Genomic DNA, 224,064 nt, shown 5'->3' with positions numbered 1-224,064 from the left:
CAAACCTCCAGTGTGACTTGGGTTTTTTGGGATGGGGGTGTGTTTGATTTTCACACCATGCGTTGGGTGTCCTCAGACTAATTTGCTGCTGTAATCCGCTCTCAGCGTGTTGCCGAGGAGCTGAGCAGCTCTGAGATGGAGCTCGGCTTCAGCACAGTGGATTAAAAACTCTGGGAGGTGTGTGTGTGTGTGAGTGCTCAGTCCACACACACACACACACACACACACACACACACACACACACACACACACACACACACACACACACCAACACCACCACCCAAGTTGGAAGGAAACATGCAACAGTTGTCTGTTGACCGAGTGTCATTGAACGCCCTCTGTATTGACTGGACCAGACTTGAGCATCATTTGAGTTTTTAAAAGTTTGTTTTCCAAAATGAGCAGCTCACCGTTTACTAAGATGTTTTCCACAAAACCATTTTCATCCGTTTCAACTGGCAAAACGAGTTAAACCTTAGTTAAATACTGCAAACTGCCTCAATAACTTGGTCTAACATTGGCAACATTTGGACTCGTGATTAGAGAATGAGGTTGATTCTCCCCAGTTTCCTTCAACCTCCATTGTCCCACAGTGGGCAAATAAAAAAAAACTAACTAATTTAAGTTGGTGCTTTATTTGCATTTACGTTGATCCTGAAGACTTGTAAAATATGTAACATCCAGTCACCATGTTCACTCTGAACTGGAAATCTGAAGAGTTTAAACGTCTCATGTTTCAGTTGCAGACACACAGAAACATTGACTGGAGTTTAGCAACATTTTATCTCTTTTTAATAATTTGTTGTAAATTGTCATTTTTGTTGAGGTCTGAGCAGGTAAAACACAGGCTGCAATTTACAGAAAACTAAGCAAAAATCCAAATAAGACACTTGATTAAAGGTTTTCTTTTAACCCCCTTCACATTGATGCTGTGACCCTCTGTTTGAATTCCGCCCCAGTTCTGAATCACTTTTTTTTTTGCATTTGGTTTGTGTAAATGAAGGTTAATTAGAAATAAGAACCAACTACTTTTACTTTCATTAGAAGTTTTTCTGTCTTTAGTAAAAGATTTAAGAAGACAACTGAATGTCTCATTAGTTACCAGCCACAAACCTGCAGACGATGATGTGGTTCACCTGCAGCTCAACAAGTCCCAGTGCTCAATCGATCCGCATCGACAGTGATATTGATGGAAACGAGAAGCAGAGATCATTAGAGCCATTTAACCTCAGCCTGACCACTGGGGCATCATCCTGCCGTGTTTCCAGGACTTTTTAAAAAAATTCATCTTCTCATATGAGGCACATTTTGTGTGTTTACAAATTCTCTGCAGGTATTTTCACATTTTAAGGAGCTAAAGTGGAGTTTTCTGCCTGAACTGTCTCCTCGTTGCTGCATCTCTGTTGATTATCTCAAAAGATAAAGCACATATTCAAACCCGTCTTCTTCTTCCTTTTTCATCAGTGGTGTGTGTGTCTGTTTGTAGGTGCGAGTGTGTGTGTGTGTGCTGTGGTTAGTCTGAAGATAAATGTGTTTCCGGACGTTGACGCACCCTTGAAATGCTTCCTCTTCCGGGTTCTAATTCACCTGCTGAGATCTTCCCTGGGTCATTCACTTTCTCCTCCTCCTCCTCCTCCTCCACCTCCCAACACCAACACCACCTCCACAGTCACATGACCCCAGACTGTGTTATGACTGTGACACACACACACACACACTCGACCGCAGAGCAAAAGGCAGGGAAGATGGAGATGGAGATGAGGGGAGGGGACTGGATGGGGGCGGAGGAGGAGGAGGAGGTGTGGGAGCATGACGAGGGTGACGTCACATCACGACCTCCTTCCTATCCAACACACACACACAAACACATTCACGGCGCACACACTCACTAACAGGAGCTTCTCCCAGGCGTCTGAGAAACGTGCTGGAATGTGGCTGGAAATGGCCTCATGTTACTCCGCAAAGACATGTGACACGCAAAGAGCTTATGTGTACGTTAATGAGCGTGTGTGTGTGTGTGTGTGTGTGTGTGTGTGTGCCATGTCCAGCGTTTACAGGTAGAGACAAAACAGGTGTTGCTAACACTCAGTGTTAGCAAGGCTGAAATATATTGGTGTTGGGGACTGTGAGAGGGACTGTGAGAGGGACTGTGAGAGGGACTGTGAGAGGGACTGCAGATGCCCAGATGATGTACGTCCCCCTTCACCCTTATTCCTTTACCCCCAACCCCTTCGCCCACCTCCACACACACACACACACACACGCTCTCGCAATGACCATCACAACCCATCACCTTCTGCAAAATGTCACCGCTGCTCTGCATCAGCGAGAAGGACGAGCGGCCAATGCTTGGCCCTCAACACCTAACCACACACACACACACACACGAGTGTGTCACTGTCACTGACTGGATGCTTTTTGGCCTCCGTTTGTTCACGTACGTCGTCACCAGCTGGAGACACCCGGGACGTCTGCACCCGTCTGTGACCGAGCCGCTATCAGCCGCCATTATTACCCTTCTATTGGTACCAAACCAAACCAAACAGCAGCCCCCCCCCACACTGCATCACTGTTCAGTCCCAGCTGCAGACGCACAGCTGCAGTTCAGCAGGGGCGCTGTGACATCACCGCATCCCCGCAGCCAATCGTCTCCTTTGTTTATTTTAAGCAACACTTACTGCCTGACCAGAGGACGACATGTTGGGTTTTTAGCAGCCACGTCTTTATGAGTGTCCACGGGGGTGAGAGAAATGTTGAAATTCGTTTTTTTTTTTTTTTTTTTTTTTTTTTACAGTGTAGAGGTCGAGTTTTCTTTCCTCATCTTTCACACACCTACTTTTGTTACACACTGTAGCACTTGTACACATCACGTACCAAGATATTTGGTCCAAGTACCACAACTACGTCCATGGCCGTAACAATCTGACTGTTCACATATAAGAATTTAATTTCAGTTCGATCACGGAACTTATGTTGAAATTACAGGTGCAAATTTGATTTAAATCAAATATTTTTATTTTCCTTGTAAAAATTTAAATCTAAATCTTACTTCTTTGGAATTTAAGATACAAAAACCAACAATAACATCAACGGTGTGAATGTCAAAAACAATCTTTGGACACATTTGAAATGTCAGTACAGCCCAAAGTGAACTAAATGATCCGTCTGAACACAAATGGGTTTGAAACTAGTTTTTGATTTAGTGGCTACAAATGAGTTTCTTGGTTTCAGCTTTGCAAACTGAATGAGAGAATCCATCTCTACGGTCAATACGACTCATTCAAAGTAGAAATTCATTTGTGTTTCAGAAGTGGTTTAGTCCCATAGTTAGATGAGTTAGATTTCAGCAAAGTCAAAACATTGCAACATTATAAAAAGGTCAAAATGGTGGTTCTGGATTTGTGAGGACTTGTTCAAATATTTCCTGCAGCGTTTGACACTTTGAGAACTGGATAATATGGAAAATCAGACTAGAAAACAATTGAAACAAGAGTGACACTGATAGAAAAAAAGTATTTTGTGGTAACTACAGTTAAAATGTTGCACCGGGACACAAGATAAAATTGGACTTTTAAATTTCCAGGATCCTGAGTCCAGATCGGTTTCTTTTTTTTTCTTCTTTTTTTTACCCAGACGTGTGAATCCCAGTTGTGTTTGCTGGGATCAGGGAGCAGCTGCAGAACTGCATTATTACCATAATTTGTGGTGGGAAAGGAATCGCTCATCAATCAGAAGTGTTGAGAAAATGACCACGCCAAAGACCCTGGGCCCGCTGTTTGAGCAGCCGGGCTCACGGGGGTCAGCTGAGGCGCTGCGAGTGTGTTTAGTCATTAATCACTGATGGTTTGAAGAGAGTGAGAGGCGTCACTGTCTTTATCCCCCTCCTCTTCCCCCTCCTCTTCCTTCACGGCCAGTGGCCTTCGCACCCCATCTGACCACCGCTCAGAGGCCAAGGTCAACTCCCCCCACCCCTCCACCCACCTACATACACAGACACACACCACCACCATCTCATCTCCCATCAGCCCTCTCCAGAAGCAGTCACCCTTCACCCCCTACCCCACTCAACCTCCCTCCCGGCCTCACATTCCCCCTGCCGTGTCCCCTTTGTTCACCTGTTGTCCTGGCGACTTGATTGCCACTGAGACCACCCTCTACTCTGGTGTGTGTGTGTGTGTGTGTAGGTGGCGGAGGTCAGAACAGAAGCTAAAATAACAGACAATCGCACAGAAGACTGGTCGGGCCGTGACACGGCGGAGGCCACTTTGCACCGAGCTGAGCATGACACACTCACAACACTTTGATCCATAATAAAACTCTCCCAGAACTACAGCTGTCACATCTGATTTAAAAACTAGCCTTCAAATCAGACTATTTTTTTATTCCTTCATGCAAAATGGAGACATTTACCTCCAGTTCTGCTAAAAGTATTTGGAAGTAAACAACATGTTCCTGTCTGAACCCGACCTGAACCCCACAGTATGGTAACCTGTGCAAACCAAGCATGTTGCATTTCCTGTCTGAACCCAACCCGCGTCTGACGCAGTTGAGTTTGTGCAGTGTTGTTCCAGTTTGGTCAGTGGTTGTTGTCATACAGCGGACCTGAAGCCACAGAACCCAAAACTGATTTCCTGATTTCTGTTTAAACCCCACCTGAAACCTCAGGTACTGACGAAACCCATCGGGTTTTGTTCAGGCAGAGCACCACAGACAGAAAATCAGCGACAACGAGAGAATTCAAATTCAGGATTTAGCTTGTGATGACTTTGACAGACTTAAAGAAACTCATTCTATAAATCTGTAAATCTATTGATTTATTTTTTTTTAATCAATTATAAACGTAGTAGTAGTAAATGATTGATACACACTGTTAGCTTAGCTCCCTAATGTAGCTGCTAAAATATTCACAGTTGTCCTCGTGTGCTCAGACGTGTGTGTTCAGTCTTCAGTCACAGTTTTAAACTGTATGTTAGAATTTAAACGCACAGGCTGAAACAGAAGCTCGCTGCACAAAATGACATAGTTTGATTGCAAAATGTTAAAATCATGCAACAAAAGCTGATTTTTTATTTTTTTTTTTACCTCAGACAACAACTTGTGGTGAAACTTTTCCACTCTTTCGGTCAGTCACAGAGTCATCAGAGAACAAACCCTGCTGCTCTCTGCACCTGCAGCTTTTTGAGACGACCTGTTGAAATACTGTAAGACAGAGATTTTCCTAAGAACGTTTACGTGAGTCATTCCTGTGTGCAGGTCCTTCTGCATCCAACTGTCTTTGATCTGCAGGACGTCCAGCGAACATTTAGACTGGACTCTATAGGGCTTATAGTGTTTCTACTGTATTAATCCTTCGATTCATTTTCTTTCCCATTTCCTTCTTTTTCCACATTGTTCAAACACAGAAAAACCGAACACTGTAAAAACTAAAACTAAAAAAGAAACCAATTAAGATTACGGGTGGACAAAAACCTAAATTTGACATTTAGGCCTCAGGTTCTCATCAACATAACAATGACTTTTTTCCCCTCCCTTGTGAACAGCAGCACAGAGGAACATCGTTTATAGACGATAAACAGGTTGTGAACATTTTACATTAGGATTCATCGTTTTTCGGCCGGGAAACGTGGGTTTTCCTTTAGTTTGACTCAGTTCTTGCAACACACGTTTTGGGGTCACTGAATGACGTGTGTGTGCTAAGACACGGGAAAAGGCTGTAAAAACTGTGGGAAACCCATGAAAATTTCTGCCGTGCTGAGATAAAAATAAAATGATGAAGATAAAATGTCAATTGGACCATAGAGACCAAATCAGCATTGATCCATTAATATTCCTGACACTTTATCTACTTTTTGTTTGTAGTACTTTTACTTGCAATTGAGTATTATTGTAGTGCAGTGTGGTTACTTGTACTTATCGTGAATTGTTGACTCGTGTAGGACACAGGGAAAACTGCACACGTACCTGTAACCAGGTTCCAGCTTTACGCTGTGGGGATTCTAAAGGCCGCTGTGCACACAAATTAGTTTTTAAAAAAATGACACTTCCTCCCCCGCGGTCGTCCCGTTCGTCTTCGTCCCGCAGGGGGACGGCCGGCTGCAGGAATGCAAGGCAGGAGCTGGGCTTGTCCCAACCGTCCCAAATGACTGCACACACAAAAAAGGATTTAACTCTTTGTCACAATTGTCCCCTCTCACTCTGGCCTGCAGGAAAAAAAAACAGCACCCCACCCCCCACCACCACCACCATGACCCACCCTCTCATTGTATCCACAAACCCACTCCCCTGCCCCTACCTTTCTCCTGACCCCGGCCGCGTGCATAAAAGACCCATCAGAAGTATCGCTGGCCACATTTACAAGTGAAAGAGGCCCAATAATGGAGCGGTTAGGGCAAAGAATGAGGGGACAGAGGGACACTCACAGATGTGGAGGTGGGAGGAGAGGGGGGAGGAAGGAGCTGCGTCCCTTTGTTGCCCCCCCACCCCACCCCCATTGGAGGGAAGGAAGACGGGAGGGTTGGGAAGGTAAAGCAGGAGGGGAAAGTGGCTTTCACACTGGATTCGTGATGGAGGACACAGGAAAACACATGAAGGGGAGGAAGCGAAAGAGGAAACGAGTGAAGGAACAAAGTGGAGGTGAAACCCGGGCCAGTTTGTCCTGCTGCTGTCTTCTCTCAGCTTCTCTATCGCCTGTCCCTCTACCACAAGAGGCCCAGTGGAAGAAAAGAGGGGCAGGTCCAGCTGTTTTACAGGGAGCGTGTGAAAAACCGGCTCAGAGGTCAGGAGAGGGGTGTGTGCTGGTCATCCTGCCATTACTACATATGTATGCGTGTGTGTCTCATTGTCCAGAAGGGCGGAGATGGCGACAAACAGCCACGGCAGCTGGGCTGAAGAGGCCTTTAAAAGCTGACCTTCGAACCCCTCCTCTTCCTCACGTTGATTGCCTGGCGCTGGGTGGGATACGGTTGATGGAGTCATCACAGTAGGATCATGGTAAGTTGTGGCATATATAGGAGGCGACAAGGGGCTTTGAAAATGTCTCCTGTCAGTCCTGGTGGGAAACCAGCTCTGGTGGTTCAGTCAGAAGTTTCCTGTCCCTGACACAAAAGTTCTGGGACCGACGTAAAATATTACTGTAGAAACTGATGCTAAGCTAAGCTAACCTGACCAAATGCTAGCCCACATTCATCTGCACTGTCTGGGGACAAATGTCAATCTTCTCATCCAAGTCTCAGCAGTTGCCTAAAGGTCAAACTGTTTCATCTAAAACAATTAGACGTTAAGAGTCCAACCAACCAATCACAAAATTGTTTTATTTTGTCCAATTGTAAAACATTATTGCCTAAAATAATTACGTTTAGCCTTCTAAAGCTATACATTATGTTAGACAGGTCGATTTCCTTTTCTGTTTACTGTGATCACGTCATCATCAGCTACAGCACCTTATTTCATTTTATATACATATTAACAAGTGTGGATTCGAATTGCTTAATATTTCTACTTGGTTAAGAGTAACTTTACTTCCTACCTGGCCCGGTTTACGGGGGGGACGGCTGTGTGTGGGACACCGGAGGAGAGCGTACACATTAAAGAGGATTAATCCCAAAAGAAACTGTAAGTCGCTTATTACCCACAGCCCAGAGACAGTGGAGAATCCGACCCAAATACAGAAACCCGGGCTACAGAACTGTTAAGGCGGACGTGTGACATTGTGATCCACATCCACTAAAGAACGTTTATTCAAAAACGTAACCCGTCTGTTATCAGCTGTCGACATTATTTTCTTGGCCCAACTTACTCAGTGACTCTTGTGCTGTGGTAAGAAGTGAAATCCCCGAACCGACCACGTTTTTCAAAGTCTAGTGGACATCACTGAGCGACTTACACAGAATACTGAAGACCTCTGACACCTGTTCATTTCCGAGAAACTCTTAATTTCCTGTTGGACGGAGATAGTGGAGCTACGTCTCTGTCAGAGAGAGAGATGCCATCTCCTCTGCTTCCTGTTCAGAGCTTAGAGCTCCACTCTCTCTTCATCAGGGACAGAAGGTGAACAGCGTGCATCAGAACCACAGCAGATTTCTTTTAAAGGGCGACTCCAGATTATGTCACCTGGAGGAGTTTTTTTTTTTTTTTTTTTAATTCAAGTGAAGTTTTGGGAAAGAAGGTCAAATAAAAGTACCACCTGTGTAGTGGTGACAACATTATGTGAACTGAAACGATGACATCATCTGGAGGAGTTTTTCTGCTTCTGATGACATAGAAAACTCAGAGGGAATTTGTATAAAATTCACATGTTGAAAACCAGTTTAATGCCCTGTTCAAAAAAACCCAAGGGACCTGTAAGACTTTGAGAAACAGAAGCAATTCAAAAGCAAAAGCTAAAGTTCTCCTTATACAGAGCAGTCAACAAAAACATAGCCTGATGCATTATATTAATATGCATCACTTCAGTGTTGCAGCAGGTAAAGATGACTTTCATTTTGAGGGGTTTTATAACATCATCATTGAAAAATAGTAACACCCGAGTAAATGTACAGTTACTGTACTTTCCATCACTAAATGACACCAAAGCTATATTTGTAGTTTTAGAAGTAAGTTAAGTACTTTGCTAAAAAAAAATACCATGCTACAAATTCTTTACTCAAGGAGAAGTTTTAATGTGCTGGTCAGTTCAGCAGATTTTCCATAGGAAATGATTGCAAAGATAATGAGTAGTATTTAACCACACTAAGGGTGAAGACCTCTCAGCAACCTGGGGTGGAAGAAAAAGGTACTTTTACTGGAGTGAAATCATTCTAGTGGAGTTGGAGTAGAAGTAAGATAAAATGGAAATACCACAATCCTTCAAAACAGGACCTAAATAAATGTACTGGTACCCTGTTTTCAAAGTGAGTGTGATGTTATAGTACTGTAGAAGTCAAAGCGTAGACTCCTTTGCAGTAAGTAGTCACTGGCTGTCTCAAAGTGCACAGGACAACAGTTTTTCTGTGTATTACACTGTAGTACCAGGCTGCTTTCAGCCGCTGACATCCAGGCACTTCAGCAGCTCAAAGTGTAAACTTTGACGGATGAGATGCCGCAATCCTTCACAAAGTCACGAAAATAACGGCCATTTTTGATAGAACAGCGTTTCTAAATGATGACGGCAATAACTTATCGTGGCAAAAGTCTAACACTCACTATACATGTAAAACACTGGGCCTCTGAGGTACTGAAATCTAGATGCAAAAAAATGACTGATGTCTGAATAAAAGTCTGGTGGAGGTTTATCAGCCTTTTCTGTCGCCAACAGCGACACGCAACAGACAGTCTCTGCTCCATCATTTATATAGAAATGATCTGAAACCAATAGCTGTCTGGAAGGAGGGGAGGGAAAAAAAAAATCAATCTAAAAACTGATGGTTTCATTTAGAAATTAAATAAATCTTCTGTGCACTGCTTCGCTCCTTTGACAGCACAAACTGAACGCAGAGAATTTGCTGTACGTTAGAACATTCTGATAATTGTCTCTGCATAATGTGTCAATATTCAGTCAGTTACTGCGTTCATGTGTCTTTGCTCCAATGACAAATTCATCTTCATGTACTGCACTTGTAAATTCAATTAAGCTTGATTTTTTTTTTTTATTTGCATTTTAATTGCCCGACTTGCTGCTGCAGTTTTTCCATACAGCCATCATTTGATACAACGTCAAGTAATTAATGATTTACAGTTATTAATCGTTTGTAAACAATTCAAACTCATTGTAACATTTCATAATTAAAGGCTTCATTTTGGCAGATGCATCACACTTTGCACTGAAAACGACAAAGAGAAAGAGTCAAACGGACTCTTCCTCCTCATTAGGTCCATTTTATCCTCCATGAACATAAAGTGCACGTTGACTGGGTTTAAACACATGCTAAACATTTTACAGTAAAAAAAAACTAGAAACAAACGTTTTGTACAGAGCTCATTATGAGTTCAACTGAATTGAATGCACTGAGTTGCAGGTGAACTCTCTTTCACCTTTACCTTTAGGTAAAAATCAGGTCTTTACTGCCACCTCATGGCAGAAATGGAAATGTGCAACCAAAACAAATCAAACTTGCTCAGGCAGCATTATGCCAGGAAAAAATTGTTAGTGTACAATGTTTGTGATATTTGAAATAAAACTTCAGTCGGTAAATAAAATGATTTAGGTGCATTTAGCCGCAGGGCTTTGATTGAAATGATAAATTGAGGGCTGTATTATCATATTCCACAATTAATGTGTAATTTAAAATTATACTGGGTAAATTTGGCAACATGATGCCCAAACCTCCCTGAACAGTGATCTGACATCTCCAAAGAGTTAAGTAAAAGCCATACATTTGTTATTCTGGTATTGTGGGATGGTGCCCCCTTATTAAATAAATAAAGCCAAAAATGCATCAATCCACCATAGCAATACATACAGTATGTAGGTCAACACAGCCCCGTACGCACGCACGCTGTGATGCACCGTGTTCTGATACCTGTCAATTATGGACAACATTGAGGGTTGTACTTCAGCTAAAATCAAAAACTTTTTTGACATTTTAGAGAAGCCATACAACACTTAGATCAGTGTCAGATCAGATCCTCTAATTCTCTCAACCGTAAATATTTTATGTATATTTATGCTGCTCCAGACAGCGACAACAGTGGACAACTATAGGCAGACTGGGAAGGTTTCTGCTGTGAATAGTTAAAACAAATTAAGACTGGATAAATAATGAACTTAAAACCAACTAAGAAAACAATAACCTCCAGCTGCAGGCTTTGAAATGTGAAAGCCTACTGTTCCAAGTTAATGTTCATAAATTAAAAGTAGAGCTGCGTTTGAGGTAGAGCGAGGTGTGACTTCTGGTTTCGACGCTGAATAAAATTCAAGCAACTAAATCACAGACGCAGGCGTAGCAACTGCCCCAGCGTTGCCTTTGAGGAAACTCAGAACCCACAGCAGAAATCTGCTTTGATTTCAGAAGGATATGAGTTCGATTCCCCTTGATTTCAAGTGCAGGAGTCGTCCTTTACTCTGAATCCCTGTGTGCTCCAGAGATGCTGATCTGACCTCTGGCCTCCACGTGATTCAGAGTTTCTTTGCCCTGACTCACCTCCGAAGGAGATTCCCTTTGTAGACCTTCAAAACCAACAGACTGTTCTCCCTCCACTGCTCACAGGAAGAAGTTGATTTTGGCCGGGACAGCTTTACAGCCGGTAGTGGAGAAGTACTGACCCGGGACAGGAGTGTAGATCATGTTGCCTCCTACTGCCTCCACCACGTCACTGCGGCCGCAGCTGCCCTGCTGGCAGAGCTGCGAGCGAACGCAGCGCTCAATGTGGCGTCGGCTGAGGGGCAGGAACGGAACAAAGCAGGTGATGAGCTTCTGCTGGATGAGCCTAGACTGGAAAAAGCCACCTGGAGTAAGAGGAGAGAGTGTTCAGGTTCAGTAATGTGACAGTAACTGAGACTGTACAGTTTGTTATCATTATAATTAGCTGTCTGATTAACTGACACGTAGCTGTTTTAGCTCAGGGGGAGACTTCTCCCCCTCTTATCATCTCCTGAATAAAAGATAGAAACTTATGCGTTGATGCGTTAAGTGTAACATGAATTGACAAAACCATGGAAATTTTGTTGTTCTGAACCATTTCACACCTGCTCGTGAGCTTGTGCAACAAATGACAACATAACTAAATGTTGCCCAAGACAACGTCAGTAAATGTTTCTGTTCAACCAAACAGTCCAAAGTCTAAAGATATCACATCGATGCAATATTAACATTAAATTAATGATTGAGTTCCAATCATTACAGAAATATCAAATAGTGGATTTAAATAATTGAACTCTACCTCGAGTCAATCCTAAAACAGAAAGCACCAATGCCATTCAGACGTCTATGGTAAGTGTTTTCTCTTATGTGTATATAAAATAGAATTAATGTCAAAGGTTTACTGGTAATTTCTAAAAAAAAAGTTAAGCTGCATGCATCAGTTATATTTAGCATTTAATCGCTGAAGATTGCACACATGTTGTAGACATGTTGCACACATCTTACTCGTGTCTGATGGTCCAACAATTACTTCACTGCGGAGGTTGTTGTATGACGAACATTGAACATTTATTGCATTTGGTTCTCAACTAATTGTACAACACGAGTTTACGAACAGTGATCTCAGAAACACCATCACAAACAGTTTCAGCAAACGAGCTTCTCAAATTACGGCTAAACCCGCAGAACTCGGTAAGAACCCGTGTGCGTCCACAGCTGCTCACTGAACCTTTCACTTCTACCTTGTTGTGGTCCCCACTATCTTGTAGTCAGTTCCTTCGCTCCAGCTACCGTCTCCCTTGTGGAGTCTGTTCGTTTCATTAGCTGAGCTTCACTGAACTACAAAACCATTGCTATGCGTTTCCTTGACAACTGGACAACAAACTTAACAGGTAAACTGAAAACGCAACCATCAAAGCATATGATATCATTAATGACATCATCAGTACTTCCTAATCCAAATACCCTTAAAATACACAGCACAACACAGAGGAAACCCTGGTTGGCTCATACACAGGTAACTACAGGACACGTACTTGTGCTGTTGTTGTAAGCTGTCTGTGCAATAGCCTCCTGAAGCTCGGACAACTTTATTTCCTCTCGGTCTCGTCCGGCCTGACGATTCTCCAGAGCCACTTTGTTTATCACCTCCTCTCCTGTGCTGCTGCAGAGAAAAACATCCAAAACATGTTTAGAGTGTTAAAAGACCTAACGGAGTCGATGGAAATGATGCAAAATGGTTTTGTTCGATTTGTAAATACATGTTTTTGATCAAGAAATGTTACCCCTGCCTGAAAGTCAGAAAACACTGTTGCAGCTATGACATAAATAATTCAAATAGCTGTTGAGAGATTATGACCACCTATATCGAGTAGGTCCTCAATTTGCCCTTAAAACAGCCCTGACCCATCGAGGCACCACTGCAGATACGCTGTGGTAGCTGGCAGCAAGTCGTCAGTAAATCTAAATTTTCTCAAATGTCAACGAAAGCCTTTAAAACTGATTCAGCTGATTGTTGTCGTCTGACTGGTTCTCTCAGGACTTTTAGAATCAGTTTGACTGAAATCTACAAACAAGCTTCATTGCTAACTAAACGTTACACCAGATAATTTCTACAGAAATAATCAAAAATTGGTACAGTTGTTGTCACATTCTGCAATGACAACCTCATAAAAATACTGCATATTTTGAAAACAGGCTTCACAAATCCTCCAGGGATCAAACTTGTTTTTCCAGCACATCCCACAGATGCTCGATTGAAGTGAGATCTGGAGAATCGACACCTCAAACTTGTTGTGTTCCTCAACCCAATAGTGAACAATTTTTGCATTGGCAGGGTACGAGTCCTGCTGAATGAGCCCACTGTCGTCAGGAAATACCAGATCCATGAAGGGGTGTATGTACTGGGTTAGCAACAATATTTAGGTGTGTGTTACTTGTCAAAGTAACATCCATATGAATGGTAGGACCCAAGGTTTTCCAGCAGAACATTGTTTCTATACAATAACTCCCAGAACTGAGGATGGATGGTGACATTTTGAAATCTACCAGCAGCTGCAGAACCTTTCATTGTCCATGTTGTCATGCCTCACAGGGTGTGTGCTTGTGTGTGTCCATAACTACATTCACCTGATGAAGACATAGATGGCTTTCCGGTAATTGGTACCAAACACAACATGCGAGGGGCCGAGGAAGGGCTCCAGGACGTCGACGAGGCCTGGTGGCATCTTCTCCATCTCATCAAAAATGAAAACTGAACGAGCACACTCAGTCAGGTTACCCTGCACCCAGCCCTTCAACTCCTCCTGCAGAACAAAGGAGCAAACCTCTTCAAAAGCTGCAACTTCTTTATTCTGTAGTTAACTACATGTTAGTGTCGTTGGGCATTTAAAAAAACCTGAGCAAGTCCTACATCTTACCTTATGTTACTCTTTATGCCTGCAAGAAGGGATTAAATCAGGACTTAACTGTGACACAGTGATTCCTAACTTACCTTGTACTTATTGACCCGGTGAGGTAAGGGGAAGTGCAGCGTGGGGACAAACTGGTGGACGTATGGGCTGCTCATGGCTGAGCCGTACAGGTGATTTCCCAGCATGGAGCTGACCAATGTCTTTCCTGTCCCAGAGGAGCCATGGAAGGATAACACGAGGGGACGGTCGGGGCTTTTATTCTGAAGGAACCTCGCCACCTCCTCTGACACGATGTCCTGGGCCAGATGTTGTCCGTAGACGTTTTTGTAGAGGTCCCACTCCAAGTCTGGTTATCAGACGATACAAATATCTGTGTTAGCTTCCAGTCTAATAAGCCGACTAATGAATCTTCAAACTGCTTTCGTTTGTCTTTAGCAAAACACTTCAAATAACTAAAGAAGCCACACAAACAAAGGGAAAAAGCACTAACCCCCGCACATTTGGGGCCTGGCACTGAAACCAAACCACAATGAGACCCCTGTCACAAATGTGGTGATTTTAGACTCTTGACATGAGGAAGAAATATTGGTAATAATCTAACATTTTAATAAATACTTGAGCTTTCTAATTGTTATACCAGCTTATGCCCTCTCAAAAATTAGGATATGTTGGCATTTGATACTTTTGTTCTGTCAGTTGGTGCAATGCTTAATGGGTGGGGTCCCCTTTATACCCACCATTACAAATAAAAGTAAATCAAATCTTTAGATTTGGTCAAATGTCAACGAAAGCCTTTAAAAACAGAGCAATTTCGCAGAGATTGTTGTAGTGTGACTGGTTCTCTCAGGACTTGTGGAATCAGTTTGACGGAAATCTGAAAACCCAATCTAATAGCTAACTAAATTTAACTCAGATAATAATAATCATTTCTATTAAAGTAATGAAGAGTTGGCACATCCCACAATGACAATATCATAAATATGTTGCATATGTTGAAAACAGGCTTCACAAATGAGAAACTGTTACTTACTACAGTAATTTTTACGTCCACAGCAGAAAGGACTTTATGTTTTGCTAACTAGCATTAACAGTAACATATAACTAGCTAATACCAATTTTCATATTAAGTTATGTAACCATATATTTTATACAATCTACATATGAAGGCATTTTCCCAACAGACTTCTGACTTGGCCAAGGAATAATTTGCTCCAATCTTTCTAAACAGTATTTTTAATTTTAAAACGTCAGAGTAACAGCAGACTTCCTGTTTTGCTAGCTAGCATTGCAGTAACGTAGCAGTCTTAACTTGCTCTCGATGACCATTATACAGAGCAATATCAGGCAGCTAAACCTTTGGGGACACGAACACGTTTGTTTAACGTTAAGCTGCCATTTACTGGTCAGCTGTCACCTTTTAGACCGGCTAGCTAGCTGAGCTAACCGCAAGCACCACCCGAGTGTTTGGCAGTTAGCTTAGCCACGCCAGAGACCTGTTAGCTTACCTCTGATGTTCGGCGAGAAGTCACATTCACAGCTATCTGAAATGGTGCAGTACAGTTTCTGAAAAACGGCACAAACCGGGGTGTAAACGAATAAAAACAGCACAGACAGGACGGTCCACATTTTGGCTGCCCACCGGCAGACACAAAAGCCGACAGCGCCTACCCCTTCCAACAACTGGCCGGTTTGTAGTTTTTTTTTACTTCCAGAAACACGCAACGCAGTGACAGAGAGGACTACGTTTCCCACAATGCACGGCGTGGGGCGTAATCTCTACAGGACACGTTGGCGTATCACGGTCCACAGCGGGCAGTTAACGCAACATCTGGAACAGTACTTGCAGCCAGTTGCAAGTAATTATATTGATTATATATCTATTAATTATATCGATTAATTGATTATTCTTTGTGCTGAAAAAAGAAAGTGAACGAGCTTTGCATCTTTAAAAAAATGGTAAATGTAAATGCTGTGGTTTCAACTTCTCACTTTGGAATATTATCGGTCATCCTTAGACTGATAGGAGTGTAAACTCAGTGGACTTCGAATTATGAATACTTTCCCCTTTTTACGAATTTTAATCCATGTGCTTTTACTGGACCTATCTGCAATATACATACACACATACACACACACACACACACACACACACATATATATATATATATATATATCTCAGAGCTGTATGGTAGAAGAGAACAGAAACATTATGTAATTAAATAGAAAACAGACAAACGTGTTTTTAATGAACTGTGATCTTGTGTAGAAATGAACAATCATGGAAAAATCTCATGTCCATTATGTAAGTAAAAGTACAACGAACATCTCATCAAAACTGAAAGGTGTAGTTACAGTAGTTAAGTAGTTAAAAAATGTGTTAAAAAAATAAGATACCATCTCACATGAGGATAGAGAGGGTGAAGATGTAGCGAGTTGGTATCTTCTAGGTTTTGATTGACTTAACACACCTGATCCTAATGGGTAGCGCAGGGATAGTTGGGATAGTAATATTTAGATAGTAATTATTTTATAAATATTTAAATTATTGATATTAAACCATGTGGTAATTGGAACAGTGCACAAGTGGTGGAACTAACAACTCAAAAACATCCAAAGCATAGAAAGACAAAATCATCACGCACACTGTTTAAGCAGAACAGGTCACAAGATATAAACAAATTAATTTGAAAAAATGTGTTGCACCTAACAAGCAAATCGTGTAATGTATGATATGGTTTAAAATTTAAACGTGAACAATAATCAGTAAGATTAAGGTCAAGGTAGGGGAGTAAAAAGTACTTTTAGTACTTATTTTCTCCTAATGCAGCAAAAGCATAATAATAATGAAAAATGTGTAAGTGTGTTAAAATTATACTTAAGTATAAAGCATTTAGTGGGTTTCTACCTGTGGAAATAGGGTACAGCAGGTTAAAGCATGATAAAATGCCATATTCACTGTACACTAGAGGGTGCTGCTGATGTGGTATTAGAGTTTTTGTGCTATACTTTATGTGTGGTCCCTTTCAGATATATGCATGATCCAGCAAGAAAATAAGCCAGTTTGTGACCTCGAGTTTCATTCCCAATTTTTTGTTGTTGTGTTTTTTTTCCAAAATGTGCAGCATGACAGAGAGGACTACGTTTCCCACAATGCACGGCGTGGGGCGTAATCTCTACATAAGGACTTAAGGTTTATTTTGAATGCTTAAGTGGATTCTGAAAAAAAGAGTATGAAGGCAGTTTTATGCAATAAACAGACTCAACACTAAGGGAAACATGTTTATTTTACCTTTCTGATAAATACTCTGCATTAATACCATGACAGGTCATGGACGTGATCTGTAGCTGTGCACACGTGAGGGTAGGCCAAGTTCATTAACTTCCCTCTTGTTTAAAACTGTGATAACGACAGATGTGATAATCCAAAGAACTTGAAGTAAGGTTAGACCCCAGTACCGATTACAGCACTTTTGATCTCATCCCAGATTACATTAAATATCTGCTAACACAAAATATAATAATGGAAAGATTAAAACATTTTTTAAAAATACAAAAACTGGGCAGGCAGATCTGCAATATTATTGTGTTACTGGTTTATACAATAAAGCACACAGCCCATAGAGGGGGGGAAGGTCCAGCCTTCACACATACAAATAAAAACATCTCTATGCATTAACTTGATCAGACGGAAGCACAGCTTCATCTTAATAACTACTGTCATGAAACAAGGTCTCAGGTCATTTGTGACAGAAATTTGTTTTTCTGCCAAACACAAAAACTATGAACCACAACAGTGACATATATTTACACCGATTTTTGTTCACTGCAGGATACGGGAATTCCTCTGGAAAGAAAACTAAACATTAAAATAAAGACTCAAGTGCTTACAAAAATTGGTATAAGAAAGTACAGGTATGTGTGTATGTGTGAAACAACACAAATTTACTCCAAACAACGAGCTGCGAGGCTTTGCCTTCTCCAGGCTCAGGGTACTTAACTCTTGCATACTTCCAGTGCTTCCACCATCCTGCATCCACTTTCACTCCGCCCTGAGTCAGATCAGTCTCCCGGCTTCAAAGATAAAATAAGAACAAACTTGAATCCCTACATTTGTTCTACCTATGTGTTTTTGACTGGAAATTGAATCCCAACAAGCTCCAAAGAGTCAGGTGAGAGGTTCGTTTCACTGTTCACATTTCAGTCTGGTACATTCTGGCACATCTGTCTGACAAAGACAGCACATTTTAGCTTTATTCTGTTTGTGTCTGTTTTCAGCCTTTTTGTGTCCTTTTGAAACCTCATCACGCTCTCTCCTCTAATTTACCCCAGTTGCCCAACAGAGTGTCCTATGAAGCACTGAGAGCAATGACCAGGAACATTTACAGAACAAACAGGTCCTGGGGTCAGTGCGTTCGGATAGGTGACTCCAGTTTGTTGGACAAGGCGGTCAGCACCTGGTCAAACTTGGCATGACGTAGAGTCTGCTTCTCCTCAGCCCCCCTGCTCCCCCACAGCAGCCTCATCTGGAAGTCTGTCTGGAAGATCTCCAGGACTTCAGCCTGCTCTTGGAAACCTGCAACATCAACAATCTTTTATATACTGTCCAACGGTTTATCTGGAGTTTTGAATTTGTCCTCCTCTGACCTCTCCTACCTTGCAGCTTGTTTTCAGCGTTGGAGCGGTAGATCCCCCCCAGTTGTGCAATAGTCCTCGCTGCCCCTAGGTGGAACATGACCACATCCACACCGACCTCCATCGTCTCCCACAGCTCTGTCCCTTCACCCACTGCCACACTCTTCTCCAACAGAGAGAGGAGGGGGAGGACATGGGGGAACGTTGTGTTGGACAGTGGACAGCTTTCTACGAGACATACGCCAACAGCTTTAGTGTTTTTTGTTTAAAGGAAGGTTTGGAATCAGTTTTTTTCATTGCATGAAACATGTGTTCTCTACCTACCTCTCCCTTCATTCAAGCTCTTCATAAATGGCCTCAGAGTTTTTTCGTATAGTATAGCACCTTCAGTGTGTCGCTGCCGTAACGCCATCCAGGTTTGCTCCAGACGGGCCACCTGACAAAAATCAAAAACTAAACATTAAAACCTGGCAGCAGTGGTTTTTAAGATGCTGGTGTGGTGATGGGGTTATCAGGGTGGCGTGGGCCCCGTCCTGGGACTCTGACTCTGACTCACCCTTGTGTCTGCCATAAAGAATATAACTTGTAGGCTTTTTAGTACAATTAATAGAGTATTAGACAGATCTACCAGGTACAGAGCAAGAGTCCCTGAATCTGAGCTGAGCTGCAAAGTAACTGTACTGCAAAACAAAGAGGTTTCAAAATGTCCACATAGATGCAAAGCACCTACAAAAAAAAAAAATACGTCAAGAAAAAGGTGCATAACAACCACAAAGACATGCAAAATGTCCATCCAATGTTTCACAGCTTATCTTTGATGAGATAAACATAATATGTATGTACATTGATATTGTACATTGAAGTTAAACAGGACCTTGAAAAGTATCAGGGCATTTGTATATTCCATCACTTGGTGACTCACAAGTTACACATACACTATGAGAAAGTGGGTGTTCAGTTTCTAGCCCAAGGACACTTAAGCATACAGACTCAAGGAACTGGGGATTGAATGACTGGCACTGCGGTTGAGGGACAATGTCCTAAGCCACAAATGCCACAGATTTAAGTTTTGTATATATTTTTGCTTTTTAATCACCAAAAAGGTTATGTATGTTATGCTTATCTAGTGATGTAATTAATTGTTTGAATACAAACCTTTGAATATGAACCTAGAAAAATGACACAAAACAGCCACTTGTTACTGTTCTACAGATACAGCGACTTTATAATGTCCAACAGCCCTGCGTGTTCACAGGTCAGGTCAAAGTCAAGTTGTCAGTTTGCAGAGTCATTGAGGCATTCATTGATATTTATGTGCAGTGGGGAAAGGGTTATACTGAGGTGGTTATGATAACCCTTATCTTGATTGCCTCCAAAGTAATGTCTTACTCTTCGTCCCCCGTCTTTCTCCCCATATATCATAGTAAAGGCCAAAATCGCCCAAACTGAAATGGCAGCATTATTCTGTGTTGGCTTGTGTACCTGTGGCAGCTCTAAGGCTCTCATCACAGCAGCGAAGCCGAACATGTTGCCCATTGTGCTCTTGAGCTCAGCAGCGATTTGGATGATTTTATGAAGCAGACTGGCCCGCTCCTCATTCGTCCCTGTGCAGCCCAGCACGTCCACGGCCAACATGGTGGCCATGGTTTGAAACCTGCAGGAACATGAACAGAAGGGAGAGATGCTAATTGACAATAACAATCAGACCTGAACAATGATGAGATTATATAAATTCCTTCAGGAGGTGAATTTTCTGAAATGGAGACATTGCGGTTGTTTGCCTCAGTGAATTAGTGACAAACGTTACCGATTAATGACATCAGCTGCAGATTTTAACTTCACGAGTAAACAAAGTGAAAAAGCTCAAATAAACCTTGTGTGCTCTCTATAAGCTCTGTAGCAGGACCAAACTATGGGTTGGAGAAGTTTCCTGCACAAGGGAGGATATGGAAAATTTCTGAATCTTCACTCACCTCTCCAGCAGGTCCAGTCTCAGCCGCTGGCCATGTGGCAACGTGAGAAGCTCCATCCCAGAGCTAACTCCCATCCTGCTCTGCACCTCCGGAGTCACCTCCAGGATTCTGGCCACCTTAAACAAACAAACAAACAAAAAAAAACACATGATTTTGGTCTACTTTTGCGCGTGTGTTTATGTTTAGTAGGTGAGGTGATCGACAAATCAGAACCGTGGAGGAGATGGCATACAATGAAAGAACCTAAGAAGTAAAATACTTTGTGAGTTTGATACTTTTAGCAGCCATTGTTAATAAAAATGGATTAAGGCAGCTGTACCATGCAGTCAGCCTTGGTGATGTGTTTGGCTGCCGTCCTGGGGTCGATCTCAGCCAGCAACTCCTTCACCCTACGCAGGATGCCCACCTCCAGAGGCTTGTTCTCCTTGGGCATCAGCAGCGACTGGTACCTGCTTGGTTTGAAAGACGAGACCGTCTCCACTACCGGCGAGAAGTACATGTTCCCATCCTCCACCATCAATGGATTGACACCCACTGACCACTCATCTGCCCGCAGCCTCTCCACATAGCTCTGAGGGGTGGGGTACAGTTCTGTGTAGCAGTTTCCATCCGTGTCATAGGAGGAGGGGTCGTGGTTTACATGAAGCTGGGGTCTGTCTTTATACTGTCTTTGGAGGGTGTGGTTTGGGGAGGGCAGGGGTCGGGGAGTATCTGAGCGCCTGGAGAGGGATGGGGATGGAGCGGCGCTGGCTGGCCGGCTACTGCAAGGGCTTTTCGACATTGGGGCTGGAGATAGAAGAGAAGGAAAAAAGACCATTCATGAGTGCATTTGTCAAAATCAACTACTCGTTAGTACTTATTAGTGGATTATTCCACAACTGGAGCTCTATTAGTATTTGGGGCACCAGGACCAGAATCCCTGTGCTCATAGTGATGAAAGAAAACATCACCCAGTGAACCAGTTTGGGTCAATAGAGTGTTTTAATAGTTTCTGAATAAAAGTGGAGGCACAGAGCCTTGGATACATACACTTGTCAGTAAGATACATTCATTGCTGGTTTTGGTCTTTTGATGAAAGTTGCAGTCTGAGAAATATTCAGTATTATGGTTCAGTGCTGAAAAGGTCCCAGGTCTGTCGATGCAAACAAAGGATCAAAATGCAGGGAAACTGGAAAAACGAGACAAACCAGTGGAGAGGGCAATCAAGTGGCGAGGAACAGGTGGGGCTAGAAAGTGCAGGTCCGGGGAAGTGATAGATTGCTATACAAAAGGTAGACGGAGATGTGTACGAGTGTGAGTCTAGCACAGAGTGTTTCTTAATGCTTACAGTAACGATGTACAATGTGTAATAAAGTTCAGGCCTGACTGTTCTTCTGGAGCACAGATTGTGGACAAGGGATCTCAAGAGTTCCGTGTCCTTTTGCTGTCCAATTTTGTGCTGCAGTCTCTGTAATAAAATGTTGTGATCACTGACGTCAAATGCAGCACTAAGATCTAACAGAGCAAGTATAGAAACTAGTGCGTCATCTGAAGCCAAGAGAAGATCGTTGGTGACTTTTAGCAGTACTGTTTCTGTACTATGATGAACTCTGAGTCCTTATGTAACCAACCTGCTGCAGCTGCAAAACCTCACATGCTCTGAACTTTACCCTTTTTACCTAAGCATCTACCAACGCCCTTCGCGCCGCTCTCAGTGCCAGAGCTGGACAACAGCCAGTCAGCCGTGTCCTGGAAGAAGGCTGCACAAACAACAATCAAGCTCCTGTTTGAATGACAAACTGATTGAGACGCTCTCGGTAAGTGTGCTTATAAATATAGACTAGTGATGGAGTATTAAAAGCTAAAGAGTGGAAATGGTGGTAGTGTATTTATATAAATCCAGTGTTTTACTACAGTCCTTGTTCTTGTTGGATTACGCTGATATTTATTTGCAGGAAGTGGACACTGAAAAAGTACTTGCAGATGATTACTATCACATTAAAGTCTCAGAGCTGATGTTTCCTGAAGTTTCCTTTTGACAAACTCAACAAGAAGATTGTTCCGCTGAACAGTTTTCAGTATGAATGCACTAAGCCACATGACTGCAAACTCCGCTTATTCAGGGTTCATCTTCAAGTGTGATGAGAAAAATAAAGTGTACAGGTTTGGATATTTAACCTTACATGAAACATAATGACATACTAATCAAAATCAAAGTGTTCTGCTCAATTAAAGATTCCTTCACTGAATTAGCTTCTTTTGGTTCTAGTTTTGGGTCGTACATGTAAATAAGTGCCATTAAACCTTTCTTTGACTTCCCTATATTAAAATCTCTCTCTACCTGTATCTGGAAAAACTCCTCCAGATGACATCACTTGGAGAAACCATCAGTTCAGATTACATTACCTCACCCCTCAAACTATACCTGCTTTTCTAGAGCTACTTCATATGACATCTTCTGAACCCCTAATAATAAAAACTTCTCCGGGTGATGTCATTTACAACCTAAACTAATTCCATAGACAGTAAGTTGAAAACTGGTGAAGTCACCATTTACACTAAGAAATAGTAATATGTATCAGATCAGATAGGAGCTTTTCTGTGTGTGACAATAAGTCTTGGTTATTACAACTGGTCATTAAAAAACTGATGTTAAAACAACCAAACCTACATGGGACTGGTAGAATGTATTACTACACTGCAGATGGCAATTAAAAGCTAACTAGAAATTTGTCTGAAACACGTGACTCTGAAAATATTGTGGCATAACATTACGTTTATAACAGTTTGAAACGAGCACTTATAGCATTTTTGACTCAAAGATGAGCATGCTATAAACTAATGTTCACGTCATGTGTGAAGTTTGTGAAGCGTGTTGCGAGGATCCCGCTGTGAAATGTTTCGACAATTTGTGTCTTGACTCTCTGTCGTTCTGAAAAATAGTGCCACGGTTGGCACAGTAGACGAGTGCTGCTTAGCATATCTCCATGAAATTTAAACAATGTTTTAGCCAAATGAAACCAAAGGTATAACAAATAACCCACTGTAACCACCGCAGCAGTGGTACAAACCTTGGACATCGCAAGACGTAACCTAACTTATTATTTGGCATAAACAAAAACACACTTCCAAGGAGGCTATTTCATAAGTTGATGCATGCTCTTGAATTTAGGAACTGTACCACCTCATACATCTAGATCTAACATCCTTGTGTGTGTGTGTTGTCGAAATCTTTTTCAGAAATGTACCAGCTGACCGTAGTGACACTGGCGGTGCTGCTCTGCTCTTTAACCTTGGTGAATGGAGGGAAAGTCTTGGTGTTCCCTTTGGATGGAAGCCACTGGGTCAACATGAAAGTCATCATTGAGGAGCTTCATGCCAGAGGCCATGAAATCACAGTTTTGCGACCATTAGACAGCTGGTACATTACAGCAGATTCCCCACACTACAAGTCCATTACTATCAATTACCCTGTGGGTATTGATGAGGAAGGCTTTGGGGCATTTGTGAGCTTTATGATTGACATGCAGAGGGAAGGTGCTTCACTTTGGACACGTATACTTACAGAGTACCAATTGATGGTACAGTCCTATGAGTGGCATAACCAAATGCTTCAGTTGGTTGAGGGGATGTTTGAGAATACCACACTGATGCAAAGCTTCCATGACGCCAAATATGATTTACTTCTGACGGACCCTGCAATTGGTGGAGGGGTGCTTCTGGGGCACCGTTTGGGTCTTCCATTGGTCTTCAATGTGAGGTGGACTATTCAAGGTGAGGGCCATCTGGCAATTGCACCTTCACCACTGTCATATATCCCAATCCCAGGAACAAAGCTAACTGACAAGATGACCTTCCTCCAACGGATTCAAAACCTCCTTTACTACTTCTTTGCATGTTTCCAAATTTGGTATGCCGTGGAACCAACTTATAAACCTTTTGTCCATCGTTACTTCGGCAGTGACGTGCATTACATGGAGCTCTTTCAAGCAGCAGACATCTGGCTGATGAGGAACGACTTTACCTTGGAGTTCCCACGACCCACAATGCCAAACGTCATCTACATGTCAGGATTTCAGTGCAAACCCTCCAGACCTCTGTCTAAAGAACTAGAGGACTTTGTCCAGAGCTCTGGTGAACATGGCCTCATTGTTATGACATTGGGAACCCTGGTGGGAAAACTCCCTGAGGACGTTGCTGAGGACATTGCTGCTGCCTTTGCCCAGCTTCCTCAGAAGGTGATCTGGAGGCACACAGGTAAAAGACCATCCACCCTCGGCAACAACACCTTACTCTTAGATTGGCTGCCACAAAACGATCTCCTGGGTCACCCCAAGACCAGAGTGTTTGTGGCCCACGGAGGCACCAATGGAATTCAGGAGGCCGTCTACCACGGTGTCCCCCTGGTCGGCCTGCCTCTTATGTTTGACCAGCATGACAACTTCTTTAGGATGGAAGCACGAGGTGTGGCCAAAGTCCTGGACATTGGAACTGTGAACAAAGACAACTTCCTGGAGGCACTGAAGGAGGTCCTCTATGAGCCGAGCTACAGAGAGAAGATGAAGACGCTTTCCAACCTGCACAGAGATCAGCCCATGAAACCAATGGACCGCGCCATGTTCTGGATCGAGTTTGTGATGAGGCACAAAGGAGCACCGCACCTAAGGACAGAGTCTTACAGGATGTCCATGATCCAGTACTATTCGATTGATGTGGTGGGATTTTTGCTGGCAGTTACTCTGCTAATATTTACGGTTTTTAGTTTTGCAGTAAAAATTTTGTGGCGGAAGGTGTTTTCTAGAGGCAAAGTCAAGAAAGAATGATGAGCTGCAAGAGTGTAATAATATGTCATGTGTTGTACTGTAGTTTCTGAATTTAAATTTCTCGTAAAGAAGCAGTAGTTTTTAAACTGTTGTCATAAGTCCAACAGATGCCACTGGTAATTGACTTCAATTTCTACAGTGTGTTCGGTGTTTTAGGCTTTTTTTGTTGTTGTTGTATGATTTATGATTTACTTTGTCATGTATTTGCTGTAATGTTTAAAGCAAATTCAATCATTTTTGTCATTTTGATTTCTCTGCTGTTTTTAGTAATTTCATTGTTAATTCAGTTTTTCTTTCCTCCTAAAATAATGGCATGTTGGACCAAGATTCAGTAAATAAATCAGAAAAGTGTTTACAATCTCTGGTTACTGCAATACTGTTTAATGAAGCAGGTTTTAGATCATAAAGGTAAGAATGAATGATGTTATAGTTATTGCAGCTATTCGAACTCAAGTGTTTGGCAAAAGGATGCGAACAGAAAATGGGATTTAAAAAATTATATAACAATAAAATAATGTAACACGTTCTCATATAAAGTAGCATTTTCTTCAAGAGGTACAGATGAGTCTTTCTAACCACCTTCTGCTGCTATAAACCTCACTTGCTCTGTACTTTGGCCCTGTTAGTGCAATGACTGCAAACATCGTCTAAAGTGCTCTGACTCCAAAAGTAACAGTCAGTGATCTGATTGCTGGGAGGCAAGTTGGATGCACCATCATCAAGCTTGTGTAGAAACAACTGTCTGCTGGCAGAGAAGCTCTCAGTAAGTGTTTGCATTTTTCAAAAATCCAGACTTGTGAAACTTTTAGAAACTAAATAATGAGATAATGAGAATTATAATTATGAATAATGAGAATTATAGCTAGTGCGAACCATTAAGTTTTAATGGTTCGCACTAGTTGATCTTGTATTGAAACTGAATGATAAAAATATTACCAGGAAGTTTATGTGCAACATTGGAGGATTCAGTGCAGCCCTTGCAGAATGTGCTCACTGTCTCAACGTCTTGGTGAGTAAATTTCCAATTTCCAGATGTCTTGTATCGAGGATTTTAACAAATGAAAATCTGGGCAACCTGATAGTGAACTTTGCTCATTAACAAGTATATTCCTTCTAAAGCTCGGCGTATTAACTCTATATCATACGTGACTGTGGCGACTAGGGTGACTGTGGTGCAGGAAGGTAGAGCGGTTATCCACCAATCTCGCTGTTGTTGGTTCAATGCCAAGCTCCTCCGGTCACGTGTCGAAGTGTCCTTAACAAAGACACTGAACTTAGTTGCTCCCGGTGAACGTTGGCCAGCGCTGTGTGATTGGGTGAATAAGAAGCAGTGTAAAATGCTTTGAGTGCCAATAGTTAGAAAAGCGCTATATAAGTGCAGAGCATTTAGCGTATTTTATTGAGAACATCCAAGTGTTCCGATTTCAATACGAACTCACAACAACAGGATATTCTATGCAATTTTAGCAAGAACACTGGAATGATCTTCAAAGCAGATACCCGTCAGTTCAGAAAATTGCCTAATGGGTCTGGTTGGCACAAATGTAGGAACACTGCAAAGGTCAGGCAGTGCCAGGACATGTATTTTATTAGACAAACAGAGCGTTCGTGTGTATTTAATGTGGATGCTCTTGACAATTAATGCAAAAAGTTATTAACCGCATTCACTTTGAATAAGGAATGAGCTCACATCATTATTACTTAAGTTGTCTTTAGGGAACATGACACACAAAAACTGTGTTGAACATTTTGAAAAGCTAAAAGTGAACGTTTCTGACACAAACGCGAAGAACAGACTTTTACTTCAAACTTGGCTTTAGTAAATACAAAATGTTCGTGTTACTAAAACACCGTCAGAGTTTAACCTCCGTCATCACAGAACATTGTGAACAGTACATACGTACAATGCTGTGTAACCTAAGAAAGGGGCTGTCTACCACACACACAAAGGACTTTGCTAAACCTCTTGGGATTGGGAGGCAGGAATTTCTCCCCCTGTGTATTTAGCTTTTCAATATACTGTTACCGAGCTTTAGCTGTGGGAGTTATGCAAGATCTGGAGCAGTCTTGCTTCAGTTCACTGAAAAAAAGTACAATGAAAATCCTTTGCTGGACATCAGTTGTGGAAAATGTTGCTGTCTGTTCTTGAGTCTGGCCTGCAAACAAGCGACCATACTTTTCTCACTTTGTCATTTTCACTATACCACCATGCTTAATTAGTCAAGCTCACATTGATTCTTTTAGCAAATTTTCTCCTATCCCAACATTTTCCAGGTGTGTTTTGCGCTCAAAGAGTATTTAACATTTTTGGGATTTTTGTTTCTTTTCCACAATACGGTTGTATGCAGTACAAAACAGTTTATCCCTAATTTTGTGCAAGACAGCATGAAAGTGCCTCGCATGGTCATTAGCAGCAACGTGTACAGAGATCTAACCGCCCCTCAAAGTTTCCTGAGTCTGCCGCATATTAATAGTGGCTCCCTGGTGCCTGCAACTTGAATAAAATATATTTATGATACAATATTTCTTCTATTCTTATCATATATTAGCACATTTCATTTCACTTTTAGTTTAAGAAGCTCGTGATGAGTTCAGTCCAAAAATTGGTTCATGCATAGTCTTGATCTCAAAAACTGCACTGCCTCATAAAATACACACATCTAAAATTCCCATGTCTTTTCCCAGAATCTCTTTCAGAGATGTACCATCTGATCTTGGTGACATTGGCAGTGCTGCTCGGCTCTTCTCACTTGGCAACTGGGGGGAAAGTCTTGGTGTTTCCTGCAGATGGAAGCCACTGGGTCAACATGAAAGTCATTGTTGAAGAGCTTCACTCCAGAGGCCATGAAGTCACAGTGTTGCGAGCATTAGACAGCTGGTACCTCAAAGAAGATTCCCCTTACTACAAGTCCATCACTATAAATTCGAGCAGCTTTGATAGGGAAAGCTATGCCTCATTTGTGAACAAAACGCTACATCTGAGCCGGAACGGTGCTTCATTTTGGACCAGTGTGTCTATGGCCTATGAAAAGACTGTTCAGTTATTTGAGATACATAAGAACCAACTTCAGATGATTGGAGAGATGTTTGAAAATACCAAACTGATTCAAAGCCTCCGCGATGAAAAATATGATTTAATGCTGACAGAGCCTTCAATCTGTGGAGGGGTTTTTCTGGGTCACCGTTTGGGTCTTCCACTGGTCTTCAATGTGAGGTGGACTATTCAGGGTGAGGCCCATAGGGCAATTGCACCTTCCCCACTCTCTTATGTCCCAGTCCGTGGTTCACAACTTACTGATAGTATGACTTTCACCCAGCGAGTCAAGAACGTCCTTTTCTATTGCTTCATTTATTTCCAGATTTGGTATGTCACAGACTTAAACTATAAACCTTTCGTCCATCGTTACTTCGGCAGTGACGTGCATTACATGGAGCTCTTTCAAGCAGCAGACATCTGGCTGATGAGGAACGACTTTACCTTGGAGTTCCCACGACCCACAATGCCAAACATCATCTACATGTCAGGATTTCAGTGCAAACCCTCCAAACCTCTGTCTAAAGAGCTAGAGGACTTTGTCCAGAGCTCTGGTGAACATGGCGTTATCGTTATGACACTAGGAACCCTGGTGGGAAAACTCCCTGAGGACATCACTGAGAACATTGCTGCTGCCTTCGCCCAGCTTCCTCAGAAGGTGATCTGGAGGCACACAGGCAAAAGACCATCCACCCTCGGCAACAACACCTTACTCTTAGAATGGCTGCCACAAAACGATCTCCTGGGTCACCCCAAGACCAGAGTGTTTGTGGCCCACGGAGGCACCAATGGAATTCAGGAGGCCGTCTACCACGGTGTCCCCCTGGTCGGCCTGCCCCTCGTGTATGACCAGCATGACAACTTCTTCAGGATGCAAGTGCGAGGTGTGGCCAAAGTCCTGAACATTGGAACTGTGAACAAAGACAACTTCCTGGAGGCACTGAAGGAGGTCCTCTATGAGCCGAGCTACAGGGAGAAGATGAAGACGCTTTCCAACCTGCACAGAGATCAGCCCATGAAACCGCTGGACCGCGCCATGTTCTGGATCGAGTTTGTCATGAGGCACAAAGGAGCACCGCACCTAAGGACAGAGTCTTATAAGATGTCCACCATCCAGTACCACTCGATTGATGTGATGGCCTTTCTGCTGGCAGTTATTTCGCTAATACTTATCGTTTTTATTTCTGCAGTAAAGTTCTTGTGCCAGAAGTTGTCTTGTAGAAGGAAAGTCAAGAAGGAATGAGGAATAAGCTGCAACAATGTAATGATAAAATTGAACTGTATTTTCTGTATTTCCATTTCTCATAAAGTAGCGCTATCATTAGTAAAGTTTCATGACTCAAACAGATAAGAGATTAATTTAACTTGCCTCTAGCTGAATTCTTCCAAACACCTTTCAATGTCAAAGAGTCCTGTTCCTTTGATTCATCTGATTATTAGCCGATAATCTCTGAAAGTTTTGTGCATTTTTTGAATTAGACCTTAGTAATTAGTATTCTGAATGTTCTGAATTATATTTTTTAACACTAGGGTTTTAAATGTTTTTACTAAACTGCTATACAGTCCTCTTTAAACATATTGCAGTAGGAAGACAAATTATATTAAATACTAATCAGAGTCATAAGTAAAGATCAGTGAGCCTCTTTCAGAAGCCACAATATAGTACAAGTCTACAGTTTCATTTTTGTCTTACGGTCAATAAAACGTCCTAAAACCGTTTGAGGATCACGTCTGAACTTTTCTGAAAATTCCAGCCTGGCTTTCTGATTCAGATGACGCGGGTGGTGCATCTTCTGCTCATGACGGTTTCTTTAAGTGGTGTATTGTAATAGCTTCACCTGCTCTGTGGAGGCTGTTGCTGATGCCACTGACTGTTGTTTTAATTTTTTTCCTTTACAGCCCTCACATGTTGCTGTCATCAGCTGTTGTTTTCCTTTTTACTTTCTACTTTTTAAATTCCAAATTGTTATTGTGCCTATGTGCAATGGCTCTGCTTGATTTTCCCTTTTTTCTCAGATTCAACATGACTTGCATTTCTCCTATAAACACCTGTCTGGTCTTTATACTGATTTGTACTTTTTTAACACCACAGCTATATTTAGAGCCATCTCGTGTTTACATTACATAAGTGTTTATTAGTTATAGTCTTAGTGTTACTGTCATCTACTGTTTTCAAATGAACATTATCGTACATCTCTTTCCTGCACTATGTCACAATACCTTGATTTAAATTTTTTTTAAATATCAAAATAAAGCCCTGATGGATTCAGTAACAAAACTAAATTGTAAATACATCTGCAAACTCTGGTCAGTGCATTATACACTTATTGGAACAAGTTTTCCATTGGAGAAACTCATAACTATACCACAACTTAGGAGTTAAACACACTTTTACTGCAGCTTGTAAAACTAAATCTTTGAAGTGTTTTCTTAAAGTCCAAGAGCAGGATCTGTAATTTAAAATGATGACCTGCAGATGGTTTACCTGCAGCTACTGATCAGTTTTATGTCAGTGCATCTATAGTTCAATTATTGGTCACCATGTGAGCTTCTCTCTAATTCACCTCTTCTTTGTGTAACTGACCTACTTCTGCTGTAACACTCACTTACTCTGAACTTTAGTCCCATATCTCCAACGACTGCCAACACCCTCAAAACTGCTCTCAAAGCTGCACAATAGTCAGTGAGTTCTCTGCTGGGAGGCTGGCTGGACGCACAAGCATTAAGCTCCTGTGGAACTGGGAAACTGCTGACTGAGACGGTCTGTGTAAGTCTTTAAGCTAAAAATAGATTTCAGCATGTTAACGCATAACTGATGTTTGATCGCAGTTGTTATTTTCATGTTAAGACTCGTGAGGTTTATGTGCATGAACACAAAATAATTGCTTGATTGCTTCTAAAAGGTCTCACAGAGCATGTTTTGGAATTTCAGAATTTCCAGGTTTTTTACTGACAAGATTAATATGCACAAGAATGACGTACTATTAAAGATTAAGAGAAATATGTTAAAGCTCCTTCACATTTTGCCTTTGTACATACACATAGTTGCTGTTTTGACCTTTATAACACGTACAGTCTATAAAGACAATGCTGTGCAAGTTGAGAAAGGGAGCATCTACCACTACAAAAAGCCTCTCCCAAATCCTCAAAGTATTTAGGGGCAGGAATTCCCACATTGTAAATACTCGCTTATATAGCGCTTTTATCCAAAGCACTTTACAATGATTACATTGTTTTTCACTAATAAGCTAAAAGCTATGGGGCTTTCAGAAATATGGGAGTTATGCAAGATCAGAAGAAGTGTTTCAGAAAGGAAGAAAGAAGGAGGAAATCCTTTGCTTTAAGCATGTTTGCTTTGGCCGCACTGGACTGAAAACAATGAACTGACCGTTTACGGCTTCAAAGGATCATATATCAGCGCTGCAAAATGCTGCAGTGTAGAGTTCACTTTTATGTTCATCTGTTTGTTCAGTTAACGCATTCTCCTAAATTCCAGAACTTTACAATCACATACAGAAGGACAGATCTAACATCCTTATTTCTTGTCAGAACCTCTTTCAGACATGTACCTAGTGACCTTGGAGATGTTGGCAGTGCTGCTCTGCTCTTCACACTTGGTGAATGGAGGGAAAGTCTTGGTGTTCCCTCTAGATGGAAGCCACTGGGTCAACATGAAAGTCATTGTTGAAGAGCTTCACTCCAGAGGCCATGAAGTCACAGTGCTGCGGCCCTCAGACAGCTGGTTCATCAAACCAGACTCACCTCACTACAAGTCCATCACTATAAATTCTTCTGGTGGCTTTGATGAGGAAGGATTTGGGTCATTTGTGACCAAAATGCTGAACATTCAGAGGAAAGGTGCTTCACTTTGGACTCGTCTCTCTATAGAATATGAGCTGACAATAAACTTCTATAAACTGCATGAGAAACAGCTTGAGATGGTTGAGGAGATGTTTGAGAATACCAAACTGATGCAGAGCCTCCATGATGCTAAATATGATTTACTTCTGACAGACCCTGGGATTGGTGGAGGGGTGCTTGTGGGTCACCGTTTGGGTCTTCCACTTGTCTTCAATGTGAGGTGGACTATTCAGGGTGAGGGTCATCAGGCAATTGCACCTTCCCCACTCTCTTATGTCCCAATACCAGCTTCAAAATTTACAGACAAGATGACCTTCACCCAGCGGGTCAAAAACGTCCTTTTCTATTTATTAACTTGTTTCCAGATTTGGTATGTCACAGACTTAACCTATAAACCTTTCGTCCATCGTTACTTCGGCAGTGATGTGCATTACATGGAGCTCTTTCAAGCAGCAGACATCTGGCTGATGAGGAACGACTTTACCTTTGAGTTCCCACGACCCACAATGCCAAACATCATCTACATGTCAGGATTTCAGTGCAAACCCTCCAAACCTCTGTCTAAAGAACTAGAGGACTTTGTCCAGAGCTCTGGTGAACATGGGGTCATTGTTATGACATTGGGAACCCTGGTGGGAAAACTCCCTGAAGACGTCGCTGAGGACATTGCTGCTGCCTTCGCCCAGCTTCCTCAGAAGGTGATCTGGAGGCACACAGGTAAAAGACCATCCACCCTTGGCAACAACACCTTACTCTTAGATTGGCTGCCACAAAACGATCTCCTGGGTCACCCCAAGACCAGAGTGTTTGTGGCCCACGGAGGCACCAATGGAATTCAGGAGGCCGTCTACCACGGTGTCCCCCTGGTCGGCCTGCCTCTTATGTTTGACCAGCATGACAACTTCTTTAGGATGGAAGCACGAGGTGTGGCCAAAGTCCTGGACATTGGAACTGTGAACAAAGACAACTTCCTGGAGTCACTGAAGGAGGTCCTCTATGAGCCGAGCTACAGGGAGAAGATGAAGACGCTTTCCAACCTGCACAGAGATCAGCCCATGAAACCGCTGGACCGCGCCATGTTCTGGATCGAGTTTGTCATGAGGCACAAAGGAGCACCGCACCTAAGGACAGAGTCTTATAAGATGTCCACCATCCAGTACCACTCGATTGATGTGATGGCCTTTCTGCTGGCAGTTATTTCGCTAATACTTATCGTTTTTATTTCTGCAGTAAAGTTCTTGTGCCAGAAGTTGTTTTGTAGAAGGAAAGTCAAGAAGGAATGAGGAATAAGCTGCAACAATGTAATGATAAAATTGTACTGTATTTTCTGTATTTCCATTTCTCATAAAGTAGCGCTATCATTAGTAAAGTTTCATGACTCAAACAGATAAGAGATTAATTTAACTTGCCTCTAGCTGAATTCTTCCAAAACCTTTCAATGTCAAAGAGTCCTGTTCCTTTGATTCTTCTGATTATTAGCCGATAATCTCTGAAAGTTTTGTGCATTCTTTAAATTAGACCTTAGTAATTACTATTCTGAATGTTTTGAATGATATTTTTTAACACTAGAGTTTAAATATTTTTATTAAACTGCTATACAGTCCTCTTTAAACATATTGCAGTAGCAAGACAAATTATACTAAATACTGATCAGACTCATCAGTAAAGATCAATGAGCCTGCTCCAGAAGCCACAATGTAGTACAAGTCATGGCAATTTGTCCACTGTGCTGGCTGCCCAGATGACTTTGTATGGTTTGGATATGAAGCGAGATACTTTCTTCCACCTCACTTTGGCTTTTCTAGAGTTTCATCTTGGTCTTACGGTCCATAAAACGTTGTCCTAAACCGTTTGAGGATCACGTCTGAACTTTTCTGGAAATTCCAGCCTGGCTTTCTGATTCAGCTGATGTGGGTGGTGCATCTTTTTGGGGGTTTTTTGCCTTTACAGCCATCACATGTTGCTGTCATCCGCTGTGGTTTTCCTTTACTTTCTACTTTTTTAATTTTAATTCATTCTAATTCTATACATTGTTTTCGAGTGTAGTGTTGTTACAAATGTATTTTTACTCAAGTTTCTAAATATTGTTATTCAGGGATTTATTATCTTATATTTGCACTTATTTATCCCTGTTTTATTTGATTCAGTGCTGCATAGTATATTTTGCTGACATATGGAGAATAGAACTGGATCCATGCATAAATAAAAAAAGAAAGTAGACCATGATAAAATCTTCCCCTGTGGCACCTTGTTTCTATGTTTAAAAAAACTAATGATTTTTTTTTAGAAAAGACAAATGTAATAAATATGCACTTTCTGTTTTTACTGTTAAACCCAAACCTGCTGCCTTTAAATCACAGCTACTATGAAGACATCAATCATTAACTTTAGCTGAACATTCATATCTCTACAGGCCAAGGTAGTATTCTGCCATACTACTGTTCACATGTGCTGTTCTCATGTTCAACAAAAAAAAAAGTGACATGTAGTATTCTAATAAATATCGTAAGTCATCAAGTTTCATCAAAAATGTAAAAATCTAATAATCATATTTAGAGTTAGCAGGGCTGTAAAAGTGTTTGAGTGTGTTTAAAGCTGCAGCAGACGACCTAAAACGTTCAAGATCTAGTCCCTTGAGTGTTTAACTTGAGTCCTCCGAATCCTGTAACTATGTGTCAACAAGTCTCAACACATCTGGAATGTTTTTGTAAGAGTCAAAAAATGAGACAAGGAAGAGAAAAAAAAAAACCCTCTGCTGCACAGTTGGACTGTTCAGGGTTTTACTGTCCACATTTTCAGTCGCTTTGTATCGATGTGGGAGACTTTCCCTCATGTTTCACCCACTTCTTCACTTTAACCTAAGATGTATTTTTACATAACAAATTTTAACAAGTTGTTGTTGTTTTTTTATAAATTTAGTTTTTCATTGTTCATGGATGACACTCTTTAAAACATTCTTTTGTATATGTCATTAATTAGTCTTGTTAAAAAAGTAAACAGGGTTATTTGGTTTGTGTTTGCATGACACAAACACACTGTTTGGCTGCACACTGTGATGACCGTCACTAAAAACCAAAATGACAAAAAAAAATGACAGACAATATTCTGTGTGATGCTAAAACTATCGTAGTCTTAGCCAGTTTGCTCCATTGTGGTGTTTGTTTATTAGTTAAAGTCTTATTGTTACTGTCATCTACTGTTTTCAAATGAACATTATCGTACATCTCTTTCCTGCACTATGTCACAATACCTTGATTTAAATTTTTTTTAAATATCAAAATAAAGCCCTGATGGATTCAGTAACAAAACTAAATTGTAAATACATCTGCAAACTCTGGTCAGTGCATTATACACTTATTGGAACAAGTTTTCCATTGGAGAAACTCATAACTATACCACAACTTAGGAGTTAAACACACTTTTACTGCAGCTTGTAAAACTAAATCTTTGAAGTGTTTTCTTAAAGTCCAAGAGCAGGATCTGTAATTTAAAATGATGACCTGCAGATGGTTTACCTGCAGCTACTGATCAGTTTTATGTCAGTGCATCTATAGTTCAATTATTGGTCACCATGTGAGCTTCTCTCTAATTCACCTCTTCTTTGTGTAACTGACCTACTTCTGCTGTAACACTCACTTACTCTGAACTTTAGTCCCATATCTCCAACGACTGCCAACACCCTCAAAACTGCTCTCAAAGCTGCACAATAGTCAGTGAGTTCTCTGCTGGGAGGGTGGCTAGACAAACAAGCATTAAGCTCCTGTGGAACTGGGAAACTGCTGACTGAGACGGTCTGTGTAAATCTTTAAGCTAAATTAAATTTCAGCATGTTAACGCATAACTGATGTTTGAGTGCAGTTGTTATTTTCATGTTAAGACTTGTGAGGTTTATGTGCATGAACACAAAATAATTGCTTGATTGCTTCTAAAAGGTCTCACAGAGCATGTTTTGGAATTTCAGAATTTCCAGGTTTCTTACTGACAAGCTTAATATGCACGACAAGAATGACGTACTATTAAAGATCAAGAGAAATATGTTAAAGCTCCTTCACATTTTGCCTTTGTACATACACATAGTTGCTGTTTTGACCTTTATAACACGTACAGTCTATAAAGACAATGCTGTGCAAGTTGAGAAAGGGAGCATCTACCACTACAAAAAGCCTCTCCCAAATCCTAAAAGTATTTAGGGGCAGGAATTCCCACATTGTGTTTTTCACTAATAAGGTTTACCTTATTAGCCTTTAGGCTATGGGGCTTTCGGATATGTGGAAATTACACAAGATCAGGAGAAATGTGCCAGAAAGGAAGAAAGAAGGAGAGGAAATCCTTTGCTTTGAGCATGTTTGCTTTGGGTGCATGGGACTGAAATCAATGAACTGACCCTGACCGTCTGTTCAGTTAACGCATTCTCCTAAATTCCAGAACTTTACAATCACATACAGGACAGATCTAACATCCTTATTTCTTGTCAGAACCTCTTTCAGACATGTACCTAGTGACCTTGGAGATGTTGGCAGTGCTGCTCTGCTCTTCACACTTGGTGAATGGAGGGAAAGTCTTGGTGTTCCCTCTAGATGGAAGCCACTGGGTCAACATGAAAGTCATTGTTGAAGAGCTTCACTCCAGAGGCCATGAAGTCACAGTGCTGCGGCCCTCAGACAGCTGGTTCATCAAACCAGACTCACCTCACTACAAGTCCATCACTATAAAATCTTCTGCTGGCTTTGATGAGGAAGGATTTGGGTCATTTGTGACCAAAATGCTGAACATTCAGAGGAAAGGTGCTTCACTTTGGACTCGTCTCTCTACAGAATATGAACTGACAACACACTTCTATAAAATGTATAAAAAACAGCTTGAGATGGTTGAGGAGATGTTTGAGAATACCAAACTGATGCAGAGCCTCCATGACACTAAATATGATTTACTTCTGACAGACCCTGGGATTGGTGGAGGGGTGCTTGTGGGTCACCGTTTGGGTCTTCCACTTGTCTTCAATGTGAGGTGGACTATTCAAGGTGAGGGTCATCAGGCAATTGCACCTTCCCCACTCTCTTATGTCCCAGTCCATGGTTCACAACTTACTGATAGTATGACCTTCACCCAGCGGGTCAAAAACGTCCTTTTCTATTTCTTCACTTGTTTCCAGATTTGGTATATCTCAGACTCAACCTATAAACCTTTTGTCCATCGTTACTTCGGCAGTGATGTGCATTACATGGAGCTCTTTCAAGCAGCAGACATCTGGCTGATGAGGAACGACTTTACCTTTGAGTTCCCACGACCCACAATGCCAAACGTCGTCTACATGTCAGGATTTCAGTGCAAACCCTCCAAACCTCTGTCTAAAGAACTAGAGGACTTTGTCCAGAGCTCTGGTGAACATGGTGTCATTGTTATGACATTGGGGACCCTGGTGGGAGAACTCCCTGAGGACGTCGCTGAGGACATTGCTGCTGCCTTCGCCCAGCTTCCTCAGAAGGTGATCTGGAGGCACACAGGCAAAAGACCATCCACCCTTGGCAACAACACCTTACTCTTAGAATGGTTGCCACAAAACGATCTCCTGGGTCACCCCAAGACCAGAGTGTTTGTGGCCCACGGAGGCACCAATGGAATTCAGGAGGCCGTCTACCACGGTGTCCCCCTGGTCGGCCTACCTCTTATGTTTGACCAGCATGACAACTTCTTTAGGATGGAAGTGCGAGGTGTGGCCAAAGTCCTGGACATTGGAACTGTGAACAAAGACAACTTCCTGCAGGCACTGAAGGAGGTCCTCTATGAGCCGAGCTACAGGGAGAAGATGAAGACGCTTTCCAACCTGCACAGAGATCAGCCCATGAAACCCCTGGACCGTGCCATGTTCTGGATCGAATTTGTCATGAGGCACAAAGGAGCACCGCACCTAAGGACAGAGTCTTATAAGATGTCCACCATCCAGTACCACTCGATTGATGTGATGGCCTTTCTGCTGGCAGTTATTTCACTAATACTTATCGTTTTTATTTCTGCAGTAAAGTTTTTGTGGCAGAAGGTGTTTTTTAAAAGCAAAGTCAAGAAGGAATGATGAATAAGCTGTAACATGGTTTCAGTATTGTTATATGGTCAGGAATTACATTTTTTGTTATGAAACAGTAGATCTTCTATTCTGTTCTTTGTCTAAAAACTAAAGCCTAAAAACATCACGACTTATATAACAACAAATCTCAGTAACGATTTCTTGATAACGTAATTACACAAGGTAGGAATTGCTGCCTCTCAACCTGATCCTCATTCTAGCTAATCTCAAATATTTGTCTTTATATGTGATTAATTATCCTCATTAAAAAAGTCAAAAGGGTTATTTGCTTTGTTACATTGTTCATTTAATGTTCATTAAGGTGGTTTTTAAAAGCAAAGTCAAGAAGGAATGAGGAATAAGCTGTAACATGGTTTCAGTATCGTTATATGGTCAGGAATTACATTTTTTGTTATGAAACAGTAGATCTTCTATTCTGTTCTTAACTAATTTTTTGAATAATAGTGGATTATAGTTTCTCATGGCATAATGTAACATCTCAGCTTTATTGAAACATATTTGTTTCTATAATGTACATGAACTGTGTGTTTAAAAAACATTACACATTGTGATGACCTTCAACTCGCACCACACTAAAATCACTTGTCACTACTGACTATTAATCATAATTATTAATGCTGTGTAAATGTAGATGTGGTGTAAAAATTATACATTTTGTATGTACTTTAAAGAAAAGGATTTCAAGGATAAGGAGAGTTTCTTAAAATAAAACTTGGACCCAAACATAAAAAAATGGCTCACATTTGATGAGAATAGAAGAAATATCAGATCATCATATACTATATACAAGTTGCAGGCATCGGTGAGCCAGTAAAACTATGCAGAAGACAACAGAATCCTCTGGGAGAGGTTGGATGTCTGAAGAAGTTACTACTAATGACCATGACATGACAAAGTGACAGATGTGTGTTTGTCTGTTCACATGCCAAACCGTGTCGTGCACTGACAACACCGAACAAGCTTTTCTCTCACTGAAACAACTTAATGTTTAATGAATTATATTTTTAAAAAAAGTTACTATTGCAATTTTCACTTACTCCCACAATTTTGTCTGGATAAATCCTAAAAACATCACGACTTACATAACAACAAATCTCAGTAACGATTTCTTGATAACGTAATTACACAAGGTAGGAATTGCTGCCTCTTAACCTGATCCTCATTCTAGCTAATCTCAAATATTTGTCTTTATATGTGATTAATTATCCTCATTAAAAAAGTCAAAAGGGTTATTTGCTTCGTTACATTGTTCATTTATTAAATACAGACTCAGTGTTACTGTCATCCATTTTTTTCAAATGAAATATTATTGTACATTTCTTTATTCGATTATGTCACAACACCTTGGTTTTAATATTTCCTTGCTTTTTCTGAATCACAATGATTTAGTACAAATAAATATCAAAATAAAGCCCTATTGGCTTCAGTAATAAATTGAAATAGGAAATGCATCTGCACACTCTAGTCGGTGGAATATTAATTTTTATTTAATTTTATTACTGCAGCTTGTAAGAATAAATATCTACAATGTTTCTTTAAAGGACAAGAGCAAAATATGTAACGGAAAAGATGAATCAAAGCAATATTAATTTCTGCCACCTTTTGCCTTTTTCTTTTACCTGCAGCTACCTATCAGTTTTCATCTCAGTGCATCTAAAGTTCAAGCTCTGTGTTTACAATTTGAGCCTTTATATATTTAACCACATCATTGTGTAACTGACCTGCTGTTGCTATAAACCTCACTAACTTTGAACTTTATTTCTGTTTTTTCAAAACCTGGCAACACCCACCGAACCGCTGTCAGAGGTGCACAAGTCAGTGAGCTGTCTGCTGGGAGAGAGGCTGGATGCACAACCAACAAGCGTGTTAAAACCTGAAACCTTGCTGACAGACCGTCTTTGTAAGTGTTTGACTTAAAATATTGACATCTATTACATGTGAATATAGAAGTGATGTTTGAGTGCAGTTAATTTCATGTTGAAAGGCCTGATGTTTATGTGCATGAATACAGAATGGAGGCTTGATTGCTCCTCAGTCTCACAGAGCATGTATGGAATTTCTAAAGGTTTCTTACTGTTCCTTACAACACAAACTTGCTGTTTTTATCTGTATAACATGTACAATACATAAGAACAATGTTGTGCAACTTGAGAAGGAGAGTGTCTATTACTACAATAAGCTCCCCCCCGTCCTCCTGCGATTTACAGGAAGGAGTTTCCATATTGTGTAGTTCCATAAACAGGAAATCCGGGAGTAATGCAACATTCAGGCAGTGGGCAAAAAAAAATAAATTTGCAATCACAATCCTGCTCAGATTGCACTCGACTGAAAACAATTAAGTGACAGTTTATGCTCTCAAAGGGTTTCAGAGCTGGGATATGTTGCTGTTGCGTTTGCCTGTTTGTATGTTCAGTCAATCCATGCTGTTGTACTCTAGAACTGTATAGAGACATACAGAAGGACAGATCTAACATCCTTATTTCTTGTCAGAACCTCTTTCAGACATGTACCTAGTGACCTTGGAGATGTTGGCAGTGCTGCTCTGCTCTTCACACTTGGTGAATGGAGGGAAAGTCTTGGTGTTCCCTCTAGATGGAAGCCACTGGGTCAACATGAAAGTCATTGTTGAAGAGCTTCACTCCAGAGGCCATGAAGTCACAGTGCTGCGGCCCTCAGACAGCTGGTTCATCAAACCAGACTCACCTCACTACAAATCCATCACTATAAATTCTTCTGCTGGCTTTGATGAGGAAGGATTTGGGTCATTTGTGACCAACATGCTGAACATTCAGAGGAAAGGTGCTTCACTTTGGACTCGTCTCTCTACAGAATATGAACTGACAAAAAACTTCTATAAAATGAATAAGAAACAGCTTGAGATGGTTGAGGAGATGTTTGAGAATACCAAACTGATGCAGAGCCTCCATGACACTAAATATGATTTACTTCTGACAGACCCTGGGATTGGTGGAGGGGCACTTGTGGGTCACCATTTGGGTCTTCCACTTGTGTTCAATGTGAGGTGGACTATTCAGGGTGAGGGTCATCAGGCAATTGCACCTTCCCCACTCTCTTATGTCCCAATTCCAGGGTCACAACTTACCGACAAGATGACCTTCACCCAGCGAGTCAAAAACGTCCTTTTCTATTTCTTCACTTGTGTCAAGATTTGGTATATCACAGACTCAAACTATAAACCTTTTGTCCATCGTTACTTCGGCAGTGACGTGCATTACATGGAGCTCTTACAAGCAGCAGACATCTGGCTGATGAGGAACGACTTTACCTTTGAGTTCCCACGACCCACAATGCCAAACGTCATCTACATGTCAGGATTTCAGTGCAAACCCTCCAAACCTCTGTCTAAAGAACTAGAGGACGTTGTCCAGAGCTCTGGTGAACACGGTGTTATCATTATGACGCTGGGAACCCTGGTGGGAGAACTCCCTGAGGACGTCGCTGAGGACATTGCTGCTGCCTTCGCCCAGCTTCCTCAGAAGGTGATCTGGAGGCACACAGGCAAAAGACCATCCACCCTCGGCAACAACACCTTACTCTTAGAATGGTTGCCACAAAACGATCTCCTGGGTCACCCCAAGACCAGAGTGTTTGTGGCCCACGGAGGCACCAATGGAATTCAGGAGGCCGTCTACCACGGTGTCCCCCTGGTCGGCCTACCTCTTATGTTTGACCAGCATGACAACTTCTTTAGGATGGAAGTGCGAGGTGTGGCCAAAGTCCTGGACATTGGAACTGTGAACAAAGACAACTTCCTGGAGGCACTGAACGAGGTCCTCTATGAGCCGAGCTACAGGGAGAAGATGAAGACGCTTTCCAACCTGCACAGAGATCAGCCCATGAAACCAATGGACCGCGCCATGTTCTGGATCGAGTTTGTCATGAGGAACAAAGGAGCACCGCACCTAAGGACAGAGTCTTATAAGATGTCCACCATCCAGTACCACTCGATTGATGTGATGGCCTTTCTGCTGGCAGTTATTTTGCTGATACTTATCGTTTTTATTGCTGCAGTTAAGTTTTTTCGGCGAAAGTTGTTTTGTAGAAGTAAAGTGAAGAAGGAATGAGGAATGTGCTGCAACATTTTTATAATATTGTCATGTCTGGATTAATGTTTTTTGTTACGAAACAGTAGAACTTGTAAACTGTTCTGTAACTTAATCGTGAACACTCTTGTGAAAAGTAACACATTGGGATTTTCATGACAAAATGTCATCTCAGCTTCAATTAAATATATTTGTTTCATGAACTATTTGTTTATAAAAATACACCATGTGCTCAATGCTCTGTAAAGGTAGATGTGCTCTATGAATTATATATTATTACATATAACTTGTGGAGAGAGCTTCTTAAAATAAAACATGCACCCAAACATAAAAAAATGTCTCACATATGATGTGAATAGAAGAAATATCAGATCATCAAAATACTATATACAAGTTGCAGGCTTCAGTGAGCCAGTAAAACTATGCAGTAGACAACAGAAACCTCTGGGAGAGGTTGGATGTCTAAAGAAGTTACTACTAATAACCATGCAAGGACATTTCCTGATATAATGCACAAAACAAAAAACCACTAAACGACAATCACTTTTCTTTTTACAGCAAAACACACCTGGAAAAATAATAGGAAAACATCCAATTTACTATGAAAGGCTGTTGCATCCACATCATGTGCTGAAAGAATGCAGGTGAGTTTGAATAATTATTCATGGCCATGTAGTATAAATGACAAAGTGACAGATGTGTGTTTGTCTGTTCACATGCCAAACCGTGTCGTGCACTGACAACACCGAACAAGCTTTTCTCTCACTGAAACAACTTAATGTTTAATGAATTATATTTTTAAAAAAAGTTACTATTGCAATTTTCACCTACTCCCACAATTTTGTCTGGATAAATCCTAAAAACATCACGACTTGCATAACAACAAATCTCAGTAACGATTTCTTGATAACGTAATTACACAAGGTAGGAATTGCTGCCTCTCAACCTGATCCTCATTCTAGCTAATCTCAAATATTTGTCTTTATATGTGATTAATTATCCTCATCAAAAAAGTCAAAAGGGTTATTTGCTTTGTTACATTGTTCATTTAAGACTAGGCTTAAAACTTTCCGTTTTGATAAAGCTTATAGTTAAAACTGCTCACTCAACCCTAACTAGCTTTTCTCTATACATTTATTTGTCATCACTGTATGCCATTAATTTTGTGTCCTACAACCTGTACAATGCTTTGCTGTTACTTTCTTTTTTTTGTTTTTGTTTTGTTGTTGCTTTTCGTTGCTTTTTCTTTTCTTTCTCCACTTTCCACTCACCCCAACCAGTCAAGGCAGATGGCCGCCCACCCTGAGCCTGGTTCTGCCGGAGGTTTCTCCCATTAAAGGGAGTTTTTCCTCTCCACTGTTGCCTATGGCTTGCTCAAGGGGGATTTGTTGGGTTGCTTCTACATACTTGTGTAGTCTGGACTTTATTCTGTAAAGTGCCTTGAGATTACTTTGTTGTAAATTGGCGCTATATAAATAAAGTTGAATTGAATTGAATTGATTAGCTATAGACTCAGTGATACTGTCATCTATTTTTCTCAAATCAAATATTATTGTACATTTCTTTATTCCATTATGTCACAACACCTTGATTTTAATATTTCCTTACTTTTTCGGAATCACAATGATTTAGTACAATATCAAAATAAAGCCCCATTGGTTTCAGTAATAAATTGAAATAGGAAATGCATCTGCACACTCTAGTCGGTGGAATATTATTTTTTATTTAATTTTATTACTGCAGCTTGTAAGAATAAATATCTACAATGTTTCTTTAAAGGACAAGAGCAAAATATGTAATGGAAAAGATGAATCAAAGCAATATTAATCTCTGGCACCTTTTGCCTTTTTCTTTTACCTGCAGCTACCTATCAGTTTTCATCTCTGTGCATCTAAAGTTCAAGCTCTGTGTTTACAATTTGAGCCTTTATATATTTCACCACATCATTGTGTAACTGACCTGCTGCTGCTATAGACCTCACTAACTTAAAACTTTATTTCTGTTTTTTTCAAAACCTGGCAACACCCACCGAACTGCTGTCAGAGGTGCACTAGTCAGTGAGCTGTCTGCTGGGAGAGAGGCTGGATGCACGAGCAACAAGCGTGTTAAAACCTGAAACCTTGCTGACAGACCGTCTTTGTAAGTGTTTGACTTAAACTATTGACATCTATTACATGTGAATGTAGAAGTGATGTTTGAGTGCAGTTATTTTCATGTTGAAAGGCCTGATGTTTATGTGCATAAATACAGAATAGCGGCTTGATTGCTCCTCAAAGTCTCACAGAGCATGTATGGAATTTCTAAAGGTTTCTTACTGTTTCTTACAAAGCAAAACTTGCTGTTTTTATCTGTATAACATGTACAGAACATAAAAACAATGTTGTGCAACTTTAGAAGGAGAGTGTCTATCACTAAAATAAGCTTCCCCCCGTCCTCCTGCGATTTAGAGGAAGGAGTTCCCACATTGTGTAGTTTCATAATCTGGAAAATCTGAAGTTATGCAACGTTCGGGAAGTTGGCAAAAAATAAATACATTTTGCAATCACAATCCTGCTCGGATTACACTCGACTGAAAACAATTAAGTGACAGTTTATGCTCTCAAAGGGTTTCAGAGCTGGGATATATGTTGCTGTTGCGTTTGCCTGTTTGTATGTTCAGTCAATCCATGCTGTTGTACTCTAGAACTGTATAGAGACATACAGAAGGACAGATCTAACATCCTTATTTCTTGTCAGAACCTCTTTCAGACATGTACCTAGTGACCTTGGAGATGTTGGCAGTGCTGCTCTGCTCTTCACACTTGGTGAATGGAGGGAAAGTCTTGGTGTTCCCTCTAGATGGAAGCCACTGGGTCAACATGAAAGTCATTGTTGAAGAGCTTCACTCCAGAGGCCATGAAGTCACAGTGCTGCGGCCCTCAGACAGCTGGTACATCAAACCAGACTCACCTCACTACAAGTCCATCACTATAAATTCTTCTGGTGGCTTTGATGAGGAAGTAGTTGGGTCATTTGTGACCAAAATGCTGAACATTCGGAGGAAAGGTGCTTCACTTTGGACTCATCTCTCTATAGAATATGAACTGGCAACAAACTTCTATAAACTGCATGAGAAACAGCTTGCGATGGTTGAGGAGATGTTTGAGAATACCAAACTGATGCAGAGCCTCCATGACACTAAATATGATTTAGTTCTGACAGACCCTAGTCATGGTGGAGGGGCGCTTGTGGGTCACCGTTTGGGTCTTCCACTTGTCTTCAATGTCAGGTGGACTATTCAGGGTGAGGGTCATCAGGCAATTGCACCTTCCCCACTCTCTTATGTCCCAATACCATGGTCACAACTTACCGACAAGATGACCTTCACCCAGCGAGTCAAAAACGTCCTTTTTTATGTCCTCACTTGTGTCCACATTTGGTATGTCACAGACTCAAACTATAAACCTTTCGTCCATCGTTACTTCGGCAGTGATGTGCATTACATGGAGCTCTTTCAAGCAGCAGACATCTGGCTGATGAGGAACGACTTTACCTTTGAGTTCCCACGACCCACAATGCCAAACGTCATCTACATGTCAGGATTTCAGTGCAAACCCTCTAAACCTCTGTCTAAAGAACTAGAGGACTTTGTCCAGAGCTCTGGTGAACACGGTGTTATCATTATGACGCTGGGAACCCTGGTGGGAGAACTCCCTGAGGACGTCGCTGAGGACATTGCTGCTGCCTTCGCCCAGCTTCCTCAGAAGGTGATCTGGAGGCACACAGGCAAAAGACCATCCACCCTCGGCAACAACACCTTACTCTTAGAATGGTTGCCACAAAACGATCTCCTGGGTCACCCCAAGACCAGAGTGTTTGTGGCCCACGGAGGCACCAATGGAATTCAGGAGGCCGTCTACCACGGTGTCCCCCTGGTCGGCCTACCTCTTATGTTTGACCAGCATGACAACTTCTTTAGGATGGAAGTGCGAGGTGTGGCCAAAGTCCTGGACATTGGAACTGTGAACAAAGACAACTTCCTGGAGGCACTGAAGGAGGTCCTCTATGAGCCGAGCTACAGGGAGAAGATGAAGACGCTTTCCAACCTGCACAGAGATCAGCCCATGAAACCCCTGGACCGTGCCATATTCTGGATCGAATTTGTCATGAGGCACAAAGGAGCACCGCACCTAAGGACAGAGTCTTATAAGATGTCCACCATCCAGTACCACTCGATTGATGTGATGGCCTTTCTGCTGGCAGTTATTTTGCTGATACTTATCGTTTTTATTTCTGCAGTAAAGTTTTTGTGGCAGAAGGTGTTTTTTAAAAGCAAAGTCAAGAAGGAATGATGAATAAGCTGTAACATGGTTTCAGTATTGTTATATGGTCAGGAATTACATTTTTTGTTATGAAACAGTAGATCTTCTATTCTGTTCTTAGTCTAAAAACTAAAGCCTAAAAACATCACGACTTATATAACAACAAATCTCAGTAACGATTTCTTGATAACGTAATTACACAAGGTAGGAATTGCTGCCTCTCAACCTGATCCTCATTCTAGCTAATCTCAAATATTTGTCTTTATATGTGATTAATTATCCTCATTAAAAAAGTCAAAAGGGTTATTTGCTTTGTTACATTGTTCATTTAATGTTCATTAAGGTGGTTTTTAAAAGCAAAGTCAAGAAGGAATGAGGAATAAGCTGTAACATGGTTTCAGTATCGTTATATGGTCAGGAATTACATTTTTTGTTATGAAACAGTAGATCTTCTATTCTGTTCTTAACTAATTTTTTGAATAATAGTGGATTATAGTTTCTCATGGCATAATGTAACATCTCAGCTTTATTGAAACATATTTGTTTCTATAATGTACATGAACTGTGTGTTTAAAAAACATTACACATTGTGATGACCTTCAACTCGCACCACACTAAAATCACTTGTCACTACTGACTATTAATCATAATTATTAATGCTGTGTAAATGTAGATGTGGTGTAAAAATTATACATTTTGTATGTACTTTAAAGAAAAGGATTTCAAGGATAAGGAGAGTTTCTTAAAATAAAACTTGGACCCAAACATAAAAAAATGGCTCACATTTGATGAGAATAGAAGAAATATCAGATCATCAAAATACTGTATACAAGTTGCAGGCATCGGTGAGCCAGTAAAACTATGCAGAAGACAACAGAAACCTCTGGGAGAGGTTGGATGTCTGAAGAAGTTACTACTAATGACCATGACATGACAAAGTGACAGATGTGTGTTTGTCTGTTCACATGCCAAACCGTGTCGTGCACTGACAACACCGAACAAGCTTTTCTCTCACTGAAACAACTTAATGTTTAATGAATTATATTTTTAAAAAAAGTTACTATTGCAATTTTCACCTACTCCCACAATTTTGTCTGGATAAATCCTAAAAACATCACGACTTGCATAACAACAAATCTCAGTAACGATTTCTTGATAACGTAATTACACAAGGTAGGAATTGCTGCCTCTCAACCTGATCCTCATTCTAGCTAATCTCAAATATTTGTCTTTATATGTGATTAATTATCCTCATTAAAAAAGTCAAAAGGGTTATTTGCTTTGTTACATTGTTCATTTAAGACTAGGCTTAAAACTTTCCTTTTTGATAAAGCTTATAGTTAAAACTGCTCACTCAACCCTAACTAGCTTTTCTCTATACATTTATTTGTCATCACTGTATGCCATTAATTTTGTGTCCTACAACCTGTACAATGCTTTGCTATTGCTTTCTTTTTTTTTTTTTTTTTTTGCTGTTGCTTTTCTTGTTGTTTTGTTGTTGCTTTTCGTTGCTCTTTTCTTTTCTTTCTCCACTTTCCACTCACCCCAACCAGTCAAGGCAGATGGCCGCCCACCCTGAGCCTGGTTCTGCTGGAGGTTTCTCCCATTAAAGGGAGTTTTTCCTCTCCACTGTTGCCTATGGCTTGCTCAAGGGGGATTTGTTGGGTTGCTTCTACATACTTGTGTAGTCTGGACTTTATTCTGTAAAGTGCCTTGAGATTACTTTGTTGTAAATTGGCGCTATATAAATAAAGTTGAATTGAATTTAATTGATTAGCTATAGACTCAGTGATACTGTCATCTATTTTTTTCAAATGAAATATTATTGTACATTTCTTTATTCCATTATGTCACAACACCTTGATTTTAATATTTCCTTACTTTTTCTGAATCACAATGATTTAGTACAATATCAAAATAAAGCCCTATTGGTTTCAGTAATAAATTGAAATAGGAAATGCATCTGCACACTCTAGTCGGTGGAATATTAATTTTTATTTAATTTTATTACTGCAGCTTGTAAGAATAAATATCTACAATGTTTCTTTAAAGGACAAGAGCAAAATATTTAATGGAAAAGATAAATCAAAGCAATATTAATTTCTGCCACCTTTTGCCTTTTTCTTTTACCTGCAGCTACCTATCAGTTTTCATCTCTGTGCATCTAAAGTTCAAGCTCTGTGTTTACAATTTGAGCCTTTATATATTTGACCACATCATTGTGTAACTGACCTGTTGCTGCTATAGACCTCACTAACTTAAAACTTTATTTCTGTTTTTTTCAAAACCTGGCAACACCCACCGAACTGCTGTCAGAGGTGCACTAGTCAGTGAGCTGTCTGCTGGGAGAGAGGCTGGATGCACAACCAACAAGCGTGTTAAAACCTGAAACCTTGCTGACAGACCGTCTTTGTAAGTGTTTGACTTAAAATATTGACATTTATTACATGTGAATGTACAAGTGATGTTTGAGTGCAGTTATTCTCATGTTGAAAGGCCTGATGTTTATGTGCATAAATACAGAATAGCGGCTTGATTGCTCCTCAAAGTCTCACAGAGCATGTATGGAATTTCTAAAGGTTTCTTACTGTTTCTTACAACACAAACTTGCTGTTTTTATCTGTATAACATGTACAGAACATAAGAACAATGTTGTGCAACTTGAGAAGGAGAGTGTCCATCACTACAATAAGCTCCCCCCCGTCCTCCTGCGATTTACAGGAAGGAGTTCCCACATTGTGTAGTTTCATAATCAGGAAAATCTGGAGTTATGCAACATTCGGGCAGTTGGCAAAAAAAAAAAAATTTTTGCAATCACAATCCTGCTTGGATTACACTCGACTGAAAACAATTAAGTGACAGTTTATGCTCTCAAAGGGTTTCAGAGCTGGGATATATGTTGCTGTTGCGTTTGCCTGTTTGTATGTTCAGTCAATCCATGCTGTTGTACTCTAGAACTGTATAGAGACATACAGAAGGACAGATCTAACATCCTTATTTCTTGTCAGAACCTCTTTCAGACATGTACTTAGTGACCTTGGAGATGTTGGCAGTGCTGCTCTGCTCTTCACACTTGGTGAATGGAGGGAAAGTCTTGGTGTTCCCTCTAGATGGAAGCCACTGGGTCAACATGAAAGTCATTGTTGAAGAGCTTCACTCCAGAGGCCATGAAGTCACAGTGCTGCGGCCCTCAGACAGCTGGTGCATCAAACCAGACTCACCTCACTACAAGTCCATCACTATAAAATCTTCTGCTGGCTTTGATGAGGAAGGATTTGGGTCATTTGTGACCAAAATGCTGAACATTCAGAGGAAAGGTGCTTCACTTTGGACTCGTCTCTCTATAGAATATGAGCTGACAATAAACTTCTATAAACTGCATGAGAAACAGCTTGAGATGGTTGAGGAGATGTTTGAGAATACCAAACTGATGCAGAGCCTCCATGACGCTAAATATGATTTAGTTCTGACAGACCCTAGTCATGGTGGAGGGGCGCTTGTGGGTCACCGTTTGGGTCTTCCACTTGTCTTCAATGTCAGGTGGACTATTCAGGGTGAGGGTCATCAGGCAATTGCACCTTCCCCACTCTCTTATGTCCCAATACCATGGTCACAACTTACCGACAAGATGACCTTCACCCAGCGGGTCAAAAACGTCCTTTTCTATTTGTTCACTTGTTTCCAGATTTGGTATATCTCAGACTCAACCTATAAACCTTTCGTCCATCGTTACTTCGGCAGTGATGTGCATTACATGGAGCTCTTTCAAGCAGCAGACATCTGGCTGATGAGGATCGACTTTACCTTGGAGTTCCCACGACCCACAATGCCAAACGTCATCTACATGTCAGGATTTCAGTGCAAACCCTCCAAACCTCTGTCTAAAGAACTAGAGGACTTTGTCCAGAGCTCTGGTGAACATGGTATCATTGTTATGACATTGGGGACCCTGGTGGGAGAACTCCCTGAGGACGTCGCTGAGGACATTGCTGCTGCCTTCGCCCAGCTTCCTCAGAAGGTGATCTGGAGGCACACAGGCAAAAGACCATCCACCCTCGGCAACAACACCTTACTCTTAGAATGGCTGCCACAAAACGATCTCCTGGGTCACCCCAAGACCAGAGTGTTTGTGGCCCACGGAGGCACCAATGGAATTCAGGAGGCCGTCTACCACGGTGTCCCCCTGGTTGGCCTGCCCCTTATGTTTGACCAGCATGACAACTTCTTTAGGATGGAAGTGCGAGGTGTGGCCAAAGTCCTGGACATTGGAACTGTGAACAAAGACAACTTCCTGGAGGCACTGAAGGAGGTCCTCTATGAGCCTAGCTACAGGGAGAAGATGAAGACGCTTTCCAACCTGCACAGAGATCAGCCCATGAAACCACTGGACCGCGCCATGTTCTGGATCGAATTTGTCATGAGGAACAAAGGAGCACCGCACCTAAGGACAGAGTCTTATAAGATGTCCACCATCCAGTACCACTCGATTGATGTGATGGCCTTTCTGCTGGCAGTTATTTCACTAATACTTATCGTTTTTATTTCTGCAGTAAAGTTTTTGTGGCAGAAGGTGTTTTTTAAAAGCAAAGTCAAGAAGGAATGATGAATAAGCTGTAACATGGTTTCAGTATCGTTATATGGTCAGGAATTACATTTTTTGTTATGAAACAGTAGATCTTCTATTCTGTTCTTAGTCTAAAAACTAAAGCCTAAAAACATCACGACTTATATAACAACAAATCTCAGTAACGATTTCTTGATAACGTAATTACACAAGGTAGGAATTGCTGCCTCTCAACCTGATCCTCATTCTAGCTAATCTCAAATATTTGTCTTTATATGTGATTAATTATCCTCATTAAAAAAGTCAAAAGGGTTATTTGCTTTGTTACATTGTTCATTTAATGTTCATTAAGGTGTTTTTTAAAAGCAAAGTCAAGAAGGAATGAGGAATAAGCTGTAACATGGTTTCAGTATCGTTATATGGTCAGGAATTACATTTTTTGTTATGAAACAGTAGATCTTCTATTCTGTTCTTAACTAATTTTTTGAATAATAGTGGATTATAGTTTCTCATGGCATAATGTAACATCTCAGCTTTATTGAAACATATTTGTTTCTATAATGTACATGAACTGTGTGTTTAAAAAAAATTACACATTGTGATGACCTTCAACTCGCACCACACTAAAATCACTTGTCACTACTGACTATTAATCATAATTATTAATGCTGTGTAAATGTAGATGTGGTGTAAAAATTATACATTTTGTATGTACTTTAAAGAAAAGGATTTCAAGGATAAGGAGAGTTTCTTAAAATAAAACTTGGACCCAAACATAAAAAAAATGGCTCACATTTGATGAGAATAGAAGAAATATCAGATCATCATATACTATATACAAGTTGCAGGCATCGGTGAGCCAGTAAAACTATGCAGAAGACAACAGAATCCTCTGGGAGAGGTTGGATGTCTGAAGAAGTTACTACTAATGACCATGACATGACAAAGTGACAGATGTGTGTTTGTCTGTTCACATGCCAAACCGTGTCGTGCACTGACAACACCGAACAAGCTTTTCTCTCACTGAAACAACTTAATGTTTAATGAATTTTTAAAAAAAGTTACTATTGCAATTTTCACCTACTCCCACAATTTTGTCTGGATAAATCCTAAAAACATCACGACTTACATAACAACAAATCTCAGTAACGATTTCTTGATAACGTAACTACACAAGGTAGGAATTGCTGCCTCTCAACCTGATCCTCATTCTAGCTAATCTCAAATATTTGTCTTTATATATGATTAATTATCCTCATTAAAAAAGTCAAAAGGGTTATTTGCTTCGTTACATTGTTCATTTATTAGATACAGACTCAGTGTTACTGTCATCCATTTTTTTCAAATGAAATATTATTGTACATTTCTTTATCCGATTATGTCACAACACCTTGGTTTTAATATTTCCTTGCTTTTTCTGAATCACAATGATTTAGTACAAATAAATATCAAAATAAAGCCCTATTGGGTTCAGTAATAAATTGAAATAGGAAATGCATCTGCACACTCTAGTCGGTGGAATATTAATTTTTATTTAATTTTATTACTGCAGCTTGTAAGAATAAATATCTACAATGTTTCTTTAAAGGACAAGAGCAAAATATGTAACGGAAAAGATGAATCAAAGCAATATTAATTTCTGCCACCTTTTGCCTTTTTCTTTTACCTGCAGCTACCTATCAGTTTTCATCTCAGTGCATCTAAAGTTCAAGCTCTGTGTTTACAATTTGAGCCTTTATATATTTAACCACATCATTGTGTAACTGACCTGCTGTTGCTATAAACCTCACTAACTTTGAACTTTATTTCTGTTTTTTCAAAACCTGGCAACACCCACCGAACCGCTGTCAGAGGTGCACAAGTCAGTGAGCTGTCTGCTGGGAGAGAGGCTGGATGCACAACCAACAAGCGTGTTAAAACCTGAAACCTTGCTGACAGACCGTCTTTGTAAGTGTTTGACTTAAAATATTGACATCTATTACATGTGAATATAGAAGTGATGTTTGAGTGCAGTTAATTTCATGTTGAAAGGCCTGATGTTTATGTGCATGAATACAGAATGGAGGCTTGATTGCTCCTCAGTCTCACAGAGCATGTATGGAATTTCTAAAGGTTTCTTACTGTTCCTTACAACACAAACTTGCTGTTTTTATCTGTATTACATGTACAGAACATAAGAACAATGTTGTGCAACTTGAGAAGGAGAGTGTCCATCACTACAATAAGCTTCCCCCCGTCCTCCTGCGATTTAGAGGAAGGAGTTCCCACATTGTGTAGTTCCATAAACAGGAAATCCGGGAGTAATGCAACATTCGGGCAGTGTGCAAAAAAAAAATAATTTGCAATCACAATCCTGCTCAGATTGCACTCGACTGAAAACAATTAAGTGACAGTTTATGCTCTCAAAGGGTTTCAGAGCTGGGATATGTTGCTGTTGCGTTTGCCTGTTTGTATGTTCAGTCAATCCATGCTGTTGTACTCTAGAACTGTATAGAGACATACAGAAGGACAGATCTAACATCCTTATTTCTTGTCAGAACCTCTTTCAGACATGTACCTAGTGACCTTGGAGATGTTGGCAGTGCTGCTCTGCTCTTCACACTTGGTGAATGGAGGGAAAGTCTTGGTGTTCCCTGTAGATGGAAGCCACTGGGTCAACATGAAAGTCATTGTTGAAGAGCTTCACTCCAGAGGCCATGAAGTCACAGTGCTGCGGCCCTCAGACAGCTGGTTCATCAAACCAGACTCACCTCACTACAAGTCCATCACTATAAATTCTTCTGCTGGCTTTGATGAGGAAGGATTTGGGTCATTTGTGACCAACATGCTGAACATTCAGAGGAAAGGTGCTTCACTTTGGACTCGTCTCTCTACAGAATATGAACTGACAAAAAACTTCTATAAAATGAATAAGAAACAGCTTGAGATGGTTGAGGAGATGTTTGAGAATACCAAACTGATGCAGAGCTTCCATGATGCCAAATATGATTTACTTCTGACAGACCCTAGTCATGGTGGAGGGGTGCTTGTGGGTCACCGTTTGGGTCTTCCACTTGTCTTCAATGTGAGGTGGACTATTCGAGGTGATGGCCATCAGGCAATTGCACCTTCCCCACTCTCTTATGTCCCAATACCAGGGTCACAACTTACCGACAAGATGACCTTCACCCAGCGAGTCAAAAACGTCCTTTTTTATGTCTTCACTTGTTTGTACTTTTGGTATGTCACAGACTCAACCTATAAACCTTTTGTCCATCGTTACTTTGGCAGTGACGTGCATTACATGGAGCTCTTACAAGCAGCAGACATCTGGCTGATGAGGAACGACTTTACCTTGGAGTTCCCACGACCCACAATGCCAAACGTCATCTACATGTCAGGATTTCAGTGCAAACCCTCCAAACCTCTGTCTAAAGAACTAGAGGACTTTGTCCAGAGCTCTGGTGAACATGGTCTCATTGTTATGACATTGGGGACCCTGGTGGGAGAACTCCCTGAAGACATCACTGAGGACATTGCTGCTGCCTTCGCACAGCTTCCTCAGAAGGTGATCTGGAGGCACACAGGCAAAAGACCATCCACCCTTGGCAACAACACCTTACTCTTAGATTGGCTGCCACAAAACGATCTCCTGGGTCACCCCAAGACCAGAGTGTTTGTGGCCCACGGAGGCACCAATGGAATTCAGGAGGCCATCTACCACGGTGTCCCCCTGGTCGGCCTGCCTCTTATGTTTGACCAGCATGACAACTTCTTTAGGATGGAAGTGCGAGGTGTGGCCAAAGTCCTGGACATTGGAACTGTGAACAAAGACAACTTCCTGGAGGCACTGAAGGAGGTCCTCTATGAGCCGAGCTACAGGGAGAAGATGAAGACGCTTTCCAACCTGCACAGAGATCAGCCCATGAAACCAATGGACCGCGCCATGTTCTGGATCGAATTTGTCATGAGGCACAAAGGAGCACCGCACCTAAGGACAGAGTCTTATAAGATGTCCACCATCCAGTACCACTCGATTGACGTGATGGCCTTTCTGCTGGCAGTTATTTTGCTGATACTTATCGTTTTTATTGCTGCAGTTAAGTTTTTTGGGCGAAAGTTGTTTTGTAGAAGTAAAGTGAAGAAGGAATGAGGAATGTGCTGCAACATTTTTATAATATTGTTATCTCTGGATTAATGCTTTTTGTTACAAAACAGTAGAACTTATAAACTGTTCTGTAACTTAGTCATGAACACTCTTGTGAAAAATAGCGCATTAGGATTTTCATGACAAAATGTCACCTCAGCTTCAATTAAATATATTTGTTTCATGAACTATTTGTTTATAAAAATACACCATGTGCTTAATGCTCTGTTAAGGTAGATGTGCTCTATGAATTATATATTATTACATATAACTTATAAAGAGAGCTTCTTAAAATAAAACATGCACCCAAACATAAAAAAAATGTCTCACATATGATGAGAATAGAAGAAATATCATATCATCAAAATACTATATATAAGTTGCAGGCTTCAGTGAGCCAGTAAAACTATGTAGTAGACAACAGAAACCTCTGGGAGAGGTTGGATGTCTAAAGACGTTACTACTAATAACCATGCAAGGACATTTCCTGATATAATGCACAAAACAAAAAACCACTAAACGACAATCACTTTTCTTTTTACAGCAAAACACACCTGGAAAAATAATAGGAAAACATCCAATTTACTATGAAAGGCTGTTGCATCCACATCATGTGCTGAAAGAATCCAGGTGAGTTTGAATAATGAATCATGGCCGTGTAGTATAAAAAACAGATGTGTGCTCGTGTGTGTGCAAACCAAACTGTCATGCACTGAAAACACCCAGTGACATTTACTCTCAAAAAAAAGAGGTTGATATTTCATGAATTATTATTGCAAATTTTCACTTGCTCCCACAATTTTGTCACTACATCCACCTAAAAACGTCACAACTTGCACTGCATTTTTCCGAAAATCTCCCATAACATCAGGCATTTTAAGCTGCAACAATCAAGCAAACTATTCACAAATTCTTGGAGGGACTCCTGAAGTAAACAAAGAGCGGACCATAGAAAGTGTATCCCACAGAACAGCAACATTTTCCACAACTACAAGTGTTACAATATAGGATTTTCACTGTAATTTTAAATAAACTGAAGTACAATGCTACATATCTGCCACAAATACTATACATAAAAATTGTGATGGGAGGTTTGGCTCTTTTGCCTCGACTCCCTTAAAAGAGCCGACTCTTGCGGATCCCAAAAGGCTCCTAATTTAGTATCACTTGGAGCCGAATATTTTAGTCTCATTTAGCAATTGTTAATACAGTGTTTTATTTTTATGGGTTTTTTTTTTGTTTGAGGCATCAATGGAATTCAGGTCTACCACGGCCGTCTGCCTTATGTTTGACCAGCATGCTTTTATTGCTGCAGTAACGTTTTTGTGGCAGAAGGTGTTTTCTAAAAGCAAAGTCAAGAAGGAATGATGAATGTGCTGCAACATTGTATTTTATGGATTAGTAAACTCTTGTAAGATGCGTATTATTGTGTATTACTAAAGCTTGGCAATAAATAAATATTATTGATTGAATTTCAAATAAATTATTAGGTTGCTGCTTTCGTTTTTTTGTATTTATCCTTCAAGAACTATCTGGGTGGGACACAGATGGAGCAGAAAACTGTCCAATCACAGCAGATCAGAAACTTTAAAACCGTGTCCATTGGCTGCAGACGCTACTCAGTTCATTTGACTGACAAATGTTTCAGTATGTGCGGCACAAAGTGGTGAAACACGATCAATCTTTTGAGAAATACAATTTAAAGCAAAATAACAAATCCGTTTTTTTATCTTGTAAGTTGTATCCACTTTTTCAGTTTTCTTTAAATGTATTTATAAAGCTTAGTTTTTAACCATAATTTCTTACACATTTAAGTCTCGAATCCTGGACATTTGGGGACAAGGACATAGTGTGTACATGCTTCCATGTGTACGCAGGATATTCAACAAATAAAATATGACATATTACATTCCCACCTGTTCCTTGAAGCAGGTGGTAGCATTTAAAACAGTCACAAAACATCTTATTGGTATCATCTGATCTCATGTATAGACCTGATTTAAATGGAAAAAGTGTTGGCTTATTTGAATCTGATGGCACCTCTAGGACCAGGTTTACAGTAGTTGTAGTAGTAGTAGTAGTAGTAGTAGTAAATTTAAAGCTTTTGACGTGTTATAACGTCAAAATGTGTGATGATATTTTCTATGATTTCTGGTGTTTTGCCTTTACGTGAGAGCCGAGCAGAGACAGGAAACATGAAAGAGAGACCAGGACTTGTACTGTAACAAAGGGCCCCAACTTAAACTGCAATGTTGTTTTGATGTGGATATGTACTTTAACTGTACTATTTGAGCAAAACCCAGAAGCAAAAGACGTTAAAAACATGTTGCCACACACTGTTGTTCCCATTTAATCACAATCATCATACTATAGATTCGTAGGTTGTTACTGTTGTATGTTAGAGCTTTTCTAAAGAACCATGTGCAATAGCTGTTGAACACAGCATGTGAGAATCATTTTTGTCACTTCACAGTCTACTGGTTAGTTGTTTTTTGCAGCTTTTTAAAACCTCACCGCACGTCATGTGGCTGCTTCTACCTATAAATCTTTAACATTATGATCTCATGGATGTAAAGCATATTTTTATAGAGGGTTGATGATGAACATCAAATCTTTTGACATTTCTGCTATCAACCATTTTTCTGTAATGAGCTAAAATCATCTCACAACACCAGCCATGTCATCAGAGTGGTCAAGCTCTATTTAACAGCTAGAAATACTCCACTATGTGCACACACTCAGACTACTGAGGAAAAGGAAAAGCAGTGCTACACTCACTGTTGCTGTGGTACGAAGTAGAGATGTAGGATTCTGCAGCAGTTGTTGCAGCCTGGTCGCTCTGTTGCCTGTAAACATCGGTCTCCCTCTGGTGGAGTGAGGAAGTACTGCATGGACACACACACACGCACGCACACACACACACACACACACACACACACACACACACACAGAAAAATGGCAGGTCATTAACAGAGTGTATCATTTATACCTAGCAGACAGTATGTGGCGACCCTGAACTCACGGGTTAAGCCGAAAGGACAAAAAATAAATAAATAAAAACTGTGTGAGGGTGATAAAACCTGTTTAGTGATGCCTAATATTCTATTTTGATAAGCTTCCGCTGAACTTCGTTTGAACTTCATTTGAAGCAGAGGATCACTGATGCAATCTTCCTGTCATGTCCTGCAAATGGAAACACGAACCGGCGACTTGTGCAATGGCTGAACTAACGCAACAGTGGATTCACCAACTGTTTCTGAGAAGTAAAGGTCACTTTTCGCACAGACCCACACACGACTCAGGGCCACAGCAACCGACAGCTTAGCTTAACAGTCGTCTCTGTGGCGACACCTAAATTAATAGCAAACCAGTCAGACCCAAAACCAGAGTTTCACTTCCTTTTCCAAGCCATGGGTTGGAAAATTTAAGAAGATGCCACAGATGACTCCAAACATCCTCTGGTTCCAGCTGCTTAAACCTGAGTCTTCATAATCAGAATTTATTGAATATTTTGTTTTGTTGGACTAAATAACCAATTTGAACACGTGGGACATTGAAGTGGACATGTTCAATTGATGAACACATCAGTTGATCAGAAACCATAAGACAAATTAAAAATGTGACCAACTGCAGAAAAATCTACCTTATGTTTGTTTCCTGCCTTCTGTCTTTCTGTAGTGAACTCGGATCTGTAAAAAGAAGTCTCACCTCTGGGGACAGACCCTCTCCTCTCCGCTCACGTTGCCGTTCTTCAGCCCTCTGTCACAGGACTTTGGGCTGACGGCGGTGCCGAAAGCCGTCTGGAGGTAGCTGAGCGGCAGCGTCCTGTTCACTGGCTGATGAATCTGAGCTCCGCTCCCTTGCGTCAGATCCGTCCGGCTGCCCACATAGAAGCGAACGAGGGCCGGTAAGGAGTCAAAGGCCTCGCCCTCCAGCCTGTACTGGACCCGGGTGTATGTCTCACTGGACTGAACCACCATCTTACTGATGAGGAAGTGAAGTGTCTTCTGCTCCCAGTGGCTGGTGAGGACAAAGTCTCCTTGACTGGACTGAGAGTCTCTGATGAGAAAGTCGCCGTGGTTCAGCACCAGGCTCTCGGACACCTGAGGACAGATTTATTTCATCAGAGTCATCAGAGTAGTTCTTTATATTGTCAAACATGTCTGCAGGAGATTTTTACGGGTTTACAACTGTATTTCCATTTTAAAACCATGTTCAAAAATGAGCCGTGTAGAGAGAATTTTGACTATTAGGTCTCCAGTTCATCTTATCTGCCGGTTATTTCCTGTCACCAACATCTGAGGCAACAAATAGCCTCCACAACGAGTGCGGAGATATGACGGATTAAAATCTTTCTGTAAAATCAATGCAGATATGATGTGGGACTAAATGGTGCAACAACTTAAAGGACGCCTTCACTGATTTTGAACTTGCTTCTTTTGCTTCTAGTTCTGGTAGTTCACCACCATAAATGCATTAAACCTTCCTGTAATCATGGTCAACCTGCTTTTCCAGACTTCATCTCAACTCCTACTGGTGAAAACTCCTCCGGGTGATCTGGAGGAGCTTTTCAGCTTTTTCCCCAGGTGTTTTATTCCGTCTCGCTCAGATCAGCCATGACGCTTAAGAGTCTGGTTCAGATCCGACTCTGCAATTCAATTCTGCGCTCTCAAACCTTTTAGCCTTGGACACGTGCCTGAAGCTGCACAAAGATAGTGCTTTATCTCAAAGTCAAGGTTGGTTAGAGTTGGGGAAATCCACAGGTCATGGCAAAAAGTCCCAAAAGCAAAATGTTCAAAGTCCAACATCTCGTCTTGTACGATCGTGAGTTCACGAGTCCAAACACGTCTTATTTTAAACATAAAAATCAATGTAAACCAACACTGTCCTTCCTCAGTGAGGTCCTCTGGTTGTTAACATTTCTGATGTTCTGAGCTACAACTGGGCAAAAACACTTGAAAATCTTTTTCTAATGTCCTAACTCTGGACAAAATGAAAGAGAGTGATTCTTACTTGAGCAGGCACAAGTTAAAATACTGAAGTTTGAAGTAGATACAGGTTTGTTGTTGTGGTTAAGATAAGACTCCAGGTAATGAATTTAGGTCAGTGGTGAGTCAAAAATATGAATTGTGTGTGTCTGTGTCTGTGTCTGTGTGTGTGTGTGTGTGTGTGTGTGTGTGTGTGTTGCAGACCTCGCAGGGGATGCATCCGTGGTACCAGGCGTGGCTCTTCAGGTCGCTGCTGTTCAGCTTAAGCTCCTCCTCCAGCTGCTTCCGCAACGTCTCAGATGGCGGCTCCAACCAGAACTTCTCTTTGGAGAACTTCAAGGACATCACAGGAGGACAATCAGACACAAAGTCCCAACAAAGCAAAAAACACAAACCAAAGACACTTAGAGCATCATGCAGCTGGTTTATAAGCTGCTTGAAATGTTCGTCCTCTCTGTGGGTGAATCTAGTCAAAAGCTGCAGCTCAGCTCTGTTTTTGTGTGTGTGTTAACAGAGGACAGAGGAACATGAGGAGGGAGGGAGAGAGGACAGACAGCTCTGGCATTCTCACACTGGCATCCACACATGGTGGCACCAGGGGGCCCGGGACACTGACCCACACTGTAAGTGAAGTATCAGCCTCGTCGCCATGGAAACTTCATTGTGCAACGGGGTGTCATCACTCAGCGGAGCTTTGTGTGCCGTGTCTTTACACAAACAAAACGAAGCTACTGTATATCAGTTTACACCGACAACGGGCTGGGAATGCTTTTGATTAGGGACACACACACACACACACACACACACACACACACACACACACACACACACACAAATTACTGTTCTATAGGTGACATGTTGTTTTTCTTCTCGCTGACACTGTCCTCCCCTCCTGTTGTAAAAGAATGGTTTGTCCCACAGGACTGGGCACTGTGGCAGGATCATTTCAAAACAACCAGTGAGTGTGTGCGTGCGTGTGCAAGTGTGTGCGTGTGTGTTTTGGGGGTGAAGACCTGGAATCCCCTAATGAACAGCTTTCATTTCATTAGCATTATCATTCATTGGCAGCTTGTCCAATTCAGACAAGTGTGTTTGTCAAGCGTCCAATTATAAGTCAATGAAGTGGAAATGGTCTCGCTCTCTGTGTCTCCTTCCACCTTTTCCAGGCAGAGCCCCCCCGGGCCCACTCCAGGTTGCCATGGTTGCCAGAGAGGCAGCTTCCCAGCAGTACACCACATTCCCTGAGTCCTTTCTGTCCCCCCACCCCCCGATTAAATTAAAGCCTGAGCTCTGTGTGAGAAGGATCACAGCAACAGGCAGAAACCAGTGTAAACGAGTGCGTGTGTCATGTTCGAAAGGAGGAAGTGACAAAAGCAGAGTTAGAAAAACAGGCAGCAACGATAGACTCAAACAGATAAGAAGGAAGTAAAGGGGATGTTTACCTTCACATATTCTCCACTGCCGTCTGTCACGTCCCGGCGCCTGAGAAAACAGCAGAAAAACCAACGTGAAACACACTGTTCAGACACTTTAGATCCCATCAGCTGCTCTTCCCAAGCTTCCCACCAGTTCGCATACAAAATGCGGTGGCGGTGGTTGAATTTGTGTTGTTTTTAAGCCCCTCGTGACTACATCGATGTTTTTAATTTTTTACGCTCAAATTTTATGCATACGATGCTCTGTTCTTACAATAACACTGTATTGTGATATACTGAATAGTAACTGTATTGTGATATTTATAGTATCACAGGATTCCTGCCAATACACAGACCTACAGCACGCTAACATCTGCGTGCGGCTGATACTGATTATTGTAATTATGGCAATCCGTCAAAGGTCAAAGGTCACTGCTGGTAAAGGTGGAGCTGATTTAAACACTTTATGTGCTGACAGGTGGTTAACATCAGTATTTCATCATATTTATATATTAAAACCACAAGGTGGTATTACTGTTGTGGGTTATTGGTGTGTATTTAAAAAAAAACTTTTCCGCATCGACTCGTTCTGCCTGGAACCTTCTGCAAAACAAACGTTGCTAAATTTCAGCTCTGTGAAATCCTCTCCCTCCCTCCGTCACTGTGTCTCTGTCTTCTGGTGTTTGAGATTGGTCTGGTAGATTTTTACAGCTCTTCAGTTCTTTTCACTTCTTGTTTAAGTTGCATACGTTGAAATGATTGCATTGGAAGAGAGACTGATGGCTTTTTTTCCCCCCAGATTGTTGATGTTTTGCATGTGTTTGGATGGTTCAATACTCTGGAAAACCACCTTTTGCTGCAATTACGGCTGCAACTCTTTTGGGGTAAGTCACTACCTTCCTGCTGGAAGGTGAACCTCCGCCCCAGTCTCAAGTCTTTTGCAGACTCTAACAGGTTCTCTTCTAAGATTGCCCTGTATTTGGCTCCATCCATCTTCCCATCAACTCTGACCAGCTTCCCTGCTGAAGAAAACCCCCACAACATTAGGCACCTTCTTCCACATGTTTGCAGTGTCCCCCACGTGGCTTGTGGGGACTTCTTAAGTTTTTTGTCTCCTTCCCACTTCCATCAAGGCCAGATTTGTGGAGTGCACAGATTCTCCCACTTCTCCTCCAGAGTTACCGTGGGCCTCTTGGCTGCTTCTCTGATTAATGCTCTCCTTGGCCGGCCTGTCAGTTTAGGTGGACGGCCATGTCTTGGTAGGTTTGCAGTTGTGCCGCACTATTTCCATTTTCAGATGATAGATTGTACAGAGCACCGTGAGGTGTTCAAAGCTTGGGATATTTTTTTATGACCTAAACCTGTTTAAAACTACTCCACAACTTTATCCCTGATCTGTCTGGCGTCATCCTTGGACTTCATGATGCTGTTTGTTCACCAATATTCTCTAACAAACCTCTGGGCGCTTCACAGAGCAGCTGTATTTATACCGACATTAAATTACAAACAGGTGGACTGTCTTTACAGATTAGGTGACTTCTGAAGGCAACTGGTTCCCCTGGATTTTAGTTAGTGGTATCAGAGTGAAGGGGGCTGAATGCAAATGCACACCTCACTTTTCAGGTATTTGTTTGTAATAAATTTTGAAAACCGTTTATACATTTTCCTTTCACTTCACAATTATGTGCCACTTTGTGTTGTTCCATCACATAAAACCCCAGTAAATACATAAACCGAGTATATTTATATAAAGTATCTTACTAAAATCAAAAAAGGCTGTTAGCAGTATTATTAGTAGTACTGGCAGTAGTACAGTGTGGGCAGAACCTGCTCCTGTCTTTCTGTCTCTCCGTCTCTCTGTCCCCTGGCACAACTCTGCGACAGCTTCACTGTGTGTTAACTCGACACAACCCAGCAACAGCAACACAAAAAATTTCTCCGGGGAGGACGGGGACACCTCATATATCTGCAAATCATCCGCTTTTCAGGACTGAAGCTCTCTTTTCTCCCTCCCCCTGAATCCCATCCAGCGACCACTGAGTCCAGCACTGGGAACAGGAAAAACACCCCAACGGCAGTTTTCCCTCAGACAGCTGTGATGTGCGCAGAGAAACTTTTCATTTTTTTTTTTTTTTCTCTCCAGTCGCTCTGCTCTTCCTCAACATGCTGCATATTTTCAGCAGTAACGTCGAGGGGAGCTGACCTTTTGTTCCCAAACTCTAAGAACAGGCAGCAAACACACACACACACACACACACACACACACACACGCAGATGTGAACACACAAGTAAACCTTCCGTCGTGAGAAGCTCCCTCACATCCACAGGCTACATTTACAAAACTCACATGTTCAAAAAAAGTTGCGGATGCTAGTTTTGGTCATTGTGGACAAATTATTTCCTGATCACCTTGTCAGAGGAGATGCATTTAGTTTCATCCTAACAAAGTTTAGTCTTTGATTATGAGAACCATTACTTCACTGGCCTAAGAAAACTGGTTTGATTAATGGAGACTGAGAAATAAAATTCTGATGATGAGGAGGAGAACCCTCCCTAAAAACATGGAATCTGGCCTTTGTTTACAAGTAAAGCACCAGTTCAAGTTATTATATAACATATTCGAGGTGTTATCATATGAGATATTGCTGCAAAGAATGTAGGAGCATTTGAGTTAAATACAAATAATAGTGCTTGGACACTTTTTAGATATCTTGACTGAGCCTCAAATGCATTGTAAAAAAGTGTGTGTCCTTATCTGCTTTGCTCTAAAATACAAGATTGCAACACCTCTTTTGCCCATTTCGCTCAAGACCATTCTCTCTGGACCAACAAGGTTTGACAGCTTAAAGTCACATCTGTTTTCTTATTATAATAACAAGCTCAGATTTAGCATTTGAAAAGAAGAAGTCAGGTGATGCAGCTGATCTCATACCTGGGGACAGTTGCAACATCCATTAAAATGCATTGAAAATTGTATTAACTTTTCTATTTTCCCGGTCATACGATTAGCTGTCGTTGGACGTGTCCAACTGTCCCTGTCCACTGTTAGAAGCTGATCTGTGCAAACTCCCTGCACCTCAGGGCTGTTTTCTCCAAACCAGCATAAACTTTTACAGCACTTCCCCTTCCTTTAATCAGCAACTTCAACAAACTCATACACTGACTGACAGCTGTGGTTACAAGCCCCTGTAATGAACCATATATACTGTGCACGTGTGAGAAGAAGCTGCTGAGGTTTACAAGACAGAAAAAAAATGACTTTTCTCAAAGGGCAAAGTCAACCTCATGAACCACTTCTGCTCTGACGGGCTCATAAATGAAAACAGAGCTGGGTTGTCGTATCATGAGAGTAAAATCAGGTCAGGACATTTAGCTGCTGCAGGCCAGGATCACTGACAGGAGGATGTGGAGTTCAGCTTAGCACCAGTTTGTCTTTGGTTCGAATAACATACGATCCCCAGGCCTCCAAAGCTGCAGGTTTATCATTTGTGTCTAAATAATGTCATAAATGAATGTAATCATGAGATATCTACTCCACTGAAGTGTCCACTATAACAATAACAATCTTATGGCACAAAATTCTATTTAATTTACGTCGGACTCATTTTGTTGCATAAAATAGCTTTTGTTTCTTTATACTTAAACACAGAAAAGCTCGTGAAAGCTCCGCCAATTTGCTTCCTGCGGACTTAATTTGGGAAAATATTTATAAGGATGATTAAACTTCCCTTTGCCTTCCCCCGTTTTGAAATACTGCTGTGCCTCTAGCTGAAAAGCTCCTCCAGATGATGTCATCAGGAGGACTTTTCAAGTTCAGAAGACGTCACCCGGAGTCCTTGGGGCTGCAGAGCAACCAAAAACTACAACCTCAGCCTTTTGAGCACCAGAATAGGTCGTCTGAAATGATAAAGTCCTCCGGATGACGTCATCTGGAGGTGTTTTTTCAGCTAGAAGCAGAGAGCTGCTTGAATTTACAGAAGGCAGAAGGGGAGCTTTAATACCATTTACATACATGCACTTCCTGAAATCAGGCAAGATGAAAATTGTTGCCCTTTACATGTTGCATAACACTCTTTTTTTGTGTGAAACCGTCGAAAACACAAAACTGCTACGTTTGCTCACAGTTGCAGTAGCGTGCTGGATGATTTCTCAGTGACTGGAAAAAGCATGAAAAAGTACCGCGCGTGGTGAGCGTGCGGGAAGTTGCACTGGACTTCTAATTTTGTGTGTGTGTGCGCGTGCTCAACAGAGGTCACATGTCGGGAAAACCGCCTCAGCAAGGGAACACACTTCTTCCTGATGCTGATCTGAACATTGCGCTTGGGGTAAGAGAAGCGGTTCGACTGACAGTGACCAGAGGTGAAGGCGCCTCACTGAAGCTGCAGGTGAGCGGTGGTGCCTTCATTGCCCGTTCGACCTTTTCTCTCTCTGAGGATGAGAAGTCAAGTAGGCGTCAAAAGGTCAAAGCCAGGCGTCAACCGGGTCAGAAACTGCTGAAATAAAACCTTTTTCACTGTTGTGACAGGAGCCCGAGCAGAATCAAATCCCCCCTCTTATGTAACACACAGGTCCAGATTCCGCCTGCCCTGCTCCGCGTCGCGCCCAGACAAACTCTGGTGGACTCTAGAGTCCACTTTCCCCTGTGGGAACGGTTTCACAGGCGTCCGAATGACCCACAACATGCGGACTGAAGGCGGCACAGTAACCAGACGTTAAGTCCGGATTGGTGCAGCGTCTCGGAGCAGAGACACTGACCGATGACAGAGACGCCCAGCGCCCACACGTTTGGGCTAAACACAAACCTCCAGACCAACGAACTTGTTAGAAAACACTTTCCCCACCTTCTATCCTCGTCTCCGGAGCCGACTGACCCACAGCGACGGCCCTCGACTTCACACATCTTCTCCGGCCCGACGAACACGCACGCACGCACACAGTTCTGCTGCTGCTGGGTCGGAACCAGCTGAGTGAACGAAGCGCAGCTAGCAGGCGTGCAGCTACTGCGCATGCCCGCTGCTGGCAACAGGTAGCGCGCACTGTGCGTTGATGGGTACTAACAGTGGAAGAAAAGTAGTACCACGCAATGTGGAAATACTCCATTACAAGTAAAAGTACTACAATCAAAATGGTAATTAAAGTACTGTATCATACTTACGCAGAATGGGTTATTTTACATCAGTGCTGGTGATATTCATGTGTTTATCAGCTGGTATTATGTATATGATGAATAATTATAATGTTAATTACTTTAGGTACAGCTGGATTTCATTATATTGTATTTTTTCTTCACAAACTGGACTTTTTTGTTTTAATGTGGGCTGTTCGTTAAAGATGTGCCTCAGGGTTAAGTTCTGTAAAACCACTTTTTAAAGATTTTGTCTTGACTTGTGTGCAAGGAGCTTTAAAAAAAAAACCCAAGTAAAACAAGAACTTCCCAAAAAAGTTCAAATTACAAATGTTCTTTCCTCATCAGTACAAGTACAAATAAGTAAATGTTTGCATCCTCCTTCATTAGTTTAATTTATTATGAGGGAACGTTTGTAATAGCTTAATGTGCATTAAATATTGTGTTGATAATTCCTTGTCTTTTTGGCATTTCAAACTAAGGAGAAACTACCTTTTGCATCCAACTGTACAAATGAATGACTAGAAACTATTCTGCAGTGTTGCTCTAAACCATTGTTTCCTATGAAGCAGCAGCTAAATTAGGCAGCATCACTGTGAATGTGCGGTGTTGTAAATAATCTTTCTCACCCATCAGCAGTTGCCATTTGCTGTGCGCTGTTCACGCTCCTGGCGGTTTCCTGTCTGGCTGCTTCAGCTATCCGGTTCATTGGCACATACACATCCTGCGCTGAAACCACTTTGGGGCTGATAGTTGCCATGTTTGAAAGCTCTCCTGTAGATCTACAAGTCTTTAAAGCATCCTTGCCCTCGATCGGGCCTCCCGAATGCTCACTGACGCAGCTTTGAGGCTTGGAGGTCAAAGGTGAAGCCCGGCTGAGCAGCGGAGTGGCAGGCAGCGGCCGGGCCAGTGCAGACATAGGCACAGGCTGGTCCAGACCGGTCAGACTGAGGCTGGACAGAGCACTGAGCAGGGGGGAGTCTCTGACATGTTCCCCTGGCTTCCACTGGCCCTGCCCTCCACTCCCCCCTTCCCCCTCCCCCCTTTTCTTCGTCGTCTCCTTCTTCTTGTGTCTCTCGCTGCGGGGCACGGTGCCCACATGGGTGTACATGTGACTGGTGCAGGCGTAGCTGGGACTCGTCGCGCTGACCTTCATGTCATCCACCGTCAGGTCCTCAGCCTCCGCTGATCTCCCATCATGCTTTGGGGCAGCCTTGAGTTTGGCCTTTTGTTGCGAGCGGCAAGGGGAGAGATTGGTGAGGCTCCCAAACCACTTGAAACCTGGAGAGCAAAAGGAAATTTCTCAGTGTCAGAGTCAATGGCATTAAAGGGGTCCAGGGTGCATTTGAGTTTCAGTGTATTTTATTATTGATTGTTTGATTAAGTGACTGTATATGTCACATATTTCTTGTTACTGAGTCAATCGTAAAACTACTAACTGACACAAAACGACATCAAAGTCATGCAAAACGGATGTAGCATGGCTGTGTGATATTTGGAGTAATATTATCAGCAAAAATTTGAATCCCAAACAGCTTCAATTAACGCAAAACACGTCTTAATCATATCATTTTTAGAACCTGTTGCACATCGCATCCACCTGAACCATCTGTTTACGGCCACATCGAGATATCAAAAACATGGCAAATTTAAAGTTACTTTAAAAACCTAGAAATTATACTGCAAATTAAGTTTATGTCAGCCACAATATGTAGAACTGGTGATGCAGCTTCCATTTATGAGCATTAACCCGTAAATACTTGTTGTATACAATGTTTAATTTGTGCAGTGTTACTGAGGCCTTGTGTCTTTGTTGAGAAACCTTTTTATAAAACTCTGCATCTGTCCCAATAATGTGCTGTGACACATTTCAGGCCGTCTGACGTGTCCAGACTTTACTGTAGAGATGGATGATGAAGTGCGGGAAATGACTGTTGGGCCTGTTATCTAACTGAAGCTGTCACGTAGCAGCCAAACAGGAAAATACACAAAGTGATATTAACTTTATAACTTTATCATGTGGATTGTGTAGACACGAAACTCTGACACCTTCAGGTAATAAGCGTCTCTGCTCCAGGAGCTATGATCACACATTTTCCAAACAATTCAGGAAATGATGTGTCTAAGCAGCTGAAAACACTAACTTTTCATTTAGTCCTTGTTGTTTCCTCGTCGGCTTCTAGTCTGAACCTCAGGCCCTTGAGCTCCCAGCGGTTGTTGATTATGTTTCGGCCCCAGGGAGCGATAAGACTCTGAAAACACTGATGGATACATAATTCCTCAGCTAAATATAGACCAACGGTTTTGGGAAAGAGACGGAATGGAGGTGCATTTGCAAAGAACATGAATTCTTCCCGTTTTTCTGTCAGAGCCGGCAACAAACTTGTGCAGTAACAGTGAAAAATCAAAGCCTCACTTCATTTAATGCTCAGTATTCTTCCTTTATCATACGATTACATGTTTTTAATAATCACTAATAATACGTTTAGTTCCCGTTCACGTTTAGTAGCTATAAAAAAGTGACACAAAGTTTGAAAAACATGCCGCGTGTATTAATTAATAGAAGTAGAAGTACACAAACTCAAGTAAAAGTGCAAGTACTAAATTGATACAACAAGTTGAAGAACTGAGCACGTTGTTGGAACAGTTCAGCGACTCCTTTGTCGTTTTGGGGTTTTTTTTTTATCTCATGCACCAAATGCCTTACATGTGTGGACACATCTGGACGGCAGGTTGGTCAGTTTCTCTGCCTGGTGGCGTTTTGACCTAACATTTGTGGATCCAGCCACAGACTGTGCTGACTGACAACGGTTTTCAGAGGACTTACTTCAGTCATAGTCTATAATGGTTTTCGGCTTGTCCCTTTCACATAGATTTCCCCCGGGGAACTTATATTATGTATCTGGTAAAATCCTCAAGTTATTTTTTTGCATTTGGCACATCATCCCCCGTCTTCTGTTCCCGCTGTTCCAGCTGTTTTGAAATGTGTCGCTGGCGTCAAATACAAACAAAAATCATCCAGCAAGTCGTACAACAGACAGACAACTATCCACACCTACAGGCAATATTAGGGGAAACCAGGGGACTAGGATAAACCCAATGCAAGCACTTGGAGAAAGCCCACAGCTTGCCAGGGATTCAAACCAGGGACCTTTTAGTGGTGCAGAGCTAACCTCCATTTCAGCAGTTGATATGTTGTCTTCCTAGTCTGGGGCGAAAAGTAAAGGCACCACTGTTCCCCCCAACCGGGTCTCGTTGGCCCTTTAAAGTTAGATATTGGCTTATCGAAACGTGCATTGACATTGCGTAGAAAGCTGGATTTGCGCGTCATTATTTGCTTAACCACAGCAGCGTCGTGAGCGTGTAGTCGAGTGATTGTGCGGAGGGAAGGGTCTGCTGGGGTCCTGAAGGGCGGCGGAGCTCGAGCGGATTTCGGGTTTGAATTATCGTTGAACAAAATCCAGCAGCTCTTTAGAGACGCCGACACGCAGCGAGATTTCTGAGCCGTTGAATTCATTCACAAACCCCCAAAAATTTGCAAACTGTGCCAACTGTGTGTCTCTTTGGGTGCTAATACTGAGAAGTGACCTCAACCAACGGTTTTGGGCTCAGAGATATTTTAGTGACTCTGAAAGATGCTGACATGACTCAAACTTTCATGGGGCTTTTAATTATAGATTGTGTAAATTGTCTAGTTGCAGTGTGTGTGTATTTGACACAGTGATGTTTTACAGTCGAATAAAAGGCCTTCGGATGCATTGTGGATGAAATTCAGCTTTAAATAGTGAACAAGTGCGGAGCAAAAGAAGTGGAACACTGAGCTGTTGTCCTGTCATCAGACATGTGCTGGTCCATTCACACAGCACAAAGACGTGTCTATGCTTCATCTACAAAGGACTATAAAAACTGTTTGTAAGTGGAACAGTGGACAAAAGACACGCACACACACACACACACACACACACACACACACACACACACACACACACACACACACACAGTCCCAAAGTGAAACAAGTGTCAATAGATTACATTCTTTTATGGGGTTACACAAATAAACTTGCATCAGCCTCTTTTCTCTGACTCCTTGTGTAACACTATCCCTGTTTCTGAGATATGTGGCAAGTACCTTTACTCAAGTCTAGTACTTTATAGTTTTACACTGTATTTTAAGGGGAATATTTTACTTCTTTCTCCACTAACTATCCAACGACTTAGCGGCTTTTAGAAAAATGAGCAAACAAAACACAACACATGCTTAGTGATTCCCGACCTTTTTCAGCCTGTTACTTATTGTCTCATTTCACACATCAACGACGTCGTTGACTGAAGTAGCGACAGACGTATTTAGGTCCTTTATGATTCGCTCGACTTTACCTGAATCTTTGCTTTTTGTTTATTCTATGCTCATTTAAGCCTCAGAAGTTTAAAGGGAACTTTTGGTGGTTCAGCTTTTACCTCCTATCAACTAATCTTCCAACCTAAACAACCAGATACTTTGTTTGTCCCCACCGACTCGTACGGCCCACAGACGCGTTTGTTGACATAGTGTAAAAACGTGGTTTGGCTTCACATGCGCATCGTCCTCATCGTAACAGACAGTTGTTTTGTCTCCTCTGCATGAGGCGATGTCATCAAACTGTGATGGCCTATTATTTAGCGAGACAGTCTCGCTCCTGTCCATCTAAAATGTGATAAGGAGCCTCAAAGGATGCTGTCACAACCCAAAAATGTTGTGAATCTCAGATTACAGTTGTGAAATAAGTGCAGTGAACCACTAGAAATGTAGCGAAGAGCATAAAATGGACTGTGCAGAACCTGAGTACTTGTACTTTTACTTAAGACAGATGTCAGCCTCTAACGACACTTAACACACAATAAACTATGTCAGTCACAGGGATTTTACTGCAGGACAGGGGCCCACTGTGGTGCAGGAGGTAGAGCGGTTGTCCACCAGTACCACAGTTGGTGGTTCGATCCCCCGGCTTCTCCGGTCACATGCCCAAGCGTTCTTAGGCAACACACTAAACCTCAGCTTCATTGCTCCCATTTATGTACCATTTATGCAGTTAAGAGTGTTTTTAATCACAGTAGAGACCCAGTGACAAGCTTTACCCCTAAAGGTACTTTAATGTCTCTTATTTACTGAGTGTACTTTCATAGCTAGCATTTTAAATCAAGGATTTTTACATGTGATGGCATATTTTCACATGAAAGTATGACATGAAAGAAGGAATCTGAGTAGTTCTGTCATTTCTGAGATTCCAACAAATACACACAACCAACCAACAAACACAAGATGATACGATTAAATTATTATTACTTTTGCTATTTCTTTTATGGGGATGTATTTTCTATTGATTAGATTTTAAAAAGGGCATCAGGTTGTTGGAATTATTATTAATATTATTTGGTGAAGCAAAAATGGAAGTGGCCCAAACATTGCTTCATGGCATGAAAAAAATTAAAGTGCAACTTACCCTTCTTTCGTTTGTTCATGGTTCAGCCGCTGATTGTGATTTTTTTTTTCCCCCCCTGATATTCACACATGCAGAACTGCACCTTCCATTTGTTCCTGAAGCGTAATAATGAGCTTCATGCTCCTCGGAGTCAACCCGCTTCCTGCCTTCTGAACAAAGCGGAACTGCTAAGTATTTCAGGGGAGTGTCGTGTTACTATACATTGATGCAATCAGGTGACGAGTCAGATTTACCCCGAAGATGTGTGTCACTCGCAGGTTAAGCGCTTTTTTTTTTTTCCTTTTGATTCAGATTTTCTCTTAAATTCATTTCTCTTGAATTCTTTTTTTTGTTTGTTTTTTTTTATTTTGGAGAGAACAAAGTTGCTGCTGAGGGGAATCTAACACACGGGCATCACAACACAGTCTTTCAACATTGCAGAAATATGAAGAAATACTGCAGTTGTACAGAAGCTACAGCCACACCCTGCTCTGACAGGGTTTGAAAATAGTTCATGCAGTTTCAACATTTGTTGGACAAATTCGTGTCCTAAAAGAGACATTTCGCGAGCCTATAAAATGTCACATTTCAAAACGAAATGTAAACGGGGGCATTTATACACATAGTGCTGTACGACAAGGCTGAAATACTTTGTTTACGAAATACTACTTTTTACTAACACAGTGATAAATCAGAGGACTGTAGGTAGTACTGGTACTTTAGGTACATGTTGATTCTAATAGTTTTCTGCATTTCACAAATACTCTCACAACTTGAGAGTATTTCAAAACTGTGGTAATTTTACTTACTTCTATGATCATACGTGATACTACTACGTCGTTGTACTTGTACTATCTGGTATCTAAGGGAAAAAAAACCCAGTGACAACTGGTATGAGCACACAGCACTTACTAAACCAAAACTACATATGAGAGCAGTCTCACTTCCTGTTTTAGTTCTAAAAATGTTCGGGAGGAGCCCAACATGGGCTTCAGATGAGCCTGGTGTTTCCTACAACAGGGTCCGACACCGACTGTCATTTGGCTCTGAAGCTTTTTTTAGCTTTAGAGGGAACATTTTCTCTCACTTCTCTCCCCCCCCCTTGCACTTTCTGTCATCTTGCGATATTTCCTGTCCATGTTTCCTGATGAGCAATAATCACAAAAACCTGCTGAAAATGCTTCCAACAAAGGACATGAAGCCCAAAGTTAAAAGCAGCTCATTTAATTAAAACTCTGGCAGGTGGATAAAAGTTTAAGTGTGCGCACATGGTCGTGGTCCTTCGATTAGTCTCCCATCGTGGCTGCTGGGGCGGCATTTTTCCTATTTTCACATGTTGGGTGCTTCTTTCCTTGTGTGTCCTGGGTCTGTCTTCAGTGTATCTTGTCCACTGAGAACCTGCAGCAGTCGCAGTGGACAAAATGTCCTAATCGTATTATTCTGACTTCCGTACGTTATTTGGAGCCTAACTACTACATTGACATACTACAAAACACCGATGAAACTTCAAAACATTCAGGATTCAGGATATGCAGCTTTTTAATATCTTTTATACTTTTAACGTGTCACGGATGACGACACAAAATTGCCTCTGTTTGGAGGTTTGCCTAACCGGTATATAAGGAAGTGACATTTCGTTTCAGCGATTTCAGCAAAAGCAGTTCGGCCTTTAGAAGCTTTGCTTAGAAAATCTTTGCTTGGCAAAAAAAAAAAAAAAAAAGGGAACAGTTTCACCCCCTCACACTGTGACTGAACCGAAGCCAACGTCAAGCAAAGTTATTTCAGTGTGAAAAAAACGGCAAAAATGTTTATAAAATGTTCTTAATTGATTCATTTTGTAAATGTTCTCTATAAGAAGCTGCTACGTAATAAACTGGGGGCCTCAGTAGCTTTGTTAAAGTCATTCCAGTTTTGGATTTTCAAGATATGATGATAAGTGTCCAAAAAAAGCACATTTCACTTTGAATAGATAAAAACCATAAAGTGCTAATAGTGGCTGAAGTTCTGGGTCCTGATCTGACTCTGTCCAGGCTGCAGCTGGTGCTTTCAAGCACTAAGTGGCAGCAAAACGCTTCACAATTCAGAGAGAGGATTCAAACCTTTCACACGCAGAAGCTTCACCAACATGGAACCTAATGTGTTGTTGCACCGAGAGCACGTTGGCATGTTAAGTCAAATTTATCTCACACTTAAAAAAAAAAAAAAAAAAAGTATTCACAGTTCTAATGAAGTTTTACAGGAATCAAATTGTCAGAATTCCACTTTGTGACTAAATTTACTTATTACTAATATATAAATATAAAAGGTGATTGTACTCCGCAAAGTATCTAGCACTAAAGGTAAGACAGTCATCCACGGACCACAGGGTCAGTGGTTCAAGCCCAGGTCCCAGCTATATGGAAGTGTCTCCGGGCAAGACACTGAACCCCTAACAGCCCATTCCCCTCCCCAGCTGTGCAGTGCCGGTCCAAGCCCGGTAGAAACTGGGGAAGGTTGCGTGGGGGAGGACGTCAACATGCGGACAATGATCTGCTGTGGCGACCCTGAACTCGCGGGATAAACTGAAAGGACCAAAAATATAATAATTTTATTCCTTTTATTCACTGAGCGATTTGTTCCTGGCCAGTTTTGCGTCTTCACTATTTGACCGAACCTCACACTTCCAAAATCTGTTGCTGTCTATTCAATTCACAGATTGAAATAAAAAAAAAAAAAAGAAATGAAAAACCTTGACCCACACATTGACCCTGCAGCAGACTCAGCTCCTCAACAAGAGCCAGAAGCAGCAAAAACAAGATGCTTAAATGCTCTAGTTCATGGCTGCATGAACACAACAGCAGGGAGAGTAAATGCATAGACAAGGATCAGATGATTGTATAAGACTAAAAAACAAATGACCAAACCTCAGACCAAAACCCAGAACACAGAGTCCAAAACCAGTCAGGTAGAAACAACAGGAGGAAACAATGTCCAGGAACATAAGTGGACAAGCTGGGTTTAAATAGACAGGAGCCCAGGAGACAATGATCAGGGCAAATGAGTTGTGTAAAGTGAGCGACATGACTATAGACAGGAAGTGGGATTGAGGGACTACAACATAAGAGGCAGGAAACAGGAAGTAATGCTAGGACGGCAGTCACAATTACTCTCTGAGGTCATTGTTTTCTTAATACTTTATCAATCGAAAACATTTATATTTGCAAGAGAAGAGAAACACACTTGACAAATGACTGGTAGTTTTGGGAAAATTCATGTTTAAAACATGTTCAGAAATGTTCTCTGATGTGGAGGTGAAAGCACTTCAAACTTAAAAAAAACCTTGAAAGGGTTTTGTGAATTTCCATTTTCCTGGCTGCACCATCTGCCAGTGAAGAAGCATGACATCTGACATGCTGCTGTCAAGGTTTCTTTACCACAAACATGAGGAATATGAGGACATCTGGTTGATCAAATTAAAATGTGTCCCTCAACTAACGGCGCCATCTGGCCCACTGAGCTGTAAACTCGCTAATTTATTATGTTTTTTTTTTTTTTTTTACTCTGCCTGAGTGAATAAACCTTAAACGGCTGCACATAATGAAACCCACGTTGTCACTTCCTTGTGGGCCGGTGAGATCCTGAATGACCCTGATCACAGCAGATTAGTGACTGAGACATTCACGTCCTGGTTCCATTTGGTTTTCTTACATAACTTCAAAACACAGTTTTAAACATGAACCTCAATCAGGAGGGGAGACCACATCCCTCCAGCCCCTATAGAGGGACCTGTTGAATTATTTAAGGTGGACTTTAATAACACCAGATAGAAACTTTACACACTTTACAGTCTGTGCATTGGTCTCTGGATCGGGCATCGGTGGTGGTACTGTAAATCTGCTGAGAGAAACTTTAAATTACAATGTTTTTAGTTTTTAAATTAAATAATTGATAAATTGAGTGGCGTCAATCAAATTCCATCTGCATGTTGATCACTTGTTTACAGTAAAAATGTTTTATGGATTTGTCCAGTGATGGAAATTAAATCAGTGTTGTTCGTTCTTGTTTAGTTTTTCGACTAATGAGCTGTAAAACATTCTTCTTAATAAGTGACTCGATGAATCCTTTAAAAACCGTTTCAAGCTCTGACTGATACGATGAGACTCACATCCGTGTTTTTACAGCATAAATGAGTAAAAAGTAAAACTGCACATCATGTTGGTTCTTGGTAAAACTATCCCAAATACTGTTGGTAACGAACTTAATGAAAATGCAAAGTTTACATTTACCCTGTCATTGTCTTTCTGTCTTAATCATTCTTTTAGATGTCGAGTAAAATTTAAGTCATGTGTTAAACAAACAAAAAACAAAACAAGACAAAACAAATTGTTTACTTTTTGTCCAGGTTCCCTGGATATTCACCTGTCATCAAACAGGAAGTAGTTAGTTACAGCTTTGTACACGTAAAGACGTGTCTCCAATAATTTAAAGTTGTGATGACGTACAGGTCCCATTGTGTTGCCCCCCACTTGTCCTGATGCGTTAATGTACAGCAGAGATCCAAGTCGCCACGAAGCCTCTGGCCTCCTTCTTGTTACGGCATCCACTGAAATATTGATGAGCCCCCGTTTTGGCTTCTGACTGATGAACGCTGTGGTGTTTCTGCTGCCAAACAACCAGGACCGTTTCCCATAAACAACAAAGCTGCGGTGCAGGCCATGTTCTTCAAATCCTCGGGGGGGAGAATAAGTCACTATTTTCCTCTCGCTGTGATCCGTGCCCAGTGTGCTTCTCTCCTTGAGAGCTGTTTTATATGCCGGCTTTGTTTGTACCTTCTGGAGCCTGTTGGAAACACAATCTGCTGCTAATTTCCTCCCCCACCCCCCTCTGTGCTTTGTTTGCTGAACACAGCTCCACGTCTGTGATTTATCGGCGCTCGGTGGCTTTCTGCTAATTCCCAGGTGATGCTACCTGTCTTAACAGCCGCCCAAAATAGACGAGTTATCACCCAGAAGTGGGCTAAAGGGGATATGTTCTCTGCTCAGAACGACAACAAACCCATTCACCCGTCGCTAAAAGCTTCCTCTACTTGTCGCTGCTGGATTAAAAAGACTTTTCGGCAGCACAAAACCTCAGTCACGTTGTAAATTGGAACTGTATTTGTACTTACAAATGATTACTAAGTGTGGTACACTTACAATTTAGTTTACTATGAACTAAACTACTATAAAAACTTAGGTGTATTCATCACACATATGATTTCCATGATAAATTTACATGACTGTAAATGGACTATATTCCCAACAAGAACACACTTATTTAAGTTGGATCAACTCGTGTCACATTTCCTCCAGCTTTGAAAGTCTAAAGGCGGAATTATACCTGGACTAATACACCTAAACACCAACGCAGCCCTGAGCTAAGATACGGTCATACATGTGTCTCTTTTTAACTTGCAAGGTAGACATGAGTGTCCACAAGGGGACAGTATCACGTCTCACAAAGCTCAATTTGCTGAAAATGACAAACAATCCAGACACAGAAGTTAAATGCCCGCGTTCTACAATTCAAAACACTCAGCATCTCTAAAGGTAAACAGGGATTTCAACGATAAAATAGACCTAATGAACTTTTTCCAGACCTGTGTTTTGATCCCGACTCCCAACATCATCCACAGCAGGGCCTCTGCAGCCTACACTTACCCGTGATTGACTAAATGTAAATGTAAATAATTCCACAGAGAAGTGTAATCGTTGTAAGTTGTAGTTACTTTAAAACATGCAAACCAATTGCCCTAAAAAGCCAGAGTAACAACTACTTGTGTAACTTTAGGATTCTGAACCTCTTTTATACACTGTAGACTTTGTACTTTGGTACAGGAATGAGGACATCAGAGGGACGGCTCACGTTAGATGTGTTGGACATAAAGTCAGACAGGTCAGATTGAGGTGGTTTGGACATGTTCAGAGGAGAAACTGTGAATATATCAGTAGGAGGATGCTGAGGTTGGAGCTGCCAGGCAGGAGGTGTAGAGGAAGAACAAAGAGGAGATTTATGGATGTAGTGAGGGAGGACATGAAGTTAGTTGGTGTGAGAGAAGAGGATGCAGAGGACAGAGTTAGATGGAGGCACATGATTCGCTGTGGCGACTCCTGAGAGGGAACAAGCTGAAAGGAAAAGAAGAAGAAGACTTTGTACTTTGGTCACATCCTAAAAGGGTTTGAAGGGTTTGATTTTCTGGTGCATTTTAAAATAAAAGCTGGGAGGAAAATAAAGAAGAGCAACAATGGGACTGAATCTTCATCCGGATGACTTGGGGTGGAGGACTGGTAGGACAGCCTGCCTCTAAAAGTGCCCATGTGTCTGTCAGTAAATAACGATAATGTACCGATAAATCCGAGCTGTGTGGTCTCTTCACCCGTCAGTCAGCTCTCGTCTCAGTGAAGCGTCTCCGTCTCTGCTTCACAGCAGATGGACGTAAGTGTCAGGGACGTGTGAATCAGCACAGATGGACTAATGCCAGCAGAGAGACCGAGGCCTGGATGTGTTTTCTCCCATCCTCTTGTTGGAAGCGTTTTTATGAAACCTCACTTACCTGAGAAGTGATCCAGTATTTTTCATAGAGTTTCTGCAGCACTGAGCAGCTGCAGCCCTGTGTTTGTGTGTGTGTGTGTGTGTGTGTGTGTGTGTGTGTGTGTGTGTGTGTGTGTGTGTGTGTGTGTGTGTGTGTGTGTGTGTGTGTGTGTGTGTGTGTGAGTTTAATGAAACTGAGGACATTTTGGACGGTGCAAAGACGCACCTGAAAGCAAAGACATTTTGGAAAGTTAGAGAGGGATGATGTAAATTCAGCTAGTCCTACTAGGAGGTGAGGACAAAGAACCAGTGGACCATTTTGCAAAGTGAGGATATTTTTGGTAAGAAACTGGAGACATTTTTAGAAAGTGGGGGGTAGAATATTTTTAAAAGCTTTGAAACCTTTAAAAGTGAGGAAACTGTTTTGCACTTGTGACATAATGAGGACATTTTCTAAATAAATCTAAAAATTGAAAAGCGAGGACATTTTAGACAGGGGAGATTTTTGGATAATCCAAGACGTACGATTAGGAAGCGAAGACAAGGGAACAGTGGACCAATTTGCGGAAAGTGGTGAGAAACTGGGGGCATATTTGAAAAGCCAATTTTTTTTTAATTCTGCAAAGACATAACAGAAAGGAAGGACGTTTTCTAAACTGAAGACATTTTCTAAATGCAGGACATCAATGGAAACAAGACATTTACAAGAGAGGAAAATCTTTTTAAAAAATAGAGACATTTGAACTGTTGCCAATAAAGTCTTGTACTTAACTACTGTAAAAAAAAATTACAGTATACAACTGGATAAATTTTACAGGTTTTAGTTTTATTTTTGAAATATAGCAATGTATTGTTTTCTGACAGAAAAACAACAATGAATTGTAACCTAGCTTACAATTGTATCTTGTATTGTTTAAAGATTACAGAATTTACCTGGCAACCTGTTTTTACCAGCTATTTCATCATTCTACCATCTGCTAATCGACATTGCATTAGTTTCTCTTCATCTGTTAAAAAACAAAACAGGAGTCATAACTGCAACAAAAAAAAATTAAAAGGAAATTGTTTTCCATGTGTTTAGATGGTAAGTGCTCTCAGTCTAATGAATACCAATGTCCCCCCATCAGCCCCTTCTTTAAACTAAACGCTCACAGATCACGCCGAGCTACTTTTAGCTTTAGGGATTAACTAACGAGCACCAAACCATCATAACCATCCCAAACTGCACACATTTAGTACAATATTGCAAACGTACACATGCATCTGGAAATTGCAATAAGACCTAAACAAAATAGTTATTTACAGAAAGCGTTGACGTAACTGTCTTTGCCCCGTTTTTTGCTGGGTTCATAGCTGCTTAGTTGAAAAAAGAAGTCGTAAGTTACAGTCACTCGTACAAATAAGACAAGTTTGTTCTCACCAGAAAAATGACTGTTAAATTCAACTATTTAAATTCAACGCAGAAATCGATAGTATTCAGCTGTAATGTGCATCATCTACAGTCAAGACACAACTTGCCTGCAATTGTATATATATTATTGTATATATTGTATAAATATGTTATTGCGGAAAAGTGCTGTAAGCTGCTGTAATTGTTGGTTTGTTTGGTTTTTACCCATGATGCATTGCAAAATACAGTTAAACTTTGTAAAATTACAGAACAAGAACTTATAGTAACATTTTACTGTTGAATAAACAGCGATTGGTAACATTATTACATAGATTTAAAGAGGGGACGTTTTTAGACAGTCAGAGGGGACATAATGGAAACTGGGGACATATTTGCAAAGCGAAAACATCCGTTTAATCTTTGGTTTAGCTGCAAGTTCAAAGGAAAAAGAGACGGGACCCATCATCTTAATAAGGGTCCTCACAAGTGCAGAAGCACAAACAGCCGGGTGTATTTTTCTAGTGTGTGTGTTTGCGTCCACGTCTCCTCTGTGTGCAAGCGCTACACCAAGTATACGTGATTGTCCCTGTCCGTGTTGTGAGACACACTGCCGAGTCTTTTGACCTTGGACGCAAACACGCAGCAGCCCATCAAATATTTACAGCTCCATCTAATTCAGGACTTTCGTGTGGTCTTTCCTCCTCTGGCCGCAGGCTGTCGGCCTCAGGCTGCCAGAGACGAGAAGGAACCACATCTGCACTCAGGTCCAGGCTCATTATGGACACACGAAACGTGAACGCTTCATCCCACAGTGAACAGTTTTTCATGGTTAAATAAAGATCTGAAAATGGAAACTAAGAAACAGTGATGATGCTGAGTATGTGGAAAGCGGCCGGTGATGGAGACGTCTTTCTAAGAACCACGACTATTTCAGAATTTAACTGCAAAATGGTGGAACCTGCTAAGAGTCTTTTTTTTTCACTCGTCCTGTTTTGTCCAGCCAACTGTCCACAATGCAAAGACATTCGATTTGCAGTGGTGAGACGGAGAAAAGAAACACATTTTTACATCTGAGCTGGGAACAAAGCATTTTTGCTTCTACCATGTGAGAGATTGATTTTCTGAGCATCAACAAATCACTTCACACAGTGAAATAATTGCAGATTGTTTCAGGCTGAGCCTGGGACAAAAGAGACCTGTTAAAGCCTGAAGTTTTTCTTCTGGCTTTTGATCACAAGTGTCCAAATTGCTCGTGCAGCACTTCTGACACCTGAACACGTTTAACAATCAAAGGACGAATGTGAGACAGAAGAAATGCAGCTTTTTATTTTTATTTTCTGTTGTTTACATCTTCAGGAGAAAGAATTAAACAACACAGATCGTTGCACCTTTTGTATCAGATCCACCCAAATGTGTGTGAGCAAAAGTATAGGAACAGGCTTTTTTCGTTGCCCACAAGTGGTTTGTGAGATTGAGATCGTTAAAAAATAAACAACTGTTTATTCTTTTTATTATTCAAGCAAGAAAACGTGAAATTCTTTCATGGGAAGTCAAATGCACAGTCTCACTACAAACATGATGAAGTTGAACACGACTGAGCTTAAAAACTGACAGAAGCTGACGTGAAAACTGAAAACAGAACCTGCAATGAATTCAGTTTGTGATTCTGGGTAAACCTGCGAGTGAATCAACCACGGATGCAATAAGGTGATAAAATACGTTGAACTATTATGACCTTGTGTTTAAACATGCAATTTGTACAACTTTGTGAAGTCACTGACATTTTATTTTGTCCTGCTCAGCTCCCGGTGTAAAAGCATGTTCAGAGAGAGTTTCACACAGCCACTCTGCTCCGAGTCCCAGCCATCATGTTTCCATCCAGATTTGAAGGTGTCGGCGTCACCTCAAGTTTTTTGTGTCAGCCAGTTCCAACACAGTGAGTGTTGAATGTGGATGTGACGCTTTCGGCCCAAAGTAACAGAGAGGAAGAAACAGAGGGAGGAGAATGTCAGGAACAAACCAGAAAGTGAGTTTGTCTTTGTATTTTAGGGATTCAGCAGTTTTTTTGCTCTGGGAGCATCTGCCAGTCCAGCAGCAGACTGGAAAACATCTCAGTTCTCTGAGGCTTTAAGGTTATGGTCTTTGCAGCTTCAGCATCTCGACATTCATTGGCATCAACGTTCACATCTTAATAAACGATCAGAAGAGTGAGAGAGGCTCAAGGCACAAGAACAACTTTAAATGAACGACTTAATAAAGAAACAAAAGTCCTGCGGTGAGCAGAGCACACACATCTACACAAGAGGTCCTGTCCAGTCCAAAGCATTGGCCAGTCGTGGTTTTTAAAGCATAGTCCGTAAAGGGGTCGTCCACCATTGCCACCGTTGTTGGTTCAATCCCCCGCTGCGTGATTTCCAGACTACCAAGTTACATTCAGTGCCACCGTTTACTACCGATACAGGAGGCAGTGCATCATTTACACAGCAAAGTAAAGGTGTGTGGATGGGCAGGTGGGCCTGGCAGTAATATTGTATTTCCCTGTGATAATCTTTCCCTAAACTAACCCACACTACAGTCGCCAGGGGCAGACGCCGTTTGTTGGGCAGGATCCCTCAGCTGCATCCCACCTGGTAACAGTAAACAGGAACAGTAACTTTCTGCTACACAGTTGACACTTTAGACACTGCATGATGCATAATGCATGATTCTCTCACCCGCTGCACACACACACACTCAGACACACACACGTCAATGCTTTTTCATTTCTTCCGAGCTGATCCTTTGATTGTAATTCAGCTGTGTGGAGGTGGGGTGGCGGTGGTGAGGAGGGCGGGGCAGATAGAAGAGGAGTGATTTACAGCGAATGTGGTTCTGACAAAGAGTGTGTGTAAACATTTGTGTGTCAGTTGAAGTGACAGTGTGAAAGGCAGCGTGTGTGTGTGTGTGTGTGTGTGTGTGTGTTGGGTGTTCGTGCTCGCTGCTCTTAACATCACGCAGGTTTTGAACATGTGAGCAGGTTGAGGACACAAACAGTATTTAGAGGTCACACATCTGAGCAGCACGGCACTGATTCACATCACACATTGGACTCTTTTGACTTTGACTATATCAGGAACTGCTGTGATGGAGGCTTCGTTTCACATATGTTAAAAAAAATTGTTGAGGAAGATTTGCGCAAGTAGTTTACTCAAGCAATTTCCATGCTGTTCTCCTCCCCAAGGTGTCGAAGAGGGACGCTTTGTCCAGTCCCTTTGCGTTACATCCTGATTCCGTGTAGTGCAACGGAAACCCCAACTGTAGCGTGACCTTACTAACCCCAGCGCAGTTTTTGTGTGTATAGAAAGCTGTTCCTGCTTCTGGAGCGTCCTCTACTGATGCCAACGGGTCCTATATGATGCAAAGGTTAAAAAAGCGGCGCAATTTGACGCCTTACAAAGCGTCAATATCTGATGCTGCGGAATGAGAACGTGTTGGCATTTTCAAAAGCTGCCGTCCTCTACTTCTATCTGATGGCTTAGATTTGTATTTTTATTATTTATTTTTATTTTTCAATTTTTCTTTGTCTTATTTTTCACATTTGAAAGTTTTATGTGCCGTTTTGAGCACAAATGTGAAATGAATTTATAAGAAGTATTTTCTCCATTAAAACCACTCACTGGTGTCAAGCCCCCAACATTTGCTCATCTATTGCTATAAAGCAAATAGTCAGACATCAGCTCTTTGAAAGTTGCTCTCTCCAAGAATTTGTTAATGGGCATTTTCAATTTCTGCAGAAACGTCATTTATGAGGCACGTGTGAAATTAATCTGGACTTGTTTATTCATGTTCTCACGAGCATCAAAGCCAGCAGTGTATAAGATACTTGAGAATTGCCAACTCTTGTTCCCATGCAACTAAACTGCAAATGCGATTACAAACTTTCAACCACATTGTTTCCTGTGAACATAATGAGAATATGTTGACAAGTAACTTACATGTGAACGGCAACGTGCAAATATGTTGATACTGAACATGTCAATGACATGTTACCAGACAATGTACTTGTCCCCCCAAAATATCCTGCGGTAAAATACCCAGTTTCTTTCACTACAGGGTCATTAAAGCATTTAACGGTTGTGTTAAGGCTAAAGCAGCTGGGGAGGATCAGAGGAAGATCAAGGGCTGGTGTGACACAGGAAACTCTAACATTTTACACAAAATGTGTTTTAGCGCTTTTAATCATCCACCATCCAGCATCTGTAACATTAGAGGTTCTCATGCCTGAACCTAAGCACACACAGGACTCTCGCCTTGAAAGTCCAGGGCTTTGTACATATACATATATATGTATGTATTGTACACGTACAAATACAATTCGGACATAATTCATAACCTATTACGGTTTGCTACCAAAACATAATCGGGTTGGCAGTTTAGTTGCATATGAACTTGATTTGATTCATATGAACTCAGAACTCAATTTCTCACCATTTGTACTTAAAGTATGTTCTATAAAACATTCTTCCACTTGTGTAAAGCTACTTTTGCTTGTACTAAGGTTTTCTTCAGGCAAGTGCTTGCAGTTTTACTTGCTTCTTTTACTGTGTAGTTCTGCCACCTCTGCTGACACTTCTATCCCCCGTTCCAGACTTTTATCTTCATTAGAGGCAACGTGTGAATTAATTCAGATCAACTGGTATTTGTTGCTGTCTCATTTAGATTTAACATTCATTTAGTGCTCATCAAATGAGCTGTAAATGACAAACGCACAACATCAAAGGTTGAGAGAAGTGACGTAGTTTGCAGATCAAACGCAACATGTCGTCATGCTGCAGAGTCGCCGAAAATACCGTGCATTAACGTTTCTTTGACTGAAGTGTTCTCATCAGCAGAGAGCAGCATTTCAAACAGCACAATGCCTCAACGTTGAACTTAGCAGTTTATTAAAGTGGTGAGATGAGAAGCGGAAGAGACGGAGGCGTGATCACATCAGGGGGGGTTTTCACCGCCGCCCCTGTGACTGAACATGAGATTCATGATGTTAACAGCGATTCATAATAAACTTCCGCTCAGACTGAGAAACAAACTCTACCTGTGCTCGTGTGCTGGGAGGAATGTGCACTAATCATCTTTGGTGGAGTCAAAGGTTGGAAATAATGAACAACAAGCAATGCAAATGAGTAAACAATTAGTTTCCCACAGCAAATGCGAGTAAATCATTACAGCGGTGGGGTTTCAGAGGACAGCAGGGAAGTACTAACATCTTTGCACTTTGCAGTTGAATGTAAATTCTGTCTTGATCTTTATGCTTGCCAACTGAACGTGAAAAGCTAAATTGTTCATTTGCATTTGAATTATCAACATAATAAATCCATTAACTGGAGCTTTTGTTTGTTTTCCATTTATAAATCCTGTTGCTCTTTGGCAACGTGTGCGTGCGGCCGACTTTGTAAGACTTGTTCTGAGCTTTCTGCAAAGACACTGGTGAATGAAAAGCGTTTTGTTCTAATTGTTGAAGCACGATTGAGCTGCATTTTATTGTCGGTTACAGGGCTGCACCTCACAAATCAATGCTATGCATCGTGGCGCCTGGTGGTAGGTGCAGTTTGCACATTATAACAACTGACAACGGCCATTTGATGATTTGAAAATGTTCAGCCAATAAAGAAATATTGAAAACGGCTGACCACAAGCATTAAAGCTGGCAGCAAAGCAAACAAACCAAAAAAAAACATGAGGTAGAGGGAAGTGATCTTGTGTTGCAGCTACTGTAATTCTTCTTCTTGATTTAAACCCACTGAAGCAGCATTTACTGACCTAAATCCTGGTAATGTCAGTCAGAAGGTCCATTAGAACTGAGCCAGGTTCTGTCTCTTCCTGCCCGTTCTTCTTCCTCATACCTCGCACTTAGTCTCACTCATTTCAATTCTCCCATTCACAAACATGGCCTCCACAACAAGCAAAACAACAACAACAACAACAAAAATGTGACTCATTAATAAATGGGCTCAAACTATTTGAAAGAGAACCAAAATGACCAACGACAAATGGACACAAAATATTCACAATCAGATGAGAAAAATGTCTTTCTCCTAATCGTCGCATGGCTTGAGTGAAGAAAATATCATACTGCATATTGTATGAGGGTTTTACTCCAAAAATAGAAATGTGATTTCCATAAGATAACGAACACAAGTTGCTCATCTCCACCACAGATTTTAACTAAGCACACAGGCTTAATGGCGCCAGTGTTTTAACATCACTGAATTAATTTTGTCCAAACAAAAGAGACCTTCACTGACAGCCTGTCCACACGGATTTGGAGGTAAATATGACTTGCAGCGTGAGAACACAGTGGACAGGTTTTATTGAGGACAGAGGAAACTCCTCTGCAGTTTTAAACCAAATGTTAGTGCTACACAATTAATAACCACTGCGATGTGCTGCAAAAAAAATCTGATTAAAGCGGCAAAACAATTTCATACCAGGATCCAAGCTTGAATTTGATTAAACTTTTTAATTAAAGTACGCTGACGCTGAACACGCGAAAACCTCTAGAGCACTCGTCCACAGAGTATTTCACCACTTCAGCTACACTCGACTCGTCGTGTGTTTTTGATCATCTCACATGTGAAATCAAGAGTAAGCTCAGCATTTCTGCAGGCGCCTACTTTGTGTCCAAGTCTGTGATTGATTGCTGAAAAACACGCTGTGTACGTGTGTGTGTGTGTGTGTTGCATTTGGTCCACATCCACCATGTTAATCCCAAGAGAACTATTGCAGGAAGACTATTTGAATTTGAAAACAGAAAATGTAGGTAAAACAGAAGAACAGCCCTCAACGGACGAATTTCCATCACATCTTTGTTCAAACAAAAATGTGTAAATAGAAAGTCCATCATATGCGCTTGTATTTTTTTCCTATCAAAATTGTATTTATCTATCGCCTTTTGCACAGATATTCAAAGAACTTTACTTTGAAAGCAGAAAAAGTAGTACAAGTAAAAAAAGAGGAGTATACTTTAAAAAAAATAATAATAATGCAAAAAGATAGAAAAGTTACGAGGGCAATAAGACAGTTGTTTTTTTTACATAAATATACACATATATAGATATACATAAATGCATGCTAATAAAAACGGCCTCCTAGTAATGAATAGCAACCTCTCCATCACTACCACAGTGTTCAGCTGTAATGTGCATCATCTACAGTCTCGATACGACCGGCCTGCAATTGTACAGTATGTTATTGTGGAAAAATGCTGTTAGCTACTGGAAATGTTTCGTACCCATGATGCATTGGAATATGCAGTAAAACTGTAGAGTTTTACTGTAGAAATGTTCCTTTGCATATTTCTTCCAAACGGGATTTGCTCCTGCTAAATGGACAATGCAGTTAAAGGAAGGCTCTGCACGCTTCTTGCAGATTCGTTGAGCGAAACCCGCTTGCATGTCTTTGAACCTCTCACGTCTTTATAGTTGATAGCCTGGCACAGATATCAACACGCTCACAGAGGAGCTTGCACAGGACTGAAGCACACGGCAATGTAGCCAACTGCTAATATGCAGAGCTAAGAGTGTTGGCGGTAATGAAAGATGAGCCATTTCTAAAAGTGAAACGTACAGTGGTCGAGATATTCAACTTTGGACAAAAAAACCCCGAAATTGTCGTAATTTAACTTCCTTAGCTCCGCAGGACGGTAATAGGTGTGAAACCAGAGTGAAAACCAGCAAAACTTGTGTTTGTGTGAAAACAGGCTGTAGGGCTGCAGCAGAGAGGGAGCCACACTCTCCAGTCCACCTGCTGCTAAGTGACGCAGACAGAGCTCACTCACAAACACACACACACACACACACACACACACACACACACACACACACACACACACACACTCACCCCTGTAACCCGGCACTTTGCTGATGCAGCAGAACAACAGCCAGTTTGCCTCTCCATCTGAACAGGGTTACTTAAGCAGGCAGAGCCTCAGAGTGGTGCAACATGACAGATAAATGTCGTCCTCGTCTCTGCTTCAAGGGGCTGGTGATGCACCGTTATAGACAGACGTAGGGGACCTGACGTGTGTGGCATTAAGCGCATACCAGATGGAGGGCGTCAGCACTCTGTGTGTGTGTGTGTGTGTGTGAAAGAGACAGATTGTGTCAGTGGAAGAGTGGAAGCCAGAGAGGAGTTTGAATGTGAGAATAACAGTGTGTGTGTGTGTGTGTTTGTGTTTGTGTGTAATAAAGTGACAACATGTGAGAGATGATGACGACACTGTTCTCTTTAACACATCCATGTGATGCACACACACATCAGCTCAGACACCACAGGAGCTAAATGATCAGCTGTCACATATCATCTTCATTCACATGCTGCTTTAAGCTAAAACTGTGATTATTCACCAGGGTGTTTAATTAACAAGAACCAAGCCAACCAAGCGTGGAAATTGCTGCAATTACTGTAATTTCTTGACACGACTTGACATAAACTGATCTGAATAACCTGCTGTTCTGCTCATTTGGCCAATACCAGAATGTGCAGCTCCTCTTAGTGCGTTAATCTGCACGGTAGTGGTGACTCACCGGCAGGATTACTTTGTGTTACCTGAGTTGAGCCGTTGCCTTCTGCCGGGGGGGGGGGCTGCTTTTTGTGTTGTGCACCTGAGAGCGGTTGAAAAGCGAAGACGTGTCACCCTGACTCGAATTTATGAAACCAAAAACACCTCTCAAGCTTCCCTTGCATGTGTTTGTACATATACTTTTTAAAGTTGATTGGAAACATAGAAAAACCTTCCATATTAAAACAGTTTATTTAACAACACACACACACACACAAAACCCTGCTGCACTGCTGTAAATATAAAACTATTTTCATAAATCTTACTGCCTTTTGTCTTATATTGTATGGTGCGGTGTTGTTAAATGGGATGCTGTGTCTCAGTTGGTTGGAGTAATTGTTCACAAGCCCCAAGGTTAATAGTTGGATTCCCAGTTCCACCTGGTTATGTTTCAAAGTGCCCTTGTGCATGTGTGTGTATGTGCAAAATGATAAATCGTAGTTTATTCCAATGAACAACTATGGAAATCAGTCCCCTAAATACCGTCCCTGCTGTTTACTGCAAATATTTAACAAATACAGTTTAATGCAAGTCACCCAGTAACAGTAAATGTTGAACCTAAAAGCTTCACAATTTACTGGCACAAACATTTGTAATATTGCACAGGGAACATGACGTCGGTGACGGTGAGCAGAGCTGGTTTTAAAGGTTTATTTGATCAGGGAATAGTTGTTGTACAATGTTAGTTCGCAGTGGCGCTAAGTGTGTTTCCCAAAGCTAGAATAAAAAGTGAGTAAATGTAGCTTTACGCCTTTGGTTGGAACCCAAAGGTTGATCCTATTTTGATTTTCTACCATAAGGAAACAAACTATTGATTCATGCTGAACTTGAACGGCATCTAACATTTGTTTTGCTGCAGTATCCACTTGTAACACACAACCATTCTGAGGCGCACACAGCCATGGTGGCTGGAGCAGCCTGGTGCTGTGGCATTTTATAGCTTATTGCTTATAATTATGACATTAGTATCATATTTCGTTATCAGTATATTTACATTAGGCTAACAACATCAGATGTTGTAGAGAAAACGTAAAACATTCCCAGACGTTGAGTGGACCATCATTGCATAGACGATCTTTGTTTCGCAGTAGCAGTTGGTAGGCGCATGCGCAGCCGCAGCCTCCGCTCCCCCCCCTCGCGCCGAGCGCTGACAGCGGCTCACCGGACATCGTCGCTGCCGCCGCCGGTTTCCTCACTCCGCGTTGTGGGAGCTGCTGTCCGGATACGAGCTGAAGCCACAGCGGGACTTAGCGTTACCTTTCTGGACAAAACACAGCAACAACAAAGAGTTTCCGCGGAGGCTGTGAACATCACGCGGACCGCCGAGCTTCCTCCGCTCCGTCCTGCTCCCGGTGGTGGTGAAGGGACAGTCCGGCGAGGTAAGTGCCCGCTTTTTGTGACAGTTCCCCGGGTCGAGGGACGGACAGTCGCGCCGCTGTCCCGCACGTCTGGGGTTAACTCGCGCTTTCCGTAGGGAGGAGGGAGGAAGAGATTAATTTTAGCTTAATTCTTGGCTTGTTAACGAAAATAAGTGTAAGTTTCCGTCCTGAACGTGGCTTTTTAACCTTCAACCTGAAACATTGTGTGGTGTTGTTTTTTCCCGCTAAAACTGTCTTGTGCTGGAGCTGCGGCGACAACCTGCAGCTAATCTCAGGACGAACTTTTCGTTGCGTTGTGATGATGGAGATGAGCAGCACCTGGTGGCTCCTTAAGGAGCCCAGGTAGGCCTGGACACCGCACCTGCACACGGAACCATCCCTCGCGGGTTCCCGTGCGGGTTTAACGCAGGGCTGAGTTTCAGTTGGGTTACGCTTGAAGAGCTCGGTCTTCTGTTACTACTGCACAAATCAATCGGTTCAGTTCAGGTCAGGTCAGGTTTGGTCCCCTGGATACTGACACACACACACCAGAATACTATGAAATCATCTCTGCTGTCTCTTGCTCTTGCTTCTGTTTGATAGTATTAAATTATAGTGGCTCACAGTCTGTAAGAGAGAAGTATCAGCATTCCTCACACGCCCATGGGATCGGGATGTCACCCCGGGATTGTCAAGTACGTCCGAAGCTAATTGAAGCAGCACTTGGTAAAATCACGTTGGTACGTCCTGAAATGGAATTTTAGAAGAGACTGTGTCAGACTGTCATCTTTTCAAACTTACTGCAGGCAGATGGAATGAACAACTATATGAATATGCAGTGTACATTTATTTATAAATACATACATGAATTTACACGGGTATGATGTAATCTGATTTGGTCTGTGCTTCCAAATAATTGTCTGTGTTTTTAGTCTGATGTGATAATATCAAAATGATCTTGACTCCGGCTCAGTGAACGCTGGCAAATTGATATTAAATCAGCTCCTGCGGCTCCAGTGAGCGTTCGCACTAAGTCAGGGTAAAATTAGAGACTGGACCCAGTTTGACCCAGGCAGAGCAGGATTATCACCTGAAGCAACCCCCCAGTTTTTGTATGATTTGTATAATCTGGCTCTGGTTGTGGTCATTTAGTGCCACGAGTAAACGGTTTGGTATAATTTGTAAGTTGCACACAATTTTGTTTCCATAACTTTACCCCTTGGTTTGTTTGTCCTTTTATGTTGTAGCCTTGTTTTAGACAGGGAGCCTATTTTGAAGTCTGTGTTTCAGACCTTCAGTGTTGTAGTTTTTATTTATTTTTTTTAGCACATTTGTTTTGAAGTTATATATTTTTTGTAAATTGAGTCAAACTTAACAGAAAACATAAGCAAGGTTGTATTATTCCTTCAGAGGAAATCCAGCAACACCTGTCCTTCGTCCATTGATTGCACATACTCGCAGCATTTTTTTCCCCCACCTTTGAACACTTATGCAGAAATGTTCAGTTTACTGTCATGGAAAACCTGGAAACTAGCCAATATTTAGATGTGAGAAGCTGAAAGTCGTGAAATTTTTGCATTAAATTGAGAACTGTATCAATATTTTTACAATAAATTTTCTGTCAGTCTTGTCAGTGTACGTCAGTGATTAGGTTTCGTTTATTAAATACGACTGAACAGGTACCAGTTTAACACGTTTAACATGAAGAAAAACACTGACATTCCTAAGTAATGAAACTCAAGCCTTTTGACGTGGCGCTATGATCACACGAGTAAAGTGGTTCCTGTAAGGGTGGGGACACAGGAAGCCGCCCGTGGTTTGTCCCTGTCCTCGGTTTTTGGCTTATTTGACGTGTTGACATTGGCCAGTTGCCAGGTGAAAGAGCGTACTCTGATTAGATTTTTAGCACAAAAACAGACCAGGGTATTAACAATGCCTGTACAATGTGCTATTAGATGTATCTTCTATTAGAAGTAGTTATAAACAGTCTGTGGGGGGAAAACAGTGAGCTGCTGCTGCTGCTGCTTTATTTACAATATGCGGATCTGTGGACCCAGTTCTTCCGTGCAGAATGTGCAGCACTACATGCTCCTCGGCTCTTGTCTTTGTGGTCTGTCAAAGACTGGAGAGTGCACACATTCAGACTGTTTGTTTCCACCAAATACAACAGATACCTAGTCTCTGACAGTCTGAAAGTAGCCCACACCTGATTACAGAGCAAACTGGGGGCAATGCACTTAGCGACTGGAAGTTATGGAGATGAACACAGGACCCAGATCCACTGAGAGCAGGAAACTCTTTCAGCTTCTTGTGCCAAATGTGGTGACAACTGCAAGCTCTGACTTTGGCTGATAGTGATATGCAAATGACACCGAGGCTTCGGAGCTTGTGTCACTCTGCCTGAAGTGGCTCAGGGTTCCAGCTTTGTCTGGTTTGGTGCTAAACAAGCTATATAAGATGCATCGTTATTAATGAATAATTTTGGGGCGTGAGGAGAGAGAGACATTTGCAGATTGTTGGTGAGTTTGGGGATTTTTGCCAATTTTGCTGGCGACTACAAGCGGTAAACAGCATTCCAAGGTCTGAGATAATTGTGATCCTATAAATCCAAGTAAGGTAGAATATTTTTCCTTCTTATGCCCTAGATGTTATGTTGCAGTTATTGTATCGTTCCATGTAAAAGAATATTTTCTGAAGCTGCAGAGCGGCTGAGCCAGAAGTGGAGCAGACTGAAAGCCTGCCACAGTAGAGACACTATTATTTCTGAATAAAAATGTGTGAAGCTCCAAACCTTTGTCCCCTTGCTCCTGTGAATAAGCCTTCCTGATGGACCACACGAGTCCCCAAATGACTGATAAACCATTATCTTTAAAGGGTTTCTAATAAGAACACTGGACTAAAACCCTAAACAGAAAGCAAGATGTTTCACCATAATCTGTTACAAAACTGCCTGCTGACTGTCAGCACAGACTGAGCTGGCACTGACCTGGATCAAGTAGGTCATAGATCTAGAGTTTTATTGTGTTGGAGAGGTTGGCAGTTACTCAAGACATCTTCAGAAAAAAATTCCAAAATGTTTCTGAGCCCTAAGCCTACGTCAACTTGACACTCGTACAGCTTGGCTACTGCTTAGTTTTTCAAATTGATTCAAACCAGCTGACAACAACTTAAGTCTCGGTTCCGAGGTTTTTCCCTGCTGAAGTTAAGTGAGGATTAAGTGGAAGTTATTCTCGGGGCAGTTACAGACGCTCTTCTGAGCCCTGCTGGGTCGTGGTACTGCACTGTGAAAGACCATCGGCTGAATGAGTGAACGTCTCTGTTTGGGAGCTCGCTGCTTAAATCTACCTCTGCGTTTTGCTTATCCCACATTAGTCTAGACGCGATGAACACTCTCCTGTATTATATGTCACCAGTTCAGGTTTCAGCCGGGGCCCTGTGTGCTCGCTAAGCAAAGCGAGCACCGGATGGAGCAGGTGGCTCCTGCGAGGCTGAGGAATGTAATAATAGAAACGGTAACTCAAGCCTGATGTTCGAGCGCTGCCATGGCTGACGTCTTAGATTAGCTGCACCTTAAAGCGTTGGTGCAGAGCCAATCTTGTAAATGAGGATCAAGTGCGTACATGACATTTTGTTTTCAATTAGAGTTGTCCTGTGCTGAGAGTTAGGAATACAAACACTGTAAGAAAGTGCATAACACAAATAACAACTACAACAACGGTCATATCATTCAGAGATATTACTTCACCTCATCATTTGAGCAATTTTGTTTGAGCAACACAACCAGAATGACAAGGGCAGTTTCAAGAGGAGGGTGCAATTTCAGCCTTTACTGTGAGAGCAGCAAACCCTGTTTAAACTCTGTCCATGGAAATTTAAAACTAAACTTCAAATATGTTTGAAATTGTTCACATTTATCATCTGATGTATTGTTGCAATGTCTTGCTGTAGTAATTTGTTTGCAGTGTTTCATGCTTGTTTATTGTATTGATAAATGCTAATTTGTTTGGTTTAATTTCTGTTGGGACCATCGGTATAAATTAAATGTTGAGCTAACCACGGCACATTTACAGAGATGTCATAAGTGTCAGTGTTGATTTATATGTGCTGTTGATTTTATAAATAAAAGAAATAAATCCTTAGTACAGACATGGATGAGGAGCTCAGTCTGTCCCTCCTGATCACAACAGAGCTCGTAGCAGCTTTACAGCCAAGAAGAGCTGAACTTTGAGCTCTCTCATTGTCAGGGTCATAATAGCTTCTTTATTTTCTCACCCACAAGGCCAATGTTACTTAATTCTCGACTTTGTTGATTTGCCATCTCTAGGTTCCCCTTTGTTTCTCTGAGAGAAAGCTTTGAGTCTGCATAAGACTGCATCATTTCAACAAATCCAAAATGGTGAATGATTTGTGCACAGTTGTAATAGTCAGTTGAACTTAGAGCTTAAGGTGTTGAGGTTCTCTTTGGGAGTGACGAGGATGGACAGGATCAGGAATGAGTACATCAGAGGGACAGCTCATGTTAGATGTGTTGGAGATAAAGTCAGAGAGGACAGATTGAGGTGGTTTGGACATGTTCAGAGGAGCAACTGTGAATAGAAGGTAGAAGGATAGAAGGATGCTGAGGTTGGAGCTGCCAGGCAGGAGGTCTAGAGGAAGAACAAAGGAGATTTCTGGATGTAGTGAGAGAGGACATGAAGTTAGTTGGTGTGAGAGAAGAGGATGCAGAGGACAGGGTTAGATGGAGACACATGATTCGCTGTGGCGACCCCTGGGAGGGAACAGCAGAAAGGAAAAGAAGAAGAAGTTAATTTTACAAGTTTTTTTTTTTTTTTCATGCGCCAAATATTTCCTTGCTGCAGCTAATAAAATGTGAGTATGCTGCTGTTACAGTATTTTCTTCATGAACTCTGGACTGGAAAAAAATACATTTAAAGCATCCCACCCACTGCTGAATACCTGCATCAGGTGGTTTAAATCAATCAGAAGCTGGAAGACACCATCTCAGATGAAGGTGAAGTTTCAGGTGAAGGTGAAGATCCAGTTGATTAGCACTGGGCATCGCGGGGCAGGTTGGAAAACAACCAAAGCAGGGGTCCCTGAGGACCAGGATTGAGAACCACTGGTCTAGAGGTTTATTTAGACCGATGGTTTTCCTTACTTTCTGTAGAAGGTGGTAGAACAAAAGATACTTGTCTGAAACATTGACTTGAATATGAAAAGTTTAGTATTTAGGTGTGAATACTGCAGTAGCATTAAATAATGTGCAGTGCAGAGCAGTCAACTACAATTCTGTAGTGCTGGAACAAGCACATGATTAATTCTTTAATGACTGTATTTGTCAGTTGGCAGTAATTTGCTCAACTCGTATTTTGATTATTAGTTGGAGGATGACAGATGTTTGCCAGCTGTGTAAGGTGCTCAGATGTCCATAGACGTGACAGGTGGACAATAAAAACTTAATTTCATTTCCTTAATATAATTTGTGTCTGGCATGTGGTAGAGAGTGGGGAGCAGTATTGGCTTGCATTCCTCTCTGGTATTGATTAGGTGATTAGATGGAGATATAAAGCCATTCTTCAGTGTAAAGCTAAATCAGTGTCATTGTTATGTTTATAAACTAGATTCAAAACTTTGAAATTTTATGGAATATAATTTTACGTGTTTTTCTTTTTTTTTTTTTTTCTCTGTTTTTAATCTGTTTGCTGCCTCTTTTGTCCCCCGGTAACAATTATTTCACAAGTTCTGACTGAGATTGCATGTTGTTTTGTCTTCAGTTATTCCAGGAAGTAAACGTCAGCACTGATGGATTAGCACAAAGGTTGGTTCAGATTTTCATGTACTTGGACGTAAATTTGTGACTTTTCCTCTTCCCACCCTGATTAGGCTGTTATCTTGGTTTCTACTTAAGTGTCTCAACTGTAAAGTGCATTGCAGAGACATTCAGCACTTAGTGCAGGATGCAGGAATTAGTACTACTTGCACAAACTAGACACTTGAAGACATCATCTTGGGTTCTGGAAAACTGGTAAAAATGTACTAAACAAAACTGATTCTAACAGATTATGCAATAACTATTGTACTAGAATATCTTAGCATGCTAACACAGTGAAGTGGACATGGTGCCCAACATCAGCATGTAGCATTGTCCCTGTTAGACAACTCGTAGAGCCACTGGCTTGGCTGTGAACTCTTGTGTTAATAACAAAGTATAGTTCTACAGTACTGACACTGTGTACACGTATCTGTGTTTCTGCTCAGGTTGGAATTTGTCCCATTGAAAGCTTTTGTGCAGCTTGGGACATATCAGCAGGAAGTAACAAACTCCCAGCTGCTGTGCATGACTTCTGGCTCTTTGTGCAGTGAGGACCGTGATGCAGTCGCTTTTATTCGATGGCTAGGCATCATCATACAATGTAGTCACGGCGGATCTCTGCTGCATCATTATCCCACAGTGTTTGATATTCCCAGCAGATCCTCTTAGGATGTTATGGAGACTAAAACTCTCCGCGGTAACCGGGCTGATGAAATTAATTATTGTTAAGAGTTATAATTTTCCAAAAGCATCATTCAATGAAAACTGTGGTCAGGGAGAAGCTGCATATTGTAGACGGATAAACACTGCAGTCATATGTCTTCATTTTGATAATGGTTTCCGTGCGTTGCCTAACTTTTATTTTTGTACATCAGTACAGGAAAGGCTTAAAACAACCAAAGCATAGCTTTAATAATGATCACATTATCCCTAGTTTGCATATTCATTACTGACCTCAACTCCTCCTCTGTAGTCACTGTCGTATTTTGAAGTAATTTGAAGAGGATCAGTATTTAAGATTAGTTTGCAACACTGTGTTGTAATTTTGGAGGTTTTTAGTTGGCTGCCTATATGATACGAAATCTATCTGACTTATTTGTGCAGAAAAACACGGTTTTTGGAGAATAGAAGCGCTGTTGTTTAAGCATAAGCAAATCACTAATCACAAATGTCCAAAGTGACCACTTGTCGTTTTGGGCAAGAAAAACAATTTGGATTAATTTATTTTCAAGTTGTGAGCATTTGATTTAAAAAAAAGTGCATAAACAACGATGCACAGATGTTTGTCTTCCTGATCATATTAGTTACTAACCTCATAAAAGGGCAAAAGGTTTACACATGGTTTGAGAGTATTCCCTTGAGTTTAATTATAGGTCCAATCAAGGTAATTAATGGGAACTGTGCAGGTATTACTGAGTAGGCTGTCCAACAGTGTGAACATGTAGCATTTTAAGTCATTTTTCGTGGTTGTAGTAGAGGTGGAGCAATGCTGCTGAATGCACTTCAGGGAAAATGCTGAACTAATTCATTGCATAAGACAATTTAGAAGCAAAAATACCAAATATTGCTTGTTTGTTTACTTGTAGCATTGTTGAGCAGGTAACACAACAGCTGAAAGGGACTCGCAGAGAGGTACTTAGTACAAGTTAATAGTTCCATCTGATACCAATCGTTTTTAATTATGGCCTGGATGACTCATTTACACTTGGTGCCAGTTTTGTCTTTGTATTAGATAGTTTCATGCTTACGGGTGACTGTAGTATAAATTTCTCTGCTGGAATTGAGCTGAATATATTCAGCTCTTTATGACAGATTGACCTACTTGATATCAGAGCCAAAACGATAACTGAAATAGTACAAGACAATACGTATATGAAGTTTAATTTTGACGTTTGTCAAAAACACGTTTTGTTACAGTGGAAATAAAATAGGTTCTCATGGAAAGATATGGCAGTGAAATGGAGAAACGAAATGCAAAGACAAACCAGTCAGATGTAAGTTTTCATACGTACAGTCACCTAGAAGACCATCCACCAGCTGCAGCTGACTGATTGTTAATGTAACTGATTCATTCCAATCCGTTTTAGTTTGTATACATACTGTAAGAAGCTAATTAGAAACCAGCTTACATGTATTTTTACTGTAGTCCTGGTAGGAGTTTTTCAAGAAGGTCAACTGCACGTTATGAAAGTACATGTAAACTCACAGAATATTGACCTATATAACACCGTAGCCACATTAATCATGAACTAATAAGTAGAACATTGTTCATTCACCTTGTTGCCAACTGAGCGTTAAACTCCTGATCTCCTCTGTAAACACGTCTGTTGAGCTAAAACAGTGAAACCTGAGCAGAGACGATCCTGCTGCCATCAGCTCCATCGTCTCGTGTTTCAGCCCGTGCTCTCTAGCTCAACTCACACTGCACCAAAAGCTCAGAAAGGATCCTCATTTCAGAGGGGGAGAAGGAATCTGATCTGAAGCAGCCTCTCTCTGACTTTGCCTGACTAAAATAAACACAGCATCCTCCAGGACACACTGTTTTTTTTTTTTTTGTTTTTTTTTATGGCGTCTCTTCTCCTGAGCTGTTTGTTGTGCTCTGAAAACAGAAACCCTGCAGCACTATGGATGTTTGAATTGTAGTAGCTGCCAGTCAGCTGCTTCTGCCAGAACTAAGACTTGTTTACCAAACCCCACAGGGACTTTCATCACAGGGCGAGCAGCTTAAATTTTATAGTTCCTGTTAAAGAAATGTTTATGGAACATTTTGCCCGGCCCCAGAACACACTTAAATTCACTCTGAAAGTGCAAGTTGTCTTTTTTTTCTCCACACTAAATTTAATTATTAAAATCATCATGGTTTTCAAATGGTTGCAGTTTGTGAACATTATGTTTACTGAATGAATTAAAAGTTGAAATCCTTACAGGAAGAGCTTGTACAAGTTGTTTGAAATGCTGGACTAATGTACAAAGATAGCATTTATATTAAGCGTGTTTTATTGAAGCATGCACTAGTTTATTTTACTTCACCTTTTCCAGCTCTCCTGACGTCAATTCAGTACCAAAGTGGTGCAGCTGCGGTTTTTCCAGATTTTTATAGTGTCCTATCAGGATAGTACTTGTAGAGGTACTAGTCCAGTGGACTAGATTGGTGCATCCCTAGTTTTTTGGGTCCTTAAATTTGATGTTTTAGACTTTCTCCTGTCTAAACAGTGACTAACTTTAAAACTAAAACCACACAAAAGTAGGCAAACTCTGAGATGTTCACCTCCAGTTTTGACAAAAGAATCTTGTGTGGGTTGACCCTGATGACTGAGAATCTCCACAGAGACTAGAATTAGTCCTTAATAATACAACAGAATCTACTGGAAATATACACGTAGTGCAAGTTCTTGACCAATAGAATGTGTTGCTAAATGGTTTTGGAACTACATACAAAGTAGAGCATTGTTCAATAACAGAGCATCCAAAACGATGTGCTGAAAGATGCTAGAACGCTTAGCAATCTGAGAGAAGCTGCAGAATGGATGATAATCGTGTTTTCACACCTACCTTGTTCAATGTGGTTGAATTGAAGTCTGGATTGTTTTTCCCGTTGGTGTGGTTTGCTGGGGCAGGTCAAACGTAGAAATTGCACTTCGGTGTGGACCAAAAGAATGACAGACTTTCTGTGCTTGGACTGTTCCCAAATGAACTCTGGATGGATTTGTTTGTGGTGAGAACGTGATCTGACTTCAGTCCAAACTCTGCCAGCATTCAGAGCATTTTGCTGGTTTATTGCCAAGATAATCACCAGGTTTTTGACAAACAGCCAATTTTGTAGCTTCTTTATAACAGAGCAATTTTTGACTCATAGAATATTTACCAGTACCGACTGGGATCTGCTTCCTGTGTTTACATTTAGTTCTTGCCTCAGATCCATCTAAGCAATGAGCAGACAAAACAATTCTCATGCGGCTTCTAATGATGCATTTACGTTCGCATGGTTTTTTCCTGGATGAAATTGGAAACCAAAACAAGGGCAAATGAACTCTATGGGTTTTAAAAGGACTGTAGTCACTGCGAGGCATCTGTTTCTAAAATTAAATATTAATTTACTTTTAAGAGTCAGCGGTAACAACAGATGATGACAGCAGCACTTTTAACGCTCTAAATGCAGTTCTAATAATAAATGAAGACATCACAGCTCATGCAGTAATTGCTCTTTTTTCTTTTTCTTTTTTTTACTCTCACTCTCACTGTGCTGACCTTGCACCCACACTAAGCACAGCAACATATAGTCTGTTAAGTCTTAAGTGCTGTTTCCAGATCGGTTTAGTTGGATTACATTAAGTTGGTCGTGTTCAAGAGAAATTATGGGGTATGGACCCAGTCGCAACCCTGATCGGTCATGTGATTTTTCAAATTATGACAGATTTTTAAACCTCCAGTTATCCTTTACAGTGAATAGTCAGTTAGAATTCAGATCAGTGTGAGCAGCTCTATTGTCCAATTTTCCTTAACTCGGTTAGAGTATATGTTATAAGCTATAATAAACATGTTCTCTTATTATTGGAGTAAATGTTATGTTATAGCTATAACTAAATTGAGACCGAGCTGTGATATAAAACGGCTTTGCTAGAGAACAGATGATCAATGGATTATTCTTGTTCCATTCCTGACTTTTCAGTGGGAGCTCCTCATAGTGGTTGTTTGACCTGTGTGAGCGGAGAAGTCGCAGGTTCTGACCGACGCCAAAGGCGGCTCAAAATGTAGTGTGAGTTAAGACATGTTACACGATTAATGTGCCAAACAGTGTCAGGAGCTTTTTAGCATTAATCCTTAAACTGATCACAGGAAGTAACTACTAGCTTAGTAACACCAGCTTAGTATTTGGAGGCAGGAAGACGACACGCACTTTATTATTTATGTCGGTGATTGTGATTAAAGTAGAATATAAACATTTCTGTAACTATATTGTGGTTTTGAATTTATTAATGTTTCTTTTATTTTTATTTTTTCAGTTCATCTTACTTCTGAGGGCTCAGTAACAGTTGGGTGTGTTTGTCCTGCAGACTGTTTTCCTCCATACTCACCATTCTGCTTGGACGGAACAGTCCCGGCCGATTATTTTCAGCCTAGAAACGAGTCTCCGCACCAGGCGCTGTCACTCCTCTTAAGGTCTCACTTGCATATCTTTAAGTGTCGCCCAGCTCGTGGAGGGCGAGTGCCGCTTGTTTGAGGCTCCCTGCAAAAGATCAACAGAGAAGCAGAGCACTTTGCCAAGCGCTTTCACACAGACTGAAATAGTCATGCAGCCAGTACTGCTCTTGCAGCATGAAAGGATGGTCTTTACCTTCTCTGTGCTGCCACATTCAGGCAGCTCTCTCAGGTGGAGAACACAGCTTTACCCAAATCTCAAGTCTAGTGAGAGGAAATAAAGTGGATATCAGGAACAGACTTATATGTTGAGCCAAATTTGACCTTGCTGTGTGGCATTGTAATGTACGTGGCCAATACTCCCTACAAATATGTTTTATTGATCTCTGTGGAAACAAATGTTGGACAGCTGCACGTAGATGATGGGGCCACTATGAAGGTTTCAGTAATGTTTTGTCCAAGCGCACTTTAACAAAAAACAAACCGCTACACATAGGACTGGCCAATATGGCAAATGTTTTATTTTCCTTTTTGATTCTTTTAAGAAACCTTTATTGAATAAAGCTTTTTTGTGATGGCTATTTTCCTTTAATGCAGTAAATTAAAACCCTGAAACACTGAGGCAAACAATGCTGTAAATGTTAAAAATGGCCATGAATCCGTCCTCCTCGTCTTTTTCAATGGCCTAATACCATCAGAAATAACGAAGGAATGGATACATTCATATTTTAAATATTAATAGAAAAAGAAAACAGAGGTCTGGCAGGTTTCCAGTTTCTCAATGTGCACACCGTCACATTTCCCAGGCTTAGTTAGAAGCCCTCCTGTGAGCTTTTAGTCTAAAAATATCTGCTACAGCTACTGTTAGTCCGAAATGGCTTCATACACCTTACATGGACGTAAGCTCTGTTACTGTTTCTCATCACCTTCAGTTGTAAAGATGATTTGTCTCAAGCTTCTGCTGTGCAGCCTTGTTGAAAGCCACATTATCAGATGAACTTGCTGTTGAACACAACATTTAAGATTTTAAATTCAGGTTACGTCTGTGGAATTTGGAACCAAAGTTTGAAAATAAGATGTTTTAAAGTGGTCGATAACGAGGTCACCTGTGCAGGTTAAAGTGCCGCAGCTCAGGGGGAGATGACGTGTGGATACAGCTCGTTAAATGACTAGGTGGTTTTTATTTTTCGCTCTCGTTTTTAAAAGTGGTGCGATGTAAAAGTACGTGAGATGTGAGCATGATGAGGTGGAGTTCAGCAAGAGTGCTGTGCATCCAGAGCCGCACTAATGAAAGCCATTAGTGTGGGCTGTGCTACTTCAGACAAGACTCTCCTGCAGCTTTACCTGAGCTCAGTGGGGCCCAGGAATATTGTCAGGACCCTCAAAGGCTGCCAGCATTTTAGCTTTTATCTGCTCTGCTGGGAAGATAAAAGCTGAACTTTCTTTGTATTTTTCATAGTGTATTTAGGTTCTGACTCTGAGGAGGGGGGGGGGGGGGGGTTCTCTCAGGGCTCAGGCTGTGTTTTGGGCTGTCTTGGTGGGTCAAGATTACATCTACACACAGCTGGCGAAATTGAAAAATGCTTGTTGCATTTGAAAACCAGGCACATCCAAAGAAGCCAAAGATCTAACAACAGAAAAACTGCTGAATATCTTCTTCTTTCTCCCCCTTTCAGGTGATAGTGTGCATGGAGCAAAACAATTCAGCCACATCACATCGTCTTCTTCAGCAGTAAGATGCAGCTGGCAGGGACCCTTGAGCTTTCTGCTTTTCAAGAATCTTTTCACAGAGTTAATTGGAGTTTTCTTTTTTTTTTCCTTCATGGTGCAGATTTTGTCCTGGATACTGATTCACAAGTAACAATACTTTAAACACATTCACTTACCTGAGTGAGTCCGTGATGAGTTCGCTGGGTTACTTTTAATGGGGGTAAATATTTATGCAATCACTTGGTTTCTGTTTTATAATTTTCAGAGATCAAATTAAATCAACCACCATTCGGTGTTATAAAAAAAATGAAGGGGAAAACTTCCAAGGGGGTGATTATTTTCAATGACGACTGTAGATGATGGACCACCAACATTATCCTGCAAAGCACTTGACTTTAGGGGACCTTTTTAGTGTTGGCACACTGCCTGCATTTTGCATTGTAGTTTGTCTCAACGGTTTCATTGCCTCATTTATCTAATTCTCAGGCTTGTAGATTAATTTCATCCATAAATCTGCTTCTAGCGAGAATCCGTAACATGACTGACTGACTGACTGGGAAAGAACATTACTGAATGTAAGATGCTTCTCATTAAGAGCAGTGCAACAGATCACACACATAAATCAACAGGATGTTTTGAGCGGAGGATGAAACTGGTTTATTAATCAGCAACAGTAAAGTGTGTGATTCCACACATGTTGCAGCTCGCTGATTTAGACTTTGCATCTGAACACCAGCTAGTTCATATGTTATGGACATTAGTCCCTCTTTCACGTTAAGATTTTAGTTTTTACATTAAAAAGGTTCACAAAAGCTTTGAAAAAAATCTTTAACAAAAAAGCATTGAGCACCATAAGGCCAAATGGAGAGAAATACTACTGAATTTTAGCTGTTTTCATTGTGTAAATCCCGTCAATTTGTCTTACTTGTATAGCTACATCTCATTCCAGACTTCTGGTATGGACTGTTCAAATATATGCTCAAATAGCCCCTTTAATACCTTAATATGATAGGATTCCTGCTGAAAGCAGGTTTTTGGTAAGTAATTCTCTGCTGTAAACCATCTGCCAACAGGAAGCCATGGAAATGTAGATAGAATCTTAATGCAGATCTGTTTTTTTTTCTCTCTCACTCTCTCTGCATCACAAAAAACATAATGCAATAATAACTTGAGAGAGTAAGTGAGAGACGTAAATGCACTGTTTAAATCAATATTTGATTCATATGAGAAATATCTGCATTATTTTAAGTTCAAATAAATAGACAATTGAGCAAACAAAATGAATTTTGAAAATATGACGATGACTGTAATTGTAAATACTCAAAAATAAAAAACAGTTAGGTTCGAATTGCTCGAATAGCGGTTTGTCCATTTGGACCTTTCAGTCCACCCTGCTTTTTACAGAAGAGGGGTGAGTTGAACAGTTTAATGGCCGCTGGGAGTAAGGATCTCCTGTGGTGTTCAGTGGAGCACTTGATTGCCATCAGTCTCTGGCTGAATGTGCTCATCTGTGCAGCCAACATGCAGTGGAGTGGGTTGGCGGAGGTTGTCCAGGATTAAGGGGTTAAATAAATATAAACGGACAAATGAAAATACATTTATTTCTGGAGCCGAATAATCACAACGTAGACCCTCAAATTAAACATACTCTACAGAAAAAAATGTTTAGTCCAGCCATTAATCACTAGGAGCCACTATGACTGATCATCTGTCTCCTCTCTCTCTCTCTTTCCCTGTCACGTGACACTCAGACTAGCCTGCACATACTTAGTTTTCTCTTAAGTGTGTTCATGGTAATTACAGTTTTACTAATAGACACAGCAGATATCACCCTTTTTCTGAGAAGTTTACCTGTTCAACACCTGTTGTCGCACTCTTAAACTCACCTGTTTTCACCTGCCTTTCCTTCTGTCTGATCTGTGCACATGGAGCAACTGAATCCTCGGTCACAGAGCAGACTGCAGCAAGAACACCACAGCTATATTTTTAGATCTATTTATCTCACTTACTGTGTTCAAGTGCCAATGAAATGCACCCGCGCTCAAATCGTTTGACACCTTTTGTACAATCTAATTTCCAGTTGCATACGCGAGTGCAATGCTCACACTGTAGGCTGCAGACATTTAGTGCTGGTCTTGGTGATCAGACTGATGCTGCTTCTCTTAGTGCCGAGTTAAAGGTTTTGTCCTTAGGGCCTGATGTTCTTCTGTTTCATGTCATTCATTGTTCTGTCCATTGCAAAGGCTAAAATATATTATTTATTTATTAAAGGAAAACGTGTTGGTTTTTAAATGACGACGGTTTGTTAAGCTGCCTCGGTTTGTGGCTGTGATGACATCAAAACACACATTTTGTTTGTTTGTGTTGTTTTTTTTTTACATTTGTATTTGTGTTGATTTCAGGAGCAACATCATGATGCATAATAGCCGCTGACGGTTGCTGGATCAGGGCTTAACTGGCACCAAATTGTGTATTGTGAATGGTTTTTTTTTACCTTTGCAATTTGGCATCAACAACACTGTTGTAGTTGCTGCGGGAATGAACATTATTGGCAACATTTTAATGTTTTCAGGGGGACAGTTCTTAGCTAGACAATTGTTTTGAAGTTTTGAAAGTCCTACGTAAGCGCGCAAGGTGGTGGGTAAAATTTAATTTCAATCTTTCAATTCATATAAAAGAACCTAATTGTGAAGTTAAAAGTAGAGCTGCGCTGTGTTGTGATGCTAAACAAAAGCAAAAAATATAGTGTGTAGAGAACAGCACTTTAGGTGCTGAGAGAGTGAATGTTTTCAGAAGAGCGTCCAGTCATCTACATTTCAGAGTAAAGACTGAAGCAGCTTGTACAGCCCCAGTGTTTCGGCTGTGAGTCCGACTGTTTCAAAATTGTGAAAGTGGATTCAGAAGTGAAGCATTGTTCGATACCTCAGGTGTTGTAGCAGCAGGGCTGCTGCAGAAGTGCGAGGTGAAAAGTCTGCGGCTGTGATAATTCTTCCAGCCTGTGGACTTTCTGAGCTGAATGGACGTAGTAAATTGGCTTGAAGGCAGCCTGGACTGATGCCCAATACTACGCTGCTGGATATTATAATCAGCTTCTTACATGGGGACTTAATTCAGGCCTCCCAGGGAAGCCTGGGAAAGGAATCTGATTCTGTTTGTTTCTTCAAAATTTGTACATCTGAACTAAAAAAAGACTTTGGTTGTGATTGGACGTAGACAAATATCAACATCATTACTTGAAATAGCCCAAACATATCTACAATGACAACTGTGTGTGAGGATGGACTTAAATAACCTACAGTAATTACTAGGAGATCACACAGCAAGTCCTGTAGCAAGCCGATTACTAAATCTCAGTCAAAGAGCAGTTCACATTCCTAGATTTGTCCTTTTATTTTGCAACCGTGTCTTTTATGATTGTAAGTAGTGTCGCAATTGAGGATGATGCACTGAGTCAGTCAGATGTTCATCACGGCACCAGTCAGAATTTACCTGACGAAACAAGGTTTTACTGACACCCTGCATTCCCTTTCAAATAATAATTAATTTAATGAGGAATAATTAATTTAATGAATAATAAAAATAAAATAAATTTACTGGAGAAACCTGGAGTATGCAAACTACTTCTGCAATATCAGCTTTTTGCCAAGTGGCCAAAAGGCTCATTCTAAATGAATTTGCACCAGGGTGAGCTAACTAAAAAACTTATGAACAAGAGAACTTCGGGGCACTAAAGGAAATTGTTTTACTGATTAAAAGCAGCACTTTGTCATTTCACAGATAATGCGGATTGTTGAACAATACTCAACATTATCATAGTCCCTTCCTCAAATCTATTTGTCTGTGTTTTCTTTTTACTCCTTGACAAATAATGTACAATTGTATGCAACAGTTTTCCTACGAAAGATTCCTTTTCTTTCGTTTTTTTTCTCATCTTTGTCGTTGAAAATAGTCGTCAATCAGTGTCAGAAAAATTGGGTTTTGTTGACAAAAGGAAGGCTGCTTTCTTAGTATAACAACTTGTGTGACTATAGACAAAAGTTATGCTCTTTTTTTTTTTTTTTCAATCGCAAATCTGCGACACGTGATATGTTATGAAAAAAAGATTCACAAAGTGGTCAGATAATGTACATATTAATATTAACAGAAAATCAGTGTTATAAAAATGCATTATAAACACAGAAAGCTGTCAAATTGCCTTAAATCTGAACATTTATTTGAAAGCACATTAGTTTGCTTAAATTGTTCTGTATTTATTTAGGAGGAATGAATGGTGCAGTTTACAGTTATTGGAGCTTTGTCATCCTTCCTGTAACTTCAGGTAGTTGTATTGTTGAGTTTGTGTTCGGGTGCTTTTGAGTAAGAAAATGCTCTGTATGCGCTACGCTACACAATGTTGTTAAGCATAAAAGACTAAATCTAAAAATGTTCTGTTCTCCAAATGTCAGGTCATTGCTGTAAAGAGCAGCAGGTAACTGGTTAGTGTCTCGAAAAGAAGCATTTACTTAATGCTGTGAGTCATTTCCCTAAATATAAAATTCTCCAGAAACACAGGTGCAGTCCTCTACTGGGAGTTTGGAAATGGAAATGTTCTGTAAATCTGTGTGTCCAGGTTTACTCTCCTCAGAGCTCGAAGTGGTCGGCCGTGCACAGCCTCATGATATCTCAATTACCTGGGTGGGAGATTGCCACACCACCTGCCTCTCCGCACATACACACACAAACTCATATGCCATCTGTTGTTCATACACTTGCTTCGTGTGTCACTCTCTTGAATGGTTGAGGGCAGTGCAAGGAGCTGAAATTGCATCCAGGAGGTGATGCAGGTTCTACATTATTGTTTAATGAGTTGACAGCAGGGGGGGAGGGGGGCCCTGCAGTCACCACTAGAGACAAAATTGAAATGTGTTTGCTATTTTATAGCTAGATCAGCTTGGATACTTAGTGCAGCCTTTTGGAGGTTGAAGTCCTTCTATTAGAGGCAGCTCACAACTAAAGGGTTGTTCAGATGAGACTTCATTGAGCATGAAGCTTGTTTGTTGGGTCCCTCAGCTGAAGGGAAAAATTAAAGGACTTGTTTTTAAACAGACTGCAATTTTAGATGAGAAAATCTAGTAAATGACAGTAATTGGTAAACTGGTGCAACCTGAAATTTCACTCAGACAGTACTTTAGCTGAGGAAAACTTGGGCTGGAAAGTGTAAGCAAAGGTTGAATCTTGTTAACTGGACTTCTTGGTTCCGAGATGAAAAAACCTTCGCATAACCCGTCCAGAATGACTGAGAACCTTCACCGGTTTGGAAAGGAGCATGTATGTGTACAAATCATTTGGTTTCAGACAGGTTCTAAAATAAACTTTTTAACCCACCAGCCAAAGTGAGATTCACTCACCAAACAGAAAATCTACCCACCTTTGGCACTTGATGAGTGTTCTTTCAGACCCTGATGGGTTCTCATCTAAACACCCTTTCCCTGATATTTTAGGCTGGACCAAAAAAAATAACAAAGCTGTTTAGGGCTCTCACAATAACCGGTTCATTTCGATTAATACGTTTAGAAAATGGCCCACCAATCAAATGTAAGCTTGGCAGGCCCGATTTCTTCCAGTCATTGGGAAGTTTCCCCGGGTGACATACTGAACCCCCAGATGGCCCTTCCTCAGTTGTTGGGGTTGTGCAAAGCCCAGTTGCACAGGTACAGCATCTTTTGTTTAAAATCATTGTGCAGATCATATTATCCAATGTAGTGACCCTGTGCTTACGGAATAAGTTGAAAGAGAGAGAAGAAATCGCATTCTGTGGTGAAATATTTTAAAATACTTTCTTAGTAAAAGCTTATATGTTCAGTTAATTTGGATTAATAGTGTACTGTTGCATCCCAAGCAAAAATGATACATTTGTCAGCATACAAAACTAATTTCCTCATTTCAAAACACGAGGACCTAAAGAGAAAGGAAGCAGCACCCCGCTGGTATAATCAGGCCTTTTTTTTTAAAACATAATTTATTGTTGAGAAGCGAGCAAAAGTTAAGAAACTTTGTCAATACCAAAGTACATTTAGTAGTATTTCTGTGGCATCCAAGCAAAGGAGCTGCAAATTGACCCAAATCAATGAAATAAATAGAACTTAAGTTTAAATTCTCATTGTTAATTAGCAACACTTCCCCACTGCAAAAACAAAACCTCACCCAAGAACCAAAACCAAAAGAGACCACCCCTCCATTCCCCCCTGTGTTTTGTGTACTAAAACATTTTCTACATGTACGATGAAACTGAGTGAGGGCATAAACTCATCTTAAAGCAATGCCCAGTCCCAAAGCAACTCAGCACCTCATGTGAGAATATCTCACAGTATTAAATCACATTAACCCAACTTAATAGCAGATTTAATTACAGCAGACAGAGACACAGAAGTGGACTGTTCAATTAAAACACATCCACCATGTGCAGGTTTTATAATGGGCTACAACACAGTGGTTTGGGGCTTTTGAAACAGGACAGATCTAAGTGATGTCCAGGGACCTTTTCATTGTCAGCAAACATCCACAATAAAAAAAATATTGCCTGGCTTCACATTCTGCAGCAATTCCCACGGACACACACACATTCCAAACTGAGACACACCCAAATGCATTAACTGTAAACTTAATCTGCACTGTATAAAACTTTCCAGGGCAAAGCCAAATGTGCTTCACAAACAGTATGAGGATAATAAAGAAGCTAGTACAGCAAGCGATAAAAATGCAAGGCAAGCCTCTTTGTGCAGGCTTGAATAATAAAGCAGGTCTGAAAGAAGCAGCAGCAGCAGCTCTCTGTTCTTTCTCATAATATGAAGGCAGAACTGCTCCTTTGAGTCTTTGTCGATACGAAAGCGGTTTTATCTAGGAGATGCAGCAGCCGATAATTACAGTGCTAATTCATGACAATATCCGAACATTCACTGTTTATTCCCACAAACCTTTTGAGTTTTAAAGAAATTTGGAATTTACACATGGAGAAATGGCTTTCACTTTTAGACCCTTAGTGCGAGTACAGCTGACTGCTTTTGCATCCACTTAAGACATTTTATCTCCAGCAGCAGACCTTTTTCTGGAATATTTAAATATTTTAAAGGTATTTTTGGCATTTGCACCTTTTTTCTTAGATGGGTGCCAGTTCACAGTAGACAACATGCAGCTAGGGTCTGGTTACGTGGCATGCGCTGTATCCAGGTGCTCCCAGTACTGTGAACCAGACCATTTCCTACTGTAAATGGGGTAGGGGTTTAGAAAAAGCCAAGCACATGTGCATGACAAAATGAAGACGGGGAGAAAGAGATCACTACATGGAACGATGCTTCCTGCCTCTATTTATATTTAAAACGAGTCAGACTAGAACTGAAAGCAACACAAAGTGACCTGTAGACATCAACACGGGTCTGTTTGAATTTAACAAATACTGTAGGAAGCGCGAACAGTTTGCACTGTGAAAACAAACTCTGCTTGGTCTGTTTGCCAGTGTGCTCAAACTCACCTCAGTCAGGAAGAATCTACTGTGATGTCATAGTACAAATCTGTGAACTGAATACTTATCTACTGCATGAATGCATACATTTTACTGCAACCGGGTAACTACAGTAGATGTAAACATTTTTACAGATTCCCCCATGTAACCTGGATATCTGAGTGATGAAGTGCATGCACTATAATTGCCATTGTGTGGAGGTCTATAGTTCAAACCCCCACATTACAAACTCTGCATTAAACTGTGAAAACAATTACAAAAAATGATTCTATGAATAAACACATGTTGTTGAAAGTGCTGCGAACCATTTACAAGTCATCAAGTAGCCCAGACACTCAGTCCGGTTATAACTCAACAAACTAAATTTTGTAAGCTGCCTAAAATCAGACTAAATAGTCATGTTCCTAACCCTCTTGTTATCCAGCCTCACACCAGTCCTCTGTATGCTCGCAGGTTATTTTAATGTGCTTTCCTGGTACTTTTTCTAAGCAGGTTGGAGAACTTGCCAGTTCCTATTTGGATTTTGTCTGTCTTGGTGTCTTCATGTGATCCCAGACAGACTACGTGATCCTGACTTGATGGCTCTACAGGGATCATACTGTCTGTTTTTTATAACTGGCTGGATAATATTCTTGTTATAATTGGAACTATAGCCTTTGTGAGCAAGTTTTGCCATAAGAAAGTAACACAGCATAGTGTGTGCCTCTGGTGTGTGTGTGTGTGTGTGTGTGTGTGTTTGAGAGACACACCTTCTTCTGTCGGTATCGATCAAAACCCACCTTCTAGTGATCGCACTCCAGTAGAAAAACACATCAGTCTAGTCCACAGTGGTATCACACAGTGGTAACTGTGATAGCTAACTTTAGCTAAATCCATACAATGAAGAGATCCCTTATGAAGCACTAGTGTGAAAAACATGCATCAGCATCAAGTTTACTGTGAATAATTAGCATCGCTACTCACATAGGAAGGTGATGGTGGAAATAATTTAGTCACAGCGGAGCAAATCAGCTGGAGGCAGGTAACATTAACTGTGTTTAAAGTGCTAGTGTTAGCAGTTGCTTTCAGAGCACTTTATAGGGTAACTCCACCACCCACTGCCGATAACTGAAGCTATAAGCTAATGTTCAATAATACACAAGGAAATCCATCTGTTTAGTGTTAAAAATTCAATATTTATGATATTTTAACCAAGATAATATTACGGTAACTTTTGTTTGGAGTTTTTCTGCGGAAACTACATCCCGGAACTGTGATAGGATGAAGCATTAGGTTGATAATATAAAATTACTGTGCACGAGTGGCCACTGTTTACTGTTGCTGAAAACTTCATGGTTCTGTTTTTGCTGCTCTGAGTGAGGTTTTTTTCTTTTTATGTCAAAACGCCAGTGGTTGCAGTAGTGCTTATGTAAATGTATTAAGCTAATACAGTGAAGAACAATAGTATTGGCTTGGACTCATACTTAGCCTGGTAGAAGTAAAAATATTATTTCATTTCAGAATTTATATACATGGTATTACTGGCTTACAATTATTGATTCATTAATGTGTAAAATAGAATTTCAATAGTGCTTGTGACACAAACTGCATATTACATACTGGTATGCCACATAGTTTAAGGGAACCAGTACTTGCAAATGTCTAACCAACATGCTTGAGTATAATCAGTAAATTAGGAACTGGCTCTCAGGAAAATTATTATTTAGGACAAGGAATTACTGAAAAAAAGCTGTGATGATCCAGAGGTCTTGAGCTGAGCTAGCCCAGTGGAAAGCCAATGATAATGTAGTCATATAAATCGTGTGAAAATTCATAATACAGTGCTTACTCTGGCTAAATATTGCGCACACTATTTTAAAAACCTACAAAAACAAATGTATATTATTATGACCCAAAACTGCAAGTGTCAAGATTGTTGAAGGAGCTAACTTAAAGTTTGTGCTTCGAACTGAAGCCTCCAGGATGCATTTTATTTCAAAACTTACCTGATTTGCAAGTTTAAAATTTAGAGCTTCTTCCCAACATGATTCACATCTGATGCAGAAAAACAACTTAAGTATAAAAAATGATGCTGCTGCTTTTAGTATCAAATATGGATGAGTGTATTGCTTACTTGGATGTTTTCAGGCCCACAGCACAGCGCTGATCCATTAATGCATTAATGAAGGCCTAATCCTCTGCTGAAAAAATAGAAACACTCAATCTGCTGTTTTGTAACGAAACAGCTGTGTTTCCTGAGCCCTTGGTGTCGGCGTCTCCCTGCTGGGCTTAATAAACTAAAGACTTTACCTGCATTGCAGGTTTCTCCACAGGCCCCTGACTGCAGGTGATGGCGCAGATAGCTGGCCCAGTCTGCTGGTGAAGCTTAGATGAACCAGTCTGTGGAGCGGCCTGGCACCACCTACTTACTGGGTCATTTTTCCTCTTGTAGTGACCTCAAATAAAAAGAACTTAAAAGCCGTGAAAGCACTGATAATGGAACAAAAAAACATCCAGTGTGACACATGTCTTAACATAATGCACTCTATTACTTGTCACCCACCAGCTATCATCTCAATAATAAACACATAGTTTATGGTCCCCATTATGACTGTAGCTCAGTTGGTAAAGGCAGTTGTCCACGGACCACATGGTCAGTGGTTCGATCCCCTGTCGAAGTATCTCTGACACTGAACCCCTAACAGCCCATCCAGCTTTGCACTGCTGGTCCAAGCCTGGCAGAAATTGGGGAGGGTTGCGTCGGGGAGGGCATCCGGCGTAAAAACTGTCAAATCAACATGCGACAATTTTCCGCTGTGACCTATCTGCCCTGAACTGACAGGATAAGCCGAAAGGATGAAAGGGAAAAAAAAAAAAGACATTATCAACAAAAAAAGTAGAATTCATGGCAGAGCTCTTGTATTGGATTGTATTTATTGAAAGTTATTTGTCAAGTGAGTGTCTTTACTTTAATTTCTTCTATTTTGAAATTTATTTAGTTTGTTTATAGCATAATGCCATCTTTTTTAAATATAATTTTAAAAGTGTGCAAATATCTCATTTATCGAAGCCGTAAAGGGCTGGAAAAGCTTGAAAATTGCCATTGAAAAGGCTTGAAATGTGCTTAAATGTGACTTTTTAAAAGGTGTTGTGAGCTTGTGGTCTTGCTGTTCCTCCTGCCTTTCTGTGTGGCTGTGTGAGCGGGTAGAAACACTTTGCCCTTAGACATGGTTGTTTGAAACCTAATGAACCCTTAAAATACCCCAAAGCTACAGATAGAAAGGTATGAGACAGACTCCTAGTTACTGGATTGCTACATAAATTGTCCTGTTACCAAAAAAAAAAAAGACAATCAGTCATGGCTGTATGTGGACAAACATAGATGTGCAGGCAAATAATGTATAGAAATGTCAAAATTCAATGCGTGTTTTGGTCAGAAAAACCTATTACAGAACCATCAACGTGCCAAATGATAGCAGCATTTAATAACCTGCAGACTACATCAAATCGTGTCATCTTTACTTTTTGTACAGGGTATGACTCCCGTTATCCTGTGAACAAAGATTGTGAATCCTGAGCATAAATTGTTAAGTTGTGAAAGCAGGTGTCAGGAATGTCACCTCCGCCGCCTACAAGCTTCGTCTGCTTCTCCCCAAAGAAGACACCTGATGTTTGGAGCTGTCCGTCTCCAATTATCACATTTCCAGGAACGTTGATCAGATCTTGCCTCTCATGTTAGAACAAATGGGTAGAAGATCTGCAGGTCTCTGCCTGAGTAGGGGGAAATGGCTTCCTAATAGAGATCGTCGCATCAGCTCTGTCAGTGGGTGCAGCAACTTCAGGGTGTTAATTATTATCCTAACTTATTTTTATAACATTTCGCACATTATTTTCACTTGTTGTACCTCCTGTCTGGATTCTTTTTTTTAAAAGCTTTTCCCCCCTCAACTCACAAATCCCGTCTTCCTGTCCCACATTCAGTTTCACAATGCACAATCCTTTTTCTGGATGTTAGGTAATGTTTACTGTCATGTGGTTGATGTTTGACCTTTGACCCTTCCTTAAAACGCTGAATGAAATGGTAATCGCATAAGAATTTAAGCTTTTGCGCTAATGCTTCGAAAACAAAAATGTACAGAAGTGCAAGGTTAAAACCGTATTCTTAGAGAAGTGAATTTGAATTTAGACTTGTCCATTCCTTTGATTTTGTTCAGGATCAGCTTACAAAATCAGAGAATGCTCGGGGATTACTATGGTATATTTGAAGGTAAACACAACTTGTTCCCTATAAGCACCAGCTTACGTGTGTGTGTGTGTGTGTGTGTTCATGTTACTGAGTGTTTCCCCTGCAGCCTGCCCCCTGCCAGCTGTGGCTCACTTATATAACGTTTGTAGTTGGGTTTTATTTGCTCTGCAGCAGCATTGGATATCTCCAGCTCTGCAAGGAGAACTGGTGAAATATGTTCTCTGCTGGGAGGAACCATGTTCTGGGTTACAGCATCTGCACTGATCTGCTCACTGTTCTGTATTGCTGCTGTGACCACCTGCTCAGATGGCCTGTGGAAAGCTGAAGAAAAGTAGGCTGTCGTTGATAAAAGTAGGTCAGGCCTCACATTGTTCTTGAAATGAAGTGTATATAAAGTAGAGCTTGACCTACCTTCACACCCTTTACTAAAAACTCTCAACTGCGAATGCGATGGCAGTGCAGTGGTCTAAACACAACGAAAGGCGCATTCAGGGTAAAATGCACCGTAGGTCAGAGTGGCCCTGAGCAAGACTTTGAACACCATCTGAAAGCTGCTCGGATGTAAGTTGCTTGGGATAGAATTTGCCAGTCTGCCACAGAGTGATAGTGTAATGTGCACCGATCAGCCATAACATAATGACCAGTGACTGAAAGCAATACCACTGAATATTTTGTTACAGTGGCATCTGAAAGTGTGTGGGATATATTAAGCAGCAAGTGCACGTTGTTGTCGATGAAGTACAGCCCTTTATGGAAAGCGTGTTCCGAGGTGGCAGTGACCCTTTTCAGCAGGATAATGCACGATGCCACACTGCAAAAAATAGTTAAAGAACGGTGTTAGGAACACAACAAACAGTTTTGAGGTGTTGACTTGTTCTCCACATTCTCCAGATCTGAATCCAAACGAGTGTCTGTGGGATGTGCTGGAAAAACCGTTAGGATCCATGTCGGTGCCGCCTGGCAACTTACAGTACAGGTCTGCTGCTAATGGTGTGGTGCCAGATACCACAGCGTACCTTCAGTGGTCTAGTGACGTCCATGCCTCGACACGTCAGGGCTATTTTGGTAAAAAGGGACCTACTCAATATTAGGAGACCCGATCATAATGTCACGGTTTGAATAATGGACTGGAGTTGTATCAACCTCATCAGAGCATTACAGGTATTTTGCCAACTAAGCATTTACCTTTGGTTCAGACCAAGAGAATTACTGTTTAATTTGCGAGCGTGCTATTATGTGCTATTAACAATTATAAGGCCAGTGTTCATATTTCTGCAGTGTAGAATGTGAGGCAGCATCATATTTAGGTAAATTGGGTCAAAAAAAGTTTGCTTTTTTGGGCAAAGAAAAATTCATTATGTGAAGGTCATTGTGGCTTATGTGTCAAACTGTGAGAATCTCCATGTACCTACTGTCCTGTTTAGCGGGTGGGATTTTATTTAATCCTACCAATGTACTATGATAATGTTGATGAAAATGTATCCAAACAAAACTGCAACTGCTCACAACTCAAAGCAAAACTCCCAAGTGTTGAGAAATGTGTGAACCGCACCACTTGGATTGCAAAGAGAGTCTCTGTTGCCTTTTGTTGTCAGATCAAATGTTAGTCACTAAAGCTTTGTATGAGAGAACAAGGCTTTTTTTTTTTTTTTTTTTTTTACTTCCCATCCTGCCTGGTGCAGGTTTGCAGGATGGCACAGGGCATTATTTGAAGTACTGTGTGAACATAAAAGCCCGCTCATAAAAGTTCCCCACAGTGAAAACGACCTAAATAAACACATCCCTAAAATAACAGTCCCCAGTTTCACCTAACCTTACTCAAAATGGAGGATGGGGAGCGAAGAGGCTGGTGGAGGCATTAGGGAGAGAATGCCTGAGGATAGAACGGATCTAAGTGGCCGAACACGGCCATTTGGTGGATGTTTTTGTCCAGAGTGCATTAGCGCTGCATCAGTGGTTGCAGTTTTAGCAAGGCTGCAGTCTGACCCCTGACTCTGGTTGTGGTACAGTCCTGCTGACGGTGAAATCAATATGTGCCTTCAACCTAAATATTAGACAAAAGTGTCGGTTGAGACTTGCTCCACGCTGTGTTTTATCTACGTTTTGAAGAAATTAAACTAACTTGGAAAATGTCATGAGATGACTGCAGGTCAGTGTTGAGCCGTAATATTTTGAATCTGTTGAACAGACATTTTGGGAAAGACCATCAGCATGGGGGTGAATTTAGGAAAGTTCTAAATGTAATGTTTTCTGCAATATTCTGAGTTAGCATTGTGACTTAAATGTATGTAATACAGGAGAAGTAAAAGTTGGGCATAATTCTAACCATGAACAGTTCAGTCTGACCAGGAACAGCTGTAGCAGTTATCTCACTAATATTTTAGCTGACATAATTAGAATACCTCTCTTTTTACTGTAAAATACCTTAAAACAAGTGCAATTGGGCATTTTACATATTAATATAGGAAACATCAGAGAATTCAGTTTTTGAGGCTGTACAGTATTTTCTTGAGGTTGTTTTTCTGCTGTGAACACTCCTCTATAAATAATTCAGTTTAATGTTTAACCTACTGTAATGGATATACACTTTTATACGGAACAGAAAAAACAAACCTAAAATAATAATTAATGTTGCATTGCAACGCTATTAAGTTGCTGCCAGCAGTATTACCACATTTCAATACCCAGTTCCATTTGCTGCTTAATTAACAACATTAGAAAGCCGTAATTACAACTGTGCCCTGTCCCACCCCCCTTGTAGTGAACTTTTGTTTGCAGCAGAGATGATACTCTGCTCAGTCTTCATAACCAACCAGAGTTGTTTATTCTACAACATTTGCACCATGTCACAAAACCGTAGTGAAGCTAATTTAGCTTCCATGGCCTAATTGTTTAAAACATTAGTCTTTGACTGGAGTTAAATGAAATAATTGCTGTTTGGTAAAATAAAAGCAGAAGCTCTCGCAGGGTTTTTGTTCTCCGTGAAGATCTGAGGTTGCACTGTGTCATTTCCATTTATTGTCCCATAATGTGGGACTTGGAGACCGTAACTGTGATTAAGGGCTATGCAAATAGACTTGACTCACTGACAGTGAATGCACCCAGTGTTTATATCTTTCTCTGTATTGTTTTGTATTTGGGAAATCATTTCAGTGCATTTATCCTAGTTTGTGACCGGCAAAAACTCATATTCTTCTGCTTACGTGTTCTCACTCATTTGTTTTTTTTTATTTTTATCAGCATTGTCTTTTTGTCACATGCTGAGCTCACCATCTGCTGCTACTGCAGCCCCATCAACGTCCTTAAAAAGTCATTGCTGTATTCCTAATTATCTTCCTTTTAATCACGTCCCCTCTTCAGGGAGATGAAAGGTTATTGAAAATGAGTCCACATGGGGAAATTATTAAAACTGCAGCAGAATACTGCATGCCACTATATATAGCCTTGGAAAGAACTGTGGGTCCTGTTGTCCTTGTGCCATATGTTTCATCAGGTACCATTTATTTTTTTTATATTTTTGGCCGAAGAGATTGCTGAATCCTTTCACTGTATGGCTCCGCGCAGCTCACAGTTGTGTTGTTGCGTTAGATTTTAGGTTAGTTACAAACATTTGATAGAATGAAAAAAGAAAACTGTGATAAACCGAAGACAAAGCCAGGAAGCCTGTGTCTAAATTTCACCACAATGTCCCTGGCTCAGTCAGGGGACCTTGCATTTCACACACTTTCCATGTTTCTTCTTTCACTTCAGCGTGAAATATATTAGGAGATACATATCTGAGCCATCTTCAATGTGCTTACAGAAATTAAAAAGCTGAGTATTTAGATACTGTAGATTTAGGTTTAGACCAATAGAGCTCTTGATTTAACGTTGGTGCTTTCAAACAATGCTGCTGTTACGGTGATAGTAGTACTGCAAACTGAATAAGGTGACAGATCAGAAAATCATGTTGCCCAACAAATGAAGGTCGTTTTTCTCTGATCCTCATTGTGAACTAAAACTGCATTCATGCTTCTCTGAGTTGCACACTTGGTTATTGGTTGAACACATTTGCATGTGCGTTGCTTTTCTACTTGGTTAATGTGGATATAAGGTGTCAATATTTGACAAACTGTAAAGAAAACTAATTTCACCCCAGTAATGCCAACAAACCTTTACAGCTGTGAACAGTGAAAGCCTTTCAATGAGGTGGTGAGGAATATTGTTCAGCTAACTAAATTCCTTAAAACTACTTTTACACTGTTCTTAAGCCAGAGACCTGCCATCCAGAATGTGCAGGTGGGGTTACAGCACGTTTAAACTGTAGTAGCAACCACTTCTGTGAACATTTGGTAATTAAGAAAATGAATTAATAGTAATGACGAATTGACATCTGATATATTTAAGTTTAGTTTTACGCTTTCCTATTTAAACCATTAAGAACAAATATTTTTCACAGGTTAGCTGACATTCCAGCTTCCTTAAAAACTCCTGAGACCTGTAGTTTAAAAAAAGTCAGTTTCCTGCTCGGGGCCCAGAATAATTATAGTTTAAAACTGAAAACGAGGATTTTATAAACATTAACTAAAGTGAAATCTATGTAAATGCTCTGCACTTATATAGCGCTTTTCTACCTATTGGCACTCAAAGCGATTTACACTGCTTCTTTTTCACCCATTCACAATCTCTCACACCCATTCACAATCTCACACACACACACACACACACACACACACACACACACACACACACACACACACACACACACACACACACACACACACACACACACACACACACACACACACACACACACACACACACACACACACACACACACACACACTCTGATGGCTGTTGGCCAGCTGTTATGCAGCCGGCCAACATTCTCCGGGAGCAACTAAGTTGGGGTTCAGTGTCTTGCTCAAGGACACTTCAACATGTGACCATAGGAGCTGGGAATTGAACCAACAACTGCGAGATCAGTGGACAATCGCTCTACCTTCCTGCGCCACAGTCGCCTGAATTGTCAAATTGTATTTGTTGTGGTAGCTGGGGACAGCACAGCCCGACCCTTTGTATGTGCAAAATCTGACAAAGTGTTATTAAAGAACTATGATCGGTTCTGCAAGGAATGTAAAAAATAATCATTTTTGACATACAGAGCAGTGATATTGTGCTGGTTCAGAGGTAAGATACTGCACAAGTATTGGTACCACCTACAGGAACAATGAGACTATTGTTTTTAATTGAATTTAGAATTTTGAAGTATTTGCTAATAACAGGTGTAAAGCAATCTGTTACCAAAATTTGTTTTCAGCACATCACTTTCATCTCTTCTCCATCCTCTTCCCACTCTGTACTCTGTCACAGGCAATGAATTAAGTAGTATTTTCTCATCAAAGATGCAGCAGAAATGTGGTGGAAAGGCTGATGATGATGATGCTTATGATGCTGAAGCACAGTCCTGTGTCTGTTTGCACTCATTTCTGTGTTTTTGAGCGTGAGGATGAGGCTTGTTAGCATTCATGCTCTGCGTTCTGGTCTCTCACGTAGTAACATTCTTCATTATTGAGCAGTTGTAAATGCTTTGAAGTTGTGCTGTTGGGGGAGTTTTTGTTTCAGAACAGAGGAGGAGTGGGAACAGGGGGCTTTGAAAGGAGAAATCTCTGCAGCTAGCTCAGTAATTGTTCTATCATATTGATCAACAGGCTTTTCTCTCATATTTCTATTTTTCTACTTTTTTTCCCTTATATGGTTATAAGGATTCTGCTAGTAGATAAGACTGAGCTGTAGCAATAAACGCAGTCTGCTCCACTCTGTCACTGAAAACAAGTTCAAGGTGACAGAAAATCTAATTGATGTTCAGCTCAACCCCCTGATTCCCCTGGGATGTTTAATAGCAGCACTGCTCCCCCCCCCACACACACACACACACACACACACACACACACACACACACACACACACACACACACACACACACACACTCCATCACGTGCTTACATCACAGGCTCCAGCTCTCATCTCATTAACATTTAACTGCGTGGGCAAATCCTTAGCTTCATGTAATGCATTTAATACTGAGAATATATTCTGAGTAATTTAATTAATGTGTTAGTGTGGATCTGTGTTCAGGTGACATTAATTTTCACAGCAGCATCCGAATCAAAGCAGTTCTTACAAAAAGAGGAGAACGTCGCTCAAGTCCAGTTTCGTTAATCCCAATGACAAGTGACGGTTAAAAATGTCCCATTTTAAACACACAGCATTTATTCTGTTTAAAACATCGTCCCACAAGAAGATATGTCAGATAAACACGTCTGAATGACTTTTACACGCAGAATATCCACTATAATTAAGGAACTCTAGAAGAGTGAATTTAATTCAATCTGAATAAATCTACAGGTTTATTAGACATCTGTAGACAGGCAAAGTACACTACAGAACAGTATATTAGATAGCAGTGATCAACAGTTACTGTGTTGCAATAAAAAAATTGTCCTATATTTGAAGAGTGGCTCCAGATATTCACATGTCAACACATGTATTGCTAGTTTGTTTCCGAGTCCGTATCCATTATCAGATGGTTTCTTTTCTTTGTAACATTTTGGTGGCTGGTTACCAACAACATTATATTTTAGGTAATTACTTCAAATGCGGCACAAAGTTCCATTTGGACTCAAGGATCAACTGATTAGACTTTGGTAATCAATAGTCAATGTGATGTTAAGGCTGTAACTTATTACCTATAAACATTCATACAATTTTATAAAAGTGAACAGTAATTACCTGCTCAAGCCAGAACTACTTTACTGTACGTGTGTTGGTTCCACAGGGTGTTTGATGTGAGGTGGTTCTAATACCCAGTACAGCAATGTACATGGATTGCTGTGAAAGAGAACTAAGGCGGGCGGGGGGGGGTTGAATTATGCTATGTGGGTTGCATTTGGATTTGTCACCTCAAGGTCACATCTACAAATGTCTGGATTTTATGCCTTTATCAAGTGATTAATTGGTCTAACAAGGTTAAACAGTCTAACAACGCGAAACCTACATGAACCATGAGTTCACCTAAAAAGCTTCGCAGTAAGAAGATGAGGCATGAACTCCATGTTTTTGTTCAATAGTGCACATCTGTATGAACATCTGCACACACACACAGCTGCTCTATAGCTGCATTACCTGGTTTAGAGTCTTCAGTGAAGAAAGTGTTTATTACACCTTAGGGTCGATTTCTTTTTTTATTCAGGTTGGTGTCAGCAGCTTTATTGACGGTGCCTGTCTGCATAAGTCAGCTACATAAAGAAATGGTTTTAGCAGTTTGCCGTGACAAAAGTTGAATTAGCTGTACAATCCTTAACCCAATCCAACACTTTTGGGATGGACAGGAACACTCAACACCGATGTTGGTCTTCATTGGACTCAATTGTTGGACTCAAATCAGCAGAGACCATGCTGTTAAAACACAGACTCACATATTTGAGTTAAAAGAGAGAAAATATTTATCAGCTTCTCTGGAATCTCATTTCTCTCTTAAAGTTGCTTGATTGTAGCAGATGTAGATGTAAAAGATATGAAGTATGTCGCACGTTTATGTGATTATGTGAAATATCATATTTGGATTTATATTTTTGGCCTTGATGGTGGAGCCCCGCATTTTAATCATTGAACTGATGCTTATTTAAAGCTGCTTAGAATAAGCTGTAAATCCTGGATCATCTTATAAATTACAAATGGCATGAATGCTAAGGTTGAAGCTGTATTGCAAGGATTCAAATGTATAAAAATGCATTGTCGGAAGGTTTGTGTGTAATGAGCATCACAGTGGTTCACATACACATTCACTTAATGTGGGATTTTTCTTCTTACAGTGAGACTGACTAAAAAAAACCACCAGCGGAGAGACATCTGACTGCATGAGGAGGACTCTGGTCCTCACCTAGACCCCTCCCAGGACCCCCTCCCCATTGCTTGGACATGGTAAGCCTTGTGTGCATTTCTGCTTTTTCGTTATATTTTGATCTTTGAAGACTTATTGTTCTGTGTCACTTCAGATTGAAGTCGGAGCAGACAGTGAATACGTTTCAGAGACAAAAACTTTTTTTTTTTCCTCCTAAATATCAAATTATTTAGTGTAGTGATGGTTGTGTCTGTGGATTTTGGAAATTGAGTTTGTTGTTGATCAGTCAGCAACAAACAACTGTGGTTTAGTTTCCAGACAGAACAATTAATTGTAGGTACATTGGATTGTTTCAGGCAGCAGAATAACAAGCAGTGGGCTGAAACAGTGTATTCACAATGTTGAAACCTGTTGTGTGGTACACATGTACACAGTGTCCCAAGGACTGAGATATTAGTTTTGACTTGTGCACGGTTTGAAAATAAGAGAAGCCAGTGATGCTGCTGTTTGCCCAGTGACAGCTGTGATAAGCTCGCTTAAAATTACAGTGTGCATTTTTGTTTTTTCCTATATAAATATGCTCAAACACTTAATTAGGAGACGTGCGAAGGAAGAGTTCGGTGACACGGTCGTTACACACTACTGGCAGTGGTGCACTGATAATTGCTTCTCAAAGTGTTTTGAATGAGGCTCAGCTCATTCTAGTGACCAATCAGAGACGAGAAACACTTTCTGTATATTTACCAAGCGTATTAGCTTTTTCTTTATTCTATTCGATATCGTATTTGATATGACTATGTTATCAGAAAACCCCAAATAAACGAAACCCTTTTGTTTATTAAACATGTATGTTGTACAATCGTTCTGCCTTAGAAAAAAAAAGCAATTTCAAGAAAGCCCCATATCACTGTGACATCTGTATGTAAACTTCTGGACGGTGCCATATCACATTATCATACTGAATATTGTTCACAGACGCAGCCTGTATGTCAACAAAATTTTTACAAAAGAGAAAATAGTTTCATTACTTCTGCAATGCAATTAATTAAACCAGTACGTGTCCTTATCTTGTAATTGCAGTCTGAGGCTGAACTCCTTCCGACTGTCTCATACTGTAGTAGTATCAAATAAAGGGAACTTGATCTGAGCCAGACCTGGATCCAGGGTTGGTGCTGTGAAAGTCTTAATCTTCCATTTAGATCTTGTTAATGTTTGTGCGCACGTTTGTGTGTTATGGTTGTTGACGCTGCCCACACTTACTGCTTACACAGCCTTGAATGCCCCTGGCAGTTCAGCGAGAGATTAGCTAGGTCGTGATGAATGACCCTCACAACTGCAGCACGAGCCCCCGAGACTCATGGCCATGAATTATTAAAGCAGCATCATAAATAACTCACTGTAATGAGGGGTGCCTACATGCTGCAGGCAGGGAGAGGGGGAAAAGAAGGGGGGGAAAAAGAGAATCAGAACTGAAGAGGAAGGGGATGATTGAAAGAGATACTAGTTTGACCTTGGACTGAGAGCCTGGTGTGATACTCGTCCAGGGGGGCCGATGCACTCAGGCTTGTAAAAATAAGCACCAAGCTAATTTTGCACAGGAGCATCCCCCTCCTCTTTTTTTTTTTTTTTTTTTTTTTTTTTGCCTCTCACCTTCGAGAGATGGGCTTTATTCCTAAGTGCATGTCATAAATGTTAAATAACTGCAGCTGTATCTAGGCCATGTGCAGATTGGCAGCAGCACAGGTCCCTTCAGGTGTTGCTGTCATTGTGCAGGATGTGACACGTGATTCTGACAAGCTCGAACAAACAAGCTCGTGTGATTGCAGTGGCTTGTTTCACGGAGCAATACAACACCAGGTGTCAACATAATTTGTGTTCACATTCAAAGAAATCCATTTGGATGTAGTCTGCTTCCTACAGTCGTAGTGTCTCTGCACTGCTTTAATGATGGCTTTTGGTGGATGAATGGCAAAGATGACCATAATCCTCCTTTAAACTATTCAATCTCTTTTCCGATCATTCACAATCGATTACCTATTAAACAGAGCAGCCATCTGAGCTGCACTGTGGCAGAATAAGGTTTGAAAAAGCTGACAAACATATGTCAAAGTTCTTCTTGGAACAGGGTTCAAAGAAAGGAAATTGGCATTTACACTATATGGCCAAAAAGTATTTTGACTAGCAGCAACTATTAACATTATGTAACCTGACCCGTTCTTACAAATAACTGCAGTGTGAAGGACTTATGGGTTTTTAACATTTGTATGGTCGTGTTCTTTGGGCTCTGCGACTTATGTACCACCATGTCAATGACAGCACACATACACTCACGATAAGTTGATCTGCGAAGGATCCATCCACTGGAGCCTTCATTGCAAGGCAGTTGCCAGGGGAGAGAAGGCTGCATTTGAAAGAGTCTTTGTAAAAATACAGCCCTGTTGTGCCACAGTTGGTCTTCAAATGAAGCCTCCTAAGGATGCGTTTCTGAAATTCACACACAGCTTATAGAGAGCTGAAGTGATATTGGAACTGCCTGCTTGAGTGCCAAAAGTAAGAAAACCCAATATAAAATCCCATTGATATTTGTAATCCTGCCGTGGCAGGCAGTTATTTCTGCAGTATGTAGTGTAACATACTTGTAGTTGGTTCAGACAATAACTGCAATGCAGAGGGGGCTCAAGGATGTACGAGGTTTTCAACAGCAAAGTTAATGGCTGGGACATTAAAAGAAAGTCATTAGAAAGAGGGTGTTGGAGTTTTATGGATGTGGATAAAACCACGTTAAGATGCCGAAAGGAACTGCTCTGCAGCATTTCAGAAGCTAGAAAAAAAATTGTCAATTAACTTTTTCAATCCTAAAGAATTTTACCTCTAATAGCTACATCAATACAACATGTATTAGTTGACAATTTGTCTTGGACTATAGTTAAAAGGTGCTTTGCTTTTACCTAGAGAATGCGGAAAGAAATGCTTAGTGAGCGATTGTGTGCAGTTGCTGATGCTAATTGAATAGAAGCTGGTCCAGGCTCAACGTGGTCACTTTGGCTTTATAGGTTTGCCATATGTCATGCATTAATCTAACAGTAAAAATCTTAATGATAACTAGATGTCACATCACAGTATTGACGACATCAAAATGTGTTGAGTAAAGCCGTTAGTCAGTTAGTCAATTATTTATCTGACAGAAAGTTATTGGTGATCTGTTTGAGCACTGAAAAATATTTGATATTATAGAGGATTACTTGATTTATAACAGGGTTTTCAGATACTTAAATATAAGAACAAGTCAGTATGTGTTCGGTGGCATCACATGCCTACTGGTGACATTTATGCTGACGATGAGGCAGATCTTAAAGGTCACAAGTTGTAAAGGCCACAGGTTTGATTTCTGCAGCAGCCAATTCAAGTCCATTAGTGGGAATGTTCCCTCACTGAATGTCCTTGAGCTTCACTTTGACCCTCTACCCGCTCACTATTTTCGATTCACACCAGATATGAGCATCAGCTGAATTGAAAATGTGCCTAAAATCAAAACTAAAAATGAAACTTAAAAATAAAAACGTGTCCCTCTCTCTGTCCCGTCGTCTGAACCCAGAGGTCATTCCGATCGTTTGCAAATGACGACCGCCACGTCATGGCCAAGCATGCCAGCATCTATCCATCACCGGAGGAGCTGGAGGCTGTCCAGATGCTTGTGTCCACTGTGGAGGGAGCTCTGAAGAAAGTCTCCGATTGGATGGATGGCCTCAACAAGCCCTCAGGGAAGACCGCTGCCAATAAAGAGGCTGGGGAGAACACAGTGGAAGACGATACTGCTGAGACCAAGTATGTTGCTCTTACTCAATTAAATGTTTCTGCGGTGATGAATAGCTCGACCGTTGGTCATACTGGTTTGTCTTGGGAACAACAACATTAAAGAAACTCAACAATCTTTGATACATTCTCAACATTTGGCTCACGGCTACATGGTGGTTTTCTGTGCCGTCACGGAGGTAAAGTGCAATTACACCAGTAATAAACCCCCATTAGCCACAGCATTAATACCAACTGCTGGGTTTTGATGTTGCGGGGGACCTGGGGTCAGCATGTGAAATGTAATGCTGGCTATGATCGACAGGTATAAGAACACACAGTGCATCACAAAGCTGTGGAGCAGCAGACTGGGCCCAGTCCACCAAAACATTAAATCTACTCTAGTATTAACAGTGATGCTGCTTGGTGTAAAATATCTGAACGTGAAAAAAGGCAGTGCTGTCGATATTAAATCCTCTCTTCCTCTGTTTGTCTCGCTATATTTTGATATGAGTTGACAGGTTTATTAGATCTAATACCGGTTTGTTTGAATTTTTTCCAGCTGCAAAAGTCTGTTTGTGGACATTTGAGTACAGATTATTTTGTCAAACCATGACAGGCACATTATTGAAGTGCAGTCCCAACAATCCTGCAAAACCCCTGAGTTGCAGTTGGAAAAGCAGCTATTGTGGTTCTGGTAAATAGACTTTCTGGTGAAAAAAGGTAATTCTGTCAATTTAACAGTGATTTTGCTTTCATGCTGTGGTTGTCTACTGTGCATTGTTTAGGTTCTCTGTTTGGGGGAAGCAAGAAAAAGAGACACATGTCAGAAACATCACAGTGTGAACGCTGCAAAAAAACCATTCCTTTCTGTAGTGGACTGGAGTCAGAAATCTTTAAAAAAAAAAAACGTCATGACCAGAGCTGCGTCAGTTATTAACAATATCCATATACTGCATCACTGCTGTTAGTTTTTCCGTTGACAGCAGTCATGCACTTAATTTGACAACTGGAAACTTGATTTGCTGCACGTTTTAGGGGAACATTGTCGAAACATTTGTTTAGGTTACGGGAATAATCTGGCTTAAACTCTTGAATATTGACCTAAAATATCAAATTTTGGTTAATCCTCACTGAATAACAGAAGTTTGTATTTTGGGAGAACCAAGCTTTCAGAGTGAGAATTCATTTGTTCAGAACGTTGCCTTTGTAGACAGATGAGCTGCGAATGTAAAATTTGTTTCAACATGCTTAAATGTTAAATTATATTGTTGTTTATAGATTGTTCATATACGAAGTTCATCAACTCTGCAGACTGTTCAGCCGCTGACAACTTGTTGTGTGGCTTTGGAGTGGGTTTATGTGCTATCACCTTAAACCCATAGCTGTGAGAGAATCTGACACCGGCTGTCATCCATCTGCCCTCAGGCCTGATGGCACATCGGTGCTGTGTGGGGTGACTCGCGTCGGGCTGGTGGCCAAGGGCCTGCTCATCAAAGGGGACATGGACCTGGAGCTGGTCCTGATGTGCAGTGAGAAACCCACCAAGCTGCTGCTCTACACCATCAGCGCTAACCTCCCGCTGCAGATCCAGGTACACTCAGCCACAACCTTCATCACTGCAGTGTTCAGTGCTGTGCATCCAGCACCGCAGGCTTTATAAAGGCATCTTTGTTGTTTGAGCTTCAGTTGTAATGCGTATCCACAAAACAAACTTTACGTTTTTTGTTTTTTTTTATGGGTGATTAAAAGTAGGAGTTTGTGAGGTGACAGGGTGACGCCCTGATGAGGATTTATAGGCCAACTTGTTTTGGACAGTATTGTACATAGTGTTTCATTTTCACATAGGTTCTTCTTTTCTTTCTTTTTCTCTTTTTTTTTTTAAATCTAAAGGTTTAAAATTCCATCAAATATGCAGAAGACAATCTGTTATTAACTACGTATTATGCAGGTGGTTTGAAAAGTGTTCAAACCGAACCTGTTAAATACCTGACATTTCTTTCAGTTAGGTTCATCGTACACAGGATCATTACATGGCGCACGACCAAATATTTACTTATACTGTATGTGTTATGGACCAGAGGAAATGATTAGCTTTTCAACCCTGCAGGTTTATGTGCAGTCTATGTTCCCAAGCCTTTAGTGCAAAACGATATTTTTGCTTTCAATTTGTGATTTACTAGGATTTTCAAATGTGCACTAATGAACACATTTAACTGAGGTCTGTTGTATGCGTGTAAACAGTTTCGATTATACCAGCAGAACATGGCACTCAGCTAATTACAATTTCAATACTCGGCAAGCTCCTTATCCCCTAGGTCTAAAATTTAAGATGTAAATCTCAACTTCTCTCAGTTTTTAACTGTAAATGAGAACAAGTTTTGACTCCTGAACACGAGCAGTAGTAGAGAAATAACCACAAGCAGTCAGGTCTTCTGTCACATCAGCATTAGATTATCCTTGGAAATGGAAAGCACTGCCAAATGATGTTGTGGTGATGTTTGAATCTAATAAAAAAAAGAAATATATATTTTTTAAATTTCAGAAATTGGAATACAATATTTGAGTTGTTTGCAGCAAACAGACTTTAATTCATTAACACCACAAACCAGCGGAGAACAGTTTAAATCACAGCACTAGTGAACACTGGGGACTCTCCCTTTGCTCTACTGACTCCTTATTTTACTAACTGTCCCAAATCCTTTACTGCCTCCGCCACAAAAAAAAAAAAAAAGCATCTGCTAGCTAAAGCAGTACAGACATACAAAGAGACACAGCCTAAACTTGCTTCCCGTTTCCCCATCTCAGTTAATTACCTGCCATAGCTGCAATGTGTGCTTCATCATCAGGGGAGGAAAGCATTTGAAGCTCTCATTTCCTGGGCCAAACTGGGAGAGATTGACAGGCAGATGGGAGACGGATGGGGTAATTTCTTGCAGAACTCAGAGAGAGAGAGAGTGCACTTGAAAACATGCCATAGAAGCTAACCCGAGTCTAGAGGAAAAACAAGATTGTTTGGCGTGTTGGGAATTGGCTGGCAGTAGCAACAGAGGTTGAAACGCTGACTGAAATATGGAGGAGGGCAGCATGTAAACACTACTGTTTGTGTCTGTTCATGTTTCTTCCCATTATAATTCTTTTTGCCCTTTAATGTCATCATTTTATATGTAGAATGTAAATTCCTAAAAGATGGTATTCAAACAACCCACATCCATCACTACAGATTCATGTCCTAAGCCTCTTTCACATATGAACTGTGGGCAGTGTCCATGGATGTCTGGATGTTGTCCGGAGTGTCTAACTTAGAAATTTGCATTCTCACTATAATCTCCAGATTATTTCATTGCATGTGTGAAAGAGGCTAGAAAGAACCTAGAAAATGTGACAGTGGCCACTAACAATGCAAACTCCTATATTGTAAAAAGTTGTATGAAACTTTTGAGGATTGCAACCGTCTATCTGGTAAATGCCATCATTGAATCCAACCATTCTAATAACAATTGTGGTGCCAGCTTGTGTCCTCTGCAGCCTTTGAGAGTTCGAAAGAATTAAATGTGTATGTATGTGAAAGTGATAACACAATTTCTGTTTGTAGGTTGTTGTTTTTTTTATTATCCATGTCGCTATGACAAAACCAGGCAAACGCTGTAGTTGGAGCGTGTGGCATGGGAAACGTTTGACTGTCGAGTGACCTTTAGGATGGATTTTAGCAACTTCTATGTCTGTAGAGTGTGTGGGGGGGGAGGGCAGCAGCACATTCAGTTGGCCAATCAGCAAACATCCAGAAAAAGTCTGAATGACCAGTCAGCAGCCAGAAAGAAGCGTGAATGAGCTGTGAATGGACCCGAAATTACTCGTGCCCATTGTTTGTCTTGGTAAACTACTACAGCTACTATTTTATTTTTTCTAAAGTTAAATTCAACTTCACTATATTGGTGCATTTTCTCATAACAGGTTAATTTGAATTAACTTCATTCATGACACATTAGTCTGTGCAGTCTACTTTTTTTTTTTTTTTTTTTTTTTTTACAGTTTTGTCATTGTATTGTTAACAAAGTAAGTCAACTCATAAATTATTATATCAAAATCACAATATTAACCACAATATTTGCAATGTTTTTGACCAAATTGTGCAGATCTACTTTTAAGATTTGTATGTACTGTGTACATCTAATTAAAATCCCATTACGAAAGCTGTGGCTACAGCAGATCAGGATAATGCATATGCAAGAAAGATGGACTAAAAGCAGACTCTCCACACTGTTCTGAGCTTTATGTTGTGTTAATGAAAAGACATTATCTCTGACTAGGAGATGTAAAGTGATAGAATCCGAGTGAACAGTGTTTGTGTCCCTGGTGGGGAGCTGACACTAACTAGCAAACAGCTGTCTGCAGACATCTGAGTGATGTCTCTTCAGCAAAGACACTGCAGATGAATTAACGTCAGGGAGCAGACTCACTAAGAGTTTCTGTCCTGCCCATGATCAAAGTGATGTTGATATATTATATTGTTATTTGGGACGTCTGCTGCTGACAGTCCATGTGTGGGATTTATTTACATCTATTTACATACGTGTTCACATTATTCTTTCTCAGTTGTTCTCTGTGTGTGTGTGTGTGTGTGTGTGTGTGTGTGTGTGTGTGTGTGTGTATGCCCAAAAAACACCACAATGCAATGTTTTTTAGTAATTTGCATAAGCTTAGGGAGATAACATGGTTCCCCAGGTTTTTACCCAAAAGGTGTTTAGTCTGTTATGTGAACTATACACAAGTTTACATTGATGAAAGGCACAGTGTTGCTCACTCGATGAAAGGAAAAAAAAATCTAATTCGTAGATTCTGAGTGCTTAATGAAATGGTTTTTATCTGATGCGAGTAAATCGTGAATCCATTTGAATCAAAATGAATTGATTCTGGGCTCAAATCAATCACGAGATCAGTGCCCTAGTTAACGAAGTAATTGTATTACCGACCAGTGGTTCTGCACATTTGTTTACACATTCCCCAACTAATGTAGAACAGCAGCGGCTTGTTCCTTACAAACAGCAAGAGTCAGTGCTGTGACTGGGATGTTTGATTTTTAATTAATCGTGTAGCCCTGCCTTGCAGACAATGACAGAGGACAAATACGAGGTGCGGTCATGCGTGCCTGAGGCAGCCATCCGGGTGTGCAACACCAAAGACCCCCAGCTCACACTGAAGATCACCCTCTCATCCTTAGCCATGAGGGAGGAACACAACACCATAGAAGGTATGGACTCCTCATCCTCTTCCCCTTTTTCCCCCCCACTTCCTGTGAATCATGTTTAGGTAGATGGTTTGTTTTTTTTTTTTTTCCTTTACATGACAACTAAGGGCTGAAAGAGAGGAAGCAGGAAAGAGATGCACAGCTTTACCGTTATAAACGTGCTCTGAAATCCAAGGTGGAAATGGGAGACAGTCTGGGGAAAGTTGGGAAGGCTGTTAACACTGAGAGGGTTGAAAATTGATAGGTAAATGAGGGAAAACGGAGAAGGGTTGACATAGATCTGGGTAAAGTGTGAAAGAAATAGCAGATGGCTGGTGATTTCTGCAGGAAACATGAAAAAGGACACGTCTGACTCAGGTGCTGTCGTCTTTTATCATCCTGCATCACTGACAAGAACGGATTCAGCAGTTCTGACATGTCCAGTCACGTTTATTAACGTCATTCAACATCATCAGAAATATATTTTTTAGCACAACAAGTTGAAGTTGAACAATCCCTCACACCAATAATGCACTGCATCTCTTGTTACTTTGTGAAGGAATTAGTTTGGCATCAGTGCTTCCACTCTGTGTGTATTCTCCTATAACTGGGAATGAAGTATGAAAATTCTAAAAGGTGAGTCAGAACACAAGAGATTATATTATGAACCAGCGAGTCCTATTGTGGTACCTGCTCCCAGAGGGAACCAACGAGTCAAGGTGTCTCAAATGAAAGAAAATGCATTGTGGCTGCTCCAAATCTCCATTAGCCGAGTGCACAGTCACAAAAAACAAAAAAAACAATTTTTGGCCAACAGCTTGTAATTTAGTTAGTCATTTTTGTCTTATCTGGGCTGTTACAAAGTGTGAAATCTAATAAACAAGACTGTCCATTTGCTTCTCTTATACACAAACAAGACCCTGACCTAGTTTCCTACAATTGAAAGAATATAAATACTTTATATTTCAATTTATAGAATATGATAGTTGTGATTCAGGGCTTACAAAAAACAGTAGATCACTATATATCACTATCACAGAGTTCTTCAAGTTCTTCAGACAGATCAAAATCTCTCCTTCATTGATGTGTGAAATTTGACTGAGAAATAATTATTGAATGTCTTAAAAGCTACTGTATTGAGAGAGAGAGACAGAGAGAGAGTGAGAGAGACAGAGAGAGAGAGAGATCATAGCTGCATGTTTTTAATTAATGAAGTCACAACTACAATAGATGATTTTTGCCAACTACTTTAGGTTAGTTTTCATTTTTTATCCACATTTATAACACAGAGATATGAAGGGTGTATGTATTTACAGTAAGCAGATGCAGAACAGATTTTCCCAAAATCAGAAATCATTTTAGAACTGACCTTTTCTCCTTTTTTTTTTTTTTTTTTTTTTTTTTTTTTTTGGCGAGTAGCCCTGTAGATGACCCCTGGTTTTTATCGTGTGCCCCCCTGTAGCTGGCCTCTGCTCACTCACTCTTGGTTTTGTTGCCGTAGCTCCGCAGGTCGTCTCGCTGTGTGGATTGACACTTCTCTGCGGCCCCAGAGACCAGGCGCTCTCCCCACCCAGCAGCAGGAAACCCCGGGTACATGGGGCTTCCCCGACAACCAATTCAAACCAACCCACTCACTCTCCAGCTCAGACATGCTCCTCTACTCCCCCTCCCCACCCCCTTCCTCTGTTGACTGGACTTCTCTCTGGGTCACCATGAAATTCTGGTCCATGTCTACCAAACGCACAGACTAAAAAGGACAAAATGACTTCACTGCCTATCAGCTTCTGTCCAGATCAGTTTGTCTGTGCTTTGATTACTGGGCCTGACCCTCTGTGTTGATACATTTTTATTGGCTCAGAATGACATCCCATAATTTCATGATGTAAAAATGGTGTTAACTGAATTAATTTGATGTCCTGGTCACTAATTAAAAGTCCCCTAAGCTGACTATGTCAAGGAGAATTTAGCAGGGGTTGTCCTTGTATGTGGTCTTCACAAGTGGGTGATGGTTCCTTTGTGGCCTGCCTCTGGAAAACAGCTTCCCTTATTATTTGAATTCATAAATAAATGGCAATCAGTGAGTCAATACGTTTTCCTCAAAAGCTTAAAAACATGAGCAGTCTTCTATTATAATAAAATCTTATCCTTGTTATTTCTTTAGGATGACACTGGAAAAAAATAGTTTGGACTGAATAGCCTGAGCCCTGCTGCCTCTGAACTGAATCTGATTTGTAGGTGACACTGCCAGATGAGCATTTCTATGGATATATACATATATAAGTACTGCAGTAAGTTCACCAATATTCTTAGGCTAAGGCCATTTTACTACTATCCAACATTTTATAGACAAGAAGATTAATAGGTGAACTAACTGAACATTAAAAACTCAGTTTTAATGCCCAGAATAGAAAACGTATTTTAATAAAAAATAGAAAAGCTCCACGGTCATTTATTTGGCACACTTGAGACTATAGATTTCTCAGTATTATTTATTCTAAAATATGGATAGTCCTGAACTTTTGGCGTGTCAATGCATGATGCCCTCGTCATTTAGCATTAGTTCCACTGAAGAACATCATGCTAAGTGAGAATCGTTTAATACTGTGAGTGGTTTAGTTTCTTGCCACAAAGTATATTCACTTTAGTTCCCAGTCTTTTTTTTTTTTCGTACTCCAGTTGCACCAAGCAAGAAAAATGTAAAGACTGCACATTAAAGTCCTAGATTAAAACTCTTCCAGCTTACTTTGACAAATGATGCCATTAACTGCAGATTTCCTGTCAGGGCGGCACATTATATCACCCATAAGTCCCAGGGGCAGAACACAAAGGTCCTCAGTCCTTGATCTTGGAGGAGGAGTGACGCGGGAAGAAGCCTGTGTCTCTCATCAGCTCCTTTGTTTGTCTTCCACCTCTTCCATCCTGTTCAGCTTTCACTACAGTTTCTACAGCAACAGACTGCCAAACCACACACATCGCACCTCTGCTCACATTACTGCAGACAAATAAATTGGAAATTGAATACTGCAGATATTTGGAATTGTTACCTCCCTTTACCTAACTTTTTTTTTTTTTTTAATGCCCTGTGTCAGCATAACTGTCAGCTTGGCAGAAAAGAGCCATGATTAAAATCTCTGCTGGCTATTGCTCATTGGAAGAGGTCATTGAACCATAATGAAAGTGATTCCAGTCTGATAGAACATTTATCAAGCCCTAATATTTGCAATGTAGCAAAGCTGAAGAATAAAGTTAATATCTTAAGGTGCATCTTAGATTTTTCTAGGGAGATCATTCAGCACCGGGCTCTGCAGTGTGGTCTGCAGTCTGTTCCCCCCCTCGTGTTCGTCTGCTTGACCGTCCCACAGTGGACACCCCTTAGCTGCTCCTGAGACCAAACAGCCTTGACTTTCTTTCCAGGGTGGCGTTCTCACTCTCAGATGTTTATGTTATCGTCCTCATCTGCTGTCACTCTTCTTCTGCTGTCGTTCTCCCATGGCTCGGCCTCCAGTCATGGCAGGAGTGCTCCCCACAGGAACCTGGTGTGGAGAGACTGTTTCAGTCGAACATAAACATCTGACTGACCCCGCAAGAGTGAAAATACTAGCATGGCCCGCCACAAAACAACAGAGCACGCTGCTGTTAAAGCAGATGCTTCTTTTTCTCTTCAGGTAGAATAGCTAATGTGTTTGCCTCTCTCCGATCTCAGGCATTCCAGAGCCAGTATATATGAGGCCATTTATGGTCTTCTTGTTCTAAAATGTCAGTTTAATCTTTAATCTGGCTTTTGGTCCTGACCCGTTGCCATGCTTTTCATTTTCGTCCTGCGCTGTAATTGATAACACACTAATCTGGCGTGTAACGTCGCCTTCAGCCACTGATCTGCATCTAGAGTGAGACTCCGGCCGGGCAGCAAGACGCATGTGCTCACGTCTACTCCGGTTTCTCCTGTCAATGTCATGAAAGATCCTGCCTTGTGCATGAGAAAGACCCCTATTTCAGAAAATCACGGACTCTCTCAAATTACCCCTTCCTAGCTCATTCAGTCAGATCAGTGGGTTTGCCTAATAATTAGCCGTCCAACCCTGCTGCCTGTATGTCTGTGTGCGAGTGTGGGAGGTCAGCGTGGTCATGCTCAGTCTGTCCTGTTTTATCCTGTCCCTCTCTCCAGAGGAGGGCGATCAGGACACCAACGAACAGAGGCAGAAAGACCAGGATGGGGAGGATGTCCTGGACAGACAGCAGTGCCAGGCAGCGCTGGCTTCCCTTCGACACGCCAAATGGTTCCAGGTGAGCGCAGCTGGACTGATGACGGTCACTCTGTGTTTTTATGTTCTGGCAACCGGTCATAACCAGAATATTCAACCCAAGGACAGGTTCCCATTTTTGTTTCTTAGAAATACAGTCAGAACACAGAAACAGGTGTTACTTGTGATAATCATCCTTGTTAACATGGGCCTCTAAAAGATGCTTCTTATGTAAGTTATGAAGCTCAAATCCACAGTCTGTGCTAAAGTCCAATCCAGCGGCTCCACCATAAATTCTGCAAGGTTATAATTTCTTAGTTTTTGAGTTGAAACCATCAAAAAGGTCATAGTAAACTGTCTTTGTTGTTGGGGTCATACTGGGTGGTGGAGGTGCATTAAGAGCTGGTTCTAATATTTTGGCCACCATCTCATATAATTGAAAGGAGCCACAAATCAATATAACACTCCAGTATGACCGTATGAACAGGAGAAATTATTACATCCAGTAAGACCCTTTTTAGCAGTATTTTTACCTGACTCTTGTGTTAGAACACAACCCAACCACTTTTTTTCCCCCTAATGAAGCTGATCAAATTTTTTTCAGAGATTTTGTGCTCATTTTGGAAGCTGTTGAACTGGGAATACAGTAAATACAGTATGTTATCAGTTCACATATTTAGCAAAATATAACTTGTCATATGAACTGTGAAGAAGTAGGAGGGAGAAGGGAGTAGGATGTAGCATATAGGCTCATGGTGCAGTTCTTCATGTGATCTGCAACTCTGCAGTTCTGACTCAACTGAGTCTTATTCCACTACTGAGGAGGCAGGAGGGAGATCAGAGTCAAGGTCAGACGAAGCAAGGAGCAGCTTCCCTCAGGGAAGCAGAGCAATATGCCAAGTAGTGTCAGAGTGAGGTTTTACACTGAGGACTGAAGAAGAGGCAGTGCAAAGAGGAATCTGTTTCATTTTACCCACAGAGCCGTCTGTTGCTTTGTAATAACTCCAGATGCAATTACTGATGTTGGTCTCATCCACCATTTCTGTGAGGTTTAAATTAAAGCAAGGTTTTTGGAAATGAGTACTTAATCGTGATCACATAATAAAAGTTAAGTCTACTCGTCTTAATAGAACAAAACAAGACACGTTCGTATTTGATACCGTTATCTTCATCTTTAGAAACAGACTGTACCACAGGCCTATACGTTGGCTGTAATTAAACCACAACAAACCACTAAACCCTGTCTTGACCCAGGTGTTGTAGCCAATTACAGACCAATAGCCAATATCCCTTTTATTTTTAAAATCCTTGAAAAAGTAGTTGCAAAGCAATAATGTGACCAGAGACTCGAACATGAAATTAGGATTAAAGGAACTGAACTAGGTTGGTTAAAATCTTAGCTATGTGATAGATTCCAGTTTGTTCATGTTAATGATGAATCCTGCATGCACACAAAGGTTATCTATGGAGTTCCACAAGGCTCTGTGTTAGGACCAATACTTTTTACTTTATATGTCTCCTTTAGGCAACATTATTAGAAAACACTATGCTGATGATACCCAGTTATATTTATCTATGGATTTTAAAAAATCTCACACACACACACACACACACAAAACATTTGCTTGCTGGCTGTAGCTCTAGCTCGGCCATGTGACGCTCATCTTTGCAAAGCATTCTGAGTTTCCCCTAGTCTCTCGTATTTAACTTTAGATTTTAGATGGTGTGTCCCTGCTGCTTTTTCAGACCTCATATTTCATGGTTAACTTTGTGTGAATAATGGTTTCAAGTTAAATATCACATTTAGTCTCTGAGTAGTGTTGGCAGCATTTCTAATATCAGGGGTCCTGAAAATGCTTTAAGTGCTGAGGTTCACAGAAGCTGGAAAGTACCATGGGCACATATTTTGGAGTTTGTGCTACTCCGTCCTTGTGCTGTCAGTTTTTCCTCTCTGTCCCCTCAGGCCAGGGTCACAGATCTCAAGTCCTGCGTCATCGTTCTGAGGATCCTCAGAGACGTGTGCAACAGACTTCCAGTGTGGCAGCCTCTCAAAGGATGGGTAGGTGATGGCCAGTGCATCAGAATGGACATCACAAATAAAGAGGACATTGTTATAGAAAGCAGGATCTTATATTTATGTGCTGCCCTTTAAAACTGCAATTCTTGTGTAGTGGTGTGTATTCAGGATGTGCTGTGACCAGAGCTGTGTTGAGTGTCCTCTCTCTGTCCTCTGCAGCCTCTGGAGCTGATCTGTGAAAAGGCCATTGCCACCTGTAACCGGCCGCTGGGTCCAGGTGAGGCCCTGCGTCGTGTCATAGAGTGCGTTGCCTCTGGGATTCTCCTGCCAGGTCAGTGATCAGTCCTTCACAGTGGCTTAAGGATCAGCTGGTTGCTTACATTTATTCGTGCTTCGCTTTCTGTCGTCTACAGACTACAAATTACCCAGGACCAGTTAAATACTGTTTTCAGAACCTCAGGGTTACTGCCCTTAAAAAAAACATGGTGTAGAGTTTGTGTCATTGCTGAAGTCAGTGCCAGTGTCAGTGCTAAAACACTTCAGCAGTCAGGATTTTTGCACATATTCATCTAACCTTGAAGTTCTAACAGTCTATCAGACGACTTGGAGGGGGGTCAGCACGTCTTTGCCAGGCCGCTCCCTGTGGGGGGGGGGAGGGGGTCTATGTTTAAAGCATAACCAGTCATTTTCTAAAGTGAATACAGACAGATTTACGTTGCCTCTACTCATAGGTAATGTCTAGCAATCTCCATCCGTCTTTGTTGTCCAAAAACTATAACATGTCGGCCACACAGGATTGAGAGATTTAAAAAAAATCTCCAAAGCCACTGAATCACCTTAAATCTTAAATGGTCTTAAGTAAGATAGATTTAACTGTGATGCATAGGAATTATGGCCATTTGGGGAAAGTGTATTACTTTTTATTTCTCCACCAAAATGTTTTTGAATGACGAAACATGTCACCCAGTGGAGCAATGTGTCTGGCTGATGAGTTTTTAATTGTTTGGCAGCAGAGCACAGACAAATAATAGAATCCAGGTTGCAGTTACAGGTTACAGCAACAGAGGAGGATTGAGAGCATTGATCTGAAGGAGACCGAAAAAGACATTACTGAGAGAGTTGTAACCATTATTTTATCAGCATCTTTTTAATTTGATTTTAAGTTTCACACATTTTTAACACATTTTTTAACTTCAGCTGGCACCTGCACATTATTTGTTTCAGATAAACCAGTGACTGACTGATCAGTGCTTCTTTAACTACACTGAACTGCATTAAGGGTTTTGAAATCGAGGTGATGATTAAATGGGTGTGAAGACGGGGAAACAGGAAAAATAAGTTTAGTAATTGTGACAATGACTATATTTAGTAGTGTGACAGCTGGTTATTTAGTGCTAATAAATGACAGCGCAGGGTGAGATTCATGTGTTCACCAAAGTGTAACATGAACTCATATTATAACATTGGACTGCGGCTGCAGGATAAACAGAAAGATATTCTCTGATTTCTAATCTCTTATCCGGGGTAACTTTGTCTCCCGTATTTGCTCAGTGCAGTGCTGCAGAGTTTGCTCTTGTGATGACTTGATTAGATTTTTTTTTCATAGAAACGGCCGTTCTCCCTGAAATCCCTGGATTATTGGAGCATTGAGAACATACGCAGCAGGAGGCAATAAATTACTTTTGTTTGTTTCCCTCGGATGCTAAATAAAACTGCGCGCGTAGGTTTGGAGCTTCGTCCTGTCTGACTCAGAACACTGACGTGGCTTCTCTTCACAGGAGGTCCGGGGGTTCACGACCCTTGTGAGAGGGAACCTACAGACGTCCTGTCTGACCTCAGCACCCAACAGGCCCACGCCATCACACACAGCGCACAGGTCAGTCCATCGCTGGAGCAGCTTATGTCACACATCAGTAACTAAGAACGACATCAGCCCTACTTCCTGACTTTGGTTCAGTATCTTTGTAATGCAGCTGTAACTTGGTCTTTTCTCAGGTCATTGATAAATAAATTAATTATTGGGCTTCAACGAGTAAAAAATATTTACTCAAAATAAAGCAAGTTCAATCTAAAATTTGACAAATGTTTGGCATTTGGCAGTGACTAATTTAACAATCAACACACATTTTTAGCTTTACGTCCGCGTTCAGTCGGCCGCCTGTCTGACTGACATCACTTACAGCTCAGTCGGTTCAGTCATTTGAGAAGCTGCATGCTTCTATAGTAGGTGAATTTGCAGCAGCAGAACACCTTGGTTGCTGGTGTGTGTTCTAGTTGTCAGGTCAGGAGCCGTCAGATCTTTACTAACCTCTGACTTACATATCGCCCTCTAGATTGGATGGTTTCTTGTTATTGTTAAATTGTTTTGTCTTCACCTTAAACATTTTACAGATGCTGTAATTGACTCAGAATTTACATATCGCATTCAGCCCTACTTAAATTTATTAATCATTACCATCTCTGTTACTGGCTTCGTATCTTCCTCTATCATTTTGTTGTTTGCTTGTGATTCTATATGCATTAAATGTTATGCCAGTGCAGTATGCTGACTGGACATGTGCATAAACACTATGCAGAGTATGGACAACAATTTTCATTCAACCCGATCGAAACGAGTCGCATTAATGTGAACATGAGTCATTGTAAAATTGACAGCAATAAACTGCACAGAAGCAGAAATCTGCCGTGGCAGGATCACATGCTTTGCACCAGAGACATTTTATGTATTTTTGTAAAGGAAGATTGGTCAAGCATCTATTATTTACTGTTTATAAAATGATATTAAGCCCTTTTCTACGACGTTTGCCATCACCTTAAATAAAGGAGACGTTTTCACACCAGACTGTGAAAAACAAGCCAATCTAGAGAATTATTGTGTAATAGGAGTTTTTACATTTTTAGCAATGATCATTACCCAAAAAAAGCAGAGCTCCTCTCCAGGGGAGAATCAGTGGTTTTAGATGTGCTTTTTACATCAATGTTGTTCGTCTTTTATTTGAAATGCTTCCTCCTTACGTGTCCTTACACGTTTCATTCATGTGTTTCTGCTCTAAAAGCAGCTGCAGGCTCATTAGCTGGGCTGGAGAAGAAAAGCTCAGCCTCAGCCATGCGACTTGTAAGACCTTAACATCTCACTGGGGTGCACTTGTACACCACCCACTGCACCAGAGTCAGCATTTCTTCCAGGAAATCAGACCAGCAACGTTCCCTACTGAAACACTGATTGAAGGAGGGTTATTTAAAGCAAGTCTTCGGCCGCTTGGTGAAGCCCAGAGCTCACGTCAGCACCGTAAATAGCTGAGTGGCTGCAGAAGCCTGGACTCTGACCTCGGACAAGCAGCCCCTCGGTGCTTTGGTGGCTTCACGAGCAGGGAGACTAATTAGCCACCTAATGAGTGTGGGAACATGTTTCCGCCCCCCCAACACTACTATACCACCACCGCTGCTGTTGCTAATGCACAGCAGAACAAAGTCTGCCCCTGGGTGGAAAATATGGTCTCAGTGCTGAGGAGCATAAAGACATCCACAAATCTCTCTCTCTCTCTCCCTGTTTCTGCCTTTGCTTTGCTCCTTGGAGTTGTGTGAAAAAGGCCTGAAATTGAAGTCTGGGAATACTCTTCTTTCGTTTCCTCTTTCATTTGTGCCCACTGTTGTTTCTTTTTTCCTCTCTCCTCTGAGTACAGCTCCCAACAGAATTAGTGAGTTAATACCAAAGTCAGATTGCTCACACAAGTTTCCCTGATAATTAAAGCGTATCGATGAGAGAAGAACTGATGTTGTTGCCTCTGTCTTGTTTCCGTCCTGTGAGAGCAGAGGGAGTTTCTGATGCTTTAACAATTTAACGTGTGTGTTTTGCAGCATGCATTACGCCTCTTAGCCTTTGGACAGCTGTACAAGGTCTTGAACATGGACCCTCTTCCTGCCAGCAAGCCCTCATCAAGGCTGTTACAAGGTGTCTGACGATTTCTGTGTTTCACGTGAATCTGTGTGCTGTTGTGTCAGTTTGTGTGTCTGCATTTCTGGTTTCTTATTTTTATTTCTCAACATGTCTTGTATCTTAAGCAGCTTCTATTCTCAAAATAGCACTTGCTAATTATAATTAGGTGTTTTTCTGTCAGTCGGTGTGAGGTGTGCTGTGCTTCAGGTGATCAGTCTGTTCCCTCTCTGCAGGCGGCTGTCAGAAGAGGCTCCGGGAGGATGTCGGGGCAGATGACAGAGACTTCATCAAAAGGATAAAAGGTGACTTTAACGATCAACTCTCTTGTTTCAAGGAGTCTCAGGGTACTCAAATGATGTCCTCATCCTCTCACCTTAGGAACCTTTAGCCGACTGAAGTGAAGACAGCACTGTGTGTTTGCTTTCCAGCTGTAGTGAAACTAATTCGTTTTTATATAGTTTTGCAAACTGACAACATGATTGTAGTGGTGCCCCACACTGATGAACACTAAAATTCACCTTAGAGCTGTAGACCATCAGCTCATCCCCCTGCTTTTAACCTGACGATCTCCTGTCATCCCACACGCTGTAATTGGTCCTATGTATCCACACGCCATTCAGTCAGTGAAAAAATGGACAAAGTTTGAAGTCATTAAAAGTTCAAATGTTCTGCAGGAAAGTGATGCTAAATGCAAATCTACCCTCAGTCAGTTTAGTCCATTTGGGTGTTAAAAACAAAGCCAACAATCATACGTGAGACACGCTTCCATTGACCAACTGGGAAAAAAAAAAATCAGCAGTCTCATGTGTGATTGTTGGCTTTGTTTTTTCACCCGAAGCAGAAAACAAAACAGAACCATCCTTATTCCATTTTGATGTGTTCACAGCACTTCCACACGGCTATTTTCACAGTCGGCCCAGTATCTGTAAGTTCAGCCATAAAAACGTCACTGTCTGCTTCAGTAGTTCTGGAGATAAGACAGTGCTCATGCTGAAGGTGATGTACTGGGTACAAATGAGCAGCGCTGGAGGAGAGAAGTCCGTCAGCAGACAAAAGTAACATTATCTTTAGTGATCTTTGTTGTTGAGGTTGTTCCTTTTGTCTACGGTCATTTTCTGGGTCCCTGCTCGATTCCTGCTAGTTTAAGTGGCTGAATTTTACACGTTGAAGAATGATTTGGTGCGCAGGTACTAAACTGTATCCATTCAGCTGGAGTATGAGAAAAGAACTGCATAGAGCCCTGGCATAAGAAAACTGTAAATCATCCAAACCAATTTAGAGAATAAAGCCTAAAAACATTAGATGGCCTCTTTCACTGTGATCTGTAGAAAAGCTGGACGTGTGTCTACCTGGACATTATATATAACAAAGAGTTGTGTGCTCATTTCTGAGAGATGGACGTATCACTAGAGCTACAGCAACTTCCAGGAGTCTGGTTAGGTTAAGAGCCTCTGTATGGGATTATTCAACCACGTAGCTTTAATTGTTGTTAATCCTGAAACAGTTTAACAGCAGTTCAGCAGTAAGACTAAAAGATGTGTCACTGCCATGAACATTAAAAATAAGAAAACATTTAGACAAAACTGTCAACTAGTAGATGTGTGAACATTGGCCTGGGCTGGGATAATATTCCTGCTTCTGCATTATAGCTACGGTCTGGTTTAATAGTCCCTATCGACAATAACCACATTATTTATTCAGAGATTAAAGATTCTATACTTGAGTTTATTGTTTAGATCTGTATATGTAAAAATGTTTTTGATCAGAAACTATATTTAATATAATGAAAAGTAGCTGTTTATTAGAAACCTGTGTTGGTAAAACCCACATCATCACGTAAAGGCAGACTTCTCAAGATCAAGCTGAGGAAGAGCTTGTCTCTTAACAGCACATAAGTGGATATTGATTGAAGACTTTGTCACTTGGTTGTAACAAATAACAGAGAGGTGTGTGTGTGTGTGTGTGTGTGTGTGTTGGACAGCTGTAAACAGCCGCTGACTGTAAACACTGTGCTTTCTGACAGGCTGTGTGTAAAAGGTGGAAAAGTGAGTCATTGGAGCTGAAAGATGGAGCAGCGAGGCAAAGCTTTTCTTAGAAATCACAATGCTCTGGTTTGAGCAGGCTCAAAACGAGCTGTCAGGTTAAAAATGGCATCCTGCTGTCAGATGGTTTTCACTTCAGCGTCTGTATCAAAGGAGAAAAAAAATCCCCCTCTGAATATCATCTATTGTAGATCGGCGTTTGAAATTCAGCAGACGTGTCTGATATGTTCACTAGATCACGCCAGGAATCCTCTTCATTGCATGCAATTGTGTCCCTGTATCTCAAAATGGAATTTTGTTGCCCAGTGGCTTTTAAGTTTCCTTGAAGCTGAACATTTGTTTGAAGTTATCAGATTTCCATTTACTGTAGCTGAAAAGCTCTCAGGAACCAATTAGAGAAGATCTGTGGGTTTGTGAGATTTAAGGAGAAAACTGTCGGATTGCTCAACCATCCAGGTTTTCATCAGGACACAGCAAATGTTAATTCAGCTCAATATGGTAATTAAATGTCTCGTGTGTCAGGATCAAACAATGTACATTAGTTGTGAAGGAGACTCTACTAAACTATGGTAACACTTTGATAACCTGGTGGTCAAAGCCATGTTATAGCTGCACAAACACTGGCTAACAGATACCGAGTAAAGAACTGCTTCAAAATCAGTTTCTTTTCCCACACAGAGAAATGTCCTTCAGGCCAGGTGAGAACATTCGGTGTACTCGTTGGTTGGGGTCTGTCTTTATACCAAGAGTGCAATGAATTCCCTCAATTTCTTTAGTTCATCCATATCCCAGAATGCAAAGTGCACCTGCCTACACGAGCTATTTAACTCAAGCTTGCAGAGCTCGTTTGTAGAAGCTGTTAGTGTTTAGTAACTGTGTCCACATCTGCTGAAATAAGTCAAAAATCAGGGAGTGAGCAAGACTTTGATTCAACCAGACTAATGCATGTTTAAAAACACCCTCAAATAGTCCTGAGCGTAGCAGCTGTCACCTTCTCTCCTCTCTCTGTCTCTCGCTGTCCCGTCTCTCAGTGTCACAATAATTAAATTGGTCCTCACTGGGACGATCGTCCCCGGCAACTCTCATCTGCTTCCAGTTCAGAGAAGGTGACGGGAGGCAGAGCTGGAGAGGGATTAATACTGCAGGCTGCTGCCACGCAATTATCTCACTGCTTCTCACCACACACACACACACACACACACACACAGTGCATCACCACCTCCTCCTCTGTTCCTCTCAGCACCTGTCCATCAGCACCTTCACATTCATCTTCCTGTGCAGCGTCTCTCCATCCATATTCATAGTGAACCACACTTGAGTCTTAAGTGCCTGTCAGGACCTCACAGTCATTATGCACAGTGACTGCGGGACAAAAGACAAGTGCTGTACACTTTACATGGATGAAGTACTGTCTGTGATACCTGCAACACCTGTGGGTGGACATACGGGCAGCAGATGATATCGTAATATTTACTTCATCATTACCAGCTTCTTATTAGTGTTTCCACAACTTTGAAAGACATTTTATTACATTTAGACATTATAACTAAATTTGATGTGATCATTTTTAACAATGTGATAGACTTTAAAGCTACATGTACTTTCTGTCTTTATTTCCACAAGTTTGTGTTATTTTTATTTTAAATGTTTATCTGGTGAACAAAGCTTATCTCCTAAAGAGAAACGTGTTAAAATGTGACCGCTATATTTTCAGTCTGTGCCAAGTTTAGTTTCTCAGCAAACCTCATACACAGCGAATAATTGAATAATTGTAATAATTATAATTCCCTGGACACTGGGTTAGATCTTTACAGACACCTCTTGTTGCTGGTCTCAGTGCAGATTCCCGGTGCAAAGATCAGAGGAGTGTCTCGATTACTCTGATGCCCTGTTGATGGGGCTACACACGTGCACATATAACCTCTCCAGATGATCCAAAATGAATCCGCCTCACGTCACATCACTGTTCAGATCCGTGCACTGGCTTCCTGTAGCTGTCTGCATCATTTTCAAAGCACTGACTCTTGTCTACAGAGTGGTCCACTCGCCAGCTCCTGCTCACCTCAGCTCCCTCACTCAGGTCTACAATCCCTCCTGGCCTGCGGTCTCCAAAGCAAAACTCTGCACAATCAGCAGCCTCATTATTAAAAAAACAGCTTACAACAAAACTAAAAAAAAAAAAACCTGCACGTACATCTCATGAAACGGACACACTTCTCATGTTTCCTCCTTGACTTAGATTTCTGCTGCCTTGTATTTCACTTTGGATAAAAGCATCTGACTGAATGTAAATGTAAAAGAAAACCTGTCTGAGGAGCAAGAGCTCTTTCCTGTTGAATAACATGGAGGCTGTTGGCAGCATCCAGTTCACTTTGTCTGCTTGTTAAGTGTTTACAGGCTGAAGAACGTGTAGCTTTGATGAAGCAGGAACAAATTACAATAGATGCAGTCAGCACTTTTGTTTTAATAGATGTCTTCCTTTTCATTAATACATTTCATTTCAGTTCTTCTGTGACATATTACTGCTCATACGCTCTATGGAGGCAGAGGGCTGTGTGTGTGTGTTTGTGTGTGTGATTTTGACTCAGAATACAGCACCAGGGCCTCATCCTGTGAGCTTCCTACATACACTTAGGAAGAAGTTATTTTAATTTTTTCGCCACTACTTTTGTTTTAAAGCTTTGGTTCTTAATTTAGAATCAATTGTTTTGCAAAATATAATTATTCACCTATGAGGTATAAGTAGAGTATAGTCTACTTATAACAGGCAGGTTTAGCCCACTTACAGATAAATGTAACTGTGTATGAGTCTCAGATTGTGTTTAAATTAAACCATGTTCAAACACATGAATGGTACCGGTTCTTCCTCAGCTCCTCCAGCTGCAGCCAAAGGTTTGTTGTCTTGCTCGCTGGTTCTGTGTTAGCTGTTCCTTTGTAACGAAGTGTTTAGAAGTGCTCTATTTAGAAAGAGCCAAATAACCTCCACCTCTCCTCCTTTAGTCCTGGACTGGAGGATGACTGATCCAAACCACCCCATGAATGCGCTGATGCGTCTTAACCAGATCCACCCGGGCCTGCAGTACCGCCTGCTGTCCCAGTCCGGCCCGGTGCACGCACCGGTCTTCACCATGTCTGTGGAGATTCAGGGAACCACCTACCAGGCCACTGGGAACTCCAAGAGAACCGCCAAGCTCCAAGTAGCCCTCAAGGTATTTATGGAGTTTAAACTGTGGAGAGAGAGATAAAAATACCATTATCACGTCCAACGCTGCCCTCATGTATTTCTGCTCAAAGGAATGAGAGAGAAACACACCTGTGCCACTTTACAGCAACATGTTAAGCGCTGGCTGAGGTCAAAGTTCAGGGTTTGGAGATAATTTTAATAGTTTTAATTCATTATATTTCAAATCTTCCCTGCTCGAAGACAAGGGTGCAGAAAGGTGTTTGCTCAAGCAGAATATGTTGTGTAGTTCTGAAAGTCATTACTTCCCGATGTCATGTTGTTGCTCTTTGCTTCTCCCTCTCCACTTTCCACTCACCCCAACCGTCCACCCTGAGCCTGGTTCTGCTGGAGGTTTCTTCTGTTAAAGGGAGTTTTTTCCTCTCCCCTGTTGCCTGGGGCTTGTTCAAGGGGGAATTGCTGGGTTCTCTTTATACATCTTTTATAGTCTTGACTTTATTATGTAAAGTACCCTGAGATGTTGTGAATTGGTGCTATATAAATAAATTGAATAGCAGAAACCAGCTGCAGTTGCACTCGGTGCACAAATTAATGAATTAACTGTATAAATACTTAATAAAGGGGCCCAGTCAGTCAGGATGTAGTTGGAAACAAACATGCGTGAACAACAGAAGTCAGTATTACTGAGCAGGATCCACCTACTTTGATGTGACATCCCTGCTAAGACATGTAGAAGCTGCTGTAAGTGAAGAGGGGAAATTTAAAACCAGCCACTGTAACAAAAGCTCAAAAACACTTCAGCAGCTGTTCTCCTCTATTTACATTTTACTTTTGGTCGTCCTCATTCTGCTCTTGGCGCCAAATGCTTTAAAACTTGAACACGAGCACAGATACAAACAGCTAAACTCTTTTAGATCATTGTGAGAACAGAGAAGTGTTTTTATTGAACTCAGTAAGTTTGATTGAATACGTTTGCGTGAGTGTGAGCATTCAGCTCTGCGTTCACACATGAGAGCTGCCCAGTACAGTTGGTCAGTGTGTTGTTGTTGTTGTTGGCCACTTTGCAGCCTCACTGCAGCAGCAGTTAGGGGGGTTGAGTGCCTTGCTCAAGGACAGTTCAGTCATAGATGACGGATGTGAAAGTATGATTCACCTCCCATCTGTCTAGAGAAAAGTTGGTCCATTACACTGATCAGATGACCGTCCACGTGACTATAGAAGAAGAAACCGGGCAGTTTGAATGGTTATTCAAACATTCTGTGTGTGTTCTCTCCTCTTGTTCCCTCCTCAGGCGCTGCAGGCTCTGGGCTATGTTCTCGGTGGCGGCGATGGAGACGTGGACTCGCTGAGTGCCGATGAAAAGTCAGATGGAGAAGGCAAGAACGACAGGATGTCCACCAGCTCCAGCTCCACCTCTCTCACGTCCTCCACAGATGCACAGGAGGTAGGGAACACACACACACACACACACACACACACACAGGAAAACACTGGGATTATTAATGAGCGCACATTAGATCGTAACATCGTTAATCATTTATCACAACACTTCAGTCAGGACATCGGTGCGGTTAATTAAAAATTCCCAATAACTGATTAATTTCTAGTGTCATCTTAACAACCCAAACTAACATCATTGAGCTTTTTGTTTTGATGCCTAAATAAAAGTCTGTTGATCACATCCAGTTTGTTAAATGCAGTCGATTTGGACAAAAGTGTAGGTTCAGATAATGGGATGTAAAACAGGGGCAAGGTTAGAAACTGAAAGTGTGTTTAAACTCCTGTTCAGAAACCTGTTCATAAGCTGTGAAAAACGTAAAAAAAAAAAAAAAAGTTTATAAACTTATCAACCATAAATTCAAGAGACACACTTAATGTAAAACTTTCTCCAATTTATGTGCTACAGTCTGGAGACATGATCATAATTTAAGCACAGGTGACCTTAATATTTCATCCAGGTGGTGTTTGCATGTGGATTAAAGTAATTTGAAACCTTGTCTTGACAGCACTGCAATTGGCACCATGTTATTAGCGATGTAATTGTAACAGGATTTGTTCCGTCCTTCCATCTGTTGCTTTGCTTGTCTTGAGGCTTTTTTTTTTTTTTGCAGAATAATTCTGCTGAAGTTTGCCGAGTGCGTTGTTTGACTGGTATCTCAGCTAGTTCAGTCCTGCCGTGGACGGCTGACTCATCTTTGCTTTTCATGTTCCATGCGGTAGTTCGCAGATGGTCAAACTGTTTTTAACAGTCTAACTCCTCCCAATTTCCAGCGCAGATTTCAGACTGCTGCCTTTTTCGAAAGACAAATCGCCTTGACATGACAGAGGATGATCCACACCTGGCAATTACAAGGATGGCGGCATCTGTATTTTGTCTCCTGATGCTGTTTGCTGATTCATTTTTGCTCCCAGTCATTAAGCAGCTACGATAGCTTGATTTGTGCTGCGATGACACCCAGCATGCTCGCAGTGCCCACATGAAGCAGTCTGTGCAACTAGCAGGCTCCATTATGCAGTGACTCTCAAAGTGTGAAATTATTGAATTGAGAAAAAAAAACAATAAAATATCAGATTGTATCAATTCATTTATATAATTATATCACCCAGACTGGTAGAGATGTAGAAATGATGCAGCTCTACTTGCTGATTCTGGCTAAAAATGTATATGATAAAAATAAGAAAGAAACTGCTGTTTGTGGTGGAGGTTTACCTAAGTGCATGTGTCAAAAATGAAAACCTGTCTCTCTGTCTCTGCCTGTAGTCCAGAGCTCCGGGTCCCATCCTGACAGCTGGAGGTAAAAACCCAGTGATGGAGCTGAATGAGAAACGCCGCGGCCTCAAGTATGAGCTGATATCAGAGAGCGGCAGCAGCTACGACAAACGCTTTATCATCGAGGTGCAAACACACACACACACACACACACACACACACACACACACACGGGTTTCCTGTCTCCCTTTCAGAGGTTCTTATTAGGAAGTGATGAAGGAGGGAATGTGTTTGATGTTTGAAAACGTCAGGAAACACGTGAAACCAATTTTATCCCATCAAATCAGCCTGAATCACTTCTGCAGCTTGTTTTCTGTTTGGCCTATATATTTTCTAAGGATTATTTCCCTGTTAGAGTAGAATAACATAGAACACAAAAGTGATGCATCCCCCTCCTCTTTGGAATAAATAAAAGACCTCAGACAGGTGATGTCAGGGAGATACTGCCACTGTAAGTAAACATTTGCTTTGATTACCACTTTGTGACATGCAAACAGTGGTTACTTCAACAACCAAGTGTGCAGACATGTTGTAAACATGGAAATATGCATAATGCAGGCAGAAAACTATTACTAACATGAATTTATCCACAGTTACACAAACTGAACAAATTAACTTAACTGATTTACAGAATTTGGACAAAATTGTCCAAAAACTATCTGATCTACCAAACTGCAGAATTTAACCACATACAGTAGCATTAGCCCAACAATGACCCCATGCAGCACACGAGAGGCATGAAGAAGAAAAGTGAGAATCGTAGTCTCGTCCCAGTGGACGACAACTGATGCTGAGTTTGCGACAAAAAGAACGGACGTCAGAGTTTCTAGTTCCCTTTTGATAACTTTGATATTGATATTGGTACCAACTTCTAGATCACCTCTGCATGTCCCAGATGTGGTGCAGATGCTCGGACATCCAGCACGTAGTCTGTTGTATTAATCCTGAATGGCGTGACGGGAAACTGTGGTACAGGAAGTTGTATGTTCGGCTGTCAAACAGTGACAAACTGATCATGGCAATAGTCCTAATGTCATATGTGCAGTAGGTACCTAATAAAAACATCACATATTTGTGCGCTGTGACAGGTGGAGGTGGACAAGCAGGTTTTCCGAGGGACGGGTCCCAATAAGAAAGTAGCCAAAGCGAGCGCCGCACTAGCCGCCTTGAACAGCCTCTTCTCTGGCTCCAAATCTCTGACCAACAAGAAGAAACGACCGAACCCTCCTGTGAGTAGAGACCCAGGGTTAAACCGAAGCCTGACATTCTACAGCAGCATGTTGATGTGAACTGTGTGTGTTTGTGCAGCCAAAACGTCCCGTAGCCTCAGTGCTGACCATCCCGGCTCTCGCTGCCCGACCTCCACGCGTCCCCGTCATCCCCAGAGCTCCCTACATCAGTACTCCGCCCACACATGGATACATGCCCCCAGGTACGTGGCAGATTCACGTGCAGTTTTAATAACGGTGATCAAACCATTCATCCCAGGCTGCACTGCAGAAAGGACCTCTTGTTGGTACAAGGAGTAGTTGCTCACTAATAACAAAATTCATTTTTTGGTGAAGAGATGTGACCAATTTCAAATCTGTAGAGAAAATACCAAGCTCCTGTCTGTTCAAAGGAACCAAACGAGCCTTCAAATCTGTCTGATGCATCGGTGGTGGTTATTTGAAGTCTATGGCACAGACAAAAAAAAGCTAATCAAGGTCTCAGACTGGCAGACGCTAACTGAGTACAGGCAATTTATTGGTGCTTTCAGTGTTTGTGTGGGGGCTGCTGAAAAGGACAGACGGACACAGGAAGTGCCATAATGTCTGTTATCTGTAACCTCGTAACCTTTACTCACTGCGTTGGGACCTGCAATTTTTTATGGTTTAACTGCTTATAGACTCACTGGCCACTTTTGAGATACACCTGTACTATCTAGTTTAATGAGGTGGCCAAAACATTAGAACCACCTGCTCTTATAATGCATGACAGTACGACTCCACTGCTCACTTTGATCTCAAAGTACAATTCATGGGAGAGCTGTACAGCTGTACCTAATAAAGTGGTGAGTGTATTAATCCCGTATCATTCTTCTGAGCTGACTGTGTGGTGTTTTCTGTGTGTTCTCACAGGGTTTGCTCCCTATGCTTACAGCCCTGCAGGTGCTCTGCCCGCCTACAGTAAGTCCACCGTCACTGATCAATGATCCATTCGTTCAGTCCGTTTGTCACCATGTCCCAACATTTGAGTTTTGGTTTTTTTTTTTGTTAGTTTGTTTTTCTTTTGCTCTTCCTCAGGTTTTCCCTCCAGAATGCCCTCAGTAGTTTTCCCTGTCATCAGAGTCCCCACAGCATATCCCGTCACCCACCTCTACCCCTATTAGGACCCTCCCTCACCTGCTCTGGACATTACTTGTTAAAGGAAATATCTGACTTTGTTCACGGCCACCAAAAGCCAGTGGAATCCACAAACGTTTGCCCAGTATCTACATTCAGCACGTTCCCTCTGCACCAGGGTAGCGTCCAGTTTTTGACAAATAAGCTCTTTGATCATCATCAAACTATTAACCAATCAGAAACTGATAGCATCATTCAGTGGGCTGCCACGTGTGGAAGAGTGGTTAGGCAACTCTTACACATTAGGAGCTAAAGATCTAATCTGGGCCACTAATTAACCACCCAACACAGGAAACCACGAAAACCTTAACTCCAGGGAAGAAAGTCCCACTGAGAGAACAAAGAGACCAACATAAGCAAATATACAGACACTAAAAATGGAAAACTAAAACTGACTGTAGCTAAACATGTAAATCATAATAAAAGCCAAAAATCCTTAAGGAACAACACTAAAACAAGACGAAACAATGACTAAATATCCACCGCGAGGAACTGACTAAACATTTGTCGCAAACTACAAAGGCAGTGACCACAGGGAACAACAAAGTACATGAGGACAAAAATACACCAACCGCAGAGTAAATTTCCAGCTACTGGACAATAAATATTCTCTTTGGAAAGTTAAACATTATCTGTACTGAAAATCAAAGTGAACCAAACATCCTCTGACTGTAGCTCCCGTCCCACAGGAACTTTGGTTCCATGCAGTACATTTACTTCTCCCATACTTGATGATTTTTGACTGCAGCCTGGTGGCTTAATGGGTAGAGCATCAGGTTGGGATACGGATGGATCAAATCCACCGGGGGGCCCATCTAGGTGCCGGTCCAAAGCCCGGATTTAAAAAAAATAAATAAAAAATGGGAGCGTTGCGGGAGGAAGAGCATCCAGGTTCGCTGTGGCGACCCCCCAAAGGGACAAGCTGAAAGCAGCTGACTTAATATTTACAGCACTTCAGTTAAAAGCACAGGCACAACTAAAAACTACACCCAGTGCTCGAAAGCAAACATCCCCAAGTGGGAATGAAGCATCAGTTCTAATTAGGCTTCAAAAAGACAATGTAAACGTAGATAGAAACTAAAGTGTCAAAATACACACAGCAGACAAAAAAAAATCATGTGATACACACTTAATGCAAAATAACAAGAAAACCACCAATACAGGGAACTAAGCAGCAAACTGATATACGTCAATGAGCTTTTTGTCAAAAAGGCCATTATTCCTTTAACAATCATTCATGGATGTGATTTTTATTTTATTTTTTATTTTTTGTGTATTTTAATTTAGTTTCTTACAATGTCTTAAGAAAAAAAAACAGGTTTACAATAATCAGTTGCACCGAGAGACAACTTCCTCCTGTTTGGACACTGAATGTCAAGAGTTTACAGCTGCTGTTGAATGTGTCACTTTGTGTTGAGTTAAACTTACTTTCTTTTCAGAGAGATTTTATTTTATTTTGAGCTGTTTAAGTCATATTCTTTTTAAATAAATGATTATTTTTGTCAACAGCTGAGTAACTTGTGGTTCGTAAACTACTGTAGATTGACCAGTTTATTTCTGGGTGTCTACTAATAAGTTCTTAAAGTGGTATTTACTGCATTCGGCCATTATTCAAACATTGTACTCACCAGCGCTGATGTGAAAACTGTAGATGTGAGCAGTCGATCAGACCAGATTTCTAGAAGAGGAACAGTTTCCCTTGAACTTACCACACTAAGCAGTTTTTTCCATCATCATTAACTTTTCAAGAAATTAAAGAGTAGGACCATGTAAATTCTGAAACATTTACCTATATTTATCATAGTAACTCAGTTTTCCTGGTAATTTGGAATTAATGCCACCACTCACATGCATTTCAACACTGGGATGACCGTTTAAAATGCAGTAATCACGTTAGGATCTCCGTAATTAGAATTTCAGTCTGCGATGTGGTGGAGCTGCAGTGAAGGCAGCAGCCTCCAACAAAAGGAGAAACGTGACACTGTATGATCCCACAGTTGTCCTATTTAAATGCGTGTGTTCCTGCTTGGCTGATGTACCACACAGGCTGTGAACTGCAAAGCCGAGGTTGTGAGCTCTGGAGAACCGTGTGCACCAAGCGAGGCTAAGCTACTGTAGCTGCTGGGGGGGGCCGGTAAATCCCACTGCATTTCTCATAAAAAGGCACATTTGACTAAGAACAACACAAAACTAAAATGCCCGTAGTGGTTTAAATCTGTGGGACAAACAGTTTCTTGATCATCTGACTGCTGGGACCTTCCTGATCTAAGACTGTTTTTCCATCTTTGCATTTGCATTTGTCCAAGCCTCTGATGAAACTGATAAAAGCTGCTCTATGCTGTTTACATCCTCTCAATAAGTGGGTTATTGATGCCTTTGTGCAGTGACATAATTTATAAAACATCACGCAAACCAAAGTTCTGGAAACAGCATTCAGCATCATTAAGAGTGTTTCCAGAAAGTACTGCTGCAGTACACAGTTTGCAGGGCTTAGAGTAACAGGTACTGCACAAGTGTCCTGGGGGTCTTGGACAAAAACACTAAGTGACAGTTGACAGTAAGTGCTGTGCTACACTTCTGCAGGGAGAAACCAGTGGGTAGTGCTGCTGCAGTCTGACTGCTCTGGAGCCGCAGCTCTCAATCAATCCAGCTGGAGCTGGTTCAAGCTTTAGGCCTCCTGAGAACAACACCAGCTATGATGGATCTGCTTTCAATTAGCAACTGCTCCTAATTAACTTTCACACTTTCATTTTATTCATCACTTCCAGATAAGGACAGTTCCATATTAACTGAAGGATTTGTGTCTCTGTCGCCCCTGCTCTCCTGTCTGTAGGCGGCCTGTACATCGACAGTGCCTATTACCAGCCGCAGACCATAGCCACACCCATCATCATCCACCTGGGCCCTCAGGATCTTTTCTGACCCCGCCGACGCACCGAGACCAGACTCTGCAACGGACCCGACCTCCTCTGTAATCCCTCGCCCTTATTAAACTCTGTCGGCGCCTCTCAATTACTCCGGCACCGCTCCCCCGGGTTTCCCCTTCTGCCCCACACACAGCAGCAATATTGAAAGCAATATGGAGGTGGGGACCCCTCGAGCGACCCTCTGCCCCATCCAGGCCGGGTTTTAGCGAAGGAGACGCTCGCACAATAAGGGTCAAGAAAAACCCAAAGCAATACTTCTTCTGCTGTGGAGAATCTCAGCAGGTTCCAAAGCGACTTGTTTTACAGACCATCAGATCCGGCACATTCACAACTATGTTACCTTCTCTATGTGAATACAATATTTACTTCACTGTATATACTGTACGGGTGTGTGTGAGTTTGGAATATATATATATATATAAATACATACGCAATATGTAAAACCCTACAACAGGTACAGAATCATATTTATAATATATCTACATGTAAATACTGTAGTGACTGAAGTAGCTTTGTATTTACGGCACTTTGAGATGTGTAAACATTAAGCATTAAATACATTTTACACATTGTCTAACTCTGGTCCACTGAGGACGTGTAATTCCAAATGACTCAACATTGGAAATGTTTCATTCTAAAGCAGCAGGACGGTAATTATAACAGCTGCTGGTTTGTAGGTCGTTCAGTGCTTCGGAAGAATATTTCTTAACGTATGGTTTTGTTTTTTTAAACTTTCCCCGACCTTCCCCCCCCCCCCTCCCCCTCCCCCTCCCTTTACTAGATTATTAGACATCACAAAGATGACGACTGGTTTTTCTGGGCTGGAAATAAAAAGGTTGCGAGCCACTGGTGTCAAATGTTACAGATGTGCCTGAGATACAATGAGCAGGACTTTAGAAATGTGAAATCGAATGAAATTCTACAATGATATTTATAATGTTCCATGGTGTGTGTTACATAAATACATACCAATTCAGTAAAATGGAAAAAAAAGAAAAAAAAGAAATCCAATGTTGTGATGGAGCAGTGGCCACAATGGCCTAATACACAGCGACAGATTAAGAGAAGTCTGGTGCTTTTTGATTTTTGTCTGTTATTGTTAACAGACTAAAACCAGTAATGAACTGTGTTTGTGAGCAGTTTGAGCTCATTTGTCGTGACCCAGCATCAAACTGTTAAACACATCAGAGACCTGTTAGACCGGCCCACATCACAACAAAGGAAACCGGCCCACTTCAGTATGTCGCTGCTGGTTTATCTTTGTGGGATTTGGTAACGATACCATCACCACATTTGTTTTTTTTTTAAAGCTAATTTGACAATTTGATCTCACAGTTTGTCTTGTGAAAACCTCCTCTAATAACTCACACGTGTATTTACAGTCTCGGTGAGGCTTCAGCAGACTTCAATTCTCCTGCCAAACGTGGCCAAAGCTTTTGTTTGCTCTGCTAATAAAGGCTGAATCTTTTCTCCTCATGTTCACATGCTCACCACGTTTCAGTCCTGCATCTTTTAACGTTTCTGATGAGCAGAAGCAAACAGAGGTTGGCTTGGTTAACGAGTTGCCTTTAACTTCATGCGAGTAGAGGTCCCATGGCATTAGAGCACAATCAAGCAAACAAGTGGGTATTACTACCGACTACTGCAGTTTAATGCTAACGCAGTAATGACTTCACCCAAGATGCTCCATTAGCAGAAAGTCATGTCCCGGCTCTGCAGCTAGAAACTAAATATATAAAAACACAAAACAGGCTGTAGCTTGAGTGCTGGTGTGTCCCACAGAAAATGAACCTGATGTTCTGCTGTAGAGACTTTAAATATCTGCTGTTCAAGTGTCGATTAAAGTCTTTGAATGTCGAACCAAATTTGGCAAAGATACAACCACAACGATCTGCGAGTTAAATCGAAGAGGACTTAAAATTATGTTCCTACCATTTCCACTTACTGTAATACTGTAAGCAGAGGGAATATTTCTGTGCTTTGGGCACCGCTGCTGTGCAGGGTGCACTTTTTATTTTTATCTTCACCTATCACCTATGAAACATTGGCTGACGAATAATACTGTGTTGAAAGCAACTCGTTAGTGTCTTTTCTAGTAATCGATGTATGTGAGGTCATCAGGGACAAACACACAAGCTCCAAGTGGACGTTCACGGTCAGTTTAGAATGAAGCCGTAGACAGTGGGTCACGTGGGTCAACAACAGTTCCAAGATGGTGTTTTACATCCTTTGTGTTCCATTAGGAAAAGAAGGATTCAGCAGCAAACAACTACTTCAATGGACTGTAAGGAAATGCAAACTAACCATGTATTGTAAATTTATGATTGATAGTTTGAAATGTATAATTATTATAAATATTTGTACAATTTAATTATTAAGTTATGAATCCCATTATTGTATCTTCTTTTTCTTTGGGCTGGTTCCTTTCAGGGGTCACCACAGCGAATCCTGTGCCTCCATCTAACCCTGTCCTCTGCATCCTCTTCTCTCACACCAACTAACTTCATGTCCTCTCTCACTACATCCATAAATATCCTCTGTGGTCTCCTCTAGACCTCCAGCCTGGCAGCTCCAACCTCAGCACCATCGATATATTCAAAGTCTCTCCTTGATGCAGACCCACCTCCACCTTGAACTCCTCCGTCACACCTGCAGCACCTCACCACGGTCTTACAGCTCTCATACATGTCCTGCACCACTCTAACATACTTCTCTGCCGCTCCAGACGTCCTCATACAAAACCACAGCTCCTCTCTCTGCACCCTGTCTTACGCTTTCTCTAAATCTACGAAGACACAATGCAACTCCCTCTGACCTCACTATGACCTTCTCTGTACTATGGAAGAAGATTCGGTGTGGAAGTCATGATTCGTATGTTTAATTTGGCATGTGCTTTATGACAGATGCCCTTCCTGACACAAACCTCTGCATTTATCCAGACTTGCTGTCAACAGAGATGTCCTCTGTCTAAATCTGGTTTATACATTTCTGTCACTTATTCCGTGTAATTTGAATAGATTGCGAGAATTAAATCCACGTTGCTCTGTTGGAACAGCATTTTTCCCTGCACTACAAGCTTAGTGTGTCTTCCACAACTGTAATTTGCTTTGGATGAAAGCGTGACTGTACGCACATTAGGGCACCGAGACCACACAGAGAGCAGAGCCAAACGTGACGACAATTCAGTTCTGGGTAAAATCCAGATCTAGTACTTTGTGTTGTAGCAATGCAAACTGCTAATTGTCATATATGTAACTTTACAGTCATTCACCTGAGAAACATACTGTATATACAGTACATAGAATAACTAGCTATTGTTAGCAAAATCATTTGTAGCCCTTCTTACCTTTGATGCAAAATTTCCGTCTAATTTGTCATCCACAACACCGTCCACTGGCCAAGTAAAGCAGAAATATCACACCAGGGACAGTACAGCAAAATCAGTAGAGACAATAAGCCGGGGGCTGAAATTAATAATACTACTAATAACCTGTCATTTTGTTTTTGGTTTTCATTAAGCAGTACACCAAATGTACACAGATACTCAAAAACCTAATTAGGATGCAAGATTAATTCATTTTTTATCCTGTGAGTTCAGTGTCGCCACAGCGGCTCATTGTCCACTTGTTGATTTGGCACAGTTTTTACGCCGGATGCCCTTCCCGACGCAACCCTCCCCAATTCCTACCGGGCTTGGACCAGCACTGCACAGCTGGGGAGGGGAATGGGCTGTTGGGGGTTCAGCGTCTTGCCCAGAGACACTTCGACATATAGCCGTTATTGGGGATCAAACCACTGACCCTGTGGTCCGTGGATCAACTGAAATACAGCCACCCCCTTGTTTCACTTAATAGTTTTGTCCTTTTCTGTTTTTTAATCTGATTCAGATTCTGTTTTTCCTACAAATCCACGACTCTTGTCTTTAAAGAATTAAGAGGAAAACCGGTTCCGGTTTTAGAAATGTGCGTGGTGTTTGTTTCTTACCTCCTCTTCCCTCTGCTGCATCAGGGTGGGTGTTCCTCCCATTACACTCGGCTGCTGCAGAGCCAATTACTGAGGAAAAGAAGAATAAAAAAAAGAAGAACTGAACGTAAATGTCTGATTACACACTGCAAGGATCACGCAGCCCTAAACAAGACATTGAAACGAGCCGTTTATCTGAAACGCTGCGGCTTTTAATGAGGAAGACTGCAACTCTGCAGGAAGCTGATTTGGTCTCAAGCTTCCCACTGAAGTTCGACTCAGTGCTACATGTCGTGTGCAGCCATGCGAACAAGACAACACAGAAGACAAGAGACAAACACCACATGTACCACTTAATATCCATGAGCCAGTCGGACACTACATCAGTCTAAGTGTTGAGGATTTTACTTGTTGGTTTACTAGTGGAATATTTCATGTCCATTAAATAAACCATCTCTTCTCCCAAGGCAGGCATGAGTTCAGCCTGAATGGTTTGTTTTTCATAGTGTTGCAGTTGCCAAGCTGCGATTATTTTGATACCATGAGGTAAAAACTCAACATTTTCAGTGTTTTCTAAAGAAATTCCACAAAACCTTTGGAGAAGAATTTAACTGAAAGCGCACGACTTCCCTCAAAAGCAAAACAGGGATTTGTTGTTGTGAGATGGTTCATGAACACGTTGTGCAAGTCTGGAAAGATTTGTCGACACAACAAGGAACGTTTCTGCAGGTTAAAGTGTTTAGTGTGACTTCTTCCAATTAAAGATGAGTGAAGATCAGTGGAAAAGAGAATTTTACAATGATGTAATTGAATTGAAGTGTGAGGTCCAATCACCAATATGTGAGAAGAGCAGCTGGAGACCGGTGGGAGGAGGAGTGCTTGCAACCTGGAATGATCCATGGTGGAGGGTCTTTTGTGGTTTGGGGGCGGCTGTGGGTGATCTTGACTAAATTGATGGGCTCATGAATGCTACAACGTTCCTTCGGGAAATGTTTTAGCTTGACAATGTTTCCAAGCAGCAGTGAAATGATGTTGGCCTTCAAAATACTGACCTTCATGGACTGGCCTCCTGAGTCCAGACTTTAATAGAGAGGCAAGAATGGGATCACCTGGACAGACAAAGACATAAAAGATTAAGGCTAAAGAAGAACCCTGAGCTACTGAAGGAAGCCTGGTATTAACACACCTGAAGATTAATGAAGAACAGTTCTAGTCATCAGGGAGATCACAGCAAATTCTGAAACTGTTTTTAAAATAGAGTAAATATTACGTGTATATTCAAATATCTTAAAGAGACCTGGAAATAAATATAGACTGTTACTGCAACCTTGCTAAAACAGTAAAACTGATGACATGAGACCTTTTACACAGGACTGTGAACTCATCTAAGTGATGTAATGGTAGAAATAAGCTAATTAGATTTTTTTAACAGCTCAAATAAACTGCGTCAGATGCTCTAACACGACTTCTGCTTAAAGCTTACTCGCATACTGACGCTGTGTCAAAGGCAGCAGCATGTTACCGACAGGAAGTGACCTTCTCTGTCTCAAAAACCACATTAAAATAAATTCTGGAGCGTAAAAAACTATTTGGAAAATGTGTTTAAATCACTTTCTTGTTGGGAAACTGGTCACAGACACTGGTTGTGAATCCCAGATTGTTGCAGTGCTGCTCATTCTTTGTTCCTTAAGCAGCATCTTCCCGATTCTGCTGCAGCCATCGACTCAGAATAAGTTACCCGCGCTCTCCTCGACCTGTTTTTCCCTGTTGAACCTCGGTTGCGGTGGGAGAGTGTGAGACAGGAGGACGCCTCTGTGCGAGATGTAATCAGTAGTGGGGATGTTAAGAGTTTGTGAGGCAGAAGCATGCGAGCGCAGACAGCGAGGACGGTATCAGATGGAGGTCCAGACCCTCCTGGTATTTTTAGCCAGAAGGTGTTGAATTACGCAACATGGACACATGCCGCCCTCACTGATGGCAGATTGTTATCTTATATCAGCACCGTGGACCATGATGGTATGAAGCTTATGTGCAATTCAGCTGCAGTTTCTTCCCCGTTTTACACTGAATGCAACAACACCTGGAGTCTGGATGGAAAACATTTAACGCAAAACTGTGTTTTTATAGTCATGATTACACATTTCTGTAATCAACTGTTTTGGAGACATGTAGTCCTAAATCAGATTACAGTATATGGAACATGATGTAGATGAACCCAATGAATGTTGGAGACTGTGTTTTCCAATATTTGTTGTGGTTTGTTTTTATTTTTCTTTAACATAGAAAATAACAAACCATAGCAATGAATGTAACTGTTCATTGCTAAATTATTAGCAGGGATTACTGATCACAACGACAAAAAGAAACGACTATCTGGCAATAATCAGAAAGCAAAGATGAATATTTCGCTGCAGAATGCGGCAGGTCTGATCCTTCAATCCCTCTGTGCACCTCAGCTTCAGCACATCAGATCCCAAACACAACTAATCTGAAAGTGGAGTTGCTGTCAACAGAGAGGTTCTGCTGTGTGGCTTCGACCTCCTCTGCTGATCAAGTTCCACAAACCCATGTTTACAAGGAGAGAACATCTGCTCAGCAAACACAACCTTCTTCTGTAAGGTTTGGGTTTTATTTTTTTTTTTTTTGTATTTCCTGCTGCGGGTGTCCGGGTTTTTATGACAGTACTGTGTGAAAGAATTTCCAACGTCATATGGGGAGATTAAAAGAAAAAGGTGCTTTCAGGTTTTCCTCATTACCTCGCAAACCAAGTTAAACCTAGTTTATTACCAGGACATTCAGCAAAAGCTCTATAATGTGACAGATTATATCACTTTTTTTTTTTCCTCCATTGTTTTTCCTTTCACTGGCCCCTCCTTTCCTCTTTGTTCACTTCAACCACCCGGTCTTTCTGTCCGCCTTGTCCTCTCCACCACACAACAAGGTCAGTGATAATAATATTCAAGTCACTTCATAAGAGAAGAAGGCAGAGATGAAGTTAAAAAGACTGCAGGAAGTGGAGCAGAAAAAGGAAAATGAAAAGTGCTAAAGAAAAAAAAAAAGAAATAGCTGAGGAAGAAAGACAGGAAGGAAAACAAGAAGGGGCTGGATGGGTTTCAAAGAAAACAGTAAAGAGACAGAAATAAGAAGAAATTACAAAACCAATGACAAAAGGCAGGAGGAAAAGTGACACAGGACCTTTTAAGAACTTGTGGATGTTCTATTGAGCCAGTAGGTGGCAGCAAACCACCAAGCTGTGACAACAGAGGACAACATCAGGCTGCTCCACTCATCCTTTACATGTCTGGTGTTTACCATAAGAAGGAGCCACAGAATAAGTGATGCATCAGGAGAAGATACCAACGCTGCTATATTTAAAAACACCAAACATTTTCAGGTGACGCATCACATTTAATTTGCTCGTGTTCTGACATTTGTTAATCACAATCTTTTATTTACCTTATCTGGCTGATCGATGTGTGTATGTTAAAGCACAGTTCTAGACGCAACTCAAACACATCCAGTAATGTAAATGTATAACGCAGCTCAGTCAAACACTTTAGCTTTAAAGGCATCAGACTGCTGCATTTTCGATTTCCGTACTTTACTTCAAATGACATAGAAGGACTTTGTAAGATTAGGTTAGACTGACCTCTACAGGCCACAAGGGTTAACATCAGAGACATGCAAGACAGAGCATGTAACACACACACACACACACACACACACCTATCATTCACACCATCTGGTGGATTTAATATAAAAATGTGGGTCTGATGAAAATGTGACTGCCGATTTATCTTTATGGGTTAACGACGTGTTAAAATCAGCTCTACCTTTACCAACAGTGACCTTTGACACTTATTGTAATAATTACTGTACCTGTTTTACCATAATTACTATAGTCAGTATTGTTTTCTTAGTGGAGTACTTTTACTTTAGGTAAAACGTAGATATTCTGCTTAGTGCTTTTACTTGAGTAAAGGATTCGAAGCGATACATGTAGTGGAGATTTATTTATTTTTAGGCCAATACCTGCACTTTTACTTGAGTACTGTGTACTTCTACCACTTCAACACACAGTGTATCACATGTTGCTGTGTATGGGGCCGTGTCTCTGCAGACTGATCAGAGTGGCTCCGTGACATTGAGACCACCGGAGGTAATGTTGTGGCTGTTCAGTGTAACTTCACGCAGATGTTTTGGTGCTGAACATAAATTAGACCTGAAATGACTGAAGATTCAGCCTTAAAGTTGCTTTTTATTTGGTCTTTTATGATAGACGCTCATAAGATGAATACTTCTTTGGGCTTTAAGTGGTTTTTCTGATAAACAGGCTATCTGGAGCCATTGTATTCATCTCTGTAGAGAACTTGGGAATTTTAGATTATTTTTCAATTTTTTTATCGACTAATAAATGTAAATGAAGACATGGCAGAAGCCTTAGTCACATGTGAGGGGGCTGAGCTGCAGTCTGAGGGCAGCCTCGAGCGTTTCGGCTTGATGTGTTGCTGCTGCACCTGCAAATCATGAGACAAACCGATAAACAAGAGCTGCTCTCTCTCCTCAACACTGGACTGGATTGTAACGAAGCAGCTGGATGCTAACTGCTCCGGCCGAAGTCCAAAATGATACCGACTCGCCGCCCTGAGCGTCACCAGAGGAGTAGAAACAGGACAGGCGTGACCAAAAAAAACAATCCTCTGTGAAAATGATTTAAAACAGCATTTGTAGTTTTCTGCAATCCACAGCGGAAAAAGTCCTTGGTAACACAAAGAAGAAGAGAGGAGCCAAAGAACACAGCCGGCTGTATGGCAGCCACTCAATGGCAGAAAGAACAGAAAAAAGCATTTACACTGTAATATTCATCAGGCTCAGCACTCACGTTGCAGATCATCTCTAAAATTTTGTCATTAAATTTGAATCAAATGAGTCGACTTTTGTATTTTAGTATCGCTTCTACGTTCATGTCACAGGTACTTTTTACTGAGCAGCTTCCAGCCACATGAGGTTTTTTTTATTCATAGTTTCTTTATATAAATCATTTCATGGAGAAAATAATTGGCAGTCAATGTAGTTAAGGTTACCCACAGCTCGCCGTGACCAGGTTTCTGCAGGTGACCACAAATAAGGAGGAAAACCAGTGTTTAACATTGGTCTAAATCTGCCACCATCCTCAGTATAACACTGTTTGTGTGTAAAGCCTGTGGAGTTTCTGACCTGCAAACCCTAAAAAAAAACCTGTATAACCGCTGTACAATCCTTCACCAATAAAGACCGAGTCCTTTCCTTTTTTGGAGGGAAAAAAAAAAAAAATCAGTGTTGTATCCGGCAACAAAACCAACTGATCAAATCTTGAGTAGGGCTGGAGTTGCTTCCATTCTGGATCAAATTTGTCTGCAGTTTAACTAGATTTGTTGAGTAAAGATTTTTTATTAACAAAACAATTTGCTGACAATATGCAGGTAACAGTAAATTTCAAATTGCTAATTTCTGTTAATTGTGTAACAGCTGAAACTGTTGGTTTAAAAATAACCCGGCTGTTTTTGTTTTTTTTAAAACATTAAAGTTAAAAACTGAAGTACTTCTTGCTCCTCAATCCGATCTACGCTGAACCTTTGTGATGGAGTTATGCAGAACTACTAGTTGTAAATTCTAAACCAAAAACTAAACCAGATTTGACACTTGATTCAAAAGGATTTGGAGTTGATGGATCGGCGTTCTGCAGATATGATGTTAAAAACAATTTTTGCAGGAGGGAAAACAAAAGGCTGATTTTTCAGAACAGTCTTTGAGTAGTCGTCCGCAACTTCAGGCAAGATAACATCCATCAACACCACATTCAAAATTGCCATTTTTGTCCGGCCTTTTCTCAGGAAAATTTCCATAATGAACATACTACCCTGGCCTGATTATCAGATTGGAGCCAGGTTAATAGTACTGCATCCACAAAATGATAAAACTGGCTCTGTGGTTGACAAGAGGCAGGGATCGGACCAATATTTACACGGTACCTGTAAATTTTTAATGTTGATTCTTAAAGTTAATGTTCATTATTGGGGGATAAAGCTGGTCAATAGAAGTACCTCACATTTCCAATGAAGCATCAGTCTACATTTAAAAGACAAAACACTGTTTCCTCTTCAAGGACTAAGCAGCCGCATGCAGTCTGAAATATTAAAGCAAACCTCTGAAACAGAACTGCCAACACTTTACAGGAGCCCGTTTGCTTTGATGTACAAGTCAAGGAAATACTGCTTGAATTTATATGCTCTATATAGACACTCTGCTCCAACTGTTACTGAAAAAATTATCACAAGAATATCACAAAAAAAAGGATCAAAAGTATGTCACAAAGAGAACAGAACAGAAGTGAGTGTCAACGAGGTAACGGCTTCCAATGGAACTGGCTCTCAGCTGAGAAAACTGGCTGTAGGCTCTTCTCGTCTTGTCACGTTGGTGCATTGATGTATTCAGAAGCACATCACATGCATTAGCCTTCAGCATGCAGCATGCGAAAGGTCCAAGCAGCTTGGGTCAAAGTTCAACATGTGTCAGTGCAGTCCTAAGATTCTTCTGTTGGTCGCGGTGGAGAGTTCCACGGTAAAAAGCGCTTGTAACAAGCATCCAAACACTCCTGCTACTCAATAGATTTTCTAGCAGAACTGCTGCTGCACAACAGCTTCACCAACATACTGTATGTGCAACAACCAGGACAAAGTCATTTTGATTTGCTGTGAAGTCTATTGTCACAGCATCCACCTTCAGCACACGGAGGAGGGAGGGAGCTGGTGTGACAATAGGAGCAGCAGATAGCAGAAGTCCCCCTTGACCCGCAAATAAAGAGTTAATTCTAACGGCGGCAGCTCGTTTCCATAATGTGAACTGATAGGAGCAGCCGACGTCCACACAAAGATTATGCTCCGGCTGTTTTCAGTGGGTAATTAGCCAGTGGTTTCATTAGTAACGCTGTGTTTGCGTGCAGAGGCAGAGAAGTGTTGTTGAATAATAGATCGTTCCATGACTCTGCTGCCATTTCACGGGAGGGAGGGGCCGGCACAGAGTGGGGGCAGAAGGATGTTTGGAAACAAATTATTAAAGCACCAGAGGGGGGGGGGGGACAGTCATGGGAAGACCTCATGTTCCTTTATATTTACTTTGCTGAAATTGCAGAGCAAAATGCTTTTGTTTCCCCATTTGTTGAAACTTATATACAAATGTGATTTAAAACAAAATTCTCTGCCTCCGACATTTGTGGGCAGCGACGTGGTGGAGCGGTCATAGCTGCCGCCTCACAGCTAAAGGTCCCCGGTTTGAATCCACCAGCTGGCTGCAGCGTCTCAGTGTGGACTTTGCATGTTCTGCCTGTGCTTGTGTGGGTTTGCTCCGGGTGCTCTGGCATGTTCCGTGTGTGCGAAAGCGTGTAAATGCTTGTCTGGTGTATTGTTCTGAAGTATTTTTACTCCCTTTTCATTATCAAGACCGTTGTGATTCAAGAAAATGGTCAAATAAAAACAATAGCTCATATTTTCCTGGACTTAACTGGACAGATTTTGCTTGACATGTTAGTTAAATTTAGATTTTCTGCCTTAACGTGCTGAAAATAATTTCTCTGGCGTAAAAGAGGGATTTACTAATAGCACAAGGAATAAAATAAACGTTTTGGAGTGAGCCAGTGAAACCTGATATAGCTGTAAGTTCAGGGGATGATTAAGGATTTGAATAAAATTTTTGCTTCAATTTCTCACTTGAAAAGGGTCTTGGGTGTTCTCAACACTGTACTCAGCTCACAGAAGGCACAGGGTCTCAGATTGTGTCTGCTGCCTTCACAAATAAGATCTATGAAATATGTTGAGAACTTGTTTTTCTGAACCTTTCATTTTTTCAGGCAATTCTGTCTAACTAAGGCCAAAAAGTCCCTTCGGTGGCCTGATGACAAGACAGTGGCAGTAGTGTGCGACTGAAGCTGAATGCTGTATCTAAGAAGTAAAAAAATAAAAATCTAGACAGAACTGCGTTTTTTTAAAAGCCACGGAAATATGTAGATATTTGTAATAAGTTTTTAATCTGGCGTTGTTAACAATTTGAGCTAAAATGTACAAACTAACCTCGTCAACATTTCAATCAAGTGGATCCAGGTTAACTTTTTATTTGGATCACAGTGAACTTTTTCCAGTGTGGCCGTTCAGACAAACTAACAACAAGTCCGATTTCTGATCTAGATGAACAAAAAGGTCTTATGATCTAGCTCAGACGGACAAAACACGTTCGTGCCGAAACACACAATCTTGAACATCTTAACTACAGCATTATTAAACATTCATGTCTGTGTTTAGACAAGACTTGGAGAAAGACTAAAAACAATTAAACAGTCATTTCTCCTCCTGTCAATTAATGTAGTGCTTCACTCTAACATAATCCCTCCAACGCGTTACATTTTCCACATAAACAGTATTGCAGCTGCATGGGAACGTAATTTTTAGGAGACTAAACTGTAGTATTTGCTTACTAGCATGAAATACAGTTGTGGAATGTTTAGCTTTTTTCCAAAAACCTGCAAAGTATTGGGACAGAAATTTTACCCAAAGTAAAACTGTACTTAAAATATCAGACTGTCTAAAAATATTTAAATGTAAAGTTAACAAAAAAATTCCTTGCAATTCATCTAATAGCTGATATTTTGATCAGCACCAAAGTTATGGAACAACTAACGACCGTAAGATTCAGGCTAAAACTGTAAAATAATAATAAAAAACTTAATGATGTGGTGAAGTTTAAACTGTGATTAACCAAATCACAGGTCAGAGTTTGTAAGCATTAAGACAAAAAGTTGGATTTTTTTGTGGATGAAAAAACAAAACAAAAAGAAACAGACCCGCCCAGATTTAAGTGGTGGAATGTGCATTACGTTATGATGCAGGCAATTCATCTTAACTTTATAATGAAACAACAGAGTTTGAGTTGGATTAGGGTTTGTTTTTACACAGAGCTGCAGAAGACAAGCAGCTGACTGTTTAATGATGCTCTGCTATCAGGGGAGGAATACAACGAGGTGTTGCTGGAAATAAGGCCTATTTGTTGAACATGCTCTCGTGTCAGATAACTGCGAAGAGTGTTATGGGAGGTTTGAAGGTCCCCGAGTCGTCGATCGCTCAGCAACATCCTCGTGTAAACGCTCCGCTTCAGCAAAGACGATGCAAACAAACGGCCGGGCAGTTAATGTGGTTTCCCTGCAGAAAAGAGCGGCGTGGAGGGAATTTGGACGGCGCTTGATGTTATTACAACATTTATTCACATCAATTCAAAGTGAAAACAGCTTTGTTATTGTGACAGCTGCGGTGTGCTTCTGCCAAGGACGCACAACAATCTCATTTGTTAAGCTTGGCAGAAGGAATGCGAGTTTACCCGTGATGAAAAGACCCTCGTTATGAACCGTGGAGAAACACTTAAAGTTGTCCCAGCTATTTCGGTCTCCATGTTTACCGTAGCTGTTAATTTCTAGTGTTTGTATTTGGCATCAGCTCGATGTTTATTAGACTCCCACACGTGGTGATGTTGGTCTATGCTGCTGTGTGATACCTTCCTAATTGGATTTCTGTCTTAACATAGTATATGATGTTGAGAGGATTATTGGTTGCTGTAAATTTTACCTGCTGATGCCGGTGTTTAACGTGTACTTATGCACAGCTTTAACGTACAGGGTTATTTTTTTAATAATAATTAATCTAAAAACATATGTATAATATTTTTTTATAATATTTACATTGTCTGCTACTTTCTACTTTTACATCCGTATCAGTTTTAAAGGATAATAAAAGAAGAAGAACTGTTTTGCTGACGTCTCACCCTCCAGCCACACAGTCCACATAATTCAACTTACCCCTGGTTTTAGGGGGAATGTCGTGCTAACATCCTGATTACAGTTAGAGTTGTTGCAATACCAAAAATTCGGTAGTTGGTAAAAAATACCACTGAAAATCTAAAATCCAAAGTTTGACCTTGATTCTGAGACACGGTCTGTGCAGCAGCTTTTGTCAGTTTGTCAGATAACTTGTCTCTGATCAACTAAGTCGAAATCAAAAAACATCTCCGCGCTACATTTGGCTTTTTTTCCTCCCCAGATGTTGCTGCTTCTGCTGGCACCAGCTGTCCACATGTTGCTGCAGTCCTACCTTTCTTCCTCTCTTTGTGTCCAATTATGCTGCTTTGTTAGGGCAAAGAAAATCACTGTTGCCTTTTCATACTCTTAGTATCAATTTGCTAATATCGCTTCACACAACATCCCTTAGTGACAGTAAAATCATAATCAATAAAAACAGACTTTTAAAAGATGTATAAACATGCTGCGACTCCTAACCTGACAGCCATGAGCATTGAAAAGTTTATTGAAATGGTAATTGGTGCTTAAAGCACTTCACACTGCTTCTCAATTACCCATTCACACTCACACACACACACCCACACACACACACACACACCCCGATGGGGGAGCTGCTATGCAGCTGGCCAACACTCACCGGCAGCAACTAAGTTGGGGTTTAGTGTCTTGCTCAAGGAAAATATATTGCTGTATAGTTTGCATCCCCCTGGACAAATTCCATCCATCCATCCACCCCTGCATTATCTGTACTGCCTATGCTGTTCGGGGTCACGGGGAGCTGGGACCTATCCCAGCTGCCACTGGGCGAGAGAGGTGGGGCCCACCCTGGACAGGTCACTAGTCTATCTGAGGCCCAACACAGAGAGACATACGCAGACCACTGACACTCACAGCTACAATCAAGAGTCACAAATTAATCTAACTTGCAAAGTCCACACAGAAAGGCCACAGCCAGCAGATGGATTCAAACCGCAGACCACCACCACCACTGTGCTGCCCACCTGTACATTACTGGAATTAAATACAATATAAAAGCCCTTTGCTGAAGACTTCATTTGTTATTGGGTTATATAAGTTTATGTATAGACGTTATGCTCCTGTTTTTGTTGCAGTCACCTCCAGTTCTTCTACGAACAGACAAAGTTCAGGTAACCTTTAAGCTTTTAATGAAAAGTGTCCCTCCATCAGGCTGTAATCAAAAACTGCGTGTTCATTAATGGAAAACTGCCATGTTGGATATTTGCCTTTGACAATAAGCATGTGTGCTAATGGAAAACAGACGGGGACAGTGGAGGAGAAAACACTTTGTCCCTCTTATTCATTTAAAGCTGCCATCATGTGGACTCAGAACAGAAACACTTTATTCTGGTCAACATTCTCAATACAAGCAGCAATTCAAAGCCCACTCAGATGTCTGGAATATTTTTTATGACCCAAACATTAAGAGTATCAATGTTCATCTTCTAGGTTTCCTAAAATGGTTTGTTAGCATTGTTGACATGCCTCATTTAAACTGAGAGCCAGATCCAGCTGCTGCTACAGGGGTAAGTTTGAATGTTAAGAATGCTAACATGGCGCTTCAGGGAAACTCAAACACTGTCTTATGTCACTTGTTCTTCTGTCTTTTCTCCTGGGCTGCTTTGACAGGACTCACTGCAGATTTAACACACAGCTGAAGCTTGTTAAAAACATCTGATTCTCCAAACAAAAAAGGTGAAAGCGACCAGCTGTACTTTTAACCAAGGCATGAAAATGCTAATTCAAACAGGGTCAGCCACAAGTTTAAGCCTAATTTTTTTAACCAATAGTCACATCTGAAATTAAATTAACAAGTTAGTAAGTCTATCAATTAATATAAAATCAACATATCTGTCTCCTCACATATGGTTTGGAAGCATGCAACTCAATTTCAACCGCAGTTACTTTTTTTTTTCCCCCAGCAGTTACAATCATTGGTGGGATCATAATCCGATTAACTGTTTTCTGAATCCATTAGGTGGATGGCAGCTGTGCAGAGAGCACGACTGTTACAGTAGTGAGCAGAGTTAGACTCCAGAGTTCTGTGTGTGGTTACGTTTTAGGAAACAAAAGGCACTTTCATTAATGTTGATCAAAATTGTGGTTAGTTTAAAAGGTTAACGAACACAATGTGCATGAAGTGATTAAGTATCACTTTTAAAAACAGACACCATTCTTCTCTAAACTTAAATTGGCATTATCAACATATTCTCATTATTCTCATATCTCTGTACTACTGCAAGTACTTTTTAGTGAGTCTGTCACTGCTCCTCTCCACAGTTGCTAAATGTTTCTATTATATACATGTAAAAACGTTAACCTACAAAACGCCTATGGTCTTTGGTCTGTTGATGAAATGAAATAAACTAAAAATTCCATGTTGGCTTTAGGGACTCAAGACTGTTGTTTTATAGCCCAAACGATTACTCAAGAACGTAATCAGCACATTAATCAATTATGAAAACTATTAGTTGTAGCCCCACATCCGATAACGTCCTCAATGCAAGTTTGTTCTGTCTAAACAACCAAGATCTATTTTCATTAAAGCAGGAGAAAACTAGTTCTCTGTGCAGCCTTTCAAATCCTCAAAACTAAACAACAGATGTAGGTCTGTTGTAGATAAAGTGTCACATTTTCTTCAATTCCACACATTTGGTCACAAAAGTAAGTGTTTTTAAAGGAGTTCAGAGACTCAAACAAGAAATTTACGAGCAGATTGAAATAAGGGAAAAGGTCTCCACTTTATTTTTAGTGAGGTAAACACTACAGGTTACATGACCGTATACGAAACAAATCTAACCAGGTTACTATGAGAAAAAACTAAACTAGAGCCAAAAAACTGACCAAAGAAAACAGAGTGAGTGCATAAGAGAGTGAGCTGGAGAAGAATGACAGGAAGTGAGGGTAATGAGCAGAGGGGGAAGCTGAGGAATTTCAGCCTTCTGAATCAGAGGTTCCCACCATACAGACCTGAGAAGCTCGCGTCGTGCAGCACACTAGTCAAAATGTCAAGTCTTCATAAGTTGAGGTAAATTATCTTTAGTCAGTTGTAAAAATCCCTTCATCAGATTCACATTAAGAGCGACATCATAACTGCAACAATTAAGCTAAGACCGTTCCATTACTATTGCTACACCTCCCTCCATTCTCACACACTCCTTTCACTTTGTCGACTAAAATGACAAATGATGTAAGCAAAGATTCTCTGACGATTGAATCATGTCAACTGGACTTCTGAACCTAATCCCCTAAACCCCTAAGATGGGGGTCGTTAGGTGTGTCTCTGTTGGTGGATGTGTGAAGGGGTCTTAATCTCCCTGGTGATGGATGAAAGGGCAGCATGAAAAGTGGGAGGCAGGTTGGGCCTGAGGCCTCCTCCTCCTCCTCTGTTGAGAGAAGGATTCTCCATGTGAACATAAATGGCTTGACGTCCTGCTCTCTCATACCATCTGTCTTCTCTGTCCAAAATGTGGACATGGTCATCCTTGATCTAATAGCTGTAGCTAGCTTACGTATGCCAACCTCAAATTCATTATTTGACACCCTCCAAATCGTCAACCAGTTATTGTTTCCCGGTGGCTCCTTTGAAATCGATAATCTTGTAAAGCGGGCTTCCGTAGTTACATATGTCAGTCCCTCCTGGAATTTGCTACGTTGCATTTGCAACACTTCAAAATAAAGACAAAATATTGTAAGACAGGTAAAACGGGCTAAACAAATTGAGATGAGACGGGGAAAAAAAAAAAAGTGTCACAAAGTGATACCGAGCTGATAACTTTCCCGCCGAAAAGTCTGCAAAATCCTGGAAACATATGCGCGTATATCAAAAGACAGACGAAAGCTTTCAGCATCAGGACAAATGAATGCTGTCTGCAAACAAATCACACACTGGCTGCTCCAGAGCAAGTGTCCACAAATCCATTAATAAATTTCTTTTTAAAAAGTTACCCTGCATGCTGACGTAGCAACATCTGTAATCTAAACCAGACAAAATCCTGCCCATTTAAATGACTCTGGTCTTTAAATCAGACTTTTATTTGGTCAACTTTGGCTGTAAAGGAGAGAACAAATGTACTTTGCTTTCAGGTAACTATACTAATTACAGTGAAAAGTTACAAACACTGTAATTCCTAAAGGTGGCACATTGCAGCGAGATATCAGCTGACATTTATCGCCTGTGGATGATCAGACAATTCAACAAGGCGTCCTTAGATTTCTTAAGTGTCTATTCAAAATAAAGCATTAAAAGAGCCGTTTAACTTTTTCCACCCCCTCTCTTTTGGCTTATCTAGCAAGCTCGAGGTCATAGAGTGGATCATGTGGTTCACACGTTGATTTAGCACAGGTTTTTCTTTGTTCATGCCAGATGCCCTCCCTGATGCAACTCCCTCTTCAATTGTACTGGGACCAGCACTCGGAAAGACAAGTCTGCTGAAAGAGCAGTCGAATGCATCAGGCAAATATCCTCCGTGATTGCATTGTTTTTCATTTACAGTGCTATTAAACTGTCTTCAACTTAATGTGGTAACGATACATGATTTACTGATGTTAAGGAGCTACAACATTGGTGGCAGATATTTTCTTGCAGCACTGAATGTTTTGGCCACGATAATCATCATTGTTTATATTGTCCCTATTTTTGGTTATCAGAGTCTCACACACACACACACAAAAACAAGAACCCAGATTACATCATGTTGCTATTAATGATGCAACTCCAAGTCTGCCACAAAAAACAACTGAAGCTATGGAAAAGAAGTGAGTGCATTATTTACTTTTGTCTTGAGTCATGAACGTTAAAGTAGAGACATTTCATCCGTCCCCATTTTCCCAAAAAACCTTTTTGAATGTTTAGTCTGAGATTTAATTGTAAGTGATCCAACCGGTAAATCACCAATTATAATGTTCTCTGAAGAACAAAAAACACTTGTAATGTTGCATCAAGTCAGTCTCTGGTACCACTGGAGAGCTGCGGGTATTAACATGTAGTTTGTCCAATTTGTCGGCCAAGTCAAGGCAAGCATTTATGACTAGCAAGTGTGCAAATGTTTTAATTACGTTCGTTTGAAATGGCAAACAACATAATATTGAATGCACATTTCAACTAGCAAGAATGTTTCTTGCCAGTTGCCAGTTCTGAGAAATTTATTAAGGGGGATGCGAATGTTCGCACTCATAGAATTTCTTAGAATACCCAAAGCAAACAAAGACTGTGAATGCATCTGTGGAGCTGCAGATAGGAAAGCACTCCAGAGGGTCATCACCACGGCCTTGTGGAAGATCTATATAGATCCCACTGCCTCAGAAAAGCCCGGGGAATTCTCAGTAACCCATCTCATCCTGGTTACTCTCTTTTTGAACGGCTGCCCTCGAGCAGGCAGTTCAGAACACTGAAAACACAAACTAACAGGATAAATAACATTTTTTATCCCAACAGCCATAAGAGAATGAATGTATGTTTGAACTTTCTCTGGAGTTTCCTCTTTCACGCCTGTAGTCCACATCCGGAGGTGGTCCAAGTGAGATGTGTATTTTGTGAGTAAATCATTTTTAACCTGGTCAAGGGGTGAAACCAAACCTTCACAAAAAACCTTCCTAGTCCAAAATGGATAAAGAGATGCAAAACCAACACAGACAGACAAAACGAAAAAAATAAATAAATAAAATAACAGTGCACAAAGGTCTGGTGGGCTTTTCACATGTCTCTGCCCAGGGGCCTGTTGTCTCATAGTCCTTAAACGCCCGCACTTGGCCGGAAAAGGGTTCTATCAGCGGAACAATCTATTTAATGTGCTGCAATCAGCTTGGTATTGCTCTAGAGAAGGAACCCACTACAAACACAGATCGGTTGTATCAGTGTATCAGTCTTTGGCAAGTGGCTCAAAGAGGTCACATCAACCAACACACTAAAACTTCAGTGCAGCTGTCACAACGATTAAACAATCAGCTACAGCCCACCTGATGTCATTGAGGAACTTGCATGTTTTCAACATCAATCTTTACTTCATGTACCACAGATAACATTTAGGGGTGGTGTGTCTCTTTACTCTGAAATGCTTCATTTTACTCACAGAAACATTGCTCAACTTTTATTTCTGCTTTGCTAAAACCTCTATATACAGTAACTGTACTCATAAAGGTCTGTAAAGTATGCCTATGCCTGTGTGTGTGTGTTTGGGGGGGGGGGGGGGTGGGGGGGGGGGGGGGTCAGCTGAGTAGTCCTGGCTCCAGACTCTTTTTCTTGGCTCTAACAACAACCAGCAGCTTGAAGGGGGCTGTTTTTACACCCCTCCTTTTCTTTGATTACAGATAGGATCTCTACTTTCTTATCGCGCAGGTTCCAGTACACAAACACACCTACAATACAGCCACTCACGTGTCCTACACTGTAACGTACTACTTTACGTTTACCTGTCCAGTGGAAAACACTGCACATTTGTACATTTGTTTAAAAACGGAGCTGAAACTAAATTTCATTATCACTTGTCAGGTTTCTCTTTTCCTCCAAAAAAAATCAATTAGGTGCTGGATCCATAAAATGTCAGAAAATAATTCAAAATAAATCCCCAAATACATGAAAAAAAAAAAGCAGTTTTGTTTGAATATGTATAAAAACAATTTCAATCTAGTTTCATACGAAAAAAGGGATGATCATAAATTAGTTATGTCAAATTAGTAATGTTGGAATAAAACCACAATATTGTATGACTGCCTTTGCCCTCCTGTTCAGCAGAAGTGGTAAAAAAGTGGTAACTCCATATGAACCCTTACTTCTTACTGATGGGGTCACTAGAAGTAAGTGAAGTGAAGAGATACAACTTTTGATTTCAACAGAATCCACCCGTGTTTGATCACTGTTTTCCACTGTTTTAAGTTCTCTTAGAAAAAAAAAAAAAAGTGATGCTGATACTACATTTGTCATTTAACCAATGAATGCAGCAGCATCTCTGGTTAAACACGAAAAGCTGCTGCTCAATGTTTCCCACACTGACCTTGGATAAACAAGTTCTTCATAAAAAAACTGCTGCTCCATCTGACCTGCACATTTTTCTGCAACTGTTTCAGTGGCAGCTTCATGTCAGTCTGGATGACCTCCAGACAGCATGAGCCTGTGGTGAACGTTTGAAATGTTCCACAATATTTCTAGCATTAGCGTAAGTGTGTCTGATGTTGAACTAAGAAACACAAAAAGACAACCTGCTGACATGTGTACAATGTAGCTTGACACACCTATGTCACTAATGTGCAGACATCCCACCTCTCCTAAAGGTTTGAGGGTCTTGCATAAGTGTCACTGATGCCTGTAAATCAGAAACCGTAATCCAAAAGTTCTCACTTGCCTTTCTGGGTGGAAGAAAGCAGCGTAAACAGGCTGTCGAGACTATTTGGGAGGCCTTCAGGGACTGTTCAGAGTGTAGGTCAGTCACATTTATGAAGCGCTCAGTGCCATCATCTGCTTAACCCTCAAGGACCAAACGTACTTTCTGCTATTTTGATTTTTTTTATTCTCAATATATCGGACAGTTTAAAGGCCAGTATGAAACTTGGCCAGGGTTTGTTTTTATATTATTGTGTTGTATTATATTATATATATTAATATGCTTTGTAAAATTCCATGATTCCCTCTCAGCCCTGCATCTTAGAGGAGGCGGCGGTGGTAAAGGCATTTCAGTATGACGCCTCTACATGGAGACAAAGAAATGGGGAAATGATTTTTCTTTTGCACTTTTGTGGCACCTATATTGCACCAGCAATGGGGGGCACCAGCTGTCCAGCTGGCATCTCTGGATCAGCTCTAGCGTGGCTTCGTTCTTACGTATCGGGACGAACCTTCAAGGTATCCTGGCGGGGGCATGTTTCTCACTCTCATAGCCTTTCTACCTGTGTGCAGCAGGGTTCAATTCTTGGTCCTCTTCTTTTTTCTGTCTATACTGCATCCCTGGGTTCTATCATTCACTCACTTTTCTTTCCTATCACCGCTATGCTGATGACACACAGCTCTTCCTGTCCTTTCCACCAGACGACTCCACTGTCTCATCACGCATTTCTGCGTGTCCCTCTGAAATTTCTGCCTGGATGAGAGAGACACATCTTCAGCTCAATCACTCCAAGACCAAAGTCCTTTTCTTTGAAGCCAGACCTTCAGCACAACACAACGTCAATATTGGATCTACAGTGATCTGCAGCCGCATGCACTTAATTCTATTAAATTTTTTTTTTACAAAATTACTAACTACTTTTCTGCTCTCTCGAACTTGCATCTCATGAAAGTTGAACACTTTTCTCCTTGACTTAGATTCTTGCTTGCATTGTACCTCACTTGGAAGTGGCTTTGGATAAACACATCTGCTGACTAAATGACTACATTTAAATGTACAAGTTGGACCTTTTTAGTGAGGGGAAGCTTAAATCTAAACAAGCCCAGGGTGAAGAACAATCACATGATTCAGTTTCCTCACCTTTGGATGTTTCTGTTAACCTGCTCTTACTTCCTAAATTTATAGAGAGACCCAGACATTTTGTTTTGTTTCGTTTTAACGTTTAGCAGAACCCGGAAATTGGTCTGATGCCAACATACGTTGTTGCTTCAGTGTGTGCTTGTTGGAAGAGCCCAGGAGGCTTTTTCAGCATTGAGTTTGGCTGACAGCTAGCTACCAGTTGGTCAAAGCCGCTGTTTTTAAAGCTTATGAATTAGTACCAGAAGCTTATCCCCAGCCCCTGATCCTGTTTTGGAGGAAGAGCACATAACCTCTTTATTAGTAAGGAAGGTCAATCCAGGTTATGCTGCTTATGTTTCTGAGGGATATGTGTCTCTGGTGAAAATACCTGTCAAAATCTTAAGGGATACAGGTGCACTTGATTCCTTCATTGTGGACTTTTTTTCGGTCCCCAAGCATAAGCTCATGTTGTTTTCTAATATTGTGCTGGGTGAATAGGGTGAATAGTACCTCCCTGCCCATGGATGGATATCATTCAGGGGATTGATCTGACAGGATGTGGCCTGATACATCACCCTGTAAGTCCCAAGTCCTCATTTGAAGTAAGTTGTGGGATGGCCTCAATCCATCCTGATGTTCTTCCTGTGTCCGGAGTCGCATATTCCAATGAGCCAAGAAAAGGCTGATTTTTCCTGCCTTAAAAGTGCACATAAAGGAAAATGTGTTTTTCCTGTGCCAAGTTTTCCTTTACCTGTAACATGTAGTGATCTAGTGAAAGAAAACAGAGAGGACTCAATGTGCTTTTTAACCAAGTGCTTCCAGGGGGTTAGGTAGAGAGTGAGGTCCATGGTTACTTTCTCTAAAAGGGCCTTTTGGTGTGAAAATGGGCTCCTCAGGGTGAATGTTTTGTAGGTGATGAAGTCCTACAGATAGCTGTGGTATCAAAGCTTAGAAATGTGGTGCTTGAGACCGCTCATGGTGGAGTTTCAGGACATTAGGTGTGAAGAAAACAGAGTTTGCAACTGTTCTTATTAAAGAACAACTGATCTTATTAAAACTTGTCATACATGCCAACTGATGGGTAAACCTAACCAGACAATCAAGCCAGTTAACTTATGTTCAATTCCAGTGGCAGAGCATCTATTTAAACAGCTTATTCTTGATGGTGTTTGCACTCTGCCTTAAATAAAAGTTGGTAATACCTTTTTGCCAACAGTTATGTGTCAGTCTACCCGCTATCCAGCAGCTTATCCTCTTTGAAACATAACCACAAAAGCAGTGGCGAAAGCTCTGACACATAGTTGATTTCGATTTTTGGTGTCCCAAAGATTATCCAAACTGATCAGGTTTCAAACTTCACATCAAAAATGTTTGCAGAGGTTTTCAATCAGCTAAATATCAAACATTCTCAGTCCAGTGCCTCTCATTCTCAGACTCAAGGTGTTCTTGGGAGGTTTCACCAAACTCTTGCGGGCATACTGGACAGAATTGGATGATGATTGGGAGGAGGGTTTACCCTCACTGATGTTAGCTGCAAAGAATTGACCCAGGAAAGATTGGGTTTAAGCCCAAATGATGTCTTTGGACATACAGCACAGAGCCCCTTGCCCTCTTTGCAAGGTGACTGGAAAACCGAGAAACCTCTTACCAACATAATCAGCTATGTATGTATGGTTATACGCAAAGGTTGCATCACGCGAATAAAATGGCCTAAACAAATCTAGAGTCAGCCCAAAAGAAAATGAAACGTCTGTTTGCTCGTTGGGCAGAGAGACGTGAATTAAGTCCAGGGGACCAGGTACCTGCATTAATGTCTTTAATTGGTTCTCCCTTTCAGGCAAAGTTCTCTGGGCAGTATACTCCAGTATACTGTGGCCCGTAAAGTGTCAGATTTGAAACTTCTCATTACAACTCCTGATAGGAAAAAGCCTGTACAATTGCGCCATTTAAACTTGTTAAGGCCTTACTTTGCTTGTTGATGTGAAACTGATGCCGTTTCTCCTGTGTCTGTCGGGGCTTCCGTGAGTGGTCCTGCTTCTCCTGCTGATCCGTATGCCAGATGATGGTGTTTAAAGAGGGCATCTTAGAAACTGAGTCTCTTGCTAATTAGGTAAGTGCTGTAACATTTCCCCCAGAGTCTAAAAGTAACGATTTAGTAAGTCCGATTAAGGATTTTTCATCCCTCTTTGGTGATCGTGTAGCCTGGGCTAATCTGACTATCAACCTGGCTAAGTGAGAGGTTGCTTAGACAACAGTTACCTACCTGGGAAAGGTAGTTGCCCAAGGTCAGGTTCAACCCATTAGAGTGATCCGTTTCCTACTCCGGGCACTAAGAAGAATATCCCCTGCTTCCTGGGTATGGTGGGTTACTACCAAGGATTTTGTAGACATTTTTTCACAGTAGTTGTACCTCTCAGTGCCTTTCTCAGTCCAAAAGTTAAATTCAACTGGTTGCCTGAATGTCAGCGAGCATTTGAGTCTGTGAAGTCACCGTTGTATCTGCCTCTATTTTGTTAGCTCCACAGTTGACTCAACCTTTCATCTTATTTGTAGATGCCAGTAAAGTTGGAGCTGGTGCAGTGTAAATCCAGATTAATGCAAATGGTGTTGACTGTCCAGTGAGTTTCTTTTCCAAAAAGTGTAATTCACATGCGCTTATTGTTGAAAAAAAAGTGCTGGCACTTATTTGGGTATTGAAGTACTTTGAAGTTTATGTGGGCAGTGGACAATGTCCTTTAGTGGTGTATACGGATCCCTGTGATACGGATCAAAGAATTACTATAAGGTGGAAATGTTAGGAATTGTGAAAGTGTGGTTCAAGGGGCATGAGAAGTCATTTTCAAAATTAAAGGTACTCTGACAAAAATACTAGAGTGTGTGACTTGCCAGGAAGTTTATATAATGACCAAAAGATGAAATATTTTAGATAAGTGTGTCTCATTATTTAGCAAGAAGTTCATGTTTCCACATTGCAAAGTCAACAAAAAAAAAGCTGATTTCATAAATGCTGGGTTGGGCAAACAAAAACAGAAATGTCATCATCATAAATTATGAGTGTACTGTAATCTGTTTCATGTTTTGTTTCCAGAAAAAGTCTTTTGTAGAGAATCCACTTAAATGTACGTCTCTTTGTATAATTATTTTTAGTCTGAACATAATAAGTTATTTAGTCTAAACAAAATATCTTTAATATCTCTGGAGAGATCTGAAAATGGCTGTGCACAGACACTCCCCATCCAACCTGATGGCGATTTAGGGGGTACCACAAAGAAGGATGGGAGAAACTTGTGGCCTCATACTCAAAAAGGCTGCTTCAAAGTATCAAGCGAAGGTGGTGAATACTTATGTACAAGCCATTTTCTTTTACATCGTCATTATGGGGCATTGATTGTAGAATTTTGAGAAACAATGAATTTGGTCCATTTTGAAATAGGGCTGTAACATAAAATGTGTGTGTGTGTGTGTGTGTGTGTGTGTGTGTGTGTGTGTGTGTGTGTGTGTGTGTATATATATATTATATTATATATTATATTTATTTATTCAAAATTAAACAATGATCCAAGGAACCAATGGGGAAAGAAAAGAGGAATACTAATCTCTGACAGCTACACATCCTCCTTTCCACTGGTTAAAACCGTTAAATACGCATAAAAAAAAAAAAAAAAAAAAAAAAACTTAATTTAATTCATCTTGCATAATATCAAATTGACACACATAAACTTTAACTAAGGCTGTAACTGACATGCACTTAAAGCAAATAGTTTTTATTCTCAAGGCTTAGAATTCTATGACCTCATGCTTGTTGCTCGTAACTCCCAAAATAAAGCGCATTTGACGAATTCAGGTTTTAACATAAATAAGAATACTCAGCAGTGAGTCGCAGCTTCATGCCAGCAGATGCCACATTTGTCTGATCTCACGTTGTAAAAGATAGTGTGTGGGAGAAGGAGGGCTGTGCCAGACCCTTCCAAGCTAAATACATAAAATCTCACCCACTTCCAACCTCTCCCCTCCCCTCCCCCCCTTTCAATTTCTGCTCTCAGTCCTGGTCCAAATTTGGCACTGTTGGTCTCTGTGAAAAGGCATTTCCCCCGGGGGGGAAATCGAGGCTGTGTGTGACTCTTTACTGCGGTCCGAGTCTGACAACATTGTGATTTTCCCACAGGAAAATAAAAACATAAACTTTGACATAACATGTTTTTGAATCAGGGGATCAAAGTTGTGAGAGGAGAGGTTCGTGGGATACATGTGGGCTGATCTCAGTGTGCTTCTGTTAGGTTTTCAGAAAGTAATTAAAAAGACAATGGCCCCTCAAGAAGTCAGCAATCTATAGGGCCACATAACATTTCTTCATTTAGGGGAAAAGGTAAACTGATGCCATCGTTCACAAGCCAACAATGGGCCCACATAAAAGAAATGACTGTAAAATATGTCTTACTGACAAACTGGAGAAGGATTTTCTCAGAATTTAAATGTTTTACTTTTTTCATTATAGCTGGATAAAATGCAAATCTTAGCATTTTAAATTGCTGGACATGTCCTCCAATGTGTTTAATAGTTGTCCATGATATAAAAAAAAAGCAATAATTAGAGACTTTTTCCCTGTCCAGCTGGGACAAATGTACCCAGGAGGTACACAAATGCTGTCGCATCAGGCCTGTAAATTAAGGAATTATTCTGTTAACTACGTACCTTTTGTATCAGATCACCCAAATTTTTATTAAAAAGTGTTGGATTGGTAGTTTACCTGCATCAATCATGTGCCTCATGGACGCCGATATTTGTGGTCTTAAGCATGAGCAGATGCAAAGTGTTTCAGTAGACGACTGCTGCCTTTCCTTTTTGAGTAGCTACGACTGTACTTCAAATCCTACAAGACTTTTTAGGATCGCGTGCTTCTGTGAGTCTCTGTTCTTCCTCTTCCCATTTGAAATTTGAACTTTTTAGCCAAATGAAAGAGTCTGGATTTACCTTCCCATCTCAATAGAAACCTCGCTGGTCTCTAATCTTTTAGCAACAAGTCCAGTCTACGCAGCTAACACACAAGTTTAAGTCATTTAGACGGTAAATCTCACAGGACACACCTGGATAATAAGACCTGTCAGTCATATGTCCTTATACTTTTGCTTACTTAAAATTTGGGTGCTCTGATGCGAATGGTGCTATGATCCACGTTAAACACCAGAAAATAAAGCTGAAATTATAAAGAGGTAGGTAAGAAAAATGGCCTTGTTGTTCCAATACTTTTGGGGACTGTATCTCAGTTTTAACTGTCGCTGGCAAAATGCACATGTACATGGAGCAGCTGTGACTCACACAGATACTCGCTTCATGTTTCAGTTTCTCATCACCTTGGCAGAAAGCCACACTCACTTATTTTGTAGTTGGCAGGTGAGGAGATGATGATTTGCAATGGTTTGCAAATCTAATTAACCAATATTTGATTCACAATAGAACATAAACAACATATCGGATGTTGAGATAGACAATTTACCATTTCATGGAAAATATCACCTTTTGAATGTGATGGCAGCAACACGTCTCAAAAAAGTTGGAACAGGGTGATGGTTACCATTGTGCAGCATCCCCTCTTCTTTTAACAACTGTCTGTAAACATGTGGGAAGTGAGGAGACCAGTTGCTGGAGTTTTAGGAGAGGAATGTTGTCCCATTTTTGTCTAATACAGGATTCTAGCTGCTCAACAGTCCTGGGCCTTTGTTGCCAGATTTTGTGTTTTATGATGTGCCAAATGTTTTGGTGAAAGGTCTGGACTGCAGGCAGGCCAGTTCAGCACCTGGACTCTTCTCCTGCAAGGCCATGGTGTTGTAATGGAAGCAGCATGTGATTTACTGCAATAGGCAAGGTCTTCCCTGAAAGAGAAGTTGTCTGGATTGAAGTATATGTTGCTCCAAAACCTCTATGTACTTTTCAGCATCTTTCCAGATGTGTAAGCTGCCCACACCACAGTCCCTAATGCCCCCTTATACCATCAGAGATGCAGGCTTTTGAACCGTCTGCTAAAAACAAGCTGGATGATCCCTCTCCTCTTTAGTCCACAGGACACGGTGTCCATTGTTTCCAAAAAGAATCACATTTTAAATGAGCTTTGGCCTAGAGAACATGGTAACATGGTTTCTGGATTTTCACACTTACATTTGTGGATTGCATAATGAACTCTGTTCACAGACAGTGATTTCTGGAATGTTCCTGAGCCCATGCAGTGATGTCCAGTAGAGAATCAGGCCTGTTTTTAATGCAGTTCCACCTGAGGGCCCAAGATCACGTGCATTTAGTTTTGACCTTTGGCCTTGTCGCTTGTGAGATTCCTCCTGATTCTCTGAATCTTCTGATATTATATATTGTAGATGGTGGGATTTTCAGAGTCTTCGCAATTTTATGTTGAGGAACATTTTTCTGAAATTCTTCCACAATTCATTAGACAGTTTGTCACAGATTAGTGAACCTCAGCCCATCTTTACATTCAAGAGGCTCTGCCTCTCTGAAATGCTCCTTTTACACCCAGTTAAGTTACTGACCTGTTGCCAATTAACCTAATTAGTTGTCAAATGCTCCTCCATTTGTTTTTGATTTGCGGCAATTACTTTTTCAGCCTTTTGTTGCCCCGTTCCAACTTTGAGATGCGTTACTGCCATTAAATTCAAAATGAGCAAATATTTTCCATGAACGGCTAAAATGTCCCAGTTTTTAACATCTGATATGTTGTTTGTGTTCTGATGTGAATAAAATACGAGTTGCTGAAATTTGTAAATCATTGCATTCTGTTTGTATTTGTGTTTTACACATTTTCCCAACTTTTGGGGAATTGGGGTTGTAATATATGAGACCCTAAACAGCCAGAAAAACACATGCAATGTCCTCTTTTTAAACTATACAAGCTATACCAAGGTATTACAGCAAATACATTTCAGTTTACGTCACACATTCTTGTTCAGTGTTATAGGTTAGCAATTTAATTGATTAAAATGAATGACTAATCAACAACATCCTTTGGGTCCACAGCAGCTCTCGGCTCTGTCAAGGCTGCATGCTGCCACCACTGGGACAATTGTACAGTGTATGGGACATTCACTGGCCACTGTCCTTATCAATGATTTTCATGTGAGCCTAATCAGCTGCATCAAACAGTGTTGTCATGTGAGCGCAGCAAAACAGCCGCTGGCACGGAAACTGAAGTCACGTAAGCCAAATAAAGCAGGATTCTCTCCTGTGGGATAGACTGGAGACAGAACGGGAGGAATTCAACAAGGCAGAAGGGGAATACAGTCATCTCATCACAGAAAAAACAAACAATCTGGACCCGTTCTTGCATCAGATACATGAGGAGAGAATGACACCAAAAATCACAGCACAGATTAACTGCCTAGATTGGAAACATTTTATGTATGTTAGGGAGTCAGATTTATGGTGTTTCAGTGAAACAAACCATCACCGTTCAAAAACTGAATAGGGATGAATGGTGCCCGATAGTATTTAATCCAATACTTCTAATTTTAATTATTTAATCCAATAAATTTATTTTTATAACCTGATAAAACCCTAGACGAAAAACGAACAAAAGTCAACTGACTACAATTTGGTGATGTGGTGCAAAACTAGTACTGCACGTTATAAAAACAACACAATCATAAATACTGTTGTTTTTTTTTTTGAGTACTTGTTCAGCTCATTTATTGAAAAGTGAAAAGAAATAGTTTTAGAAGCGTTTCATTAGTCAACAACTTCTTATGGTCCGACTTTAGAGGGAAAGCTACAATTTCCTTAATATCCGTTTTTAAAGCGGAACAGACAGAAAAAGATAAAGAAAATGAACTGCATCACGTGCAGCCACAAATCTCCCATTACACACAAATGTGCTGTAAACAACACAGCTTCAGGCAAAGTGAGATACAGTAGAAACTTGAACAGACAAATACAAACATCAAGAGTTGGAGTTCAACCACACGTCTTCCCCAGCAAAGTAACACATTATCCTCCCAACCTGTGCTCAGGGATGTTAAAAGCTACCAACTTCTCCTGATTTGATTAGACCTTGCAGGTGGTAGATACTTTATTAATCCCCGGAGGGAAAGGTTTGTGCTGCATGTGTTACCATATGGCTGACTGAGCAATCTGAGGCTTTTTGCGACCAAATTAATCCAAAAGACAGAAATCAGAACATCTCATTTTAATCAGATAATTACATCTTACCACTTACAATAATCTGCAGCAACTGTTCAGATCACATGCTGATTAACAATTTGCTCAACCAGAAATAATTAAAGCCATTTTGTACACATTTTAATTCTACTATTATAATTTGTTTTTGTGGTTTAAGGGTGAAAACAGAGCAGTTTGCAGTACCGCCGAATGCATTCATCTGCTTTTGTATGTATGCACATCAAGTTAAACCTGCCTCTTCTGAGTTCTATTTGTATACCTTCAAATTAAAAAGTCTTTTCTCTTTTCTGCTTCGTTCATAAAAAAAAAAAAAAACAAAAACATCCTTTTTTTGTAGACTTGCATCATTTTGACCCAACTGCAGAGGCAGGAGAAGATCAAAAGCGGAACCAAATGTTCTTTTGCATGTCATTCTTGTTATCATGACTTGAACTGTAACCAACAGAAACGCCTTTGCCCTCCTTAAAAAAAAAAAAAAAAAAAAAAGCATGATAGGCCATGTGTGTTACAAAACAGTAGGATATTGAGACAAGGAGTACACTCATTGCTCTTAGTAGCATCATGAGACAAACAGCATCATCAAGCATCCTCAAGACTGAATAGAAATCATGCAGGTTGTCTTTCCACTAGGCGTCTTTAACAACAGCTTAAATAGGGATCACACAAGTCAACACATACAATTCCACATTTATTTATTTCAAACTGATTTAAATTCACCATCTATAATGAGGATAACTGTGTGATATGATCTGAAGCTCGGGATCATATAGTTCACACAGACACAATTAAAAACACAGGACAATCACTGGCCACTTTGTTAGGTACACCTTGCTAGTACCAGGTTGACCCCCGCCCCCCCTTTGCCTTGAGAACTGCCCTAATTCTTTTATGGCATTACTTCAACAAGGTGCTGGAAACATTCTTTAGAGGGTTTATTCCAATATGACATGATCATCATGACATCACCACAAACCATAATTTGAATTTCCTGTTTCCCCACATTGAATGTGCTAAATTAGACTGAGATCTAGTAACTGTCAAGGCCATCTGAGTACAGTGAAGTCATTTTCACGTTCAAATTAACCACTTTGAGATCATTTTAGCTTTGTGATATGATGCTTAGAAGGATTAGAAAATGGCTACATTGATCACAAAGGGATGGACATGGTCAGCAACAACAGTCAGGTAGGTTGAGGCATTTAAACGAGGCTCAGTTGGTACTAAGAGATCCAAAAAAATATATTTCCTCCCTAGCAGCAGCAGCAGCCTGAACCACTGATGCCAGAGAGGATGGAGCCATGCTTTTACAATGTTTACAACAAATTCCGGCCCTAGCATCTAGATGCTGCAGCAGAAACCGAGACTCATTTTACAAGGCGATGTTTTTAAGTCCATGTTCCAATTTTGGTGAGCCCTTGTGAATTGTAGCTCCAGTTTCCTGTTCTTAGCAGACAGGAGTGGCACCTGTAGTGGTCTTCTGCTGCTGTAGTCCACCTGCTACAAGGCTCCATGTGCTGTGGAACTTTCTTCCTAACAAGGCAATTTAACCGACTGATGCACGATTTGAGCTTCAGTCTTGATCGTGTTTACACGGCTACAGTAAATGCACAAAGTTCCTGTCATGTGAATGACTGATTAGATATTAACAAGCAGTCGAACAGGTGTATCAATAAAGTGGCCAATGAGTGTTTCGTTTTGAAATTACTCATGTATAACACCACATGTACATGTTTTGATATTCATAAGCAACCTATTAAAAATGTATTCATAAATATACTGTGTGAACATATTTAATAAATTATGGTCACGTTGCAGGCATTTTACAGAAAAGCTGAGAAGCACTTTACAGCCTGGTAACAGAAGGCTAATAGTAGTAAAATATTTGAGAAATAAAGTAATATAGAGGCAATATCAAGTTTATAAAAAATTATATGGAGTTCATACTTTAGTAACGAGGTATAACAGTTTAACAGAATTGTGTTAAAATACATAATTACTAAGTAATAATCAGGATTTATTACTAAAATAATAACAGGAGGCCAAAATCACAGATAATAATGTGGAAACTAAACATCAAGAGCTACAGTAATTACCTGGAAACATGCGAGGTAGTTTCTGTAGTAAAATGCATAACAACCTGTTTCTATTTTAATGGTAATATCTGTAGTGAAATGGGGACGACATGACAGCTCCCCAGAAGTGAAGGTGAAGCCACAGTTGCTGCGTTGGCCATAACCCCTGCCCTCGTTATGTCAACAGATTTATCAAGTTATTGATTGGTGCGGAAGATGTATATTGTGTTATAATTAACTACTTTGACTCACAGGTGACGCAAAATGCTCTACAGGAGCAGAGAGAGCAAAGCAACATGCAAAGAATTTGTTTGTTTATTTATTTATTGCAAACATTGTAATAAATAAACGTTCTTGCAAAACCTCGGCAGAAAAATTGCCCCTTTCACTTAAATCAGAGTAATAGTAAAAGGGTATAACAAGGTATTACCCATTCAATTTTGGCCTCCTATTATTCGGATGTATCCATTGCCTTCACCAATTACTTGGTTATTACTTTAAAAAGTAACATTAAGGTAATTACTGATCAACATAATAATACTTACACTGTTAATACATAGCGTAGTTTCCAATTTCAAAAATATTACACCACCTATTCCCATGCTATTACCAAAGAAGTAGCCCCCACTATTACCATCCTATTATGTAGAAATTACCCACAATTACATTGTGAGGTATAACAGATCATTTGAGCACGATGACACTGTTGGGGGTTGCTGAAATATTACCCCCACCTGTAAACTGCAAACAAAAGCTAAAGCTGAAAAATAAAAAAGCATTACACATCCTCAAACTGCATCAGAAAAATGAGATGCTGCTTCACTTTGTCATTTTTCCTGCAAAACTATGCACTCTTTATAGAAATGTATATGTAGTTTATAGAAATGTTCAGTACATTTGGGGGAAATTGACAGAACTATTCATTTGGCACTATATCCACATTTATAAATTATTACCTTGACAGCTAAATAAGTCATAATTGCTCATACCATTTAAAGCATTTAAATAAGTGCATATTATACAATTTAATGCATTTAAATAAGTGATTCAAAAAGTGATTTTAAAGTCATTCAGGTCATGGTTATACATACACCTCAGCCTCATGGACGACAGGTATAATGTCTTCAAGAACAACTAGCAAATCCGGTTGCCACTAAACTTTTGGGCTAATTTTAAAGTAGCTTCACATCATTAACACGTGTGAAATCCATTACAGTTGCAAGCCCAGGTGACAGTTACTGCCATTTTGACAATGCTTGCTGTGCTGTTAAAAGAACTTGAACAACCTGCACAAAAGGTGCGATCGCCGCTTTACTTTGAGCGCCATGTTTGTCGGGAGACTTTCGGGGTGAGGCCTGTGCAGTTGGTTTTGCAAATGCAAATGCACAGCTGCTTCCCTAAATCCTTCTCTGAGATGTTAGGACACCAGCGCTGTGAGGAGATATTCACAGCCCGAGCCAGGTTAAATCTTGTAATTCAACATAACAAAGAAGGAAATAAATAATATTAAAGATGTCACTTTGTCAATTCTGACATTTGTTATTTACATATTAGGTGAGAAAAAAGTAAAAAGGCTGCTTTCGTTACTAATTGCTAAGGCTAGTTTGAATTTGACAGTTGGCAAAGTTCTCTCTGAGGACATGTAGATCTGTTGCAATGGATCCCATCCAGTTGCTGCAATTAAACCCCCCCACCCAAAAAAAAAAAGTGTGTCAAATTGAGGAGCAAGACACTCAGAAATTTCATTGTGACTTAAAACCAAACTCTACATCTTAAATGTGAACAAAGCTTCCTGCAGTAATATAAACAACCTCCTATAATAATTCCTAGAAACTCTTCCTTCTTCTCAACACCAGTTCAATCTTGAGTGCAACATGTCAGACCTCTTGGCTGTGACAAATAAATGATCTCAAAAGCATAAACACTGTACACAAGACCATTTGTAACCCTGGATGTCCATTTTGCATCAGGGGGCTGCCAAGACACCTCCCAAAGGGCCCAGTTGTCTGCCATTTAAATATTCAAACTCTGAAGTGTTTTTAAACAAAGCCAAAAAGCCACAAGCTCTCGCAGTAAAGTGCTCTGACTTTCTTAGCGTCTAAGGTCAGGCTTGCAAAAACTCTGCCTTTCCACTTTCCAGTGATGTAAACAGCTATCAGCTGCTGAAGGACTAAAAAGACAAGCAATAAAATTGCACATTGCAAATGCAATTGTTTTTACATCCAAGTATTTGTATCAAAGTCATGATGTGAGTTTGCAGATTCAGTATCGATACTGACGACCACTATACAACAATTTGGTGATTATCTTAATACGCTACATGGCTTGTGATTTAAGAACAAAGGCAAACAGCCTGGAGGCTTAACCAAAAACTGCTGAGAAACCTGAGGAGGAAATGCAAACAGAGAATAGAACTCTCCAAATAAATACAATTTATTGTCTCTGCGATTAGGATTCACCATTGTCTGCTGGCAGGAAAACTCCCTGGGTCAGCAGTCATCTTGTGAAGAAAAGCTAATTCATAAATTAACATTTTCATTTGAAACCAGAAACTGTGTAAACATACTTGGAACTTCTCAGTAACACCCAACTTCACAAGACAGCGAAAACCTTTTGATAAAACACACATGAGCTCTTAATAAATAAACCTTAATCTTTTCTCTGGGAAATGAGCTCCAATGCACATTTTAACTCATACAGGCTGATTACCCTTCACATCACGTAATTTGGTGGAAAATTGTTTTTCACACACACTCACACACACTCATTAGGATCAGGATTTCCCTAAAGGAAACAGACATGTTGTTGGTTTCAAGTGTTTAACATTTTTTGCATCACCTAAATCTACCCTGAAAGTTCATGTACAGATTCTTCAGTCAGGCTTTAAAAGATGGAAAACATTTTTGCCTTTTAGGGGATCACACAGCACAGGTCGCACTGTGCTTTCCTTTTTTGCATCTGGTAGTTTGCATGTCAGAGCAGGCAGGGGTGCTTATTAAATTCTCTGAACTTGCACACAATCTTTCTCCTGCGGTCCACTTTCTTCATCAGCATAAGACTTTGTTACTGTCATCAGCTTGTGATCCTTCCACGCGAGAGCAGCATCACTCTGACAAGCAATCGAAAAAGACCCAGGGAGAACTTTACATTCTCCTTTTTCCACAAAAAAAAAAAAATAAATAAAAATTATCCTTTGCGATGACCGACAGGCATCTGCAAAAGACCCTCTCTGTGCTGTGTGCAGGGGCTCCTCACTGTGGGACCAAAAAGACCTGTGTCATGCTACGTAGCTTACAGCAAAGCACGCACAAAGGGCCGATGCCTCTAAATGGACCAGAGTAAATCAAGGGCTCATACTTGGCATGGAGGATCTGGTCGTGGGCTGGCAGGAGCTGGAGCCTTTTTGGCATCTGCACAGCCGAGGCAGGAAGGAAACAACGGGCTAAAGAGGCGGCCTAGACCTTTCCGGAAGACACTGTTTGAGAGGCTGTAGATGAGACAGTTACAGAAGCTATTGCTAATCGCCAACCACGTTGTGAGAAATGACGCCACATTGTGGTGATACAGGCCAGCACTCTCTAGGAGAAAGTAAAGGATGTAGGGCATCCACAGCACATAGAAGACACTGGTGATCCGAAAGAGCACCATGGCATAGCGTTTGTCCGGACAGCCCTCGCACCGCTCGCCCCGCTCACCTTTGTCACCCTCTTTCTGCGAGCTGAAGCGGGCATGGCGCTGGGTGATCTCCCTGGTGTGCTGCCGGCAGATCTTGAATATACTCCCATAGGTGAAGCAGACAGTTAGTGCTGCCGGCGCATAGAGCAGCACCACAATGAAAGTGCTGAACGCCGGGTTGGTCTTCCAGGAGTCTGCGCACCACTGGAATATGTCCCCATGGTATCCCGGTTTCCCCCAACCGAAGAAGGACGGCAGGAAGATCGAGGCAGAATAAACCCAAATGAGGACAATGCACACCCTTAGCCTGCATGGCGTTACGAGGGTGGCATACGACAGCGGGCGGGTGATGGCGATGTAGCGGTCCACACTGATGCATGCCAGTGAGGCCATGGAGACGCTCTTCAGCACAGAAACCATGTACCCAAACACCTTACAGGTGAGCTCCTCATTCAGGCTTCCGAGGTAGTGCAGGAGGGATAGTGAGGGCACCAGGCAGCTGACGCCCACCAGCAGATCGGCATAGGCCATGGTCTGAATGAAGTGGCTGGTGGTGTGGTGGTGCAGCAGCGGGGCACAATGGAAGACAAAGATCACCACCAGGTTGCCAGCGATGATGAGCACCGTGAGGAAGAGAATGACGGCCACCTCCAGCACGCAGGTATCCAGGGCGTGGGAATAACCCACGGCACCCAGCAGGCAGAACAGGGGAGAGCCGCTTTGGTTCACATTAGAAGAAGAGTTCATGTTTGGAGGGAGGAGGAAGGGGTGGTTTCAGCTCAATGCAGCCGCCATCGTGTCACTGAAGTCTTCGGTTTAATCCTGACGTTGCTCGTCCTGTCCTTAGCTCCAAAACTGAAGTGTGCCTCCTGTTCTTAAATCAGCATCGTTGCTCCCTCAGCAGCCAGAAGCTCTTCCGTAACATTGCAGCAATCCTCCCATTAGTCCGAGTAAAATGCAGCCTGGCTCTGCTGCTGCTGTGTGTAAAATATGTCCATGAGAGCAACCTCAAGAGGCAACGCTGTCCGATGTAGAACAAGAGATGCCAGCCTGATGCTGCACTGCAAACAGTCTTACCCTCACATCTGTTTATCATATCCTCCCCTTGACCACAAATCCTGAGATAAGTATTCTCTTCTGGCACACAGCCACCCAAAAAAAAAAAAAAAAAAAAACTGGCATATGCTGCCGTTCTTTGCACGCCGGCAAGGGAAAAGGGAGGCTGCAACAATGCTAAAATTCCCGGGACTCCTCCATGCTGCCAGCGACGGCTGCCTACACAAGGAAAGTCATGACAGTCAAAACAAACGGCACTGGAAGTAGCAGCCTCGTCCACTATCCGTTAACAGGGATCAACACACGCACACGCACACACACACACACAGAGCATCTGAGGCAGAAAGAGTCCTGGAGACAGACGAGCGGAGGCAGGCGATAATCCAAAGATGATGGATAAAATCATCAGGATCTCTGCTCTGTGAAGCTTCATCTGAGGCTGGGAGGCAGTCGGCTGCGTGTGTGAAGAGAGAGAGTGTCTATACACACAGACACACACACACACACACACACACAGTCTCGTGTGAGAGACAGACAGAAGGGGAGAGAGATCAGTGTGTGTACACCACTTCTCCTCCCTGCAGTAGTGGCAGTACAGTGATGATGCAGCGCAGCCACTGCTGCTTCCCTCTCCTCCCCCTGCTTGCTCGCCCTGCCCCGCTCTCTCACTCACACACACACACACACACGCTTTGTTGCTCCCTTACCTCTTACCCACATGTTTCCTTACTTCCCTTTCACGTCGCTTTCTCATGAAAAGCCATTCCCCACCCTTCCTCCCTCTGTCTGAAAATGTTCCTTCTTTTCCCCCCCTCAGCTCTTACACTATGACCATTGCACAACACCTCTACACCTTTATGGAAGAAGCAAACTTACTCTTTAGCAGGGATCAACCAATCAAGTATTTTGGGCCCCAATTCTGAGTCCTTCGTTATTCGTTATCAGCCAACATAATCACAGTCAGCAACACTGAATGCTCATTAAATCTGTAGCTGAGAAAAAACAAGAGGCTTTTAGATTATTTCATAAATATAAGGGAGGGCCTGGTTCAAAATTGTTCCCAAGCCTAAATTATTCATGTGATATAAATAAAAGAATAACTGGGCGAATGGGACTTCTCAATTTGGCATGAAACATAAGTAGAGATTTACTGAGATGACAGTGAGGATCAGTATTAAGGCCAATCTGGGCGTCTATTAATTTATTGATATTTGCCAAAATTAATCCAAATCAACATTGGATCATTTCTTATGTGAACTCCAGCCAGCTGATGTTGCAGTGCAGTTTTCTGCTGCATATTAGAGTAAAATGAGTGTGTGAATGGGAAAAGTCACTGAGCCACAATAGCGAGTTATTATTGTGTATTATTCCACTGAAAAACGCTATTACAGAGTAAAATATCTTCCTTCACAACAATGTTTATCATTGAAAACCCGTAAATACATGGCCAAATAAAAAATGAAAACACAATGAAGCCATTGTCATCACTATATTGAACCAACAACATTACAAACCAACCAACCATTATAAAAAGGACCAACCTAATGACACAAATCACAAAAGAAATTAATTTTTTTTTAACCAATTTAGGAAATTACAATTTGTTTATAGTAGAATCATCATACTTTAAGCAGCAGAGGTATATAGCCATGTTTGGGGTGTTTTTTTATTAATTTATCACAGTCCTGCTCCTACTGAAAAGGGAGCCCGACTCTGCTGTAAAGCTTCACTCTCCATCTTCCTCACTGTTGCTATAACTGTACACATGTCTCTGCATCGTCTCCACTCCTTGAAGAAAACGCTTGTTAGCCAATAAGCAGCTAGCAGGTTTCCAGCTCCACAGAGACTGCTTACACCCACCCACATGCACACATGGGCAGGCTTCCCTCACATAAATTCAACAACACACGTGGCAAGAGACACAGCAAAAGGATGTTCTTCCACATGTACACAAATGAGAGGATAAGAAAATTAGACAAATCCCAGCGGGGAACACAAGGGTCACATTCACACCTACGGGCATTAACCTAACATGCATGTCTTTGGACTGTGGGAGGAAGCCAGGGGTCCCAGAGGAAACCTACGCAAGCAAAACAATAAGACATTTCAAGGCATGAAGAAGCAGATGAGGCAATTTTCACTCCTCAACATAAGACCCCACAAAACATCACAGCTTGTTATGTCATTGACTGGCAGCAGTGCCGGTGGTGCACAGAGAAACCGTGCAGTGTTTTGAAGATGCAGAGAGGAGACACTTTATCTTCTTTCAGCAAAGCCTGTAACACGATTTATGACAGACTTACTGAACAGCCTGCTCTCTTATGTCATCTACACACACTCAGTCATTTCTTTAAAAGCATGGCAATGTGTGAACAGGCTTTATAATTTATAGCTTTAGAAAGGAGGCCAAAAATGTCAAAGATACACAATATGATCGTAAGAGCAAAAAAAAAAAGACACCTCCAAAGAGACACCACCACAGAGATTCAAAATGGCTACAGACAACACAGCTGAGGGTTTTTTGTCTAATGTCTTTTGCAATCTTAACTTTACTAAACAACAAATAACAGTACTTGTATCACAGTACATGGGCAAGTGGTATCGAAACATACCTACTTGGGTACCCAGGATATGCAACCAAATATAAAGTTTTATTTACTTTAAAACTAGCTGTTTTCAATTTCAAATACTACTGCTTACTTAAAGTTTGGGTCATTTGATACAAAACATGCCGTGGTGTTTTAACGTATTGAGGTAGGAAGGCCATCATATCCCTCTTCTGCTCTTAAAACCCAAATGTAGTCAGTGTACAGCAAAAAAACAATTGTGCTAGCTATATGTGAATTTTATATATTGTTGATGAAAAACCTTTTTGAAATTTCAAAATAAAGGCAAGCAAACATTTGCAATTGTTTTTATTTCATTTACTATTTTTGTTTGAATTATGTTTACTCCTCACTTACTGATCAGTAGTTTGAACAAGGCAACACAATTTCCCTGTGGCATCAGTAAAGTTATTAGAATCTTTAATATACGGTGCAGGAAACGGTGAAGGTTGTTTTATTTTTTTGTGATGCCATAACACTAAGAAACAAAAAAAGGCCACCAGGTTCTGTAACCATACGCGTCCTTCCCAGCCACGCCGTCTGCTGATTCACCACATGAAACCAAAGACTCTCCTGTGATATTTGGCTGAGGAGGAACGGGGGGGGGGGGGGGGAGGAGAACATCTTACCCTTCCAGGCTGGTTGTCAGTGGGGAACAGAGACACTATTGAGACACTATTTGTTTTTTTGTTACCATAAGGTGGCTGTTGAGGTGGGTAGGAAGGCCGTTAGCTGCCTTGTTTACATCTGTTTTTGTTTTTTCAAAGGTCAAAGGTTAGGGGGTGCCTCATCTGCCCGAGTTATGAGGCTAAACACGGAGGCGGCTGAACAAGCAGTCAGTTGTCTGACATCTTTGAGACATGTTAACACCCTGGGACCATGTGAACACACCAACCTTAAAAAAAATAAAAATAAAAAAAACAAAATGCATGAAAGCAGCAAGGAGGCCAGCGGGGGAAGCCATCTTGTGACCAAATGTTTGGAAAAGAGAGCTTGTGATGCCATGGTTTGGCAGAGGATTTGCATCAAAAGAAGATGTCTTTGTTGTCACAAAGGCACCGGTGTTTTACTCTGAGTTTCCCCTTCGAGGCTTTTTCATCAACAGCAAAAATGTATCACATACAGTATTTCTAGGAAGGTTACATCTTTCTATAGCTGTATTATGAGAACATGATACCACGTTCTAAACTCCAGCTGCCTCACCCAGCATATGCAGTGGGGGTCCAAATGTCTGGTCAATTCTACTCTACATTGTTCATAACCCAACAGCCTCATTTATAATTCATGTGCTCATGCATGATTCATGTGTTCAGAAAAATTCCCTTTTTTTTTCAAAGAAACGCAGCGGCCTGTGAGTGCTCCTGTCAAAATTGGATCAACTCAGACACGTGGTTCATTAGGCGACAGGCCGCCTGTTGCCAGGGGCAATTAGCGTTTACATTGTGTCTCTACACAGATGCACAAACGCAGGCCACAGATGCAAGACACATCAGTATAGGAGGCTGGAGCCTGTTCGGGGCAGAACACAGAAACGTCACGTAGTCAAACACTGCAGCAGGGGGAGAAACACTAAATCCAATGCATTATCATATTCATCTGTCGTCCAAATTCTTTACGTTTCCTTTTACATTACATTTATGTTATGAATGTTCAGTTAATTTACAATCGGAAAAGTGTTTTGGGCAAATGGTTGCACAAAAAAAAGCTATCACAAACACCTAGTCACCAGCTAAACAGTGCTGCGTGTCAGATTTGGACAAAAGTACAGTAAGATACTCTTTGGTGAAAACATCCTATGTGGAATCCTATGTACATTAGCAGGCAGTGGATAAAGCTTAAACAAAAAGGTCAAATCAGTGGCTGTGGAATTAGTGGGAAACAGACTGTGACCAGCTGCTTAATGAACCCTGAGGTTACATACAGTAAGACTGGAAGGAAACATGAGCAAGTCTAGAGCTGCACCAAACAACTGCTCCCATTATCCAGTAATGTCTTAATCATTATCTGCCTTATATCCATTAACCATTCCATATATAAAATATCTGAAAATCGTGAATACTAAAAATCTTAATGCCCTGATCTCTATGTGCCGTCTTAGAATTCAGGGTTATGATACTGATCAAAAAGTGATGTTGACAAATCAAAAATATCCACTTCGGGCTGCGCTGCAGAAAACATTTCCATTTCTTGATCTTGCACAGTTTCCTGCAGGACTGAAAATGGGGCCTTCAGTGGACGGTGATTGTCAGGGGAAAGACTTCATCTGTGGGGCACACAGACCCTGAATTGGGGCACAGCTGCTGATTACTGCATGACTTTCAAATCCAAAAAGACTTAAAGAAGTGATCGTCTTGTCTGTGATTATTAAGTGGATTTATAGATGTTTAACCTGAGTAGAAATAAAAGATGATTATATCATAAGGGAGGTGTAAATGATGCAATCCAAAACGATCTGTTAAGATTTGAGTGAAATTTGTCTGAGGCTACTTTTGCCAACTGTTGATTCCCTGTGAGTCACTTTATCTGAAAGCATCCCGTGAATGTATTTGATTTACCAATGAACACTGACATTCTGCTCAAACACAGGAGGTGCAGTGTGCTGTGAGCTGCTCAACCAACCATCATAATGACTTAATAATCATAATTACATTCCATTGTTTAAATGGAGGGCTGCAGATTCAATAGCTCCCTGTAGGTTAAACAGGCATTTCAGCTAATGGCTCCATGGAAGGATTCCCACATTAAACTCGGATGAACGAGGACCTCTACTTACAGCAAGCAACCGATCACACACACACACACACCTAAGTTTAGCTTTTAATTATATCTCCACCTCCTGAATTTATCTCAGGTTTGCAATAAAGAACAATGCTGCCCGATACTAATGGGAGCAAGAAAAAGTGGAGCTGGTTTTTAGCATTAAGGGCTCTGCCCACTAACAGATAGCAGATTGAAAACACCAGTCATTTCCCACCACGAGTGATTTTTTTTTCCCCCAATTAGCACAATTGAACCGAGCACGAGGGATGAAAAGATGTGCGAGTTTGTGTATGTGTCTGCCATGTGTGCGTATTTATAGCAGGGTTTTGTGGCTTTTTATAGCAAGCATGCAATAATCACATGTGACCGCATGTGTTCATATTGTATGCACAACTGTACAGTGTTTGCATGTAAGAGTGCACATGCCTGTACTGTACATGTGAATCTAAATGTGGCTAAAATTATTAGTCAAAAGCTGCCACTTGGATAAAAACTTCAAAGCCTCTGACTTAGGACTTTAACGGGATTAAGTAGAGAGCAATTTCACAGTTTTCACAAATACGGCTCAGACACTGAGGCTCAGTTTCATAAACAGCCAGTGAAGAAGAAGAGGAAATGTAGTTGTGTTTGCATCTGTGACGACAGAGACCAGAGTATAAAATACAGAAAAGTTGTTCTTTAAAAGTATGATCTGGTCTCCGTTGTGGTGTTGTTTAAATTACACTGTAGAAAAGCCACGTGTGTAAGATGCGAAAGCTGCTAAATCCTGCGAAATTATCAAGGAGTGTATTAAAAAAAGTAAAATAAAAGAATGAAAATTTTATTGGTTTGGTTGATTAGTTTGTATCCCTCTTGATAAATGTATTTAAAACTTACTATACTTCATTTCTGATGAAGGAACATTGATACTAAGTCAATGTGCATCAAATATTATGTGGATAAAAATCATTGTTTTCATTTTTGTCATTTCAAAATAAAAAGGGAGACACCCAACGTTTCTAATGTAATATTACCAAAGATACACCTTCTTTGTACCTACAAACCTCTATTGGCACGTACCTCAACGTCTGTATTCAGAAGTTAATGACCATCTCCTTGGTCTTGCATGTGGTCAGTGCATCACAAGATGCAACACTCAAAGTCCAGTGGACTTCTGTACTCACCCTCTTCTGCTGGAGAAGTGGGAATGCGGCCCAGTCAAGTAGGTAGAGGATGGCATCGTCTAAAACTGCAGTAAGCCCAGCGCCTGCGTATTAGGCACCATCATCTGGAATTGGAGAACACAAGGATGATGTCACAGTTCTTACAACTAGAACTGTGTGAAATTTAAATTATGACAAGACTGTTTCATCATAGAAGTTTTGGACTGTGCCTTCTACCCAATGACAGCTAGGAAAGTATTAACTATTAACATGTTTTTAGTGATTTTCCATTTAAATAAACATTATAACAAGCTCATATTTGGCACGTTTAACATGTGAACAATGTTTTTTTCTTAAACCTGCCACAAAAATGGCTTCAAGGTTCCCTGGATCATAATAGAGAGGACTCTAAACATGAATCCAGTGAAGGTTTTAGCTGAGCTATAAAAGAACTTCTTGGCATAAAGGCGAGTGTAGAAGAAGTACATGTGATCAAAGCATATTACAAATTGAAGGTTCCATGGTGGTAACATTGAAGTCATGCCAACCCCAACAATAGCTTTTTTTTTTTTTTTAAACTTCCGTTGATTGTATTTAAGCTTCAAAAATCCTAAATGTGCTGTTCAACTGTGAGTGTTATCTTGCTGAACAAAACGTAAAAGTGTCAATCAAGTTTTGCTGGTCATGAAGCTTATTTGCCACAATAATCCAAATGCCAGTGGAAAAATCCTGTTCGCTTTTTGTCGTGGGAACAAGAAAGGCCAACTTCTGCAGCCTCACAAAACAATGTGAGGCCAATGGCACCGCGTATACGCTCTAGAACACCCTAAACAAGAGTGAAATTAAAGTTTCAATCATGTTTCTATCAATACTCAAACACAATGACAGGTGGACCACCCACGTATATTTGGACGCCAAACTCCAACCTTTCCAAAGGGACGCCGACATCCACAGGCAATTAAGCTTAGGGCCATTTGGCCTCCTCTGTGCTGTGTTTGCAGCACCTCAGACTGCAATTTAAAGTGAGGACAGGGACAATGAAAGGCGTTGGGGGTGGGGGTGGAGGTGGAGGTGGAGGGGAGGGGGACGCTCTCTGCACGATGGTGGAGAAACACTGCTGCATGCGTGCAGGTGGATTCTTTGAAAGGCATCATCGCACTGTAACAACCGTAAATACCAGAGCGAACAAAGTTGTCCCCCGTTTTCCCCCAAATCTTAGTGAGACTTCTCAAGTAAAACCACCAGCATCTGGCAGTTTAAACGGACCCTGTTAGTTCAATTGTAGCCTTCAGCGGCCTAATTGAAGCAAGTAGCTGTTGGACAATAACGTGTGGCCAAGTCAGCAGGCTGCTGATGTGGAAATACAAACGGAATTTGGTTGAAATATTTCATAAACTCAGAGCAAATAAGCACATTCACTGTACTGGAGCACCACTGTTTTCTTCTTTATGAAACATATTTTAAGTTGCGCTCAACTTTCCGTTATGCGTCGGACAGAAACTTCTTTGTAATCTCAACAGTCCGTGAACCTCTCGTCCGTTTAGGTCGCTGGAAACCGCGGTGACGTTACCGTAAAGTAAATGCGCGACAAAACGCGTTAGGTTCCGAAATGTTCCACTTACCTCTTTTAACCTCTTTTTGAGCCGCGACGGTCATCGCGTAAATAAATCCATTGTGTGACGTGGGAGCAAAGGTCACCGTCAACATCAAAGCTAACGCTGTTTAGTCCCCGATAAAGTGCTTCTTCGTAAAATCTCACTCCGTGTTCGAACTTGTCTCGTGTCCAGTTCATGTTGTTCGGTTTGTTTGTCGAAGAAAACGTCCGTAGCTACACTAATGAACTTCTTCTCTACCCGCCATGATGGCCGACCTCTGACCGCTGGATGACCTTTAACCTTTAACCAACTGACGATATTAAAATTAAATTCATCCAAAGGTCACCTGTCAGGGATTGAAACTATTCTGTAAAGTTCTGTTTTGTGTAAAAATATAAAACATTTAATCGAGTTTTATGCAAATTCCCTGAAGTACACCTTGAAGTACTAATGCAGTTCAGAAGGAAATATTAGATCTTGTACTTCACCACTTTTATTTTACATCAATTAAGAAAATCATCAGCACATTAAGTCATAATTAAAAATATCATAATAGTTAAAAATATTGGCCAACATAAGCAGTAAAATGGTAAGTAATAATTTACCATAGTAGAAAATGGATGTGGGCAAAGTTCTACACTCAGTACTTTAAAATCTTGAAGTATATTTTGTGATTATACATTTTTTTAAATATTGTAAGTTCAGAAATGACTTGCTATGATATTCTTTGTAGTGCATTGTGCCTGAATACCACTGGTTTTATTTCTGTTAGTACAATTTAAGGTATGTGCAGGACAAATAAATGTCAAGTTTGCATTTAATAGATCACCTGGGCTTTGTAAGCACGAACCTGTTTTGTGGCATTGCCAATACTACTCTGCAGAAAAAGAAAAACTTGATAGGAACTGAAGATTTGTTTTCTGTAGGTTAAAGTTTTACGAAATCTGAAGTCAGAGTTGTAGAAGTTTAGTTACTTTCCATAAATTTAAAAAACGGTTAGCGCGATTTTGTGCAGACAGCACCAATCTACCTCCACTTGCATCACATAATCTATTGACTGTGACCTTCACCCCACATCCATCTGCAGACTGACACTGTCAGCCTGTATTATGAGAAAACGCACTCACTGTTTGATGAACACATAAAGATAACACACATTCCTAAAACATATTGCTTCATGGACAATATAAGCAAATGTAACTTACTGGAAACCAACCCCTGTACAGTTATTCCTCATTCCAGGCCATTCTGAAAATAAAATTAAAAGGCATATGCTAACAGATTAGCCCCCATTGTGTGCGGTTCCTGTGAACAAAAGCAACAGTGAGGGATCAGTGGATGAGAAATGGGAGGAAACAGGGATGTCTGCAGCTATTTTAGGCCTTGAGGTGTTTAACAAAGAGGCCTTATTTTACTCAAATGCTCCATTATAACAACAATGGTCAAGGTCTGGAGTCTGAGTTGGGAAAGTGAAAGGCTGAAAGTGCTTGTGAATGTCAAGCACTGAAGAATGGCCTGATGTGCAGATAGCTAATATTACTCCAGCTATTATTGTGCTCAATGTGACAGAGGAAGCGTTGGACTGTGTAAAGCTGTTTGGTGAAGCCAAACTGGATTTTAATGCAAAATCTATTCATGTACTTGGCCTAAGTGAAAAGTGGAGCTGCCAGCTACCTACAAAATCACATCTTCAATAAAGTAAATTATTCAACTTTTCTTCAAATGGAGGCATATTTCTGCCTAGAAAAGGCTGATTAAAAACAGTGGCAACAGGACAAAGGTTTTATAAATATTTTATTGAGTCAAATACCTCGACAGAAGATCTTGGAAAATGCAGTGATCAATTGACTCTGAGGTTATACATCCACGTCCTGACGTACACAGGCCGACAAAAACTAACTCGGGATCATGTTTTGCCCAGTTGAGTAAAGTTACAGAAGGTTTCACTTAAGCAACACTGTGAGTAAACTGTTAGTAGGTGAGTCAGCAGTGGAGCCCCTCCTCTGTGAGCAGGAAAAACTCCTCTCAAACGTCCCCATTGGCACAGGCCTGCATGGACACCGTCCTGACAGGTGTGAAGCCACTGTACCGTCCATCTGGCCTCGGGTACTCCTCCCTGATTCTCCACACACAGCAGCTGGGGATGACAGGGTGGGTTTCCTTAGGTGGGACCCCAAACCTCCAGCTGATGTACTGTCTGTAGGCACAGTGACGCAGGGCGGTGGTTTGATCTCGATCAGCGCGTGGAGACAGAGGGTCCTGGTAAAGAACCACGGCCTCCACCAGGGAGCGACATAACACCAACGGCCCAAAGAGGGGAGAGGAGGTGAGGCAAGCACCTTCACTCCGCCTGCAGCACAGCTCCTCCTGTGGGAGGGAGGAGGGAGAGCAGCAGCCACATTTACACCAGGATGGGGGAGAAGGTTTGGGCTGCGGTTCAGGTTTACGGTCGACGGGAGGCTGAACGTCATGATTCCGTTCAACATCTGGCCGTAGCAGACACAGGACAGCTCTCAGGTGTCCCATGTCCTCCTGTCAGGATAGAACACGTCACTGAAACCATGGCTGTTTAAAGCTGCTAACCCTTTTACACATTTTTAAAACTGTTGATTTTACAAAGATTACAAATCGTTTTGCACTTTTAACTCTTAACGACTGCATTTAGTTGAATTTGTCCAAGTCAAGGTATGTGGTTTCTTACCTAACCACAAAGTAAGTAATATTCAAAACAATCTGTTTCAGATGTTCTCTGCAGGAGGAGCTTTGAGAGGATCTGTCAGAAATCCAGGTGTGAGAAGCTTGTAGAGACTCTGGTAAGAAGACTCAAAGCTTTAACTGATTTCTGTCCGTGTCTGTGATTTACTTTGGCAAAAAATAAATAATAATAAAATTTCTCAAAAGTTTTCACTCGGTCATTATCGGTTTTTGAGCAAGGTCTGATGAATAAAAATGGCAATTCTATCTATTGTGCATAGAGTGAAGAAGTCTGAATACTTCCCGAGGCCACAGTACATGAATCTTCGTTGGATCTGTCCTTGCCAGACCAGGTTTACCTTACGTGGCAGAGCAGATATCGGTTTCAGGTCTTGTAAACTTTTCTTCAGTGACCTCTTCACCAGTCGAATGTTTTTCTCATCAACGTACGAAACGCAGAGGATGCACTGAAACACAGCGTCACACATCACAATGACCATAACCTATTAGATAGAGTTTGTTTTAAATTGTATTGTCGCTTATGTCAAACCGTTCTTCACCTTCTGGTTGTCTTGAAGTGCCTCCACCTTCTTCTGCGAGTAGTTCTGTCCGACCTCTGCAGAATAACAGCTGGTTCCAATCAGCCAGTCGATAAACACGGTTGTCTGGAGGAAAAGACACCGTTTCACGTGACCACAGCAGCTCACACTTCACCCACAACATACAACACACTCCACATGTCCCCAACACTGCTGAAGATCCTTAAATCCTCTAATGGAGACTACGTACATCACAATAAAGAAGAAAATCCTCAAACTGCCGGTAAAAACAAAACCCATAATAAAAATAAATAAATTATTGTGTCAGTCACACAGTAAAAAGGCTTCAGGAGACATCAATGTTGAGTTTTTAATTGAGATTTCTCTGCCAGTGATCATTGCTGCTTTCTCTTCCATTGATAGGCACAGAGAAGATTTTCGATGCATTTCGCTCGCTTTGTGCAGAGTTGCTACCATTTAAAAAACCCACTCTGGACAGTGCTCATGGAGGATGAATGCAGAGGTGGACACTTAGCAGTTGATGGTGCGTGGTCTCTCACCAGAGCGTAGTACGACAGTGTTGATCCGATGTAGAGGATGAGCTGAATGAAGCTGAACTTTCCCGCCTGGAAAACAAAATGTCAACTGTGGGGTTTTGGTTTTCACATCTCTTCTCCTTAGTTGTAGTCAGAATTTGACAATACATGACGTACAAAGTTACTTCAGCCCTTTTAAAGTGGCACTGACCAATCTTAAACTTTGGCTGGCTGACAAGACAAGTGGCAGAAACGGACTGAAAACAAGGGCTGTTGTTGTGAGTCATCCACCGCCTGTGTGTGTTGCTTCACTGTATAGTGCTATATATAAAAATGTGCTTTATGCTGTAAACGTCCCACATCTCAGAGCCACGCTGCAAGGAGGGCCCCAAAAAAACAAACCAAAGGAACAATAAAATGATGCTAATAAACCTTAACGTACATAAGTAAATAAAATAAAGAAAAACGAAAATCTGGAAGAAAGCAAAACAAAAAAAACAAACCTACCTGTCCAAACACCATGACATCGAACCTGATCCCAAAGGCTTTATACAGTGTTCGCTCCTCCACGCCATTCACTGTGTTGTATTTTGCATATCTGACCAGACAATATATAGTATAATATATAAATAGAATAAATAATAAACAATAGTGAATACAGTGAATTGTGAAAGTGAATACAAATAAATAATATATGAATACTTTATATAAAACACTGCAGCATCCGTATTAATTGATAGAATATTAATCAGCACTCTTTTTGAAAATCTCAGTGCAAGTACATTCAAACTTCTTGTGATAGCCATGAAAATTATATTACATATGTGAGCGAAATGAGTATGTGAACATTTTGAACTTGACCTTTGACCCCAGTGTTGCCGGCTGACCTGAAGTTAAGGCCGGGATACAGAGTCCTGTTGCTCTCCTTCTCGTCCAGCCGTCTGAAGGAGTATTTGGGCAAGCAGGAGTGCATGAGCAGGTCCAGGTTGCAGTCCCATTTGATCAGGATGCCGATGACGCCCCCCTGTGGACAAACCGATGCACAGTCAGCCATCGCTCGAAAGAATAACCGAAACAACTTTTCACTAGAATTTAATCGATCTTTTTTTTTTTTTTTTTTTTTTTGCCCTTTCACAAAAATTAAGGACTTTTTAATTTATAAGACTTATTATTTTTAAGGTTTTTATTTACTATAACACTGGCAACGCTGACTCTGCACTTTGATCCACCAGCTGAAAGAAGCTGTCTTTGCCAGCTTCCTTCATTAGCAGTTTCATTTTTAGTTGGTCTCTTGCTGAGAACAACAAGCATCATCCTACTTTTATTTCCCTATTTTCAACACAAATGGGGAAGGGAAACACAAAAAAGAGAAATTGGATGGCAAAATCTTTTTATATTTTCATCATACACCTTAGAGATTTGTTTAAGAACTTCTTCATTAAAAATGAAGAAAAGCCGTATAATATTATCTTATTTCACAGAAAACAAAAACTACACGAAATACATATATGCATACATGCATAAATCACAGGATATTTGTTTTGCAGCATGCAATCCCACCTCTACTGCTATTTCAGTGAAGTTTTCCCCGGCTTCTCGAACAATGTCCCCCAGTCGGAAGATTGGACACAGTAAGTCGTTTGCTCTCTGGCACCTCCTCAGGTAGCCGCTGTCCATCTTTGGGAGGATGTTCCTTCTGTAAAAATAAATAATAATCAATCTCGCTGATTAGAAGTGACCTGCAAACACTTAAAAATGTGTCTTGTTTCAGATAAGTGCAGATAATAAAATGGTGATGCAACTGATCAAAGCTCTTACTATTCAATGACTAATATATTAAAGCAAAACAGCAAACTTACTGCAATTAATAAAGTCAATTACTTCAATGGCAGAGATGAAAATTGCTTCACACATAAATATAAACAGTAAGATAAGGTTTCAAAATAAAAGCATTGACACACAGCTGTGAAAGTCTCACCGAATGAAGTTGAATGCAGGGAACCTGATGTTGTTCTTGATGAGCACTGTGAAGTTCTCAGCTGCAGCCAGAACAGCAGGCCTGTATTATTGGAAATCCCCACAAAATTGTAATACGAGCCTTCATCCTAACCTGATTTATGTGAAGGCTGTAGTTCGTTGTGCTGTTGAATTGTACAACCCCAATTCCGAAAAAGTTGGGACGGAAATAAAAACAATGCCAATCAAATTCACAATGAGCCTACATTTTCCATGAAATGGTAAAATGTCTCAGTTTCAACATCTCATATGTTGTATATGTTTTATTGTGAATAAAATATGTGTCGATGAGATTAGCAGCTCATTGGATTCTACCCAACTGTATTATTAAGCCCAAACGAAAGAAATCGGAGCAAAGGACAACAGAACGCGGGTTAGTGTTAAAGCTCACCTCGGAGGATTCGTCTTGGTTTCTACAGGACACCACGCTGAAATCTCACAGGTTTTCCTCAACACATCAAACTTTACACATGATCCCGTCTGAATCCCTGCAGAACCAAAAACACACAGAAGACACAGCAGAAAACTAACACTGGCTGAAGCTAAAACTGCAACACGCCAATGATACATTTTTCAGCTTCGTGTGGAAGCAGGTGGGAACTGCTGACAAGCTAAAACAGGCAGCAGGTGTCTGTTTAAGCCCATTTCTTTATCACACTACTGATTTCCAATCTAGTTTATCTATGCAACTTTAAATGTTTATGGACATCGTGCTGATAGGAAGAATGAGTAACTTTATTTTAAAATAAAGTTAGACTTATTTTAAGACTAAAGTAGTCGGTTTTCCAAGCCTCAGATTTACAAATGGGCCTACTGGGCACTCATCTCATAGGACACTAGGAAACATTCCCTATTGGAAAGTGGGAGAGCTCAGCTGAAAGGTCGAGATTTACCAAAAAGAGAAGAAAACAGAAACAATGGAGGAAAAACCACCTCCAACACCTATAAAATAAAAAGAAGCCCCCGTACCATGACTCAGCTCGTCCCAGGCTCCTTTCTTACAGTCCTTATCAGTCCGACACAATCTGTCCTTATGGGGGACCTGGAATATAAACACTTCTGCAAAATCAGACAGGTTTGTCGACTTTCCGATGAAGGCATCATAGCATTAGCTGTATTTTGTCGGCTCAAATATTGGTCTCTGCTCACATTGTATTATTAAAACTGATGATAGTAATTTTAGTAGCGATAATAACAGTGACAAATCACCTCTGGACACTTTCCCTGCTTCTGATTCTTCGTCACAATGACATTGGTCACCACAAAGAAGGAGTTTTTGTCCTAAAAAGAAATGAGAAAAATGTCCGTAAATTCTCCTCTTTGACTAACACAAAGGATCTCAACAGCTTAGCACCAAAAGCAGCCAGCTCCCACCTGGGGTCCGCTGTAGTCTGCCACATCCCAGACCATGTCCCCGACCCCGGGCAGGTGGGCCTGAGTTACACCTTTCACCTTTGTGGTGACCGAGCTCACCACCAGGTCAAACTCCTGGTACTTCCTGTTCCATAGCATCATGATGCTGAAAAAACAAAACAAAAAAAAACTGTTTACTGTATGAGTTTACACATTAAGGTCAGCTGGTGAGTAGTACTCTGTGAGTACTGCTTTCTGTGGAAACTGCGAATAGAAACCCGAAGACCTCAACACAATCATTTTCTTGCTTTGGATGAGTTTGACCAAGTTTAAAAACTCAAAGAGGCTTTTCACCTTTACTTTCACCTTGTTTGAGAACTATTCCTCCCTTGTGATTATGCACAGTTTATCCTCTTTGCAGTTTTTTCTGCCATTATATTTACTTTTGTGCTTGTCACCTGGTTTTTTTTTTTTTTGTTTACCCCGTTTCCATCTAGGTTGTTTGGACAGTGTTGTCTCGGCTGTTTTTGTCCTGTGGTTTTCACCCTCCCATTTGTCATTTGATCTGGTCTTTTGCCGTGTTTTGCACATGCCTTTATTCATCACAAAGCATGTGTTGTATTTCACATCATATGTGTGTTTTGTGTTGTGTTGTAGTCATGTAGTCATTTGGCCAAAAGTGACTTACAGGTGAGGTGCAACGCAGCCAAAAATCTACAGTAAGTCAATGGAGAAAACTTTAAAGCAAAGTGCTATGAGAAGAACTGACAACATCTCTTCTCTACTGGATACTTGCATATGGATGGACTGACAATAGATGATAAGTTAAATTTCTCTCCTGAATATTAATTCATTTCTAGGTGATGCCAGAGATCACAACATGGAGAAACTGCCATAAGTCTTTCTTCACTCCTATTACATTTTTTAGATCTTTTAATCTTATTTGATAAAACTTTACTATTTCTACTTATTATTTGATCTACAGTTTTTACTGCACTCTTGTAATTAGGCCGACAGACAGTTATGGCTGTAACACTATAAACCGCTGGATCCTGATGTGCTAACATGTGACAGTGAATCACTGGAATCACTGCAGCAGCCCCGGAGATGCGGGGGCGTCCACTCACCAGATACACAGCAGAATGGCTCCGTTCAGACTCCACTTCAATGAGCCGAGCCGGACGCTCTGGATCCGGACCAGCTTGGTGGTTTCGTACTGACATAGACGGAGCACCTTACTGCACGGCATCTTCCTCCTCCTCCTCCTCCTCTCTGCTGATGCTCGGGGTTTTTCTGACTTTCTGTGTAAGAGGAGCCTCCGATTCGTTTCTTGACTCTTCTTCCTGTGTGAAAGATCACGTGTCCAGTGTCCTGCAGCTGCCCACACGTCCTCCGTCCCCCCGGCAGCGGCAGCTTAAACGGTGCAAATGTCCTGCATCAAGTAAAAGTCCATTAACATCACATCAGAACATTAGTACTGGATGTCGGCTACATCTCTACACGCATTGTCTCAACTGAGAATTAAATGGGTTTATTTTTCTTTCCAAACAAAGTGTGGTCTTCTAAGAGAAAACACACACACCATCAATCCAACATCAATAGGACACACGTATCTTTGAATAGGAAAACGTAGCGCCATCTGGTGGACAAGATGTGTCGTTGGGCTCAAATGTGTCTGTCTTTGAGCAGCTTCACCACTTTAGGCTAATTTAAGGAAGTGACACAAGTTTTTTTTTTTTTTAATAAATATCCTCTGGCAAATGTGAGCTATATTTATACAACACAGCCAAAATGGCTTAAAAATTAAAAACGGAATGGCACAAAATGTCCCTGGGATCTCTTAAGAATTAAAGTTCTCTCCTTCCTTTTCTCCATTAAAACATCTCTCTACCTTTAGATGACATCACTTGGAGGAACCGTTAGTTCCGATTATTGTTGTAATCACGGTCACCTTGCTTTTCCGGATCACCTCCAGATGATCATATCTGACCTCCTGATGAGGAAAGACTCCTCTGGGTGATAAACTAAAGCCATAGAGAGCAAGTTGAAAATTGGTGACGTTGCCTTTTGAAGGATTTGCTCAGCCTGTCTGCACATTAAAAAAAAAAAAAAAAAATTAGGAATGTTTGATGTACAGGAGCAAATCTTGCCATATAATGAAAAAAGAAGTAAACAAACTTGTATGATCTCCTTGGGCAACAAAACCAAGGATTTATAGTAAATCCATGTTTCCGTTTTTTCATCTTTCTCTTTTAAAATAAAGAGCTTCTTGTCTGCAGCAGGACAAGTCGAGCGCTGTGGGCAGGCCACACAAACTGCCGCAGGAAAAAACAATGACAACCGCTCAGTCTGTGCAACATGTGCACAGCTGGAATTTAACTGAGGGCATTCAGTCAAGATCTGCCCTTCACTTTTATGCTTTACAGACGTTATGCGCTCATGCTTCTCTACTCGGGTGCTAGATTAAGTTCAGACCAGCCACAACATAAAACAATATTTAATACTCTCAATGGGCTAGTTTGCAAAATTATGAGATTACTTTCAATCTTGGCTCATATTTCTTCCCCCAGCATGCATCCAACATAAAGTTGCACTTCAGAAATCCATGAAGTTTACAAACTATTAAACAACAGAATCAGTTTTTTTGCATCATTTTAATATTTGCGGTATATAGATCATAAACCAGCATCCATTCATCATCAGATAAACACATCTATATACTTGAAAAGTGCCTTAACGACTTCTTAGTGTAGAGAAACAGCAACCATCACACAACCATGAGATTTAAAACTAATTACGTGACTTTCATAAGTGAGAGGTGTGTGATCTTTGAGCAGGGAAACTGTCTCAGATGAAAAGCCTCTGAAACCTTGGTTTGAGCATCTCCAGCTTGCTTTTGTCCTGCATCATCTTCTGCGGCAGGCTGCTCGCATTCATGATCGCCGCATGAGCTTCGTCAAACAGCTTCTCGCCCAGCGCCTTCTTCACTCGCTCTCTCCAGGCGATCAGCTTCGGCCGGCCTTCAAACACATCCAGGCCACTTCCAACGGGCTGCATAAGACACAGCATATACGGGTTTTCTTAAAAAGATACAACATCATGAACAGACATCATAATTCCATGTTTTTCAGTCTTGGTACCAAGATCCTGTATGCGGACAGAATTCTCTGAAATCAATAAATTCCTATTTGTCACCCACACTTTTCATACAAATGCAAAAAAACTATCATAAAGTATTTTTACTTACCATTAGCCGTAACGATAGTAAAAAAACAGTAGTAGTATTACCTGCATGATCTCAACTATTGCCACCAGATCAGCCAGAGAGATTTTGTCGCCAACGATGAACGATCTGTTTTGCAGGAACTTCTCCTCCAGCTGGTTGAGTGACTGCTTCAGATCCTCTAGAGCAGCGTCCATCTTCTCCTTCGGGGCCTCAGAGCCCATGATGATGGGAAATAAACTCTTCTCAGACAGACACACAGAGATCACTGTCAGTACAGTCAGTCAATGCACTGTATAGTAGCTGTAGCAGCAGTTGATCTCATATAACACATTATACCTGACTTTTACATTTCGGATTCAGTTTTCTTTGATAGTTATGATGTCAAACATGATATCCCTTTAACATCAACAAGTAAGCTCTGTCTCTGTGAGCACACAGACATTAGCATTTAGCTCAAATCATGATCCTTTTGCTTGCGTACACTCTCACAGAGCTCCTAGCATAACTGTACATAAAGATAGATGAAACAGATCAAAGCACAGAGGCCGAACAGTATGGACACAAATGTAACAGTAACATATATGAATTTGTGTACTGGAGTGAATCAGGTGAGGTTGCAGGGTGGGAGCGATTTTGGACGCATACCCTGAGCAAGAAGACCTTTGAACCATGCAGTCTGAGGTTTGTGTGCTGCCAGGCCAGATACTCATTAACACAGGCTCTCTGCTGCAGGCCAGCTGGATACCAGTTATCTGCAACGGACGATGAGTATTTCTGTGCCATGTACTTCAGGATTGCAACACTGCAACACAAAAAAATTACTAACTTAATAACAGCAAACATGTCAAACTCCTTCACCTTGTTTTGTTATCAACCTTAAATCGATTTACTTTGTTTAGGTTGTGTCCTGCTGACCAATTATAGGAACGGCGACAATTTCAGTTGGATTAGAAAGTTTATTCATCATGATGGACTGTTCAGAACATGGTGGAGTGTAAAGCTGTTTCAGAGCAGGGGGAGGGAGGACTGATTCCGACTCTTCAAGAACATTCTGCCTTTAAAAGGCCCCGACTTATTGTAGTGTGTTTATGTCATGGACGGATGAGCCCAGTGTAAAACGAACACACTGCTGTTGACTGTGCACTGCACTGGGATGGAGATAGATACCAAATATTATGTTGATTAAAAATAGCTGATAATATAAAATCTGAACTATCTGCATGTTAGATCCACTTACATGTGGGTGATATGCAGCTCAATGCAGCATGTTTTGTTTCTGTAGATGAAATGATCCCTACAACTATGATTTTGAAAGAGCTCAAGTCAGCAAAGTCATCATTGCTTAAATAATTTAAAATAATAAATAGATGTAAGATGTTGCTTTGAGTTTGTCACCTACCTTTCTGTCAGAATGAAACTTCCATCCTTCATGACAGGTACCTTCCTAAGAATGCTGATTTTTCCAAACTCCTCGCTGAAATGATGTCCTGAGACAAACACACAAAGGAGAATTACAGATGTGTTAAAGGGAAAGAAAATCTTTACTGTCCCCTTGTTTGTGTTATCATGTCACAGAAACAAATGCCAGTAAACATAGCACATACTGTAACTGAGAGATAAGGGCTCATGGTGGGTGTTTGGTTAATTCTTCCTACTCTGTGCATTGAAAATTATCTTTCATTTTTGGTGATTTCCCCATCAAGTGTCTGGATCTGTCGTCTGTGGATCGTCTGTGATATCCCATCGTCTTGGGGACGCAGGAATGTTTTGTCTGGAGCATCTGACGTCCGACCTATGACATTCCACCCACTGTTTGCTTTAGAAACCTGTGAGACTGACAGCCTTCTAGGTGAAATGTACCGTGTACTGGTTAGCAGAGGAGGCTTTTTTTCTAGTGTTCAGGCTCATAGACCAAAGTCTGAAGGGCGCTCAATTGCCAGCTCTTGCAAAATGGGTTATGTATCTTAAACACGGAAAGAACAAAATGTCAAGAAACTTTGCAACTGCAACTTATGCAACAATCTACTGTGCAAATTATACAAAAATCTGGTAACTTCCTGTACACTCAAAATATTCTGCTTGAAAATAGTAAAACGAATTGAAATCTGCACAAACAGGCTCTGTGTGCCTTTCAAAGTTCTCTTCTTGTGTCTGTCTGTTAGTGTGGGATTACCGGCAGCGAGGTCCACAGGTTTGAACTCAAAGGGAATCCCGGCCACCTTGGCAAACAGGAAGACGGAGCGGCAGGGCTGGGAAACCAGGTCGAGATAGAGCTCCATTATGTCAGAGTGTGAAGGCTGCTTGGGTTCCACGGTGTACGTTCTGCGCTTTCAGTCGTCCCCTACCGTCCCTGTTATCTTCTACCAACCCACGACTCCGCCTCTCCTTGCATTAAGTCTCACGGATGTTTAAATGGTGTAGACAGTTCAAAGCGAGCAGGCCGGGGTGTTTGAGCAGTCTCACCTTTGTCCGCGGCTTTGCCCAACATTTCGTAAACACTGCAGAGATTCCTCACCTTTCATCTACTCGATGTGCCTCTAATCTGTGGGTCAGTGAGCTCTTATATCGCAATAAGAAGTAAGTGAAAAGAAGACAAGTCTGGCTTGCAGTCGATGACCATATGATCAAAGACTTTACAATGCGCTATCCTTTTTTATAATCTTACAGGATTTGCACTTATTTTAACTGCAATCACAAGTTATAATTGTATTTCAACTAGCATGTGTCTAAAGAACCTCACATAAAAAAACTATGTAAACTATATAAATACTAACTATACAAACTAACTTTATATAAAAATTTGAACTACTTCTTTCTTGAATCTATGACATTTTGCAGACTAAACTTTCTGTAATGTTGCTGCTTCAGCTCATCACCCAGGTGGATAAACTGGCAGGCAGCTGTGCACACAAGAAATGATTAATAGTTTTAACGAAATTACTTAATTCTTGCATTCTGTTAACGTTCACATGACGTTCAGAACTTTATTTTGAAACACAGTGGTCTTATTACACCATCCTTCTTACTGTTGACAGGATTTGGTCGGTGCTCTGCAAAGGAGGGGGCTGCAGCCTCGGAATCATCCAGCTGGAGAGGGAGGTCAAATGGGCTGATGGCGCTGCAGAGTTTCTGGATAAAAGGACACAGCAACAACATTCATACAAAAAACAGAGTCTGCATGAAAACAAAATAACCTTGCAAAAAAAATTATTATTATTACTATTATCAACTTATTAGTGATTGAGTGATTATGGTTCTAGCCACTTGGCAGCAGTATAAACACTATGAACTGACCCTTTGACCCAATAGTGAAATACACTGTTAAATAACATGTTATTTATTGACACATCGCAAATTCAGAATCTGTATCAGAATTCATTGGCCGAGTGCGCTAAGAAATACACGGAATTTGCTTTGGTGGTTAATAGCTGAAGGACATGTTGAAAGAGTAAATGATACAGACAACATAACATAACTCAACACAACAGCAAACCCAGGGGCAAGTGCACATGTGTGGTTGTGTCATTGTGTGGGGATCTCATCACTGTGGATCTCGTCTTCATCTCAGCAAGTTCAATCAAAGCAACTTTCAAAAACGTAGACCCTAGGAACAACTTTGGAGTTCAGCATCTTGCCCAGGGACAATTCAACATGTAGCCCGGAGGACCGGGAGTCGAACCACTGACCCTGTGGTTCGTGGACAACTGGGCCACAGCCACCGCTTTTCCCACCAGGAAGCTGGTGACCCACTGACAGAGGGAGGGGGATACAGAGATCTGGGAGAGTTTGGAGGATAGGATGATAGTTTTAAACGCTTAGCTGAAGTCCACTGTGTGCATGTCCCAGGGAATACGAAGAGTTCTAGGATGTAATGCGATTGGCCTGTAGTCATTTAGTCCTGTGATAGCAGCTTTCTTATAATTGAATGTTTAAAGGTTGAGGGAACCTCAGACAGCTCTATTTAACTTCTAAAGGGCACAGGCTTTTTAAGAGGACGGGCTGGAGTCAACCCTTCCTTGTATATCCTGAGGCCATCAAGGACGTCTTGAGGGGGACGACAGTGCTGGGGTCTCGAGGGGGAAGATGGGGGAGGGAGTGCACTATGTGTGTCTTGAGATAGATTTTGGGTGGTGAACATGAGTATGGTGGTGATCACTGAGCTAGTGCAGGTGATAAGTTTGGACTTTTGTCCTTCAAAAATGCAGTAAAATGCATAAATTCCACTATTTACTCTCAATTTAGCTCTGATTTGGTGTTAAACCACCTCCTGGTTCTCAAGCTTCTAAATAATTCACTTTCTTCACCAGCTTGTAAATCATTGCCTGTTGTTTGGTGTGTGGCAGGTACATTGGCTTGTTTTCAGAGCCTCTTCAGTAAAAACAGCTTCCTACTGCAGCTGAAAGCAAGAGACTAGATGAAGGACTTTTGAGGGTCTGCTTTACTCCAATATACTACAACTGGGAATCAAATGAGATTGACGTATTTTTTGTATATACAGTACATATACAGTACACACATATACTTTGCATTAAGCCCAATAACAAAAGGGAAAGTGATAACACGAACCAATTGGAAAGTAATTCCAGTACCTTGCTGAATTTGGGGCTGGAGGACTGTGGTTCCTGTCCTCAAACACACTTCTCGTGGAGTGGCTGACAGTCGAGCCTGTTCCTTAAAAGGTCAGCGCTCTCCAGGATTTCCAGCAGCCTATGCGCCTTAAACTGAGCCTCAGACGGCGCCCCAGAGCCCTGCACACAACAGAAAGGAAATCCGAGCTTTGCTAATTGAGGAATAATACTTGACATACTGTACAGACATTGCAAAAGTCAGTGGTATTATCCCGAGCAGCGAAAGGTAATAGGGACTGTTCTGGATTAAGATCAACCTAAATAAACTCATATCAACTAATCATCATCCATCCCCTTGAATACTGCCACGGATTTTGATATTACACTGCTTTATTGTTTGATGCCTTTCGAACAATAAAACCATGCAGTGTGCTCCAATGTTGCTATCCTGACGCTGCTGTTCTGGTTTGTGTTCTTACCATCAGGATGTGTTTGAGAATGATGGCTGTATCCTGGATGATTCCCTCCAGCCGCCCTCTCTTGCTCCTCTCCTTCACTAGTTCAGCCCCCAATCGATCTATCTCAGCCGTTTTCTGACGACACTCCTTGAACAATGGAGAAAGGCTTTGTCTGAAAACACCACAGACACCAAAGCATTAAATAGGGATATATATACTGTATAGGGAAGGTGTCTTCTATTTGTTGGCATATATAATAAGGACATGGTGTAAGGCCTAAATTAACATTTAGGTACATGAACTCTGAGTGTAGGTGTTGTTTGAAAACCACAGCAGACAATGAGGTTATAGCTCAGTTGTAGAGCATTTTTGCCATTTACATCAGTGTCTGGTTCAAACCTGGATGTGTAATTTATGTTTGTTTTAATGCCCTGATGATAATTTGTTCCTTTAGTAACGGCATTATCTCTTTACATCTTTAAAAGTTAAAAAGTCTTAAGAAATCTTTAAAAGTTCTACTCTTACTGTCAGACACTGGATAATTCTACTGTGGGTTTATTATTGACTAATGTCCTGGCTGATTGGTGAGTGTGGAGCTTCGGCATTAAGAGGGGAAAGGGATGAACGTTTAACCTGAACCCTTTTATCTGAGCCAGTTTGTCCTGGTGAGTGATTCTCCAGTCCTCTACTTCCGCCTTCACCTGCTGGCAATTCTCCGACAGCTGCACCACCTCCTGAAGAAGGGAAGGCGTTGAGAAGACGTTTAGCTTGAGAGCTTGTTTGTTGCAAGCTTACAAAGGTGCAAAAGTGAACTAGAAAAAAAACTGTAGGGTTCTTTGTCATTATTTTAGGGCAGATGTGGCGGATTTTTCACATTTATAAACTTATCATAATATGGCGAAGTGCAACAATTCATGCTGGAATAGTACGTTTAATAGTTTCTTATTTAATGTGATAACTACAACTATCGGTGCTGCTATTATTTAGATGACACATTGCATGTTGCTCTTTTTGTTTATTGTATTCAGGTATTTATTGTTAAATGTCAAATGCAACCGCAAGGGGGCACAAGCCAGTGTCTTCTTGTGCCAGTCCCAAGTCTGGATAAATGCAGAGGGTTGTGGCAGGAAGGGCATCCGACGTAAAACACATGCCAAATCAAACATGCGAATCGTGACAAAGACTTCCATACCGGATCGGTCGGGGCCCGGGTTAACAACGACCGCCACCGGTGCTGTTGACCTACAGGGTACCGGTGGAAATTGGACTACTGTTGGTCGAAGACGAAGAAGAAGAGGAGGAAGGTGTGTTCGTAGGCAGAGAGAGAAGAGGAAAGCTAAGAATGTAGGACTGACAGTAGGGACTTTGAATGTTGGTACTATGACAGGGAAGGCTAGGGAGTTGATCGACATGATGCAGAGAAGGAAGGTGGACATACTGTGTGTCCAGGAGACCAGGTGGAAAGGCAGCAAGGCTAGAAGCTTAGGAGCAGGGTTTAAGTTGTTTTACCATGGGTCAGATAGGAAGAGAAATGGAGTAGGAGTTATATTGAAAGAGGATTTTGTGAGGAATGTTCTAGAGGTGAAAAGAGTATCAGACAGGTTGATGAGTCTGAAGCTGGAAGTTGAAGGGGTGATGTTCAATGTTGTGAGTGGTTATGCCCCACAGGTAGGATGTGAGTTAGAAGAGAAGGAGAAATTCTGGAGTGAGTTAGATGAAGTGATGCAGAGCATCTCCAGAGGTGAGAGAGTTGTCATTGGTGCAGATTTCAATGGGCATGTAGGTGAAGGGAACAGAGGTGATGAGACTGTTATGGGCAGGTTTGGTGTTCAGGACAGGAACGCAGAAGGTCAGATGGTGGTTGACTTTGCAAAGAGGATGGAAATGGCTGTAGTAAACACTTTCTTTCAGAAGAGGCAGGAACATAGGGTGACATACAAGAGCGGAGGGAGAAGCACTCAGGTAGACTACATCTTGTGTAGACGTTGTAATCTGAAAGAGATCAGTGACTGTAAAGCATTGGTAGGGGAGAGTGTAGCCAGACAACACAGGATGGTGGTGTGTAAAATGATGCTGGTGGTGAGGAAGATAAGGAGGACTAAGGCAGAGCAGAGGACGAAGTGGTGGAAGTTGAAAAAGGAAGAATGTCGTTTAGTTTTCAGGGAATTGCTGAGACAGACTCTGGGTGGTTTGGAGGTGCTTCCAGATGACTGGACTACTACAGCTAATTTGATCAGGGAGACAGGTAGGAGGGTACTCGGTGTGTCATCTGGAAAGAGGAAAGCGGACAAGGAGACTTGGTGGTGGAACGAGGAAGTTCAGGAGTGTATACAGAGAAAGAGGTTAGCTAAGAAGAAGTGGGACACTGAGAGGACTGAAGAGAGTAGACAGGAGTACAGGGAGATACAGCGTAAGGTGAAGATAGAGGTGGCAAAGGCCAAACAAAGAGCATATGAGGACTTGTATGCTAGGTTGGACACTAAAGAGGGAGAGGTGGATTTGTACAGGTTGGCCAGACAAAGAGATAGAGATAGAAAGGATGTGCAGCAGGTTAGGGTGATTAAAGATAAGGATGGAAATGTATTGACAGGTGCCAGGAGTGTGATGGGAAGATGGAAGGAGTACTTTGAAGAGTTGATGAACGAGGAAAATGAAAGGGAACGAAGAGTAGAAGTAGAGGTGACTGGTGTGGAGCAGGAAGTAGCAAAGATTAGTAAGAGTGAAGTGAGGAGGACATTGAAGAGGATGAAGAGTGGAAAGGCAGTTGGTCCTGATGACATACCTGTGGAGGTATGGAAGTGTCTAGGAGAGGTGGCAGTAGAGTTTTTGACTAGTTTGTTTAACAAGATCTTGGAGAGTGAGAGGATGCCAGAGGACTGGAGGAAAAGTGTACTGGTACCAATTTTTAAGAACAAGGGAGATGTGCAGAGCTGTGGCAACTACAGAGGAATAAAGCTGATGAGTCACACAATGAAGTTGTGGGAAAGAGTAGTGGAAGCTCGGCTAAGGGCAGAGGTGAACATTTGTGAGCAGCAATATGGTTTCATGCCTAGAAAGAGTACAACAGATGCAGTATTTGCTTTGAGGACGCTGATGGAGAAGTACAGAGAGGGTCATAGGGAGTTGCATTGTGTCTTCGTAGATTTAGAAAAAGCGTATGACAGGGTGCCGAGAGAGGAGCTGTGGTATTGTATGAGGACGTCTGGAGTGGCAGAGAAGTATGTTAGAGTGGTGCAGGACATGTATGAGAGCTGTAAGACAGTGGTGAGGTGTGCTGTAGGTGTGACAGAGGAGTTTAAGGTGGAGGTGGGTCTGCATCAAGGATCGGCTTTGAGCCCCTTCTTGTTTGCTCTGGTGATGGACAGACTGACAGATGAGGTTAGACAGGAATCTCCATGGACTATGATGTTTGCAGATGACATTGTTATTTGTAGTGAGAGCAGGGAGCAGGTGGAGGAAAATCTAGAGAGGTGGAGGTTTGCTCTGGAAAACAGAGGAATGAAGCTTAGCCGCAGCAAGACAGAATACATGTGTGTCAATGAGAGGGACCCAGGTGGAATGGTGAGGTTACAGGGAGCAGAGGTGAAGAAGGTGCAGGACTTTAAGTACTTAGGGTCAACGGTTCAGAGCAACGGTGAGTGTGGAAAAGAGGTGAAGAGGCGAGTGCAGGCAGGTTGGAACGGGTGGAGAAAAGTGTCAGGTGTGTTGTGTGATAAAAGAGTATCAGCAAGAATGAAAGGAAAGGTTTTCAAGACGGTGGTGAGACCAGAGATGTTGTTCGGCTTAGAGACAGTGGCACTGAAGAAAAGACAGGAGGCAGAGCTGGAGGTAGCAGAGCTTAAGATGTTGAGGTTCTCTTTGGGAGGGACGAGGATGGACAGGATCAGGAATGAGTACATCAGAGGGACAGCTCATGTTAGATGTTTTGGAGATAAAGTCAGAGAGGCCAGATTGAGGTGGTTTGGACATGTTCAGAGGAGAAACTGTGAATATATCGGTAGAAGGATGCTGAGGTTGGAGCTGCCAGGCAGGAGGTCTAGAGGAAGACCAAAGAGGAGATTTATGGATGTAGTGAGGGAGGACATGAAGTTAGTTGGTGTGAGTGAAGAGGATGCAGAGGATAGAGTTAGATGGAGGCACATGATTCGCTGTGGCGACCCCTGAAAGGGAGCAGCCGAAAGGAAAAGAAGAAGATTGTTAAATGTCAAAAGGAAATGTTACACAAAAATAACAGTATCATAAACCTTTACAGCATAAATTTAAACGAAAGATTTGCTCTGCACCCAACAGCCACATGAAAAATGTGTCATATGAAGTGGTGGAAAATAAAAAAGCTTTCAGGTTTAAAGAAAAGTCTGAATTCTTTTTGACGCTGCGTTTAAATGTGGATCCCAAATTGACTTGAAACATGGCCTCACAATGAGGCCAAAAACCAAACTAATGTTGGATGAGATGTTTGGCAACTTTACATTTTTATTCAAACGACACTGTGGCCATAAGAAGCAATTTAGAGAGGGTATAGCTCAGTGGTAAAGCATCTGACTGCAGTTCAGGTCTGGATGCCCCCCTGCCTCTTGTCCTCTTACCTTTCTTCCACAGATCATCATCTGTTTAATCTTGTCAAACTCTTCCTTTAGGTTGTCGCTCTGAGCACACAGATCTCTGTTTCTGTTATGCAGGGCATCATTCTCCTTCAGCAGCAGCATACTGTCACTCTGCAGGAAGTGGACCTGCTCCATGCACTTCCCGTAGTGAGCTCTCTCCTCTTCAATGACGTCTAAGATCTTTGCCTTCAACAAATTATCCATTCTGTCACGCATGTCCTCGAGCATCCTGTTTTTGGAGAACAGGATAGGGGCAGGTGAAACCAATAGCATGTGGGGGTAAAGGTCTCCAGTTGAAATCTGGATGCCCCCTGTGTTTTTTAACACCCATGGTTGTTTTACACTTATACATGCAGAATATAGATAGAACCAGAACTTTCCTCAGATTAAATAAGCAAATTCACTGAAGGTGCTGTCATAAAATGGGTCGTTTTTTCAGTTGCCCGACATCTTAATGTAGTGATCGTTTTCCTTTGAATCCAATTTCAAAAAAGCAACTCTGCGTTTAAAATTCCCCTGCAAATGTAATGCTGTGAGTGTAACTTTGTCTTAAACTTTACTTTGCCTTCTTCCACTCATTTTCGTTCTTGAGGAGGTGGATGGCCGCGTCATACTCCTCCTTCTGACTGACCAGCCGCTGCTTTGCAGACTCCAAGTCCTGCAGCTGCTCCATCAGCTGCACCAACTGCTCTTTCAGCTCCTCAATCTTTGCCACTGAGGGCAGAACAACAGAGGCAACAATTGTGCTCGGTAAAACCATCCCATTATATATTTTACACATTGCATTCAACATATTTTTACAGTTTTCTCAATGTGCCAGTCATCCATATTTTGTCAGACATAATAAAGACATTAAACTGTAAAAAATAAGGGAATATTAAGCAGCAGCCCTAGTTCTAAAATTTTACTACACATACATTTTGTGCCAGTCTCACCATATATCATGTTCTCCGAGTTAATTTTGTCGATCTGCTCCTCTAGCGTCTGTTTCTGCTGGCTGTGCTGCAGCTCCAGGACCTCTCTTTCTTTTTCTGCTGTCTGCTGCTGATTCTCCAGTAGCTTAACAAGATTATCTACCTTCTTTTCTTTTGCAGCCACTGAGAGTTTCAGGATGGCAGTGATGTTTTTCTTGTCCTTCTCCAATGCAGTGTACTGAGAGGTGAAGTCTTTGTTCTTTTCTTCCAGCTCATCACATTTAAGCTGACATCTGCACAACAGAAAGGCCATCTGGGCATCAGGCTTTAGAGAACTGAGTTGCTATGTTATTTAATTTCACTAATATATACTGACACAAGATATAGAGAAAATCGTGATAATGTCAGCTTAAATAAATTGCCAACAAAAGTTGTATTATATAAAACAAAGGCTGTAAAACTTCATAAAGTGAAAATAAACTATAGGAGTATTTGTGTAATTTGTAATAAAATTACATGATGATCTACAAAATATGTTGAGGTGAGTAAAATGAAGGTCAAGATGGTAAAAAAAGCAACAACCCAAATATTGAAACTGTGTAGGTTGGAAATACAGCTGAAACAGGTGGTTGAAAAATGAATCTTCTGATCTACAAATATATTACACTCATTATGTAACATTGCAATGTCACTTGCTTTTTTAAAGTTTCTCAAATGTGAGGATCTTTGTTTGGCCATGTATGATAGTAAATTTGCTATCTTTAAATCGTGCACTGACAAAACAATTTCCATATTATGTTACGAGGTAATGAAAATAAGCCCTTTTGTTGGAACCTTAGTTGGAAGAGCACAGTTTAGGCTATGCTCTATTGTTATTGTATTAGATGTTATTATTATACTGATGCTGCTTTATAGCTAATATAATTGTGGTCTGTTTGATTTTTTTCTTCTTCTTCTCCTCATGCACAGACTTGTTTATCCATCTGGACACACACAAAACCATTCAGTCCAATCACAGTTCTGCCCTTTAACCTTGGGTCCTGTTACAAGAAGTTGGTCGGACGCCATCTTTGTTCAGATTTGGAAGCAAAGTCCAAACAAAGGAAGAAAAAAAACATTAATCATCCAGTCTACTGGCCCATGTCCTCGACCAGATGGTAATAATATTTAGTATGGTTTCTACATATAAAACGACAACTTGACACAGTCCCTGGGTTAGCTTTAGCTAGCTCTGCGACCGGGATACCACAAAGCACCGCTAAAATAATCCAGAAATCGCATCCCATTTTTCGGAATGGGATGCGATGGGATGGGATGTCTGAGGTTTCTGAACACTTGCTGCCGTACGTTAGTAACCAAACACCCACATGCACCACATGTGTGTTTAAAGACGCGGAATCTATTAGCGGAGTTTGCATTGTTAGCTAACGGGTCTGTTAGCTGTTAGCACAATCTCACCTCTCCAACTGCTCCTCCAGATACCGAACTTGTATCAAAAATAAATCTCTGTTATCTTCGTCAGAAATGATATTATCCGCCATAGTTATGTCACCGCATATATTTCTTTTTCTTGCGCATAGGTTTAAAGTTTGTTCTGTCTGTCTTCGCCTTTCAATTTCTAGTCAGTGTCTCGGCTGTGACGCGGGCCTGCGTTGCCGTGGTAACCGCTCCCGCTCGGGGCTCCTTCCGCTTCTCACGCCTCCGCTCTGTCCAATAAGCGTTTCTACGATGTTTGTCGTCAGACTAATTATATCTGCCATAGTTATGTAATTGTCTGTTTTCTATATTTTTTTAAAGCTGTATGTTTATGTCCACTGTAATTCCCTTTTTAAGATCCCAGAACTTCAAATGCTACACTGTTGTAAGATACCACATAATAATAATCTAAACATCGATATATTGTTTCAAGCTATTCATTCTAATGTTATCATTAATACTTTTAGTATTTTTTGACGTGCCTAGTTGTCTTGTAGTACGTTGTTATCTGCTTAACCCATATGATTATTTATTTAGGACTAATGATTTATGTTTGTGTCACTGCCTGCTTCAGTTTGCTTCATCTTTATACTGTCAAAGTTATGAAGATATATAGATGGAAAGATGTAGAGATGAAACAACTGGTTTCTGAAAACATTAATTTGCAACAATTTCAATAATGTAGCCATTATTTTTTGATCATTCAAATAATAATTATAAGCATTCCTGAGATATGGTTTCTGAAATGTGAAGACCTGCTGCTCAGATTCAAGGTGGAAATACTTTCTGCCTTGGTGTTTTTACTATTTTATGTGCGGAATATAATCTGAGTCATCAGTTACTGAGAGTAAATGTGAAACATAAATGCTGGTAAAGAACATGATCTCAAAAAAGGGGAATAAAACTCCAAATGTACTGCATTGATCGGACACTGTGTCACCAATCATAACAAAAAAAAACACAACACTTACAGGATCTAAAGATGCAGTTTTTAGGTACTGCATGGTGTAACTATAGTCTAGTATCAGACAAAAGGGAGGGAAGAAATGCAAATACAGAGCAGTATAAACACGTGTATTTTCTATTACTGTCTTGTTAATATTTTTGACGGTGTGACTTGTTTACTATGAGTTTGGGTTATTCTCTTTCTTACTAAGAGTTTTTGAACTGTGAAAATATTACTTTGCATGTTGAACTTCAAATTCACAGACTCAACTACTTTTTTTAA

The 224,064-nt window shown here is 41.1% G+C and overlaps 10 protein-coding genes, 2 long non-coding RNA genes and 5 pseudogenes across 22 annotated transcripts; 9 read left to right on the top strand and 8 right to left on the bottom strand.

The window, feature by feature from the left end:
- Positions 1-9,613: 9,613 nt before the first annotated feature.
- tor2a (torsin family 2, member A) lies at positions 9,614-15,689 on the bottom strand. Of its 2 annotated transcripts, none has more exons than XM_067520963.1 (5): positions 15,475-15,689; positions 14,050-14,315; positions 13,686-13,861; positions 12,593-12,717; positions 9,614-11,422 (listed from the first exon to the last, which is right to left on the bottom strand). In XM_067520963.1, the coding sequence occupies exons 1-5, from the start codon at positions 15,593-15,595 to the stop codon at positions 11,178-11,180; spliced, it is 933 nt and encodes a 310-aa protein (XP_067377064.1). In that variant the 5' UTR covers positions 15,596-15,689; the 3' UTR covers positions 9,614-11,177. The 2 variants fall into 2 exon arrangements, with proteins under 2 accessions (XP_067377064.1, XP_067377063.1); XM_067520962.1 differs by having other exon boundaries at positions 12,593-12,720; positions 15,475-15,685.
- Positions 15,690-17,812: 2,123 nt separating this feature from the next.
- On the bottom strand, positions 17,813-72,574 carry sh2d3cb (SH2 domain containing 3Cb). Of its 3 annotated transcripts, none has more exons than XM_067520953.1 (12): positions 72,417-72,574; positions 67,566-68,217; positions 61,839-61,878; positions 60,601-60,729; positions 59,117-59,511; positions 58,187-58,293; positions 20,894-21,360; positions 20,575-20,690; positions 20,084-20,255; positions 18,926-19,037; positions 18,623-18,829; positions 17,813-18,542 (listed from the first exon to the last, which is right to left on the bottom strand). In XM_067520953.1, exons 1-12 carry the CDS (start codon positions 72,433-72,435, stop codon positions 18,373-18,375), a joined length of 2,586 nt encoding a protein of 861 aa, XP_067377054.1. In that variant the 5' UTR covers positions 72,436-72,574; the 3' UTR covers positions 17,813-18,372. The 3 variants fall into 3 exon arrangements, with proteins under 3 accessions (XP_067377054.1, XP_067377055.1, XP_067377056.1); XM_067520954.1 differs by lacking the exon at positions 72,417-72,574 and adding an exon at positions 69,081-69,102; XM_067520955.1 differs by lacking the exons at positions 67,566-68,217; positions 72,417-72,574 and adding an exon at positions 66,653-66,944.
- LOC137136010 (UDP-glucuronosyltransferase 2A2 pseudogene) lies at positions 21,978-25,725 on the top strand (annotated as a pseudogene).
- On the top strand, positions 25,991-30,129 carry LOC137136006 (UDP-glucuronosyltransferase 2B31-like). 2 transcript variants are annotated; one of them, XM_067520958.1, is made up of 2 exons: positions 25,991-26,139; positions 28,062-30,129. In XM_067520958.1, exon 2 carries the CDS (start codon positions 28,076-28,078, stop codon positions 29,651-29,653), a length of 1,578 nt encoding a protein of 525 aa, XP_067377059.1. In that variant the 5' UTR covers positions 25,991-26,139; positions 28,062-28,075; the 3' UTR covers positions 29,654-30,129. The 2 variants fall into 2 exon arrangements, with proteins under 2 accessions (XP_067377059.1, XP_067377058.1); XM_067520957.1 differs by lacking the exon at positions 25,991-26,139 and adding an exon at positions 26,346-26,385.
- LOC137136009 (UDP-glucuronosyltransferase 2B31 pseudogene) lies at positions 30,283-35,202 on the top strand (annotated as a pseudogene).
- LOC137136007 (UDP-glucuronosyltransferase 2A2-like) lies at positions 36,013-39,086 on the top strand. The gene is made up of 2 exons (XM_067520959.1): positions 36,013-37,055; positions 37,212-39,086. The coding sequence occupies exons 1-2, from the start codon at positions 36,761-36,763 to the stop codon at positions 38,339-38,341; spliced, it is 1,425 nt and encodes a 474-aa protein (XP_067377060.1). The 5' UTR covers positions 36,013-36,760; the 3' UTR covers positions 38,342-39,086.
- Positions 40,152-42,620, top strand: LOC137136011 (UDP-glucuronosyltransferase 2A2 pseudogene; annotated as a pseudogene).
- Positions 44,452-46,971, top strand: LOC137136008 (UDP-glucuronosyltransferase 2A2 pseudogene; annotated as a pseudogene).
- LOC137136013 (UDP-glucuronosyltransferase 2B31-like) lies at positions 48,799-51,732 on the top strand. Its single transcript, XM_067520961.1, has 2 exons — positions 48,799-49,130; positions 49,727-51,732. The coding sequence occupies exon 2, from the start codon at positions 49,741-49,743 to the stop codon at positions 51,319-51,321; it is 1,581 nt and encodes a 526-aa protein (XP_067377062.1). The 5' UTR covers positions 48,799-49,130; positions 49,727-49,740; the 3' UTR covers positions 51,322-51,732.
- On the top strand, positions 53,071-55,596 carry LOC137136012 (UDP-glucuronosyltransferase 2C1 pseudogene; annotated as a pseudogene).
- Positions 72,575-90,052: 17,478 nt separating the features above from the next.
- On the top strand, positions 90,053-159,042 carry LOC137135955 (spermatid perinuclear RNA-binding protein-like). 5 transcript variants are annotated; one of them, XM_067520828.1, is made up of 18 exons: positions 90,060-90,309; positions 122,526-122,634; positions 126,150-126,379; positions 127,775-127,940; positions 131,456-131,597; positions 135,739-135,857; positions 137,778-137,873; positions 138,051-138,162; positions 139,610-139,707; positions 141,690-141,783; positions 142,002-142,070; positions 146,811-147,019; positions 148,283-148,435; positions 149,753-149,887; positions 150,850-150,990; positions 151,070-151,193; positions 151,882-151,929; positions 152,047-152,481. In XM_067520828.1, the coding sequence occupies exons 2-18, from the start codon at positions 122,632-122,634 to the stop codon at positions 152,130-152,132; spliced, it is 2,025 nt and encodes a 674-aa protein (XP_067376929.1). In that variant the 5' UTR covers positions 90,060-90,309; positions 122,526-122,631; the 3' UTR covers positions 152,133-152,481. The 5 variants fall into 5 exon arrangements, with proteins under 5 accessions (XP_067376930.1, XP_067376931.1, XP_067376933.1 ...); XM_067520827.1 differs by lacking the exon at positions 152,047-152,481 and adding an exon at positions 154,979-159,035 and having other exon boundaries at positions 90,061-90,309; XM_067520829.1 differs by lacking the exons at positions 150,850-150,990; positions 151,070-151,193; positions 152,047-152,481 and adding an exon at positions 154,979-159,042 and having other exon boundaries at positions 90,053-90,309.
- Positions 90,316-99,185, bottom strand: LOC137135957 (uncharacterized). Its single transcript, XR_010915531.1, has 3 exons — positions 98,377-99,185; positions 95,245-95,449; positions 90,316-91,035 (listed from the first exon to the last, which is right to left on the bottom strand). It is a non-coding gene; the product is annotated as an uncharacterized lncRNA (long non-coding RNA).
- Positions 146,902-200,728, bottom strand: LOC137135956 (uncharacterized). 2 transcript variants are annotated; one of them, XR_010915529.1, is made up of 6 exons: positions 200,480-200,728; positions 198,879-198,982; positions 160,088-160,144; positions 159,057-159,125; positions 147,124-148,416; positions 146,902-147,037 (listed from the first exon to the last, which is right to left on the bottom strand). It is a non-coding gene; the product is annotated as an uncharacterized lncRNA (long non-coding RNA). The 2 variants fall into 2 exon arrangements; XR_010915530.1 differs by lacking the exon at positions 160,088-160,144.
- LOC137136603 (probable G-protein coupled receptor 21) lies at positions 185,747-193,282 on the bottom strand. The gene has a single exon (XM_067522125.1). The coding sequence runs from the start codon at positions 192,038-192,040 to the stop codon at positions 190,970-190,972; it is 1,071 nt and encodes a 356-aa protein (XP_067378226.1). The 5' UTR covers positions 192,041-193,282; the 3' UTR covers positions 185,747-190,969.
- Positions 200,729-202,229: 1,501 nt separating the features above from the next.
- Positions 202,230-207,717, bottom strand: LOC137136171 (P2X purinoceptor 7-like; the record flags this gene model as incomplete). The annotated part of the gene is made up of 13 exons (XM_067521305.1): positions 202,230-202,984; positions 203,506-203,613; positions 203,707-203,811; positions 204,246-204,311; positions 204,729-204,819; positions 205,109-205,245; positions 205,413-205,550; positions 205,782-205,917; positions 206,200-206,280; positions 206,629-206,725; positions 207,207-207,296; positions 207,447-207,518; positions 207,612-207,717. Coding segments are annotated over 13 exons (1,734 nt in total), but the record flags the coding sequence as incomplete, so codon positions are not given.
- LOC137136221 (glutathione S-transferase theta-1-like) lies at positions 207,611-213,232 on the bottom strand. 2 transcript variants are annotated; one of them, XM_067521385.1, is made up of 7 exons: positions 212,990-213,232; positions 212,216-212,303; positions 211,462-211,618; positions 210,879-211,055; positions 210,460-210,641; positions 208,718-209,022; positions 207,611-207,756 (listed from the first exon to the last, which is right to left on the bottom strand). In XM_067521385.1, the coding sequence occupies exons 1-6, from the start codon at positions 213,093-213,095 to the stop codon at positions 208,755-208,757; spliced, it is 978 nt and encodes a 325-aa protein (XP_067377486.1). In that variant the 5' UTR covers positions 213,096-213,232; the 3' UTR covers positions 207,611-207,756; positions 208,718-208,754. The 2 variants fall into 2 exon arrangements, with proteins under 2 accessions (XP_067377486.1, XP_067377487.1); XM_067521386.1 differs by lacking the exons at positions 207,611-207,756; positions 208,718-209,022 and adding an exon at positions 209,542-209,679 and having other exon boundaries at positions 212,990-213,227.
- A 2,058-nt stretch (positions 213,233-215,290) lies between these two features.
- Positions 215,291-221,712, bottom strand: LOC137136170 (cilia- and flagella-associated protein 157-like). Its single transcript, XM_067521304.1, has 5 exons — positions 221,373-221,712; positions 221,007-221,253; positions 220,429-220,675; positions 215,864-216,576; positions 215,291-215,564 (listed from the first exon to the last, which is right to left on the bottom strand). The coding sequence occupies exons 1-4, from the start codon at positions 221,671-221,673 to the stop codon at positions 216,370-216,372; spliced, it is 1,002 nt and encodes a 333-aa protein (XP_067377405.1). The 5' UTR covers positions 221,674-221,712; the 3' UTR covers positions 215,291-215,564; positions 215,864-216,369.
- Positions 221,713-224,064: the final 2,352 nt, after the last annotated feature.

This window comes from Channa argus, chromosome 11 (assembly GCF_033026475.1).
Source record: "Channa argus isolate prfri chromosome 11, Channa argus male v1.0, whole genome shotgun sequence".
NCBI lineage: Eukaryota > Metazoa > Chordata > Actinopteri > Anabantiformes > Channidae > Channa > Channa argus.
Note: the sequence above shows the minus strand (reverse complement) of the source record. Positions and strands in the feature narration are given on the sequence as shown.

What these genes read in the sequence shown, in the direction of transcription:
- tor2a (XM_067520962.1), bottom strand. Translation starts at nt 15,595, where the DNA reads ATGTGGACCGTCCTGTCTGTGCTGTTTTTATTCGTTTACACCCCGGTT. An exon ending in ACCGGGTCAATAAGTACAAG is followed by an intron (nt 13,862 to 14,049) that starts GTAAGTTAGGAA and finishes TTTGTTCTGCAG; the next exon opens with GAGGAGTTGAAGGGCTGGGT. An exon ending in AGCTTACAACAACAGCACAA is followed by an intron (nt 11,423 to 12,592) that starts GTACGTGTCCTG and finishes CTCTTACTCCAG; the next exon opens with GTGGCTTTTTCCAGTCTAGG.
- LOC137135955 (XM_067520827.1), top strand. An exon ending in GGAACACAACACCATAGAAG is followed by an intron (nt 131,598 to 135,738) that starts GTATGGACTCCT and finishes CCCTCTCTCCAG; the next exon opens with AGGAGGGCGATCAGGACACC. An exon ending in GGCAGCCTCTCAAAGGATGG is followed by an intron (nt 137,874 to 138,050) that starts GTAGGTGATGGC and finishes TGTCCTCTGCAG; the next exon opens with CCTCTGGAGCTGATCTGTGA.
- LOC137136007 (XM_067520959.1), top strand. Translation starts at nt 36,761, where the DNA reads ATGTACCTAGTGACCTTGGAGATGTTGGCAGTGCTGCTCTGCTCTTCA. An exon ending in GCTGAACATTCAGAGGAAAG is followed by an intron (nt 37,056 to 37,211) that starts GTGCTTCACTTT and finishes TACTTCTGACAG; the next exon opens with ACCCTGGGATTGGTGGAGGG.
- LOC137136603 (XM_067522125.1), bottom strand. Translation starts at nt 192,040, where the DNA reads ATGAACTCTTCTTCTAATGTGAACCAAAGCGGCTCTCCCCTGTTCTGC.
- LOC137136221 (XM_067521385.1), bottom strand. Translation starts at nt 213,095, where the DNA reads ATGGAGCTCTATCTCGACCTGGTTTCCCAGCCCTGCCGCTCCGTCTTC. An exon ending in AGTTTCATTCTGACAGAAAG is followed by an intron (nt 211,619 to 212,215) that starts GTAGGTGACAAA and finishes TTTGTGTTGCAG; the next exon opens with TGTTGCAATCCTGAAGTACA. An exon ending in CAATAGTTGAGATCATGCAG is followed by an intron (nt 210,642 to 210,878) that starts GTAATACTACTA and finishes TGTCTTATGCAG; the next exon opens with CCCGTTGGAAGTGGCCTGGA.
- LOC137136170 (XM_067521304.1), bottom strand. Translation starts at nt 221,673, where the DNA reads ATGGCCTTTCTGTTGTGCAGATGTCAGCTTAAATGTGATGAGCTGGAA. An exon ending in CATGATATATGGTGAGACTG is followed by an intron (nt 221,254 to 221,372) that starts GCACAAAATGTA and finishes TGGCACATTGAG; the next exon opens with AAAACTGTAAAAATATGTTG. An exon ending in TGATGATCTGTGGAAGAAAG is followed by an intron (nt 216,577 to 220,428) that starts GTAAGAGGACAA and finishes TCCCTTCTTCAG; the next exon opens with GAGGTGGTGCAGCTGTCGGA.
- LOC137136006 (XM_067520957.1), top strand. Translation starts at nt 26,361, where the DNA reads ATGTGCTCACTGTCTCAACGTCTTG. An exon ending in CTCACTGTCTCAACGTCTTG is followed by an intron (nt 26,386 to 28,061) that starts GTGAGTAAATTT and finishes GTCTTTTCCCAG; the next exon opens with AATCTCTTTCAGAGATGTAC.
- LOC137136013 (XM_067520961.1), top strand. Translation starts at nt 49,741, where the DNA reads ATGTACTTAGTGACCTTGGAGATGTTGGCAGTGCTGCTCTGCTCTTCA.
- sh2d3cb (XM_067520953.1), bottom strand. An exon ending in TCACCAAGGCTGACTGCATG is followed by an intron (nt 20,691 to 20,893) that starts GTACAGCTGCCT and finishes TGTTTGTTTAAG; the next exon opens with GTGGCCAGAATCCTGGAGGT. An exon ending in GAGCTTGAATGAAGGGAGAG is followed by an intron (nt 18,830 to 18,925) that starts GTAGGTAGAGAA and finishes TATGTCTCGTAG; the next exon opens with AAAGCTGTCCACTGTCCAAC.